Here is a 219,489-nt window from a genome sequence, read left to right on the forward strand (position 1 = left end):
GTTGTTTTTCAATTTAAATTTTAATTGTAGTTGTTGGAATGATAGTAGGTTTCCCATTTCGTACATATCCCTGATCCTTCTAATTCCGAGACTTTCCCATTGGTTATATGTGTTATCAATAAGAGATGGTTTAAATAAAGGGTTATTCGCTATTGGCATTAACAGTGATAGATTTCTTAATTTTAAAGATAATTTTATTTGTTTCCAAATTCTTATTGTACCATATATAATTGGGTTCTTCTTATATATTGTGTTATTCAGTTTTTTTGGGGAAAAGAGGATCGTTCCTATATTACAAGGGTGGCAATCCTCCTTCTCCATTTTTATCCATTCCGTCTGTTAGTTATGGGTAGTCGATGTAGTCGTAGATAGTTTCAGTTAATCGCCTTTGCTGACAGGTCATTTTCATTGGCTCATTGCGGAAAAAAATTTAAGCGCGAGTTTTCAGAACCAAGGATAACCGACCGGTAATGTTAAATGCCCGCCGAACTTCACAGCTGTGTATCTCTCGCATATTAAAAGTTGTCTGGCTTCTTAAAAGTGTTTCCACTCCTTCTCCCCCCTACTCCCCTCCCCCCCAATCTCCTCTTTTTTAAAGGACTTCCCGTACACTGTGCTAGCTGTCTTAATCTTCCTGTTCATCGCGGTGTGTGTCTGTATCACCTTGGCTTTGCACCATGCGAATTTCAGACAGCACTCCCCCACTTTTCCTGGCCCCCGCCGTTGCAATGTATTTGTACGTGTGTGTGTGTGTGTGTGTGTGTGTGTGTGTGTGTGTGTGTGTGTGTGTGTGTGTGTGTGTGTGTGTGTGTGTGTGTGTGTGTGTGTGTGTGTGTGTGTGTGTGTGTGTGTGTGTGTGTGTGTGTGTGTTCCACTCTGGCAATCGCCGATCCAGTTCTCGGTTTTTCAGGCGACTGCCGGGAACTTGACAGTCGCGGGCAGTCTGCTGAAAAATCGCCAAAGTGGGACAGGAATAAACTCTCCACTGTCCCCTACACTTTCTGCAGTTGCTCGCGGGTCCCTCCTCGCTGTGGGCAGTGCAGGTCCCGTCGACACAGGTGGCTCGGGGCCGAGTTCGCAGTCCGAGGTGGGTGAGCCCGGCCTATCGGGCGGGTCCTCCGTCCTCAGTGAGCGACTCCTGGGTCTGCGGCAGGTGAGCCGGGCCTGGTGGAGGGCTTGGCCACTCCTCACCGGGATACACCCAGTGCGTGCCCACACAGGAGACCAAATGACCAGAACAGTTAATACCAAGAGTATAAGTTTCACTAAACTATAAGTTTCGTTTTAGTTTAGTTTAATTTATTATTGCCACGTGCATCGAGGTGAAAAGCCTTTTGTTGCGTGCTATCCAGACAGCAAAAAGACGATACTTAAATACAATTCAGCTGTCCACTGTGTACAGATACAGGATAAAGGGAATAACATTTAGTGCAATAAAAAGTCCGATTAAAGATAGTTCGAAGGTCTCCGTGTTAGATGAGAGGTCATGACTACTCTCCAGCTGGTGATAGGATGTTCATTTGCCTGACAACCAAACTAAGACATTTTACAATTTCTGTTGTCATGCATCTTTATATTTTTACATAAATGTACTTTCTTATCACATTCTTATTGGGGGTGGGAGATTGCAACCTTCATGTGGTCCATCCTGTTTCGACAAATGCAATCAACCTGGCATGCACAAACAGAAGATCAAACAGAACAAGTTTAGGCTGTGCATGCCATACGCAAGAAGGAGACATTCTTAATGCAGAAAATGTAACTTTATGTTCCTTGCAAGTTTGCTCCATTTTCCTTTGATCTACCCAGGTCTCTCATAGACCCCCATTCTTGGCGTGCTGACCTGTAAACCTTGTAACACCCCATGAAAACTTAGAAACATAGAAAATAGGTGCAGGAGGAGGCCCTTCGAGCCAGCACCACCATTCATTGTGATCATGGCTGATCGTCCCCAATCAATAACCCGTGCCTGCCTTCTCCCCATATCCCTTGACTCCACTAGCCCCTAGAGCTCTATCTAACACTCTCTTAAATCCATCCAGTGATTTGACCTCCACTGCCCTCTGTATCAGGGAATTCCACAAATTCACAACTCTCTGGGTGAAAAAGTTTTTTCTCACCTCAGTCTTTAATGGCTTCCCCTTTATTCTAAGACTGTGGTCCCTGGTTCTGGACTCGCCCAACATTGGGAACATTTTGCCTGCATCTAGCTTGTCCAGTCCTTTTATAATTGTATATGTTTCTATAAGATCTCCCCTCATCCTTCTAAACTCCAGTGAATACAAGCCTAGTCTTTTCAATCTTTCCTCATATGACAGTCCCGCCATCCCAGGGATCAACCTCGTGAACCTCAATACTGCCTCAATCACAAGGATGTCCTTCCTCAAATTAGGAGACCAAAACTGTACACAATACTCCAGATGTGGTCTCACCAGAGCCCTATACAACTGCTCTTTGCTTCCTGTCTGCCAACCAATTTTCTATCCATGTCAATACCCTACCACCAATACCATGTGCTCTAATTTTAGTCACCAGTCTCCCGTGCGGGACCTTATCAAAGGCTTTCTGAAAATCTAGATACTGGCTCCCCTTCCACTGTCTCCCCTTCATCCATTTTACTTGTCACATCCTCAAAGAATTACAGAAGATTAGTCAAGCATGATTTCCCTTTCATAAATCCATGTTGACTTGGACTAATCCATTTACTGCTATCCAAATGCCCCATTATTATCTCTTTAATAATTGACTCCAGCATCTTTCCCACCACTGAAGTCAGGCTAACTGGTCTGTAATTCCGTTTTCTCCCTCGCTCCTTTCTTGAAAAGTGGGATAACATTAGCTCTCTTCCAATCCACAGGAACTGATCCTGAATCTATTGAACATTGGAAAATGATCACCAATGCATCCACTATTTCTAGAGCCACCTCCCCGAGGACACTGGGATGCAGACCATCAGGCCCAGGGGATTTATCATCCTTCAGTCCCATTAGCCTACCCAATACTATTTCTCACAATGAAAATTTCTTTCAGCTCCTCTACCCCTTTAGATCCTCTGTCCTCCAGTACTTCTGGGAGATTGTTTGTGTCTTCCTTAGTGAAGACAGATCCGAAGTACCATCGAAGTTCTCGACTAACATAGGCAACTCTTTCTCCTCCCCAGCTATTCTCTGCTGTGGGGTTCCACAAGGTTCCATCCTTGGCCCCATTATCTTCTCCCTGTATATGCTCCCCTTAGGCCAAGTAATTGAAAGGCACGGCATTTCCTTCCATTGCTACGCAGATGATACACAACTCTATCTCCCCCTGAAGCCCAAAAAACAATCAAATCTGCTTAACCTTACCCGCTGCCTCGAGGATAAAAAGTGCTGGATGGCCCAGAACTTCCTCCAACTAAATGAGAGTAAGTCTGAGGTCAACCTTCTCGGCCCCTCGGACTCAATCAAAATGACAGCAGGCAGCCTTGGAAGCCTTACCCCACTACTCAAACCTCAAAAACCTCGGCATGATATTTGACTCAGCACTGAAATTTGACGAACAAGTCAATGCCGTGGTAAAAGCTAGCTTCTTTCAGCTTTGGACGATAGCTAAAATAAAACAATTCCTCCAGTTTGATGACCTCGAAAAGATCATCCACACATTTATCTCCTCCCGCCTAGATTACTGCAACTCCCTTTACACTGGCATCAGCCAATCGTCCCTGTCCCGCCTGCAACTGGTCCAAAACGCCGCAGCGAGACTCCTGACGGGCACCCGAAAAAGGGACCACATCACCCCGATCCTGGCCTCTCTCCACTGGCTCCCTGTGCGATTCCGTATACATTTCAAGACCCTCCTCTATGTCTACAAAGCCCTCAATTGGGCCTGCCTCCACCTACATTAAAAGTCTTCTCACCCACCACTCCACCTCCAGGCCCCTCAGATCGGCCGACTTGGGGCAGCTGAATATCCCGCGGTCTAGGCATAAGCTCAGGGGTGACCGTGCCTTTGCGGTTGCAGCTCCTAGACTGTGGAACAGCATCCCCCTTCCCATCAGAACTGCCCCCTCCATCGACTCCTTTAAGTCAAGACTAAAATCTTATCTATACTCCCAAGCTTTTCCTGACGTCCACTGAGCGAGGGCTATATGTATATATATACGTCTGAAGAAGGGTTTCGGCCCGAAACGTTGCCTATTTCCTTCGCCCCATAGATGCTGCTGCACCCGCTGAGTTTCTCCAGCTTTTTTGTGTAACCTTCAATTCTCCAGCATCTGCAGTTCCTTCTTAAACACTATGTATGTAGTTTGTTTGTTTATACTATTCTTATAACAAATGTAAAGCACTTTGGCCAACGAGAGTTGTTTTTTTAAATGTGCTAAATAAATAAATGTGACTTGACTTGACCTGTTCAACTCTTCTGCCATTTCCTTGTTGCCCATAATAATAGTAAGATTAAACGAGTACTTACCAGTGCGAAGTTTGATCTGTATTTTATGAGGAGTTACGATGAGGGATTACGTGAAGAACCCACCCAGCGCGCAGGCGCGGCATACTTCCAAGCAGCGGTGTGGAATCACAGATAGACACAAATTGAAGTAAAGATAGTAAAGACCAATGAGACATCAGTCCGAGCTTGATCTATACAATGAGGGTGGGAGCGGAGGGCACGTAATCCCTCATCGTAACTCCTCATAAAATACAGATCAAACTTCGCACTGGTAAGTACTCGTTTAATCTTACTATTTTACTTCGGAGTCACGTGAGTGACTACGTGAAGACTTCAAAGGTCTGTGATTTCAAACCGTGTAACAGTTATATCACTCACTGCCGAAAGATCATCGAGGGAGGAAGTGGTATCTAAAGACCAACAAGTTTGTTAGTTTTAAAAAACAAATGTTTATTAACTACAACAAAAAATAGCTCCCCTGGGCTTTTAAATTATAAATTTGCGGTTTCTAAAATTCTTTCCGCAAAGACGTCCTTTTCCATCAGCGGTTTTCTGTAGAATTTTTGGAATGTCGATTCCCTTGACCATCCCGTTGCTCTGAGGATGTGGTCTAGGGGAACCTGCATCCTATCCGCCGCTGAGGTGGACGCTGCCCTGGTTGAATGGGATTTAAAAACATCTGTGTTAATCCCTGCCATGTTAAGGACCTGTTTCAACCATCTGGATATTGTCTGGCTGGTAACCCGTCCAAAAGGCTTTTTATGGCTGACCCATAAGGCTTTTTCTCTCCCTCTAAGAGTTTGGGTAGTGTCTAAATAATGATGAAGGTGGGTCACCACACACAGCCTAGGTTCTGGAGGGTATGCCCGGAAGATCAACGGGGAGTTGGATGTACCTGGTCTGCTCTGTTTTACCAACCCCGGCATGGTGAAAGTAATGGTATCTGGGGTGGTCAGCATGTGGTCCAGACTTAACTGATGCAGCGACTGAACCCTCTGAGCAGAGACAAGCGCCATGAGCATAAGGGTCTTGTAAGTGGACTGTTCCAGGCTCAGGGATCCCACCGGAGGCCAACCTCGAAGGTGTGTCAATACTACACTAACATCCCACACTTGGGTGTATCTAGGTGTAGGGGGTTTGGTGTTATAAATCCCTTTAAGGAGTTTGATAACCAGAGGGTGGGATCCAACACTATGCTGTCCTATGGGCATGAGGTATGCGGACAGGGCGCTCCGAGCTGCATTGATGGCACTGTAGCTCATCTTTAGGTCATGGTGCAGGTGGGCCAGGAACTCCAGTACATCCGAGATCGAAGCCGTCTTGTAGAATGTCCCTGCTTCCAGACAGTACTGTTCCCATTTCCTGATGTAGGTCAGGTACTGTTTCTTGGTGGAAACTCGCAGGGATGCCGACATGGTGGTGATTGTTCTCTCTGATAACCCCAATCCCCGGTAAGGTCTGTTCAGAATCTGGAAACCAGGAGGTTCAATTTTTGGTGGCATGGATGACTAATGCCATTTACCGGGTGAGTCAATAATTGGGGGTGGTTGTGAAGGACCATAGGTGTCTCTACCACCATGTCGTGGAACATTGGGAACCATGGTTGGGTAGGCCAGTCGGGCACGACCAGAATGCCGGAGGCTGAGTCTGCCTGAATTTTCTGGAGTACCCGACTGATGAGGCAGAAGGGAGGGAAAGCATAGAAAAAGAAATTTCCCCAATCCAGCGTGAAGGCATCTACCGCTGCTGCCTCTGGGTCTGGTTCCCAAGCCACATACATGGGTAGTTGGTGATTTAGTCTAGACGCAAACAAATCTATATCTGGCGTACCATATTGCTTGACAATTCTAGCAAATAGTTTTGGGTCCAACATCCATTCGATGTTGTCATTGAATTTTCGTGACCTGGTGTCCGCCACTAAATTTAGCTTGCCTGGTAAATAGGCAGCTGATAGCCAAATATGTCTCTCGACACACCATTGCCAGATTATAGTAGTTAATTTGTCGCATGATACTGATTTTATGCCACCCATGTGCTGGATATAAGATACCGCCGTAGTGTTGTCAATCATAATCCTAACATGCACATGCCGCATATCAGATGTATATGCTTTTAGCCCATAAAAGGCGGCGAGCATTTCCAAGAAGTTAATGCCCAGTGATTGTAGTAGCGATGCCTCTGAGTTAGTCCATCTGCCACCTGTGCTGTCTATGGAGTTAGTAGCTCCCCAGCCTAAAGCACTGGCATCCGTTGTAATGGTTATGTTAGGATTGGTGACGGCGATAGGACTGTGACTGTGCCAAATATTATCGACCCACCACTGAAGTTCTGATTTGGCTTCAGTGGGTAACTCCATTTTGCGGTCATAATGCCCTCTATTAAGACGTAGTGCATGAGTCCTTGCCCTTTGCAAATTTTGATAATGCAAGGGCCCATGTTGGGCAGCCGGGAATGCTGCTACTATAGAGCCAATAACTCTGGCTACGTGCCGTATCCTTGGTTGCGGTGTAGCAATTAAATTGTTACAAGCTTCGATGAGTGAAACTTTTTTGTCTCTGGGCAGAGTGACAGTCATATGGATAGTGTCAATAGTGAAGCCTAGGTAATCCATGTTAGTAGTAGGCTCCAATATTGATTTATCTGGGTGTAGGATGAATCCCAAAGTTTCAAGGAGTTGTTTAGTGGCTAAAACTCCTGCGACAGCTAGTTCCCTTGTTCTCCCTAATATGAGAACATCGTCCAGATAGGCCACGACTAAATGTTTTTGTTCTCTCAATTTTTTCATGGCCACTTTGAGAATTTTTGTAAATAATCTGGGAGCTGTCGTTAAACCATTGGGCAAGGCTCTGTACTGCCACAGCTGGCCCATCCAGATAAATTTCAGATATTTGTAATAATCCTTATGAATGGGTACTAAATAGTAAGCATCCTTGATATCTATGCTTGCCATGTAGTATCCCTTGGAGATCAGTTGTCTGGCAGTGACAAATGTCTCCATTTTGAAATGTTGATACTCAACAGACTGATTAAGTGACGTCAAATCAATAATAATGCGACACCCACCATCTTTCTTGGATTTAAGAAAAATATTTGATACAAATTCGTGCGGCTCGTGTGTGGTCATTTCTATGATGCCTTTAGCCACGAGCCTATCTAGTTCAGCTTGTCCTTCTACCTTCTCAAATGCTGAGGGAAGGAATACCCTTTGGGGCATGTGCTGAACTGGAGGTTCTAAGCCTGGTTTGAATTCAATTTTGTATCCACTGATACTGTTGAGTATAAACTTATTGTTAGTTAAGGAGCACCAAACATGCTTGAAGAACCTCAAACGTCCTCCTGTTAATACAGCACCCGTTGTCTGTGTATGTTGGCAGGAACCAGACCCACCTACCTCCATGTTTATTTGTGGGGCCGTTTTCGGTAGGTTTGGCCCAAGGTTGTCCGTGTTGGTGCTGCGGTGGGGCGGCGCATCTTCCCACGGCTCCGCCCTGGGCCCCTCCTCGGGTGGAGTTGGGCAGGCAGTCCTTCTGGCTCTTGTCTTTATGCTGCAGCTGGAGAGCCTGGCTCCAGCTGCTGCCGCTGTTGCACTGCTGACGTAATGCCGCGCCTGCGCGCTGGGTGGGTTCTTCACGTAGTCACTCACGTGACTCCGAAGTAAAATTTCACCCGTGTCTGCCTTCAAAGGACCTACATTTGACTTTTGACTTTTGCTACTCTTTTTCCCTTAACATATCTAAAGAAGCTTTTGCTGTCCTTCTTTATATTCCTAGCCAGCTTCCCTTCGTACTTCATCTTTTCAGCCCGTATTGCCTGTTTTGTTTCCTTCTGTTGTCCTATGAAAGTTTCACAATCCTCTGGCTTCCGGCTACTCTTTGCTGTTTTGTATTTTATTCTCGCCCTAACTTCTCTTGTCAGCTACGGTTGCCTCCAACTCCCCTTAGAATCTTTCTTCCTTTTCGGTCTGCGTCTTCCGGATTATGCCCAGAAATTCCTGCCATTGCTGTACCACCGTCATTCCTGCAAGGATCCCTTTCCTGTCTACCTTGGCCAGCTCCTCACTCACGCCATCATAGTCCCCTTTGTTCAACTGCATCACTGATACTTTAGATTTAACCTTCTCCTTCTCAAATTGCAGATTAAAACTAATCATATTATGTGTTGCATCTCCTGCGATTGCAGGGGAAAGTACTGGTGGAGGGGGTGGGATCCCATTGGAGATGGCGAAAATGTTTATATGCTGTATGCGATGGCAGATGGGGTAGAAGGTGAATTCTGATAAGGGGGATTCTGTCCTTGTTACGAGAGGGCGAGCAAGAGTGGAGCTGTGGGATATTGAGGAGACTCTAGTGAGAGCCTCATCTATAATGGAAGAGGGGATTCCCTAAAGAATGATGACCTCTCTAATGCCCTGGTATGGAATACCTCGTCCTGGGCGCAGATGTAGCATAGATGGAGGAATTTGGAGTAGGAGATAGAGTCTTTGCAGGAAGCAGGGTGGAAAGAAGTGTTGTCAAGATAGCTATGGGAGTCAGTAAGTTTGTGGTAGATGTCGGTCAATAGGCTGTTTCCTGTGATGGAGACGGCGATGGCTAGAAACGAGATGGAGATGTCGGAGATGGTCCGTGAATTTGAGTACAGGATGGAAATTAGTGGTGAAGTTGATGACGTCAGTGAATTCTGCATGGGTGCAGGAGGTAGCACCAATGCAGTCGTCAATGTAGCGGAGGTAAAGAGTTCGGGGATAGGGCCAGTGTACACCTGGAACAGGGATTGTTCGACGTACCCTACAAAGAGGCAGGCATAGCTATGGCCCATGCGAGTGCCCATAGCTACGCCTTGGATCTGGAGGAAGTGGGAGGAGTTGAAGAAGTTTTTGAGGGTTCTGTAGGATGTGGGAGGAGTCGAGCTCGGGCTTGGAGAGAGTGCAGAAGGGGTTTACAGTACCAGAAGAGGTTGGACAGACTTAGATTGCTTCCTCTGGAGGTTGAGTGGAGAACTGATAGATATAAAGTGTAAGAAGGAACTGTAGATGCTGGTTTAAACCATAGACACAAAAAGCTGGAGTAACTCAGAGGGACTGGCAGCATCTCTGGAGAGAAGGAATGGGTGACGATCCGGGTCGAGACCCTTCTTTAGACAGGGTCTCGACGCGAAACATGGATATGAAGGGATATGGATTATGTGCAGGTAAGAGTTTATCTTGGCATCATGTTCAGCACAGACATTGTGGGCCGAAGGGCCTGTTCCTCTGCTGTACTGTTCTATGTTCTATGTGTATAACTACACATTAAAACACAGAAACTAAGAGCAGTGATTTTCTGACCCTGGCAGGGTACACTATTTCATCGACCTCTCCATGTAATGAGTGATTGGTGATCTAACTGGAAAATGCTCTGAACATGATGTTTTTAATTGCAGCCTAAACAGTAATTATAGCTTTGTAAGTTTCGTGTCCCAAAATAAAACAAATTTTATATTTGTCGATTGATGTCCCTCAAACAATTTCTCTGGAACGTCAGAAGTTGAGGGGAGACTTCATAGAAGTATATTATGAGAGGCATAGATAGGGTAGACAGTCAGAAACTTTTTCCTGGGGTGGAAATATCCATCACGAGGGAGCATAGCTATAAGGTGAGAGGAGGAAAACTTAATGGAGATGGGTGGGACAAGTTTTTTACACAGAGAATGGTGGGAGTCTGGAAGATTTTGTCTGGGTGCTGGTGGAGACAGATATGTTAGTGTTGTTAAAGAGAACTTTAGACAGGCATATGCCAGTGCAGGGAATAGAGGGATATGGATCAAGTGCAGGCAGATGAGATCAGTTAGAACTGGCATCATGTTGGGCACAAACATTGTGAGCTGAAGGGCCCGTTCCTGTGCTGTACTGTTCTATGTTCTAAATATTTTAAGATGTTATTCCGATTTGAATTCTTTAGTTTTTAACAATTGGCTCAATTTGAATTTGAATAAATGTTAGTAGCCAAGAATGTAGGCATACAAAGAATTTGTCTTGATGCTTTGCTCGCAAGTAACAACACGATATGCAGTAGACAATTAAAAATAAAACATTATAATTTAAACACGTAAAGAATGAAATAAAATACCAGATCAAAAGGAGGCTACAGATTTTTGGTTATTGAGTAGAGCTACTGCTCGTGGGAAAAAAAGCTGTTTTTATGTCTGGCTTTGACAGTCCTTCCAGAGGGAAGTGATTCAAAGAGTTTGTGGCCAGGGTGAGAGGGGTCAGAGATGATCTTACCCACTCGCTTCCTGTCCCTTGTAGTGTAGTGTACAGTTCGTCGATGGGGGAAAGGCTGCAGCCAACAACCTTCTCAAATGATCGAACGATATGCGACAGCCTCCAGGTGTCGTGCTTGGTGGCTGAGCCAAAGCAGACCATGATGGAGAACGTGAGGCCAGACTATGATGGCAGTATAAAACTGGACTGTGTTTCCTCAACTGCCGCAGGAAGTCAGATTCAGATTCAACTTTAATTGTCATTGTCAGTGTACAGTACAGAGACAACAAAATGCAGTTAGCATCTCCCTGGAAGAGCGACATAGAGTATGATTTCAATAAATAAATCTATTTACATGCATACAGTCAGTGTTTTTCCTGTGGGAGGAGTGTCCGGGGGGGGGGGGTGATTGGCAGTCACCGAGGTACATTGTTGAGTAGTGTGACAGCCGCAGGGAAGAAGCTGTTCCTGGACCTGCTGGTCCGGCAACGGAGAGACCTTTAGCGCCTCCCGGATGGTAGGAGGGTAAACAGTCCATGGTTGGGGTGAGAGCAGTCCTTGGCGATGCTAAGCGCCCTTTGCAGACAGCGCTTGCTTTGGACAGATTCAATGGAGGGGAGCGAGGAACCGGTGATGCGTTGGGCAATTTTCACCACCCTCTGCAATGCTTTCCGGTCGGAGACAGAGCAGTTGCCATACCATACTGTGATACAGTTGGTAAGGATGCTCTTGATGGTGCAGCGGTAGAAGTTCACCAGAATCTGAGGAGACAGATGGACCTTCTTCAGTCTCCTCAGGAAGAAGAGACGCTGGTGAGCCTTCTTGACCAGAGTTGAGGTATTGTGGGTCCAAGAGAGGTCATCGGAGATGTTGACTCCCAGGAACCTGAAGCTGGAAACACGTTCCACCTCCGTCCCGTTGATGTGGATGGGGGTGTGCGTGCCGCCCCTAGTCTTCCTGAAGTCTACAATGAGCTCCTTGGTCTTCTTGGAGTTAAGGGCCAGGTTGTTGTCAGCACACTATGCTGCTAGGGCTGGACCTCCTCCCTATAGGCCGACTCATCGTTGTTGCTGATGAGGCCAATCGCCGTTGTATCATCTGCATACATCCTCTGTTGTGCCTTTTTGACTATGGAGTCGATGGTGGCCTCCCGTTTACTGGTATTAATGACTACAGGCCTGTCGCACTGACCTCTGTAATCATGAAGCCCCATGAAAGACGTGCAGGCCACGTGAATAGTATCACATACCCCCTGCAGTTTGCATACTGGGCCAATAGATCTGTGGATGACGCAGCAAACCTAGGCCTGCACTTCATCCTCCAGCACCTAGACCGCCAGGGGACCCATGCAAGGATTTTGTTATACTCTGTTTTCTAGTCGTGTTTGGCAAAATCTGATATTTTAGTGCAAGTAATTTTAATTCTGTAATAATAGCAACACAAGCATATCCAATATCACTTTATTACAAAATACCACCAGGTCATTACCTCAGAAGTATGTTCACACATCTCTTCACATGCCCACCTACAAACTGTTTGTGACATTCATAAATAAAGTGAATTCAATTGCTAATTCTCCACTCTTGACACAACATACTGGAATTTAAATAAAAATCAATTTGGCCTTCAGAGGTATGGAACAGTTATTTATGGCTTTGAAATTAATTAAAACCAAAGTATTCAGGCCCTAAGTATAACTGATTATAAATCTTTGAATGGTATCACAGCTTCCTTCTTAACATCACCTGCATGTTTCAAACTTTATTCTGTGCTCTTTCTGTATTATGTGCTTTTAAAAAGTGTCAAATATGAATGGCAGATTGAGTGTGAGAGAGTGTGCAGCCTGATGCAGCTCATTGTACATTTGGTGGCTGCCAGTGATGCTCTTCAAGCGGGTCTGACGCAGCCAATGTTGGGACGAGGGGAGCAACCTTGCTTTCAGGGCAGTGGTGGGAGGCTTCACCTGAGTGGTGGCTGTAACATCCTATTCCATTCATTCTGTTCCACCAGGCAGTTTGTGCAGAGACTAGAGCTGGTGAATGAGTGGAAAAAATAATGATTACTCACAAGATCATTGTAGGCGGTTGTTCCCATTAACTAGTGAACCAGCAGAATGTGCTGCTCACACACCCTTTCCGCGCACTATCTCTACACTAAAGTTAAACAGAGTCCTCAGCCTTGCCAATCTGTCGCTCCAGCCACGCGCCAAGCCCAGACTCCACACACACAAAGCATGGGATTCTCCTTCCACTTCAGCCTGAGACACAGACCCGACCATCGACTCCAGCTGCACTTCACACTGCCTTGGGGAAAGCTGCCTCACCCACTCCCCTCCACTACCCCACTACCCCACACATTCCTCACCAACCTCCTCAACTCATCTACAGTCTCACGTCGACCCAGAGGCTGTAACTTCAAAAGTGTCTAGATTGAACTATTACCCTCATCATTTTAAAGATAAGCTTATTCCCTTTCCAGTCTCCAGGCTCCTCGTGCTCTGACCTCTCCGAAAACTTTAGAATCAGGAATCATTACCGAGAGGATTTGTCATCAGGCCTGTCTTTGCTGCCTCATCATATCTTTTGAAGTAGAACTGATTTGGGCCGTGGCAGCTAGATCTCACCCTCTCTTCAACAGCTCCTATCACTTGGTATCAGAGCTGTAGAGAGCGGGAACAGGCCCTTTGTCCCAACCACTCCATGCTCACCATGCTGGCATTCTGGGCTGCACCTGGCTCATAGTACTCTATCCATGAATGTCTTTTTCATAAGGTCATAAGGAATAGGAGTAGAATTAGGCCATTTGACCCATCAAGTCTATTCCCCCATTCAATCATGGCCGATCTTTCTCTCCCTCCTAATCCCATTCTCCTGCTTTCTCCCCATAACCCCTGACATCTGTACTAATCAAGAATCTGTCTGCCTTAAAATTATCCACAGACTCCGCCTCCACAACCTTCTGTGGCAAAGAATTCTACAGATTCACCACCCTCTGACTAAATACATTTCTCTTCATCTCCTTACGAAAAGAACGTCATTCAATCTGAGGCTATGACCTCTAGTTCTTGACTCTTCCACTAGTGGAAACATCCTCTCCACACCCACTCTATCCAGGCCTTTCACTATTGTGTATGTTTCAATAGGTGTTCCCATTAACTAGTGAACCAGCAGAATGCGCTGCTCACATACCCCTTCCACGCTGTATCTCTGCACTAAAATTAAACAGAGCAGAGTCCTCAGCCACACGCCGAGCCCAGACCCAGAGCCCAGACGCTGCACACACACATAGCGCGGAATACTCCTTCCATTCCAACTTGAGACACAGACCTGACTCTCCACCATCGACTCCATCTGCACTTAACTCGGGGCAAGCTGCTCACCCACTCCACCCAACACCCGCCCCACCCTCCAAACATTCCTCATTCTTCTAAACTCCATTGAGTACAGGCTCAGTGCTGACAAACATTCATCAGAGGTTAACCTACTCATTCCTGGGATCGTTCTTGTAAACCTCCTCTGGACCCTCTCCAGAGCCAGCACATCCTTCCTCAGATATGGTGCCCAAAATTGCTCACAATATTCCAAATGCTGCCTTGCCTGTACCTTATAGAGCCTCAGCATTACATCCCTGTTTTTGTATGCATGCCCTCTGGAAATAAATTAATTTGCTTTCTTTACTACTAATTTGACTTGCAAATTAACTTGTTGAGAATCCTGCACCAGCACTCCCAAGTCACTTTGCATCTCCGATTTCTGGATTCTCTCCCCAACAGTCTATACCTTTATTCCTACTACCAATATGCATGACTTCACACTCTGCTACACTATATTCCATCTGCCACTCTCTGATAAACTAAATATTCTGGAGTAACTCAGCGGGACAGGCAGCATCTCTGGAGAGAAGGAATGGCTAACGTTTCAGTTTAGGAATGGGTTACGTCTTGGCCTGAAACATCACCCATTCCTTCGTTAGTTTAGTTTAGAGATACAGCGCGGAAACAGGCCCTTTGGCCTACCAAGTGTGTGCCTACCAGCAATCCCGCACATTAACACTGGTGCTGTCTGTACAGTGTTAGTACATTCTCCCTGTTATCTGCGTGGGTTTTCTCCGGGATCACTGGTTTCCACCCACACTCCAAAGATGTGCAAGTTTGTAGGTTAACTGTTTTGGTAACATTGTAAAATTGTCCCCAATGTGTGTAGGATAGCAATTGTGTGCGGGGATCGCTGGTCGGCGTGGACTCAGTTGACCAAAGAGCCTGTTTACACACTGTATCTTCAAACTGAACTAAACTAAACCCGGGCCTCCAGCACTGATACAAGATACAAGATACATTTAATTGTCATTTGGACCCCTTGAGGTCCAAACGAAATGCCGTTTCTGCAGCCATACATTACAAACAAATAGACCCAAGACACAACATAATTTACATAAACATCCATCACATTGCTGTGATGGAAGGCCAAATAAACTTATCTCTCCCCTGCCCTCTCCCCCCCCCCCCCCCCCCCCCCCCCCCCAATGTCAGAGTCAAAGTCAAAGCCCCCAGCTGGCGATGGCGATTGTCCCGCGGCCATTAAAGCCACGCCGGGTGGTGCAAGGTCGCACACCGGGTCTTGATGTTAGAGCCCCCGGCGTGCGCTCGCAGAGTCCCGCGGCCATTCCAAGCCGTGCGGGGCGGTGATGTCAGGCCCCGCTCCAGGAGCTCTTCGACCCTGCAACTCGGGCAGGAGAAGTCGCCGTTGCGAGAGCCCTGAAAAGCGGTCTCCCTCCAGGGACCCGCGGGCTCCCGGTGCCGCCGTCCACAGACCTGCCGTTGAAGCCTCCGACTCTCCGGTCGGGCCGCAGCAGCAGCAGCAGCAGCGCTCCTCCACCGCTCCACCCGCTCCGGACTCGGCCAGCCCCGCGACGGCGACGGTGAGTCGTCGGCACCCGAGTCCCCGGTCTCTTCCTGTTGGAGGCCGGTCCTCGTTGCAGCCCCAACGATAATGGAAACCCGACGAGAAAAGGTCGGGTCTCCCGTGCAAAGAGAGATTTAAAATTTCCCCCCCCCCTCCCACCCCCACCCCCCCCCCCCCACACACACACCCCAACAAAAAAATAACAAAAACTACATAAAAACATAGACAGAAAATAATAAAACGCGGACAGACTGCAGAGGCCGCTGCTGACGAGAGTCGCGCCGCCCACCGGATGGAATGCCCAGTGCTGTAAAGGGCCTGTCCCACTGTACGAGGTAATTCAAGAGCTCTCACGAGTTTAAGAAAAAATTAAACTTGTGGTAAGCACGTAGAATGTACGTAGCGGGTACGTCGGAGCTCGGGACGTCTCTTAGCTGCTTGTAACGCTAACGGCAGGTACTCGGAAGATCGTGAAGACTCGTGAAGATTTTTCAACATGTTGAAAAATGCCCACGAGAACCACGAGTACCTACGAGCATTTATTACCGTAATTCTCCGAGTTCGAATCAGGGGAAACTCGGGAGAACTTGTGAATTACCTCGTACAGTGGGACAGGGGCTTAAGGCAGCAACTCTATCACTGCGGAGTCTGAAGAAGGGTCTCGACCCAAAACGTCGCCCATTCCTTCTCCCCAGATAGGCTGCCTGTCTCGCAGAGTTACTCCAGCATTTCATGTCTACCTTAAACTAACCTACCCTCTGACTGCCTCCAAACCAATTTTGAATCTAGTTGGCTAATTGGTCTTGGATATCATGTGTTCTCACCTTCCAGACCAGCCTACCATGTGGGACCTTTTCAAAGAGCTTGTTAAAGTCCGCATAGACACCATCCTCACCTCATCAATACTATTGGTGATCCTGTCAGTAAACCCGATCAGATTTGTGAGGCATGATTTCCCACAGAAAGCCATGCTGACTACCCCTAATCATTCTAAGCTGTCCAAATGCAGCTAGATCGTGTCCCTCACATCCCCCTCCAACTACTTCTCCTTCTGAATACCAGTACAACGTTTAGCCACTCTCCAGTCTTACGGATCTACACCTGTTGCTAAAGATGATGCAAATACATCAGCAAGGGCCTCCACAATTTCTTCTTTAGCTTCCCATGGGGTCTGATGATGCACTTGATCAGACCCTGGGACCAGTGGAGAGAATGATAGTTTCCCTGTTATTTGATTGGTACCATACAAGTAGTGAATGATGACACATCTCACCCATCCACTTCTTATCTCTTGCATTCCTCCTTACCCGAAATGTGTGTGTGCTTTTTGGCCGGGTGAAGAATTTGTTACTCAAGAATCTGTCCTTTGGAGGTGGAAGGCTTGCTTCATCCATAACTGTATTCTGAATTTGGTTTGAATAAATTTGGGTTTTCTATCGGAAAGAATGCAAGAATTAATTGCCTATTATTGGCAACATTCCCCGTCCTGCTATTATTGTGACTAAGTTCCATGAATTACTTGCGTCTGTCTCACAATCTATTACATTAAGCCTTTCATTCTTCCTGAATCCCACGGGTCTACATTTACAACATTTCACATCATTCCAGCTCCTGAAAATACGATGAAGGATAGGCTGTGGGCTGAGGAGCTTTTTTGTTCAGGTTTGTGATCGAACTCATGGAACAACCTACATTTTTAACATATTGTGTAAAAATATGATATAAATCATACCTGAAACTTGTCAAGACCAAATCCTGCACATTTTTAAGAAATATGAGAAAACCCTCAAATTTTGTGAGAAGTAATTGCCCAATCAATGCACGTTTGACATTGAGGTCAGACGCAAATTGACAAATCCCACGCTTTTTTTATGGTCGCTAGGCAGCGAGGACCCTGGGATCATGGCTGCCTCCTCATTACATCAAAACAATAGCAAGGTTTCCAAGGAATAAAGGTAATGCTCACCTTGCTGACCATTTTGTTTTTCAATTGATTTATCTTTATAAAGTTATGACGTGAACTGTTCAATAAAAATGATAAATAACAAATGTAGAGCTAGGGTTAGGATTAGGGTCAGTCAGTCAGTCAGTCGGTCAGTCGGTTGGTCAATCGGTCAGTCTGTCAGTTGGGCTTGTCGGTAGGCCGATGGATGCTGTGGAGGATCGGTCGGGCTGTTGGACCGCCGGTGGGTGGTGGGAATTGGGCGGGCCGGGCCGGGCCTCCGGTGGGGCCGGGCCGGGCCTCCGGTGGGTGGTGGGAATTGGGCCGGGCCGGGCCGGGCCTCCGGTGGGTGGTGGGAGTTGGGCCGGGCCTCCGTTGGGTCCTGCGAATGGTCGGTCGGGCTGTCGGCCTACCGGTGTTGCAGCAAACGTGCGGGCAGTCTGACGGAGCCGGCGCTATGGGGGTGCTGAAGGGGGCCCGGGCGGCGTGCAGGGCAGTGCTGCTCCCCACCATCATCACCACCAGAAGGGCATGCTGGCCGAGGTGGACGCGCTGTGGGGCTACATGTACGGAGCCTGCAACCGGTCCCAAAGCGACTCCAGCTCCAGCCGTTGGCAGCTCTGGAAGGGGGACGAGTTAAGGCCCTGTCCCACTTTCCCGAGTTACTCACGAACTCTCTCGAGTTTTCCCCTTGATTCGAACTCGGAGAATTACGGTAATAGCCGTTCGTTGGTACTCGGGGCTATTTTTTTAACTCGTGGACATTTTTCAACATGTTGAAAAAAAAAACGTCCCGACTTACCTGGTGCCCCAAGTTCCTAGGGCTGGCATTACGAGCCGCTACGAAACATCTACGGACTCAATTGGGCTCCTATGAGCTCGCTACTGACATTACCCAACATTCCCCGAGTTCGAATCAAGGGGAAAACTCGGGTGAGTTTGTGAGTAACTTGGGAACTTGGAACAGGGCCTTTAGGGTTAGAGTTAGGCATTTTCCTGTCAGTGCCCAGTCCCACTATGGCCGTGACTCCCACTCTGCACCATGGCAGTCAGTGGGGTTCAGTAAACGGGGGAACCCAGAGGAACTGCCCTCACCCATTAATTAGGCTGGTTCAGGAGCGGCAGTCTCATTAAAAAAAAACACATAATTATGTGTTTTTAATTCATTATATTATTTTTATTTCATATAATTATACATAATTATACGATTACAGTCACATTCACGTACACACACACACATATATATATATATATATATATATATATATATATATATATATATATATATATATATATATATATATATATATATATATATATATATATATATATGGTATAATATATTTTTTAAATAGACTGCAACACGGAAACACAGAAATAGGCTCCCCATGGTGTAATATGGGCATTGGACGCTTACTTTATCGATCTAATTTTCTAATTAGTTTAATTAATTAATGTGCAAATTTTGGCACTGACGAGTTATGACTTCCTTCTCAATTATTATTCATATAATTAAAAGTGTCATCTTGACCACTTCCTGTCTGCGCTGTATATTGATTTTAGAAAAAAAAAACGCTACAATATATCGCTATGATTTTTGGCTATCTTACAGTCATCCTCCGCTGAGCAGGTCCTGAGGATTATTCCCCTCGATGAAAAATAAAAAAGTTATGAGTGTTTAAAAACCCTTGAGATCCTCTCGCCTGTCAATCAACGCGATGATGGTATTGCACCTTCCGGGGGGGCAGGATTATAAAACCCCGGATGCCTGGACATGACACAGTCGCTCAGCAAGATCACGAGGGAGAGGTCACGACTCTCATTCTAAGCTGTGAATCAACTGAACTGTGAGTCTGCAATGTACTTGCAATAAATGATTTGTTAGCCCTTAATGACAATGCCATGAGTTGTTTGGCCTGCTGCCCTGCCTGTGCTTGAAACTGCAATGCTTAATTAGGTCCGACTGTGATTGGAAGGAATAAATGCTTTATTAGGTCCGACTGTGTAGGGTTCAAAAGTCTCAATTCATGACATAGTGGACATAGAAACATAGAAAATAGGTGCAGGAGTAGGCCATTCGGCCCTTCGAGCCTGCACCACCATTCAATATGATCATGGCTGATCATCCAACTCAGTATCCTGTACCTGCTTTCTCTCCATACCCCCTGATTCCTTTAACCACAAGGGCCACATCTAACTCCCTCTTAAATATAGCCAATGAACTGGCCTCAACTACATTCCGTGGCAGAGAATTCCAAAGATTCACCATTCTCTGTGTAAAAAATGTTTTTCTCATCTCAGTCCTAAAAGATTTCCCCTTTATCCTTAAACTGCGACCCCTTGTTCTGGACTTCGCCAACATCAGAAACAATCTTCCTGCATCTAGCCTGTCCAACCCCTTAAGAATATTGTAAGTTTCTATAAGACCTCAATCTTCTAAATTCCAGCGAGTACAAAGCGAGTCTATCCAGTCTTTCTTCATATGAAAGTCCTGACATCCAGGAATCAGTCTGGTGAACCTTCTCTGTATGGCAAGAATGTCCTTCCTCAGATTAGGAGACCAAAATTAGGACAGGTCGCGCTGATTGCGTAATTTCCGGTGAGTGCAGAGGTCACACTGATTGCAAAAGTGCCGCTGACTGCGGAAGCCCCAAAGTGGAGAGCTGCGCTCAAGCCGTGTGAGTATACAAGAAAGTTTACTGCCATATATATGGTGTGTGTCAGTGATTGTGTGTGTGTGAGTGTGTGTGTTTATGTGTGTGTGTATGTGGGTGTGTCTGTGTGTGTGTGTGTGTGTATGTGTTTGTGAGTGTATGTGTGTGTGGGTGTGTGAGTGTGTGGTGTTTGTGAGTGTGTGTGTGTGTGTTCATGTGTGTGTGTTCATGTGTCTGAGTGAATGTGTGTGTGTGTGTGAGTGAATGTGTGTGTCAGTGGCGGAAATCCCAGGGGGGCCAGAGGGGACGTGTCCCCTTTTTTGAGCAGGCGATGGAGGTGGGACATGATGATTCAGCGCGATGATTGGAGAAGGGAGGTGAGGGTCAGAGGCTGAGGATAGAGCGCGGTGATTGGAGGAGGGAGAAGTACCAAAACACTCTCGGCACAGACCGGCGCCTCATCCGCAGCCAGGATCGATCCCAGCTCTCTGGCGCTGTCCCGTCCCCACCCGAGTGCCCACAATGTCCATACTAGCCCTTTGGAAACCAGTCCCTTCGGCCCACAGCACTCCAGAATGCCCCCCCCCCCCATCCTCTGGCCAGCGATATTGGAATTGGTGGAGAGGTGGAATATTGCGTTGGGGGACCAGCCCGCCCATTTGAAGCTGGGACCCAACGGGTCCCACTTAGTTTTGTTTTATCTAAATCTGTGCAAAATTTCATGTAGTTCCGAGGCATGGGTCACATTTTTGATGCTCGGCCCACAGCCTAGGATTCATTATGGGTACAAAATATTCTCTAATTTGTATTTGTTTTAGTGTTAGAGATACAGTGTGGAAACAGGCCCTTTGGCCAACTGAGTCCGTATCGACCAACAATTACCCCGTACACGAACACTATCCAACACACTAGAGACAATTTACAATCTTTACCAAAGCCAATTAATCTACAAACCTGTACGTCTTTGGAGTGTGGGAGGAAACCGGAGCACCTGGAGAAAACCCACAGGTAAAACATGCAAATTCCGTACAGACAGCACCCATAGTCAGGATCTAACCCGGGTCTCTGGCGCTGTAAAGCAGCAACTCTACCCCTGCGCCACCATGCCACCCGCTTCACTAATCTCTCACCAAATCTACTTGAACCGATTGTCTGTGATGATCTGGCCCAGTAATGTCAAAACATCACATCCCCACCCAAACTGACCTAATTTGCTCACTGGCCAATGCTGTAATATCTAATCTATCCTTCCACATCTTTGCCTATAGAATACAAGAAAAGGGTCTTCAAATGGCCATCCAGAAACGTTCTAAATATGCTGAGGTTTTATGGCAGCAACATTATTTCAGGCAAGGAGTTCCAGACCTGCACTATTTGTTATATCAAAAATAATCCTCAGCTGCCCACTCCATGATCTAGTTTAAGTGTAAGAGACACAGCAAATGCAGATGATGAAATCCTGACCCTGAGCAGTGCTGGAGAAACTCAGCGGCTCAGGCAGCATCTGTGGAGGGAATGTACAGGCAACCTTTCAAGTCTGAAGAAGGGTCTCGACTCAAAACATTGCCTGCCCATTTCATCTTCAGATATTGCACAACCTTCTGAGTTCCTCCAGCACTTTGTGTTCCAGTTTAAATCTTTGTTCTGTCGTCTTTATCCTTCACTGAGGAAATAAACTATAACTGCTCATCCTAGATAGACACAAAATGCTGGGGTAACTCAGTGGGACAGGTAGCATCTCTGGAGAAGAGGAATGGGTGATGTTTCGGGCCAGAACCCTTCTTCAGATCCAGGTTTAATCTCTGAGGTGTCCTGTGTTTCAAAGAAAATGACTCCTGCAGCCAACTATAATTCCCCTGACCTGGAAATATCCATCTTCACCCTCGCTCTCTATCATTGCACCAATCTTTAAAGCAATCTGCCAATTTCCCTTGGATTCTAGAGGCTTTAACTTTCTCCAGTAATCTTATACTTGGGATTTTGTTTTGCTAAAATCAGGAATGGTGGCATGGTGGCTAAACCAGCAAGCAGTATCAATAATCCAGAGGCACAAGCACCATGTTTTACAGTAGGAGTAAAGAACTTACATTTAACAAAACCTGGAATTTAGTTTCACAAGTGCGTCCTTCTGATCGGTGTGAAAACCCATGCTGCCGAGGGTCCCGGGTAACATTTTACCATTCATAAAGAGCAGCCCTTTTCCAGTGAGCTGCTATCTATAGAAACAAGGAACTGCAGATGCTGATTTACACAAAAGGACACAAAGTGCTGGAGTAACTCAATGGGTCAGGCAGCATCTCTGGAGAACATGGATTGGGAATGCTTTGGGTGTGAAGAAGGGTCTCGACCCGTAAAGTCACCCATTCCTTCTCTCCAGAGATGCTGTCTGTCCCGCTGAGTTACACCAGCTTTTTGAGTCTACCATGCTGGTGAGTATTCTCTGCACTCTCGCTCAGACAATCACAATGTCAATAGAATGGGTGGCATGGTGACACAGCTGTCTCAATGCCAGAGACCCGGGTTCATTCCTAACTACGGATGCTGACTGTACGTTCTCCATGTGACCTGTTTAAGAAAGAACTGCAGATGCTGGAAAAATCGTAGGTAGACAAAAATGCTGGAGAAACTCAGCGGGTGAGGCAGCATCTATGGAGCAAAGGACACAAGATGGAGGCGCAGGCAAGCGTGAAGTCTCATCTTCATCCTGAAGTCTCCTCAAGTCTCCATCTTGTATCCTTCGCTCCATAGATGCTGCCTCACCCGCTGAGTTTCTCCAGCATTTTGTCTACCTCCCTGTGACCTGTGGGGGGGGTTTCTGAGAGCTTCTCTTTCCTCCTACACTCCAAAAATGTTCAGGTTTGTAGGTTAATTTGCTTTGGTATAAATGCAGTGCCTAGTGTAGGATAGCGTTAATTTGTGAGGATCAGTGGTCGATGTGTTCGGCACGGTCTAGAAGGGCCGAGATGACCTGTTTCCGTGCTGTAATTGTTATATGGTTATATGGTTATATGATGTGGACTCAATGGGTCGAAGGGCCTGTTTCTGCGCTGTATCTCTAAACTAAACTAAACTAAACTAAGAAACAGGCAAGATAATTTCAACTTTTCTTTGGAAAGTGCATAAGTGCTTCAGTTTAGATGATCAACTGCTTGGTGGCTGTAGATTAAGAAGAAGTAAATGTATGGTTATTATAGATTGGGGTTACCTGTATGTGTCATTCTCATGGACGGAGAGAGAGCGATACAGTGTAGAAACAGGCTCCTCAACGCCACGAGTCCTTGTAAAACAGCAGCCATCATTTGCACTAATCCAACAGTAATCCCAGTTTTCATTCACCTCACATTTTCATAAACATTCCCCAGATTCTGTCACTCACTCACATACTGGGAGAAATTTACAGAGGACAATGAACCACTACACCAGTCAACCTGCACGTCTTTGGGATGTGGGAGGAAACTGGAGCACCTGGAAGAAACCCACGCGGTCACAGGGAGAACATGCAAATTCCACACAGACTGCAGCTGAGGTCAGGATTTATTCAAATTATAGTTTCAAATTATTAATGGCAATGCAAAGGCCAGTTTCAGATTATCAAGAGGGAGTGCTTAATAGTTATTAATTCACAGTGAGCACACAGAGAGAACGAACACGTTGGGCGGGACACGGTGGGCGTCTGCTTGCAGCCACATGCGGCAGCAGGCAAAAGATAGGACTGTCCGGTGAACTTATTGTTACTTTGTCGGTGACAAAACTGTGGTGACTCTAGTGTACTGCCTAGGTGAGGTCTGATGTATGATTTCACCGGGTTCTTTACAAACAAAGCATTTCACTGAGCCCATGTACACGGGGCAATAAAGTATCATTGATATGCATGATTCACACTAAGCACACGTGTGTCTATATATGATTCACAGTGAGCACATGTCTATGATGTATGATGTATGATTTCCATACATCATTTGGACAAAGTCAACATGGATTTATATTGGACAAAGTCAACATGGATTTATGAAAGGTAAATCATGTCTGACGAATCTTATAGAATTTTTCGAGGATGCAACTAGTAGAGTGGATAAGGGAGAACCAGTGGATGTGTTATATCTGGACTTTCAGAAAGGCTTTCGACAAGGTCCAACATAAGAGATTAGTATACAAACTTAAAGCACACGGTATTGGGGGTTCAGTATTGATGTGGACAGAGAACTGGCTGGCAGACAGGAAGCAAAGAGTAGGAGTAAACGGGTCCTTTTCAGAATAGCAAGCAGTGGCTAGTGGGGTGCCGCAAGGTTCAGTGCTGGGACCCCTGCTATTTACAATATATATTAATGATTGGGATGAGGGAAATGAATGCAACATCTCCAAGTTTGCGGATGACACGAAGCTGGGGGGCAGTGTTAGCTGTGAGGAGGATGCTAGGAGGCTGCAAGGTGACTTGGATAGGCTGGGTGAGAGGGCAAATGCATGGCAGATGCAATATAATGTGGATAAATGTGAGGTTATCAACTTTGGTGGCAAAAACAGGAAAGTAGACTTATCTGAATGGTGGCCGATTAGGAAAAGGGGAGATGCAATAAGACCTGGGTGTCATGGTACACCAGTCATTGAAAGTAAGCATGCAGGTGCAGCAGGCAGTAAAGAAAGCAAATGGTATGTTAGCATTCATAGTAAAAGGATTTGAGTATAGGAGCAGGGAGGTTCTACTGCAGTTGTACAGGGTCTCGGTGAGACCACACCTGGACTATTGCGTACAGTTTTGGTCTCCTAATCTGAGGAAAGACATTCTTGTCATAGAGGGAGTACAGAGAAGGTTCACCAGACTGATTCCTGGGATGTCAGGACTTTCATGCGAAGAAAGACTGGATAGACTCGGCTTGAACTCACTAGAATTTAGAAGATTGAGAGGGGATCTTATAGAAACATACAACATTCTTAAGGGGTTGGACAAGCTAGATGCAGGAAGATTGTTTCCAATTACTAGGGAAATTGACGAGGTTAAAACAGTGGATGTTGGTAAATGGTAGGGAATTGAAGAATACAGTTGAACAGAGGGATCTGGGAATAACCGTGCATAGTTCCTTGAAGGTGGAATCTCATATAGATATGGTGGTAAAGAAAGCTTTTGGTATGCTAGCCTTTATAAATCAGAGCATTGAGTATAGAAGCTGGGATGTAATGTTAAAATTGTACAAGGCATTGGTGTACAATTTTGGTCGCCCAATTATAGGAAGGATGTCAGCAAAATAGAGAGAGTACAGAGGAGATTTACTAGAATGTTGCCTGGGTTTCAACAACTAAGTTACAGAGAAAGGTTGAATAAGTTAGGTCTTTATTCTCTGGAGCGCAGAAGGTTAAGGGGGGACTTGATAGAGGTCTTTAAAATGATGAGAGGGACAGACAGAGTTGATGTGAACAAGCTTTTCCCTTTGAGAATAGGGAAGATTCAAACAAGAGGACATGACTTCAGAATTAAGGGTCAGAAGTTTAGGGGTAACATGAGGGGGAACTTCTTTACTCAGAGAATGGTAGCAGTGTGGAATGAGCTTCCAGTGGAAGTGGTGGAGGCAGGTTCGTTGGTATCATTTAAAAATAAATTGGATAGGCATATGGATGAGAAGGGAATGGAGTGTTATGGTATGAGTGCAGGCAGGTGGGACTAAGGGAAAATAATTGTTCGGCACGGACTTGTAGGTCCGAGATGGCCTGTTTCCGTGCTGTAATTGTTATATGGTTATATGGTTATATATGTTGGGGAATTCCAGAACAAGGGGTCACAGTTTACGGATAAGGGGGAAATATTTTAGGACCGAGATGAGAAAAACATTATTCACACAGAGAGTGGTGAATCTCTGAAATTCTCTGCCACAGACGGTAGTTGAGGCCAGTTCATTGGCTATATTTAAGAGGGAGTTAGATGTGGCCCTTGTGGCTAAAGGTATCAGGGGGTATGGAGAGGAGGCAGGCGCAGGATACTGAGTTGGATGATCAACCATGATCATATTGAATGGCGGTGCAGGCTCGAAGGGCCGAATGGCCTACTCCAGCTATTTTCTATGCTTCTATGTTTCTATGTTTCAATGATTTGAATGACATAAATAACTAACTTGCCACAGCAATAGCAATAGCAGTTGGTTCTGTGCTGCAAATACCTGCGGAGGTTCAGGTGACGCTGCAGCTGAGTGCTGAGTATCGGAGCAGCCGATCGGTGGAAGCAAGGTGTTGTGTCTGAGAGACCATGTGGAGGCAGACAGGCAATCCCGTGCACTCTGCCTATATCCAAAGAAAGAAAGACAGACATTAACGTTGGTAGACAAAAATGCTGGAGAAACTCAGTGGGTGAGGCAGCACCTATGGAGCGAAGGAAAAGGTGACGTCTCGGGTCGAGACCCTTCTTCAGACTGATGTGGGGGTGGTGGGGGCGGGAGGAAGAAAGGAAGAGACGGAGACAGTGGGCTGTGGGAGAGCTGGGAAGGGGAGGGGAAAGAGGGAGAAAGCAAGGACTACCTGAACTTGGAGAAGTCAATGTTCATACCGCTGGGGTGTAAACTACCCAAGCAAAATATGAGGTGCTGCTCCTCCAATTTACGGTGGGACTCACTCTGGCCATGGAGGAGGCCCAGGACAGAAAAGTCGGATTCAGAATGGGAGGGGGAGTTGAAGTGCTGAGCCACCGGGAGATCAGGTTGTTTATTGCGAACCGAGCAAAGGTGTTGGGTGAAGCGATCGCCAAGCCTACGTTTGGTCTCACCGATGTAGAGCAGCTGACACCTAGAGCAGCGGATGCAATTGATGAGGTTGGAGGAGGTGCAGGTGAACCTCTGCCGCACCTGGAAAGACTGCTTATACATTATACAACATTTGAAATCTTCCTCCTGCTGCCTCGATATTCTACCAACAGGCCTTTTCAAAGGTGTATCAAACTGCATGACCTCAAACCTTCTACAGATTGTAAACACGTCCCTTCTCTCAGGTGTCTTCCCACAGGCCCTGAAAACTGCTGTTATCAAGCCTCTCTTAAAAAAGAAAAACTTAGACACTTCACTACTGAACAATTATAGACCAATATCAAACCTCCCATTTCTCAGTAAAATCATTGAAAAAGCTGTTTTTAAGCAGCTGAACAATTTCATGTTAATGAACAGCTGTTTTGATGTCTTCCAGTCAGGATTTAGACCACACCACAGCACCGAGATGGGTCTTGTTAAGGTCTTCAATGACATTCACTTAAACACAGACAATGGCAAAATTTCAGTCTTAGTATTACTAGATCTCAGTGCTGCATTCGACACAGTCGATCACAACATATTACTAGACCGTCTGGAAAACTGGGTGGGACTTTCGGGCACAGCATTAAAATGGTTTGAATCCTACTTGAAGGACAGGGACTACTTTGTGTCTATAGGTAATTACACATCTGAGCGTGCAAAAATTACATGTGGAGTTCCCCAGGGCTCCATTCTGGGGCCTCTTCTGTTTAACATCTACATGCTTCCACTGGCTCAGATCATGAAAAACATCAAAATATGTTACCATAGTTACGCAGACGACACACAAATCTATATAACAATATCATCAGGAGACTATAGTCCAATACAAGCACTGAGTAGATGCATTGAGCAAATCAACGATTGGATGAACCAGAATTTTCTCCAATTAAACAAAGACAAAACTGAAGTAATTACTTTTGGAGCCAAGGAAGAACGATTAAAAGTTAGCACCCAGCTTCAAATGGTAATGCTAAAAACAACAAACCAAGCCAGAAACTTAGGAGTAGTCATAGACTCAGACCTGAACTTCAACAGCCACATAAAAACAGTCACAAAGTCAGCCTACTATCACCTAAAGAATATATCAAGGATTAAAGGACTTATGTCTCAGCAGGATTTGGAAAAACTTGTCCATGCATTTATCTTCAGCAGGCTCGACTACTGTAACAGTGTCTTTACAGGTCTCCCTAAAAAGTCGATCAGACAGCTGCAGTTAATTCAGAATGCTGCTGCTCGAGTCCTCACTAAAACCAAAAAAGTAGATCACATTACTCCAGTTCTGAGGTCCTTACACTGGCTTCCTGTCTGTCAAAGAATTGATTTCAAAATACTACTGTTGGTTTACAAAGCACTGAATGGTTTAGGGCCAAAACACATTTCTGATCTTCTGCTTAGCTACGAATCACCCAGACCTCTTAGATCGTCTGGGACAGGTCTGCTCTGTGTCCCCAGAGTCAGAACTAAACATGGAGAGGCAGCATTTAGTTTTTATGCACCACATATCTGGAACAAACTCCCAGAAAACTACAGGTCTGCTGCAACTCTCAGCTCTTTTAAATCTAGACTGAAGACTTGTTCTGTTTTCCGCTGCCTTTCAGTAAACAATACAATTTATTAATTACCTATATTGCACTGTAACTTCTATTCCTGGTTTTATTCTATTTTAAATATTTTATTTGATTGCTTTTAATTTTGTAATTATTTTATCTGAATAATCTAATAATCGTTTTACATCTAAATATCATTTCATATGTGTTTCTTTCCAATGCTTATAATGTTTTATGTAAAGCACTTTGAAATACCTTGTTGTTGAAAGGTGCTATACAAATAAACTTGCCTTGCCTTGCCTTGCCTTGCTTAGGTCCTTGGATGGAGTCAAGGGGGGAGGTAAAGCGACAAGTGCAGCATTTCCTGCGGTTGCAAGGGAAAGTACCGGAGAGGGGATGGTTTAGGTGGGAAGGGATGATTTGACCAGGGAGTTACGGAGGGAGCGGTCTCTGTGGATAGCTGAAAGAGGTGGAGATGGGAAAATTTGGCCAGTGGCCAAGGGATCCCATTGGAGGTGGTGAAAATGTCGGAGGATTATCTGTATAATGTGACGATTGGTAGGGTGGATGGTGAGGACAAGGGGGACTCTGCCCTTGTTACGAGTGGGGGGGATAGCGAGTGAGAATGGAGCTACGGGATATAGAGGAGACCCTGGTGAGACCCTCATTTATGGTCGAACAGGTTCCCTAAAGAATGAGGACATCTCCGATGCCCTGGTTTGGAACACCTCATCCTGGGTGCAGATGCGGCGTAGGCTGAGGAATTGGGAGTAGGGGATAGAGTCCTTACAGGAAGCAAGGTGGGAAAAAGTGGTCCAGATAGCCATGGGAGTCAGTGGTAGATGTCGGTCATTAGTCTGTTACCTGCGATGGAGATAGTGAGGTCTAGAAACGGTAGGGAGATGTCGGAAATGGTCCACGTGAATTTGAGTGCCGGATGGAAGTTAGTGGTGAAATGGATGAATTAAGTGAGTTCTGCATGGGTGCAGGAGGTAGCACCAATGCAGTTAACATTGATTCCTTGAGCTTGCTATTTGCCAGCGGGAGTGTCCCGGGGAACTGCGCGGGCCCGATCCACCGGCCGAACAACTGTGACGTTGAATGGATCGCCAGACTTGCCGGAGAAGCCGAGCGGCAAGGCCCGTCCGGGCAGGAGTGGTGGTGGCGACAGCGAACGCCTCAACGGCAGCAGGAGCATCGGTGGTGGTAGAGCCTCGCAATCGGCCGACCATCAATGGTCGATGAGCGTGAGGGGGGAGGGGAAGACAATGGGGACCCGGTGTGGTTGGGGGGGGGGGGGGGGAACTGTAGTTTAGAATCCTCTGCCCTGGGGATAAGTCTGTGTTTGTTTGTTTGTTCATTTGTGCACACGGCAGCCACCCAACAGTCGCTTGTCTTTTTCTTTTTGTTCTCATCTTTAATTTCAAGTTTCGTGTACCTTGTGTGTTGTGACTGTTGGCAGACCAATTTCCCTCCGGGGATGAATAATGTTTTATCGTATCATACCATGGTCCCCCAGGAAGAGTGGAGCAGCTTAGTTTAGTTTAGTTTAGGGATACAGTGCAGAAGTAGACTGTTCGGCCCACCGAGACCGCACCTACCAGCAATCCCCACACACTAGCACTATCCTACACCGATTAGAAACAATTTACAATTTTACTAAAGCCAATTTATCGACAAACCTACACGTCTTGGGAGTGTGGGAGGAAGCCAGAGCACCAGGAGATAACCCACACAGGCATGGGGAGAATGCACAAAGTCTGTACAGACAGCACCTGTAGTCAGGATTAAACCCAGGTCCCTGGTGCTGTAAGGCAGCAACTCTACCTCTGCTTTGAAATGTTTGGCACCCGTTTCAGCAGCCAACATGACCCGGTTAGGTAATGAGAGAAATTGAAGTTACCTTCAACTATCCCTATTGTCTTTTTTTGAGTAAAAGATTAACTACAGAAAAGGTTGAAATGCATGAATACAGATTGTTTCAGTAAAGTCCACCTAGCTTTTAAAAGTTAGCTAAGACGACAAATACCGATAGTCGAGCTGGTGCTTCACGGCTTCAAAGACCCAGGTTGACGGCTGACCTCCAGTGCTACCTGTATGGTGTTTGCATGTTCTTCCTGTGACTGTATAGGTTTCCTCCAAGTGCTTCAGTATTCCCCCACATTGTAACGACATGCAGTTGGTAAGCCTCTTGGGTTCTGTAAGTTGCCCCGAGTGTGCAAGTGAGTGCTGGAAGTTGGGAGAATAAAGTGGGAACAATGTTGGATCAGTGGTAAATGGATGCTTGATGATCAGTGGGCCAAAGAGCCCTTTTCCATTACATTACTTTTAAAGCAGCATATCTTTGGGCAAGCGTTGAACGATTACACCTAAAAAGCAATATGCAAGCAATATGTAATCCATATTGTGAGAACGTTTACTCCATTGCAAGAGCATTTGCCTCAAATTTACTCAAATGAGGAACTGGGGAAATTAAACATTAAGACACAAACTGAATAATTTTGATGAAAATTTGTGATATCACATCATGATCTACTTACTGCAAGCTGTTATCCAAAACGATCCCCAACACCATTTAAACACCCAAAAAATGACTAGGTATAGGTCATGGGTTTAGTGCTACACAGCATGGAGACTGGCCCTTCAGCCCAACTTGTTCATGCTGACCAAGATGCTCCATCTAAGCTCGTCCCTTTTGCCTGCGTTTGGTCCATATTGGACCAGGATGCTGATCAATGCTAATTCTATTTACCTGCATTAAATCCATGTCCCTCTACCCCTATCGTATCTCAGAACCTGTCCAATGCCATTTAAACATTGTGCTGCCACATCCTTCCATATAAGACAATATTGGCAATAAGAAGCTATGAGATGCCCAAGATTATGAAAAAAATACAGAACACATAGTATATAAGATAAAGAAAAAAATAAAATAAAGAGACAGGAGATGAAACATAAAACAGGATGAGTCATAGAATGATAGAGCATGGAAACATGGTCCTTTGACCCAACTTGCCCCGGCCGAATGCAATGCCACATTCACACTTGTCCCACCTGCTTGCATTTGACCCATAACCTTCTAAACTTGTCCTATCCATGTACCTGTCCAAATGTCTTTTTAATGTTACGATAGTACCTGCTTCAACTACCTCCTCCTGCAGCTTGATCCAGACACCTATCAATATGAAAAAGTTACTCCTCCGGATCCTATTAAATCTTTCCCCTCTCACCTTAAACCTATGCTCTCTGGTTCTTGGTTCCCCTTCTCTGGGTAAAAGGCTCTATGCATTCACACAATCTATTCCCCTCATGATTTTACACACTATAATATTATTCTCAGCCTCCTGCATTCCAACAGAAAAAGGTGCTAACCTGCCCAACCTCTGCCTGTTAGCTCAGGCCCTCAAGTCCTAGCAATATCCTCGAATATCTTCCGTGCACTCTTTTCAGCATGGCAGGGTGACAAATTTTATCTGAACACAATACTCCAAACTGGAAAGAGAATGGACAGAGAAACAATGGAAAAGTACGGAGCATTGAAATAATTGGTAAAAATTAAGGATTGAGATAGTAGATACGCCAAATCTGACCCAACAGTTTTGGAAGTTGCTGGACAGTATTTGTAACTAATAATTTCATTGCTCCATTCTATTTCATCCCAGTGCAGGGGCAGCATGGTGACGCAGCGATGGAGTTGCTGCCTTACAGCGGCAAGACCCGGGTTCGATCCTGACTTTAGATGCGGTCTGTGTGGAGTTTGTACGTCCTCCCCGTGACAGCATGGGTTTTCACTGGGTGCGTGCTCCTGTTTCTTCCCACATTTCAAAGACGTACAGATTTGTAGGTTAATTGGCTCTGGTAAAAATTGGTCAGCGCGGATTTAGAGGGCTGAAGGGCCTGATCCCACACTGTACCTCTAAATTGTTCCAGTTCATATCCGGTGTATATGACAAATAACCTCTCTTGACATGTTATACGTACAGCCTTGTTCCGTGAATTGATTCATTGATAGATCCAGCTGGAGTTCGGGAGCGTGATGGACTGGAATGTATTGGATGTAGTATCCGAGGGGTATTGCGTCTCTGTGCAGAATGGACCGGGCGGAACACAGAACAAATACCATGTTCCTCCGGATGGCTGGAATGAAATCGGCTTGCAGAGTTGTTGCTTGAATAGGGTCTCAGGACAGGCCTCTCAACTGGATCCCTACAATCAAGGTCATGACAAAACACATCAATAAGACACATCTATCCTCCACACATTCAAACCAAACTTTTTTACACTAAAGGAGGTGGTCGAGGCAGGTACTATCGCAAAGTTTAGGAAACATTTAGAAACGCACAGAATTTGTTGTGCAGACCAAAGTTTATATCTGCAGAAGGGTCTCTACCCGAAACGTCACCCATTCCTTCTGTCCAGAGATGCTGCTTGTCCTGCTGAGTTACTGCAGCATTTTGTGTCTATCAAAAGTAAATGGCTCTGGACTTCCCTGTATTTATCCACAAAACATTCCTGCTCAGTCAATACAAAATATTGACAGAACAGGGAGAAGCAAGTGGTAGTAAGGGATGCTGAGGAGACAACATTTGTCATGTTTACAAATGTGATATTGAATTTGTTAGCATATTACGGTGCATGGATTGAAGAGTCAATGTTGAGAGTTGGAAGAAAGGTTGTGGTAAAGGAAAGATGCTGGAATAGAGGGTTTCAAGGCAGCGCAGTGGCACAGTGGTAGAGTTACTGCCTTAGAGCTCCATGTACTCGCTTTCCTCCCACACTCCAAAGACCTGCAGGTTTGTAAGTTAATTGGCTTTGGTAACAATGTAAATTGTTCCTAGTGTGAAGGATAGCGCTAGTGTGCGGGGACTGCTGGTTTCTGTGGGCCAAAGGGCCCGTTTCCACATTGTATCTCTAAAGTCTAAAGCCACATGGAGAGGTTGGATAGACTTGGATTATTTTCACCGGAATGTCAGAGATTGATGGGAGACCTGATAGAAGTCTATACAATTATGAGGGGCATAGATAAGGTAGGCAGTCAGAAGCTTTTTCCCCCAGGGTGGAAATGTCCAATACTAGGGGGCATAGCCAAGAGGCACGAGGGAAAAAGTTTACTGGACATATGCAGCGCTTTTACTCAGAGGGTAGTGGGGACCAGGAACGTATTGCCAATTGTGTATGGTGGAAGCAGATACAATAGTGACATTTAAGAGGCATTTGGATAGGCACACGGAAATGCAAGGAATAGCGGGGTGTGTATCATGGGCAGGCAGATGAGATCAGTGCAGCTAGGCATCATGTTCAGCACAAAAATTGTGGGCTGAAGGGGCTGTTCCTGTGCTGTACATTGTGGGCTGAAGGGGCTGTTCCTGTGCTGCACATTGTGGGCTGAAGGGGCTGTTCCTGTGCTGTACATTGTGGGCTGAAGGGGCTGTTCCTGTGCTGTACATTGTGGGCTGAAGGGGCTGTTCCTGTGCTGTACATTGTGGGCTGAAGGGGCTGTTCCTGTGCTGTACATTGTGGGCTGAAGGGGCTGTTCCTGTGCTGTACATTGTGGGCTGAAGGGGCTGTTCCTGTGCTGTACATTGTGGGCTGAAGGGCTGTTCCTGTGATGTACTGTTCCATTAAGATCCTTTTGTTCTGAATTATTGCAATCATGGAAACATGACTGAGTGAAGGGAAGAAGTGGCAGATTAATCTTCCAGAATATAGATGTTTCAAGCATGATGGGGGGGAATGCAAGGAGGAGGAATTAAACTGCTGTTTAGGGAGAGCAACCCAGCAGTATGTAGAAAGAAGATAGACACAAAATGCTGGAGAAACTCAGTGGGATAGGCAGCATCTCTGGAGAGATGGAATGGGTGACGTTTCGGGTCTCGACCATTCGCAGACCTTCTGAAAAAGGGTCTCGACTCAAAATGTCACCCATTCCTTCTTTCCAGAGATGCTGCCTGTCCTGCTGAGTTACTCCATCATTTTGTTTCCAACTTTGGTTTAAACCAGCATCTGCTGTTCCTTCCTACCCGATATGTAGAGAGTATATTCTAAAGGCCTTGTTGAAATGGGTAAAGTCTACGAATAAGAGAGAGGCAGTCATTTAGCTAGGATTGTAATGTGGATCTCACAATATTCATCAGAAATGAGTGGAACAGATATAGAAGCAATCACGGCAAAGTGTAAGAGTACTCTAGTGAATAGAGTACTCACTACTCCATTCAGAAGTGTCCACCTGGTTTAGGAAGACCAGTCTTCCGGGTGCCAAGATAATATGCTCTGACATCTGTATAGTATATGAGGGCTTTTTCTTTTCTTTTTTTTTTCTTTTTTGTATGGCTTTGTAAATATTTGATTAGTGTATAAATGTAAAGAATTTGGTGTACATAGCTGCTGGTGTACATATGGTGTACATATAGCTGCTAAATTTGTATAAGATAATTACAAGCAGTTGAATAAGGGGCGGGAATTAATAAGCTTTGGCTTCTAGCCTGCTCCTTTTTAGACACATACGATTTCATTTATTTATAGATATTGTTTATGACACTTTATAAATATTCTTGTTTTGTTTTTTGTATGCTGTTTCACACTTGCTTTTTATTCTTTTATTCTGTTTGAAATAAATAATAAAATAAAATAAAATAAAAAATAAAAATAAAATCTACCATCATGAAATGTTTCGAGGGACTGGTGATAGTACACATTAAGTCCAGCCTTGCAAACAGCCTTGACCACTGCAGTTTACCTACCGTTGCGACAGATCCATGGCAGACAGCATCTCCCTGGCCATACATTCATTGCTGAAACACCTAGAAAACAAGGATACCCATATCAGATTTCTGTTTAATTGACTACAACAGGATAATTCCAACCAAACATCAAATTCCTGGACCTCGGAGTCAATATCCCCCTCTGCCACTGGATCCTTGGCTTCCTGACCGATAGACCACAATCAGTGAGCATAGATGACAAAACACTCTCCACGATAATTCTCAACAGCAGTGCAAGGATGCGTCCTCAGCTTTTTACTATAATCCTCATAGATTCATGACTGTGCAAATAAAGTCTGCTCGAACTCCATTTAAAAGTTTATAGATGACTCCACTGTAGTGGGCTGGATCTTGAACAATGGCTATACAGAGTACAGGGCGGAAAGAGAGGGCTTAGTAACATGGAGTCAAGACACCAACCTCTCCCTCAATGTTAGCAGGATGAAGGATGAAGCATTTCGTTGTCTCTGTACTGTACACTGACAATGACAATTAAAATTGAATCTGAATCTGAATCTGAATCTGAGCTAGTTATTAACTTCAGGAAAAGCAGTGATGTTGAGCGTGATTAATGATGTTGAGCGTGGCGATAGGGTCATAGAGACTTACAGCGTTGAAACAGTCCCTTCTGCCCAACTTATCTCATCTACAGTAGTCCCACCTGCCTGCATTTGGCTGATATCTCTCCAAACCTGTCCTATCCATGTACCTGTATAACGTTGCGATAGAACCTGCCTCAACTACTTCCTCCAGCAGCTTGTTCCATACACCCACCATCCACTGTGTGAAAAAGTTGCCCCTTAGGTTTCTATTAAATCTGTCCACCCCTCGTCTTAAACCTGTGTCCTCTGGTTCTTGATTCCAACTAAGAGATGATGGAGAATTTGAATTAAATATCATAATTTGTTGCTTAATTTAGTTTAGAGATGCAGCATGGAAACGGGCCCTTCGAGACTGTGCCGACAAACACTCACCCCATATACTAGTTCTATCCTACACTCTAAGGACAATTTACAGAAGCCAATTAATCAAGTCTACGACTATGGAATATGGCAGGATTCTCCACACAGACAGTACCTGTAATCAAGATTGATCGCAGGCCTCTGGCGCTGCAAGGCAGCAACTCAACCGCTGCGCCACCATGCCATCCTTGTCCTGAACAAACCATGCATAATCTAAGAGTATAGCCCTGATCTTCCAATCAACCCTATTACAGCCCTTGCAATCTTTTTGTTAACTGGACCTTCTCTATAATTGTAAAACTAGAACATGGGAACACTATATTCTGCACGCTGGTATTTTTCAGTTGTACTTGTGTATGGCTCGTTTGTACTCATTTATAGTATGAATACAACTGGATAGCACGCAAACAGAGATAATAATAAACCAATGCCAACAGGGTTATAGTAGCGAGGTTTTTAACATTCCCAGTATTGACTGGGACTGCCTGAGATGGAGCAGTTTAGTCAAGTGCTTCCAGGGTGTTTTTTTGAGACAGTCTGTCAATAGTCATCGAGTTATTCCTCTGAACCTTTTCTTGCTATGAATTTGTCAAAATAGCTTGCAAACATTGAAATAGTAAGATTAAACAAGAACTTACCAGTTTGAAGTTTGATCTTTATTTTATGAGGAGTTATGATGAGCGATTACGTGAAGAAGGGCCGTCAGCCCGCATGGGCGTCAATCTTCAAAGCAGCGGTGTGAAATCACAGATAACAGTAGTTGAACTAACATAGTAAGATTAGGGATGATTAGAACTAGCAGGTGATCTTGATGATACGAGGGTTGAGAGCAGAGGGCACGTAAAAAAGGGCTAGGGGCGCTGCACTGACTGCAGCCTCTGCCTACAGCCTGTTTGGCCTTCCAATCTTTTTTTTAATTTGTAGTTAGTTTAAAGTCTGTTTTGGGGGGAAACCTTAACTTTTCTATGTGGTGGAGGGGGGCAGGGTAAGAGGGAAACTGTTTCCCAGTCGCTTCCTGGCGGGGACGCGACTATTTTTCCGAGTCGTGTCCTCGCCCCCCACCTCGCGGCCTATCACCTGGATCGGAGCGGCCTTTCCTGCCGGGACCCGGGAACCGGACCGAGCGACAACAGCAGTGGCGCAGCACTGGATTCACCACGGAGCGGGTGATGCCTACCTGAGTTGCTGTTTGTAGCTCCAGAGCGTTGGGCCGCTGCTCCAAAATCGTGGAGCTCTGGTTTGGAGAGCTCCCAACGCGGGCGGCGCTCACTATCATCACAGAGTCCTGGGGCCCTGTGCCAAGGGCCACCAGCATCAGTCTCCGCCCGGCGCGGCCTGCGGACTTTGAGATATGCGGACTCCGGTAGGAGGGGGCCGACTCTGTTGTCCAGGCCGCTGAGGACGTCCCCCAGTCCCGACGTCGGACTTACATCACCCCGGCGAGCGGGCCTGAACATCGGGCCGCCCATAGCGGCGACTGCGGAGGGCTCGGGGAGGCCCCGGCCACAGGTGAACATTGGGGAAGATTAGAGGAAGAGACAGACTTTGGTGCCTTTCCTCACAGTGGGAAATTTGATTCTGCTGTGTGGGGATGTTTTTATGTTGAATTCTATAGTGTATTGTGTTCTTTATTTTTATTGTATGGCTGTATGGTAATCTCATTTCACTATGCCATCTGGCACATGTGACAAATAAATGTATCTTGTATCTTGTAATCGCTCATCGTAACTCCTCATAAAATAAAGATCATACTTCAAACTGGTAAGTTCTCGTTTAATCTTACTATTTTACTTCGGAGTCACGTGAAGATTTTGAAATTCTGTGATATCATCCCGTGGAAAAAACGAGTCCACACAAGCACAACTGCATCAGTTGACCACAGATAAGGGAAACATTCATAATGCATACAGACATGACATAGATTTAAAACATGCTGATGCTGATAAATGAACAAATAATAATAATAGTAACCCCTCTCATCCGGGGGAAACTATAAAATAAAACCTAAAATAGAGTTGGAAAATACCCCTGATCTGGCAATGGATTTAAAATAAAATGTTTGGAAACTCGATCGTTAGACCATCCTGCAGTCGGCAGGATGTGGTCCAGAGGACCAAACATAACCCTTGCTGCTGATGAAGTAGCAGCCCTGGTGGAGTGAGATTAGAAAATTAGTATCTACTGTATAAGCGAAAACCCCGTTTTAATCACCTGGAGATGGTCTGAACTGATACCTACTTATGAGGTGATTAGTAACTAACAAACGTAGCTAGTATGAGAGCCTCTAAGGCTCTAGGTGACCTTGATGTAATGTTGTAAATGTGTGACCACACAACCGAAGGTGCATGGGGTATGCCATGAGAACTAGTTTGACACCTGACACCCCTGGGCTACCCTGCTTAACTAAATCGTAAACATGAAATATTATATTGTTAGCAGGTATAACCATCCTGTCGTCACAATTTATGTAATGACTGTACCCGTTGCGCTGAGAACACCGCCAAGGGGATAACTACCTTAGCCGAGCCAAAGATAGGGATATAGCTGGAGCCCCCTGGTGAAGTAGTGTTAACACAACGACAATATCCCATACTTCCATGTACTTGGGTCTGGGAGAACTTGTGTAAAGATATCCTTAATAAACTGGATATCAGAGGGTGAGACCCGACAGAGCAGGTCCCGCTCGCTGCAGCAAATATGATGAGAAAGCACGTTGGGCACAGTTAATGGGACTATAACTTAATTTATTGTCAAGGGCCCATTGAAAATGAACTCTAAGACGTCAGTGTCCGTGCCGTATTATATGTAATATAGCATTTAAACAGAACACTTCCCATCTTCTGAAGAGGAAATGTCCTGCTTTATTGGTGCTATCCATGCACTCTTGAGTGAGCACTGGATCGGTCTGACAACCCAAGTCTTCTCAAATTCTGTAAGGCAATTAATTGATTAATCATGCAGAGGCTGGTTCCCTAAGTCCCAGGCTGAACCAGCAATGTTTAGAAAACCCATATAAGGTTCTACTATAATTCCCAACATTTGCGGGAAACCATGGCTACATAGGCCAGTCAGATAGTACGAAAACCCTGAAGCGGGATCTTGCTGAATTTATTGCAAGACCCGGCTGATGAGGCAAAATGGAGCAACAACATAAAATAAACGTTCCTCCCCCGTGTAGCGAGAATGTATCCCTCACCACTGTGATGCCACATGTCTTTACAACCGATGAATGAGCCTGGATGCAAACATATCGATATTCGGTGTTCCATCGAGCCATAATGTCATAAAATACTTTGTGATCCAACATCTAACATCGCAACGGACTTGAAGGGCCGAGGTGGCCTGTTTTCCATGCTGTAATTGTTGTATGGTTATATCCATTCTGTGTTGTCATTGATTTTACGTGATGATACAGCAGAGTCAAATAAGGTTGGGTAAATTATGACGGGATACTTTGACTTGATAGCACCCATGTGACCAACATATGCCACCAGCACAGTGTATCAACCTGGAACTGAGCATGCAGATCATGCATATCCACACAATAACCCTTTAACCCATAGTATGCACCTCGTGTCTATAGGTAGTTGATACCAATAACTGAAGAATGGGTAATTCATACAAATCCCATCCGCCTCCATAACGAGAGATGGTATTCGTAATTTTCCATCTTGAGCACTAGCATCAGTCTGCAATATAACTGAAGATTTATTGACCAAAACTGCTGGAGCAATGCTGAATATTGTTCGTCCACCATTGTGACTTTGGTGGCTTCAGCTGGTAATAGCACAGGTCTGTTAACAATGACCTATATGGCACTTGAGAGGTTACTACTTTGCACGTTGTACTACTTTGCACGTTCTGATAAATCAAATGCCCAATTGCACAGCTGAAACACAGCTGCTATATTGCCAATTACACTTGATGAATAGAAGACTTCTTGATAACAAGGTTGTTACAGTCTTTTATTGATTCCAATCTCTTGCCCCAGGGCGAGTCACAGATAAATTAACAGTTAAAGGTAAAACCGAATAATCAATAAATGTAGTTGGTATCAACTTAAATTTAACTGGATGGACGAGGAACCTTAATTTCTCAAATCTAGTTACGAAACAGTTGAACACAGCGTTTAGAATATCATCCAGATAAGCCATAACAAGTGTTTTTGAGCTCTGAGCAGTCCCAGCACCGGTTTAGTAATTTAGTAGATGACCTGGGAGCTGAAGTAGCCCATTTTCAACACATTAACTGTTGTCATTGCCCCATCCAGATAAATTCCTAATGTCTCCTGGGATCCCTGTGAATGGGACCTGAATAGTATGCCTTGGCCTGAAAAGCCTCTGCCCAGCTTTCAAGCTGCCATCAGTTTTAGTGAACTGCTTACTGCCGATGAGGCGTGGGGTGTGTCGTCGCTGATACGATGAACGTTGGTACCTTGATCAGTCCGCCAGCTTTACCTTCCTCATCCAGGTATACCTGTTGGATAAGTCTTACCTGAAGAGAAGATTCGGCGGCTGGTTTCATTTCCTCCATGTTAACCCCTGATAGCGCTGTTCACTGCTGGCACTTGTAGCGTGAGGGGAAAATTCTGGCCCCTTCCGGGTTTTATGCAATTCTTCCGGCAGTAACCCCTTCGCTCTCCCCACCACAGAGAGGAAGATTCGTAGGAAGCCCTGAAAACAGGTGCTGCCACAGGCCCCTGAGGAGACCTGCGCTGACATGGCCCCTCCTACAAACCTATATCAGGACTGAAACTGACCCTGAATGCTCCCCTCCTCAGAGAGGGAGAAATTGTGCAGCCCTGAAACAGGTGCCGCTGCCGTGGGCCCCTGAGGAGACCCGGGCTGATAATTCCCTCCTATGGGGTATATCATAGTGGAGCACCTCTCCATCAGGTGCTCCATGTGGGTTAGAACGTTCAAAGACGTTACCCATTAAAGGAGGGGATTCTCTCCATCAGGAATCCTCCTGGCCCGACTGGTTTGAGTGAACGGGCCTCTTCCCTACGCTCCCCTCCTCAGAGAGGGAGATATAATTTAGTGGCTAACCCTCCAAACGGGGCTGCCTAGGTCTGTAACCACTGGCTCCACCTCCAGCGACTCGAAAGGCGAATTCGACCGCCGCCCGCTACCCGCACTTCCGCGGTCTCCGTAGCGGGTTCCCCGCGGTCCGTGGCCGGGATTCCCCGAGGTCACGGCCGGGATTCCCTGCGGTCCGTGACTGGGGTTCCCCACGGTCCATGAAGGTTCCCCCGTGGCCCGTCCGGACTTCGCCCCGAAATTCAGCAGGAAAACTCTGTAAGCAGTCAGCCGTTGCGCAATGCGGTAGACGTAATGACGCACATGCGGGCTGATGGCCTTCTTCTTCACGTAGTCACTCACGTGACTCCGAAGTAAAATAGTAAGATTAAACGAGAACTTACCAGTTTGAAGTTTGATCTGTATTTTATGAGGAGTTACGATGAGGGATTTCGTGAAGAACCCCGCTTCCACGCATGCGTGTCATACTTCAAAGCAGCGGTGTGAGGTCACAGGAACCTATAATGATCTAACATAGTAAGATTATCAAAGAGATACCAGTTTTTGATATGATCATACGAGGGTGGGAGCGGAGGGCACGAAATCCCTCATCGTAACTCCTCATAAAATACAGATCAAACTTCAAACTGGTAAGTTCTCGTTTAATCTTACTATTTTACTTCGGAGTCACGTGAGTGACTTCGTGAAGATTTCAAAGCTCTGTGACCTCATGCCGTGGAACGAGTCCATGCTTCACAACTGCCTTGGGTATTGGGAGAGAGCATCATTAGTAGTTTTAAAACACAATTATACAAAGAGTTGTGTGGTATAACGAAAAAATATAACACTTTTTAAAATTTTGAGAATCATAACCCTGTAACCTATCGGGCAAATTATTTTGTTGAACCTAAAATGTTTTCTTAATACAATGATGGCTCCAAATAAACTGGTTTATTATACAACCTGTGGAAAAACCCTTTTTTAAAATGACCCTCCTGCCATTCTGGGGATTTGGTCTGTGGGTACCTGTACAATATTGCTGCGGATGTTGCTGCAGTCCTGGTGGAATGAGAGTTGGAACATCAGTGTCTATTCCTGCCATTTTGAGCCACCTTGATATAGTTTGAGTCGTGACCCTATCATGCAGTTTCTTGTAAGAGATAAACAACTCCATACTCTGACCTCGAATGTTCCGAGTATATGCTATGTATTGTTAGATGTGTCTTGTTATACACAGTCGTTTGCCATATGGGTGTACCATAAAATCAAACCCTAGACCCGAGGAACCCGATCTGTTTTCTTTTATTAAATCCTGTATGACAACACCAGTTTCTCGGTGAGATGATCAGGGAGTCCAGGCTCTGTTTGCTTAATGGCTGGACTTGTTGTGCGGTAAATAACACCATGAGCATAACCATCTTCCTGGTCTGTTACTGAGGTGACAACGCTGTTATGAGCTACAAGCTCCTCAGCATGTTGAGAAAACGACACCCACGTCCCAGATTTCGGAGTACCTGGTTTGCTTACCAGGGGTGCGCTCCCACCGCGTGCCGTTCCGATCCTTGTGATAGGTAATTGGAGAGTGCACTTGTGGCACTATTAATGGCACTGTAGCTCCATCGATTATCCTAATGGAGGCTTGTTAAAATCCCAATACGGCCAGAATGTTTTTGGCCGAGATTGTTGTCCAAGCAGTATATGCCCCATTTCTTGATGTGTCCAAGGTACTGCTTCCGTGTTGACAGTCTTAGTGCAGATGAGATGAGATTCATCGTCCTGTCTGACAGTATAGTGGGTCTGTTAGACTCTACAAATCAATAAATCCATAGTGTTATGGCATGGAGTCTCCAGTCACTGGATAAATCAACAATTTTTTGGCAATGTTCATAGGGAACATGGTTCTAACACCATCCCCTGTAAGACTGAAAACCATGATTGAGAAGGTCAGTCGGGTACTCTGAAAATTCCAGATGCCGAGTGTGGTTGAATTTACCCTAGTACCCCATTGATGGGTCCGAACGGGGGAAAACCTCACCCTATGGCTTATTTACATTACAATGCCAAGCTGGTTTACGAATTTTAGTACATAATATTGGGGCTAATGATTGCCCCTTTTGTAAGCTCTATATTGCCAAAGTTCCTCTATTGAGTCAATGCCTGCCATATAGAAACCCGCAACTGACACCAAGTCTTTATCAATAATAAGAGCATCCATCTTAAAATGAATATCTAGAACAAATGTGTTTAGGGTTAAATCAATGATAATCCTGCAACCCTACTCTATTTTATTTTAATAAATATGTTCAATCCAATCTTTCGTGTACAAATCTTGTAGCACCATGTGGGTTTTAGATTGTTTGGTTTATGTAAGGACAAAATGCCCTTCTGGTGTATGATGTACTGTGGTTATTGGGATGAGAAAAACCCTATCAGATAACCCTGAATACTGCTGAGATTATATGAATCTGTAGTGATTATATACCATACATAACTGTAGTGTTGCAACCTCCCCTACCCTCGTAGGTCCCTATTTTAACAGAAGAAAATAAGGTTCTGGTTTAATATTTCTTGTTCGGGGTTGTGTGGGAGGTTTAGGCTTCCGCATCTTCCAGGGTGGCCGCCCTGGCCATACCCTAAAACGGATCCTGCAGGTTATATTGATTTCTGACACTGCTACTGGTATGAGCCACATTTTTTATGGCCTTGCCTGTGGCTGGTATCATGCTCCAAAATAGGCCCTTGCGCTGGCCTTAATGAGCCCCAGTGTCTTGGCTTAGTCCACACACGGTTCTTTGTTTGCAAATGGTAGCATTTTTGGGGTCCTAGTGCTGGCTGAATGGCCGCCTTCCACTTGTAGTTCAGGTCATATTGCATATTATTAAACAGATCTAGTGCGTCTTGATGGTCTTTGGTTACCTACGTTTAGTCCAGGGTGCGGGTGTATGCTATGATGCCTTCCGTCAATCCCTTGAAGGTTCTCTGGATCTTGAGGTCCTGGTTCCTGATGTTCGTCCATATGCTGCCAAATGCATTGGTTTACACTGGGCACCTGTAATGCCTCACCGTTGCCAGGTGGCAGATGTCTGGCCAGTGTTTGTAAATTTTTTCCCTTGTTGGCGTATGTGGCCAGACATATAGTAATACTATTGCCATCCTGGATCCAAGTCTACCCATGTTTGACTTGGCTAAAGTAATCAGCCACCATGTCCAGCAGAGTCCCTGCTGTGTTAGGATCATGGGACGCTGTATTACCAGGCTCTGGCCCATCAGGGTCCTGCCTACTCTTTTTTTATAGAGTTAGAGATCTCTAGGGTCCCGCACGGGGTACCCCTGTGGGGCTTAACTGCTGCCCACTTGTCTTTTGTTCTGCGGACCCCTCTTGCAAGTCAACCCAGAACTGACCCACAGTGCTCCCCTCTGATGGGGTAGAAGCATTGTGCAGCCCTCAAAGAGGTACTGCTGTGGTTTTATCACGTTGGAGCAAGGCTCCATACACCGCTTCTTCCCGCTCCAGCCCTCTCGGGCGCTGGTTGCTGGTGGTTTTATGCAAAGTCGGACCCTTCTGAGTCCACTACCTTGTTTAATTTGTGTCTAGCCTACCGCTCGGTCACATGGATCTGGCCGGTGCGGGGCCGACATCGGGCACAGCTGATTCCACTACGGTTGATCCAAGTGCCGCTGGCTGCTGCTGGCTGCCCGCTGTTCCATGGTCCTCCTTCTCCAGTTTTGTCCTTCCTTCCGTGAAGTGGATATGGCCGGTGAGGGGGATAACTGGCACAGCTGCTTCCATCTATTCCTTTAACCTGGCTTCAACGCTCTCAGCACTCCTGGCTGCTCCTTTATCTTAGACCCCTGGGACCCACCCCCGTACTGACGGTACTGGTCCCTTATGGTCGTTGCAGCCGGTCAACCCCACTCTAATGCCCTCAATTCTGGGCACTCCTACTTATATGGTCCTTAGCTAAGGGACATATAAAACATTAAAACTGATGATAACAGCTACTATAGTTTTTATTTAATATATATGGTCCGTAGATAAGGGGTGTATCAGATATTAAACTGATAAGAACAGATACTACACTTGATCTTAGCCAAAAAGCCGAGAAGCGATTATTGTAACTAAAACCCCGATGGGACTGACCCTGGTACTCACATACTGGTCCCTTGTAGTAGATTGCAGCCAGTCAACTGCAAAGTCCTTTGCTGTCGAGAAATGAACTTTCTCACCATGCTGGAGCGAAGTTGGGCACAGGTGTTTTTCCCTCTCCGGGAATCGATGTGCCCATGCTGCTCCTGCCGTTGCCAGCTCCTCACGAAGTGCCAGCTGCCACTGCTGCTGCCTGTGCTGCTGCCGCTGTCTGTGCTCCTGCCGCTGTTAGTGCTGCTGCAGCTGCCGGTGCTCCTGCAGCTGCCGGCTCCCACTGCTGCTGCCGCTGCCGCTGCCGCTGCCGCTGCCGCTCCTCCGTGGTTCTCCCGCCGGCCTTACATGGACCTGGTCCATGTCTGCACCTAGAAGGTAAGTTGAAGGAAACGCAGGGTCTCTTACCTGCTGTTCCCGACTTTCCTTCTCCCGCTGGTGACCGTCGTTCCCTGTGTCGGGTTCGAGCCGCTTGGACCGACCCCGGTGTTCACGGGCCTGGTCCTTCGCGGCAGTTCCGCAGCCGGTAACCCCGGCTGTTCCTATGGATCCCCTGGACCCTGGGCCTTACCTTTTGAAGAAGGTTTTCAGCCCGAACGTCCCGTTCCGACTCCATCAGTGCCGCTGCACTCGCTGAGTGTTCCGAGCCCCTTGCTGGTCCGAGCTGTCTGTCCCGCAGCCTCTGCGCTGGCTGCTACCGACTGCTCCCAAGCCAGTCTCGCTTGAGACTGGCATAGGGACCTTTTTTACTTTGCTTCCCGCCCGGCCGAGAGGTGAATTTTGCCGGTGCGGGAGCAAAGTCGGGCTCAGGTTGTTCCCCTCCAGGGAAACTCGTGCTGTTGCTGCTGCTGGCTGCTCGCCCTCCACGGGTCTCCCCGCCGGCTTTCCGCAGCCACCTAAAAGTAAGTAGTAAAAAAGGAACGCAGAGTCTCTTACCTGCTGTTCCCGACTTTCAAATTCTCCCGCTTGGGGAACGCCGTTCCCCCCTGTGTGACTTGTTGCAATGCGTGTAGCGATATAACACGCATGCGTGGAAGCGGGGTTCTTCACGAAGTCACTCACGTGACTCCGAAGTAAAATTGTAGCCACCTCTAACACTTCCTCTGGCAGATGATACCATATACCCACCAATCAATACTGTGGAAAATGTTGCCCTTCAAGATTTACATTTCTCCTCACTCACCTTAAATCTATGTCCTCTACTATTAGTGTCCCCTACCTTGGAAAAAAGACTGTAAACATCCATGTCCCTCATGATTTTATTTATCTACTAGATCACCCTTCAGCCTCCAACACTCCAGGGAAAATAGAAACATAGAAAATAGGTGCAGGAGTAGGCCATTCGGCCCTTCGAGCCTGCACCGCCATTCAATATGATCATGGCTGATCATCCAACTCAGTATCCTGTACCTGCCTTCTCTCCATACACCCTGATCCCTTTAGCCACAAGGGCCACATCTTAACTCCCTCTTAAATATAGCCAATGAACTGGCCTCAACTACCTTCTGTGGCAGAGAGTTCCAGAGATTCACCAAGGCAAGGCAAGGCAAGTTTATTTGTATCGCACCTTTCAACAACAAGACAGGAAGCCAGTGTAAGGACCTCAGAACTGGAGTAATGTGATCTACTTTTTTGGTTTTAGTGAGGACTCGAGCAGCAGCATTCTGAATTAACTGCAGCTGTCTGATCGACTTTTTAGGGAGACCTGTAAAGACACTGTTACAATAGTCGAGCCTGCTGAAGATAAATGCATGGACAAGTTTTTCCAAATCCTGCTGAGACATAAGTCCTTTAATCCTTGATATATTCTTTAGGTGATAGTAGGCTGACTTTGTGACTGTTTTTATGTGGCTGTTGAAGTTCAGGTCTGAGTCTATGACTACTCCTAAGTTTCTGGCTTGCTTTGTTGTTTTTAGCATTACCATTTGAAGCTGGGTGCTAACTTTTAATCGTTCTTCCTTGGCTCCAAAAACAATTCTTTCAGTTTTGTCTTTGTTTAATTGGAGAAAATTCTGGTTCATCCAATCGTTGATTTGCTCAATGCATCTACTCGGTGTTTGTATTGGACTATAGTCTCCTGGTGATATTGTTATATAGATTTGTGTGTCGTCTGCGTAACTATGGTAACATAGTTTGATGTTTTTCATGATCTGAGCCAGTGGAAGCATGTAGATGTTAAACAGAAGAGGCCCCAGAATGGAGCCGTGGGGAACCCCACGTGTAATTTTTGCACGCTCTGATGTGTAATTACCTATAGACACAAAATAGTCCCTGTCCTTCAAGTAGGATTCAAACCATTTTAATGCTGTGCCCGAAAGTCCCACCCAGTTTTCCAGACGGTCTAGTAATATGTTGTGATCGACTGTGTCGAATGCAGCACTGAGATCTAGTAATACTAAGACTGAAATGTCATTGAAGACCTTAACAAGAGCCGTCTCGGTGCTGTGGTGTGGTCTAAATCCTGACTGGAAGACATCAAAACAGCTGTTCATTAACATGAAATTGTTCAGCTGCTTAAAAACAGCTTTTTCAATGATTTTACTGAGAAATGGGAGGTTTGATATTGGTCTATAATTGTTCAGTAGTGAATTGTCTAAGTTTTTCTTTTTTAAGAGAGGCTTGATAACAGCAGTTTTCAGGGCCTGTGGGAAGACACCTGAGAGAAGGGACGTGTTTACAATCTGTAGAAGATCTGAGGTCATGCAGTTTGATACACCTTTGAAAAGGCCTGTTGGTAGAATATCGAGGCAGCAGGAGGAGGATTTCAAATGTTGTATAATGTCCTCCAAGGTTTTATGGTTAATAACATAAAATTGTGTCATGGTATTTGAATTGATTATGTGGACACATGGACAACACATGTCCTGCACCTGATGTGGAGGCACTGACTGCTTGCACTAATTTTCTGAATTTTGTCTGTGAAGAAGGAGGCAAATTCATTCCAGGCCCTTGTGGAAAGCTGTTCTGGGGCTACTGACACAGGAGGGTTTGTTGGCCTGTCGATAGTAGTAAACAAGGCCCGTGCATTATTATTGTTTTTGGCAATGATGTCAGAGAAGAAGGATTGCCTTGCATGTCTCAGTTCCAAGTTGTAGATTCAAAGTCTTTCTTTATAGATGTAATAGTGAACCGGGAGATTTGTTTTCCGCCACCTACGTTCACTCTCTTTTTTCAATTTTTACCAACGTAGCGTTTCTCCATGGAGACTTCTTTTTGCCAGGGACCACTTTCACCTTAGTGGGTGCAATGGCATCAATAATATTTGTCATTTTCACATTGAAATTATCGACAAGCTCATTTACTGAGACCCAAGGGAGAGTGGGCGTGGAGGAGAAAGCCTGAATAAATGTTCCACTGGTGTTTTCTGTTATGTACCGTTTTGTGATTACTTTTCTTTAAACATTAGTCTGCACAGAGATAGCACTCTCAAAGAAAACACATGAATGATCAGAGAGGGCAGCATCAACCACAACAACCTTAGAAATGCTAACACCCTTGGACATGACTAAGTCCAGAGTGTGACCTTTGTTGTGTGTGGGCTCCGTCACATGCTGATTCAGTCCATAATTATCAATGACACAATGCAGTTCTTTAGTCCCTTTGTCATGGAGTTTGTCAACATGAATGTTAAAATCACCAACAATAACTACATAGTCAAAGTCAATACAGATTGTAGACAGTAGTTCAGAAAATTCGTCAAAAAAGGCTGCACAGTATTTAGGTGGCCTGCAGACATTTAGGAACATAACTCGGGAAGAAGAGTTCAACTTAACAGCCACATATTCAAAGGAGGCAAAGTTTCCATAAGATATCTGCTTGCATTGGAGGGAATCATTAAACAGAACAGCCACTCCTCCTCCTTTCTTATGCACTCTGGCCTCACATAAAACTGAAGTTGGGAGGAGTTGATTCAATAAGAACAGCAGCACTATTATTTTGATCTAACCAGGTTTCAGTTAAGAACAATCAAGATCGTGCCTGATAATAAAATCATTGATTAAAAATGTTTTTCCTGCCAAAGACCTGACATTTAATAAAGCTAGGTTTAGTGTGTTAAAATCATTATCTGCTGGCTGTGGTTGATGAGGAATGGGTGCTAAATTCGATAAATTAGCAGAATGAGTTGAGTGCGTCTTGTTTTGCTTTTTTCGTTTACTTATTAAGACTGGAACTGAGCAAGCTACCAGCGTATTGGGCCCCGACTTATCCTGGAAAAAGTCATGAGTGCAATCTGTCCTGTAGCCTGAGCCCAGCACATATCAGTTAGAGCTTGCTGTATTTTGTACACAAGTAACGGAATGTGCTGTACTGTATTCAGGCTGTTGTGACAGAGGATGATTCTGCCCTCGTTGCAGAGGTGGGGGTGGTGCAGGTCGTTCCTTTGGCGATTTTGCCAGAACTCGATGAGGACTTAGAGCCAATGGTGGGAGAGGGGGCAGTGGGGCATTTGAGGGACGGAACCTGGGAGTAGGGCGGGGTGTGAATTTGGTTCCAGCAGTGACCAGCTGTTTCATTTGGTCAGTGAACTCCAAGAGAGGGGAAGAGGGGGAAAGGGTGGGTATAGAGAAGGGTGACATGGATGGGATTTGGGGAGGGGAGGGAGGTGAATTTGTTGGTAAGGTGGGAGGTGGGGAATCTTCCTCTCTGCGCTGATGTCTGTCATGGCCAAAGCTCTCTTCATGCGGGGGCTGAACAGGCTCTCGTTCAGGGAGTTTTGTTTTGGCGTCTTCATGTTTTGATACCTCCTGTCTCCTGTCCTTGGCAGAGGGAACAGGTGGGTGACGCAGGAGATAAAATAGGTTTGACATGAAAAGTTGTATTCCCAGCCTGTTTAGGCATAGTCCAGCGGCTTTAAAAAGATGTCTGCGATCCCAGAAAAAGTTGAAATTGTCAATAAAAGTAACTGAAAGGAGGGCACATGCAGTTGAAAGCCATGTATTAAGACTCAACAGTCTTGAAAATTTCTCGACTACTTTTCCGACCGGCCCAGTGGCCCACTGATGGACACTTCAATGTTCAGACAGCTGACTGTGTTTAGCAGATCAATAAGGTCTTGCTTCAGAACTTCAGACTGCTGTTTCACAACATCATTTGACCCTATGTGCAATATTGTATATTTCACCGTTGGGTGCTCAGTCACGATATCCATGATTTTTTCTCTCATGTCAGTTACCATGTCCTTGGGGAAGCATAAACCTTTGGTGTTCTTACTGCAAAAGCTTCTCATATCTTTAACAGCAGAGTCACCCACAATCAGAGTCTCAGGCCCAGTCTTTAGCTTTTTCTGTAGCCTTTTACTTTCTGAGTTACTTTCAGCTCCTACCCCATTGTGAGCAGATGAAAAATGATCCAGGTTGTCAGACGGGGATCCAGGATCCTGCAGCAGGGGAGCATATCTGTTCTCCAGTGGTACACATTGTTGTTTAGGAGGTTTGTTGTTATTCCTCCCTTTAGCAGCGGTCCAGGGCTCTTTCCTGCTAGGAGCAGGGGTAGAAGAGGCGCTATGCCAGGGTGGTAAAGCAGGCCAGCCAGTCACATCACAAATCTCACTGCGCTGGGCTCTGCCTGTTAATCGCCCTCGCATTTCCCAGGGAGTTGATTTACTCTTAGGCTTAGCACCAAGAGAGTTCCGGGGATAACTTGTAGATTTATTACCCTGTACATGGTTCTCCTGTTTCTTTGTTGTGCTAACTAGCTGTGTGTTAGCATTATCTCGTCCACTGTTTTGAGTCCATGGTAAAGTGGTATCATTTCCACATTGTCCATTAACTTCCACATTCACTTCTAACCTGTGCATTTTAGTTTCCAGTACTGCAATCTTCTGTAGAAGTTTGTGGTAGTCATCTGCGGAGAAGGGAGGCACCTTGCTGCTAATTAGCTTTAGCTCCGTGTCAAGTCTCCCCACGTCTCACTTCAGGCTTGTGCGACTGGTAGGCCAAGCTTGCGCAGTACTAAGAAGGTCGTAAAAATGTTGAATTATGGCAATAGCCTGCTATCTACAAAAAATGTATATTCCCAGTGATTTATAAGTATCCCGTAGCCGCTGCTCGTAATTTATCACAGAAAAAAAGCAGGAATATCAGCAGAAAATTGCAAGCAGAGGCGAGAGCAAAGAGGAAAGCGTCTGCACTCGTAGCCCCGCCTCCTCAGAACTCTCTGTGTGAAAAATGTTTTTCTCATCTCGGTCCTAAACGATTTCCTCTTTATCCTTAAACTGTGACCCCTTGTCCTGGACTTCCCCAACATCGGGAACAATCTTCCTGCATCTAGCTGTCCAACCCCTTAAGAATTTTGTAAGTTTCTATAAGATCCCCCCTCAATCTTCTAAATTCTAGCGAGTACAAGCCGAGTCTAACCATGACACCCAGGTCTCATTGTATCTCCCCTTTTCCTAATCGGCCACCATTTAGATAATAGTCTACTTTCCTGTTTTTGCCACCAAATTGGATAACCTCACATTTATCCACATTATACTGCATCTGCCATGCATTTGCCCACTCACCCAGCCTATCCAAGTCACCTTGAAGCCTCCTAGTATCCTCCTCACAGCTAACACTGCCCCCCAGCTTCGTGTCATCCGCAAACTTGGAGATGTTGCATTCAATTCCCTCGTCCAAATCATTAATATATATTGTAAATAGCTGGGGTCCCAGCACTGAACAAAAACACATTTGCCAGAATCTTGTACATTGACCTCAGCTCAGCGTTTAACACCATCATCCCACAGAGACTTGTGGAGAAACTAACCCTGCTGGGCCTCAACACCACCCTGTGTCACTGGATCTTGGACTTTCTGACAGAGAGACCGCAGTCAGTCCGTGTTGGCAAGAACACTTTAGGCTCGATCACGTTGAGCACCGGCTCCCCTCAAGGCTGTGTGCTCAGCCCGCTGTTGTTCACATTGCTCACACATGACTGTGCTGCCAGATTCAGGGACAATAAGATCATAAAATTTGCGGATGACACAACAGTGGTGGGACTCATCAGCGGAGATGACGAATCAATGTACAGGGAGGAAGTAAAACAACTAGTGGACTGGTGCGGCAAAAATAATCCTAGAGTTAAATGTCGACAAAACTAAGGAGATGGTTGTCGACTTCAGGAGGGCGCAGCCAAAGCATACACCCCTCAACATCAGCGGCACTACAGTGGAGAGAGTGGAGAGCATAAAGTTCCTCGGTGTGCAAATTACAGACAGCCTCACCTGGTCCAGGAACACCACTGGGACCGTCAAACGGGCACATCAGCGACTGCACTTCCTGATGAAACTAAAACAGGCCTCACTCCCCACCAACATCGTCAGGACTTTCTACAGGGGTACGGTGGAGTCTGTACTCACTTACTGCATAAATACGTGGTACTCCACCTGCAACTGCTCGGACAGGAAGGCTCTGCAGAGGGTAGTGAGGGGAGCAGAGAGGATCATTGGCGTCTCCCTACCCTCGGTACAAGAACTGTTCCAGAGCCGCTGTCTGAAAAAAGCTCAGAGAATTGCTAAGGACAAACTGCACCACATCCACATAAACCTGGATCTCCTGCCATCAGGCAAGAGATATCGCAGCATCAAAGCCCGGAGTACAAGACTGCTAAACAGCTTCCTGCCACAGGCTGTGAGGCTGCTAAACAGTCACTCTGTATTCACAGTCACTTGATTCTGCGGCTGGCACGGACACTTTAATAACTGGCACTGGCCACTCAAATCAGCTGCCCCGGACATTTTTATGACTGGTTTATTGTATTTTAACATTGTGTTTTACCTGCTTTTAACTATTTATACTGTTCCATCAGGGACTGGATTGTTTTTAGTGTTATTATGTGTGAAATGTTTTAAATTTCATGTGCGATGCACCGCTATTCCCTGGGAAACGTCTTTTCATTTTGCACTGTACAACTGTTGCTTGCAAGATGACAATAAAGGTTGATTGATTGATTGATTGATTGACTGAGCCTTGCGGTACCCCACTAGTCACTCCCTGCCATTCTGAAAAGGACCCTTTTACTCCTACTCTTTGCTTCCTGTTTGCTAGTCAGTTCTCTATCCACATCAATACTGAACCCCCAATACCGTGTGCTTTAAGTTTGTATACTAATCTCTTATGTGGCACCTTGTCAAAAGCCTTCTGAAAGTCCAGATATAACACATCCACTGGTTCTCCCTTATCCACTCTACTAGTTACATCCTCGAAAAATTCTATAAGATTCGTCAGACATGATTTACCTTTCATAAATCCATGCTGACTTTGTCCAATGATTTCACCACTTTCCAAATGTGCTGCTATCCCATCTTTAATAACTGACTCTAGCAGTTTCCCCACTACCGATGTTAGACTGACTGGTCTGTAATTCCCCGTTTTCTCTCTCCCTCCCTTTTTTAAAAGTGGGGTTACATTAGCTACCCTCCAATCCTCAGGAACTACTCCAGAATCTAAAGAGTTTTGAAAAATTATCACTAATGCATCCACTATTTCTGGGGCTACTTCCTTAAGTACTCTGGGATGCAGCCTATCGGGCACTGGGGATTTATCGGCCTTTAATCCATTCAATTTACCTAACACCACTTCCCTGCTAACCTGGATTTCACTCAGTAACTCCATCTCATTTGACCCGCGGTCCCCTGCTATTACCGGCAGATTATTTATGTCTTCCTTAGTGAAGACCGAACCAAAGTCATTATTCAATTGGTCTGCCATGTCCTTGTTCCCCATGATCAATTCACCTGTTTCTGACTGCAAGGGACCTACATTTGATTTAACTAATATCTTTCTCTTCACATATCTATAAAAACTTTTGCAGTCAGTTTTTATGTTCTCTGACAGTTTTCTTTCATAATCTATTTTCCCTTTCTTAATTAAGCCCTTTGTCCTCTGCTGGATTCTGAATTTCTCCCAGTCCTCTGGTAGGCTGCTTTTTCTGGCTAATTTGTACGCTTCATCTTTTGTTTTGATACTATTCCCTGATTTCCCTTGTTATCCACGTATGCACAAATAAAACTACAACTAGACACAATTAAATCGAGCGCGGGGCTTTCTTTCACAGAGACCCGGGAACCGTTGGACCGAGTGGAGGAGGGTCAGGGTTGTGAGTATTTAAATCGAGCGCGGGGCTTTCTTTCACAGAGGCCCAGGAACCGTTGGAGTGAGTGGAGGAGGGTCAGCGCTGTGAGTATTTAAATCGAGCGCGGGGCTTTCTTTCACAGAGGCCCGGGAACCGTTGGAGCGAGTGGAGGAGGGTCAGGGCTTACCGAAATCTGTAACGTTCCACACTTCATAGGGAGGGTTCTGGTAGAAGCCGCTGATTGGTGGAAGCAGACTAGAGGAAGCAGCTGATTGGGTGCAACCTCAGGTTAGCATTTCTGCTTTCTGGTTAAAGGTACAGTGATTTAGTGAAGGTACAGTGAGCCAAGGGTACAGTGGGCTAAAGGTACAGTGCTTTTTGTTTATATAATAAAGGTACAGTTTAAAGGTCACGAGGGAGCAGCTGTTGTGAGTCAGATACCTGCTGATTTCTCCCAGCAGTTTCTATTGTATTATACTTGTATCGGATCCAGGGTAAGGTGGGAGAATTACAGTCGGAGCAGTGTACTGTTCTGGATGTCAGATGTGGGAGGTCATGGTGTCGGATGGCCCTCCAGACGTCCACATCTGCACCAGTTGCATCGAGATGGGGCTCCTAAGGGACCGTATTAGGATCGGAGTGGCGGCGCGGCTCTGGGTGCAGCGGCTTACCGGCGGTCTCGTTGTCTTTGTGTTTTTTATGTTGTTTATTTTGTTTGTTTAGTCTAGTTTTTGGTTTTAGCTTGTGTTTTTTGGGGGGGGGGGGGTTGAAACGGGGTTTGCACTCTCTCCCTGCAGGGAATACGACCTTTTTGTCGTATTCCCCTTCTCTGCCTCCGTCTGTGCTGAGGCCTAACGGAGCTGACGACCTCGAGGCTCCAGAGGCAGAGCCCGCCAGGACTTGCTCTGAGCTCGCTCCCGTGAGGGTGGTCCGGCTCAGGGCTGGAAGAGGTTGGGACGCTCCCGTGAGGACGGCCAGCCCGAGGGTGGAACGAGGCTCCCGTCAGAGCGGCCGAGCTCGGGAAGGTGTGGGGCTGGCAGCCCGAGGGAGGTTCGGCGCCCAAGTCGGGGCGGCCCGGTCCGGGGGGAGAAGCGACGCCCAAGTCGAGGCAGCCCGGTCCGGGGGAGGTTCGGCACCCAAGTCGGGGCGGCCCGGTCCAGGGGAGGTTCGGTGCCCAAGTCGGGGCGGCCCGGTCCGGGGGAGGTTCGGCGCCCAAGTCAGGGCGGCCCGGTCCGGGGGAGGTTCGGCGCCCATATCGGGGCGGCCCGGTCCGGGGGAGGTTCGGCGCCCGTGTCGGGGCGGCCCAGCCCGAGGCTGAAGACGGCACAGTACTCACGTGAAGGTGGCTGGGACGGTGTTCTGGCGGCGGTGGCCTGAGTCCGGGGTTCGGCCGCGGGCCAGCAGCTGCTTCTGCAGAACTGGTGGGCGGCAGCTTCAACCACCCCGGGCCGCGGTGTTTGAGCCGCGGGACTGTTCTTAACATTGCCCGGGGGGGGGGGGGGGGGGGGGCATCGCCCCAGCGCAGAGGGAGAAGAGGAGGGAAGAGACTGCGACCTAAGACTTTTGCCTCCATCACAGTGAGGAGATGCTGGGTGGACTCACTGTGGTGGATGTTAATGTGTGTTTATTGTTGTTTTATTGTATGGTATTATATGTATGACTGCTGCAATTTCGTTCAGATTTCTGAATGACAATAAAAGGCTATCTATCTATCTATCCTGGAGCAGCAGCTCGGTGACCTCTGTCTGGTCAGGGAGAGTGATAGAGAGGAGTTATAGGGAGGTGGTCACTCCAAAACCACGGGAGAGAGACATGTGGGTCACGCTAAGGAAGGGCAAGGGGCAGAGGCAGGGACGAGTGAGTACTCCAATGTTGGTACACCTTGCAAATAAGTACTCCTGTTTTAGTACGGATGGGGGTGACAGCCTGCCAGCACGGAGACCGGCCCTGTTGCTCCGAAAGGTAGGGACAAAATAAAGAGGGCAATAGTAATTGGGGACTATATTGTTAGGGGGTCGGATAGGCGATTCTGTGGACGCAGTCGGGAGACCAGGATGGTGGTCTGCCTCCCTGGTGCCAAGGTCTCGGACGTGTCTCAACGCGTCCAAGATATCCTGAAATCAGAGGGAGAGGAGCCTGAGGTTGTGGTACATATAGGTACCAATGACATAGGTAAAAAAAGGGAAGAGGTCCTGAAGGGAGGATTTAGGGAGTTGGGAGGAGAGTTAAGAAAAAGGACAAAAAAGGCAACAATCTCAGGATTACTGCCTGTGCCACGTGACAGTGAGAGTAGGAATGGAGCGAGGTGGAGGATAAATGCGTGGCTGAAAGACTGGTGCAGAGGGCAGGGATTCAAGTTTCTGGATCATTGGGACTTCTTTTGGGGAAGGTGGGACCTGTACAGAAAGGATGGGTTGCACTTGAACCCGAGGGGGACCAATATCCTGGCGGGGAAATTTGCAAAGGCTACTGGGGAGACTTTAAACTAGAATGGTTGGGGCGAGGGACTCAAATAGAGAAAGCTAGTAGACAGAATGGGAGGCAGGAAGCAGAAAAGGGAAGCACTCGGACACAAGAGGAGAAAGAAGAAAAAGGAAATAAACAGAGAATAAGAGGCGGGGGGTTTCTTAAATGTGCATATTTTAATGCTAGGAGCATTGTAAGAAAGGTGGATGAGCTTATAGTCTGGATAGACACCTGGAAGTATAATGTTGTGGCGATCAGTGAAACATGGTTGCAGGAGGGCTGTGATTGGAAACTAAATATTCCAGGATTTCGTTGCTTCAGGTGTGATAGAATTGGAGGGGCAAGAGGTGGAGGTGTTGCATTGCTAGTCAGGGAAGATATTACAGCAGTGCTTTGGCAGGGTAGATTGGAGGGCTCATCTAGGGAGGCTATTTGGGTGGAACTGAGAAGTGGGAAAGGTGTAGCAACACTTATAGGGGTGTATTATAGACCGCCAAATGGGGATCGAGAATTGGAAGAGCAAATATGTAAGGAGATAGCAGATATTAGTAGTAAGCACAAGGTAGTGATTGTGGGAGATTTCAACTTTCCACACATAGACTGGGAAACACATTCTGTAAATGGGCTGGATGGTTTGGAGTTTGTAAAATGTGTGCAGGATAGTTTTTTTGCAGCAATACATAGAGGTACCTACTAGAGGAGGGGCAGTGCTGGACCTCCTGTTAGGAAATGAGACGGGACAGGTGGCGGAGGTATGCGTTGGGGAGCACTTCGGGTCCAGTGATCAAAATACCATTAGTTTCAATATAATTATGGAGAGGATCAGAACTGGACCTGGGGTTGAGATTTTTGATTGGAGAAAGGCTAACTTTGATGAGATGCGAGATGATTTAAAAGGAGTGAACTGGGACATTTTGTTTTATGGGAAGGATGTTGACGTGGATAACAGAGTTGACGTGGATAAGCTTTTCCCACTGAGAGTAGGGAAGATTCAAACAAGGGGACATGACTTGAGAATTAAGGGACAGAGGTTTAGGGGTAACATGAGGGGGAACTTCTTTACTCAGAGAGTGGTGGCTGTGTGGAATGAGCTTCCAGTGGAGGTGGTGGGGGCAGGTTCGTTTTTATCATTTAAAAATAAATTGGATAGTTATATGGACGGGAAAGGTATGGAGGGTTATGGTCTGAAAGCAGGTGTATGGGACTAGGGGAGAATACGTGTTCGGCACGGACTAGAAGGGTCGAGATGGCCTGTTTCCGTGCTGTAATTGTTATATGGTTATATGGTTATGATGTAGAAGAGAAATGGAGGACATTTAAAGGGGAAATGTTAAGAGTACAGAATCTTTATGTTCCTGTTCGGTTGAAAGGAAACAGTAAAAATTGGAAAGAGCCCTGGTTTTCAAGGGAAATTGGACATCTTGTTCGGAAAAAGAGGGAGATCTACAATAATTATAGGCAGCATGAAGTAAATGAGGTGCTTGAGGAGTATAAGGAATGTAAAAAGAATCTTAAGAAATAAATTAGAAAAGCTAAAAGATATGAGGTTGCTTTGGCAAGTAAGGTGAAAGTAAATCCAAGGGGTTTCTACAGCTATATTAATTGCAAAAGGATAACGAGGGATAAAATTGGTCCATTGGAGAGACAGAGTGGACAGCTATCTGCAGAGCCAAAAGAGATGGGGGAGATATTGAACGATTTATTTTCTTCGGTATTCACCAAGGAGAAGGATATTGAATTATGTGAGGTAACGGAAACTAGTAGAGTAGCTATGGATACTATGAGTTTCAAAGTAAAAGAAGTACTGACACTTTTGAAAAATATAAAAGTGGATAAGTCTCCAGGTCCTGACAGGATATTCCCTAGGACATTGAGGGAAGTTAGTGTAGAAATAGCCGGGTCTATGACAGAAATATTTCAAATGTCATTAGAAACGGGAATAGTCCCCGAGGATTGGCGTACTGCGCATGTTGTTCCATTGTTTAAAAAGGGTTCTAAGAGTAAAACTAGCAATTATAGACCTGTTAGTTTGACTTCAGTGGTGGGAAAATTAATGGAAAAGATACTTAGAGATAATATATATAAGCATCTGGATAAATAGGGTCTGATTAGGAACAGTCAACTTGGATTTGTGCCTAGAAGGTCATGTTTGACTAATCTTCTAGAATTTTTTGAAGAGGCTACTAGGGAAATTGACGAGGGTAAAGCAGTGGATGTTGTCTATATGAACTTTAGTAAGGCCTTTGACAAGGTTTCTCATGGAAGGTTGGTTAAGAAGGTTCAACTGTTGGGTATAAATGCAGGAGTAGCAAGATGGATTCAACAGTGGCTGAATGGGAAACGCCAGAGGGTAATGGTGGATGGTTGTTTGTCGGGTTGGAGGCAGGTGACTAGTGGGGTGCCTCAGGGATCTGTGTTGGGTCATTTGTTGTTTGTCATGTACATCAATGATCTGGACGAAGGTGTGGTAAATCGGATTAGTAAGTATGCAGATGATACCAAGATAGGGGGTGTTGTGGATAATGAAGAGGATTTCCAAAGTTTACAGAGTGATTTAGGCCATTTGGAAGAATGGGCTGAAAGATGGCAGATGGAGTTTAATGCTGATAAATGTGAGGTGCTACACCTTGGCAGGACAAATCAAAATAGGACGTACATGGTAAATGGTAGGGAATTGAAGAATACAGTTGAACAGAGGGATCTGGGAATAACCGTGCATAGTTCCTTGAAGGTAGAATCTCATATAGATAGGGTGGTAAAGAAAGCTTTTGGTATGCTAGCCTTTATAAATCAGAGCATTGAGTATAGAAGCTGGGATGTAATGTTAAAATTGTACAAGGCATTGGTGAGACCAAATCTGGAGTATGGTGTACAATTTTGGTCGCCCAATTATAGGAAGGATGTCAACAAAATAGAGAGAGTACAGAGGAGATTCACTAGAATGTTGCCTGGGTTTCAACAACTAAATTACAGAGAAAGTTAGGTCTTTATTCTTTGGAGCGCAGAAGGTTAAGGGGGGACTTGATAGAGGTCTTTAAAATGATGAGAGGGATAAACAGAGTTGATGTGGACAAGCTTTTCCCTTTGAGAATAGGGAAGATTCAAACAAGAGGACATGACTTCAGAATTAAGGGACAGAAGTTTAGGGGTAACATGAGGGGGAACTTCTTGGTAGTGGAGAGTGGTAGCGGTGTGGAATGAGCTTCCAGTGGAAGTGGTGGAGGCAGGTTCGATGGTATCATTTAAAAATCAATTGGATAGGCATATGGATGAGAAGGGAATGGAGGGTTATGGTATGAGTGCAGGCAGGTGGGGACTAAGGGAAAATAATTGTTCGGCACGGACTTGTAGGGCCGAGATGGCCTGTTTCCATGCTGTGATTGTTATATGGTTATATAATACTCCAAGTGTGATCTAATCAATGTTTTATACAGTTGCATCATGATGTCCCAGTTCTTATACTTAGCTAGCCTCTGAGGGAAGTGCTAAATGCCTTTGTGACTACGCTATGTCATGCAGTCCATGCCTCTTCCCTGTTTCAGCTTTCTTCTCTCTCTCCCACTACCATCAGTCCAAAGAAGGGTCTTCACCCAAAATGTCACATCCATGTTCTCCAGGGATGTTGCCTGACCCGCTGAGTTACTCCAACATTTTGTGTTCTTTAGTCTATTAGCTGGCATATGTGTTTTTTTGTTTCTTCATGATTTTATTTACTTCTGCCAGGTCTCTCATCAATCTGCAGTGTTCAGAAACAATTATGTGGAGATGAAAGGGAGGTGGGAATCAGGATGATTTAGTTTAGTTTTTGTTTAAAGATACAGCACGGAAACACGTCCTTCAGCCCACCGAGTCCGTACGGACAAGTGATCTCCGCACACCAACATTATCCTACACGCACTAGGGACAATTCACTTATACCAGGCCAATTAACCTTCAAACCTGTATGTCTTTGGAGTGTGGGAGGAAACTGGAGGTCCTGGAGGAAACCCACGCAGGTCATGTGGAGAACGTGCAAACTCCGTAGAGACAGCACCCGTATTCAGGATCGAACCCAAGCGCTGCAAGGCAACAACTCTCCCGCTGCGCTGCCATTGTATCCAGACTTTGTCAAAGCTGACCACACATTCTTGCTCCAGTGTCTCTTCACCATCATACAACAGAGCGTTTCCACGCTGACCTTGCCAATGGTAGCAAGTGATGCGCCTGCACTGGTTTCAGGTGGTTTCATTGATCTCCTCGTGTTTCTAATCTGTGTCTTGTCCCAGACCCCACAAATGCATGCTGACAGTCTTTTGCCACCCATCACAACTGGGGGGACCTCATTGAACCATCTTTAGTCAGAGGGTAGTGAATCTGTGGAATTCATTGCCACAGACGGCTGTGGAGCCCATCAATGGGTCTTTTTAAGGTGGACACTGACAGATTCCTGTTTAGTGAGGGTGTCGAAGGTTATGGGGAGGAGAATGGGGTGGAGAGGGAAAGATAGATCAGCCATTATTGAATGGCGGAGTTGTCTCGATGGGCCACATAGCCTAATTCTGCTCCAATGACTTATGAACTGGCATCTGGTACCAGAGGAGAAGCAATTTCCTCAAATTAAGTATCGAAGGCAAAGTCATTCACCTATGAGCTTGTTCCCCATGCCTCCAGGCAGCAACAGCTGATTTTCATGGACTTGGCATTCCTGCAGAAGGTTTCTTCCATAGTGTCATTCCAGGCCACAAGGGTTTTGTTAAACAATGTGTGCTCCTTCCATTGTATTTTAATTTTATTTTCGGGATGTGAGTGTTGTTGGGAAGGCCAGCATTTATTACCCATCACCACTGGTGTGAGAAAAGTTGGCGTTGAGCCATCAGCGGGAACTGTTGCAGTGCTTCTGGCCAGGTGCGCCCATAGTTTAGTTTAGAGATAGTGCGGAAGCAGGCCCTTTGGTCCACTGAGTCCACACCGAACAGCGTTCCCCGCACATTAACACTATCCTACACCCACGAGGGACAATTTACACATACACCAAGCCAATTAACATATAAACCTATATATCTTTGGAGTGTGGGGGGAAACTGAAAATCTCAGAGGAAACCCACATGGTCCCGGGGAGAACGTACAAACTCCGTACAGACAGCACCCGTAGTCGGGATCAAACCTGAGTCTCTGGCGCTGCAAGGCAGCAACTATACCGCTGCGTCACCGTGCTGCCCATGCAACAGTACAATTGTACAACAGTGTTGTACGGGAGGAGTTCCAAAACTCAGACACAATGCTGATGGTGCATGGTGCATGCTGCAGCCACAGTGCTCCATGGTGCAGAGATGAGCATTTAGGGAGGTGATTACTTTGTCCCAGCTTCTTGAGACAATCTAAACCTGTCATCTTCGAGGCAAGTAGAGAGTGATACATTATTTGGCTGACGTTCACCTTGCAGATGGTAAAAAGCCTTTGAGTTGTGAGGAGGTGAGTTATCATAAGACACCTGGCCTCCTCATTGATCTTGTAGCTACAACATTCACGTGGTGCGTGCAGTTGAGTTTCTGGTTAAAGGTAGTTCCAGAGTACTCTGAACACTCTGGAATTTAGAAGGATGAGAGGGCATCTTATTGAATCATATAAGATTATTAAGGGTTTGGACAGGCTAGAGGCAGGAAACATGTTCCCGATGTTGGGGGAGTCCAGAACCAGGGGCCTCAGTTTAAAAATAAGGGGTAAGCCATTTAGAACAGAGATGAGGAAACACTTTTTCACGCAGAAAGTTGTGAGTATGGAATTCTTTGCCTCAGAGGAGTGGTGGAGGCCGTTTCTCCAGAAACTTTCAAGAGAGCTAGATAGGGCTCTTGAAGATAACGCAGTCAAGGGATAGAAACATAGAAAATAGGTGCAGGAGTAGGCCATTCGGCCCTTCGAGCCTGCACCGCCATTCAATATGATCATGGCTGATCATCCAACTCAGTATCCTGCTCCTGCCTTCTCTCCATACCCCTTGATCCCTTTAGCCACAAGGGCCACATCTAACTCCCTCTTAAATATAGCCAATGAACTGACCTCAACTACCTTCTGTGGCAGAGAATTCCAGAGATTCACCACTCTCTGTGTGAAAAAAGTTTTCCTCATCTCGGTCCTAAAAGATTTCCCCCTTATCCTTAAACTATGACCCCTTGTTCTGGACTTCCCTAACATCGGGAACAATCTTCCTGCATCTAGCATATGGGGAGAAGGGAGGAACGGGGTACTAATTGGGGATGATCAGCCATGATGACATTGAATGGCGGTGCTGGCTTGAAGGGCCGAATGGCCTACTCTTGCACCTATTGTCTATTGTCTAATATTGATGATGGGAGCTAGGCAAAGGTAATATCATTTTAAATTTTAAATACAGGTGGTTCTACCTACTTTTATTGGATCTGATCATTGTGGCACATTTGTAGTATGAATGTTACTTGCATGAAGCAAGAAACTGGATGTTGCCTCTCTCTTCAGTTTCAGTTTAGTTTATTGTCCCGTGTACCGAGGTACAGTGAAAAACTTTAGTTGCGTGCTTACCAGTCAGCGGAAAAACAATACATGATTACAATCGAACCATTTATAGTGTATCCCTGTCGCACAGGCTTGGTCCCCCAACGCAATATTCCACCACTCACCCATAGCCCCCAACTGCACAGGCGTGGCTCATTTCCCATCTCCAGCACTCTTTCCCTATCCTCTTCACCCTTCCTCTCCTTTCCCCCACCTCCAGTCACTCCCTCCCTCCATAACTCCGCTCCCCTCCCTCCCCCCTCCTATCCATCTTTCCCTCACATCCCCCAATCCACCCCACTATCCCTCCTCACTTCCCCCACTGCCCTCCTCTCCCTCTATTCCCATCTCCCTCTATTCCCCTCTCCCTCCTCTGCCTCTATCCCCTCTCCTCCCCCACTCTTCTTCTCTAGGATCTCGAGGTTGCAGCTCCTCTCCATTCTTACTTGCCCCGGAGGAGCATCAGCAGTCGGAGCCCTTAGAGCCAGGCCTTCGATCGACAGCTTGGCCTGGAAGCACCAGCAGCTACGGCCGCATGGGCATGTGGGCGGGGCACGCGATGGTTAGAGAGCGCGGAGAAAAGATGGGGGAACAGCCATGGGGGAAAGGTGGTATCACGGGGGGGGGGGACAGGAGTCCGCGGGGTGGGCCAGTGGGTAAAGGGCTGGTGCAGCGGGGCGTTGCAATGGTGGTGCATTTGGGACTCACAGCGGGCGCTGGACGCTCTCCTCTGCCGGGATCAGACTCTCCGCTTTTCGTTTGGTGACATCTCCGAAAATTGTGTCCGGTTGGAGACCTCCTCCAGCCCCCGCAGCATCCCTCAGCTCCAGTAAAGATGCGATGGTGCAGGAAGGGGCGGACCATCTCAGGGAGTGACAAGGGAACAGACCAATCTGCGCAGCGCTGACTGGCAGGAGAGGAGACCGATCTGCGCACACGCGTTTTTTAATGATTTTAAACGTCGCTAACTTTTATAATATACCACCGATCGGAACGAAACATGTTGCACTGGCAGCACAGGTGAACGGTGAGCGAGCTGACAAAAATAGTAACACCGCGCAAACCGGAAGAGCACAAGATCAGAGGATAGGTAGGTAGGTAGATAGATAGATAGATAGATAGATAGATAGATAGATAGATAGATAGATAGATAGATAGATAGATAGATAGATGTCAGAGATTCACAACTCTCTGGGTGAAAAGTTTTTCCTCATCTCGTTCCTAAAAGGCTTACTGCTTATTCTTAAACTGTGACCCCTGGTTCTGGACTCCCCCAACATCGGGAACATTTTTCCTGCATCTTGCCTGTCCAACCCCTTAAGAATTTTATATGTTTCTATAAGATCCCATCTCATCCTTCTAAATTCCAGGGAATATAAGTCCAGTCGATCCATTCTTTCATCATATGTCTGTCCCACCATCCTGGGAATTAACCTAGTGAACCTATGCTGCACTCCCCTCAATAGCAAGAATGTCTTTCCTCACATTAGGAGACCAAACAAAACTGCACACAATACTCCAGGAGTGGTCTCACCAGGGCCCTATACAGCTGCGGTAGGACTTCCTGCTCCTATACTTAAATCTATACTTTATTCCCTGATCGTGGGAGGCTGAGAGATGACCATATGGAGTATATAAAATCAGGAGGTACATAAGGTGGTGGTCACAATATTTACCTCAGTGTGGGGAGTCCACAACTAACTTTAAGATGAGAGGGGAAAGATTTAAAAAGGACCAGAGAGGCAACTTTTTGGTGCGGGGGGGGGGGGGGGGGGGGGGGGGGGGGGGGGGGGGGGGGGGGGGGGGGGGGGGGGCTAGAGGAAGGTACAATTACAATATTTTAAACACATTTGGATAGTTATATGAATAGTTAGACAAGCATTAGTGGGACATCGACCAACCATAGGAAAATGGGACTAGTTTGGATAGACATCTTGGTCACCGTGGGTCGATCTGCTTCTGTGCTGTATAACTCCATGACTGTGTGAAATATCATTAAAAAAAGTCAAAGACTGGGCAAGGCACAATGGCGAGTTGTTGCCTTACAGACCGGGGTTCGGTCCCGGCTACAGGTGCTGTCTGTACGGAGTTTGCACTTCTTCCTGTGACCATTTGGGGTTTCATTCTGGTGCTCCGGTTTCCTGCAGAAATCGTCTCATGGACAGTTTCCTTATATAGCCCAGGGACTGCCTGTAACTCTACCAGGTCCCCTTCAGCCACCTTTACTCCAAGGAAAACATGCACAGCTAGGGCGGCATGGGGGTACAGCCGTAGAGTTGCTGCCTTACAGCGCCAGAGAACCAGGTTCGATCCTGACTGCAGGTGCTGTCTATACGGAGTTTACACATTCTCGCTGTGGAGTTTCTTCAGGTGTTCCAGTTTCCTTCTACATTCCAAAGAAGTGCAGATTAGTAGGCTAATTGGCTTCTGTAATTTGTCCCTAATGTGCAGGATAGAACTAGTGATCGATGGTCGGCACGGATTCGGTGGGCTGAAGGGCCAGTTTCCATGTTGTATCTATAAACTAAACAGGAAAACAAAAGGGACAAACTGACATTCAAACCCATACAATACTTACTCAATTTTCTCAGGCATTGGAGAGCTTCTCTGATTACAGGGAAATCCTTGGATCCGTAAAACCTTTGGCCTCATCTGTACCATATCAAAATGTGTCTGTTGAACCTGTGCAAGAAATAAATATTGCAATGATTATTGTAATAATTAATTACATTTCGGATTTTCAATGCAGGAAAGCAGCCGCAATGGAGATTTGGCTAAATTGCCCACTGAACCAAAAAAGGTTGTTGGAAATAGCAGCCTGTGATCAATGAGGGCATTACATAAAATAAATCAGGAAGCATGGAGTAGGTATGTTGCAAAGCCTACCTGAAGCGTCGCTGAAAATCTGTCCCAGCCCGTGTGCGCAATTTTGGCGCCGTTTAGAGGGGGGCGGGTTTAAAACGCGATTTTCCCTAGGCTGTTCAAATCAAGGTTTTTCAGCCTAGGAACAAATCGCTGGAAGATTCCGTAGCTGGAGCTATTTTTAGTTTTAAGGGCTTTCTTTACTTGTTATAGTAGGTTAAAAATTAACCTCTAAACCCCCGACCGCCGACAACGGGTCGGATCTCATGCAGGGGAAAACGGAAGGTAGGCTGTTTATTTTTACGTTAAAAAGGGCTTCTTAAGATCCCTTTATACAAAGTTTAATGTTGCGAGTAGCTAATTTGGGCCCCATTATATCCCGCAGTATTTTTCTGGGCATTTGAGGGCACAAATCTAGCGCAATGTGAACATTCTAAACCAGCGCGTTCACAGGATCCCACTAGAAAGCTGATTTAAATGAACTTTAATTTACAGCAATTGAACACTAAATTCCTTCCATTTGGCCTATAAATTAATGTAAATGAGATTTAAAAATCATGTTTTATTGTGAATTATTTGGGGAATATTATTTGGACACTTAGGCTATTTAAAAAATGTTAATCATTTATTAAGAAATGGATAGATGTTTAGATCTAGTAATTGAAGTTTGAAATTAGCTACAATTGGGTAACTAACTAATTATATGCTTTAATTTCAGGTCATCCAAGTAAGATTATTTTATATTTGTTTCAGAATGCTTCAATCTATGATAACTAAAAATTTCATTCAGTTCTCTTAATTTTTAAGAAAGTTATGGGCTTTTGACTGTCCACGATCACAGCTTTTTTGTTATGTCCATAGAAAATCAATAGGGAACAAGATGCTAATTTCCGAGTATGAAAATGGCCATAACTTTTTAAATACTTGAGATATGAAAGTGAATTAGGTGTCAAATTAAACTTCTTTTTTATGCTTTATTTGATGGGATAAATTGCAGGCTTGATTTTTACAATCTCAAATGTTGTAACATTGCTACATGGAGGTTAATTTTTGAGATCTTCGCACGTAACGGTAAAGTATTGGGCAGAGTAGCTGGAGGTTGGTCAGGAGGTTAAGCAGGGATCATAGATATACAGGGGATTGAAGGATATGGATCACGTGCAGGCAGAGATTTAACTTGCCATTATGTTCAGCATGCACATTGTGGGCCGAAGGGCCTGTTCCTGTGCTGCACTGTTCTATGATCTATAAGAAGCAGAAAAACGCAAACTTAAAGTTATGTACAGTTTAGCGGGGACTGGAGGACTGAAATAGTTAAGATGGATGAGGCCCTTGAAGACGTATCATTTTATGTTGGAGATAGAAGGGAACCAGGATTATATAGATCAGCACATACAGGAGCTATGGGTTATTGGGACATGGGGTGCTAGGATTTGGGCAAAGTTTTGAATGAGGCTGGCTGATAAAAAGATTTATTGCACGACACCACTTTAAAAATAATTCCAAATGTTATTATGCATGAGGTAATCAAAGGCAAACTGTGGGGAATGGGCGAAGTGGGTGTATTTATGGGATATTAACATCGCAGAGAGAAAAATCTGACATATCTTCAGGCACAGAGGAATAACATAAAATTGCATAATTTAAAGTCAGAGTAATGTAGCATAGACAGAAGGCTTGTCGGCCCAACCCATCCATGCCGAGTTGTCTAACCAAGCCACTCCCACCTGCCTGCGCCAGGACTATGTCCCACTAAACCTTTCTCATCCACGTACCTGTTGAAGTGTTCTTTTAACGTAATTACACCCCGCTCTACCGCTACCTGTGGCAGTTTGTCTCATGTGAGAAAAATCTAGCCCTTTTCTAGTTCTTTCTGAGGCTTTCCTCCCCTCAACTTAAATCAGTACCCCCTAGTTATAGATTCCCCTATCCTGAGGAAATGACTATGGTTCTTCAACTTATCTATGCCCCTCGTATTTTATAAATCTCTATAAAGTCACCAGCCACCTACGCAACAAAGAAGAACAAACCCAGAATATCCAGCATCTCCTTGTATCTCAAACCCTCCAGTTCTGGTAATATCAGAAATCATTTTTTATACCCTTTCTAGTTTAAATACATCCATCCTAGGATTTAAAGTGAGAGGGGCAAAATTTAAAGATGTGTGGGGCAGGTTTTGTTTTACCACAGAGAGTGGTGGGTACCTGAAACTTGCCGCAAAGAGTGGTGGTGGAGGCAAATACAATAGTGGCATTTGAGCAGCTGTTCGATAAACACATGGATATGTAAAGAATAGTGGGATATGGATCACATGCAGACAGAGGAATTTAATTTAACTTGGCATCATGTTCAGCACAGACATTGTGGGCAGAAGAGCCTGTACTGTTCTATATTCTATGTACATTCTTATAGCAGGACGACCAAAACTATACAGATTTACCGACATGTAGTCCCAACTCCTGTACTCAATACCCTGCCCAATGAAGGCCAGCGTGCAAGTGTACTTCACTACCCTGGCCACCTGTGTTACTACCTTCATGGGACTGTGTATCTACACCTCTTGGTCTCTGTTTTACAATATTTCCCAGGGCATTACCATTACCTCACAAATTTTCGGAATTAAACTCCACCTACCATTCCTTGGCCCAATTGATGAAGATCCCATTGTATTTGAAGATAACCATCTTCACTGTTCATTATAATATTTAGTGTCAATTTCTTGCTGTCTTGGGCAGAGCAGTTGCCAAATCAAGTTGTGATGCATCATGATCTGATGCTTTCTCGGGTGCATGTGTAGAAGTTGGTAAGAGTCTTTGGAGACATGCTGAAATTCCATAGTCTTCTAAGGAGGTAGAGGAGTTGGTGCATAGGAAGGGATTGCAGATGCTGGTTTAAACCGAAGATAGACACAAAAAGCTGGAGTAACTCAGCGGGACAGGCAGCATCCCTGGAGAGAAGGAATAGGTGAAGTCAGAGTATAGAAGTGAGATTGACCGATTGACCAAATGGTGCCAGCACAACAAACTGACTCTCAATATCAGTAAAAGCAATGAACTGATTGTGGAATTTGGAAGAGGAAGGATGAGGACCCACAATCCTGTTTATATGGTGGAGAGAGTCAAAAACTTCAAATTCCTGGGCGTGCATATTTCTGAAAATCTTTCCTGGACCCAGCACATTGATGCAATTATAAATAAAGCACATCAACACCTCTACTTCTTGAGAAGATTAAGGAGATTTGGTATGTCAAAGCAGATTTTCTCGAACTTCTACAGGTGCACAGTAGAGAGCATATTGGCTAGTTGCATAATGGCCCGGTTCGGCAACTTGAACGTCCAGTAGCAGAAAAGACTGCAAAAAGTTGTGAACACTGCCCAGTTTATCACCAGCTCTGACCTCCTCACCATCAAAGGGATTTATCGGAGTCGCTGCCTCAAAAAGACAGCTAGCATCATCAGAGACCCACACCATCCTGGCCACACACTCATTTCACCACTGCCATTAGGAAGAAGGTACAGGAGCCTGAAAATTGTAACATCCAGGTTCAGGAACAGCTTCTTCCCTACAGCCATCAGGCTATTAAACACTACAACCTGAAATAAGCTCTGAACTACTATAGACAATTATTCTTAGGCCCCCTTCGGTCATGGCTGACCATGGGCATCTCCAGGGTGCTATTCCCTATATGGAGGACGCATGTGCATGACTTTGTTTAACGTGGGGAGACTGGTGCACAGACAGCCACCCCATGGTCCTTGACAGATCTGGGTCAGGATCCAGTGGCATGGAATCCAAGATGACCGGAAACCCTTTTCTGCTGCAGCCTTCATCCGCCTTCCCAGCCGTTGTGACGCTCCACTAAGGTCAGCCATCGTCCTCCGCCTGTACCACCGTTGAGGTCTTAGTTGGATTGCTCTTTGTCAGAGTCCTCCCCCTCAATCTTACAGCCATGGGTGGCCCACCAGGAGCATAGCTCCAGAAGGCATCGCTCTCAGGATCTCAGGTCCACACAAGCTTCTCCACCACGATAAGGTGACAATCCACGGATACACGAATCATAGATGATGATTATTATTATTATTGCACTACTATTGTTTGTTTTTTGAGTTTATGTGTACATATTCACAAGTAAACACATATATTATATCAGGCGCGTGCCGTGATTAATTAGTTAGGGTAGGCAGTGGGTTTTAGAAATCTTGAAAACCGTGCATGCGCAGATTGTTCTCTCGACTTTTACCAAGTAATTTGCCTTCAATAGGTCCTATCTCTTAATAAAATATTTAAAGACATATAGCTCAAAGAATATTATTACCATAATATTTGTACACAAAATCCATTCTTCTCTCTTTGCAGCAAAAATATCCATAACTTTTTCATAGAAATTAGCAGTGGGACTTTGCTCCATCTGAGTAAATCTTTCCTTTTCGATAGAAATTAAAGCAAGTGATGAAAGCCTTTCATTGGACATTCTATTCCTGGTGAAGCTTTTAATTCTTTTCAAAGCTGAAAATGATCTCTCAACAGAAACTGTTGTAGCAGGAATTGTTAAAATTAATTGTAGCAGCTTCACGGCTTCAGTGAACTTTGTTCCAGTCCATTTTGAAATATAAAAACAAGTAATTCTTTAAATGATTGATCCCGAAGTCTGAAGAAGGGTTTCGGCCCGAAACGTTGCCTATTTCCTTCGCTCCATAGATGCTGCTGCACCCGCTGAGTTTCTCCAGCTTTTCTGTGATCCCGAAACACATGTGCATTATAAATTCCAGCTAGATCCGCTTTCAGTCTTATGACATCAAAGAAGTTACCGTAGTTTCTTTCTAAACTTTCTATTGCCTCCTGATCAATTTGACAAGCAGGTTTTTGAAACTTGTTTCCATCAACTAAGAAAATGAATTGTAAATTTTCTGTATCTTACATAGAAACATAGAAAATAGGTGCGGGAGGAATCTTGCTTCCATATGCTTCAATATATCAACCAATATTAGATCAAATATTCTTGCTCTCTCTTCTTTAATTGGACGTTTTGAACAAGATTTTGATTCAGCCAGGTCATTTTCTTTGCAATATTCTTCAAACTTTTCATGAATGTCATCAAAATATTGGCGCAGATCCTCAAGCGAATGTATTGTTTCATTGATTCTTTTAATTCAATAAGAAATATCTATCATTTTAGTTTGCAAAATGTTGTAGAGAGTGTCAGTTTTAATGAAAATGTCATTATAAACCATGAGAAGTATGTAGACTCTTTTGTTAGCCAAGCATAAAACCCATTGCTCCTGACCAAAGTTTCAGGATCCCACAATAAGCGATTGCTGTTAATGCTGTCAAAAAGTTTACAGAGGTCTCCATGATATTGCAAACTAGTTTGGATTTGCTTTGAGTTTGAAGTGCTGCCTTTGGAATGCGTTTCTGCACTATTTCATCAAGAAATTGCGTTCGTTTTGTAGAATGACTAAAAAATGAGGCAAGAGCGTCAATGGTCTTGAAAAGGCTTGTACATTCAGGGATGAATTTAGCTAACTGTGACAGAACACAATTCAACATGAGCATAGCAGTGGGTAAATAAAGCTGATGTTGCCTTTTCTCTTACTTTAGCTTGAACACCATTTATGTTTGTTGTAAGTTATTGAATATGCATTCTGTTACACTAGTAGCAGCTCTGTCCTTAAGTTTGTCAAAGTCTATTCTTTAATTTCAGTCCAATATATACTGTAATCCATTAGAGCACAGCTGTATTTGAAATATCAGTGGATTCATCCACTTCTATGGCAATGAATGTGGCTTTTACGATCTCTTCTTTAATATTATTTTCTACTACTGTGCCTTCTGCATCAAGTCATTTTGTATCTTGTTAGAAATGCCAGAAAAAATGGATGAACTGTAAATGGTGCCAATTTTTAATCACATTTTTCTGTATATTTCAGTAACTCAAAATGGTTTCCACAATTTAGCGATTCTTTGTCTTCATTATCACCATGCACGTTCTTGACTGATCAAAAAGCAAGTAGCACATATTAACTTTTTTAGTATCTCTCTGTTCTCCTTAACTTTTTCATTGTGAATATCGATGCTAAGTTGCTTCTGCTTATCTATGAGCAAGTCGGTGTGAGTCTCCTGCGTTAGAACTATAGTCGCCTTGTTTTTTTTTTTTTTTTTTTTTTTTTTTTTTTTTGTTTATTTATTTTATTAGAAGTTAATACATCACAAAACAGTACAGTGGCACCTAATTTTAGGTGCCAACTATGTAATACCGTAATCCATTCTATGTACAACCTCTAGTTTTATGTTATAAGAAAGAAGTAAGCAGAACAAGAAAAAGAAAGCAATAGAAAGGGGAAAAAGTGGAGAAATAGATGGTAGAGAGTAGAAAAACGTGAAGTGTGTATATATAAAAAAAAAAAAAAAAGGAAGAGAGAAAGAGGAAAGTAGAAATAGAAGAGAAGGCCCCTTAAAAGAGAATTTTTCAAATCTGTATTCGGAGATGTAGCTCTATCCGCGTCATGAACTGAAATCAGCAATCCTTACGGCACCGCTGCATCACATGATTCCAAAAAGTCGATGAAAGGAGACCAACTCTTTAAGAATTGGTCATATTTATCTATTAGTCGGAGTCTCATTTCTTCAAGGCGTGCTATGTCCATCGTATTCCTAATCCACATTTTAACAGTTGGTGTGGTTGTATTTTTCCAAAATTTAAGTATCAATTTCTTTCCAATTATTAACCCATAATTAAAAAAAACATTTTGATCTTTATTTAAATTGGTATCTTCTCCTATTATTCCAAATATAATCCATTCCGTTTTGGGTTCTATTCTTGACTTGAAAATCTTTGTAAATATATCAAATATATCACTCCAAAATTTATTCAACTTTGTACATCCAACAAATGAGTGTGTTATATTAGCGTTTTGAAACAAACATTTATCGCATCTGGGAGAGACGTTTGGATAAAATTTATTCAACCTCGTTTTTGAATAATATAGTCTATGTAATAATTTGAATTGAATTAAATTATGTCTTGCATTAATAGAACAGTTATGTGTATTCATCAAATATTTTTCCCATCTATCCTTAGAGATCTTTGTCATTAGCTCTTGTTCCCAATCTTCCCTTAATGCTTCTGTTGAGGGTGATTCTCTATTTAATATATTATTATAAAAGTATGATATTAATTTTTGTGAATCAGCCTTGATATTCATTGCTTCTTCTAAAGGATCTAAAAATATAGTTTGAAATCTATGTGTATGTTTCTTCATAAAGTCACAGTCGCCTTGTTTTTGATGGCAATCTGTTCGATGACGTTGAGCTTGGCGGTGGGTAAGGCCTTCAACAATGAGCTGCAGTAGTGCTAAACCTCGACAGTTGGTGCATGGCATGTCTTTTAGCGGTCTGCAGACGTGGTAAAGACATTGGTTTTGCTTTGTGGGCTTATGAGCCTGTAAGCTACTCGTGGGGGAGGCCGCGTAGAGGCTGTCTTTGTCTCCCCCTATGAGCAACTCGATCCGTGTAAACCCAAAAGGCTCCGTTCCTACCTTTCCAATAGATCCCACTTCATCTCTCTCCATAACCACACCTCTGCTACAGCCACAGTCACTCAAGGCGTTCCCCAAGGCTCCGTACTCGGCCCCCTCCTCTTCATCATCTACATCCTCCCCTTGGTCAGATACTCCACCACTTCAACCTGGACTTCCACTGTTACGCCGATGACACCCAGATCTACCTCGGCACCAAATCCCCCCACAACCACCCCCCCTCTCTCATATCAACTCCTGTTTGTCAGCTATAAAAACCTGAATGCAACATAACTTCCTCAAACTCAACAGCGATAAAACAGAATTCCTCCTCATAGGCTCCAAATCCACACTCAGCAAAATCAATAACCCCACTCTCACCATCGACGGCACCACTGTCTCCCCATCTCCCCAGGCCCGCAACCTTGGCGTGATCTTTGATTCCACCCTCTCCCTTGAGCCTCACATCCGCCATGATGTGGACAAGCTTTTCCCTTTGAGAATAGGGAAGATTCAAACAAGAGGACATGACTTCAGAATCAAGGGACAGAAGTTTAGGGGTAATATGAGGGGGAACTTCTTTACTCAGAGAGTGGTAGCGGTGTGGAATGAGCTTCCAGTGGAAGTGGTGGAGGCAGGTTCATTGGTATCATTTAAAAATAAATTGGATAGGCATATGGATGAGAAGGGAATGGAGGGTTATGGTATGAGTGCAGGCAGGTGGGACTAAGGGGAAAAAAAAATTGTTCGGCACGGACTTGTAGGGCCGAGATGGCCTGTTTCCGAGCTGTAAATTGATATATGGTTATATGTCATTAAAACCTCCTTCTTTCACCTCCGCAACATCGCCAAACTCAGACCCTCTCTCACACCTCCCGCTGCTGAAAGACTCATCCATGCCTTCATCTCCTCCCGACTGGACTACTGCAACTCACTTCTCCTTGGCATCAGCTCCACCTACATCAACCGACTCCAACTGGTCCAGAACGCAGCCGCCCGACTCATCACCCACACCAAATCCTGGCATCACATCACTCCAGTCCTCAAACAACTTCACTGGCTTCCCATCACCCACCGGATCACCTACAAAATCCTGGTCCTCACCTACAAAGCCCTCCACCATCTGGCCCCCCCATATCTCACTGACCTCCTCTCCCCCTACCAACCCTCACGGTCCCTCAGATCCACATCAGCCGGTCTCCTCTCCATCCACAAGTCCAACCTCCGCAGTTTTGGGGACAGAGCCTTCTCCAGGGCAGCTCCCAGGCTCTGGAGCTCCCTCCCCCAACTGATCCGCAATTCCGTGTCCCTCACCATCTTCCAGTCCCGCCTCAAGACCTATCTCTTCACCTCTGCCTATCCTTAGCCCCACGTCCCCCTCACTTTTCATCTGTGCTTGAATTGCCTCATATTGTGTTTTGAATTGAATTCTGTCTTTAATTTGTGTACTAGTCATGTCTCTACTATTTATTTCATTCCCCTTACATGTTTTTCCTCTACTTGCTAAATTTTTGTAAGGTGTCCTTGAGACTCTTGAAAGGCGCCCATAAATAAAATGTATTATTATTATTATTATTATTATAATGCGTAGCAGATCTCTTGTGCTTGTGCATTAGGCAAATTATTTAAATCACTGTATCCATCTGCTACCCATACAGTTCCACTAGATACAGAAATAACAGGCAAAACAGTCTATTTGTTGAAATACAACCGCATGGCCACTCTTTCCTGTTATACCAAGCTGTTTTAAATGTTCTCATTATTTTTGTTCCTTTGCGCTGTTGAAGTTCTTCAAGTTCCGGCGTTGGTCTGCCATTTTTAATTATTTTGATCTTTTCCTCGTAAGTTTGCTTCGAGAAACTCTTCAGGCAATCACTATCCATCTTTGAAAAAATGGCCAAGAAACTTGCGTGTGCGCATGCGCAATAGGCTGGTGCACATGCGCAACGCAGCACATGCACGCAGTCCACGGTGTAAAGGCAGCGTTTACGGACCGTTCCCACTGATGGCTTGAAGCATCGTCGACGGCACGAGAGTAGCACATACATCCGCGTTTTAAACGTATTGCGGATGAAAGGCACGGGAGGATTATGCCTACCTAAGAGATCGATCTCTAAGGGAAGCATAATTCTCCCGTGCCTTCACCATTTTATATATGTTATATATATTTATATATGTTTTATATTTTGATTGATACAAATACATCGATAGATGCTCCTGAACACATCATCAGTGATGTAACGCACACGGCATTGGGGGTTCAGTATTGATGTGGATAGAGAACTGGCTGGCAAACAGGAAGCAAAGAGTAGGAGTAAACGGGTCCTTTTCACAATGGCAGGCAGTGACTAGTGGGGTACCGCAAGGCTCAGTGCTGGGACCCCAGCTATTTACAATATATTAATGATCTGGATGAGGGAATTGAAGGCAATATCTCCAAGTTTGCGGATGACACTAAGCTGGGGGGCAGTGTTAGCTGTGAGGAGGATGCTAAGAGACTGCAAGGTGACTTGGATAGGCTGGGTGAGTGGGCAAATGTTTGGCAGATGCAGTATAATGTGGATAAATGTGAGGTTATCCATTTTGGTGGCAAAAAAAAACGGGAAAGCAGACTATTATCTAAATGGTGGCCGATTGGGAAAGGGGGAGATGCAGCGAGACCTGGGTGTCATGGTACACCAGTCATTGAAGGTAGGCATGCAGGTGCAGCAGGCAGTAAAGAAAGCGAATGGTATGTTAGCTTTCATTGCAAAAGGATTTGAGTATAGGAGCAGGGAGGTTCTACTGCAGTTGTACAGGGTCTTGGTGAGACCACACCTGGAGTATTGCGTACAGTTTTGGTCTCCAAATCTGAGGAAGGACATTATTGCCATAGAGGGAGTGCAGAGAAGGTTCACCAGACTGATTCCTGGGATGTCAGGACTGTCTTATGAAGAAAGACTGGATAGACTTGGTTTATACTCTCTAGAATTTCGGAGATTGAGAGGGGATCTTATAGAAACTTACAAAATTCTTAAGGGGTTGGACAGGCTAGATGCAGGAAGATTGTTCCCGATGTTGGGGAAGTCCAGGACAAGGGGTCACAGCTTAAGGATAAGGGGGAAATCCTTTAAAACCGAGATGAGAAGAACTTTTTTCACACAGAGAGTGGTGAATCTCTGGAACTCTCTGCCACAGAGGGTAGTTGAGGCCAGTTCATTGGCTATATTTAAGAGGGAGTTAGATGTGGCCTTTGTGGCTAAGGGGATCAGGGGGTATGGAGAGAAGGCAGGTACGGGATACTGAGTTGGATGATCAGCCATGATCATATTGAATGGCGGTGCAGGCTCGAAGGGCCGAATGGCCTACTACTGCACTTAAGTTCTCTGTTTCTATGTTTCTATGTAACCTGGGGTCATTGGGTGTTTCAACATCAGACACCCTCACCCAGGTGACCCAGCCGTGGTTGATCAGACCACGACTTGTGTTCAGGTGGCATTCGTTCCTCCCCATGGACCTCCTCTCCTGATCCAGAGCCATCTCGAGGCCTTCTCCGCTGCCTCTGTGGTGTTCTTGATGGCCCTTCTCCTTGCCACTCCGTTGAAGCCCGGTGCATTCAAGGCTTTGTAGAGCGATTGCCCCGCAAAACCTCTGCAGCCAACCTCGATGGGCATACACCTTGCCTTCCAGCCCTGCGTACGGCAGTCTATGACCAGCTCTTCATACTTGGCCATCTTCCTCTCGTGGGCCTCCTCCAGACGGTTCTCCCACGGCACTGTCAGTTCCAACAAGACGATGTTTTTGGTCGCCTCTGAGACCAGGAGGATATCAGGCCTCAGGGTGGTCGTGGCAATGTGCTGTGGAAACTTCAGCTGTTTCACCAGGTCTACGGAAAGCTGCCAGTCCTGCGCAGTCGTCAGGATTCCTGACGGATTCCTGGCTGCTGTGGTTCTTGGCAGCTGCACTCCGGCCTTCATGAAGGTGATCATCTGGGTGGTGGGGCGTTCTCGTCTGCAGCTGCTGTTTCCCATGCTGATGGCTTCTGCAATGGCTTTAAGAACCTGGTCGTGACGCCATGTGTACCGGCCCTGCCCAAGAGCCTTTGGGCAACAGCTCAGGATGTGCTCCAACGTCCCCTTGCCTGAGCATTGCGGGCAATCTGGAGATTCCGCTTTGCCCCAGATGAAGAGGTTCGATGGGCTGGGCAGGACATCATACACTGCCTGGACCAGGAACTTGATGCGCTGTGGTTCAGCCTGCCAGAGCTCAGTCCATGTGACTTTTCGGTCCATGGCCTGCTCCCACCTTGTCCAGGCTCCCTGCTGCCTCAATCCAACTGCTCTGGTAGACCTCTCCTCCTCCAACACTGCCCTCACTTCCTCCTGGACCAGCCTGCGCCTCTCCTTCCCCTTGGCCTTGTCAAACTGGGGAGATGGGAAGATTCCCAGGCCTGCTCTTCCCTGAGTCACTGCTCCCACCTGCACTCTGTGGCGTATCCGGGACTCTGCTTGCAGCACGGCTTCGCCGGCTCTCCACTTCCTCCCAGTTTTCACCTCCACCCCTGCTTGAGCCTCCTTGGGGTCGCTGGAGTCCCTGTACAGCATCACCTCTCTGGCCCGAGTCACCTTGAACTCCTCCTCCAGGGTCTTCAAGGGCAGCTGGACCTTGGTGTTATTTCCGTAAAGGGCGATGCTGCTAAGGCTCCTGGGCAGTCCCAGCCACCTTCTGAGAAAGCTGCTGACTTTCCTCTCCAATCTCTCTACGATGGATATTGGGACTTCGTAGACAAGCAGTGGCCAGAGTATCCTTGGCAGGATACCATGCTGGTAAATCCATGCCTTGAACTTGCCGGGAAGCCCCGACCGGTCCACTGCTCTCAACCAGCTCTCCAGCTCCTGACAGGTTGCCTGGACAGATGCTGTATCCTTCAGGCTGCTGTTAAACACCTTGCCAAGACTCTTCACTGGCTTTTCGGAGACAGTTGGGATTGGTGACCCTTCGATGCTGAAGCGGAACCTGTCCATGACTTTGCCCTTCTTCAGCACCAGTGACCTTGATTTTCCTGGCTTAAACCTCATCCTTGCCCATCCAATCAGTTTCTCCAACCCCTGCAGGATCCACCTGCCTCCTGGCACTGACTCAGTGGTGACAGTCAGGTCGTCCATGAAGGCTCTGATTGGTGGTTGGCGTATTCCTGACTTGGTCCGAGGGCCCCGGCACTCTGGCTCAGCAGACTTGACGATCATGTTCATCGCCAAGGCAACAAGGATCACAGAGATGGTACAGCCTGTGATGACCCCAACCTCCAGTCTGTGCCACTCTGATGTTACTGACCCTGATGAGACTCTCATGCTGAACTGGTTGTAATAGTCCAGGATGAGATCTGCCACTTGGCCCGGCACGTGATGCTTGGCCATGACTAGCTGGATCAGCGTGTGCGGGATGGAGCCGTAGGCGTTGGCCAGGTCAAGCCAGAGCACTGTCAGGTCACCCTTGTTCTCCCTGGCTTCTCTGATGAGCTGGGTCACCACTCCCATGTGCTCTAGACACCCCGGCACTCCAGACAAGCCTCCCTTTTGCACTGAGCTGTCGATGTAGCCATTGCTGGAGAGGAAGTTGGTCAGCCGCCTCGCCACTATGCTGAAGAAAATTTTGCCTTCAACACTTAGCAAGGAGATGATTCTGAACTGATCGATCTTCTTGGAATCTTCTTCCTTTGGGATCCAGACTCCTTCAGCGAATCGTCACTGCTGCTCCACTTTTCCTCTCCTCCAGATGACTTTCAGGATCTTCCACAGCCGTTAAAGTAACAAGGGGCAGTTCTTGTAGAAGCCAGGGGCTGAGCCAGCTCTTGCTCTCTTCACAACGTCCTGGACCTCTTTCAGGAGTGGCTCTTTACTATCAAACTCCTTGATGAGTGGAAGTGGTTTTATCAGGATGTTGCACTGGCCCAGCTCCTGCTGCCTGACGGGGTCACTGTAGGTCGTCTGGATGTGCCGGCCGATCTCCTCCTTAGAGCAAGCCAAACTCCCACTGTGCTTCTGCCCAAGTAGTTGTTTGTTGAAGCTGAAGGGCTTGGCTATGAAGGACGCTCGCTTCCTGGCTCTTTCCTTCCGGCGTCTTCGGTGCCACTCGGCTCTACGAAGTGTCATCAGCTTCTTCCTCAGGATGGTTCGCAGCTCAGCCAAGGGGGGACGTTGCTCTTCCCTGGCCTCTTTATTCTGCTTCTTGAGGGACTTCAGCTCCTGCCGGATCTTGTGGATCTTCGTTGCTCGTTGGTTCATGGTGAAAGGTGTTCAGGACGGCTTCTTCTCCACTTCTCCAAACCTTTCCACAGCTAGGCTGATGATGATTGTCGTCATCGACCGCAGCCTTCGGTCCACGTCCCCCTTCGCAGTTGCTTCTAGCACCTTGTCGACGTCCTCGTCGAACTGATGCCAGACTGCCGTCTTGCAGGCCTGAGGCCATCTGACTCGAACCTTCTCCGGAGAACTGTTCCGAGGGACTAGTTGCACCACTTGGAGGCTTTGGGCTCTATGGGGTGATTCCGGGCCCGGCTCCTCCTGCGTCTCATCAGCTAAAATACTTGTGCGTTGTGACACTCCCTGTCCCTCCAAACACTTCATCCGGGTCTGGTGAATCTTCAGGCCTTGGCTGTAGCAATGTTACAAAATTTTGAGATTAAAAAAATCAAGTCTGCAATTTATCCCATCAGATAAAGCATAACAATAAGTTTAATTTGACACCAAATTCACTTTCATATCTCACGTATTAAAAAAGTTATGACCATTTTCATACTCGGAAATTAGCATCTTGTTCCCTATTGATTTTCAATGGACATTACAAAAAAGCTGTGATCTTGGATAATCAAACGCCCATTTCTTAAGGAAAGATTAACATTTTTAAATAGCCTAAGTGTCCAAAGATTATTCACAAATAATTCACAATATAACATGATTTTTATATCTAATTTACATTAATTTATAGGCCAAATGGAAGGAATTTAGTGTTCAATTGCTGTAAATAAATGCCCATTTAAATCGGCTTTCTAGTGGGTTCATGTGGAACGCGCCGGTTTAGAACGTTGACATAGCGCTGGATTAGTGCCCTCAAATGCCGAGAAAAATACTGCGAGATATAAAAAGCCCAAAATGAGCTATTCGTTATAGATAATTTGATATATAGGGTTATATATATGCCCCATTTAATGTAAAAATAAGGTACATACCTTTAATTGTTTGCTCTATAAAACCCTGGGGCTGCGAGAGATTGCGGAATTAAACAGTAATTTTAAAACTATTAGAACTATATTATCGAGGCCTATAAAACTAATAATACCTTTTGCGACCGGGTCTTGCAGCGATTTTTCGTTAATGATTTACTAGGCTGAACATGTGCGATTAGTACAGCCTAGTAAAAATCGCGTTTTAAACCCGCCCCCTCCAAACAGCGCCAAAATCGCGGGCCTGGCTGAGGGCAGATTCCTAATGACGATTCAGGTAGGTTTTGTAACATACCTATTGGCTGTGCTTGCAAACCTTACCACATCTGCATTTGATTCTCATAGTCGGTTGTCCATTACCATTAGTCGTTAACCTTTGATCCGTCCAATTGAGGTGCTCATCCTCCCCCCCTCTCGGGCACCCCTTGGGGTATTTTTCCACGTGTTTTTCTGTAGCATGATTTGTGTCTCCTCCTCTCAGAGGATGCGGTTTGGGCTGCCAACCCGCCCCACCCTGGTTGCCGTCTTTCCCAGCTATCCACTGTCTCTCCAGTCGTCACCACCCTATTCTTGGTTGTCAACCAGTCTATTCCTGGTCGCTACTGGTTTCACCAGCACAGTGATTGATACAAATACATCGATAGATGCTCCTAAACACATCATCAGTGATGTAACCTAGAGTCATTGGGTGTTTCGGGTCTTTCAACATCAGACACCCTCACCCAGGTTGATCAGACCACGACTTGTGTTCAGGTGGCATTCGCTCCTCCCCATGGACCTCCTCTCCTGATCCAGACCCATCTTGATGCCTTCTCCACTGCCTCTGTGGTGTTCTTGATGGCCCTTCTCCTTGCCACTCCGTTGATGCCCAGTGCATTCAAGGCTTTGCAGAGCAAAACCTCTGCAGCCAACCTCGATGGGCGTACACCTTGCCTTCCAGCCCTGCTTACGGCAGTCTATGACCAGCTCTTCATACTTGGCCATTTTATAATTTTAGTCAGGGTAGGCACTGCCTACCTTGCCTACCCTGATGGCACGTATATATATGTTTTACTTGTAAATATATATGTTTTACTTGTGTATATATACATATATACAGACACACTTAACTTTTTTCTCTCTCTCGTTTATCTTTTCTTACAGTGTGCTATGTTTACATATTCTGTTGTGCTGCAGCAAGTGAGAATTTCATTGTTCTATCTGGGACACATGACAATAAAACACTTGACTCTTACTCTGTTCCATCACTGCTTGAGATCCTGCCCACTACAGTGGTGTCATCTACAAACTTATAGATGGAGTTAGATTAGAAATTGACTGCACAGTCAAAAGTGTATAGGGAGCATGGTAAATAACCATATAACAATTACAGCACGGAAACAGGCCATCTCGGCCCTACAAGTCCGTGCCGAACAACTTTTTTCCCTTAGTTCCACCTGCCTGCACTCATACCATAACCCTCCATTCCCTTCTCATCCATATGCCTATCCAATTTATTTTTAAATGATACCAACGAACCTGCCGCCACCACTTCCACTGGAAGCTCATTCCACACCGCTACCACTCTCTGAGTAAAGAAGTTCCCCCTCATGTTACCCCTAAACTTCTGTCCCTTAATTCTGAAGTAATGTCCTCTTGTTTGAATCTTCCCTATTCTCAAAGGGAAAAGCTTGTCCACATCAACTCTGTCTATCCCTCTCATCATTTTAAAGACCTCTATCAGGTCCCCCCTTAACCTTCTGCGCCCCAGAGAATAAACCATATAACCATATAACAATTACAGCACGGAAACAGGCCATCTCGGCCCTACAAGTCTGTGCCAAACAACTTTTTTTCCCCTTAGTCCCACCTGCCTGCACTCATACCATAACCCTCCATTCCCTTCTCATCCATATGCCTATCCAATTTATTTTTAAATGATACCAATGAACCTGCGTCCACCACTTCCACTGGAAGCTCATTCCACACCGCTACCACTCTCTGAGTAAAGAAGTTCCCCCTCATATTACCCCTAATCTTCTGTCCCTTAATTCTGAAGTCATGTCCTCTTGTTTGAATCTTCCCTATTCTCAAAGGGAAAAGCTTGTCCACATCAACTCTGTCTATCCCTCTCATCATTTTTAAAGACCTCTATCAAGTCCCCCCCTTAACCTTCTGCGCTCCAGAGAATAAAGACCTAACTTATTCAACCTATCTCTGTAACTTAGTTGTTGAAACCCAGGCAACATTCTAGTAAATCTCCTCTGTACTCTCTCTATTTTGTTGACATCCTTCCTATAATTGGGCGACCAAAATTGTACACCATACTCCAGATTTGGTCTCACCAATGCCTTGTACAATTTTAACATTACATCCCAGCTTCTATACTCAATGCTCTGATTTATAAAGGCTAGCATACCAAAAGCTTTCTTTACCACCCTATCTATATGAGATTCCACCTTCAAGGAACTATGCACGGTTATACCCAGATCCCTCTGTTCAACTGTATTCTTCAATTCCCTACCATTTACCATGTACGTCCTATTTTGATTTGTCCTGCCAAGGTGTAGCACCTCACATTTATCAGCATTAAACTCCATCTGCCATCTTTCAGCCCATTTTTCCAAATGGCCTAAATCACTCTGTAGACTTTGGAAATCCTCTTCATTATCCACAACACCCCCTATCTTGGTATCATCTGCATACTTACTAATCCAATTTACCACACCTTCATCCAGAACATTGATGTACATGACAAGCAACAAAGGACCCAACACAGATCCCTGAGGCACCCCACTAGTCACCTGCCTCCAACACGATAAACAGCCATCCACCATTACCCTCTGGCTTCTCCCATTCAGCCACTGTTGAATCGAGCTTGCTATTCCTGCATTTATACCCAACAGTTGAACCTTCTTAACCATCCTTCCATGAGGAACCTTGTCAAAGGCCTTAAAGTACATATAGACAACATCCACTGCTTTACCCTCGTCAATTTCCCTAGTAACCTCTTCAAGAAATTCAAGAAGATTAGTCAAACATGACCTTCCAGGCACAAATCCATGTTGACTGTTCCTAATCAGACCCTGTTTATCCAGATGCTTATATATATTATCTCTAAGTATCTTTTTCATTAATTTGCCCACCACTGAAGTCAAACTAACAGGTCTATAATTGCTAGGTTTACTCTTAGAACCCTTTTTAAACAATGGAACAACATGCGCAGTACGCCAATCCTCGAGGACTATTCCCGTTTCTAATGACATTTGAAATATTTCTGTCATAGCCCCGGCTATTTCTACACTAACTTCCCTCAATGTCCTAGGGAATACTGTCAGGACCTGGAGACTTATCCACTTTTATATTTTTCAAAAGTATCAGTACTTCTTTTACTTTGAAACTCATAGTATCCATAACTACTCTACTCGTTTCCCTTACCTCACATAATTCAATATCCTTCTCCTTGGTGAATACCGAAGAAAAGAATCTCCCCCATCTCTTTTGACTCTGTCTCTCCAATGGACCAATTTTATCCCTCGTTATCCTTTTGCTATTAATATAGCTGTAGAAACCCTTCGGATTTACTTTCATCTTACTTGCCAAAGCAACCTCATATCTTCTTTTAGCTTTTCTAATGTCTTTCTTAAGATTCTTTTTACATTCCTTATACTCCACAAGCACCTCATTTACTTCATGCTGCCTATAATTATTGTAGATCTCCCTCTTTTTCCGAACAAGATGTCCAATTTCCCTTGAAAACCAGGGCTCTTTCCAATTTTTACTGTTTCCTTTCAACCGAACAGGAACATAAAGATTCTGTACTCTTAAAATTTCCCCTTTAAATGTCCTCCATTTCTCTTCTACATCTTTCCCATAAAACAAAATGTCCCAGTTCACTCCTTTTAAATCATCTCGCATCTCATCAAAGTTAGGCTTTCTCCAATCAAAAATCTCAACCCTAGGTCCAGCTCTGACCTTCTCCATAATTATATGACTAAGAAAGGATCCTTGCTGGGCACTGATGTAGAGAATTATCCTGGAGGATGTTGTCACCTATCGAATTGAATTGAATTGAATACATTTTATTAACCAAGTTGTATACATACAAGGAATTTGTCTTGGTGCTTTGCTCGCAAGGATAACAACACAATAGTTAGACAATTCAAAATAAAATATTATAATTTATAAACATGTGAAGAATAAAATAAAATACCAGACCTTACCAATCCTGACTGATTGTGGTCTGCAGGTCAGGAAGCTGAGGATCCAGTGGCAAACAAATGTAGTTGGGATTATGGTGTAGAAGTCAGAGCTATAGTTAATAGGTAGAAGTTGGATGTAGGTTTTGATGACGTGGCTGGGGACTCCACATGGGCCAGTCGCTTTCTGCAGATTCATTCCCAGGAAGGCTCTGACGTGAAAAACACAACTCCCTCTCCTCTCTTACCTCCAGCTTGATTTTCCTATAGCATTTGTACCTCGGAACATTGAGTTGCCACTCCATCCCTGCATCAGGCACATTTCTATAATAGCCATAATCTCCATAAAACATAGCCATAACAGCCATGTACGTATCCATGCCCTGCTCTTACCTGTGAGGCCTCATGCATTGAAATAAATAATGAATAGAAACGGTTCAGAGTGATATGGGTCAACGCAGGGAAAAGGGACTAGTTCAAGCCAGCAACTTGGTTGGCATCCTGTCTGACTCTATGACTGTTTTGCTCTTCTTTGCAATGGGATTTCTGTTGATGTCTTTTGCCTTGTTCAACTTAAACCCATCTTGTTTTCTCTCTTTCCCCTTTTCCGTATGCTCATGTCCCATCCCTGAGACCCATATTTATTTTATTCCTCCTCCCACTGTCCCCTTCCCATCATAACCTTCCCTCTGGCTGTACATTTCACTCCTCCTCTTCTCTCCTCATCTACATAGAAGTGTAGAGGTCAGGAACAGGCCCTTCGGCCCACAATGTTTGTGCCAAACATGATTAGGTCCCAGCTGGAATATTGTGCGCATTTCTTGTTAATACAGTATGGGATGGATATGATCAAATGAACAAAGGTCCAGATGAGTCTCACTGGGATGATGTCCAAAACACAAAGTACTGGAGGAACTCAGGAGTCTGAAGAAGGGTCCAGACCTGAAACTCACCTGTCATTCCCTCCACAAATCCTGCTGACCCACTGAGTTCCTCAAGCACTTTGGTTTTGCTCAAGATTCCAGCATCTGCAGTTCCTTGTGTCTTCACTTGGATGTTACTCGGGATGGAATGTTTCAATTACGAGGAGACATCGGATATTGGCTGAATTTGTTTACTTTGCAGCTGGAGCTGGAACGATCAAGGGGGGGGGGGGGGGGGGGGGGGGGGGGGGGGGATAGAAGTGAATAACATTTTGAGAGGTATAAGTGAGGATAGATAGACAGTAAACTTTTCCCAATAGCAGAAATGTCAAACGCAAGAGGCAGAGGTTTAAGGTGAGAAGGAAGAGGAAGAAAGAAGAATTCAGGAAGATTTTTTTTCATCCGGTGATTGAAATCAGGAAAGCATTGTCAGGACACTGAGACTCTCACCAAAAATTTGGACACGTATTTGTACCGCCAAGCCACAGTATGGTAATGGTAAATAAGGTGACAAACTTATATGCAGCAAAGGGGCTTTATCCATGTGTGACTCTATAACTTTAAGCCGAGAATGACTGAGGGATAAAACACATTTTGTGGCAAGAGTAAATACATGGCCAGGAAGGTTAGATCACAGTTGATCCAGGGCGAGCTAGCTAACTGGATATAGAATTGGCTTCATGGAAGGAAGCCGAGGGTGGTGGTGAAAGTTTTTTTTGACTAGAGGCCTTTGACCAAGTGGAATGCCTTAGGGATTGGTGCTGGGCCCATTGCTGTTTGTAGTTTGTATCAACAATTTGGATGAGAATATATAAGGCATGATTAGAAAGCTTGCAGATGATCCTAAAGTATGTGGTATCGTGGACACTGAAGATGGTTATCAAAAATTACAAAAGCTTTATAACACAGAAACAGTGCAGTAATTAAGGGACACTTTGTTAAGGTTGAGTTGATTATCAGTACCAAATAAATGTTTTAAGTCTATACCCAGGGCAACAGGTAGATAAGGTGCTGTAGAGGGCCATGTATAATTCCTTATAGAATGCAGGAGGTTCTCTGGAGAAGGAGCCACTATCAGTGAAGCAGAGGAAGACCTGCCTGCACCATCTAATCCTCTGGTCCAGTCTGGGACTCAGGATGGTGGGGCTGAGGAACTAAACCACTGTCCCACTCCTCACTTCCATCAATGTCCAAAACCTCACCTACCTCCCGTTACCTTTCCTGTCCTGTATTTTGTATTCAACTGTCTCCTCCGTCATATCCCAAATTAGCTCTCGTCTGCCGTGCCAACAGTTTGCAGGGCTCATCAGTGGCTTCCAAACCCAGAAACACGGAGAGGAAGCATGTCATCTTCAATCCAGAGGTTTATGGGTCAAAGGTATACAAAAATCCTGGAGAAACTCAGCGGGTGCAGCAGCATCTATGGAGCGAAGGAAATAGGCAACGTTTCTGGCTGAAACCCTTCTTCAGACTGATGGGGGGTGGCGGGGAGAAGAAAGGGAAAAGGAGGAGGAGCCCGAGGGCTGAGAGGAGACAGCCCGAGGGCTGAGGAAGGGGAGGAGACAGCAAGGGCTAACAAAATTGGGAGAATTCAATGTTCATGCCCGCAGGATGCAGACTCCCCAAGCGGAATATGAGGTGCTGTTCCTCCAATTTCCGGTGTTGCTCGCTCTGGCCATGGAGGAGACCCAGGACAGAGAGGTCAGATGGGGAATGGGAGGGGGATATGAAGTGCTGAGCCAAGTTAGTTATTGCGAACCGAGCGGAGATGTTCGGCGAAACGATCGCCCAGCCTCCGCTTGGTCTCACCGATGTAGATCAGCTGACATCTAGAGCTGCGGATGCAATAGATGAGGTTGGAGGAGATGCAGGTGAACCTCTGTCGCACCTGGAACGACTGCTTGGGTCCTTGAATGGAGTCGAGGGGGGAGGTAAAGGGACAAGTGTTGCATCTCTTGCGGTTGCAATGGAAAGTGCCCGGGGAGGGGGTGGTATGGGAGGGAAGGGAAGAATTGACAAGGGAGTTACGGAGGGAGCGGTCTTTGCGGAAGGCAGACATGGGGGGAGATGGGAAGATGTGGCGAGTGGTGGGGTCACGTTGGAGGTGGCGAAACTGACGGAGGATTACTTGTTGTATGTGACAGCTGGTGGGGTAAAAGGTGAGGACTAGGGGGACTCTGCCCTTGTTGCGAGTGGGGGGATGTGGAGAGAGAGCAGTGTTGCGGGGTATGGGAGACCCTGGTGCGAGCCTCATCTATGGTGGAGGAGGGGAACCCCCGTTCCCTGAAGAATTAGGACATTTCAGATGCCCTGGTGTGGAACGCCTCATCTTGGGAGCAGATGCGGCGTAGACGGAGGAATTGGGAGTAGGGGATGGAGTCCTTACAGGAAGCAGGGTGGGAAGAAGTGTAGTCCAGATAGCCATGGGAGTCAGTAGGTTTATAGTGGATGTCGGTCAGAAGTCTATCACCTGAGATGGAGATACTGAGGTCAAGGAATGGTAGGGAAGTGTTGGAAATGGTCCAGGTGTATTTGAGTGCCGGATGGAAGTTAGTGGTGAAGTGGATGAAGTCAGTCAGTTATGTGTGGGTGCAGGAGGTGGCACCAAAGCAGTCGTCGATGTAACAGAGGTAGAGTAGGAGGAGGTGTCCGAGAGTTGCCGTGTGGCCTCAGTTTATAGGTCAAATTGGCTTTGGTAAAAGTACAGTAGTAAATGGTCCCTTTTGTGTAGGATAGTGTTAGTACATAGGGTGATTGCTGTTTGGCGCAAACTCGGTGGGTCGAAGGGCCTGTTTCCACGCTGTATCTCTGAAGTCTAAAGTCATAAGGCTGCCCAAGAAGCCATTCTCTTGCATTCTTTGCCCATCAGATCAATTCATCTATCCGAAAATGATTTGTTTTGCTATCTTCCGAATGACCTGTCAGGCATGGCCAAAGGCTCCGTGCTTTGCAACTTTTAGATTCATGTGTGTGTGTTCTTGCTCTCCAACTGCCCGTTTCAGAGCTCTCGTGTTTTCATCCCTCTGACTGCATCCATTAACCCATTGATTGAATGATTCATTCAAATTACCCCCACGCACCCTGGCCTCACCTTATCAAAGATATTACATTTTACTGCTATGCTCGCTGTCACCCACTCTGCACACTGAAGCCGACTGGCTTTCTCTCTTTTTCAGTTCTGGTGAAGGGTCTTCAACCTTAAATGACCTGACAGATTAACTCCACATATGCTGCTGAGCTACTGTTTCCAGCATCTTCTGCTTTCATTTATGACATCGACACTAACCTGAAATTGTATTAAATCTAAGCTGAAAGTTGACATTTAAACTTGCAATACCTGTGGTTCATGTGGCAAAAGGAAGTTCAAAGAGTTGAATCCTGCATCTTCCACTGAAGAAACATTCTCGTCTTCATCTATGGAACACATACGTTGAGCAAAGATCAGTTTCCCCTAGAAGGTTGAAAATTGATTTTTTGAAGGTAAATGTTCCTTGTTTTTTTGGTATGGCATGCTTGCCTTCATTGGTCGGGACATTGAGTATAAGAGCCAGGAAGTCAAGATGCAGTTTTATAGGATACTAGACCAAGTGCAGACCCGTTGGGTCTGTTTCCCCAACGCGGGTTTGCGGGGGGGGGGGGGGGGGCCTGCATCATCACACTCGCACTAACCACCCCTCGAACACACAGGTGGTGGGAGAAGGGGGAGAGGGAGACGGGGTGGGGAGAGGGGAGGGTGAGAAGAGCGGAGAGGAGGAGGAGGAACGGGAGATATTTGGGGGGGAGAGGGGAGGGGGGAGAGTGGGGTATGGGGAGAGAAAGGGGGATGGGGAGGGGGACGAGTGGGGAGTGGGAAGAGAGCGGGGGAGGGGCAGGAAGGGAGGAGAGAGGGGTAGGGGGGTGGGAGAGGGGGGGTAGCAGGGAGTGGTGCAAGAGAGGGGAAGGGGGGGGGGGGAGAGATGGGGGTGAAGAGGGGGAGAGAGGGGGTGGGAGGGGGGGAGGGAGGAGGGGGAGGGAGAGGGGTGAGGGAGAGAGGGAGATGGAGAGGGGGGGAGGAGGGAGAGTGGGGTGGGGGAGGGGATGAGAGAGGGAGGAGGGGGGAGGAGGGGACGGAAAGGAGGAGGGAGAGGGGGGGAGGGGAGAGGGGGAAGAGTGTGGAGGGGGAGAGAAGTGGGAGGGGGTAGGGGATGGGGGGGAGGAAGTGGGTGGGGTAGAGAGGGGAAAGGGGGTGGGGGAGGGGGGGGGGGGGAGAGAGGGAAGGGGGGGGTGGGGGAGAGAGGGAGGGGGTGGGGTGAGGGAAGGGTGGTGGGGGAGAGAGGATGGGATGGGGTGGGAGGAGGGGGGGGAGGAGAGGTAGAGGGGTGAGGAGGAGAGGTAGATGGAGACGGGGAGGAGAGAGTCATGGGAGAGGGGGTGGAGAGAGGGATGGGAAGGGGATGGAGGGGGGAAGATTGTGGAGGGAGGGAGTGGGGGGAGAGAGGGGAAAGAGTGGGGAGGGAGAGGGGGGAGAGAAGTGGAAGAATAGGGAGGGGGGAGGAGGGAGGATAGGGGGGAGGGCGGAAGAGGGACAGGGGGGAGGGGGACAGGGGAAGGGGTGGGGGGGGGGTGGGGGGGAGGGGGGAGGGAGGGGGAAGGGAGGGGTAGAGAGAGGGGTGGGGGACAGAGAGGGAGAGGGGTGGGGTAAGGGGGAGAGAGGGAAGGGGTGGGGTACAGGGAAGGGGGTGGGGGTGGAAGGGATGGGGTGGGAGGAGGAGGGAGAGGAGAGGGAGAGGGGTGGGGGTAAGGGGGAGAGAAGTGGAAGTGGGAGGGAGGGGCATGGGTAGTGGTGGGAGAGGGACAGAGGGGTAGGGGGAAGGGGGTGGGCGGGAGGAGAGGGAAGAGGGGGGGGGGGTGGGGTAGAGAGGGAATGGGGTGGGGGAGGTAGGGATGGGGTGGGGGAGGTAGGGATGGGGGGAGGGAGGAGGAGGGGGGGGAGGAGAGGGAGAGGGGTGAGGAGAGGGAGATGGAGAGGGGGAGGAGAGAGGGTGGGGGAGGGGGAGGGGATATAGTGGGGAGGGAGAGTGTAAGGGGGAGGGGTAGGGACAGTCCATCTGTTCCCCATTCCCTATCACCCCCTATCCTCTTTCTCTATTCCCACACACGTGATGACGCGCTTCGACACAGGCTGCGGGGGTGGGGGGAGGAGGGGGCTGGGGCAAAGGCATATGTAAATGGATCCATTCCGATTGGACATCTGTGAGCATTGGCATTGTGACATCACACGATGGAACGTTCACTAACATTTTATGGGTGAGAAGCCAGTTTTTTTTTTAATTTTGGGGGGGTGAGGGAGAAGGATTTGATTAAAAATGTGCACATAAACACGACAAAATGTAATCAGGAGTGGATACTTGGAATGAAAAGTGAAATCTCTACCGAAATGGAAGAAATCTCGGCGATTCTGCGTCTGGTGTTGGCGTAGCAACGAATTAAAGGCTGGCAGCCACAAGTCAGGCAGACACACACACACACACACACACACACACACACACACACACACACACACACACACACACACACACACACACACACACACACACACACACACACACACACACACACACACACACACACACACACACACACACACACACACACACACACACACACACACACACACACACACACACACACACACACACACACACACACACACACACACACACACACTATATATACTAAATATAGATAGATAGATTGGTTAGATATTGTGTAGATATTGTGTGCCACAATGGGTTGTCCCATTGCAGAACGATGTGGATGCTTTGGGAAGCATTCAGACAAGGTTAACCAGAATGCTGCCTGGATTAGGGCTTATTACCTATAAGGAGAGGTTCGACAAACATGGGTTGTTTATTCTGGAACCCCAGAGGTTGACGGGAGACCTGACAGATGTATTTAAAATTATTAGCGATCAACAAGATACCAAGTGTATCTCGACCTGGACCATTATCTGAAAGGGAAACAGGAAATGCTGGAGACACTCAGCAGGTCAGGCAACCTCAGTGGGATGAGTTAACGTTTCAGGTCGTAGTCCGTTTGAAATTAGCTCCTCACTCAGACTGAATTCCCATCTGTATACATTGCTTCATCACCAGGAATACCAACCTTGATAAAGAATGCAGCTCCAGTTGCTGAACTGTGGCAAAGATGTCATTAAGAAAAAATATTCATAAGGATGTTACCAGAGTCTCAAGGACACCTTACAAATATTTAGCAGGTAGAGTAAAAACATGTAAGGGGAATAAAATAAATAGTAGAGACATGACTAGTACACAAAGTAAAGACAGAATACAATTCAAAACACAATATGAGGCAATTAATGCACAGATAAAAAGGGAGGGGGACGTGGGGCTAAGGATAGGCAGAGGTGAAGAGATGGGTCTTGAGGCGGGACTGGAAGATGGTGAGGGACACGGAATTGCGGATCAGTTGGGGGAGGGAGTTCCAGAGCCTGGGAGCTGCCCTGGAGAAGGCTCTGTTCCCAAAATTGCGGAGGTTGGACTTGTGGATGGAGAGGAGACCAGCTAATGTGGATCTGAGGGACCGTGAGGGTTGGTAGGGGGAGAGGAGGTCAGTGAGATATGGGGGGGCCAGATGGTGGAGGGCTTTGTAGGTGAGGATCAGGATTTTGTAGGTGATCCGATGGGAGATGGGAAGCCAGTGAAGTTGTTTGAGGACTGGAGTGATGTGATGCCAGGATTTGGTGTGGGTGATGAGTCAGGCAGCTGCATTCTGGACCAGTTGGAGTCGGTTGATGTAGGTGGAGCTGATGCCAAGGAGAAGTGAGTTGCAGTAGTCCAGTCGGGAGGAGATGAAGGCATGGATGAGTCTTTCAGCAGCGGGAGGTGTGAGAGAGGGTCTGAGTTTGGCGATGTTGCGGAGGTGAAAGAAGGAGGTTTTAATGACATGGCGGATGTGAGGCTCAAGGGAGAGGGTGGAATCAAAGATCATGCCAAGGTTGCGGGCCTGGGGAGATGGGGAGACAGTGGTGCCATCGATGGTGAGAGTGGGGTTATTGATTTTGCTGAGTGTGGCTTTGGAGCCTATGAGGAGGAATTCTGTTTTATCGCTGTTGAGTTTGAGGAAGTTATGTTGCATCCAGGTTTTTATAGCTGACAAACAGGAGTTGATATGGGAGAGGGGAGGGGGGTTGTGAAGGGATTTGGTGCCGAGGTAGATCTGGGTGTCACCGGCGTAACAGTGGAAGTCCAGGTTGAAGTGGCGGAGTATCTGACCAAGGGGGAGGATGTAGATGATAAAGAGGAGGGGGCCGAGTACGGAGCCTTGGGGAACGCCTTGAGTGACTGTGGCTGTAGCAGAGGTGTGGTTGTGGAGAGAGATGAAGTGGGATCTGTTGGAAAGGTAGAAACGGAGCCAGCTGAGTGCAGAGCCTTCAATGCCGAGGTCTTTGAGTCTGGTGAGCAGGATGTTATGGTTCACTGTATCGAAGGCTGCGCTCAGGTCGAGGAGGATGAGGATGTTGAGGGAACCATGTGTCAGCAGAGGTGAGGAGGAAGGTGATTAAAGGTGACCTGAGGGGCATCTGCTCCACAGAGAGGGGCTAGATACTGTATGTGAAACAAGCTGATGATGAAGTATAGGAGTGTACTATCTTTGTATTTTTATATTCTTGGTGTGTGAATTACTTGAGATATTTAACTTTGATTCTCTGTATTTTAAAACTTTGGAAACTGCATGTTTGTGTTGTATGTGAAGGCATTCGTCCCTTGTATTCTGGTTTGATTGTTTTTGTAAGAGATAAGGGAGGCCCAAGATAGAGTAAACTTTGGGTTCTTCTTTTGAAGCCATTAGCACAAATCATTTGTGACAGATATATGACCTTTGTAACTCTGTATCAAGCCCTAGCCAAGAGAAATAAGGGGGCCCAACAAAGGGGAAGCCATCTAGTTTATATAAGGGTGGATTACGGAATGGAAAATTACTGGGGAAGGAGGAGAAAAGTAAATGCAAATCATTGGTTATTGCGAAGGGAATGTTTGCAAGTGATTGGTTATCGATAAGGGAATGTCTGCAAGTGATTGGGCATGGAATTGACTCTTTGATTGTCCCAGCCTTGATTTTCAAATAAAGGTTTGAACTTCTTGAAGAATTCTCTGCTTCTCCTGACTTACTTTTGAGTATCGGTAACCACAACAAAACATTGTTAAGGGCCAAGCCAGAGAAAGAAAGCGCTGATAAGATGAGTTCAGACAACAAGCAAATTAGTAGTTAAGAACAAACCCAGTACTGGTAATTTTTCTGGAGACCCCTTGTCTGGCAGGGCAACCCTGTTTATAGAAGAGCGGGGATGAAGGAACAAATTCAGTCGGGAAAGAGGAACAAAGTTGGGAATAGTGTAGACCACCTCCCCCATATAAGATCCCGTGGGGGGAAGTGGGGGGGGGGGGGCTCTAGCACCCCTACAGGGAAGGACAAAAATGATACTGATAGCGACTTGGAGACTGAAAAGGCAGATGGGAAAGAAGAAAGGAAAGGGCTGAGGCAGAAGAGGAAGAAGAAGCAGTATTGAATTCAGTAGTGAGCGAGTTAAACAAGGCAGAGCACCAGAGAGAAAAACAGCAGACAAAATAAAGAAAAAAAGAGCATGAGAATTGAGGCTGCTCAAGATTTTTATATCCTAGCCAACTTTTGTTTAAAACAAACTTGCCTTCGAACTTTGAATAACTTTTGGAACAGAGCAGCAAGCTCACTTCTGCTGAAGAGAAACAAAGAGGAGAGTGTGTGTCTTTGTTGGTGGAGATGGAAGGGTGTGGGTGTGGCAAGACCCTGAATGACAGGGAGTCTGACTAATCACAATCTGGATCAATATACAATCACAGCACCCAGGATCCTGACTGACAGGGAATTGGACCATCCCACTGTGAATTATGCACGCCCATTCCTAGCAGATTAATCCTTTCATCTTAACTCACTCATTCCAACAAGAAGACTTTCACAACTTAAAGACAACAATACCCACACTGCAGGCCTCAGGCCTCCCACTCCACCTGGTCATTATTAAGTGCAATGCCTATATGAGTGGCCTGACAAAGCAGTCTCCCAGGGGAATTCCCTAGCTGACAATACTGCCTGCAAGGCAGCTTGCAAATTCTTTATACTGATCCCCACAGACCCAAAGATTCTAGTAAACAGAAGTCTTGTCAGACAATGGGAAGGTTTAGAAATTACAATGGGACTCCTTTGTACATGGGAAAATAATTATGAAAACGAGTGGGCTGCGCCGTGAAGCTTTGACGGGCCTCTGGCAGCACTGCTCTCATACAATTTAAGTATGTTGAAAAGGAGGAAAGGGAATGTGAAATGTGTGGAGTGTAGCTTACACTTTGAAGCTATGAGCAGTGTCTAAGAGAGAGAGGGTCGAGAGGGATATAGGAATGTCTAAATGTGTGTTTTGGATCACAACTGTTCTTCGGTATGTGTTGAATTTATGAACAATGTATGAATGTTTTTGGGTGTATCAAAGTATTAAGAGTTGCATTCTTTCTTTTAAGTGAGAGTGAGAAGACTGTTACTTGTTTGTGTAACCGGTTTAGGATAAACGCTGATTTAATCCTACACTTCAGATGAAATAGGATCTCATTGCTCTTTTACGTGATAATTCTTTGTCGAGCCTCATGTGTTTTAAGAGGTAGTGTGTCTTTTAAGAAACTGCATTGCATGGGGGCGGAGCTACAGTTATTTTCTTTCCCTTCCTTTGATCTTTGCAAATGTTTTTTAGCAATCTATGAAAATTAACTGTTCATTCTTTATTTTCTCTTAACTTTCAACAGAGGAGAGATGAAACAATGTAGGTTGCTTTGTCTTATTGATGTTTTAAGTTTGTTTTCTTCCTATTTCTTATCTTTTGAATTGAGTTCAAAAGGAGACTTGGATGCCAAACTGGCCATGTGCTAGAAGAGATTGGATAAGCTAATATATCAAAAAAAAAGAAGAAAGTGTTAATATGGGAAATTGTTATCAGTATATATTTATACTGGGAATATTAAATTGTGAATGTTGGGGAAATGGCTTGAAACAATTGAAAATAATTTAATTGCTATTGCATTGCTTGCTGGAACACATGACCAGATGTTATGGCTTTTTCAGACAAGCTTTCTGGTTGAAAAAGTTCAATCAGATAAGAGAGGCCCGAAAGGGGAACTAACTGACAACGGGGTAGCCACTGGCTGGCACGGAAAAACATGTTAGGACTGGACTGTTGCATTCTGGGACATTACCTAATGCCCCTGATATTCTGCATATGTCACTATATTTGTATAAAAGACCCCAGGATTTTTGTTAATTAATGTGATATGTTGAGGGAACCGGCCACTCCCATTTGACATACAAAGTAAAAGCTCGTATGGTTTACTTTAATTTGTTGTATTTTGTCTGTTTTTAAGATGCAAACATTATCATTTGGCAAGCCAGCTGGGATTTCGCTGGGACCATCAACCAATGACTGAGTAAGTGGCCGCTGGTTCACCGGGATCAGATGGGGGAGAGAAAAGTGCACTAGTCAGACCCTTTGAGACTGACCCCTCTGAAGGAGCTTCCGGGAACACTGAGGTCCTTCGTAGTAGGTTGATCTGGTTCCCTGCTAAAATTTCTTACAGACAGTGTACAGGATCGTATAGTAACTACAGGAATGGGACGGAATAGAATAAGGACTATGACTGGATTGATTGATAAAGTGCACTGAACAGGATAATACAATGAGTAAGGTAACTGCAGTTGAACTACTAAGTAAAAGGTTCCCTGTATCTAAAGAGGACATTATAAAGCACTCTGAGAAATGGGACAAAAGAACACAAAAATTGCTGATGAAGTGGTCCAAAGGCACTTTCAATATAAATATGTGTGCCGTGATGGGAGTGTTCATTAAGAATTATAGGTCCAAAGATAAGTTGGAAACACGCAAAAAGAGAGAAAAAGAGTTTGACGTACTTAAGCTGTTTAGAGCGGAAGAGAGGCTGAGGAAGGTATACCAGGTGGTAAATATGACAAAGGAACAGGGTGAGAGAACCGAAATGCAGCATGAAGCCAGGAACTCCAAGGAAAAAGTCAATCTTATATCCAAGTTTGAGAGACCCTGGGCATCCCCCTCCCTATCCAGGCCCGGACGGTACAAAGCAGTGTCCCTTGCTAAAGGGAATAGTAGGGAAAGAATGAGAGGTTGCAAGTTGGGACGATGAGAAGGAAATAAAGGAATATAAACAGAGAAGGGGACAATGAGAAAGGGAAAGGATGAAGCAAGAAATAAGGGAATTAGAAGTGGATATCAGGAGGCTGCACGACCTGAGGAACCAGGGGGATTTTGAGGCAATCTATTCAGCAGAAGCGGCGGGAAGCGAGCAAAAGTGATAGACAGGATTGGAAAGTGATGGACAAGTGGTCATTGAATGGAGGGCAAGGCAGTGAGAAGGAAACAGAATCGGGAAGCGATAGGGGAGATGTGAGGGAAACAAGGGATGAGGATTTAGTGAAAGATAGTTGAAGGAATCGCAAAGGAAGGCTAGAATATCTGAGAAGCAAGAAATAGAGATTAGAATGAGAAAGAAGGCACTCCAGGAAGCATTGGAATGGGAAGACATGCAGGTAGAAGAAAAGGAACAGGAACGGAGGGCTAAATTGATGCAGTTGTTTTAAAAAAGAACAGGACAGACGCAGTATATCGCTTGGGGGACCAAGGATCTGGAAGGGCTAAAAAATGCCTTGCCCGATGTTCATGATGGGGCAGGAAAATTGATTAGGGCATTTGAGGAGAACACAGGACGGTTGTTAGCTATGGGAGATTTGAAGGCACTGTTGGTGAAAGTGATAGGAACCACTAAACTGACAGAACTACTGAAGATGGTTGGTATAAAAATGCTGTGGATAACGCATGCCGTTTGACCCAGTCAGACAGAGGGTATGGCAGGTCCTCAGACATTATTACCCGCTTAAGGCATTAAAGGGGAGATCCACTGAGGGAGGCAGACAATCCAGCAGCCTATCTGGAGAACCAGCTGAAATAGTGAGAGTAGTATATGATCTGCAAGTAGTAAACGAGGTGGTGAGAGATTGGCCAGCGGTCGTCACAAATCCATATACACTGCTGACTAATGTTCCAACAGAGGCAACTTACTTTTCAGTAGTAGATCTTTGTTCGGCGTTTTCAGTATGCCCTTAGCAGAGCAATGTCAGTATTTGACGACAGTATTCAATGTCAGTCATAACAAGGGAAATCAGGGATAGTATCAAAACAAAAGATGAAGCATACAAATTAGCCTGAAAAAGCAGCCTATCAGAGGATTGGGAGAAATTCAGAGTCCAGCAGAGGACAAAGGGCTTAATTAGGAAAGGGAAAATAGATTATGAAAGAAAATTGGCAGGGAACATAAAAACTGACTGCAAAAGCTTTTATAGATATGTGAAGAGAAAAAGATTAGTTAAAACAAATGTAGGTCCCTTGCAGTCAGAAACGGGTGAATTGATCATGGGGAACAAATACATGGCAGACCAATTGAATTACTGCTTTGGTTCTGTCTTCACTAAGGAAGACTTAAATAATCTGCCAGAAATAGCAGAGGACCGGGGGTCAAATGAGATGGAAGAACATAGTGAAATCCAGGTTAGCTGGGAAGTGGTGTTAGGTAAATTGCATGGATTAAAGGCCGATAAATCCCCAGGGCCAGATAGGCTGCATCCCAGAGTACTTAAGGAAATAGCCCCAGAAATAGTGGATGCATTAGTGATAATTTTTCAAAACTCTTTAGATTCTGGAGTAGTTCCTGAGGATTGGAGGGTAGCTAATGTAACCCCACTTTTTAAAAAGGGAGGGAGAGAGAAAATGGGGAATTACAGACCAGTTAGTCTAACATTGATAGTGGGGAAACTGCTAGAGTCTGTTATTAAAGATTGGATAGCAGCACATTTGGAAAGTGGTGAAATCATTGGACAAAGTCAGCATGGATTTATGAAAGGTAAATCATGTCTGACGAATCTTATAGAATTTTTCGAGGATGTAACTAGTAGAGTGGATAACGGAGAACCAGTGGATGTGTTATATCTGGACTTTCAGAAGGCTTTTGACAAGGTGCCACATGAGAGATTAGTATACAAACTTAAAGCACACGGTATTGGGGGTTCAGTATTGATGTAGATAGAGAACTGGCTAGCAAACAGGAAGCAAAGAGTAGGAGGAAAAGGGTCCTTTTCAGAGTGGCAGGGAGTGACTAGTGGGGTACCGCAAGGCTCAGTCAATCAATCAATCAATCAATCAATCAATCAACCTTTATTGTTATCTTGTAAGCAACAGTTGTACAGTGCAAAATGAAAAGACGTTTCCCAGGGAATAGCGATGCATCGCACATGAAATTTAAAACACAAACTTAAAGCACAAGGTATTGGGGGTTCAGTATTGATGTGGATAGAGAACTGGCTGGCAAACAGGAAGCAAAGAGTAGGAGTAAACGGGTCCTTTCAGAATGGCAGGCAGTGACTAGTGGGGTTCCACAAGGCTCAGTGCTGGGACCCCAGCTATTTACAATATATATTAATGATCTGGACAACGGAATTGAATGCAACATCTCCAAGTTTGTGGATGACACGAAGCTGGGGGGGCAGTGTTAGCTGTGAGGAGGATGCTAGGAGGCTACAAGGTGACTTGGATAGGCTGGGTGAGTGGGCAAATGCATGGCAGATGCAGTATAAAGTGGATAAATGTGAGGTTATCAACTTTGGTGGCAAAAACAGGAAGTAGACTATTATCTGAATGGTGGCCGATTAGGAAAAGGGGAGATGCAACGAGACCTGGGTGTCATGGTACACCAGTCATTGAAAGTAGGCATGCAGGTCAGATTCAGATTCAGATTCAATTTTAATTGTCATTGTCAGTGTACAGTACAGAGACAACGAAATGCATTTAGCATCTCCCTTGAAGAGCGACATAGCAAACGATTTGAATAAAAAAAAAATAATAAGTGTCCGGGGGGGGTGATTGGCAGTCACCGAGGTACGTTGTTTAGTAGAGTGACAGCCGCCGGAAAGAAGCTGTTCCTCGACCTGCTGGTTCGGCAACGGAGAGACCTGTAGCGCCTCCCGGATGGTAGGAGGGTAAACAGTCCATGGTTGGGGTGAGAGCAGTCCTTGGCGATGCTGAGCGCCCTCCGCAGACAGCGCTTGCTTTGGACAGACTCAATGGAGGGGAGCGTGGAACCGGTGATGCGTTGGGCAATTTTCACCACCCTCTGCAGTGCCTTCCGGTCGGAGACAGAGCAGTTGCCATACCATACTGTGATGCAGTTGGTAAGGATGCTCTCGATGGTGCAGCGGTAGAAGTTCACCAGGATCTGAGGAGACAGATGGACCTTCTTCAGTCTCCTCAGGAAGAAGAGACGCTGATGAGCCTTCTTGATCAGAGTAGAGGTATTGTGGGTCCAAGAGAGGTCATCGGAGATGTTCACTCCCAGGAACCTGAAGCTAGAAACACGTTCCACCTCCGTCCCATTAATGTGGATGGGGGTGTGCGTGCCACCTCTGGACTTCCTGAAGTCTACAATGAGCTCCTTGGTCTTCTTGGAGTTAAGGGCCAGGTTGTTGTCAGCGCACCATGCTGCTAAGTGCTGGACCTCCTCCCTGTAGGCCAGCTCATCGTTGTTGCTGATGAGGTCAATCACCGTTGTATCATCTGCATACTTGATGATGGTGTTAGTACCATGTACAGGTGTGCAGTCATAGGTGAAGAGGGAGTAGAGGAGGGGGCTCAGCACACAGCCCTGAGGAACGCCGGTGTTCAGGGTGAGGGTTGAAGAGGTGTGCTTGTCTAACCTCACAGACTGGGGTCTGTTGGTTAGAAAGTCCAGTATCCAGTTGCAGAGGGAGGGGTCGATGCCCAGGTTACCGAGTTTGGTGATCAGTTTTGATGGAATAATGGTGTTGAATGCTGAGCTGTAATCGATGAACAGCATTCTTACATAAGTGTCTCTGTTGTCAAGGTGGGAGAGGGCGGAGTGAAGTGCCGTTGAGATGGCATCCTCCGTACTCCTGTTCTTGCGGTAGGCAAACTGATAGGGATCCAGTGTGGGGGGTAGGCAGCTTTTGAGGTGTGCCAGGACCAGCCTCTCGAAGCACTTGGTGATGATGCAGCGGGCAGTGAAGAAAGCGAATGGTATGTTAGCATTCATAGCAAAAGGATTTGAGTGTAGGAGCAGGGAGGTTCTACTGCAGTTGTACAGGGTCTTGGTGAGATCACACCTGGAGTGTTGCGTACAGGTTTGGACTCCTAATCTGAGGAAGGACATTCTTGCCATAGAGGGAGTACAGAGAAGGTTCACCAGACTGATTCCCGGGATTTCAGGACTTTCATATGAAGAAAGACTGGATACTCGGCTTGTACTCGCTAGAATTTTGAAGATTGAGGGGGGATCTTATAGAAACTTACAAAATTCTCAAGAGGTTGGACAGGCCAGATGCAGGAAGATTGTTCCCGATGTTGGGGAAGTCCAGAACAAGGGGACAGTTTAAGGATAAAGAGGAAATCTTTTAGGACTGAGATGAGACAAACATTTTTTACATAGAAAGTGGTGAATCTCTGGAATTCTCTGCCGCAGAATGTAGTTGAGGCCAGTTAATTGGCTATTTTTTTCAGAGGGAGTTAGATGTGGCCCTTGTGGCTAAAGGGATCTGCGGTATGGAGAGAAAGCAGGTACAGGATACTGAGTTGGATGATCAGCCATGATCATATTGAATGGCGGTGCAGACTCGAAGGGCCAAATGGCCTACTCCTGCACCTATTTTCTACGTTTCTATGTTCATTTGCTTTTACCTATGGGGTACGCAATACACCTATGCTAGGATGCCACAGGGATTCACACTCGCCCCATGTCTTAAATCAGATATTAAAGGCAGATTTGGAAGGCATACCATTAGAAAGTAGATTAATACAATATGTAGGTATGTTATAATACTTACCTTCAGCGCGCTGCAATTCTGCCAGTGGCCGTGTGCGCAATTTTGCCGCGTTTGAGGGGGGGGGAGGGGGGTGCGGCGGGGTTAAAAACGCGGTTTTCAAGCCCTGGTCCTGGATTATATTTTGTTGGAGTGTGGGTTTTGGCTGAGGAATCGTTTTTTGTTTTTTTTTAAATTGGCCCCACAAGTTATTCGCTGGAGTGATTATAAAATCAGCTTCTGAAGCCGTCAACGCTGACAATGGAGCCGGATTTTACGTAGGGGACAGGTAAAATACAGTAGGTCATTTTTATGTATAAAAGTGTTTCTTAAGATGCATTTAATTCACATTTTAAGTAGCGAAACGGTGATTTATTTTTCCCAAACGAACCGGCAGTGTTTTTGCTGCCGATATGGGGGACTAAAATCACAGCAACCGCAACGTTCCAAATGGTCGCGTTCCAGAAAAACCCACTGGCAAGCTGATTTAAATGGCCATTAATTTACAGGTACAGGTACATTAAATTCTCTCCATTTGGCCTATAAACCAATGAGATTTAAAAATTATGTTATATTGTGAATTCTTGTGTGAATGTTATTTGGACAATTAGACTATTTAAAAATGTTAATCTATTCTTAAGAAATGGATAGATGTTTAGATCTAGTAATTGAATTTTGTAATTAGCTACAATTAGGTAACTAACTAACACTATTTTTAACTAACACTCAATAACACTATTACACTGCTGAACTCGGAGTCCCGTCGCTAGATATCTTTAGTCTCTCCCATTTGTATACAGTATTTGCCTATGTACCAGTTTTTTTTCTAATCCATCCATATTCCACACATTGTTAACCAGTACTCTTTTACTGTTTGCTTATTCTGTATTTTTATTTACTACTTCTACTATCTTGCACTATGACTATGACCAGACGCTAAACTGCATTTCGTTATGGGCTTTTGACTGTTCTGATCACAACTTTTGTGTTAAGTCAATGAAAAACCAATAGGGAACAAGATGCTAATTTCCGAGTATGAAAATGGCCATAATTTTTTTAATACTGAAGATATGAAATTGAATTCAGTGTCAAATTAAACTTATTTTTATGCTTTATCTGATGGGATAAATTACAGACTTGATTTTTTAAATCTCAAAATTTTGTAACATTGCTACAATATGTGGATGATTTGTTGGTTTGCTCCACAGGTGAGGAGCAGTGTGAGCGAGACACTTTGACTCTCATGGAAAGGCTGGCGTGCGGAGGCATTAAAGTATCCAGGAAGAAGCTGCAGTTTTGTAAGTAGCAGGTAGAATATTTAGGATGATTTATATCCAAAGGAGTAAAGGCTGTAGCATTGGATCAAATTGAGGCAATAATTACAGCTCCAAAACCTCAGACAGTAGGACAGTAGATGACGTTCTTGGGAATGGCAGAATACAGTTCAGACTGGAGTGGATAATATGCTGAAATTGTGAAGCCATTACGGAAAATAATGAAGGAAACAGGACACACAAGCCTGAGAAATGTTTTGCAATGGAATGATGAGATGGAAACAGCTTTTAACACTATTACGAGGCAGCCAGAACAGCGTCTGGATGCCGATCAGCCTTTATTGCACCTCAGGTAAGCTTGGATCTGGAACCCACAGAGGAAGTGAAATGCAAGGTAAGACCAAACAATGTGGAGACAAAGGGGAGCAAAGCAGAACTTGGAGAGCATATGGACCACTGAAAAAGGATTGTTGGTAGCACCCACACCATTGCTGCCCATTCTTATTTCAGAAGCGCATGGGTTAGACCATTGCGCAAGGGGGAAGTTATAAGAAAGGTAAAAAAGGATGGGTTTTGGTCACCTTATTTACAGGCGTCGGTGGACCATGTTTTGTCAGCGTGAGGTATGTGCTCAAAACAACGTTCGAAAGGGAATAACAACGCCTATAGGTCACATACCTGTGCCCGAAAGGCCATTTAGGCACCTGGTGATTGACTGTGTGGATGTGATAAAGACGGTAAGAGGGAAAAGGTACATTGCAGTAGTGATCAATAGATTTAGCAGGTAGGTGGAGGCAGTACCTTCCAAAGATTTAGGTGCAGGGACTGTAGTAAAGTTTCAGACAAATGAAGTAATCACAAGGTTCCTAAGGGTTGGAACACCTACAGAAATTAGCTCTGACAATGGATCGGCTGTTATTCAGGAAGTAGTCAAGTCGGTGCTGCAGGCCCTTAGAGTGAAACAAAGGTTTGGGTGTGGCTGTACCACCCTCAGTCACAGGGCATGATGGAAAGAATTAATGGGATGTTGAAGGCTAAGCTAAATAAGATTAGTGCAACTACAATGTTGAATTGGATTGATACCCTGCCATTGGCACTGATGAGCTGTCGCATGCAAACAAATTGTATAACTCATTTGACACCACACATGATGCTCACTGGCAGACGCATGCCGGCGCCATAATGGAAAAGTCCCTATAAGGTATCAAGTTTGGAGCAGTTAGAGGTAGAACTTTAGCAGTAATGCACCAGTTAAGTATGAATACACGTCTATTCATGCACAGGAAAACCCAGAACCCAGAGGAAGGACCCATATGGTCCTAGGACCTCTGGAGTATGGTGTACAATTTTGGTCGCCTAATTATAGGAAGGATGTCAACAAAATAGAGAGAGTACAGAGGAGATTTACTAGAATGTTGCCTGGGTTTCAGCAACTATTGAGTAACTTTTTCCCATTGAGAGTAGGGAAGATTCAAACAAGAGGACATGACTTCAGAATTAAGGGACAGAAGTTTAGGGGTAACATGAGGGGGAACTTCTTTACTCAGAGATTGGTAGCTGTGTGGAATGAGCTTCCAGTGGAAGTGGTGGAGGCAGGTTCGATTTTATCATTTAATAATAAATTGGATAGGTATATGGACGGGAAAGGAATGGAGGGTTACAGGGCTCGAAATTAACGGTTGCCCGGGTGCCACTGACCACTCAAATCGCCGCTGGGCAACCTAAACACCGAGTCATTTTGCCCGGCTTGGCAACCAGATACTGGTTTGTACCGAAGACAGACACAAAAAACTGGAGTGACTCCGTGGGTCAGGCAGCATCTCTGGAGAAAAGGATGTTTTGTGTCAGCGGTAACGGCTGTAATTGCTTGGGAAAGATAGTAGGTGCGGGGTGAGGAAGGGTCGGAGCGAATGACGGTCCCCGAACAGTGGCAGCAGCGGCCGCAACAGCGGCTCCATCTCCTCCTCCTTCAGCTCTACGCCCGCCCTGATAAGGGCCGCTGCTTGCAAACCCGCTAACGGCGCTTAAAAAAAAACCCTCCCGCACGCCGAGGCCGGGAGGAGCGAGAGAGGGGGAGGCCTCGGAGTGCGGGAGGATTTTTTTTAAAGCGCCGTTAGCGGGTTTGCAAGCAGCGGCCGCTATCAGGACGGGCGGGGTGCGGGAGGAGGAGGAGATGGAGCCGCTGCTGCCATCATTCACACCAACCCTTCTAAAGCAGCTGCACCATAGATCCTATAGCTATAGGATCTTTGAGATGCACCGTTCGGCCTCTGCAGTCTGTCTGTATATTTTTTATTTTTTTGTCTCGTTGAGGGTATCGTTTGTAGTTGGCTTTTAAATGTGTATGTGTGGGGGGCGGTGGGGTGGGTGGGGTAAACTTTTAAATCTCTTCCCTGCACGGGGACCCGACCTTTTCCTTGTCGGGTCACCGTTGTCGTTGGGGCCTAGCACCGTGGAACGGCCTCCAACTGGAACGACCTGGGGGCTCAAGTCACGGAACCTGCGGAGCTGCGGACCTACCATCGTGGAGCTGGCCAGCTTCGGAGCGTGGAGAGTTCGGAGTGTGGAGAGCTGCGGTGGCGCGCTGCTGCGACCCGACTCCGGGGGATGGTGACACCGGGAGCTCGTGGGTCCCCGGTGGGAGACTGCTTTGCGGGGCACCAGCAACGGCAACGGCGACTTCTCCCGCCCACATTGCGGGGCTGAAGGTGACCTGGAACGGGGCCTTACATCGCCCGGCGCGGCTTTAAATTGCCGCGGACTTGCTAGCGCCCGCCGGGGCTTTGACTTTGACATCGGGAGAAGAATGGAGAGCAGGGGAGAGACAAGACTTTGCTTTCCATCACAGTGAGGAGGAGATTCACTGTGATGGATGTTTGTGTAAATTGTGTTGGTGTGTGTCTTGGTTCTTTTCTTGTATGACTGCAGAAACCAAATTTCGTTTGAACCTCATGTGAGGTTCAAATGACAAATAAATGGTATTGTATTGTATTGTATTGTATCTCCTCCCCCCCATCCATTCTGTACTGATCCTCCCATTCAAGAAGAATGGGGGGAACTGTCTAAAGAAGGGCCTCGACCCGAAACGTTGCCTATTTCCTTCGCTCCATTGATGCTGCCTGACCCGCCTTGTTTCTCCAGCACTTTTGTCTACCCCCATCCATCCCGTACTGAACACGACTGACATCCCCCGAGTTCTCCCCTCACAATTTTACCTACTCCAACCAACACGTACTAATTCACCTGCCTCAATCCATCCATTCTGCACCGACTGCCTTCTAACCCCCCCTCCCCCCCCGCCATCTATCCACCTCGCACTGATTCACACACAGACCCCTCCCTGACCCTATTGTCCTGGAAATGTCTTCAGAGCGAACATTGACTATGTTTGATAACGGAATGCAATCAAATGTGTTTTAATTCCCAATGTTATTATTTGTTTTAATCCATAAAGATGGATTAATTAAATTGTGAACACGTGAAACATTAAAACCGCAGTGTTCGATTGTCACTGCAACCGTTGACACGTTATTATAGAATTCATTTTAACGGCAAATCAATGCTCTTAATATGGAGTATCAGTACTGTAGTTATTTAATGAGCAACATTCACAACTATATGTACGCATATATGTTACCATGGTCCAGGATTTATTGACACAGGTTGATCATACGCTGAATAATCCAACCACATTTTTGTTTGGAAGTGGAAAGAACTAATAGAAATTGTATTAATTGCAATGTGTAAAAAGAGTTGAGAAACTGTCATAATTTTGCTGCATGTCATTGTGGGATATATCATGTCTTGATTGGTGAATGTTTAGTTTGTGACTTTATTTGAAGCAGAAATAATATGTGAATGCTTCATTGAGTATAATTCCGACTGGTAACTACGCACTTCGTCATAGTACATTATCGCACACGTCATGCAATCCATCTTAAATGACCACCTAAACTGTCAATTGGCAACCAAAAAAGCTGCCAAGGTTGCCCGGCTGGCAACAGGGAAAACAAGTTAAGCGAGAGCCCTGGGGTTATGGTCTGAGTGCAGATAGATGGGACTAGGGGAGAATAAGTGTTCGGCACGGACTAGAAGGGCCGAGATGGCCTGTTTCCGTGTTGTAATTGTTATATGGTTATAAAGCCCGGAGACAAGGTTTATGTACGAGCCTTCCGAAGGAAGTGAAATGATTAAAGGTGATCTGCTCCAAAGATACTGTATGCGAAACAAGCTGAAGAGGATGTATAGGAGTGTACTATCTTTGTATTTTTATATCCTTGGTGTTTGTAATGCTTGAGATATTCAACTTTGATTCTTTGTATTTTAAAACTTTGGAAACTGCATGTTTGTGCTCTTTGTGAAGGCCTTCATCCCTTGTATTCTGGTTTGATTGTTTTTGTAAGAGATAAGGGAGGCTCAAGAGTAAATTTTGGGTTCTTCTCTTGCAGCCATTAGCGCAAATCATTTGTGACGGATATATGTTCTTTGTAACTCTGTATCAAGCCCTAGCTAAGAGAAATAAGGGGGCCCCCAGAAAGGGGAAGGCATCTAGTTTAAATAAGGGTGGATTATGGAATGGAAAATCACTGGGGAAGGAGGATAAAAGTAAATGCAAGTGATTGGTTATTGCGAAGGGAATGTTTGCAAGTGATTGGTTATCAATAAGGGAATATCTGCAAGTGATTGGGTATGGAAATGCACCGGGAGTTAAACACGCCATAAGAAGAGGCAGCTCTTTGTCGGAAAGTGGGCAGTCATGCAATTGACTCTTTGATTGTCCCAGCCTTGATTTACAAATAATGGTTTGAACTTGAAGAATTCTCCGCGTCGCCTGACAATTTTGAGTATCGGTAACCATGACAGAAGCAGGCGAGGCAGATATAATTACAACGTTTAAATGGTAATTACACAGGTAAATGGATAGGAAAGGATTAGAAGGATATGGGCCAAATGCTAGCACATGGGACTAAGTCAGGTAGACAACTTGGCTGGCATGGATGAATTGGGCAAAGGTCTCTTTCCATGCTGTATGGCTATGTTTTTCTCCTCATTCCAATGAGATTTCTGTTGATGTATTTTGCATTTTTCAACTTAAAATCAGATTATTTTCTCTTTGTAACCTTGTCTCCCATTAAAGATCCATATTTCCTTTTCATTCCATCCTCAGTCCCCTCCTCTGTCTGCCTCCATCCATGTCTCCTTATCCATCATCCTTTTGATTCCTTTCCATCTCTGGCCTTTGTCACTTACTCCAATCATCTGCCATTCCAACACCCAGTCCCCTCACCTGTTTCCACCTATGACTCGCCAGGCTTTGTCCAACCCCCAACTCTCTTTTTGAGCTTTCTACCCCCCTCACAACCATCAATCTGAGGAAAGGTTCCGACTTGAAATATCATCTGTCCATACCCTTCACAGATGCTGCCTCGTAACCCACTGAGTTCTTCCAGTTTTTGTCTCAAGATTTCAACATCTGCAGAGTTGTGTCTCCACTTGTTCTCACTTTTCCCGTTTTAATAAAGGGTTTTAATTGGAAACATTTACTCTCTCTTCCCACTTGACTGACCCACTGGGAGTTTCTAGCATTGTCTGATTTTATTTCACATTTTATAGCATCTGCATTAAAAAGAATGCACTATTCCTTGTCTTATGTTATTTTTCTCTCGGGCACTCCTGCCAATAACCTACGTTTAAAATTGGAGTATAAAACATGGATCACACATGGAGAGAATTTTGTTAAAGAAAGCTTCATGCTATATATCTTTGTTTCATCGGATCCAGGCGATGTTTGACATTCCCAGCAGAAAGTCTGGATTTGAGGGCACCAACATCTTGTACACCTCGAACTCCTGTACTGATTGGTGTCTCTGTGGAAGACGTGCATGCCATATGCCTTCACCACCTTGTCTACCAGTGTTGCCACCTTTAGGAAACTAGGAAATTGTACCCTGAAGTCTCTTGATTTTACTTCGGAGTCACGTGAGTGACTACGTGAAGAAGGGCCGTCCGTCTGCGTGCGCGTCATTACGTTTGAACGCAACGCAGACGGACTGGCAGAGGCACTGTGTCCTCCCAGGCCGTTAGGATGATCAGGTAAGGAAAGTTGAATCACTTACCTGCGTTCTTTCGGGCTTGAAACTTTTTGTAGTTTCAGGGCCCAGATGTCGAGAAGGTCCGCGGGGAAGTCGGCTGCCGAAGACCGCAGCATTTCCCAGTAGCGGGCAACGGTGTTTCCCGACATTTATCGCCGGCAGCTGAACCGGCAGGAGACTTGTTGCAGGAGGAGAGCTGCGTTGGTGATCCTGCAATACGGGAAAATCCACCCGCAAGTCAAACAACCCGTTGACTCAGAAGAGTCTGGGGAGGGAAAGGGATACCCTCCCTCAACGGAGAGCGTCTGAGGATGACTCTCCCACATAGGAGCATCATTTTGGAGAAGTTGCTCCAACAATGACCTGCTCTAAGGAGAGAGCTGTGTCAGCCCGGGGCCTACAGCAGCAGGCAGTACCGGGAGCCTCGCATAATGGGGCAACCCAATGTCTTCCCCATTGGAGGGGGAAGTACATATGGAAGAAACCACTCTGAATCAGAGTACAAAAGCAGGGGGGGGGGGGGGGGGGGCCCTCCCAGGGACAAGCAGAAGAAAGGAAGTAATTAAGTAACTTTTACTTATATAGCACTGTTTAAGTTAACTTGCACCAAAGAGCTTTACATAAAATAAATAATAAGCACAAAAGAAAAGAAATACTTCTGCAATCATCCAGGTTCCACTGGGTGCTTCCCTGGATAGAGATCTAGAAAATGTCTCCTGCTCTGAGGAGAGGAGCATTCACGGTCAGTTTCAGTCTGACCCAAAGCAAGAATCTCATTTAGGCCCGCTGGAGGGGCCATGTCAGCGCAGGTATCCTCAGGGGCCTGTGGCAGCACCTGTTTTCAGGGCTACCTACAAATCTCACTCTCAATGGAGGGGAGTGTGAGTGATCAGTAGGTAACTGATCTCGAATTAAAGTACGAACATACTGAAGCACATGCATATGGCCTCAAGAGACAGCAGTTGGCAGAATATCCGCACAAATGCCGGCAAGGGAACAGCGCTATCAGGGTGACTTTGGAGAAACCAGCCGCCGAATCCTCTCTTCAGGTAAGACCAGAAGAAGGAAGCAAAAGCTGTCGGACCAATCAAGGTACCAACGACAAGCAAACTTCATCAGTAGGCGACAACACACCCCACACCTCCATGGGGGGTAAGCGGTTCACTGAAGCTGGAGGTAGCTTTAAAGCTGGGCACGGAAATATGATCAGAGTCGTCTTTTAAGGCAGACTCAGAATTATGGCCAGAATTGTCCGACTAGGCAGGCTCAGTATGATAAGGTTTTCAGACCAAGACCCAAGCAGAGGTCAGGAGAAACATGGAATCCACACTTCCTACCAGTCCAACTCCAAATCAAGGAGAGAAAAGGAACCCGCATCAGGGGCCTTTGGGCTTACCGCAAGACCACCGGTAGCCATGGAGGTAGGTGGGTCTGGGTTTACTGAAACAAGGGATTGTGGACCAGTTACATGTTGGTAATTTTACTCTTGTGTTTTTGTTCAAAATGACAATAACATGAATTTCAGATCTGGTTTTAAAAAACAGATAACAACATGTGATTATTTTTTACTGCACAACATACATAGGTTCCAAGCAGACTTGGAACTCGGACCAGAATTGTCTTCAAGGCAGGCCCAGTATTTTTGGGCAGGATTGCCTTCCAGGACAGGTGACAGATGGAGGATGTCACTTCATCCAGGTTCAACTCATTTGTGCAGTACAGACTTTTAGAAACAGCAATTTTTTGTTACGGTCTAACTACTGTTTTATAGGAGCTTCCTAAAAATGGTCACATGGCACGCATCAACCTCGAAGATGCATACTATTCGGTGTCTTCATTTAGAACAGGAGATATTTGAAGTTTAACTGGATGGCATGGCTCTGCCAAATGGATTGTCATCAGATCCTCGACTATTGACTAAACTACGGAAACCAATTCTGGGACGACGAAGGTCTCAAAACCACATAGTAATGGCATATTTGGAGGACATGTTCATTTTGGAGTCACCAAGAATTGGCAGAAGCATCAGTCAAGCAAACCAAAACCCTGTTTGAAAGAATTGGTTACCTCATCCATCCAGTTAAATCAAAATTGACACCTACAAGGGTAATTGATTACCTAGAATTTACTATCAAAAACAGTAAATATGTTGGTGACTTTGCCTAGGGGCAAATGACAATATTAATTAAGCCTGCAATGACCTGATAGTCAAATTCTAGCCATCTATCAGGCAAACAGCGAATGTAATTGGCAAATAGTAGCTGTATTCCCAGCAGTACGGGCCTTTCATTACCAGAACTTACAGCAAGCAAAGGAATGAACACTCAGATTACATGCAGGCCGAATTGGCAAACTATGGATTGCCAGCAGAGGCCATTGTTGGATAACTATGGTGGATAACGAATGGGAGACAGCTCAGGGAAATTTTGCTCGAAAGCCATCGAGGGTTCTTCAGACCTATGCAAGCGGCTAAGGATGGGGAGACACCAACACAGTCTAAAGCTGTGGGGCAGATGGAATGAGCAGGAGTCTGTAATTCCCCAACACATGGAATCAATTACCCAGAATTGTTGGGGGCACAATATGGACTTGAGGTTCTCTGTAGCGATATGCAACCGGTGCTTGTTCAAATTCAGATTGATTACACCACTGCGGTGGCATATATCAATCACAAGGGTGGTGTAAAATCTGTATCTTACGACAGATTGTCGAACCTCATTTGGCACTGGTGTATCGAGAGGAATATTTGGGAAATCTACGAGGTAGATATAACACGGTGACAGATGCTGGATCACGAATGTTTAATAACAACACAGAATGGATATTGAATCAGACAGCATTTAACAAAATAACTACACGATTTGGCATACCAGATGTTGATCCGTTTGCATCTAGACTAACCATTAGTTACCCAGATATGTGTCCTGCGAGCTGGATCCAGGAGCAAAGCAGTGGATGCTTTCTCCCTCAATTGGGGAGGAGTGTTTATGTATGCTTTCCGTCAATTTGTCTCACAAACCGATGCTTGACAAAAATCAAGTAAGACTAAGCCACAGGCATATTGGTAGTGCCAGATTGGCCTATTCAAGCCTGGTCCTCAAAAATTTTGGGAATTATAGTCCAGCCAGTAATGGCTGTACCCAAGAGCAGGGACCTCCTAGTGAACCCAGTTACAGGGAGCAATCATCCACTACATGAACGTATAACTTGTTGGTCTGCAGATTCTGAGGAGGCCATTTCAAGGCATAGGACTGTCCGAACAAATACAACACAGTTCGGATAACGGATGTCTTGGAGTTCCTATCAACTGTACTATAACTATAAACTAAGTTATAGTGCATCTATAGTGCCAGAGGCACACTCTCCTCCAATCTGATGCCGGAAGCAGGGCACAGTTCGATAGGAACGCACCCCTTTACAACAAAATCCATGAAGGGAATTTACAATTTAAGACCTCCAAGGCCAAGCTACACTGACACATGGGATGTGAGCGTGGTACAAACCCTACTTTGACAGTGGGGTCCCCCTATAACTAACCCTGAAGGTGGTATGCTGACAGAGTCCAGACACTGCAAAAGCTACGGTTGGACTACATGACCACCAATATGAACAACATAACATTCCTAATCAGGAACCTGTTAAAACAGAGCAGGCCAGGAATGCCAGGGATGGAGATCCAGTTCTTGGCATATCCAGAGGACCCACGGTTGTGTGGGTGGTAACATACTAACACCACTATCTGAGAGTTACGGAGAACCTCAGAGGCTCACAATAATCAGTCCTCATCAGCCATAAAAAAACCACACCAAAAGGTGTCAACTCAAACCATCTCCAGATGGTCAAAAGAGGTAATGGCGGTAGCAGATGTAAACATTTATATGGTTAAATCTCACTCCACCAGGGCTGCATCTACGTCGGCAGCAAGAGCTATGGACGTGCCCCCTGACGACATCCTAGTGGCTGTAGGATGGATGAATGAAATAACGGTCCACCGGTTTTATAACAAACCGATAACCAGACTGGGGGTGTTTGCACGTACCATTTTAAGTTCTGTCCCTTAGTTTCCCCCCCAAGGTTGGGAGGGATAACTTTTTAAAAAACTTTTCTTTCATTTAAAGCATCAGTTTCTTTACTTAACTACGTAATGTCTGAATGCTTTAATGATTACACGCATCCATGGTCAATCCATTCAGTGTGTGACGCCTGGCTAGTGAAGTCAAGGGATATGAGGAGAAGGCAGGCACGGGTTATTGATGGGGGACGATCAGCCATGATCACAATGAATGGCGGTTCTGGCTCGAAGGGCCGAATGGCTTCCTCCTGCACCTATTTTCTATGTCATAAAGTCATCGAGCTATGCAGCACAGAAACAGCGCCTTCAGCACAACGAGGAGATTCACCAAGATATTGCCTGAATTGGAGAACCTTTGTAATGGAGAGGAGTTGAAAAAAATGGGCTTGCTTCCCCCAGAGTGAAGGAGTCTAAGGGATGACCAAATTATGGGGTAGATAGTCATAATCATAAGGGGAAAGTAGGGGAATCATAAACAAGACAGCATCGGTTTAAGGTGAACGGAAATAATTTTAAAGATGATTTGAATGGTTGATAACTACAACTCACTGCCAGATGGGCAGTGGAGGCCAAGTCACTGGATGGATTTAAGAGAGTTAGATAGAGCTCTAGGGGCTTGTGGAGTCAAGGGATATGGGGAGAAGGCAGGCACGGGTTATTGATAGGAGGTGATCAGCCATGATCACAATGAATGGCGGTGCTGGCTCGAGGGGCCGAAGGGCCGAATGGCCTCCTCCTGCACCTATTTTCTATGTTACCCCCCTCCCTCCCTCCCTCCCTCTCCCCCTCATCCCTCTCCCTCATGCCTCTTTCCCCCCTCCATCCTCTCCTCTCTCTCCTCCCTCATCCCTCTCTCCCCCCCCCTCCCTCCCTCATCCCTCTCTCCCCCACCCTCCCTCATCCCTCTCTCCCCCTCACTCCCACTCTCTGCCCTCCCTCATCCCTCTCTCCCCCTCCCTCATTCCTCTCTCCCCTAAATTATAGGGTTGAAGGAAGATCAGAAGAGAGGATAGTGGAGCGAAACAAACTGAGGTGTGGAAATTATGATTTCTCCAGAGTATAAATGGGAAGGACAATTTATCTGATCTGAAAGGCTAAAAGCCAGGGTGTAAAGATCTAAAGCAAATAGTAGAAGGATTGGAAGGGAGATACTGACAAATCTTTCATCAAAGGTTCGGAACACATTCACTGAAAAAGCCGAAAGCTTCATCATTGAATATGTATCTGCACATATTCAGGGCTACACACCTAGTAGTAGAGAGTAGAATTATATGGGTAAATTTGGTGGATTTGAACATGATAATTTAAATAGCTTCCTTCAGTGTTGTAAATTTTCTATGACTAAGATCTCTTCAAATATCTGTTTACTTATTTCTATCTGGAGTCTGAAGAAGAGGCCCAACCTGTAACATCACCCATCCATGTTCTCCAGAGATGCTGCCTGACTCGCTGAGTTACTGCAACACATTGTGTTGTACACAAGATTCCAGCATCTGCAGTTCCTTGTGTCTATTTATTTCAGTTTGAGTTTACCCAGATCCACTGGCTCCAGAGCTCACCACAGTTTAGCCCCATGACAGAAAAAGGAGCTGGTATCCAGAGAAGAGATAGGAAGGATTGCTCTTGCCATGAAGGCAGCAGTAGATCAACTGTTACCAATGAACCCAAAACATGTCAATAGAAATTAAAGCATACATTTTCCCAGGCTGAAATCATACTTCCTAGAAACGGAGGTAGTTATAGGTATTTGAGGGACAAGCTCTGCATAAGATATTATTGCCGCAGGTCATTAAAATAATGCCCCAGTACTAGGGGTCAAGTTCACTATTTCATTAGATTCATTTCCTCCATTATAACTGATTTATTTGGTTTAGTTCAGAGATACAGCATGTAAACAGGCCCTTCAGCCCAATCGAGTCCACACAAACCAGCATTCCCTGCATATTAACACTACCCGACACACACTAGGCACAATTTTACATTTATACCAAGCCGATTAACCTACAAACCTGTACATCTTTGGAGTGACGGAGGAGACCAAAGATCTTGGAGAAAAACCCACACAGGTCACGGGGAGAACGTACAAGCTCCATACAAACAGCACCCGTAATCAGGATGGAACCCAGGTCTCTGGCGCTGTGAGGCAATAACTCTACCGCAGCACCACCATGCTGTCCCGTGCCCTCCGTGATGTAGGAATGTTTTTTTGACAATTGCACAACACTCAATTATATTTGCACTGCACAAAACACGAGGCACTCCACACCTGCACAGTGTAGGGCCCGGATAATACTGAGGCACAAGCTGCTAAACGGCAAGTGACATTCATGACCCACAAGTGCATCACCAACCGGAGAAATGACACATTCCTTTGATGTTGAAAGGCATGACTAGCATCAGCCTCCCAGTTTCAACATTCAGCCCCTCCACCCCTGTCATACTGTGGCTGTACAGTACCACCATGTACAGAATTCACTTCAGCCACTCTCCAAAGCTTATTAACAACGCTGCTGATATAAATGGGCCGAGGTCATCAGATTCACGTAGTCTCTTGTGCCCATGTCAATGTTATTCTATTCCTTCTTTGTTAATTGGTCAAAAATCTGGAACTCCCTATCTAACAGCATTAAAACAGGACATTTACCAGATAGATTTCAGCTGACAACCAGCCTCACCAGTTTGGTTAACCTTTAATAATAAATGCTAGCTTCGTCTGTGACAATCACAACTTAATTAATTGAAAAGAGTCTGATAACAGATCTATGACAGAACAGATTTATGAAAATGCATTTTAGAAACCCACAAATAGTTCTATTTACTAAGTACGGAGACTTATTTCAAGCTAATTTACAGTAAATGGATGTTGATGAACAGAGGGTCCTTGGAGTTCACGTCCACAGTTCTCTGAAAATGGCAACACAGATAGAAAGTGTGATGAAGATAACATAGGACATGCTTCATCGGACTGGGCATGTAGTATAAAACTAGGGACATGATGCAGCTTTATAGAACACTGGTTAGGACCACTGAGTGTGGTTCTGGTTACATAGAAAATTAGAAATGGACAGGAGCAGGACAATCGGCTCACGATACCTGTGTTTAATATGATGCCAAGTTAAACTAATCTCCTCTGCCTGCAGGTGACTCTTATCCCTCCATTCCTTGCATATGCAGGTGCCTATCTTAAATGTCACTATTGTTTCTCCCTCCACCACCACCCTATCCTAGGAGAAATACTGACCATATAACCTATCCATGTCTCTCGTGATTTTATATACTTCTATCAAGCCTCTCCTCAACCTCCAACATTCCAGAGAAAACAATCCAAGTTTGTTCAACCTCACTTTATTGTTAATACCTTCTAGTCCAGACAGCATTATAGCCAATCTCTTCTGCACCCTCTCCAAAGTCTCCATATATTTCCTGTAATGGGGCAATGAGAACTGCATACAATACTTCAAATGCGGCCTGACCAAAGTACATGACTTCCTGACTCTTATACTCAATGGGCCGACTGATGAAGGCAAACATACCATATGGTTTCCTTACCACTCTGTCACACCATAAAATAATGCAATTGAGCTGAGAGAGTGCAGAGGAGATTCACCAAGATATTGCCTGAATTGGAGAACCTTTGTAATGGAGAGGAGTTGAAAAAACTGGGCTTGCTTCCCCCAGAGTGAAGGAGTCTAAGGGATGACCAAATTATGGGGTAGATAGGGGAAAGTAGGGGAATCATAATGGGGTAGATAATGAGGAAAGTAGGGGAATCATAAACAAGACAGCATCGGTTTAAGGTGAACGGAAAGAATTTTAAAGATGATTTGAATGGTTGATATCTACAACTCACTGCCAGATGGGCAGTGGAGACCAAGTCACTGGATGGATTTAAAAGAGTTAGATAGAGCTCTAGGGGCTTGTGAAGTCAAGGGATATGGGGAGAAGGCAGGCACGGGTTATTGATAGGGGACGATCAGCCATGATCACAATGAATGGCGGTGCTGGCTCGAAGGGCCGAATGGCCTCCTGCACCTATTTTCCATGTTTCTATGGTTCTATGAGGCCTGTGAGTCAGATACAATCACTATGTTTCAGAGACATTTAGACAGGCATTTAAAGAGGCAACCATAGACCTATTTGCACCTATTGTGGGCATATGGAATTAATATAAATAAGCATAGAGGTCAGTATGGACATATCTATGCTTACATCCCACGACTCAGTGATATGATAATGAATTGTGAGAATCGCACGGCAAAATCCACAGGCACATTCGCTGGGAAAGTTGTTGGAGTACTAATCATAAGCAGGTACAACACTGAGTGCTGTGTTCATCCAAGTGCAGCAGAGGTAATGGGCCAGTGAAACTAAACATACAACAGCAGGTCCACAAGGCTTGAAGCTCACTCATCAGCTTCTCGTGGAATGATGAGTACATTCCAGATTTTCCATTTATGTTAAGTCTTCCGCGATTGCAATGACACAGTTGCTGAGACTATCATTGACAATGGGCCAGATCTATCATTGGCCTAACATTGCCAGTTGCTGCACCCTGGAGCACACTGTTTCCACACAGTGCGGTCCCGGACAGTCTCCTGCTGGGATGTCGGCTCCAAGTCATCCTCCAGACAGGGCCTCTCCTAGTGCAAGTGACTGACACAACTGCTGTGGGAGCTATTAAGACCCTGACCCCCCAGGGCTCAATGGTCTCAAATTAAATGGTTGTGACACTTGGAACCTGTTAAAAAAAATGAAAGTAATGTTAAAATGTTTAAGTTATTAAAAACAAATTAAAACACAAATTAAAAACACACACATAAAAAAAAGCAAAAACATTAAATAAAATGAAATAAATCAAATAAAAGGCTTTACACCTCCATTACTCCCAATCGTTGTGACGGGGCCTATTGTACATGCCAGGTCAACCAGGCAAAGGGTTACAACAAAGAACAGGCCAACATGGAACAGCCCACAATGTCTGTGCTGACCATGAAGCCAATTTAAACTAAACCCATCTGCCTTCACATGCCTTCGCTGCCTGTTCAGGTGCCTGTTCAAATGCCTCTTAAACATTCCTATCATATCTGCTTCTAGCATATTCCTGGCAGTGTGTTCCAGGCACCCACCACTTTCTTTGTCAAATACTTACCTTGCAAATCTCCTTTAAACTTTTCTTATTTGCATCTTAGAGGTATACTTTAAAGTATTTGATATTTCCACCCTGGGAAATAGATTCTGACCATGTACCTTATGTATGCCTCTCATAATGTTTTATACTCTATCAGGTCTGATAGAGTTTCCATGCCCCAGTTTCCATGCCCCAGAGAAAAGTAATCTAATTTGGTAAACCTCCCCTTCTGTCAATACTCTCTAATTCAGGCAACATCCTGGTATAGCTCTTTTGAACCCTCTCCAAAGTGCTCACATACCTCCTGTAATACAGCAACCAGAACTGCACACAGTACACCAAATGCAACCTGATTAGAAATGTTATACTGTGCAAAATGACTTTTCACCTTAATACCCGACCAATAAAGGCAAGAATGCCATTAGCCTTGTTTATTACCCTTACCACTCTTTACCACTGTTAGTTTCACAAGACGTTGGTGAGGCTGCGCCTGAAATATCGTGTTCAGATTTGCTCACCCTGTTATGGGAAAGATGTCGTTAAGCTGCAGTGTGTGCAGAGAAGATTTACAATGATGTTGCCAGGACTTGATGGCCTGAGAGGTTGGGCAGGCTAGGAGTACATTCTTTAGAGTGCAGGAGACTAATGTGTGATCTTATAGAGGTATGGAAAATCATGAGGGGCAGAGTTAAGTGAATGCACTATTTTTCCCCATAGATAGGGAATCAAGAATCAAGAACAGAGGGCACAAGTTTAAGGTGAGATTTAATAAGAACCCAAGAACATACAGGGAGTGAGGGATGTATGGAATGTGCTGCCAGTAGAACTAGTTGAGGCAGGTGCAATAGCAACATTAAAAATATAACAGGACAGGTAAAGAGGGTCAAAGGCAAATGGGACAACTTGGTCAGCATGGACGTGTTGGGCTGAACGGCCCGTTTCTGTGACCCAATCTATTTGTGCTGCCACTTTCAGGGAGCTAAGGGCTAGCACCCCATTTAGTTTACTGTCTCTTACATTTGAACTCTCAAGGTAAAGAACATCACACTTGACCCAGTTAAACCCTATCTGTCATCTATCCATATTACCAACCAATCTAAATCCTGCTGTATCCTTTTTGTGGTGTTTGCAAATTTACTAATCAGCCTACTTACATTTTTATGCAATTTTTTTAAACAGTGCCCTCCATAATGTTTGGGACAAAGACCCATCATTTATTTGCCTGTGTACTCCACAATTTGAAATTTATAATAGAAAAAAATGTGGGTTAAAGTGCACATTGCCAGATTTTATTAAACAACATTTTTATATATTTTGGTTTCACCCTGTAGAAATTACAGCTGTGTTTATATAACCATATAACCATATAACAATTACAGCACAGAAACAGGCCATCACGGCCCTACAAGTCGGTGCCGAACACTTATTTTCCCCTAGTCCCATCTACCTGCACTCAGACCATAACCCTCCATTCCTTTCCCGTTCCAAGCATTCGAATACACACCATCCAATTTATTTTTAAATGATAAAATCGATCCTGCCTCCACCACTTCCACTGGAAGCTCATTCCACACAGCTACCACTCTCTGAGTAAAGAAGTTCCCCCTCATGTTACCCCTAAACTTCTGTCCCTTAATTCTGAAGTCATGTCCTCTTGTTTGAATCTTCCCTACTCTCAATGGGAAAAGCTTATCCACGTCAACTCTGTCTGTCCCTCTCATCATTTTAAAGACCTCTATCAAGTCCCCCCTTAACCTTCTGCGCTCCAAAGAATAAAGACCTAACTTATTCAATCTTTCTCTGTAACTTAGTTGCTGAAACCCAGGCAACATTCTAGTAAATCTCCTCTGTACTCTCTCTATTTTGTTGACATCCTTCCTATTATTGGGCGATCAAAATTGTACACCGTACTCCAGAATTGGTCTCACCAATGCCTTGTACAATTTTAACATTACATCCCAACATTATATACTCAATGCTCTGATTTATAAAGGCTAGCACAGCAAAAGCTTTCTTTACCACCCTATCTACATGAGATTCCACCTTCAGGGAACTATGCACAGTTATTCCTCGATCCCTCTGTTCAACTGCATTCCTCATTTACCATGTACGTCCTATTTTGATTTGTCCTGCCATGATGTAGCACCTCACACTTATCAGCATTAAACTCCATCTGCCATCTTTCAGCCCATTCTTCCAAATGGCCTAAATCTCTCTGTAGTCTTTGGAAATCTACTTAATTATCCACAACACCACCTATCTTAGTATCATCTGCATACGTACTAATCCAATTTATCACACCATCATCCAGATCATTGATGTACATGACAAACATATATAGTCCCCCTATTTCAGGGCACCATAATGTTTGGGACACATGACTTCACATGTGTTTGTAATTGCTCAAGTGTGTTTAATTGCCTTAATGCAGGTATAAGAGAGCTCTCAGCACCTTGTCTTTCCTCCAGTCTTCCATCACCTTTGGAAACTTTTATTGCTGTTTATCAACATGAGGACCAAAGTTTTGCCAATGAAAGTCAAAGAAGCCTTTATGAGACTGAGAAACAAGAATAAAACTGTTAGAGACTTGTCGCTTTACCTCCCCCCTCAACTCCATCTAAGGACACAAGCAGTCTTTCAGGTGAGGCAGAGGTTCACCTGTCACTCCTCCAACCTCATCTATTGCATCCAATGTTTTAGGTATCAACTGCTCTACATTGGTGAGGCCAAGCGCAGGCTCAGCGATCGCTTCGCCCAACACCTCCGCTCAATTTGCATTAATCAACCTGATCTCCCGGTAGCCAGGCAATTTAATTTCCCCTCCCATTCCAAATCCGACCTTTCTGTTCTGGGCCTCCTCCATGGGCAGAGTGAGTCCCACCGCAAATTGGAGGAGCAGCACCTCATATTTCGCTTGTGTAGTTTACACCCCAGCGGTATGAACATTGACTTCTCCAATTTCAGGTAGTCCTAGATTTCTCACTCCTTCCCCTCCCCTTCCCAGCTCTCCCACAGCCCACTGTCTCCATCTCTTCCTTTTGTTGTCCCGTCCCCCCCACCCCTACATCAGTCTGAAGAAGGGACTCAACCCGAAACGTCACCTATTCCTTCGCTCCATAGATGCTGCCTCACCCGCTGAGTTTCTCCAGCATTTTTGTCTACTGTCTGCAATACAGGCCTGGCAGAACATCACCAGAGAAGACACCCAGCAACTGGTGATGTTCATGAATCGCAGACTTCAAGCAGTCATTGCATGCAAAAGATATGCAACAAAATACTAAACAAGACAACTTTCATTTACATGACATTGCCTTGTCCCAAACATTATGGTGCCGTGAAATGGGGGGGACTGTGTATAAACACTGCTGTCATTTCTACATGATGAAACCAAAATGTATAAAAATGGCCTTTATTAAAATCTGACAATGTGCATTTTAACCACATGTGATTTTTTTTTCTATTACAAATCTCAAATTGGGGAGTATAGAGGCAAGTAAATAAATGATGGGTCTTTGTCCCAAACATTATGGAGGGCACTGTAAGTATCACTAACAACAGATGTATAAGAACACGGTACAAGAACCAGCAGAACACCACTGGTCAAGATCTTCAGTCAGAATAGCACCTCTCCACTGCTACCCTCCTTCTATGGCCAAGCTTTTACTAACCTAATCGGCTATAAAAACCTGGATGCAAAATCATTTCCTCAAACTCAACAGCGATAAGACAGAATTCCTCCTCATAGGCTCCAAAGCCATACTCAACAAAATCAATAACCCCACTCCCACCATCGACGGCACCACTGTCTCCCCATCTCCCCAGGCCCGCAACCTTGGTGTGATCTTTGATTCCACCCTCTCCCTTGAGCCTCACATCCGCCATGTCATTAAAACCTCCTTCTTTCATCTCCGCAACATCGCCAAACTCAGACCCACTCTCACACCTCCCGCTGCTGAAAGACTCATCCATGCCTTCATCTCCTCCCGACTGGACTATTGCAACTCACTTCTCCTTAGCATCAGCTCCACCTACATCAACCGACTCCAACTGGTCCACAACGCAGCTGCCTGACTCATCACCCACACCAAATCCTGGCATCACATCACTCCAGTCCTCAAACAACTTCACTGGCTTCCCATCTCCCACCGGATCACCTACAAAATCCTGGTCCTCACCTACAAAGCCCTCCACCATCTGGCCCCCCCATATCTCACTGACCTCCTCTCCCCCTACCAACCCTCACAGTCCCTCAGATCCACATCTGCCGGTCTCCTCTCCATCCACAAGTCCAACCTCCGCAATTTTGGGGACAGAGCCTTCTCCAGGGCAGCTCCCAGGCTCTGGAACTCCCTCCCCCAACTGATCCGCAATTCCGTGTCCCTCACCATCTTCCAGTCCCGCCTCAAGACCCATCTCTTCACCTCTGCCTATCCTTAGTCCCTTTTCATATGTGCATTAATTGCCTCATACTGTGTTTTGTATTGAATTCTGTATTTACTTTGTGTACTAGTCATGTCTCTACTATTTATTTCATTCCCCTTACATGTTTTTCCTCTACCTGCTAAATTTTTGTAAGGTGTCCTTGAGACTCTTGAAAGGCGCCCATAAATAACATTTATTATTATTATTATTAATTCTCTGTGGTTCCCATGTGCCTCAATTTCTGCATCAGCCTACCATGAAGGACCTTGTCATATCTTCACTAAACTCTAGTTGTAGAACTGGAGAGTAGGAGGACATCGGTGCCGGCTCTGATTTGTTCTGAACTTTTCCATACCTCTGGTTTCCTTCTCCCCTGACTGTCAATTTGCAGAAGGGTCACGACTCGAAAAGTCACCTATTCCTTTACTCCAGAAATGTTGCCCGACCCTCTGAGTTACTCTGCATCTTGTGTCTATCTTCACTAATCTTTATGTGGGCAAGATCCACTGCCGAGCCCTCTTTGATTATCTTCATCAGCTCCTCAAAAACCTCAATCAAGTTGTAGGACATGACCTCTGCCTGGATGTTACCAGATCTTACCCCAAAGAATATTCTCCAATAATATTCCTACCACTGAAGTAAAGGTATTGGCCTATAATTTCCTGATTTGACTCCATCGCTCTAAAGGAACGATGTTGGCACAGTCCTCGTGGATAGATTTCTTAGTCAGACAACTTGAAAATTAGTAAAAATCAGCATTTCCATGTTGTTCTCCATGACATATCCATGGCTATTGGTCTGCTGAGCAGATGGCTTCACTACACCTCCACTTAGGAACAGCTGAATCACCAGTATATCTGCATCAGATCCATGCAGGTCTTGGCAGAGTGTAACTGCATTGCATTTCACAAGTACAAGAATGATTTTCATAGTGCCATCTTTTGTTCAGGTCTTTCGTACCTGAAACATGTGCATCCCAATGCTTACGAATCAGCACCTCCATACACCTCACGACCTCCATCCACACCTCATCAAAGAGCTCTGTGACAATAGTATTCCTTCTGCAGAGACTTGGAGAGATTGTAGGCAATCCACTTCTGTCTTCGTACTGCAAGGACAGATCCAGCCTTGTCTCAGAGCCATCTTCCTCCCTGTGTGGTTACATGGCACAAATCTGTCAATAAATTACGTACATACTAAGAAAACACGTCAACTCGCATACAGAATAGATGTCTGAAACCCACAATAAAAATGCAGAGTCACAAAGTCACATAGAAAGAAACAAAATATTTACCCCATCATGTCCATGCCAATCATCAAGTCCCCACTGATATTAATCCCATTCCCCGGCACTTTTTCTGGGGAATTTGCTGGAGTGTTGCTTTTCATGCCTCAAGTATGTCCATAGAAACATCTTAAACATTTACCGAGTCTCGGCCTTTGTCACCTAATCAAGTACTGCACTGCACTGCAAAGTCCCGTCACCCTCCCACTTTACTTCAAACCCATGGTCTTAGATACATACTCCTGCTATGGGTGAATATTTCTTACTCTCACAATTTTGCACATTTCTATCTGGTCTCCCTTCAGCCTCCTCTGCCCCAAGGAAAACAAAACCGTTGTTTTCAAGTCTCTTCTCAAAATTAAAAAGCTCTATCTCAGTCAGCATACATAGAAACATAGTAAAAAATAGTTGCAGGAGTAGCAATTCGGCCTTTCTAGCCAGCACTGCCATTTAATATGATCATGGCTGATCATTTAAAATCAGTTCCTGCTTTCTCCCCTTGATTCTGTTAGTCTTAAGAGCTATATCTTAAGAGCTTATATGGTTATATATCTAACTCTCTCTTGAATAAATCCAGTGAATTGGCCTCCACTGCTTTCTGTGGCAGAGAATTTCCACAGATTCACAACTCTGGATGAAAAGGTTTTTTCTCATCTCAGTCCTAAATGGCCTACCCCTTACTCTTAAACCGTGACCCCGGTTCTGGATTTCCCCAAAATCCCCATACTGAGCACCTCCCCATGCACTCATGTCCTTCTTTTAGTGTGGTGATCAGAAGTGCACATAGTAGTGTACATGTTTACCAGAATGCTGCTTGGATTGGAAAGTGTTAATTATAAAGAAAGCTTGGTCAAACATGGATTGTTCTCAATGGGGAAACCTGATAGAAGAATAGATAGAGTAGACAGTCAGAGCCTTTTTCCACAGGGTGGAAATGCCAAAGACTAGAGGGCATAGCTTTAAAGTTAGAGCGGGGAGGTTTAAAGAAGGTGTGCACAGCAATCTTTTCTGCACGTGGGACTAGCGTAAACGGGCATTTTGGTCGACATGGTCAAATTGGGTCGAAGGACCTGTTTTTGTGCTGCATGATGCTAAGAGTGATGGGCACTGCCAGAAATGGTTGCGGTGGACCCATGCATGGTAATGACATTAAAGAGGATTTTAGACAGGCACATGGATGCAGGCAATGGAGGGATATGGATCAGAGGAGATTAGTTTAACTTGGCATCATGTTAGGCGCAGACATTGTGGGCCGAAGTGCTTGATCCTGTGCTGTTATGTTTGTCTGTGTGGAGCTTGATTGTTCTCTCTGCAATTGTCTAGGTTTCCCTTGAATGCTCCAGTTTCCTTCCACCTTCCAAAGATATGCTGAAGACAGACACAAAAGCATGCAGGCAGCATCTCTGGAGAAAAGGAATAGGTGACATTTCGGGTCTGAGGGAACGAGAGATATAGACGGTACTTAGAAATAAGGAATGGAAGATATGCAAAAAGCAATGATATGTGGCGCACACAATAGGCCATTGTGGGATAGGCAACAACGAGTAAAAAGACAGCAACTCAACAGGACGACAGTGAAACTAGTACGACGATGAGTGTTTGGGAGGGACAGAGAGAGAGGGGATACAAGGGTTACTTGAAGTTAAAGAAATCAATATTCATACTGCTGAGTTGTAAGCGAATGGAAGAGGCCCCAGACAGTCTGGAGAGTCTCGACCAGGAACGTTGCCTTTTTCTTCGCTCCATAGATGCTGCCTCACCCGCTGAGTTTCCCCAGCATTTCTATCTACCCCAGACAGAAAGGTCAGTATGGGAATGAGAAGGGGAGTTAAAGTACACAAAAATGCTGGAGAAACTCAGCGTGTGCAGCAGCATCTATGGAGCGAAGGAGATTTCCCGCTAAGTTTCTCCAGCATTTTTGTATACCTTCGATTTTCCAGCATCTGCAGTTCCTTCTTAAACAGGGGAGTTAAAGTGTTTGGCAACTGCGAGATTATGTAGGACGTGGCAGACAGCAAAGATTTTCAGCGAAATGATCGACGAGTCTGCGCTTGGTCTCGCAGAGGTTAATTGTGACCACAGTAAATTGCCCCTGGATAAGTGAGTGATAGAATCTGGTGAAGCTGATATAATTGTGGGGTAAATAATTTACAAGAAAAATGAATGGGTGCATGTGAAAGCTCCATACACTTGATAGTCAGAAACGGCCTCCTGCTATGTTGTGTGACAATATGTTATGGTAGACATCCAGAGAGCACAATGTTAGACCTAACATCTGCTCCTGAAGTCCTGCTGTAAGTGCTCATTCTTCTTTTCCATGTATTCTTAGTATCGTTGAGTACTGCAACCTTTAGCTGTTTACCCTTTTTGTTTAAAATGCTTCACAACCTTTACCCTGGCAGCAAGGCAACACTATCTTGCCTCTGGCCACAGAAATGCCTGTCCATTGCACTCGCTATACATCATTCTGCGCTCCAATTCCTATCCTGTTCAAACACTCCCCATAGCTAAGGCCCTCGAGCGCTGCCTCGTAAATCTTCTCTGCACCATTTCCAGTTTTACAACATTTTTCCTACAACATGGCCCCCAGAACACAATAATCTATATGCGGCCTCACCAATGTTTTATACATGTCCTCCCAACTTCTTTACTCAACACTCAGATGAAAGACAATGTGCCAAATGTCTATTGGGTAACTTTCAACAAACTATGCACCTGTATACCTCGACCTCTCTGCTTTAAAACGCTCCCCAGAGTCCTACTGTGTCGGTCCTGTCTATGTTAGACTTCTCAAAATGCAACACCTCACATATCTATGCATTAAATTCCATCAACCATTCCACAGCCCACCTGCCCAACCGATCAACCTGCTGCAAGTTTTGACAACCATCTACAGCTAGTGTCATATTGACAACTATCTACAATACCACCCACTTTAGTTTCAAATTAGGCTATTCTGTTAGCTGTGTTTGATCCTAATTTTTGTAGGCAGATATATCTGGGCAATTTTTTACTCTGCTAAATTAATATCGCTATTGCAAATGTATGCAACAGCTTGGCTTGCTCCAAAGCATTTCTCCACAATACAGCCAAAATATTATGAACACCCTTAACATTAGCCACATCCATTGTACTATATAGAATGGAATAAATGCAAGTTTACATTATTGTTAAGAGAAGAGGGAAACGGACATTGATTTTCAGCATAAGGTTGTGAGTGACCAATGCACGATCAGCACTGTGAAGACGGAATAGGTTTTCCAAGATGGTACTGAAGAGAGAATGAATGACGCTAAAGCTAATTTAAAAAAGATCATGAAATCCATTGTTATTCTGGTTAAATTGGCTCTTTAATACTAACTGGTCATTGTAATTAAGTGCCAAATACTCCTCCATAAAGCCTTCTGCAATGATAACGCTGTCCTCCGACTCGTCTCCTTCCTCTTCCCAGGGAAACCTGCCAATCTTCTGCATGAAGTCGCTCCCTTTCCACAGAGGCAGACCCGAGAACGTTGCACTCTTTCCAACAAGACAAAGTCTGAAAGAAAGAAAACACAATTCCATTTTGTTCAAGGATTTTGTTCACGTGGATATGCAGGAAGTGGATGGATATGGGTCATGTGCAGGCTGAGGAAATTAGTTTATGGCATCATGTTCAGCACAGATAATGTGGGCCGAAGGGCCTGTTCCTGTGCTGCACTGTTTTATGTTCTATGTGGTTTAAAATGGAAAACTGTTCCATTCCCTAATGAATATCTGGCAAAGATCATCTGAGGCTGAGCTATGATGCTCTGGGAAGATCTATATTCAATCCACAGCTTGATATGATTGGAATTTTAAAAAAGTGCTCCTTATCTACTGATGGGTCAAATCAGCACCAAAATATAAATAGAAAGTGTCGGAGAAAGCGGGTCAGGCAGCATCTGTGGAGATGGAAACATAGTTAACATTTCAGGTTGGTGCAAGCTCTGAAGCATTAATTCTGTTTCTCTCTCCAGAGTGGTGGCACAGTGCACAGCGGTAGAGCTGCTGCCTCAGCGCCAGGGACACGGGTTCGATCCTGACCACAGGTGCTGTTTGCTTGTAGCTTATACTCTCTCCCCGTGACTGCGTAGGTTTTTTCCGGGTGCTCTAGTTTCCTTCTACACTCCAAAGACGTACAGGTTAGTAGGTTAATTTGCTTAGGTAAAATTCTAACTTTACCCTAATGTTTAGGATAGTGTTAATGTGCGGGATCACTGGTTGGCACTGTCTCACTGGGCCGACCAGAGCCTGTTTCCTCGCTCGCTCTCTAAAGATGAAAGATGCAATGTATTTCCAATTATTTTAATTAAAAATTGTTGTTTTGTATCCATTACAAGCATTAGATTGAGCTTGGGTGCAAGTATCTCTATTGTGAAATTGTTTGATGTTGTTAAGTCTATATAACATGAACATGCCCTATGGTTATATACATTGACATATCAGAGAAAACTGGAGTAAAATCACAGAATGTCGACACACAATCCCATCATATCGACAATCTGAATGCAAACTCCACAGGATGAAGGTGTTTGCTACAAGGTACATAGGAACTGGCTCCTAGTGCAGTTAGACAGTGTACAGCTCTACAGGAACCTTTTGTCTACACAAGCCATTGACCACCTGACCAGATCAGGTCGCTTTTATTTTGTTTGTGTTTCCTTCCTCCACATCTGTTCAAACACGTTCAATTCAATGAAAGTCCACTCATCTGCCACTTTCCCAATTAATCTAGATCCGGTTGCAGTCTTGCATAACATTCATTATTTTCCATAACACCACCAACTTTGGTGTCATCTGCAAAGTTACATTCAACTACATTCTCAACCAAATGATTAATACAGATAGATGATGGATAATCTTGGACCCAGCACCAATTACTGCTTCCAATATGAATAAACAATCATCCACTACCATCCTCTGACCTGCTACCAAGCCAAGTTTGTATCCAGTTGTCTAGCTCACTCTGGATTCCATGTGGTCTAACATTTCCGAGCAGCCTACCATGCAGGACCTTGTCAAATGCCTTAATAAAGTCCATGGTGGCAACGTGTACCATCCTGCCCTTGTCAAACCTGTTGGTAATCTCTGCAAATAGCGCTCAATCAAATTCTCACACACTAAACCACGTTGACTATCCTAGATGAGTCTTTGCCTTTCTAGATGCAGGTGGAATCCTCTCCACAAACTCTACTACAACTGGACAGCACGGTGGTGCAGCAGTAGAGTTGCCAGAGACCTAGGTTCAATCTTGACCTCGGGGATCACTGGTCAGCGAGGACTCAGTGGACTGAAGGGCCTGTTTCCACACTGTATCTCTAAATTAAACTCCTTTAAACTCACTGGCCTGTAGTCCCCTGGCTTGCCCTATCACCTCTTCATAAATAAAGGCACGACTCTGGCCATCCACCAGTCTTCCAGTACCTCAACCATGCCTAAAAAATGATACCGATATCTCTGCCAGGACCCCATCACTTTCTTCCCACAATATCTAAGGATGCAATTGCAGGCTTTGGGCAGTTATCTACCTTTATGTGCTTTAAGACTGCCAGGAACTCCTCTATGGTAAATGTGAGTAGTAATGAAAGTTAGCGGAGCGGTATACTCCCCCTGTGAGACATGGCAAGTCAGGAATTGGCCCAGTGTTTGCAGTGTGTTGCTTGCAGATCCTCTCAGATGGCAGTTGGACTCACCGAGGAGTATACAGGAAGCAGAGAGGGTTAATGGACAGCAAAGGTTCAGGCAGATGGACGGGTGACTATCATGTGAGGCAGGCAGTGCAGGAGTGCGAGAGGCTGTCCCTGTCTCAAACAAGTATATCATTTTAGATACTTGTGCGGAAGCCTCTTAAGAGTAGATAACAGTACCTGCTGTACGAGTGGCACTATGACTGGCTCTGTTTACTGGGAAGATGATGGAAGCTAAGGAATTGAGGTATAGGAGTTATGATGACTTAGATCATATATAAATTACCAAAATGGAGCTATGGGCTGTTGTATATCATGTTGAGGTGGATAAATCACCAGGGTCTGACCGTGAACCCTTGGTAGACACAAAATGCTGGAGTAACTGGAGTAAGCAGCATCTCTGAAGAGAAGGAATGGGTGACGTTTCGAGTCGAGACTCTTCAGACTGAGGCTCTATCCAAAGTGAATCCTTGGACCTGGTGGAAAGCTAACAAGGACATTGTGGCGGCCCTTGCAGAAATATCTGCATCATCTTTAGCCACAGGTGAAGTTCTGAAAGCTGCCGGACCCGACAACATCCCCGGGCGTGTGCTCAGGGCATGTGCTGGACAACTATCCCTGGTCTTCACTGACTTCTAGGGCTGAGGCGGTACTCCGGTGGCTGAGGCGGCATTCCGGCGGCGGCGGCGACCTGAATCCGGGGCTCGGCCGCGGGCCAGTGGACGACATTGTCGGGAGCTCGCAGGTCACAGGCTGGTGACCTGTTTTTACGGAGCTCCCGCGACAACAGCTGCGTCCGCTGGACTGGAGGGCGGCATCTTCGGCAGCTTCGACCACCCGGGGCCGCGGACTTGAACCGGCCCGTTCGCGAAGCTCAGTTGAGCCGCGGGACTGACTTACCATCGCCCGGTGGGGTAACAACATCTGAGGCCTGGATCGCCTCAGCGCAGAGGGAGAATAAGGAGGGGAAGAGACAGTGACTTTAAGACTTTTGCCTCCATCACAGTGATGAGGTGCCTGGTGAACTCACTGGGGTGGATGTTAATAGTAAGATTAAACGAGTACTTACCAGTATGAAGTTTGATCTGTATTTTATGAGGAGTTACGATGAGGGATTACGTGAAGACCCCAGCCCAGTGCGCAGGTGCGGCATACTTCGAAGCAGCGGTGTGAAATCACAGGATAGACACAATATTTGAAGTAAGATAGTAAAGATCATGAGACATCAGTTTATTAGTTTGATCTATATATTGAGGGTGGGAGCGGAGGGCACGTAATCCCTCATCGTAACTCCTCTTAAAATACAGATCAAACTTCATACTGGTAAGTACTCGTTTAATCTTACTATTTTACTTCGGAGTCACGTGAGTGATTCCGTGAAGACTTCAAAGGTCTGTGATTTTAAACCGTGTAACAGTTTTTATTTCACTCACTGCTGAAGTTTTTGAGGGAGGAAGTGTTATCGTAATCAACCAATGGATCTGCTTTCACAAGAAACAGAAAGGTATTTGTTAACAATAACAACATAAAGAGCTCCCCTGAGCTTAAATTAATATTGCAGTTTGTAATATTCTTTCTGCAATTAAATCAGGCTTATCAACGGTTTACAATAAAAAATGTTCTGAACATCGTTCCCTTGACCATTCTGCCGTATTGAGAATGTGGTCAACCGGGATGTCCATTCGTTCAGCCGCTGATATCAATGCTGCCCTAGTGGAATGGGATTAAAATGTATTATTATCTATTCCGGCAGCTTTCAGTACCTGTTTGAGCCACCTTGGAGTAGTTTGGCTCGTACCCCGTCTTGGGGTTTCTGTGGTTGACCCATAGGCTTTCCTCTCCCTCTAAGATTGTGGGTTGTGTCTATATATAGTAGTAGATGGGTCACCACACTCAACCTGGACTCTGGTGGGTAGGCCCGGAATCCCACCAGTGAATTGGGCGTTCCTGGTCCATATATAACCATATAACAATTGCAGCACGGAAAACACAGGCCATCTCGACCCTACTAGTCCGTGCCGAACTCATAATCTCGCCTAGCCCATATACCTGCGAGTTAGGTTTTACCAGACCTAGAATGATGAACGTGATGCGTCTGGGGTAATCACCATGTTATCCAGTCTAGTTTTATGGAGTGACTGGACTCTGTGAGCGTATACGAGAGCCATAAGCATGAGCGTTTTTAACATAGTTTGAGCAAGACTGAGGGATCTGGCTGGTGCCATTCCCTGAGATATGTCAATATCACACCGATATCCCATACATGGGTATACCTGGGTTTTTGGGGCTTATTATTATAATTGCCCTTCATAAGTTTATCTTCAGTGGATGGGATCCCATGCTCTGCTGTCCTGCTGTTTTTAGATAAGCAGACAAGGCGCTCCATGCTGTATTTACGGCACTGTAACTCACCTTTTAATCATGGTGTAGATGTTCCAGGAACTCCAATATGTCAGTGGTTGAATAGTTTGGTATGTTGTCCCTGCGTCGTGGCAGTATTTTCCCATGCTCTTGGTGACTGTTCGCAGGGATGCCGACATGGTGGTAATGGTTCCTTTGGATAATCCCAGTCCCTGGTAAGGTCTATTCAAAACCTGCACCCAGGAGTTTGATGTTTTTATGGCATGGGTGGCTTATGCCTGATACTGGGTTGAGTCAGCAACCATAGTCCACTAGGGAAATCCATAGGTGACTCGCCCACCATGTCGTGATGAACTGGGAACCATGGCTGTGTAGGCCGGTCAGGCACGTTCAATATCTCGGAGACAGATTCCATCTGTATTGCGAAGTACCCGACTGATGAGGCAGAAGGGAGGAAGGCAAAGCAGAAATTCCCCCTTCCAGCGTGTAGGCATCTATCGCTGCTGCCTCTGATCTGGTTCCTAAGTCACATACATAGGTTACTGGTGATTCCGTCTTGTGCAACCAAATTGATATCTGGCTTTCAAACTTTTGATACCTTTAATACAAACTGTTTAATACCTTTAGCAGATATTTTGCGTTTGACATCTATTCAATGTTATCATAATTTTTTACCCGTGACGTGGTGTCTCCCACTGTGTTCTAGCTTCCTAGGAAATAGGCAGCTGATAGTTAAAATGTCTTTTGACACACCATTGCCAGATCTGTTTGACCAATTTGTTGCACAACAATGATTTTATGCTCCCCATATGGTTGATATAAGCCACCACCATAGTATTATCAATCCGTAACCACATAAGTACGTGCTGCATTTGAAATGCATATGCTTTTTAGCCCAATAGGCGATCACCAATCCCAAGTAGTTGATGCCCGGTGTGTGTAGTAACGATGATTCTGAATTGGTCCATCTGTTACCTGTGCTGGATATGGAGTTTAGTTGCTCCCCAGCCTAAAGTACTGGCATCGGTTTTTAATAACCAAGTTGGGATTGGTGATGATAATAGGGCTGAAAACTATGCCAAACATATGTCTGCCCACCACTGTAATTGTGATATAGCTTCAGTGGGTACATTCATGATTTGATTATAGTGACCCAAGTACCTTGGCAAAGTAACAGTCATATGGATGGAATTGTTATTGAAGCCCAGATAATCCATGGTAGTTAACGGCTTCAATTCTGGTTTATCTGGGCGTGGGATGAACCTCAGTGCTTTAGGGAGCTGTTTCGTAGCTAGAACTGCTGCCACAGCTAATTCCTTTGTTTCCCCTAATATGAGGATATCATCCAATATATGCCATGATTATGCTTGTTTTCTTAATATTTTCATGGCTATTTTTAATATTTATAATAGTTTAGGGCTAAGGTTAGACCATTGGGAATGCTCTATACTCCCATAGTTGCCCTAACCGGGATATCCATTATCCAGTAAATTTTTTAGGTATCTACAATGATCCTAGTGTATGGGTATAATATAGTTTGCATCTTCCATATCAATGCTCGCCATAAGGTATCCTTTGGAGATCAGATGTCTGGCAGTGACAAAAACCCGTCTCCATCTTAAAGTGTATATACTCAACAGATTTATTTAGTGATATTAGATCAATGATGATGCTACATTCACCATCTTTTGTAGTTTTGGTGAATATATTCGATACAAATTCCAATGGTTCATGTTTACTCCCATGATCCGTTTAGTAATGAGCCTTTCTAGTTCAGCTTGACCTTCTCACTTCTCTTTCTTAGAGGGAGAAAATGCTCTTTGGGCGCATTGCTGAACTGGTGGTAATATGCCCAATTTGAATTCAAGTTTTTATCCACTAATACTGTTGAGTATATATTAGTTATTTGTGACAGCACCCCATGCTTTATCAACAAGTGTAAATGCCCCCCCCCCCCGCAGTTAGTAGAACACCCTTATTTAGTGTAAACTGGGAGGAACCAGACTACCTACCTCCATGTTTATTGTTTTTTCATGAAGGCTTAGTTTTGCTGGTATGCTGGTGCTGTCGGTGGGGCGGCGCATTTTCCCACGGCTCCGCTCTGGGCCCCTGTCTAAAAAGAACTTTGGGGGTAATGTGAAGCGGTCGCCAGGCTTTCACCAGTCCTTGTTCGATATTTGCTGGTGGATGCCAAGGGGTGCTGCCAGCTGGGTGTTGGATGCGATGTCCTGCTCGTTCCATGGCCTGCCCTCATGAGGCGCACAGGTTTAGCTGCCTCTCTTCCCGCAGCAGCGGTTTGCATAGCCCCGTATATTTGGGGTTGCGGGCAGGTCTTATATGCACAAATGTCAGTCGAGTATCCCAAATTTGGGAACATCTTAGGCGTCAGCACACTCGTAGTGCAACGGGATAGTCTCATCCTGGGAGAACCACCTTGGTGATCATGGCGTCTCGCCTGCCAGGTGAGTATGATCCGTGGAAAAAATGAGCAAAGGCGGTGACATCTTGACCCTCTGTTAGGAGCTTCAAAGTTCGCTGCTTTTAGCTCTTGTCTGCGAGTCTGCTGACCCTGCTGCCTGCGGATTTGCCTCTAGAAAGGCCTACTCCTGCAGGGCTTTGTTTGGGAAGATGGTCGCGTGGAGGAGCCATGTAGTGGCCCACGACACCCAGTAGCTCTTCCTGATCCTGCTCCCCTGGCATACTGCTGTTCTCGTCCACCTGCCCAGCGTTTAAGCCAGCCCAGCCCTGGCCTCCTTAGCTAGCCTCAAAAGAGGGAGCAAAAGGGTGTGCTATAAATTGGAGGAGGCATAGCTCAAACTCCGTTGTTGCATCAATCCCTCGACAAGGGAGATGGCTAGTGCAATAGCACTGGGGTAGGAGTGTCAGCTCCCTTGGCATTCAGCCAGTGACCCCTCGTTTTCCCTGGAGGTTTTGAACTCCATGACCTCCTCTGGCTTGGGGAGACGGACATACTTGTTTTTGCTGTCTCCAGCCTGTTCCAGTATTGGAGGAAGTTGGTTCCTGTAGAACCTATATTTTTGGTAAGGTTTTTGTCTTACCTGTAGTTAGAGGCTGCCTGTCGTTTTTCAGGCGGCATTGTAGTGGTTCCCGGGTGGCGATTCTCCTTGTCAGGAGTCTGCAGGGCTGCCGGTCGGGTTTTTAAATTCCCTCCGGTCCACTGCTGTTAACCGAACAGCTGTTCAGCGGACCTTCATCAGCGCAGCTCTCTGTCAGCGTTCCGCAGCGTGTGCGGTCCCGTTTGCGCCTATCCCCCTCCACTGTCGGCTCCTTCGCTGGAGTCGAACGGGGGCCGCTTCCTCTGCTGCTTTGCTCCCCCTGGAGCAAAAAACACAAGGCCCGATTAAGGTAAGTACTTACCTCACGTTCCTTGGTTGCGGGAGCGCCGACTCCCGCTGGCCGCGTGTGCACAGCTGTGCGATAATGCCGCACCTGCGCACTGGGCTGGGGTCTTCACGGAATCACTCACGTGACTCCGAAGTAAAATTTGTGTTTATTGTGTGTTTTGTTGTTTATTATTATATGTATGACTGCAGGCAACGAAATTTAGTTCAGACCGAAAGGTCTGAATGACAAATAAAGGATCTAATCTAATCTAATCTAAAACATCTTCAATCTGTCACTGGCCCAGGGTGTCGTCCCTACATGCCTCAAGACCATAACCATCGTGCCAGTACCCAGTCAGGTTCAGGGAGTCTCAACGACTTCCGCCCAGTGGCACTCACCCCCATCATCGCAAAGTGCTTTGAAAGACTAGAGGTGGCTAACATTGCACCATTTCTAAAACAACTGTCACTGTCTTTCACCTCAGCAATCGGCTCGCCAATGCAAAGCTCCGAGTGTCCTTTTGTGGTAAGTCGGTGAAGAATGACGAATTCCTCAAGTACCTCGGAGTCACCCTGGATCGCACCCTAACCTATCATGAACACCTGAAGAGGGTGGCTGATAAACTGAATGCAAGGGTCAACATCATCAGGAAACTTACAGGCAACAGCTGGGGATCCAGTGCACACACTCTCCGTATCGCAAACTTAGCTTCAGTCTACTCAACAGCCGGGTTTTGCTCAACAGCTTGGGCTAATTGCTGCCACACGAAATGAGTTGACACTGCCCTTAACTCTGTAATGTGGGTCATCACAGGGACGCTTAAGTCAACACCTTTGCAGTGGCTCCCTGTCCTCTCTCATATCGCCCCTTCCAGCATACGCAGAAGGGAGAGCACCATCGAGGCTAACCCTGACCTTCCCATCCATGCTCACTTGAACAATTTGCCCATCATGGGCCTGAAGGCCCACAAACCCTTCTTGTCTTCTGTTAAATCCCTGGAAGACTTTGACCCCAAAACTGAGTGGCACAGAGCCTGCAAAGATGCCAACACCAACAACGGAGAGGCCATCACAGACCTAAAAGTGAAACCACCGGGTTTTGACCTCCATCGCAAGCAATGGCTAACCCTGAGCAGAATCCGCACCCTCCATGTAAGAACAGCTCATCACCTGCATAAATGGGGGATGACGGACAGCCCTGCTTGTGACTGCGGACATCCAGATCAGACCATCCCATACATCGTGAATGACTGCCCACTGAGGCTTTTCCCTGGGGGCATCAAAGCCATCCACCCAGTAACTGATGCTGTCCTGCCTTGGATGTCAACCTTTGATCTACAGTGTCCTTTTAGGCTGTGCACTCCATACACAAGAAGAAGAATTGCACCGTTATTTAAGAAGGGTAACAAGGACAAGCCATGGTTCTACTAGCCACAAAGTCTGATGTCCGTGGTGGAAAAGTTGTTGGAAGGGATTGGTTGGAACGCGCGTAATCCCTTCCAACAACTCTGCTGCTGTTTGTTAACTACATTACTGATTTGGGTGGCAATGCAGTTAACACTGTTAGTAAATTTACAGATGACATCAAAATTGATGGCATAGTGGACAGTGAGGAAGGAAATCTGTTTACAACAGGATCCAGATCAGTTTGGAAAGTAGGCCAAGGATTGACAAATGGAATTTAACTCTGGCATACGTGTGGTGTTGCACTTTTGTATGTCAAACCAGGGCATGACTTACACAGTAAATGATAGGGTGCTAGAGAGTGTTGCAGAGCGGAGAGATCTAGGGATACAGCTGCATGATTCCCTTAAAGTAGTCTGTTAGGTGGACAGTACACAAACAAGAACATAAAATGCAGTGAATGGTGGGTCTGGATCATGTGCACGCATGTGGGGTTAATTTAATTTGGCATCATGGACTGCACAGGCATCATAGTCCAACGAGACTGTTCTTGTGCTGTGCTGCCGTATGTAATGCATCCCAATGTCCATTCTATTGCAATTAGTACATGTCCCCATGATGTTGGTGTTCCTGAAGTTAACCATTGTAACGCTGCCGCTAACTGCAGCTATTCACTAAAGTTCTCAACATTCCTCTCCGTGAATTGACCGTCTTTAACATGAATTCCAACTTTCTATAATAGTCCCAACTAAAGAGGCAAGAAGATTAGATTTTATTGCTTTCCATCACAGTGACAAATGTGGAATCTGCTGTGGTGGATGTTTATGTTAATTTTTATGTAGTTGTGTGTTTTTGTTGCTTTGTTTATACACGTGACAATAAACTGACCGTTGAAACCTTGGAACATCTTCACAAGCTCAATAACTACCTGGAGAATTACACTCTGGGAAATTGAACATTTTCAAGGATACCCACGATTTGCACATTTTTCTCATAACACTGGTTCCCAAAACATGCAAAACAATTGGAGAGATGAAAGAAAGATTAAAGTGCAATACCAAAAAAAAAAGTTGCAGTGGCGTATTTGCCAAATTACGAATGAGTGCATATCGAACACAATGCTAAATTTATGGGTCATGCAGAGGCTGACTTCAACTGGAATATACCATATTATCTTAAATTAACAATGCAACATCCCTTAATTTCAGAGGCCTCAAACGTTGTGCTATTCATGACTAACACTTACTCATTCGTGGCAGTGCCAGTAGCTGGACTGGACATTGGCTGTGGGCTTCTCACCTCCTCTGGGTCAGGATACCAAGCATAAGCTTCATTAACAGGAGCTGCTATCTGCGTACCCAAAATTCTGAAAAAGAAAATTAAATAAATGCTATTAATAATAAAGATCCTAATTAGTGAACATACAGATTGGTGCCTCAAAAGGAATGAAATTGGGAATGATTGATTAAAACTACATTGAATACAAAGAGATATAAGAAATACACACTGATCAGAATCAGTATGCAATAAATGTGATACCTTCCATTGAAACTTGAAAGTAAACAGCAAGACAGGTTATTCCACCCCAAACAAGGAGAGAGAGCACAAATGTTCCATTGTATATTTACAGTTCGATAAGCTAACCTGAAAATGGGCCAACCTGAAAAAGGGAATCAGGAGCGCAAAACACAAACACAAGCTGCAGATCGAGGACCATTTTCAAAATAACTCCGACCCCAGAAGCTCTTATTCACCAGAATATAGCACATGTCAATCTTTTGCACATTAACAACTATCTGTATATATGTATATGCCTATGTACATACACTAATATATTCTAATTTGTATATATTGTCTTAATCAGCACTTTACTACTTTGCACTCTGGTTAGATGCAAAACTGCATTTTGTTGTACCTGTACTTGTACTATGTGCAACGACAATAAAGTTGAATCTAATCTAATCTAATTTCAGTGGCACAGCGATAGAGTTGTTGCCTTAGCGTTTCAGAGACCCAGGATCAATCCTGATTACGGTTGGCAAAATTGTAAAATGTCCCTCGTGTGTCCGGTAGTGTTAGCGTGTGAAGATCGCTGGTCGGTGTGGACTTGGTAGGTCGAAGGGCCTGTTTATGCGCTAGATCCCCAAACTAAACTGGAAATTATAAACTAAGTTGGAAATTATGAAAGACACTGGATCACGTACAATGGTCATTTAAGGGAACTGAAAGAAACATAAAAAATTAGCCACCAAAACGCTAGAGGACCTTTGAGTTTGAAATGCCATTTAATAAGATCACAGCTGAGGAGCTGGCTTCTTTTTCCCCTGATTCCAACAATGGGATCTGATCTTGCCAAGTGGTTTGACAAAAATGCTGGAGAAACTCAGGTGAGGCAGCATCTATGGAGAGAAGGAATAGGCGACATTTCAGGTCGAGACTGATGTCGGGCGGAGGGGGGGAGGGAAAAAGAAAGGACGAGGCAGAGACAGTAGGCTGCGGAAGAGCTGGGAAGGGGGTGAGGAAGGAGGGAGAAAGCAAGTATTATCTGAAATTAGAGGTCAATGTTCCTAAGTGAAATATAAGGTGCTATTTCTCTAATTTGCGCTGGGCCTTACTCGGGCAATGGAGGAGGCCCAGCTCAGAAAGGTCAGATTTGGAATGGGAGGGAGAGTTGAAGTGCTGAGCCACCGGGAGATCAGGTTGGTTAGTGCGAACTGAGCGGAGGTGTTGGGCGAAGCGATCACCGAGCCTGTGCTTGGTCTCGCCGATGTAAAGAAGTTGACACCTGAACAGCGGATGCAGTAAATGAGGTTGGAGGAGGTGCAGGTGAACCTCTGCCTCACCTGGAAAGACTGCTTAGGTCCTTGGATGGAGTCGATGGGGGAGGTAAAGTGACAAGTGCAGCATTTCCTGCAGTTGCAAGGAAAAGTACCCCCTCGGTGGTTTGGGTGGGAAGGGACGAATTAACCTGGGAGTTCTGCGGAAACTAGAAAGGAGAGATGGGAAGATGTGGCCAGTGGTAGGATCCCATTGGAGGTGGTGAAAATGTCGGAGGATTATATGTTGTATACGACGGCTGATGGGGTGGAAGGTGAGAACCAGGGGGACTCTGTCCTTGTTGCGAATAGGGGGATGGGGAGCAAGAGCGGAGCTGCGGGATATAGAGGATACCCTGGTGAGAGCCTCATCTATAATAGAAGAGGGGAACCCCCGTTCCCTAAAGAATGAGGACATCTCCGAGGCCCTGGTGTGGAACACCTTATTCTGGGTGCAGACTTGGGAGTAGGGAATAGTGTCCTTACAGAAGCAGGTTGAGAAGAAGTGTAGTCCAGATAGCTATGGGAGTCAGTGGGTTTGTATTATCACTGCCCCCCCCTCTTGCAAAGTGGTTAGATTACTAGAACAGACAGAAATATGGACTCCTGATCTACAAGCATGAGTTTGAATCTCCAGTTAGGCAATTAAAAAAATCAAAGATAATCAGAAATTTAAGAAAAATTGTTTTCTGTAATGATTGCCATAATTCCATCAGAGTGTTGGAAATAAAAAACCATGGGATCATTCATACGATTCCTACCCGGTCAGGCCTACAGGGAACTCCAGATTCCACAATGGACAGGAGAGGAAACATAGAAACATAGAAAATAGGTGCAGGAGTAGGCCATTCGACCCTTCGAGCCTGCACCGCCATTCAATATGATCAGACTGATCATCCAACTCAGTATCCTGTACCTGCCTTCTCTCCATACCTCCTGATCCCTTTAGCCACAAGGGTCACATCTAACTCCCTCTTAAATATAGCCAATGAACTTGCCTCAACTACCTTCTGTGGCAGAGAATTCCAGAGATTCACCACTCTCTGTGTGAAAAATGTTTTTCTCATCTCGGTCCCAAAAGATTTCCTCCTTTCTGTTCTGGACTTCCCCAACATCGGGAACAATCTTCCTGCATCTAGCCTGTCCAACCCCTTAAGAATTTTGTAAGTTTCTATAAGATCCCCCCTCAATCTTCAAAATTCTAGCGAGTACAAGCCGAGTCTATCCACTTTCTTCATATGAAAGTCGTGACATCCCAGGAATCAGTCTGGTGAACCTTCTCTGTACTCCCTCTATGGCTAGAATGTCTTTCCTCCGATTAGGAGACCAAAACTGTACGCAATACTCCAGGTGTGGTCTCACCAAGACCCTGTACAACTGCAGTGGAACCTCCCTGCTCCTATACTCAAATCCTTTTGCTATGAATGCTAACATACCATTCGCTTTCTTCACTGCCCGCTGCACCTGCATGCCTGCTTTTAATGACTGGTGTAGCATAACACCCAGGTCTCGTTGCATCTCCCCTTTCCCTAATCGGCCACCATTCAGATAATAGTCTACTTTCCTGTTTTTCCCGCAAAAGTGAATAACCTCACATTTATCCACATTATACTGCATCTGCCATGCATTTGCCCACTCACCCAGCCTATCCAAGTCACCTTGCAGTCTCCTAGCATCCTCCTCACAGCTAACACTGCCCCCCAGCTTCGTGTCATCCGCAAACTTGGAGATGTTGCATTCAATTCCCTCGTCCAAATCATTAATATATATTGTAAATAGCTGGGGTCCCAGCACTGAGCCTTGCGGTACCCCATTAGTCACTGCCTGCCATTCTGAAAAGGACCCGTTTACTCCTACTCTTTGCTTCTTGTTTGCCAGCCAGTTCTCTATCCACATCAATACTGAACCCCCAATACCGTGTGCTTTAAGTTTGTATACTAATCTCTTATGGGGGACCTTGTCAAAAGCCTTCTGAAAGTCCAGATATAACACATCCACTGGTTCTTCCTTATCCACTCTACTAGTTACATCCTCGAAAAATTCTATAAGATTCGTCAGACATGATTTACCTTTCATAAATCCATGCTGACTTTGTCCAATGATTTCACCACTTTCCAAATGTGCTGCTATCCCACCTTTAATAACTGATTCTAGTAGTTTCCCCACTAGCGATGTTAGACTAACTGGTCTGTAATTCCCTGTTTTCTCTCTCCCTCCCTTTTTAAAAAGCGGGGTTACATTAACTACCCTCCAATCCTCAGGAGCTACTCCAGAATCTAAAGAGTTTTGAAAAATTATCACTAATGCATCCACTATTTCTGGGGCTACTTCCTTAAGTACCCTGGGATGCAGCCTATCTGGCCCTGGAGATCTATCGGCCTTTAATCCATTCAATTTACCTAACACCACTTCCCGGCTAACCTGGATTTCACTAATTTCCTCCATCTCATTTGACCCCCGGTCCCCCGCTATTTCCGGCAGATTATTTGTCTTCCTTAGTGAAGACAGAACCAAAGTAGTTATTCAATTGGTCTGCCATGTCCTTGATCCCCATGATCAATTCATCTGTTTCTGACTGCAAGGGACCTACATTTGCTTGAACTAATCTTTTTCTCTTCACATATCTATAAAAACTTTTGCAGTCAGTTTTTATGTTCCCTGCCAGTTTTCTTTCATTATCTATTTTCCCTTTCCTATTTAAGCCTTTTGTCCTCCTCTGCTGGACTGAATTTCTCCCAGTCCTCTGGTTGGCTGCTTTTTCTGGCTAATTTGTATGCTTCATCTTTTGTTTTGATACTATCCCTGATTTCCCTTGTTATCCACGGATGCACTACCTTCCCTAATTTATTATTTTGCCAAACTGGGATGAACAATTGCTGTAGCTCATCCATGCAGTCTTTAAATGCCTTCCATTGCATATCCACTGTCAACCCTTTAAGAATCAATTGCCAGTCAATCTTGGCCAATTCACGTCTCATACCTTCAAAGTTACCTTTCTTTAAGTTAAGGACCCATTTCTGGGTTCAGTTAATTCTGAATTAACAATGTCACTCTCCATCCTAATGAAGAACTCAACCATATCATGGTTGTATGTGTAAATTGTGTTGTGTCAGATTCAGATTCAGATTCAGAAAACTTTATTGTCTGTCGTAACAGAAAATCTTTTTTGACGTGGCTCAACATACAGACAGGACAATGTACTGATAAGCAGACATACAGCACAGATTTCTGACAGAGGTGAGGGTGAACCAGGATGTGATGTTAAAGGTGAGTACAGATTCTATAAGTGATTTATAGACAGCTGTTAAAATGTCATGTCTGACATCAAAGCTCCTGAGTTTCCTCAGCAGGAACAGGCGTTGCCGTGCCTTCTTGTACACAGTCTGTGTGCTGGGAGAAGGACAGGCGGGTGTCAATCTCTTTGCCCAGGTATCTAAAGGCCTCTCTCTACCTGCTCAACTGTCTGCCCATTCAGCCTCAGAGGTTCAAAGAGAGGTTGGGGGGAAGATGTGCGCCTCCCACCACAACACAGCTCCTTGGTCTTGGAGATGTTAAGCTCCAGAGAGCTCTCTTTGATCCACAGCATCAGGGTGTTGACCTGCTGATAGTAGGCAGCCAGAGAAGTGTGATCCTTGATCTAAGTTCTAAGTCAGTGTTTTGAGGTAAATGCAAGTTCATACTGATCTTCTGCAGCAAGTTTAATTTGAACCTTCTACTATCCTACGCAACTGCAGGCCAAGTCCACCTTTAGCCTCTTGCAGAGGCGTCTTTTCTTCTTTGTTTTCAATATAAATACTTGCTCCGTTCTTGCTCCACCAGGGCCATATCGTCTGCATACTTAAAAAGGGAAATGTCACTGTTATTGTTTGTTATGTTGTTTGGGTAGATGGAAAATAAAATTGGTGATAAGACACAGCCCTGGGGGACATCAGTGTTTAAAATCATGTTCTTGGATTTAAAACCATTTACCACCACATGCTGAGGCCGGTCCTGCAGAAAGTCTTTTATCCACAGGATAAGTGATGGGTTGACTTGTAAATCCAGAAGGCGGTTGCAGAGGGTGACCGTGTTAACTGTGTTAAAAGCTGAAGAAAAGTCCATAAATAAAATCCATGTGTGGGGGTGTGGGGAGTCCAGCTGTCTGCTAACTGTGTCCAGGAGAGTCAAACAGGCATCCTCCACCCCACGCCTTGCCTTATAGGCAAACTGGAGTGGGTCAAGCCTGTCCACCACCATAGCAGTGAGGTGATCACTTACCACCCTCTCCATACACTTGGAAAGAATGGATGTGAGTGCCACCGGTCTGTAGTCCTTCTCGGGTCTTTTTCGTTTTGTAATGTATGGCTGCAGAAACGACGTTTCGTTTGGACCTCAATGGGGTCCAAATGACAAATAAATTGTATTGCATTGTATTGTATTGCATATTATGGTCACTCTTACCCAAGGGGCCACGCACAACAAGACTGCTAACTAACCCTTCCTCATTACTCAATACCCAGTCTAGAATAGCCTGCTCTCTCCACGAAGGATTCTCCTCTCTCCACGAAGCTCTCCAAGAAGGATTCCGAGCAGCTGAGGTGACCTTCGAAAGATCACTATCTCTGCATGGACCATTGCTACGCAAGCCACCCCCAAATGTAACACGTAAAGAATAAAATACACGTCTCAAAGAATGTTGTGGGAAAAGTGACTCTCAAGTCAAGGCACTGGCAGTAACGCCAGGGAAAAGGGTTAGCTGGTCCATAGGGACAGTCTGCATTTCAATTATGCTGAGATTAGTGTCCTACATCATAAGATATGGCAGGTGAGGGCAAAGGGAATTTAAAGAAAGTTAAAAAGGAAGGGACAAAGCCAGGTGCATTATGACACAAAGTATATTGCTAACCCAAATCTATCAGTGCATAAAATCAAGTTTATGTAAAATTAGAGTAAAAAGACTGATTGAGCTGTACTGCACAGAAACAGGCCTATCAGCCCACCACATACTTGCCAACCATGCCTGTGTCATTCTATGTCTAAATGCCTCAAAAGTAGTGATACCATTCCACCATATTTTCTGGGAGTGTTACTCATGGATGACTTTAATCTACATATATGTTGGGCCAACCAAATTGCTGAGGAGGAGGACGTCCTGGAATGTCTACGGGATGGTTTTTTAAACCGATATGTATAGGAACTGACTAGAAGGCAGGCCATTCCAGACTGGGTATAATGAGGAAGGATTAGTTAGTGATCTTGTTGTGCAAGGCACCTTGGGCAACAGTGCCCATAATATGGTGGAATTCTGCATTAGTGACACGGTTAATTCAGAGGCTAGGGTGCAGAACTTGAATAAAGGATACTTTATAGGTATGAGACAGCAATTGGCCTGGATAGATGGGCAAATTATACTTGAAGGGATGCCAGTCGAGATGCAATGGCAAAGATTTAAAGACTGCATGGATGAAATCCAGAAATTGTTCATCCTTGTCTGGCAAAAAAATAAAACTTGGAAGGCGGCTCAACCGTGGCTGATGGGGGAAGTGTAGTGTTAAATCCAAGGAAGAGGCATATTAATTGGCCAGAAGAAGCAGCAAACCCGAGGACTGGGAGAAATTTAGAACTCAACAGAGGAGGACAAAAGGGTTAATCAAGAGGGGGGAAAAGAGCATTAAAGAAAGCTTGCGGGGAATATATGATGACGTCAGCGCGCTGGGCGTCAGCAGAGACGGGGTCGCGCTGAGGTCGACGCGCCCTGATGACGTCAACGCGCTGGCCGTCGGCAGGCACGCCGATGACGTCAACGCTCTGGCCGTTGGCAGGCACGCCGATGACGTCACCCCAGCAGCTCCCGATTTCCTCCGGTGCGGCGGGGGAGCTGTGGAAAGAGTGACAGCTCCAGCCCGACGGCCCGCACGATTACCCCCAGCAGCAGTGAGGGGTACTACACCTGCAGTCCAGCGCCAGCAGGCTGCAGGCACCACCAGCAGGGGCAGGCAAGCTCCAAATAGCACCAATACAAGGAGCTGGTGCTATTTCCATCAGCGCTGGGGTGCTGCAGCACGACAATGCCGCCAGCCGTGCACGTTCCCGGGAAATGCCTGGGCCGGCTGTCAATAGTCCCCGCGGTGGCTGGCCAAATTCACCGCCTCTTCGCCTGGGATCGGCGGTCCGGGACCCACTTCCTCGTGGATACAGGAGCGGAGCTCAGCGTCCTGCCCCCTTCGCTGGCCGACATTCGTTCTGGTAAGCGGGGGCCGGTCCTCACCGCGGTGAACGGCAGCCCCATCCGCACATATGGACTGCGCGTGGTGCCCATCGTGCTCGGCTCCTGCCATTTTTCATGGAACTTCACCGTTGCCGACGTCTCCCAACCATTGCTTGGGGCCGATTTTCTCCGGACGCATTCCCTCATGGTGGACTTCGGGCGTCAGCATTTGGTCAACGCCACTACAATGGAGCCGATCACGTTGCGCTTGGATCAACCGGTGGGACGGCCACTGGCGTCCGTGGCCTCCCGATTCGCACGAATCTTGGCTGCGTTCCCGGACATTCTCACTCCGTAGTTTCATTCAACAACCCCCAGCCACGGAGTGGTGCATTATATCCCGACTACCGGCCCACGACTCCACGCACGAGCACGACGACTGCCACCAGATAAACTGCGTCTGGCACGGCGGGAATTCCGCACGATGGAGGCCTTGGGGATCGTCCACCCTTCGAGCAGCCCTTGGGCGTCCCCACTCCACACGGTCCCTAAGTCAAGCGGGGGCTGGCGACCTTGTGGGGATTACCGACGGCTGAACGCTGCAACAACAGCGGATCGATACCCCGTACCCCACATCCAGGACTTCACGGCCCATTTGGCTGGGGCCACAATTTTTTCAAAAGTGGATCTGGTACGGGGTTATAATCAGATCCCGGTTCACCCGGATGACGTACCCAAGACGGCTATCATCACGCCGTTCGGGCTTTACGAGTTTACTCGGATGCCGTTCGACCTCAAAAACGCTGCACAGGCCTTTCAGCGCCTCATGGACGGGGTTTGTCGGGACCTCGTCGGGACCTCGAACTCACCTCGCAGCAGGAACACTGCGACAGCTCTGTCAGCGGCTCAGCGAGCATGGTTTGGCCATCAACCTGGACAAGTGCCGTTTTGGGGTCAACGAAATTGACTTTCTCGGCCACCGCGTGACTGCGCAAGGCGCGGTTCCCCTGCCTGACAGGGTTGACGCCATCCGTCGGTTTCCCCGCCCACGCACGGTGCGTGGCCTGCAGGAATTTGTTGGCATGGTGGCATTCTACCATCGTTTCGTGCCATCCGCGGCCCACATCATGCGGCCCCTGTATCAACTTCTGGCGGGTGGGCAGCAGAAAGGCGTTGAGTGGACCCACGAGACGGAGGCAGCTTTCGACGGCGCGAAGGAGGCCCTTGCTCGGGCCGTGCTGCTGGTGCACCCGCGGGAAGACACCCCGACTGCTCTCACTGTGGACGCCTCGGAGTCGGCGGTTGGTGCTGTGCTGGAGCAGCTGACGGGCGGAGTTTGGCGGCCTCTGGCCTTCTTCAGTCGGCACCTCAACCGCGCGCAGGCCAAGTACAGCGTGTTCGATCGCGAGCTCCTGGCTCTGTACCTGGCTGTGCGCCATTTTCGTTACTTCCTGGAGGGTCGCCCGTTCACCGCCTACACCGACCATAAGCCGCTCACTTTCGCCCTGCAGAAGGTTTCCGACCCCTGGTCCGCACGTCAACAGCGGCAATTGGCTTATATCTCCGAATACACCACAGCCATCCGCTACGTCAAGGGGAAAGAGAACCGGGTGGCCGACGCATTGTCCCGCCCTGCTATAAATGCCGTCTTCGAGGTGGCGCCCGGAATGGACTATTCTGCTCTGGCGGCGGCACAGCTCACGGACGACGAGGTGCCCGCCTACCGGACTGCCATCTCCGGCCTCCGCCTTGAGGATGTCCCTCTCGGCCCTGGGGGTGTGACAATCCTGTGCGATGTGTCGTCCGGTCAGCCGCGCCCCATCGTCCCTGCCACCTGGCGCCGGAGAGTGTTCGAGGTCATCCACGGGCTGGCTCACCCATCAATCCAGGCGACAACGGCACTGGTGGCAGCTCGCTTCATGTGGCACGGTCTGCGCAAGCAGGTTGCCCATTGGGCTCGCACCTGCATCCCGTGCCAGACGGCAAAATTCCAGCGCCATGTCCGCGCACCTCTCCAGGAGTTCGGTCTACCTCACCGGCGGTTCAACCATCTCCACGTGGACATTGTGGGGCCCCTTCCACCGTCCCGGGGCATCACCCACCTTTTGACCATGGTGGACCGCTTCACGCAGTGGCCGGAGGCCATTCCATTGGCTGACACCTCATCGGCTACGTGTGCTCGTGCGTTGTCCGCGCACTGGATTGCTCGCTTCGGGGTGCCGGCGCACATCTCCTCTGACCGGGGGCCGCAGTTCACCTCCGAGCTGTGGTCAGCCATGGCTCGCTTGCTGGGGTGCAGCTGAACCACACCACGGCTTACCACCCGCAGGCTAACGGTCTGGTGGAGAGGTTCCACCGGCACCTGAAGGCGGCATTGAAGGCACGACTCACCGGCCCGGACTGGATGGACGAGTTGCCGTGGGTCATGCTGGGCATCCGGACCGCTCCCAAAGAGGACTTGGCCTCATCATCGGCGGAGCTGGTGTACGGGTCGACACTCACAGTGCCCGGGGAGTTCGTGCCGTCAGCGCCGGAGCAGCAGGAAACGCCCTCCTCCACCCTTCAACGCCTTCGCGAGCGAGTTGGCAGGCTCGCACCCGTCCCGACGTCCCGCCATGGGACATTTCGCCCACACGTGCCAATGGCCCTCACGGACTGCTCATACGTCTTCCTGCGCCGTGATGCCCACCGGACGCCACTCCAGAGGCTGTACGAGGGCCCGTTCCGGGTGCTGGAACACGGGCAGTCGACTTTTGTCCTGGACATGGGGGGCCGGCCGGAGGCCGTGTCGATTGACCGTTTAAAGCCGGCGCACCTGGACATTGACCAGCCGGTGCTGGTTGCACAACCTCGGCCCCGAGGGCGCCCCCCCTCACGACTCCCTCCACCTGTCACTCCACCTGTCCTCCCGCCGGTCCCTCGACCTGTCCCTCCACCTACGCCCCCGCAAGCCCCGGGATCTGCTGACTTCCGCACGCGGGCCGGCCGGGTCGTGCGCCCGCCGGTGCGTTTTGTGCCTCTGGTTCTGGGGGGGGGTCCTGTGGCGGCTCCTAAGGGTCGTGCCATTATTCTGCCGAACCCCTCGGCACAGGAGTGGTGCAGTCCGGAGGCGGCCCTTAGCCGGAGGGTTTAAAAGGCAGGGTTTGGGTGCCATCTTCAGCTGGTTTCGTCTTCCCTTGAACCGGGAGGAATTAAATAAAAGTGCTTCTCAAACTTTGGACTACTTGCCTCATTTTGAGACTCACGCACTACAATGGAAAACAAGGAAATGGCAGAACAGTTAAACAAGTACTTTGGTTCTGTCTTCACTAAGGAAGACAAACACTTTCCCAGATATACTAGTGGACCAAGGATCTAGTGGGAGGGAGGGACTGAAGGGAATCCACAATAGTCGGAAAATGGTGTCAGGACACTTGAGACTGAAGGCAGATAAATCCCAGAGCCTGATTGTCTGTATCCCAGAATACTCAAGGAAGTGGCCCTATAAATCATGGATGCATTGGTGATCATTTTCCAATGTTCTCTCGACTCTGGATCAGTTCCTGTGGACTGGAGGGTAACCAATGTAACTCCACTTTTTAAGAAAGGAGGGAGAGAGAAAACGGGGATTCATAGACCAGTTAGCCTAACATAGTAGTGGGAAAAATGCTGGAGTCGATAATTAAAGATGTTATCGCAGCACATTTGAAAGCTTTTGACGGGAGCTGTCAAAGTCAGCATGGATTTATGATGGGGAAATCTTGCTTGACTAATCTTTTGGAATTTTTTTGAGGATGTAACAAGTAGAATGGATAAGGGAGAGCCAGTGGATGTGGTGTATCTGGACTTTCACAAAGCCTTTGACAAGGTCCCACACAAGAGATTAGAGTGCAAAATTAGAGCACAAGGTATTGGGGGTAGAGTGCTGACATGGATAGAGAACTGGTTGGCAGACTGGAAACAAAGAATAGGAATTATGGGTCCCTTTCAGAATGGCGGGCAGTGACTAGTGGGGTGCCGCAAGGCTCGGTGCTGGGACCTCAGTTGTTTACAATATATATTAACGATTTAGACGAGGGAATTAAATGTAACATCTCGAAGTTTGCGGATGACACAAAAAGTGTGAGCTGCAAGGAGGATGCTATGAGCCTGCAGGGTGACTTGGATAGGTTGGGTGAGTGGCAAGATGCATGGCAGATGCAGTATGATGTGGATAACTGTGAGGTTATCCACTTTGGTGGCAAGAACAGGAAGGCAGATTATTATCTGAATGGTGTCAGATTAGGAGAAGGGGAGGTGCAACTGTCAAAGTTTGTTTCTTAAAAAGCAGATAGCAACAAAAACTATTAAAGGTAAACCTTGGCAATCTTCAATTGATCCGTCAGACGGGAGTGGCAAAGATCTACAATGTGCACAAACATTGCTCAGTGCTTCTCGTGCCCCCACTCACAGAACAAAGGAAAGTTAGCACAATTATACATTTTTCTTATAACAAAAACACTCCTGCCAAGTCTGAATATGGCATGACTGAAAGATTCTGCAGCCTTTCAGAATATAGGAAAGCTGAGTCAAAATCAGGCTCATCCAATAACAAATTATTACTTATCTCTGGAGTGTCAGCTATTTTTTCGACTGGGCTTGTGTTCGCTGGAACTTAGAAGGATGAGAGGACAATTTTATAGAAACATATAAAATTCTTAGAGGATTGGACAGGGGAGATGCAGGAAAAATGTTCCCAATGTAGGGGGAGTCCACAACCAAGGGTCACAGTTTAAAAATAAGGGATAGGCCATTTAGGACTGGGATGAAGAAAACCTTTTTCATCCAGTTGTGAATCTGTTGAATTCTCTGCCACAGAAGACAGTGAAGGCCAATTCACTGGATGTTTTCAAGAGAGAGTTAGATTTAGCTCTGGGCTAAGGAAATCAAGGGATATGGGGAAAAAGCCAGAACAAGGTACTCGTTTTGAATGATCAGCCATGATTATATTGAATGTTGGTGCTGGCTCGAAGGGCTGAATGGCCTACTCCTGCACCTATTTTCTATGTTTACTGATATCAACAATTCTGTGTAAACAACTTTCTCCTCATATCTATCTGTGTCTCTATATTTATAAAACTCTGATCTTGGATGTGTATATATTTGTTTGTGTGTTTGTGTGCAATCACATCTTCGCAAAAAAACGCCGCGATAACTGTAAAATGGTTACATATTCCGGGAGAGAATTTTCCCGTCTTATCTGAAAATTTCAGGCTTTATTTCTCGTTATTACTGAAAATGTTAAAAGATCTGACTAAACTTAAATAAAAACTGCCTTTCGCTGATGATGTCACAATGGGTCTGCGTGCCCATCTTCCTCGCCCTGCAAGTGACGTCAACCTCCCCGACCTCTCCCTCCTCCCCGTTATTTAAGACTCTGCCCGCCCCCGCCCCAAAAGACGCAGTAAGAAGAAGCAAGTCGGGCCTGCCCCGCTCTGCCCTCAATGAGGGGACAGGACTGAGCTGTCGGGTCCTCTCTCTCTGCCCTCCCTCTGTCTGCCCACCCTCTCTCTCTCTGTCTCTGCCCTATCTCTCTCTCTGCCCCCCTCCTTCTCTCTGCCCTCTCTCTCTCTGCCCCCTCCCTCTCTAGCAGCACCTACGAGTTGGGGGTATGCTTGAGTGGATAGGGCGGGGGATGGGGTAAAATGAGAGCATGAATAATATTAATATTATATGAAGGGGGTGGTTAGTGTGCGTGTGTGGGGGATGGTTAGTGTGTGCGTGACGCCGCAGGCCGCCCCCCCTCACCCCCCCCCCCCCCCCCCGCTACTGCTCATTGAGGGGACGGGACCCGACGAATCCCACTTGGTCTAGTCCATCTATCTATACTATTACTAAAACTCTCATCTTGTCCTCCTCAGTTTGTGTTGTTTTTAAATTTGCGCAAAAACGATCCCCCATAACGCTATGATTTTTCGCCACATTACTCACCATTCTCCTCTGCTGTTTTGTTCCGATTGGTTAATTAGTACAAAAGTTATGAAGGTTGAAAAATCGTAAAAACCGCCCCATCCGGCACCTGCTGTCATTAAGCAGCGTGCGGGCAGAGAGTCGCTTGCAGAGGGTGAGCAGCTTGCGGAGAGTGAGCAGCGTGCGTGCTGCTTCTGCAGCGACCAGCACGACACGCTGGAGGCTACTGAGTTAAACCGGAAGCCTCTTAGTGAAGCCAGAGTGGGACTGGGATCTGCTGCGTGAGGCTGAAAGCTGAAGGTGCCAGGTGAGCCGAGTGTGAGCTACGTCTGCTGCGAACACCTGCTCCCCCACACCTCACCTTCCCCCGCCCCACACATCCCCCTTCCCCCTCCCCCAAAGCACTTCCCCACACCGCCTTCCCCCACAAACCTTCCTCCACCCACCCCTCTCCCCCACCATCCCCCACACAACCCCCCCCCCCCCACCTCCCCTCCCCCATACCCCCTCCCTCACACACCCCCCCCTCCCCCCACACACCCCCATCCCCTGAGTGGTGGAATATTGCTTTGGAGGAACGGGTTTCGTTGGGGGAACAGGTGAGTGGTGGAATATTGCGTTGGGGAATGGTTACGTTGGGGGGGACCAGGCCTCCCTTGTGACTGGGGCTAAATGGGTCCCACTTAGTCTAGTATACTTATAAAACTCTGATCTTGGATGTGTATTTGTGTGTGTGTGTGTGTGTGTGTGCGTGCGTGCGTGCGGCGTGCGTGTGTGTGTGTGTGTGCGCTCGTGCGTGTGTACGTGTATATGACAAGTGGGTGACGGCGTTAAAAGCTGAACTGTCGTTAATGAACAGCAGCCTGACGTATGTGTCCCTGTTATTCAGAGGGTTTAGAGCAGAGTGGACAGCCAATGAAGCAGCATCTGTTGTTGTCTGTGGTGTGAGGTAGGCAAACTGAGCGTATCCAGGTCAATTCTGAGGTAGGTGTTTATTCACGCCATAACCAAGCACCTCAAAACATTTGATTATGGTGGAGGCAAGTCAAAAACTAGAGAGCACATGATTAAGGTGAGAGGAAGCAGGTTTAAAGGAGACGAGACCAAGTGGGACACGTTGGGCCCTGTACCCCAAAACAGGGAGGGGGGGAAGTGGCGTCACACTTTCTGTCTGTCTCTCTATCTCTTTCTCTTTCTCTGTCTTTCTCTCTCTCTCTCTCTGTCTGTCTCTCTCTGTTTATATCTGGCTCTCTCTGTCTCTGTCTCTCTGTCTGTCCGTCTCTCTCACTCTGTTGGGGAGATTGTTTGTGTCTTCCTCTGCTGATGCTGCTTCTCAACGATTGGGCCACCAATACCAGAGAGCGGCATCACCATTGCTCGTGTTGTCGATGACACAACGTTCCCGTAAGCGGCCCAGTTGGACTGACGATGTCGGCAGGTTGCGACTGTGACGCGTGTGAGGCTGCCGTTACCATTGGCAGCGCAATGGATTTATTTTTAATCTCACTCTCTCCTTACCCCCCTGGAAGCTCTGCTGAGTGGGGTGTGGGATGTGGGAAGTGGCAGCTGAGATCCCATTGTGACGGCATTATTGACTTGCGGAATGTTCACGGCAGCGTATGTAAAGGAATGCAATTATGACAGGAGGACTGCAAGATGCCATTGTGACGTCATACCAGGAAGATTCTAGAAATCTCTCACTGCAAAGTCAGTTATTCTTCTCAAATTGGGCTTTTTAAAATCTTTAAATATTAATAACGCGAAATATAACATAAAATGTAAAGAACTTGAGTAAGATTCTGCAAAGGTTTGGCAGAAGTTTGGCGTAGTCCTTGATCTCACAGACAGACTGACCCAGACAAACAAGACAAAACTATTAATAGTATAATAGACCAAGTGGGACCAACACGTGGGGGGGGGGGGGGGGGGGGGGGGGGGGGGGGGGGGGGGGGGGGGGGGGGGGCATGGCATCACACGGGAGGGCTGGTTCCCGAACGCAATAATGTTTTTAAATTTGAGCAAAAACGACCCCCCATTAGCGCTGATTTTTTGCCACCTTACTCACCATTTCGCCCCCCCCCCTGCTCCCTCTGCCCCCTGCCGCTCCCACTGCCCTGCCCGCTCTGCCCGTTGCCTCTGCCCTTGTCCTCTGCCCACTGCCTCTGCCCTCTATCTTCTGCCCCCTGTCCTCGTTCTCTCTACGCCCCTCTCCCTCTCTAGCCGCGCCTGTGAGTTGGGGGCTGTGCGTGAGTGGATTGGGCGTGGGATGGGGTAAAAGGAGCAAATGAATAATATCAATATCATATCAAGGGGGGTGGTTAGTGTGTGTGTGTGGAGGGTGGTTAGTGTGTGCGTGTGTGTGGGGGTTGGTTAGTGTGTGTGGGGGGTGGTTAATGTGTGTGGGGGTGGTTAGTGTGTGTTGGGGGTGGTTAGTGTATGACGCCACAGGTCGCCTCCTCCCCCGCAACCGCACGTTGAAGGAACGGGACCCAACGGGTCTAAGATACTATTAAAAGTCTCGTCTTGTTTGTCTGTCTGTGAGATCAAGGAACTACGGCAAAACGGTACACAATAGCACAAAAACCTTCGGAGAATCTTACTCAACTTTTTCTCATGGTCGTTAGTATCAAGTTTCTTCACATCTTCTATATTACTAAAAGTCTGATCTTGACCACTTCCTGTTGTTCTACAAACTACAAAAATTGTTCATCCCAGTTTGGCAAAAGAATAAATCAGGGAAGGTAGTGCATCCGTGGATAACAAGGGAAATCAGGGATAGTATCAAAGCAAAGGATGATGCGTACAAACTAGCCAGAAAAAGCAGCATACCGGAGGACTGGGAGAAATTCAGAGACCAGCAGAGGAGGACGAAGGGCTTAATTAGGAAAGGAAAAATGGATTATGAAAGAAAACTCGCAGGGAACATAAAAACTGACTGCAAAAGTTTTTATAGATATGTGAAAAGAAAGAGATTAGTTAAAACAAATGTAGGTCCCTTGCAGTCAGAAACAGGGGAGTTGATCATGGGGAACCAGGATATGGCGGACCAATTGAATAACTACTTTGGTTCCGTCTTCACTAAGGAAGACATAAATAATCTGCCGGAAATAGCAGGGGCCCGCGGGTCAAAGGAGGTGGAGGAATTGAGTGAAATCCAGGTTAGTCGGGAAGTGGTGTTGGGTAAATTGAATGGATTAAAGGCCGATAAATCCCCAGGGCCAGATAGGCTGCATCCCAGAGTACTTAAGGAAGTAGCTCCAGAAATAGTGGATGCATTAGTAATAATCTTTCAAAACTCTTTAGATTCTGGAGTAGTTCCAGAGGATTGGCGGGTAGCAAACGTAACCCCACTTTTTAAGAAGGGAGGGAGAGAGAAAACGGGGAATTACAGACCAGTTAGTCTAACATCGGTAGTGGGGAAACTGCTAGAGTCAGTTATTAAAGATGGGATAGCAGCACATTTGGAAAGTGGTGGAATCATTGGACAAAGTCAGCATGGATTTACGAAAGGTAAATCATGTCTGACGAATCTTATAGAATTTTTCGAGGATGTAACTAGTAGCATGGATAGGGGAGAAACAGTGGATGTGGTGTATCTGGACTTCCAGAAGGCTTTCGACAAGGTCCCACATAAGAGATTAGTATACAAACTTAAAGCACACGGCATTGGGGGTTCAGTATTGATGTGGATAGAGAACTGGCTGGCAAACAGGAAGCAAAGAGTAGGAGTAAACGGGTCCTTTTCACAATGGCAGGCAGTGACTAGTGGGGTACTGCAAGGGTCAGTACTGGGACCCCAGCTATTTACAATATATATTAATGATCTGGATGAGGGAATTGAAGGCAATATCTCCAATTTTGCGGATGACACTAAGCTGGGGGGCAGTGTTAGGTGTGAGGAGGATGCTAGGAGACTGCAAGGTGACTTGGATAGGCTGGGTGAGTGGGCAAATGTTTGGCAGATGCAGTATAATGTGGATAAATGTGAGGTTATCCATTTTGGTGGCCAAAACGGGAAAGCAGACTATTATCTAAATGGTGGCCGATTGGGAAAGGGGGAGATGCAGCGAGACCTGGGTGTCATGGTACACCAGTCATTGAAGGTAGGCATGCAGGTGCAGCAGGCAGTAAAGAAAGCGAATGGTATGTTGGCTTTCATAGCAAGAGGATTTGAGTATAGGAGCAGGGAGGTTCTACTGCAGTTGTACAGGGTCTTGGTGAGACCACACCTGGAGTATTGCGTGCAGTTTTGGTCTCCAAATCTGAGGAAGGACATTATTGCCATAGAGGGAGTGCAGAGAAGGTTCACCAGACTGATTCCTGGGATGTCAGGACTGTCTTATGAAGAAAGACTGGATAGACTTGGTTTATACTCTCTAGAATTTAGGAGATTGAGAGGGGATCTTATAGAAACTTACAAAATTCTTAAGGGGTTGGACAGGCTAGATGCAGGAAGATTGTTCCCGATGTTGGGGAAGTCCAGGACAAGGGGTCACAGCTTAAGGATAAGGGGGAAATCCTTTAAAACCGAGATGAGGAGAACTTTTTTCACACAGAGAGTGGTGAATCTCTGGAACTCTCTGCCACAGAGGGTAGTTGAGGCCAGTTCATTGGCTATATTTAAGAGGAAGTTAGATGTGGCCCTTGTGGCCAAGGGGATTAGAGGGTATGGAGAGAAGGCAGGTACGGGATACTGAGTTGGATGATCAGCCATGATCATATTGAATGGCGGTGCAGGCTCGAAGGGCCGAATGGCCTACTCCTGCACCTAATTTCTATGTTTCTATGTTTCTAAGTTCTGTATATTGATTTTAGAAAAAACGCTGCCACTTAAGGCTGTGATATTTGGCCATCTTACTCAGAGTTCCCCTCCTCTGCGCAGGACAAGAGGATTTTTCCCCATCGATGAAAAATAAAAGAGTTATTAGTGTTTAAAAAATGTTGAGATTCTCTCTCCTGAAGGCCACGCCCCTTCCAGGGGGACTATAAAACCCGGAAGTGTTGAGTGCCTCAGTCAGCCTCTGCAAATTGGTGGAGCGAGAGGGTCACGTCTCTCAGCCTGAGCTGTGAATAACACTGAGCACATGTATACTAAACCATGAGTGATTTTACTGACCTATCAGTGCCCTTAATGTGGTTTGAAATTAGTTTGGAAATTAAAGTTGCCTTGCCTAATTAAAGTTGCCTTGCCTTCTATATAATTAAAAGTCTTGTGACTTGCTTCCACCATAATGAATTGTTTTGAGGGTTTTGGTTATGGCGTGAATAAACACCTACCTCAGAATTGACCTGGGTATGCTCAGTTTGCTTACCTCACACCACAGACAACAGATGCTGCTTCATTGGCTCTCCACTCCGCTCTAAACCCTCTGAATAACAGGACACATACGTCAGGCTACTGTTCGTTAACGACAGTTCAGCTTTTAACGCTGTCACCCCCTCCAAACCCAACACTAAGCTCCGAGAGTAGACACAAAATGCTGGAGTAGCTCAGCGGGTGAGGGAGCATCTCTGGGCAGAAGGAATGGGTGACGTTTCGGGTCGAGACCCTTCTTCAGACTAAGCTCCGAGGTTTGGGTCTCTGCACCTCCCTTAGCAACCAGATCCAAGACTTCCTCATCGGCCGACCCCAATAGCTTCTCCTCCTCACTGACCATCTACACATGGGCACCTCACTAGCCCCCTGCTCCACTCTCCTTACACCCACGACTGTGTGGCTAAGCACGGCTCCAATGCCAACTATAAGTATGTCAATAACCCCACTGCTAAAGTGTAAAGGAGATGGAACATCGGGCCGGGTGGCGCAACAACAACCATATCACGCTCAACGTCAACAAACCCAAGGAACTAATCGGTGAAATTAGAAAGGGAGTCAGCGAAGCACGTGCCAGTTTTCATCGGTGAGTCAGGGATAGAGCGAGATAACAGCTTTACATTTCTGGATGTTAACAGCTTAGATGCTCTGTCCTGAGCTAAGTATACAGATTGAATAATTGAATGATTAAAAGATCCAGCATGGAAACAGGTCCTTCGGCCCGCACTAGTTCTACATTATCCTACTTTATCCCATTTTCTCATCCACTCCCTATACACTAGCAGGAATTTACAGAGGCCAATTAACTTACAAACCGAAACGTCTAAGGGATGTGGGAGAAAACAGGAACACCCACAGGTAAATTATGCAGTTCCGGGGAGAATGTGGAAACTTTCAGATTCCAGCACTGCCCTGCCTCCCTCAGCAGTGGATTTAAAAAAAAATCCAATGGCACCTCCCCTGCCTGCCGCAGCAGTGAAAAGTTCAGAATGTTCCTGTCTTGCAACTTTGTTTCGAAGTGTGTTGGAAGCTGACATGTAAATGGAGAAGCCAGTTAATTTTGAAATACTTGGGTGTGGAGGGGGGAGAAGGATATGATTAAAAACGTGTACTTCAACACGACAAAATGAAATGAGGAGCGGATACTTAGAAAGAAAAGCGAAATCTCTACCGAAATGGAAAATATCTCGGAGATTGAGCGTCTGGATTGGGCGTGGCAATGAATCAAAGGAAGAAATGCAGCCGGCAGCCGTACATGCAAATTAATCCATTCCGATTGGACATCTGCGAGCATCGGCCATTCCGATTGGACATCTGCGAGTATCGGGCACGAATCGAAAGGCAGGAAGGACGGATAGCATGTCGGCAGTCGGTCGGATGGCCCCAGAGTTTTATAGATATAAGATAGATAGATAGATAGATAGATAGATAGTTATTTTCTTAAATCTCATTAACATAACTCATGAATAAGTTGATGTCCATATGCGGATGCAAATCTTTATTTTTTTAATTCAATCCCACAGAAGCCAATTTTTACTCACCTTCTGTCCCCTCTGTCCAGCTTCCGGGTTCACCGTTCGCAGGAGTTCCCACGGTACACGCAAGAGTCAGTACGGATATCGCACTGGCCACTACGTGCTTATAATGTTGCAATGTTCAACCACAAGTGTACAAGTCACTCTTGGAGAAATTCAAGCTTGTTTGAATTTTCTCCCGAGTCACCAAGTTACACGAGTACCTGCCGTTAGCGCCACGGTGGTCCACGAATACCGTACGGTTATCGCAAGAGGTTCCCACGATGTTCAACTCTGGTTAACTCTTGCGTCAAGTCGCCCCGTGAGAAAGGGGTTGAAGTGTCAATGGAAGAGATTGCTTGTCGATTTCCACGCCTTGTCAATTTCAACGCCTTGTCAATTTCAAAAGCCTGCAGCAGTATTCTTAAAGAGACAGTCCATTGTAACTGAAATCTGTTATAAAGAGGTCTGGTTGGGTTTACTGTCGATGTATAGTATTATCTGACTTGTTTGGATAGCATGTAAGCATTGTTCTTCACTGTACCTCAGTAAACTTGACAATAATAAACCAAAACCTACCCAGACTGGTTGCATCATGGCCTGGTACAGCAATTCCAACACACAGGAACACAGGGAGTGGTGGATTCAGCAGGGCCCATCATGGGTACAGCCCTCCCTACCATCAAAAGCATTTATTTCAGCCTGGAGAATGCAGCATCTATCATCAAACACCCTTCCTTCTCACTGCTACTGCTGGGCAGGGGGTACACAACTGATGTTTCACAACACAACTATATAACCATATAACAATTACAGCACGGAAAACAAGCCATCTCGGCCCTTCAAGTCCGTGCCGAACACTTATTTTCCCCTAGTCCCACCTACCTGCACCCAGACCATAAACCTCCATTGCTTTCCCGTCCATATACCTATTGGACGGATAGATGAGCAGATATATTTACAACAAAAGACCACCAGGGGCGCCGGGGAGATGGCAGCCCTGCCGTCAGTCTGTTAGTTTTTTCTTTCCTTTTGTTATTATTGTAGTTTGTTAAAAGTTGCTTTTAATATTCTTCGGTTTGTTTTAAGTGGGGGGAGGGGGGAGGGGATTGGGGGAAACTTTTTTTCAAGTTCCTACATTCCCGGAGATGTGATCAATTTTCGGATCGCATTCTCCGGGCTCTGCAGCCTACCATCACTGGAGCTGGAAGCCTCCTCGAACTGTCGTGAGCCCCATGGCGGGGCGCGGACTTAACATCGGAGTGGATCCCTTGCCTGGGATTGTTCCCACTTCGACCACTGTGAACTTACCATCAAGGGCTCGCAGTCTCGGGAGAGGCTAGACGGGAGCTCCAACGTCACAGAAGGTTCGACCAGCCCCGACGCAAGGTTCGATTGCCCGGCGCGGGGGAGCTGACATTCCCCTGATGCAGTAGCTGAATGCCTCAATGCGGAGGGCCCGAATGCCGCCGGCTACGGGAGTCAAGACCATCGCGTCAACGGAGGGCTCAAGGCCCCCGACCGAGGAAGAACGAAAGGAAGGACTTGAACTTTATTTCTCCTTCCATCACAGTGAGGAATGTGTAGGAGTCACTGTGGTGGATGTTCATGTTAAAATGTGTTTTTGAGTAATCTGGTGCTTTTAATTGTATGATTGACCTGGCCAATGAAATTCCTCGTATGTTGCAAAACATACTTGGTGAACAAAGTGTGATTCTGATTCTGATCTTTTATAAAGCATTTGGACAGGCATATGGATTGGGTGGACGAAAGGGCTATGGGCCAAATGAGACTCGCACAGTATGCCAACTACCTTGGCGTGGGCAAGATATGCCAAAAGCCTATTCTGTGACACCTGTCCTAGTTCTGAGGCAGAGCAGTAAAGGGTGAGGTCAGACACGACCATAGTGATATGGTTAGAGCAACTGATATTCTTGGAGCAGCTTGTGGTCAAGCCTACAAGGGTAATTCTGGATTTAGAGTTGTGTAATGAACCAGATTTGAATAGGGAGTTTAAGGTAAATGAACTCCAAGCAAGTCGTCGCCATAATATGTTAAATTTGAACCTGCAGTTTGAGAGAGAGAAGATGCAATCAGATGTGTCGGTATTACTTCTTGACATCACAAAAGTCAAACTATCCACTGACATCTACTATACCCCCACTGACTCCCATAGCTATATAGACTACATTTCTTCCCACCATGCTTCCTGTAAAGACTCTATGCCCTATTTCCAATTCCTCCATCTATGCTGCATCTGTGCCCAAGATGAAGTGTTCCATACCAGGTCATCGAAGATGTCCTCATTCTTTATGGAACGGTGGTTCCACTCTTCCATTATACATCACTAGTGTCTCCTCGATATCCCGCAGCTCCGCTTTTGCTCCCCCTCCATAACAGGGACAGAGTCCCCGTTGTCCTCACCTTCCACCCCATCATCGTCGCAAACAGCAAATAATCCTCCAACGTTTTTGCTACTTCCAACAGAATCCCACTACTGGCCACATCTTCCCATCTACACCCCTTTCTGCTTTCCGCAGAGACCGTTCCCTCCGCAACTCGCTGGTCAACTCGTCCCATCCCACCCAAACCACCCCCTCCCCAGGCACTTTCCCCTGCAATCGCAGGAGATGCAACACCTGTCCATATACCTCCCCCTCGTATCCGCCCAAGGACCCAGAGGGGTGAGGCAGAGGTTCACCTGCACCTCCTCCAACCCCAACTACTGTATCTGCTGTTCCAGGTGTGGACTCCTATATCGGTGAGACCAAGCGCAGGCTCGGCGATTATTCGTTGACCACCTCCCCTCAGTCCGCCTAAACCTACCTGATCTCCTGGTTGCTCAACTCTTTAATTTGGAGTTGGGGTTGAAATTAGAATTGCGTACAACAAAGGTAAAACAGTTATAATGGGCGACTTCAATCAATATATAGATTGAGTGAATCAAATTGGCAGGGGTGCTGAGGAAGAGGATTTCTTGGAATGTATGCGGAATAGTTTTCTAAACCAACATGTAGAGGAACCAACGAGAGAGCAGGCTATTCTAGACTGGATATTGAGTAATGAGGAAGGGTTAGTTAGCAGTCTTGTTGTGCGTGGCCCCTTGGGCAAGAGTGACCATAATATGGTTAAGTTCTTCATTAGGATGGAGAGTGACATAATTAATTCAGAAACAAGGGTTCTGAACTTAAAGAACGGTAACTTTGAGGGTATGAGACCTGAATTGGCCAAGATACTGGCACTTGATTCTTAAAGGGTTGACGGTGGATATGCGATGGAAGGCATCTAAAGACTGCATGGATGACACTACAACAATTCTTTATCCCAGTTTGGCAAAAGAATAAATCAGGGAAGGTAGTGCATCCGTGGATAACAAGGGAAATCAGGGATAGTATCAAAACAAAAGATGAAGCATACAAATTAGCCAGAAAAAGCAGCCTACCGGAGGACTGGGAGAAATTCAGAGTCCAGCAGAGGAGGACAAAGGGCTTAATTAGGAAAGAGAAAATAGATTATGAAAGAAAACTGGCAGGGAACATAAAAACTGACTGCAAAAGTTTTTATAGATATGTGAAGAGAAAAAGATTAGTTAAAACAAATGTAGGTCCCTTGTAGTCAGAAACAGGTGAATTGATCATGGGGAACAAGGACATGGCAGACCAATTGAATAACTACTTTGGTTCTGTCTTCACTAAGGAAGACATAAATAATCTGCCGGAAATAGCAGTGGACTGGGGGTCAAATGAGATGGAGGAACTGAGTGAAATCCAGGTTAGCAGGGAAGTTGTGTCAGGTAAATTGAATGGATTAAAGGCCGATAAATCCCCAGGGCCAGATAGGCTGCATCCCAGAGTACTTAAGGAAGTAGCCCCAGAAATAGTGGATGCATTAGTGATAATTTTTCAAAACTCTTTAGATTCTGGAGTAGTTCCTGAGGATTGGAGGGTAGCTAATGTAAACCCACTTTTTAAAAAGGGAGGGATGGAGAAAACGGGGAATTACAGACCAGTTAGTCTCACATCGGTAGTGAGGAAACTGCTAGAGTCAGTTATTAAAGATGGGATAGCAGCACATTTGGAAAGTGGTGAAATCATTGGACAAAGTCAGCATGGGTTTATGAAAGGTAAATCACGTCTGACGAATCTTATAGAATTTTTCGAGGATATAACTAGTAGAGTGGATAAGGGATAACCAGTGGATGTGTTATATCTGGACTTTTAGGATGCTTTCGACAAGGTCCCACATAAGAGATTAGTATACAAACTTAAAGCACACGGTATTGGGGGTTCAGTATTGATGTGGATAGAGAACTGGCTGGCAGACAGGAAGAAAAGAGTAGGAGTAAACGGGTCCTTTTCAGAATGGCAGGCAGTGACTAGTGGGGTACCGCAAGGCTCAGTGCTGGGACCCCAGCTATTTACAATATATATTAATGATTTGGACGAGGGAATTGAATGCAACATCTCCAAGTTTGCGGATGACACGAAGCTGGGGGGCAGTGTTAGCTGTGAGGAGGATTCTAGGAGGCTGCAAGGTGACTTGGATAGGCTGGGTGAATTGGCAAATGCATGGCAGATGCAGTATAATGTGGATGAATGTGAGGTTATTTTGTTCAGACTTCGGTCTGAATGACAATAAAGGCTATCTCTATCTCTATCTCTCTATCTCTTATCCACTTTGGTGGCAAAAACAAGAAAGTAGACTATTATCTGAATGGTGGCCGATTAGGAAAAGGGGGAGATGCAACAAGACCTGGGTGTCATGGTACACCAGTCATTGAAAGTAGGCATGCAGGCGCAATAGGCAGTGAAGAAAGCGAATGGTATGTTGGCATTCATAGCAAGAGGGTTTGAGTATAGGAGCAGGGAGGTTCTACTGCAGTTGTACAGGGTCTTGGTGAGACCACACCTGGAGTATTGCGTACAGTTTTGGTCTCCTAATCTGAGGAAAGACATACTTGCCATAGAGGGAGTATAGAGAATGTTCACCAGACTGATTCCTGGGATGTCAGGACTTTCATATGAAGAAAGACTGGATAGACTCGGCTTGTACTCGCTAGAATTTAGAAGATTGAGGGGGGATCTTATAGAAACTTACAAAATTCTTAAGGGGTTGGACAGGCTAGATGCAGGAAGATTGTTCCCGATGTTGGGGAAGACCAGAACAAGGGGTCACAGTTTAAGGATAAAGGGGAAATCTTTTAGGACCGAGATGATAAAAACATTTTTCACACAGAGAGTGGTGAATCTCTGGAATTCTCTGCCACAGAAGGTAGTTGAGGCCAGTTCATTGGCTATATTTAAGAGGGAGTTAGATGTGGCCCTTGTGGCTAAAGGTATCAGGGGGTATGGAGAGAAGGTAGGTACAGGATACTGAGTTGGATGATCACCCATGATCATATTGAATGGCGGTGCAAGCTCGAAGGGCCGAATGGCTTATTCCTGCACCTATTTTCTATGTTTCTCTGTGAGGCCCAGCACAAATTGGAGGAACAGCACCTCCTATTTTGCTTGGGCAGCTTATTGCCCAGCGGTATGACCACTGACTTTTCTAACTTCAAGTAGCTCTTGCTTTCCCTCTCTCTCCATCCCCTCCCCCTTCCCAATTCTCTGACCAGTCTTACAGAGAGTAAAAGAGCAGCCAGAGTGGACGCTGGACCGTTGGAAAATGATGCTGGAGAAGTTAATGGGGAATAAACAAATAGTGGACGAATTAAATGTTTTTGCATCAGGGTTCACTATAGAAGACACCAGGAACACGCCAGAAATTCAAGGGAGTCAGGGAGCAGAAATCTTTTAGGACCGAGATGATAAAAACATTTTTCACACAGAGAGTGGTGAATCTCTGGAATTAGTTGTGATCTTTCAAGAATCACGAGAGTCAGGAGTGGTCCCAGAGGATTGGAAAATTGTAAGTGTTCAAGAAGGCTGCGAGGCAAAAGTGAGAATATTAAAGATAGGTTTCAATGGTTGGGAAGATTTTAGAGCCCAATATTAATGATGTAGTTTCTGAGTACTTAGAAGCACATGATAAAATAGGCCAGTCAGCATTGTTGGAATTCTTGTAGAATGTAAATAGCAGAATAGACAAAGGAAAGTCAGTGGGTGTTCGATTTTCAGAAGGCCTTTAATAAATTGCAGTAAATTAGGTTGCTAAACATGATGAAAGAATCCCTACAAATGTGAGGTGATGTATTCTGGAACTCAAATACACCAGTAGGATATCTACAGGAGAGAGTTGGGCAGTGAAGTATGTTGATGGACTGAAACTTGGTGCTCAACTCCATCGTTCCTGAAAAGTAGCAATACTGTTAGATAAGGTGGTGACAAAGGCATATGGCATGCTTGTCTTAATTAGCCATGGCCTAGATCAGAAGAATATGCACCATTGTCATGTTATGTTGTAACTTTACAAGACTTTAGGCTGTGTGTGGAGTATTATTGTAATTCTGATCACGACAGTATCAGTGTGTGACTGCGCAGAACAGGGTGCAAAGGATAGTTTAAATTGAGTCTGAAGAAGTAGTCATGACCTGAAACATCACCCATTCCTTTTTTCCAGAGATGTTGCCTGTCCCACAGTTGCTCACGCTTTTTGTGCCTATTTTGAGTTTAGTTTAGAGATACAGCATGGAAACAGGCCGTTTGGCCCACCAAGTCTGCACTGACCAGTGGGCTCCGTACACTAACACTATCCTACACACACTAGGGACAATTTACAATTCTTACCAAAACCAATTAACCTACAAACCTGTATGTCTTTTGAGTGAAGCCTTCCAGTGGTGCCACGGCTGTTGTTGAGAAGCCGAGGCTGGAGCCTCGCGGGTCAGAGCCTGGGCCTTGTGGGCCGGCGGTGGAACCTTGCAGGGCCGAGCCTTGCGTATCGGAGCCTGGACCTCATGGACCGGAGCCTCGCTGGTTGGCGGTGGAGCCTTGCGAGTCGACTAAGCACGTGGTCATCAGTGCCTGGGTCTGCGGAGCCAGCAGTTGGGGCCTGGGTCACGTCACTGAGTCATCCAGAGAGGACCCGGCTGCGTTCGTGGAGAGGTCAGTGAGGGTGTCGACGATGGTGCCGACCAACCGACAAGGACGGACACGTGGAGTGAGGACACCGTTGCCGAGAGAAGGAACAAAGGAGGAACCGATGTGGGGGTACCCCCGTGAGGGAGGGGGAAGAGCAACGGGGACCCAGCATGGGGGACTGCTGTGAGGAAGGTGGTAGAACAATGGACAACGGGGACCCGGTGTGGGATGACTGCCGTTAAGAACAATGGAGGATCCGGCGTAGGGAGGATCGCTGTGAGGGAGGGGGAAGAACAAGGGGGAACTGATGCGGGGGGTAAGAGGGAATTTGTAACATTGTAAGCATCCTTTATAGGAGACATTTTGCATACTTTGGCACGGTATGTAAGCAAAGAATTTCACTGTGACGTCACATGTGAAAATAAAGTATTCAATTCAATTCAAAACATGTACGTCTTTGGAGTGTGGGAGGAAACTAGCACACAGAGATAACCCATGCGGTCACGGGGAGACAAACTCCGTATAGACAGCACCCACAGTCACGAGCGAATCCAGGTCTGGCGCTGTCCCACAGTAACTCTACCGCTGCGCCACCAAGCCGACCTGAACTGGAAGTTGCCTGGATTGGAGGCATTAGTTATGGGGATTAGCTTAGTTTTAGTTTAGAGATACAACACGGAACCAGGCCCTTCGGCCTACCGAGTCCACACTAGCCAGCAATCCCCATACACTAACACTATCCTACACACTAGGGACAATGTACAATCTTTACCGAAACCAATTAACTTACAACCCTTTAGATCTTTGAAGTGTGGGAGGAATCCGGAGCACCTGGGCAAAACCCATGCAGGTCAGAGGGAGAACATACAAACTCCGTATAGACTGCACCTGTAGTCAGGATCGAACATGTGTTTCTGGCGCTGTAAAGCAGCAACTCTACCGCTGAGCCACCCTAGCTGGGCCAGTTTTCCTTGGAGCAAAGGTGGTTGAAGGGAACCTGGTAGAGTTACAGGCAGTCCCTGGGTTATACAAGGAAACTGTCCATGAGCTGATTTCTGCATGTCAGAAACATCCGTTTGCGAAGGTTATCACTATGTTTCTATGTTTCATAGTAACACATTGGGTGATCTCAATCAAAACAAACACATACAACTACAAGAAGAGGTGATGTGATTAGATAACATTTCTATGTTGAAGAGGCATTTTGAGGTATCTGATCAGGAAAGGCATGAAACGTCACAGACATAATGCAGCCAAAACAGTGCAGATGGGGACAACATTCAACATGAATATGGTAGGTTGAAAAGCCCAAGTCTTACCGAAAATGTGGGAAACTGTGTTTCCATTCCTGACATTCCTCCTCCAGCCTCTGCACACGTAAACATCTCTTCTCTTCAAACAGTAGTTCATCGATCTCAAAGAACATTTGTTGAACCTGCTGGGAGGCTGCATTCTCAAACTCCTGAGACATGATAAAAAAGAGTGCATTCAAGATTTCCAGCACTAATTAAATAGAATAGTAATAAATTGCAGGTATCCCCAGTAAACTATGGGTAAAAGGATTAGGCATTGCACCACTACTGTCTGCCTAAATAGCTCTTAAATGCTGCTATCATATCTTCCTCTACACTTTCCCCGGCAGTGCGTTCTAGCCTGTGATATACCTTGTATATCCCCGCTTACCTCAAAGCTATACACTCTAGTATTTGACATTTCCACCCTATGCCACCTTTAACCATATAACAATTACAGCACGGAAACAGGCCATCTCGGCCATTCTACTCCCTGCCGAACACTTACTCTCACCTAGTCCCATCTACCTGCACTCAGACCATAACCCTCCATTCCTTTCCCGTCCATATACCTATCCAATTTATTTTTAAATGATAAAATCGAACCTGCCTCCATCACTTCCACTGGAAGCCCATTCCACACAGCTACCACTATTTGAGTAAAGAAGCTCCCCCTCATGTTACCCCTAAACTTCTGTCCCTTAATTCTCAAATCATGTCCTCTTGTTTGAATCTTCCCTACTCTCAATGGGAAAAGCTTATCCACGTCAACTCTGTCTATCCCTCTCATCATTTTAAAGACCTCTATCAAGTCCCCCCTTAACCTTCTGCGCTCCAAAGAATAAAGACCTATCTTGTTCAACCTTTCTCTGTAACTTAGGTGCTGAAACCCAGGCAATAATCTAGTAAATCTCCTCAATACTCTCTCTATTTTGTTGACATCTTTCCTATAATTTGGCGACCAAAATTGTACACCATACTCCAGAATTGGCCTCACCAATGCCATGTTTAATTTTAACATTACATCCCAACTTCTATACTCAATGCTCTGATATATAAAGGCCAGCACACCAAAAGCTTTCTTTACTACCCTATCTACATGAGATTCCACCTTCAGGGAACTATGCAGTTATTCCTAGATCCCTCTGTTCAACTGCATTCCTCAATTCGCTACCATTTACCAAATACATCCTATTTTGACTTGTCCTGCCAAGATGTAGCACCTCACACTTATCAGCATTAAACTCCATCTGCCATCTTTCCGCCCACTTTTCCAAATGGCCTAAATCTCTCTGGAGACTTTGAAAATCTACTTCATTATCCACAACACCACCTATCTTAGTATCATCCAATTTACCACACCATCATCCAGATCATTGATGTATAATTATAGACCTGTTAGTTTGACTTCAGTGGTGGGCAAATTAATGGAAAAGATACTTAGAGATATAAGCATTTGGATAAACAGGGTCTGATTAGGAACAGTCAACATGGATTTGTGCCTGGAAGGTCATGATTGACCAATCTTCTTGAATTTTTGAAGAGGTTACTAGGGAAATTGATGAGGGTAAAGCAGTGGATGTTGTCTATATGGACATTAGTAAGGCCTTTGACAAGGTTCCTCATGGAAGGTTGGTTAAGAAGGTTCAATTGTTGGTTATAAATGCAGGAGTAGCAAGATGGATTCAACAGTGGCTGAATGGGAGATGCCAGAGAGTAATGGTGGATGGTTGTTTGGCAGGTTGGAGGCAGGTGACTAGTGGGGTGTCTCAGGGATCTGTGTTGGGTCCACTGTTGTTTGTCATGTACATCAATGATCTGGATGAAGGTGCGGTAAATTGGATCAGTAAGTATGCAGATGATACTAAGATAGGTGGTGTTGTGGATAATGAAGTAGATTTCCAAAGTCTACAGAGAGATTTAGTCCATTTGGAAGAATGGGCTGAAAAATGGCAGATTGAGTTTAATGCTGATAAGTGTGAGGTGCTACATCTTGGCAGGACGAATCAAAATAGGACGTACATGGTAAATGGTAGCGAATTGAGGAATGCAGTTGAACAGGGGGATCTAGGAATAGCTGTGCATAGTTCCCTGAAGGTGGATTCTCATGTAGACAGGGTGCTAAAGAAAGCTTTTGGTATGCTAGCCTTTATAAATCAGAGCATTGAGTATAGAAGTTGGGATGTAATGTTAAAATTGTACATGGCATTGGTGAGACCAATTCTGGAGTATGGTGTACAATTTCGGTCGCCCAATTATAGGAAGGATGTCAACAAAATAGAGAGAGTACAGAGGAGATTTACTAGAATGTTGCCTGGGTTTCAGCAACTAAGTTACAGAGAAAGGTTGAATAAGTTAGGTCTTTATTCTCTGGAGTGCAGAAGGTTAAGGGGGGACTTGATAGAGGTCTTTAAAATGATGAGAGGGATAGACAGAGTTGACGTGGACAAACTTTTCCCATTGAGAGTAGTGAAGATTCAAACAAGAGGACATGACTTCAGAATTAAGGGACAGAAGTTTAGGGGTAACATGAGGGGGAACTTCTTTACTCAGAGAGTGGTGGCTGTGTGGAATGAGCTTCCAGTGGAAGTGGTGGAGGCAGGTTCGATTTTATCATTTAAAAATAAATTGGATAAGTATATGGATGGGAAAGGAATGGAGGGTTATGGTCTGAGTGCAGGTAAATAGGACTAGGGGAAAATAATTATTCAGCACGGACTGGTGGGGCCGAGATGGCCTGTTTCCGTGCTGTAATTGTTATATGGTTATATGGTATATGACAATCAACAGTGGACCCAACACAGATCCTGAGGCACCCTACTAGTCACCGGCCTCAAACCTGACAAACAGTTATCCACCATTACTCTCTGGTATCTCCCATTCAGCGACTGTTGAATCCATCTTGCTACTCCACTATTAATACCCAACAATTGAACCTTCTTAACCAACCTTCCATGTGGAACCTTGTCAAAGGCCTTACTGAAGTCCATACAGACAACATCCACCACTTTACCCTCATCAATTTCCCTACTAACTTCGTTAAAAATTTCAAGATTAGTCAAACATGGCCTTCCAGGCACAAATCCATGTTGACTGTTCCTAATCAGACCCTGTTTATCCAGATGATTATATATATTATTTCTAAGTATCTTTTCCATTAATTGTTGAAAATAAATTGTCCAATATCTCCCCCATTTCTTTTGGCTCTGTTTTAGCTGTCCACTCTGACTCTCTAATAGACCAATTTTATCCCTCATTATCCTTTTGCTATTAATATAGCTGTAGAAACCCTTTGGATTTACTTTCACCTTACTTGCCAAAGCAACCTCATATCATCGTTTAGCTTTTCTAATTTCTTTCTTAAGATTCTTTTTTCATTCTTTATACTCAATTCCATGTGCCCCCTACTGGCCAGGCTTCACCCCCTAACCGTTTGGTCAACTTGTAACTTAACATTCTAAATTTCTTATTATACTTAGGATTCAAATAACACATATGTTGGACGGGGGTTCCCCCTTCACTGTTATCCAGAGCATTCCACATAGATAGATAGAGAGAAAGAGAGATAGAGAAAGAGAAAGTAGACTTCTTAATTCCGAATCGTTCCAAATATATCAACCAGGCCGACTCGCTACTCGAGACCCCAGTTTCTCAATTTGGCAGACTTTTAAGTAGGACTTGAGCGGTTTCTCTTTCTCTTTCTCTCTCTGTCTATCTCTCTTTGTTTTCTCTTTTTCTCTCTCTCGACTAAGGGCTTGTCGGCCTCGTTGAGACATCCGAAGAGTTGTCGGATTGAGAAATAAGTGGCGTTGTATATTAAAGAATTAAGAAGTCTGCCAAGTTGAGAAACTGGGGTGTCGGTTAGCGGGTCTGCCTCGTTGAAACACTTGGGTCGTATATTAAAGAATTAAATGTCTGGCCAGTAGGGGGCACATGGAATGTAGATAAATTTAAAAATAAATTGGATAGGCATATGGATGAGAAGGGAATGGAGGATTATGGTATGAGTGCAGGCAGGTGGGACTAAGGGGAAAAAAAGTTGTTCGGCATGGACTTGTAGGGCCGAGATGGCCTGTTTCCGTGCTGTAGTTGCTATATGGTTATATGGTTATAGAGACAATTAAAAAAGCAGTGATGTTGATATGGGTAAGGAAGGCAGGAAAGAAATGAAAAAGTTACTTTTATAACAACTTAACAAGTTCGCTTCTTAATAAACAGACACCACACAAACTGTTTGGTAGACCAGTTCGAAACTTTACTTAATATCGGCCGATGGAAGGGAGCGAGATTTCCAGCTAAGTGACCAAATGTAGACACTTCACTGTCCTCAGTCCACTTCTCTGAACAACAGAATTACATTACATTATATAGTGTATTTTTGTCACCTTAGCACATTCCACAGACATTAGTCATGGTCAGAGGTACAGGAAAAGGCATCACATCAAAGGCATTTTGTCACATGGTACAAGATATATTAAAAACATTGGCCATTTGGTTTATGACATCTTACTTCAAAGAGATGACTCTAGCTCTTTCTCTCTTCCTCTCTGTCACCTCCTCCCTCATAAACATAGGACACTTGGTTTACGACATCTTACTTCAAAGAAATGACTCTAGCTCTTTCTCTCTTCCTCTCTGTCACCTCCTCCCTCATAAACATAGGACACTTGGTTTACGACATCTTACTTCAAAGAGATGACTAGAGATGTAGCATCTCTCTGTCACCTCCTCCCTCATAAACATAGGACACTTGGTTTACGACATCTTACTTCAAAGAGATGACTCAGCTCTTTCTCTCTTCCTCTCTGTCACCTCGTCACTTGGGAGACAATGTTATAGTATTTATTATCTCACACACCGCAACCTGAGGCAAGCCTAATTTGACACTAAATACAAGCTGTAAGCTAGCCCAGAAACCAATTTTAATATCTTCTTATTTTTGTAACTTTATTCGGCTTCATCATGATCACTGGACCCGAAGTGCTCCCCAACACATACCTTCGCCACCTGACCCGTCTCATTTCCTAACAGGAGGTCCAGCACTGTCCCTTCTCTAGTAGGTACCTCTATGTATTGCTGCAAAAAACTATCCTGCACACATTTTACAAACTCCAAACCATCTAGCCCTTTTACAGAATGTGTTTCCCAGTCTATGTGTGGAAAATTGAAATCTCCCACAATCACTACCTTGTGCTTACTACTAATATCTGCTATCTCCTTACATATTTGCTCTTCCAATTCTCGCTCCCCATTACGCGGTCTATAATACACCCCTACAAGTGTTGCTACACCTTTCCCATTTCTCAGTTCCACCCAAATAGCCTCCCTAGACGAGCCCTCTAATCTATCCTGCCAAAGCACTGCTGCAATATCTTCCCTGACAAGCAATGCAACACCTCCACCTCGTGCCCCTCCAATTCTATCACACCTGAGGCAAGGAAATCCTGGAATATTTAGTTTCCAATCACAGCCATCCTGCAACCATGCTTCACTAATCGCCACAACATCATACTTCTAGGTGTCAATCCAGGCTCTAAGCTGATCCACCTTTCTTACAATGCTCCTAGCATTAAAATATACACATTTAAGAAACCCACCACCTCTTATTTCACTTGCTCATAATTCTATATATTTCAGATCACCCCTCAGCCTCCAATGTTCTCGAAAAAACGATGCAATGTTGCGCTTACAGCTAATATTCTCTAATCCAGGCAACATTCAAATAAGCATTTCCTGCACCCTCTGCAGAGCCTCCACATTCTTGCTGTAACGTGGCAACTAGAACTGCACATCAGTACCAAAAGTATGACCTAAACAAAGTTTTATACAGATGCAACATGAATTGCCATTGTTTATGCTCATTGGCCCAAAGATGCAGGCAGGTTTGTGGCAGCTGTACTTGGAACACTTACATTGTTTCCCCAGGAGAAGGTAGAGCTGCAGGCTGTGGAGAGTCTGGTTTCGGTGTAGCTGTTCGTTGCAGACCAAGGATGCCCAATATCAGCCAGCAAGAGATGGCTACTGGTATCTTCAGAAATCTTGGACTCACTGCAAGATCATCAATTATCATCAATGCAAAGCAGTATACTGGAAAAATACCCCATACCAAAGGGCAAACACTCATTTCCAGAGGCCAGGGCTTTGGTTCCAGGCCAGCTGAATAGAACTACTTGAAAATCATATACAAGAAACAGAACCATCAGTAGACCTCATAGACCCCTTGACTTTGCTCAAACATTTAATTTAATCACGTCCTATCTGCTTGTTGGCTTCACCTTCGCTCTCCTGGCTGATCATCGTGAGTGGGTGGATGAGGAGACTATCCAAAGGTTGACCAAGGTTAGATTAGCTGCTTTTTCCTACTGGCCGGCTCCATAAGCAAAATATAGCATACAAAAGGCAGGCAAGATCCAGCGTGGGCATTTTGAGAAAAGCTATTTTGACGTTGGAAGTGCTGGAGGTATTAATGCAGAGGCTCTGATGAGTAAGATTTTAGCGAGAAGACTGAGCAGTGACAAGTTTGAGTCTTCCTTCTTATTAAACTATTACTAACTTCAGAGATAAGGGTGTCAGTGGGTCATATGCACCTCCTGTGAAATGTGGGTGATTAGGGAGAAGCTAAATGTCCCTGCAACTACATTTGTAGGTAGTGTGTCCAGTTGTAGCTCCTTACAGACTGCATCGATCGGTCAGAGCTGCAGTTTAGGACCTATCCTTCTTGAAATCATGCCACAGGAAACAAAGTTGGCTTGGTGGTTGGTAGCAGAGGGTGGTTGTTCCTTTGTTGTTTGTCAAATATATGAAGGAACAGGATGAGAATGTAGATGGAATGATAAGTATGCAGGTAGACAAAAATGCTAGAGAAACTCAGCAGGTGAGGCAGCATCTATGAAGCGAAGGAAATAGGCAAAGTTTTGGGTATCGACCCGAAACTTTGACTTTTTCCTTTGCTCCATAGATGCTGCCTCACCCGCTGAGTTTCTCCAGCATATTTGTCGAGATCCGAAACTTTGCCTATTTCCTTTGCTTCATAAATGCTGCCTCACCCGCTGAGTTTCTCCAGCACTTTTGTCTAACTTTGATTTTCCAGCATCTGCAGTTCCTTCTTAAACATGATAAGTATGCAGGTGACATCAAAACTCGATGATAATGAAGAGCATTATCTAAGGCAGTGTTTTTCCAACCTTTTTACTCTTGCGGAACCCTTGAAATAATTTTCATGTCTCAGGAACCCCCGAGTTGGAGGTTGCCGGGCTTGCCGCCATTTTGGCTTGCGTCACAACGGCGATCTCTGGCGTCACAACGGGGATCCGTCAGCCATGCCTGCGCAGTTCGGGTAGGATTGCCCGGATCGCCATTTTAACATTCAGCGTTGTGTATAGGTGAGTGCTACTGGGGGAATATCACGTTGGGGAAGGGGGACCCAACGGGTGCATGCTTGGTCTCGTTCAGGGGTGTCAAACTCATTTTAGGCCACGGGCCAGATTGGGCAAAATGCGACCATGCGGGCTGAACGCACGCTCCCATAGCTTTCGTTGCCTTGGTTTTTTCAACCTGCTCTCATGTGTCTCAGTCTCTGCTATCACTAAAAAGTGTTTCACTTTACGAATTTCGTTTCTGATGAAAAAGATTGCCTAGCAAGCATTACTTTTATGATTGGTACTAACTTGGTACTAACCTACAGATGTAGGCTACAAAAAGTTGTGATGAGAGAGAGAGAAAAAACAATGCCATTTTGCTCTCCTGGCACTTTCCCTCGCAACCGCAGGAAATGCTACACTTGTCGCTTTACCTCCCCCCTTGACTCCATCCAAGGACTCAAGCAGCCTGTCCCTGACTTCCCTTGTCAGCCTCGGTCGCCCCCTATTCCCCTTGGAATCTTTCTTCCTCTTTGGATTGAACTGATCCTGCACCTTCTGTATTATTCACAGAAATACCTGCCATTGCTGTTCCACTGTGCCTGCTAGGGTATCTTTCAGGTCAACTTTGACCAGCTCTTCCCTCATGGCTCCATAGTACCCTTTGCTCAACTGTAACACGGACACCTTTGATTTACGCTTCACCCTCTTCAATTGTAGATTAAAACCTACCATATTATTGGCACTTCCTCCTAATGGCTTCTTTACCTCGAGTTCCCTTATCAAATCGGTTTATTACACAACACTAAATCCAAAATTTGGTAGGCTCCAGTACAAGCTGCTCTAAGATTCCATCACGGAGGCAGTCCACAAACTCCCTTTCTTGGGATCCAGTACCAACCTGATTTTCCCAGTCTACCTGCATGTTGAAATCTCCCATAACTACCGTAGCATTAACTTTACGACATGCCAATTTTAACTCTTTATTCAACTTACCAGGCTACTGTTTGGGGGCCTGTAGATGTCCCATTAGGGCCTTTTTACCCTTACAATTCCTTAGTTCTATCCATACTGACTCCACATCTGCTCTTTCAATGTCACCCCTTGCAAGGGGCTGAAAATCATTCCTCACCAACAGAGCTACCCCACCCCCTCTACCCACCTGTCTGTCTTTTTGATAGGATTGTATACCCTTGAATATTCAGTTCCCAGCCCTGGCCCTCTTGCAGCCATGTATCTGTAATTCCCACAACATCATACTTGCCAATTTCTAACTGAGCCTCAAGCTCGTCCACTTTATTTCTACTTGTGTTGCCACTGCCTCTCTCTACATTGCTGTCAAGGGTCTTACCATTTACTGTATACTTTGCCTTGCACTCAATTGCCCAAAAACCTTATGCTTGCTCAGATTACTCACTCTGCCTCACTGTCCCGCAACTTCATCAATCTTGGTGTCATGTGTAAATATACTAACTGACCCATCTATGTTCATGTCCACATTTTCTGCTCAAACAAATGGCAGCAATCACAGGCATGTACACATTTATGTACAAAAATTGACATGGGTAAAAGTTATCCTTCCAAGTGCACGGGATCTGTGATTGTTAGAAATTATTCGTTTTCCACCCAAAGGCATTCATAATCTTCAGATGTTGTCCTGGAGATGGTCTTGTGCACAAGGAACTAAAAGGGTGTCAAGGTATGTTAGCTCTAGCCAAGCTTCTAAACCTGTCACATTGATATCATCTGTGCTGATACGTTGACTGTTATTGCTTACTTTGGCATTATGGAGGGAAAACCTCAACAAAGACTAAAATCCAGCTTTGTATCGTGATCAGTGTGATTCTGTCAATAAAACTTAAGGCAAAGTACAAAGCAGACTCCTCAGTTGTTTCAGGCAAATAATGCAATTAGGCTGGGATAAATGAAGCTCGTACCCACTGAAGATGGAATCTGAATCCTCAACACTCGTGATGGGAGAGGGAGCTGAATACTCTGCTTCTTTGTCTGGTAGTGGATGATTGGCCACGCTAGATTGCAGCAGTCCATCTCTGTGGAAATAAAAGCCAACTTTTACACCAAATGTTCAGATATCACAAAACAAAAAATACTTCTAACCGACATACACTATAAACCCACTGACTCCCATGGCTATCTGGACTACACTTCTTCCCACCCTGCTTCCTGTAAGGACTCCATCCCCTACTCCCAATTCCTCCGTCTACGCCGCATCTGCTCCACGGATGAGGCGTTCCACACCAGGACATCTGAAATGTCCTCACTATTCAGGGAACGGGGGTTCCCCTCCTCCACCATAAATGAGGCTCGCACCAGGGTCTCTTCCATACCCCGCAACACTGCTCTCTCTCCCCATCCCCGCACTCGCAACAAGGGCCGAGTCCCCCTAGTCCTCACCTTTCACCCCACCAGCCGTCACATACAAAAAATAATCCTCCGTCAGTTTCGCCACCTCCAACGTGACCCCACTACTCGCCACATCTTCCCATCTCCCCCCATATCTGCCTTCCGCAAAGACCGCTCCCTCCATAACTCCCTTGTCAATTCTTCCCTTCCCTCTCGGTCCACCCCCTCCCCGGGCACTTTCCCTTGCGGCCGCAGGAGATGCAACACTTGTCCCTTTGCCTCCCCCCTCGACTCCGTTCAAGGACCCAAGCAGTCGTTCCAGGTGCGACAGAGGTTTACCTGCATCTCTTCCAACCTCATCTATTGCGTCCGCTGCTCTAGATGCCAGCAGATCTATATCGGTGAGACCAAGCGGAGGTTGGGCGATCGTTTCGCCGAACACCTCCGCTCGGTCCGCAATAACCAAGCTGACCTCCCGGTGGCTCAGCACTTCAACTCCCCCTCCCACTCCGCCTCCGACCTCTCTGTCCTGGGTCTCCTCCATGGCCACAGCGAGCAGCACCGGAAATTGGAGGAACAGCACCTCATATTCCGTTTGGGGACTCTACACCCCCGGGGCATGAACATCGAATTCTCCCAATTCTGTTAGTCCTTGCTGTCTCCTCCCCTTCCTCAGCTCCCCTGCTGTCTCCTCCCACCCTCCAGCCTTCTGGCTACTCCTCCTTTTCCCTTTCTTGTCCCCACCCACCCCCACCCCTGATCAGCCTGAAGAAGGGTTTCGGCCCGAAACGTTGCCTATTTCCTTCGCTCCATAGATGCTGCTGCACCCGCTGAGTTTCTCCAGCTTTTCTGTGTAACCTTAGCTAATCTAGTTGCTTCTGTAATAGCACAGACCAGGAATCGGCCCTTCAGCCCACTATGAATATGATATAGTTGGGATCATGGAGACATGGCTCCAGGGTGACCAAGGCTGGGCCCTGAACATCCAGGGATATTCAATATTTACGAGGGATAGACAGAAAGGAAAAGGAGGTGGGGTAATGTTGCTAGTTAGAGAGGAGATTAACGCAATAGAAAGGAAAGGCATTAGCTTGGGGGATGTGGAATCGATATGGGTAGAGTTGCGAAACACTAAGGGGCAGAAAACGCTAGTGGGAGTTGTGTACAGGCCACCTAACAGCAGTAGTGGAGTTGGGAATGGCATCAAACAGGAAATTAGCAACAAAGGTAAAACAGTTATAATGGGTGACTTCAATCTACATATAGATTGGGTGAATCAAATTGGCAGGGGTGCTGAGGAAGAGGATTTCTTGGAATGTATGCAGGGTAGTTTTCTAAACCAACATGTAGAGGAACCAACGAGAGAGCAGTCTATTCTAGACTGGATTTTGAGTAATGAGGAAGGGTTAGTTAGCAGTCTTGTTGGGCAGACATAGTATCAACTTGTTTTGATAGGGATGTCTGACGAATCTCATAGAATTTTTCGAGGATGTAACTAGTAGAGTGGATAAGGGAGAATCAGTGGATGTGTTATATCTGGACAATCATAATATGGTTGATTTCTTCATTAGGATGGAGAGTGACATTGTTAATTCAGAAACAAGGGTCCTGAACTTAAAGAAAGGTAACTTTGAGGGTATGAGATGTGAATTGGCCAAGATTGACTGGCAATTGATTCTTAAAGGGTTGACGGTGGATATGCATTTAAAGATTGCATGGATGAACTACAACAATTGTTCATCCCAGTTTGGCAAAAGAATAAATGAGGGAAGGTAGTGCATCCGTGGATACAAGGGAAATTAGGGATAGTATCAAAACAAAAGATGAAGCATACAAATTAGCCTGAAAAAGCAGGCTACCAGAGGACTGGGAGAAATTCAGTCCAGCAGAGGAGGACAAAAGGCTTAATTAGGAAAGGGAAAATAGATTATGAAAGAAAACTGGCAGGGAACATAAAAACTGACTGCAGACGTTTTTATAGATATGTGAAGAGAAAAAGATTAGTTAAAACAAATGTAGGTCCCTTGCAGTCAGAAACAGGTGAATTGATCATGGGGAACAAGGACATGGCAGACCAATTGAATAACTACTTTGGTTCTGTCTTCACTAAGGAAGACATAAATAATCTGCCGGAAATAGCAGGGGACCGGTGGTCAAATGAGATGGAGGAACTGAGTGAAATCCAGGTTAGCCGGGAAGTGTTGTTAGGTAAAATGAATGGATTAAAGGCCGATAAATCCCCAGGTCCAGATCGGCTGCATCCCAGAGTACTTAAGGAAGTAGCCCTAGAAATAGTGGATGCATTAGTGATAATTTTTCAAAACTCTTTAGATTCTGAAGTAGTTCCTGAGGATTAGAGGGTAGCTAATGTAACCCCACTTTTTAAAAAGGGAGGGAAACATAGAAACATAGAAACATAGAAATTAGGTGCAGGAGTAGGCCATTTGGCCCTTCGAGCCTGCACCGCTATTCAATATGATCATGGCTCATCATCCAACTCAGTATCCCGTACCTGCCTTCTCTCCATACCCCCTGATCCCCTTAGCCACAAGGACCACATCTAACTCCCTCTTAAATATAGCCAATGAACTGGCCTCAACTACCCTCTGTGGCAGAGAGTTCCAGAGATTCACCACTCTCTGTGTGAAAAAAGTTCTTCTCATCTCGGTTTTAAAGGATTTCCCCCTTATCCTTAAGTTGTGACCCCTTGTCCTGGACTTCCCTAACATCGGGAACAATCTTCCTGCATCTAGCCTGTCCAACCCCTGAAGAATTTTGTAATTTTCTATAAGATCCCCTCTCAATCTCCTAAATTCTAGAGAGTATAAACCAAGTCTATCCAGTCCAGTGGGAGAGAGAAAACGGAGAATTACAGACCAGTTAGTCTAACATCGGTAGTGGGGAAACTGCTAGAGTCAGTTATTAAAGATGGGATAGCAGCACATTTGGAAAGTGGTGAAATCATTGGGCAAAGTCAGCATGGATTTATGAAAGGTAAATCATGTCTGACGAATCTTATAGAATTTTTCGAGGATATAACTAGTAGAGTGGATAAGGGAGAATCAGTGGATGTGTTATATCTGGACTTTGAGAAGGCTTTCGACAAGGTCCCACATAAGAGTACAAGAGCACATATGCAAACTTAAAGCACACGGTATTGGGGGTTCAGTATTGATGTGGATAGAGAACTGGCTGGTAGACAGGAAGCAAAGTGTAGGAGTAAACAGGTCCTTTTCAGAATGACAGGCAGTGACTAGTGGGGCTCTGCAAGGCTCAGTGCTGGGACCCCAGCTATTTACAATACATATTAATGACCTGGATGAGGGAATTGAATGCAACATCATGACACAAAGCTGGGGGGCAGTGTTAGCTGTGAGGAGGCTGCAAGGTGACTTGGATAGGTTGGGCGAGTGGTCAAATGCATGGCAGATGCAGTATAATGTGGATAAATGTGAGGTTATCCAATTTGGTGGCAAAAACAGGAAAGTAGACTATTATCTGAATGGTGGCCGATTAGGAAAAGGGGAGATGCAACGAGACCTGGGTATCATGGTACACCAGTCATTGAAAGTAGGCATGCAGGCGCAGCAGGCAGTGAAGAAAGCGAATGGTATGTTAGCATTCATAGCAAAAGGATTTAAATATAAGAGCAGGGAGGTTCTACTGCAGTTGTACAGGGTCTTGATGAGACCATACCTGGAGTATTGCGTACAGTTTTGGTCTCCTAATCTGAGGAAAGACATTCTTGCAATAGAGGAAGTACAGAGAAGGTTCACAAGTGATTCCTGGGATGGCAGGACTTTCATATGAAGAAAGACTGGATAGACTTGGCTTGTACTCACTAGAATTTAGAAGATTGAGGGGGGATCTTATAGAAAATTACAACATTCTTAAGTGGTTGGACAGGCTAGATGCAGGAAGATTGTTCCCGATGTTGGGGAAGACCAGAACAAGGGGTTACAGTTTAAGGATAAGGGGGGGAAGTCTTTTAGGACCGAGATGAGAAAAAAAAAATTCACACAGAGAGTGGTGAATCTGTGGAATTCTCTGCCACAGAAAGTGGTTGATGCCAGTTCATTGGCTATATTTAAGAGGGAGTTAGATGTGGCCCTTGTGGCTAATGGGATCAGGGGGTATGGAGAGAAGGCAGGTACAGGTTCCTGAGTTGGATGATCAGCCATGATCATATTGAATGGCGGTGCAGGCTCGAAGGGCCGAATGGCCTACTCCTGCAAGTATTTTTTATGTTTCCATGGCTCTATCCATGATGCCAATCTAAACTAATTCAATCTGCCTGCACATGGTCTCTATTTGTCCGTGCCTGCCTGTTCGTGAGTCAAAATACCTCATATTTTACTGTCATCCCTGCCTTGCAAACTTGCCCTCCCTCCCCTCTAACATTTAATATTTCCACCAGGGGAAAAATACGAAAGTGTTTATCATTACCCCTCATAATTCTACATATTTCTATTTCATTACCCTCAGAATCAGATGCTCCAGGAAAACAATGCAAGTTTGTCGAACTTCTTATAGCTAATAGTCCAGGCAACATTCTGAAGACATGTATACAATCATGAGGGGAACAGATAGCGTGAGTGCACAGAGTTTTTCCCAGGGCAGCGGAATCTAGAATCAGGGGATATAGGTTGCTGAAAGGAGAAAAACTTTGGAATGAGCTGCCAGAGGAGTTAGTTGAGGCATGTACTATGATAGCATTTGAAAGAAACTTGAACAGGTAGCTGGACAGGCAAGGTTTAGAGAGTTATGGGCTAAATGTGAGTAAATGGGACTATCTTAGATGAAGCATCTTGGTTGGCATGGACGAGTTGGACAGAAAGGCCTATTTCCATCTTGTATGACTGACTCTCTTCTGCACCCTCCAAAACCTCCACATTCTGTGGCAACCTGAACTGCACACAATAATCCAAATATGGCCCAACCAAAGTATTATGCAGATGCAACACATTTTTATACTCATTGTTGTGATCAATAACCATATACATACAGGTGCAAAACCTTTTATCTGGAGTTCCGGAAACCGAAAAACTCCGAAAACCGGCCATTTTTTCCAGGATGTCGTCTGCACACCAAAGCTCGTGTTTGGCGCCAAACTTGACCCGAAACGACCCACGGTCAACCCAGGTCTGTACTACTGTAGCGGCTGCCTCCTCCCCGGAGACCGGGGAGACACTTAAACATCTGTAAATCATTGCTTAAATGTTAGTCAGTTAGTTTGGAGGGCTTTTATGTGATGGGGGGGGGGGGGTGGGGGGGGGAAGGGGTAAACTTTAATTCTTAGTCCCCTACCTGGTCGGAGAGGCGGGGAGCGGTCAATGCCTTACCGGGTCGCCGTGCAGTAAGCTCCGCAGCGCTGTGGCCGCCAACTCCCAGCTGGGGCTGCGGGCGTCCGGCGCCGGTTGTAGCTCCGAACCCGGCAACTCTACCCCTGGCTGCGCGGCGCTCCAAAGCCACCGCCGCCCGCAGCCCCCAGCTCCGCGAATGTTGGGAGTCGGCGGCGTCGCAGCGCTGGGATACCAGCGGGGAGCGGGCAATGCCTTACCGGGTCGCCGTGCGGTAAGCTCCGGAGCGCTGTGGCCGCCGACTCCCAACATTCGCGGAGCTGGGACTGCGGGCGGCGGTGGATTTGGAGCGCCTCGCAGCCAGGGGTAGAGTTGCCGGGGTCGGAGCTCCAACCGGCGCCGCCCGCGGCCGGACGGAGCCCCCAGCTCTGCGATGTTGGGAGTCGGGGACCAGGTAGGGGACTAAGAATTAAAGTTTCCCCCTTCACCCCCCCACCCCCACCACATAAAATCCCTCCAAACTAACTGACTAACATTTATGCAATGATTTACAGATGTTTAAGTGTCTCCCCAGCCGCTCCAGATTTTCCAAGCCGCCCGCGCTACCTACCTAATCTACGCTAAAAATCTTCCATTCGGAAATCCGAAAATGTCCGAAATCCGACAAGTGTCTGGTCCCAAGGCTTTTGGATAAAAGGTTGTGCACCTGTACCATGTATGTAATTTACAACCCGTTCATGGAGCTATGGCCCCAAGATCACTCTGTACATCAATGCTCCTAAGGGTCCTGCCATTTACTCCATACTTGCCTCTTATATCTGACTTCCCAATATGTATAATCTAAGACTTGTATGGTTTAAACTTCATCTGCCATTCCTTTGTGCCAAATTTCCAAGTCATCCATATCCTGCTATATTCCTACTAACCACAACTTGGCCATTTTTTACATTATCTCCAAACTTACTAAGCAGACCACCTATATTTTCAGATTCAGATTCAGATTCAACTTTAATTGTCATTGTCAGTGTACAGTACAGAGACAACGAAATGCAGTACATCATTTCATCTACATCATTTATATATTACAAATAGAAACTCCAGAACTGTTTCTTGCCCTTAAATCAGAATTTAATGAGTACGGGTGTCAGAAGTTATAGGGAGGAAGCAGGAGAAATGGGGTTAGGAGGGAGAGATTGATCAGCTATGATTTGAAGAAGTGTCTATCGAAGGAAGAAGGGTCTCGACCCAAAACGTCACCCATTCCTTTTCTCCAGAGATGCTGCTTGTTCCACTGAGTTACTCCAGTTTTTTGTGATTGAATGGTGGTGTAGACTTGATGGGCCAAATGGCCTAATTCTGCTCCTATCATTTACGATCTTCACGATCACGTTATAGGAGTAGAATTAGGCCATTCGGCACATCGAATCTTCGCCGTTCAATCATGGCTGATTTCTGCCTCCTAATCCCATTTTCCTGCCTTCTTCCCATAACCATATAATATAACCATATAACAATTACAGCACGGAAACAGGCCATCTCGGCCCTACAAGTTCGTGCCGAACAATTATTTCCCCCTAGTCCCATCTACCTGCACTCAGACCATAACCCTCCATTCCTTTCCCATCCATATACCTATCCGATTTATTTTTAAATGATAAAATCGAACCTGCCTCCACCACTTCCACTGGAAGCTCATTCCACACAGCTACCACTCTCTGAGTAAAGAGGTTCCCCCTCATGTTACCCCTAAACTTCTGTCCCTTAATTCTGAAGTCATGTCCTCTTGTTTGAATCTTCCCTACTCTCAATGGGGAAAGCTTGTCCACGTCAACTCTGTCTATCCCTCTCATTATTTTAAAGACCTCTATCAAGTCCCCCCTTAACCTTCTGCGCTCCAGAGAATAAAGACCTAACTTATTCAACCTTTCTCTGTAACTTAGTTGCTGAAACTCAGGCAACATTCTAGTAAATCTCCTCTGCACTCTCTCTATTTTGTTGACATCCTTCCTATAATTGGGCGACCAAAATTGTTCACCATACTCCAGAATTGGTCTCACCAATGCCTTGTACAATTTTAACATTACATCCCAACTTCTATACTCAATGCTCTGATTTATAAAGGCTAGCATACCAAAAGCTTTCTTTACCACCCTATCTACATGAGATTACACCTTCAGGGAACTATGCACAGTTATTCCAAATCCCTTAACCCTTGACCCCGGATCTAATCAAGAATTTGTTTATCTCTGCCTTAAAAATATCCACTGACTTAACCTCTACAACTCTCTGTGGCAATGAGTTCCACAGATTAACTTACCCTCTGAGGAAAGTTCTTCCTCACCTTTCTAAAACAGCGTCCTTTAATTCTGAGGCTTTGACCTCTGGTCCTAGACTCTCCCACCAGCTGAAACATCCTTTCCACATCCACTCTGTCTATGCCTTTCATTATTCTGTAAGTTTCAATGAGGTTCCCCCTCAATGATCTTATGACCACTGCCCTCTTCCATGACCAAAGCAATTTTGTATTCAACTTTTGTATCCAACTTTTGTATCCCAAGTGTTTTAATTTTCTGGACCAGCCAACCATTAGAAACCTTGTCAAATGGTTTACTACAGTCCATGTAGGCAACATCCATTCCCCTACTCTCATCAATCATCGTTGTTACTTGCTCAAATAACTAAATCAACTTTGCGAGGCTTTGCCCAGCACGTGCATACCTTTCCCCAAGTTAATCCTGTCCCCAAGAATCTTCATCCATCATTTCCCAATGCAAGGCTCACCGGCTAAAAATGTCCTAGATTATCCCTACTTCTCTTCATAAACAAAGGAAAACATTGGGTATTCTCCAGTCTTCTAAAACCTCTCCTGTGGCTGAAGAGCAAACAAAGAACTTTGTGAACGCGATCACCTCCCTCAGCACCCTAGGAGAGATTCCATCAGGCTCTGAGGACTTATCCACCTTAATGTTTTTCAGTACACCTAATATCTCCTCCTCCTTGATATCAACATGCCTTGGCTTAGAATAACAATATTTCTCTCTCTACCACCATCATCCATGTATTTTTCCTTGGTGAACCAAGAATGTTTTGCAATTTTAGTATGGAATAGTTAAAAAGGCAAATGTGTGAGATAGTTAAAAATGTGTGGAATGAGAATTAGAAAAACGCCTATTTGAACCAAAGCAGCAGCCTGAGAGTAAATTCACAATATCAAATTAATATTTTGCTGGAGGGAAGATATTAAGGAGAAAGAATGAAGTGTACTGGAATTGATAAATGAAAAGAAAGAGAACATGTAGAGACATGGAACTGCAGATGCTGGAATCTTGCATGGAAAAACAAAGTGCTAGAGTATCTCAGAGGGTCAGACAGCATCTCTGGGGGACATGGATGGGTGACATATTGTTCACAGAGAATCTTCAAGAGTGAATGAACTACTGAACCCAGACTTTTAAGGGAAGCAAAACATAGAATAGCGTCTAACTAGTTTGAGTATTATTTGCCCACAACAATGCCAGTGGAGACTGAAAATTGGGTATGGCGTGTTTTTCAGATAATCAGTGGTGTTCTGCAAGAATCAGTTCTGGGACCTCCATATTGTTTTAAAGGGGAGAAAGAGATAAACTGGGTAACCAATGGCCATTGAGAATGACATCAGTACTGGATAAAAACTTTGCAGGAGAGCACATCTCAGAATATAAAGAGGTTCATCAAAGAGATTCAGAATGGATTGCTAAGGGAAGATTGTATTTGACTGTTCTGACTCAGTCACGAACCAGAAATTGTAATTCTGCTTCTATTTCCTGTTGCCTGACTTTATGTGTATTTGCAGTATTTACTGCTCTTGTGTCTGATGCTAATTATTTTTTTAGTCAGTAACAGGGAGATATCATCGGACATGTTTGATATGGCGTATGTGAAATTAAGCACAACATACAGTCAGACAGGTAGGCTGTGGGCCGGGGAGCTTTATTCCAGTGTTTCGTGACCCAAGTCACAGAACTACATGAACTTTTCACATATTGTGTAAAGAAATTATATAAATCACCCCTGAAACTCGTCATGAACCAGACTTGCACATTTTTTTTTATTAAATTAGAGAAAAATCGGAAATATGTCGGGGATTTTTAGTCCAATCAAAGCACGTTTAACATTGAGTTGTCTGCCAGTTGGCCAATCACACGCTTTGTTTCAGGCTAGCACACATCATAGCAGAGAAGGCTTCACTGATATCTGTTTTACTGGAGATTCCGATGAAGGTTCTTTGTCGTGGAAACTTGCAGCAGGGTAATTGAATTTAGTGAGAAAAGCATTAAGAAGTCTGAATAATGTGCAGCTAAGTGGATAGAAGTGGAAGAAAGTCTTGAAAGCAAAGTCCCTGCTGAGATGCTTCAACACAAAGTTGTGAAACTTTGTGAATCAACTCAAACTGAAAGGTAAGGTCCAAAGTCTGAATTTATGAAAATAAATCTGTATGGACTTTAATTAAATTAATTGCACCCTTTATAATGTGAAAAAATGAGATATGGAGGCTGTATATTCACTCATTCATCATTCACTCACTCACTCATTCATTCATTCATTCACTTATTAATTCATTCATGAAGTTGAGGGCCTAAATTATATGTATCAATAACAAGGTAAATTAAACATTTTCACTAATGCCAGCTTGTTGTAGAGTACTAAGTCTTAATCATCTAATCTTGGAGCTGCCTGCGATAACTTACCGGAAAAAGGTGTTCGATCACGGGGCCTATGTATTTAACATAGTGAAGCCGCGGGCTCAATTAAAAAGCGGCCGATTCGCGAACGCGGAGCCGCGGATCTTCTCCGCGGGGGGGGGGTGTTGGGGGGGGGGGGGGTGGTGAACATAGTGATCTGGAATATATATAGGTATAATAATATATTATATTATTTTACCTATATTACTATCTGGAATATATATAGGTATATTATTATTATATATATATAGTATATTATTATACCTATATTAATATCTGGAATATATATAGGTACTAGAAATCGCAGCACAGATCGCCAAAACCGGTCAAGAACAGAGTTTTAGTAATATATAAGATAGATAATAAGATATTATATAATATTATTATACATAAATATAATATTATTATACCTATATTACTATCTGGAATATATATAGGTATAATGATATATAGTTTAAATGGGCTGCAACACGGAAATAGGCTGCCCATCGTGTAATATGGGCATTGGCCACTAGATGGCGTTTATTTTCCCGATCTCATTTTGTAATTAGTTCAATTAATTAATGTGCAACTTTCAGCAATGACGAGTTATGACTTCCTTCTCAATTATAATTCATCTAAATCTGTGAAAAATGTCATGTAGTTTTGTGACTTGGGTCACAAAAACTGATTTCCAGACACATTTTTGATGCTCGGCCCACAGCCTAAGGCCCTTTGGCTCAACTTGTCCATGATGACCACAATGTCGCATCTAAGCATATCCTGTAAACCACGTTTGCCCCATATTCCTCAAAATCTTTCCTATGTACCTGTCCAAATTTATTTTAAGTGTTGTTATTCTAACCACCTCAATTACTTCCTCTGGCAACTTGTTCTATTTAGCCACCACTCCCTGCGTGTTGAGCCTCGGGTTCCTATTTAATCTTTTTCCTCTCACTTTACATGTATGCACTCTAGTTCTTAATTCCCCTACCCTGGGAAAATGGCTCCATACATGAACGCTATCTATTTCCATTCCATATCTATAGATATGTGAAAAGAAAGAGATTAGTTAAAACAAATGTAGGTCCCTTGCAGTCAGAAACAGGTGAGTTGATCATGGGGAACAAGGATATGGCGGACCAATTGAATAACTACTTTGGTTCAGTCTTCACTAAGGAAGATAAATAATTTGCCGGAAATAGCAGGGGTCAAAGGTGTTGGAGGAACTGAGTGAAATCCAGGTTAGCCGGGAAGTGGTGTTGGGTAAATTGAATGGATTAAAGGCCGATAAATCCCCAGGGCCAGATAGGCTGCATCCCAGAGTACTTAAGGAAGTAGCTCCAGAAATAGTGGATGCATTAGTAATAATCTTTCAAAACTCTTTAGATTCTGGAGTAGTTCCTGAGGATTGGCAGGTAGCAAACGTAACCCCACTTTTTAAGAAGGGAGGGAGAGAGAAAACGGGGAATTACAGACCAGTTAGTCTAACATCGGTAGTGGGGAAAGTGCTAGAGTCAGTTATTAAAGATGGGATAGCAGCACATTTGGAAAGTGGTGAAATCATTGGACAAAGTCAGCATGGATTTACGAAAGGTAAATCATGTCTGGCGAATCTTATAGAATTTTTCGAGGATGTAACTAGTAGCGTGGATAGGGGAGAACCAGTGGATGTGGTGTATCTGGACTTCCAGAAGGCTTTCGACAAGGTCCCACATCAGAGATTAGTATACAAACTTAAAGTACACGGCATTGGGGGTTCAGTATTGATGTGGATAGAGAACTGGCTGGCAAACAGGAAGCAAAGAGTAGGAGTAAACGAGTCCTTTTCACAATGGCAGACAGTGACTAGTGGGGTACCGCAAGGCTCAGTGCTGGGACCCCAGCTATTTACAATATATATTAATGATCTGGATGAGGGAATTGAAGGCAATATCTCCAAGTTTGCGGATGACACTAAGTTGGGGGGGCAGTGTTAGCTGTGAGGAGGATGCTAGGGGACTGCAAGGTGACTTGGATAGGCTGGGTGAGTGGGCAAATGTTTGGCAGATGCAGTATAATGTGGATAAATGTGAGGCTATCCATTTTGGTGGCAAAAACAGAAAAGCAGACTATTATCTAAATGGTGGCCGACTAGGAAAAGGGGAGATGTAGCGAGACCTGGGTGTCATGGTACACCAGTCATTGAAAGTAGGCATGCAGGTGCAGCAGGCAGTGAAGAAAGCGAATGGTATGTTAGCTTTCATAGCAAAAGGATTTGAGTATAGGAGCAGGGAGGTTCTACTGCAGTTGTACAGGGTCTTGGTGAGACCACACCTGGAGTATTGCGTACAGTTTTGGTCTCCAAATCTGAGGAAGGACATTATTGCCATAGAGGGAGTGCAGAGAAGGTTCACCAGACTGATTCCTGGGATGTCAGGACTGTCTTATGAAGAAAGACTGGATAGACTTGGTTTATACTCTCTAGAATTTAGGAGATTGAGAGGGGATCTTATAGAAACTTACAAAATTCTTAAGGGGTTGGACAGGCTAGATGCAGGAAGATTGCTCCCGATGTTGGGGAAGTCCAGGACAAGGGGTCACAGCTTAAGGATAAGGGGGAAATCCTTTAAAACCGAGATGAGAAGAACTTTTTTCACACAGAGAGTGGTGAATCTCTGGAACTCTCTGCCGCAGAGAGTAGTCGAGGCCAGTTCATTGGCTATATTTAAGAGGGAGTTAGATGTGGCCCTTGTGGCTAAGGGGATCAGAGGGTATGGAGAGAAGGCAGGTACGGGATACTGAGTTGGATGATCAGCCATGATCATATTGAATGGCGGTGCAAATGGCCTACTCCTGCACCTAATTTCTATGTTTCTATGTTTTCCCACATGATCTTATACACGTTCATACGATCAACCCTCAGCTCCCTATGCTTCAAGGATTAAAGTCTTAGCCTGCCTAACCTCTCCCTACAGCTCGGCCCTCAAGTCCTGGCAACATCTGGATAAATGTTCTCTGTAGCCTTTGCAGCATGACATTTTTCATAGAACAGGGTGATCAAATTTGAACACTGTAGATTGATTTATGCATGACAACCAATCATAATAGGCTAGCATCACTAACCCCACCTTACTATATCATTTATAATAACACCCACTTCCTACACTGCTTGGTTCTGGAAACAGTCAGGATGCTCTGACAACTAAAAATCTACTGTACTGCTATAGTTTGCATAACGATTAAAGATGATCTTGGATTACATATCGTGTGAATCTCCTGTTTACCCAGGCCCCTCGACTAGCCAACTCGGGATCTGATAATGAGCCTCCCAGAAGATGCCCCAATTGTAATTATCTGCACAATAAGCAAATGCTATGTCCAGCTTATGGGATAGCTTGCAACTATTGCAAGAAAATGAACCATTTTGCTGCCGCCTGTTGCGCCCGTAGTGTAGTGGCCATTTGGCCTGTTTTGCATGTCATTGTGGATGGCATGTGCCTTTAAATTTTAGACTGCCCGTTATAATGTGGGTGGGATTTATGACATGTCTTTGGGCGTGTTTGCAGCTTAACTGCTTGCGCAGAAGTTTAGTTTTTAGATTTGTTTTGGAGAGATGATGGAGAAGGTTAGTCCTTCGACCAGGTCGAGCATGTCATGGCATGTCATTGTTATGGAGACATGAGGAGCTTTCTTATATCTGAAGTAATGAGCTGGAGTTCGATGAAGATTGCCGTAACAAGTCGGAAAAACCTTGGATGTATCTTACTGTTTTATATCTACAATAAAGAAAATATTCATCAAAAGACTGTGTGTTGAACCTTTATGAATGGAGAAGCTCTGAAGGTCTCTGAGGCAGCTTGCATGTGTACCGAAGATATTCCCCTTATCCATTCTCATCCAATTAGTGCCTAGGGTGCTAATTACCTGAAAGATATGAAAAATCTGCCGCTACATTAAGTTGAAGGATACCTCCGGCAGAGGGGTTAAATACCAGTCCCAGAGAGTGGGACAGAAGATAATAGAAGCGAACCTCCGGCTGGGGTAAATACCAGTCCCTGACATAGGGACAGAAGATCGAAGATACGAAGGCTTAGACCTCGGAGAGGCACAGCCATAGAAGATTGGTTCCAGTCGTGGAACTGAAGAAGAAATACCAGTCCCAGAGAGTAGGACAGAAGATTTAATTGAAGATAGAAGGCTAAGACATGGTCAATGGTAAAGAATTGAAGAATGCAGGTGTACAGAGGGATCTGGGAATAACTGTGCATAGTTCCCTGAAAGTGGAATCTCATGTAGATAGGGTGGTAAAAAAAGCTTTTGGTGTGCTGGCCTTTATATATCAGAGCATTGAGTATAGAAGTTGGGATTTAATGTTAAAATTGTACAAGGCATTGGTGAGGACAATTCTGGAGTACGGTGTACAATTTTGGTCGCCTAATTATAGGAAGGATGTCAACAAAATAGAGAGCGTACAGAGGAGATTTACTAGAATGTTGCCTGGGTTTCAGCAATTAAGTTACAGAGAAAGGTTGAACAAGTTAGGGCTTTATTCTTTGGAGCGCAGAAGGTTAAGGGGGGACTTGATAGAGGTCTTTAAAATGATGAGAGGGATAGACAGAGTTGACGTGGATAAGCTTTTCCCACTGAGAGTAAGGAAGATTCAAACAAGGGGACATGACTTGAGAATTAAGGGACTGAAGTTTAGGGGTAACATGAGGGGGAACTTCTTTACTCAGAGTGGTAGCTGTGTGGAATGAGCTTTCAGTGGAAGTGGTGGAGGCAGGTTCGATTTTAACATTTAAAAATAAATCGGATAGTTATATGGACGGGAAAGGAATGGAGGGTTATGGTCTGAGCGCAGGTATATGGGACTAGGGGAGAATACGTGTTTGGCACGGACTAGAAGGGTCGAGATGGCCTGTTTCCGTGCTGTAATTGTTATATGGTTATATGGTTATAAGACCTCGGAGAGGCACAGCCAGAGCAGGACGACCAAGCTAAGACCTCGGAGAGGTGTAGCCAGAGAAGGACGTCAGGGCTAAGACCTCGGAGAGGCATAGGCAAAGAAGATTGGTTCCAGTCGTGGCACTGAAGATAAGATCTTGGCCAGGAAAAGCCTTGAGGTCTATCAACAGCATCGGGACGTATCTGAAGATGTGTCACTGGATTTGTGAGTACGAATCGATTATTACTCTTTGAATTAAAATCACGGCTTTAATTAAAAGACTTCTGTAACAGAACTCAGAAGCTGTTTTCTCCAGCGTGTCTGGGGAAAGCAGTCCGACCTTGGATTGTTTGAAATAACTCCTGATAAGCCAGCATTCCATTGAAGTAGCATCATTCATTTTGCACCTGGTGTTAGAGAGATGGTCTCTATATTATCAGTATGTTTTTAGTTTTGGAAGAAATTGTTGATAAAAACAAAGTCACTGAGAAGCAGAGACTCTTTTGACTAATTCGAAGACTTGGCAATCTGCCAAGACCTCTTTTAAATCATGAATTTAGAAGAAGATGAAGGCAGAGCTATGTCAGAAGAACCACGTGGTGGTGAAGAAAGACCCAGACAACTTGAAGAAACAGATATTTCACATGCTGCCTGTTTAAGGGAAACCGAGAAAGAGAGAAATGAATTATGGTTGCAGGTGACCAGATTAGTTGATACACAGAAAAAACGAATGGAATCAGAACAGAACGTGATCAAGGTGAAACCTAATATGAGCCAACTATGGAGCCTCTACCTGGAGGTTGGCAAGAAACAGAATGTACTGCTGTGTTCAGTGCCGTCTTGGGAAGAACGCAGAAGACATACCCAGTGGGATGAATACACGAAGAAGATATTCAATGGTTTCAAGAAAAAGGCAGAGAAGTGGTTATCTGAAATTATGTCACAAGTTATGAGCGAAGGAGCTAGAAGCTTGGTGCTTGAAGGAGCACATGGTGGAGAAAGACCAGCCAGACAAGTTAAACTCACTGAGAAAGGTCGAATTCATGTTCTCAAGGAGACTGAATTGGATAGGAACAAGTTGTGGAAGAGGATTAGAAGGCTATTTGAAAGTGTGAAGATACTCATGGAATCAGAAGCTAACCAGGAGAAGGTGGAGGATAAATTACGCCCGATACGTATCCTTAGCCAGGAGCTGAAAGAGAAGCAGGACACACTGCTGGAAGCAGAGCGTTCTCAAGAAGAACGTGAAAGACATTATGTGGGATTCAGAAAATACGGAGTATTATGATGAATCCATGGAGCCGAGTTTTAGTTAAAAATATAAGAAGATATTAAATTGGTTTCTGGGCTAGCTTACAGCTTATATTTAGTGTCAAATTAGGCTTGCCTTAGGTTGTGGGTGTGTGTGAGATAATAAATCCTATAACATTGTCTCCCAAGTGACAGGCAGAGGAGCAGCTAGAGAGATAGCTGTCCAAACCTTTGAAGTGAGATGCCATAAACCAAATGACCAATGTTTATGGGGAGGAGGCAATAAAGGAAGAGAGAAATAGCCAGTCACATCTTTGTAAACAAATGACCTATGTTTATGAGGGACCAAATGACAGAGGAAGCAGCGAAGCGAGCTAGGGTGGTCTATTTGGAGATAACGCAAATGGCCAATGTTTTTAGTATATCTTGTACCATGTAAACAAAAGGCCTTTGATGTGATGCAATCTGTGGAAACCTTTTCCTGTACCTCTGACATGATTAATGTCTGTGGAAGGTGTTAAGGGAACAAAAAAACCCTATTTAAGGCAATGTAATTCTGTTGTTCAGAGAAGGTGGCTGAGGACAGTCAAGTGTCTGTGTTGGTCACTTGACTGGAGTTCTCCCTCCCTTCCATCGGCCGATGTTAAGTAAAGTTTTGAACTGGTCTACCAAACAGTTTGTGTGGTGTCTGTTTATTAAGAAGCGAACCTGGTTTAGTAGTTAAGATAAGTAGCTTTTTCATTGGCGTAGTTATGCAGGCCTCGCTGGGACCACATCAACGGCTGACTGTGCAAGCGGTTGCGGAGGTTGCCGGGATTGGAAGGGAGATAACTGAGCTCTATCGGTCCCCTTGTAAGACCGACTCCCTAGAAACTCCCGGGAACATCTGTGATCCTTCATCAGAGGTTGACTTGGTTCCCTGCCGAGGTTCTTCGAAACAGACAAAGGTAAGACCAGTTGGGCTTTATATGGTTTTTTTTTAAAGAAGGGATTGTGTATGTATTTTTAAGACGGAATTGTGTATGTATTTTTAAGACGGAATTGTGTATGTATTTTTAAGATGGAATTGTGTATATTTTTAAGAAGGACTTGAGCGGTTTCTCTTTCTCTTTTTCTCTCTCTGTCTATCTCTCTTTGTTTTCTCTTTTTCTCTCTCTACTAAGGGCTCATCGGCCTCGTTGAGACATCCGTGATTTGTCGGGTTGAGATACGGGGGTTGAGGTGTGCGTCTGGCTTATTGAGACATCCGAAGCGTTGTCGGATTGAGAAATAAGTGGCGTTGTATATTAAAGAATTAAGAAGTCTGCTAGGTTGAGAAACGGGGGTCCCGGTTCGCGGGTCTGCTTCGTTGAGACACCTGGGGCTTATTTTAAGAGTTAAGACGTCTGCCAGGTTGAGAAACGGGGGTCTTGGTTAGCAAGTCGGCTTCGTTGAGACACTTGGGTCGTATATTAAAGAGTTAAAAAAGGTCAGCCAAATTGAGAAACTGGGGTCTCGAGTAGCGAGTCGGCCTGGTTGATATATTTGGAACAATTCGGAATTAAAAAGTCAGCCAAGTTGAGAAACTGGGGTCTCATTTAGTGGGTCGGCCTGGTTGATATATTTGGAACGATTCGGAATTAAGAAGTCTGTTTTCTCTCTCTCTCTTTCTATCTATCTATGGGGAATGCTCTGGATACCGGTCCAATATATGTGTTATTTGAATCCTAAGTATAATAAGAAATTTAGAATGTTAAGTTACAAGTTGACCAAACGGTTAGGGGATGATGCCTGGCCAGTAGGGGGCACATGGAATGTTGAGACAATTAAATAAGCAGAGGTGTTGATATGGGAAAGGAAGACAGGAAAGAAATGGAAGAAAGGAATTAAAACATGGAAATCAGGAACAGAGGAGAAGCATGAGGAGAGTAGAGTTCGAAGTTGGATGGATACTGCATGTAAGAAGGGGATAGAGTAGGTATGTTACAAAACCTACCTGAATCGTCAATGAGAATCTGCCCAGGCCGTGTGCGTGATTTTGGCGCTGTTTAGAGGGGGCAGGTTTAAAACGCGATTTTTACTAGGCTGTTGCAATCGAAAATGTTCAGCCTAGTGAATCATTGACGGAAAATCGCTGGGGGACCCCGTTGCAAAGGGTGTTATTGGTTTTTATGGCCTTGTATGGTGGTTGTAGTAGTTTGGAGGTCACTCTCTAGATCCGCGACCTCTCGCAGCTCCAGGGTTTTATAAAGCAAACAAGTTTGGTATGTACTTTATTTTTACATTAAAAGGGGCTTCTTAAGAACCCTGTAAATTTTTCTTTCTAGTAGCGAGTAGCTCATTTTGGGCTTTTTATATCCCGCAGTATTTTTCTTCACAGGAACCCACTAGAAAGCCGATTTAAAATAGACTTTAATTTACAGCAATTGAACACTAAATTCCTTCCATTTGGCCTATAAATTGATGTAAATGAGATTTAAAAATCATGTTTTATTGTGAATTATTTGTGAATATAATTTGGACACTTAGGCTATTTAAAAATGTTAATCATTTATTAAGAAATAGATATATGTTTAGATCTAGTAATTGAAGTTTGAAATTAGCTACAATTGGGTAACTAACTAATTATATGCTTTTATTTCAGGTCATCCAAGTAAGATTATTTTATATTTGTGTCAGAATGGTTCAATCTATGATAACTGAAAATTTCATTCAGTTCTCTTAATTTTTAAGAAGGTTATGGGCTTTTGACGGTCCATGATCACAGTTTTTTTGTTATGTCCATAGAAAATCAATAGGGAACAAGATGCTAATTTCCGAGTATGAAAATGGCCATAACTTTTTTTATTACTTGAGATATGAAAGTGAATTAGGTGTCAAATTAAACTTATTGTTATGCTTTATCTGATGGGATAAATTGCAGATTTGATTTTTTTTAATCTCACAATTTTGTAACTTTGCTAGATAGAGTTAAGAAACTAGGATAGCACTAGGAAAGGATGGAAATTATTGCAACTAGAATGCCAGTGGGCAGAGGAACAAGAGAATAGAATTAAAAGACAGGCAGGAGGTGAGAAACAGGTGATGGTTCGTAAAAAATAAACCCAGTACTGGTAAATCCTCTGGAGGAGACTTCATGTCTGGCACGACGACCCTATTTGGTAATGAAAATGAGGAGGAGTTAGATAATCTTGTGAGATGTCCACCTCCCTATGCCCTACCAGTAGCAATGGCATCTTTACCTGGGACAGTTCCATCAGTAACATCCCTATAACTTGAAGTTCTGACCTTACAAAGCTCTCCAGGATTGGGAGCACGGGAATGCCTTTCTGTGTGTAATTTGTTTAAGGCATTGATGCTACCAGAACAGCTGATCATTATTAAATGTACTGCACACACTGGTGCTGGGGACCCTATAGCAAAAGGCAATGAGGTTGCTGATAGTGTATCCAAGCAAGCAGCCTGTACATCCAAATGCGTGGTGACATCTGGTAAACAGATACTAGCAAATAGAACGGTCCTGCCAGATATGAGGGAGGTATGTACATTACAGAGGGACGCCTCTTGTATATAATAATAACTATGGAAACAAGTGGGCTGTGCCATTGATTCAGCACACCCCGCTTGGACAAGTTGGTGTATAACGATACATTTTTACCCGTCTTACCCATGCTGGTAAGGAGGGAATGATAGGATAACAAAGGAAATGTGGTGGCAGGCCTCTGAATGTAAGCAGGCCTCTGAATTTAAAATTTGCCAATGAAATAATCCAGGCAAACCAATTAGGATACCCTCAGGGGTGACGCCAATGCTATCACGATCGTTTGAATGCATACAGATTGATTTTATTGAATGCCAAGGGCCCAGTGTTATAAATATTGCGTAGTGATTTTAGATTTATTTAGTAGGTGGAGTAAAGCTCTACCAACCACTATTACTAAGGAAAAATGTGCACATTTTAATATCCAACAGCAATTCACTGTACACACCACCCACAGGTATCTGGGATGGTGGAAAGAGTCAATGGGGATTGCAAAACAAAATTACCCCGGAGGTAAATCCTTTTTCTGACAAGCAACTATGTTATAAAAAATGGGGGATGAAGGAAAATTCAATGGAGAAATGAGGATAGGATAGGGAGACTGAAAAGTCAAGGGGAGTCTGACTAATCATGATCTGGATCAATGTCCAATTAGGGTTAGGTAACCAGGATTTTGGTAAACAGAAGTCTTGTCAGAAAAAGGGAAAGTAAATTACAAAGAGATGTCTATGAAGATGAAATATTATATACTGCTGGTAAAACAATGTTTTTGTATATGTACTGCTTGTAAAACAATGTTTTTTGTATGTGGAATGTGTGAAATTCGAAGCAATGTGCAAAGTTGTGTGTCGCTTTAAGAAGTTTGTCCTTTAAAGTTAAGAAACAGGCATGAATGGGGTGCGGAGCTATACTCGATGGATAAAATGTGTTGGTTGATTATAAATCTTTTGAACCAAGTTTAAAAAAAAAAGACTCATCCCGATTAAAGTGTTAAATGAGATTGGAAATGTCAAAATTACAGAGAAAAGTAAATGTATTATTGATTACTGATTCTGAATGAGTTCTTTTGGAAAAGATTGTTTTGATATGATAACAGAGGTTGTCTTTTAAAATGCAAATGAAGCAAGATTACTGTTTTTAAGCAAACAAAAAGATGTTGCTGTAGCATGTGCTGTGTGAGAGAAATGAAGGTAGATGAAAAAATTGTTTTATGACTTAAAAAAGGAGGTTTGAGGGAACTCACAATGAGGGATAAAGGTGAGAAGATAAAGTAGATTGGGGAAGAGAACATATTTGGAGAATTGAATATTTAGGTGGGGAGAGCCTCTTCGGATATAATCGGATTAAAGAATAAATTCACAGGGAAGTGTTAAGAAGGAAGGAACATGAAGGATCAAAGGTAGACAAAAGTGCTGGAGAAACTCAGCTGGTGAACAAGATTCACAACTTTTTATTGATACAGGAAAAGCTGCCGTGTCCACCCCCTGGAGAGTGGGGGGAAGCCACTTACAGGCCCTGGGCAATTAACTAATTATGTATGGTCGGCAATTAACCCATGTCTTGCCAGATCTACATTCCCAGGTTGGAGGAGCTTTGCTGGGAGCCATAAAAGCTATACGATGACGGGGGTGCTGGGACAAGAAGAAATTGAAACTGTATTGAAAAGAACAACCAAGTGTTGCTAACAACATGAACTGCTGTAAAGATTGAAGATCATCATCGCTGGATACATTTGATTGACTGTGAACAGTTTGTGGAAACAAGGACGATGGGCTATTGATGTTCCTTTATTCTGGGGTGGCCCAGCCCACATGGACTGAACTTTCTTCAGAATGGCAAACTTGCGGACTAACCCACATTTAAAGGATGGTACACACCTCCTTTTAAACAAGATTGAAGTCAAACATGACAAGCGCAGCAAAGATACCCTGACTACAGACAGTAAGAGGTCTGCAAAGGCCAGTTAAATCTACCTGTTTTTGCCACAACCAAGGCACTGGTGTATTTTAAGGAAACAGTATATTTGTGACAGGGCATTGTTATGTTGCAAATGCAGTGCCACACAAGAGAAGCATGAACCAGTTACACCAGCACACAGGGAATTCCAAATGAAGCCGAATAAAGGCTGAGCAATTTTTATGATCCTTTTCCTGTCCTATGGTAGTATATTAGTGTCACGTCCGGGGGAGGTTGGTGGCCATTTAAAATGTTTGGAGGGACTTGTGAAACGATTGTCCACTATGAATTGATTGTGTTACTAGTGTACTATTAATTTGTCTGATGAGATGCTTATGGTCTTTCGTATGTACTCAGGAAGGACTGTAGTTGTTATCAAAATTTTGATAAAAGGATGGAATGATGAAGCCGAGTTTTAGTTAAAAATATAAGAAGATATTAAATTGGTTTCTGGGCTAGCTTACAGCTTATATTTAGTGTCAAATTAGGCTTGCCTTAGGTTGTGGGTGTGTGTGAGATAATAAATCCTATAACATTGTCTCCCAAGTGACAGGCAGAGGAGCAGCTAGAGAGATAGCTGGTCAAATCTTTGAAGTGAGATGCCATAAACCAAATGACCAATGTTTATGGGGAGGAGGCAATAAAGGAAGAGAGAAATAGCCAGTCACATCTTTGTAAACAAATGACCTATGTTTATGAGGGACCAAATGACAGAGGAAGCAGCGAAGAGAGCTAGGGTGGTCTATTTGGAGATAACGCAAATGGCCAATGTTTTCAGTATATCTTGTACCATGTAAACAAAAGGCCTTTGATGTGATGCAATCTGTGGAAACCTTTTCCTGTACCTCTGACATGATTAATGTCTGTGGAAGGTGTTAAGGGGACAAAAAAAACCCTATTTAAGGCAATGTAATTCTGTTGTTCAGAGAAGGTGGCTGAGGACAGTCAAGTGTCTGTGTTGGTCACTTGACTGGAGTTCTCCCTCCCTTCCATCGGCCGATGTTAAGTAAAGTTTTGAACTGGTCTACCAAACAGTTTGTGTGGTGTCTGTTTATTAAGAAGCGAACCTGGTTTAGTAGTTAAGATAACAGAAGTAGCAGAAAGAAGAGATGGCCCGACAGCAAGAAGAGATGATGCAACAGAAGGCCCGACAGCAAGAAGAGATGGCCCGACAGCAAGAAGAGATGATGCAACAGAAGGCCCGACAGCAAGAAGAGATAAAGCGACAGCAAGAAGAGATGTTAGGAACAACTGGAATTAGATACAAGGATGGCGGTGGCCAAAGCCAGGAAGGACATACCGGAAAGTCAAGGGTCTAGATGCAGCTCTAGATCATCAAAGGCGATGAGCTCTGGACAGAGAGCCAAAACTGTTCAGAGTGAATTGGCAGTTGGATCAATTCCACGGTCAAGGTCCACCGGATACCTTGGATTGGAAAACCTAAATGGGTTGAGTGAACCTTCAGCTCAGCAAATGGGTGCTAGAACGAAACTAGCTACTATGGGAGCATCCGCACAAATTCGAGATGGACCAGTGGATCGTGCTTTTCCAAGGCCTAGGGCACGGGCTCGAACAAGTCTGTTTGAGCCAAGACCTATTTATGAACAGGTGGAGCCAAGACAGAGTTTTCAGGATGGATTGTTGGCACTGTTGAATAGGCAATCTGAATTCAACGAGATTATAGCTCGACAAAATACCTCTCTCATTCTGCCACCAGTTGAAATTCCTACGTATGGTGGAGATCCTTTGGAGTATGAAACTTTCGTAAGGGCAATAGTCCCCGAGGAATGGCGTACTGCGCATGTTGTTCCATTGTTTAAAAAGGGATCTAAGAGTAAACCTAGCAATTATAGACCTGTTAGTTTGACTTCAGTGGTGGGCAAATTAATGGAAAAGATACTTAGAGATAATATATATAAGCATCTGGATAAACAGGGTCTGATTAGGAACAGTCAACATGGATTTGTGCCTGGAAGGTCATGTTTGACTAATCTTCTTGAATTTTTTGAACAGGTTACTAGGGAAATTGACGAGGGTAAAGCAGTGGATGTTGTCTATATGGACTTTAGTAAGGCCTTTGACAAGGTTCCTCATGGAAGGTTGGTTAAGAAGGTTAAACTGGTGGGTATAAATGCCGGAATAACAAGATGGATTCAACAGTGGCTGAATGGGAGAAGCAGGAGGGTAATGGTGGATGGCTGTTTGTCGGGTTGGAGGCAGGTGACTAGTGGGGTGCCTCAGGGATCTGTGTTGGGTCCTTTGTTGTTTGTCGTGTACATCAATGATCTGGATGAAGGGGTGGTAAATTGGATTAGTAAGTATGCAGATGATACCAAGATAGGGGGTGTTGTGGATAATGAAGAGGATTTCCAAAGTCTACAGAGTGATTTAGGCCATTTGGAAAAATGGGCTGAAAGATGGCAGATGGAGTTTAATGCTGATAAATGTGAGGTGCTACACCTTGGCAGGACAAATCAAAATAGGACGTACATGGTAAATGGTAGGGATTTGAAGAATACAGTTGAACAGAGTGATCTGGGAATAACCGTGCATAGTTCCTTGAAGGTGGAATCTCATATAGACAGGGTGGTAAAGAAAGCTTTTGGTATGCTAGCCTTTATAAATCAGAGCATTGAGTATAGAAGCTGGGATGTAATGTTAAAATTGTACAAGGCATTGGTGAGACCAAATCTGGAGTATGGTGTACAATTTTGGTCGCCCAATTATAGGAAGGATGTCAACAAAATAGAGTACAGAGGAGATTTACTAGAATGTTACCTGGGTTTCAACAACTAAGTTACAGAGATAGGTTGAATAAGTTAGGTCTTTATTCTCTGGAGCGCAGAAGGTTAAGGGGGGACTTGATAGAGGTCATTAAAAGGATGAGAGGGATAGACAGAGTTGATGTGGACAAGCTTTTCCCTTTGAGAATAGGGAAGATTTAAACAAGAGGACATGACTTCAGAATTAAGGGACAGAAGTTTAGGGGTAACATGAGGGGGAACCTCTTTACTCAGAGAGTGGTAGCGGTGTGGAATGAGCTTCCAGTGGAAGTGGTGGCGGCAGGTTCGTTGGTATCATTTAAAAATAAATTGGATAGGCATATGGATGAGAAGGGAATGGAGGGTTATGATATGAGTGCAGGCAGGTGGGACTAAGGGAAAAACGTTGTTCGGCACGGACTTGTAGAGCCGAGATGGCCTGTTTCCATGCTGTAATTGTTATATGGTTACACGGTTATATAGGAGGTATTAGAGACGAAAGTTAAGGATGAAAAAGAGCGCTTACGATTTCTGGTGAAGTACACAAAAGGAAGTGTGAAGGTGCTTGTAGAAAGTTGTCAGATGGAGCCAGGCAACCAGGGCTATAAACAGGCGAGAAGATTACTAAAGGAACGTTTTGGTGATGAACAGAGGATTGCGAATGCATATATTGAGAAGGCCCATGCTTGGAAAGAAATCAAGCCAGAAGATGTGGAAAAATTGAGTGAATATGCAATATTTCTGAGAAGATGTTGCAGCTCGATGAAAAATCTTGGCTACATGGAGGAAATTAATCTTGCAAGTAATATGAGAATCATCATTAACAAGTTGCCCAGAAGAATGAGAGAAAAGTGGGGAGATAGGGCAGGTAAATTATTGAAGATCGCAAACCACTTGCAACTTATAAAGGTTCTACTTTTACCAAAACCGAAGAAAGATCTCAACCGAAGAAAAGTAGTTTTGCTATCACAACTGTGTCTGTGGAAAAGACAGATGAAAGAAAAAGGTGTCTACTAGCAAGCAAATAGTATTTTGTTTGTTATGTGATGAAGTTGGTCACACCATAAGATGGTGTCGTTGATTCAAGATGAAAGAATATGAAGACAAGATGGATTTCTTGAAAGAGAAGGGAATCTGTTTTGGATGTTTGAAAAAGGGACATATGGTGAGAGACTGTAAGAGTCCTATAATTTGTTATGAATGCAATCAATATCACCCTGAAGCACTTCACATTGAAGAAGAGCTGTCAGAGCACCGGGAAGAAGAAGAAGAACTGGAACAAACAGAAGAGGGCGAGAAGCCAACTACTATCACCTCGCCTCAAGTATCTGCTCATATTGGGGCCGGGGTTGAAATTCGTAATTTTTCTATCTTACCAGTACAAGTAAGGAACAGCAAGACGAATGCAGTGTTGCAAACATATGCTCTTCTGGATCATGGAAGTTCGACTACCTTTTGCACAGAAAGCCTGACGAGAAGGCTGAATATCAAAGAAGAGACTAAAATTCGATCACATACCATGAATAATGATGAAGAGAGCATGAGTCATTGCATTACGAGTATGGAGATATCCAGTTTGGATGAAGATAATTTTATTCCAATTTCAGAAGTTTTTACACATGAAACAATGTCTGTTGGTCGTCAAAATGTACCCAGATGTGAAGTCTTACAGCAATGGCCTTACCTGAAGGATGTCAAGATATCTGAAATAGATTCTAATGTTGATCTACTTATCGGAATGAATGTTTTGAAGGCTTTAGAACCTATACAGATTGTTAGGAGCGAAGGTGATGGACCGTATGCTACGAAAACCCAACTTGGATGGGTAATCTATGGCTTCTTGAAAAGGAACCACAAAATCGGGAATCAGAAGAACTGTGATGCCATTGCTATTAATCAAATGTCCAATGATGAATTAGAAAAGCCGGTGATGAAGCCATACAATCATGACTCTAAGGAAAGTACCAGCAAACCATCTGAAGAGATGTTGAAAGGAGAAGAATTGAAGTTCATGGACGTTACCTTTCAAACAAGAAAGTGTTAATCTGCCAAATAATCGTAGTATAGCACAGCAACGTACCCAGACTTTCAAACAAAAGTTTGGCGAGAAGAGTAAAATTCATGAAAGAAGAATCTCTTTGAAAAATAACTTCTACAAGGATGATTGCTTAAAATCTAGGCCTACTGAGCAGGAAGCAATTCTGACTTTGCTTTGCAATAAGGGAGGATTTATACTTTCAAAGTGGGACAGCGACAATTGTGAAGGCATTTCACTAGATGACAGAGCCAAAGAAACCAGAGAGTTAGAAACATAGAAACATAGAAATTAGGTGCAAGAGTAGGCCATTCGGCCCTTCGAGCCTGCACCGCCATTCAATATGATCATGGCTGATCATCCAACTCAGTATCCCGTACCTGCCTTCTCTCCATACCCTCTGATCCCCTTAGCCACAAGGGCCACATCCAACTCCCTCTTAAATATAGCCAATGAACTGGCCTCGACTACCCTCTGCGGCAGAGAGTTCCAGAGATTCACCACTCTCTGTGTGAAAAAAGTTCTTCTCATCTCGGTTTAAACCGAGTTGGACTTGGACTTGGACAGACACGATCTACCATTGGAGAGAGCATTGGGAGTTACTAATGTGGTGCAATTGAAATACGTTGACACAGAAGAAAATTCTGCAAATGAAGTTTCCAGAGAACTGACAGTGAACCGTTTCTTAAGCAAAAAGAAATGGATCAATGAACTAAAATCTCTCTGCAAGCCAGACAGAGAGTGGCCAAAGCTTGAGCTGGGATCTGAAATCTCTGTTAAAGATTCAGACATTAAATCAAACTTAACGGTGAACTTTATTGTCAAAGATCTTGTTATTCTATTGAAGGATTTTCATACTTCAACTTTGCTGTTACAACACATCAATGAGTTGATCGGACATGGAGGAAGACGTTTCATGCTCTGAAAGCCTTGAACTATTATCCTTTGGACTATATATTGGATATCATGCCTGATTTTAAGGGATTGGTATGCACGATACGACTTTGAATTAAACCACTGTTGTAATAAGATTAGTAACTAAGTTGTGCTTGCTTCCAGAAGGCGAAAGTGAAGATGGAAGAGTCGATAAAGAATTGTGATTGCAGATATATAGTGCATGCTATTTTTTCCTCGTTAGTATAGAGGTTTAATATCCCCGCTTGTCACGCGGGAGACCGGGGTTTGATTTCTGAGGAGCTACATGGTTTTATTCCATAACCTTTTGCTTTTGATATATGTTAAGCCTTTATGGCCACTTTTTTGATGTTTATTGGTAATTGCCTCATTATGTATTCGGAACAATTAGGGGCCCGTATGTAGTGGCCATTTGGCCTGTTTTGCATGTCATTGTGGATGGCATGTGCCTTTAAATTTTAGACTGCCCGTTATAATGTGGGTGGGATTTATGACATGTCTTTGGGCGTGTTTGCAGCTTAACTGCTTGCGCAGAAGTTTAGTTTTTAGATTTGTTTTGGAGATGATGGAGAAGGTTAGTCCTTCGACCAGGTCGAGCATGTCATGGCATGTCATTGTTACGGAGACACGAGGAGCTGTCTTATATCTGAAGTAATGATCTGGAGTTCGATGAAGATTGCCGTAACAAGTCGGAAAAACCTTGGATGTATCTTACTGTTTCATATCTACAATAAAGAAAATATTCATCAAAAGATTGTGTGTTGAACCTTTATGAATGGAGAAGCTTTGAAGGTCTCTGAGGCAGCTTGCATGCGTACCGAAGGTATTCCCCTTATCCATTCTCATCCAATTAGTGGCTAGGGTGCTAATTACCTGAAAGATATGAAAAATCTGCCGCTACACGTAGGAAGAAACCCTCCACGTTAAAACCTAATCTGCAGCTGGATTTTAAAAAAAAAGTGATCAGAGGTTGGCCAGACAGACAATCTGGCGTACCAACAGAGGTGCAGTCATTCTTCTTAGTCCGCAATAAACTGGTAATACAGGATGCTGTCAATAGTTAAGGGCCATAAAGTCGTGATTCCCTGATCACTACGTGAGCAATACTACAAAGAGGCACACAGCAGTCACCCAGGAATTGATGCCATGCTGTCCCATGCCCAGAACCTGTTCTACTGGCCTGGGATGGCCAAGTACATACTGGACCATACAGCCTCCTGCCCCACCTGCAACAGTCTTGCACCACACTAGCAGAGGCAGCCCCTACTGCAACAACCTCCACCAGCTCTGCCCTGGACGTCGGTGGCGGCAGACATTTTCAAATGGCTATTCGCACTATCTCGTCCTAGTCGACTCCTATTCAAACTGGTTTGAACTCGACCTGCTGACCTCCACCACATCTGAGGTGGTCATTCGAAAACTAAAGAAACACTTCTCTACATTCGGCTCACCCATCCGTTTACAGACCGACAACGGAAGACAGTTTACCAGCAACGATTTCAAGCTCTTTGCCAACCGATGGAATTTCCACCACGTCACGAGCAGCCCCGAATACCCACAGAGTAACGGGCTCGCTGAATGAGCTGTCAGAAGCACAAAACAACTGATGGAACAAGTACACCTTTCCAATTCAGCCGTGTACCTTGATCTTTTCAATCTCAGTAACATTGCTAGAGACGGGACCCTGGGCTCGCCAGCCCAGCGACTGATGTCCAGAACAACGAGACCTCCAATTCCGATTGCTCAGCAGAAGCTGATACCGCAGGTGCTGAAGCCAGCAACAATCCAAAAGCGTATTCAGGAGAAACACGACATTCAGAAACGATCGCATGACAAATCAAGCAAACCACTTAAGCCTCTACTGCCGGGCCAGGTCGTTCGTTTACAAGCTTCTATAGGAAATTCCCGTCTGGGTACTGTTGTCGGCCTGGCTGAAGAGCTAAGATCTTACCTTGTGGACTATGATAGAACTGTATACCGCAGAAGTTGCCAACATTTGCTTGCCATGAAGGAATCCCGTCCGCCACCAGCCGGTCCTTATGCTCCACCGCTTCAGTTCCAGCCGTTTGCTGCCATACCTTCTACCGATCCCCGCATATCACACACTCCTCCACGACCAGCGGCTGTGACTAACCACGGGTTTACCCCTCCTGCATGCTCCCCGTCAGTCACCACATGTGTTCCCCGCTACTTTCTCGCTTCCGGGTTCACCCCCTCCCTCTAATCTCTCCGGTGAAGGAGAGGGCTTGGTCCAAACGCATTCGGGTCGGTTTAGTAGACCGCTTGATAGATATGGCGAGTTTGTTGATTCTTATGGCATGTGTGCTCGCTATACTCACTCTTTAGGTGGAAGGATGTAGATTGGTTTATGCATAACAACCAATCATAATAGGCTAGCATCACTAACCCCACCTTACTGTATCATTTATATTAACACCCACTTCCTACACAGCTCGGTTCTGGAAGCAGTCAGGATGCTCTGACAACTAAATATCTACTGTACTGCTATAGTTTGCATAGCGATTAAAGATGATCTTGGATTACTTATCGTATGAATATCCTGTTTACAAACACAATACTCCAAGCGTGGCATCACCATCATCTCGTATAGCTGTAACATAATTTCTATCCTCAATTTCCTGATTGATGAAGGTCAATGCGCCAAAAGCTTTCATCACCACTCTATCTACGCGTGACGCCACTTACAAGGAACTATGCATTATGTTGACACAAAACTGGATGACTGTGTGAGCTGCGAGGAGGATGCTATGAGGCTGCAGGGCGACTTGGATCTCAACCTGAAAAATCACCCATTTCTTCTCTTCAGAGATGCTGCCTGTCCCGCTGAGTTACTCCAGGTTTTTGGGTCTATCTCTGGGTGACTTGTATAGGTTGGGTGAGTGGGAAGATGCAGTATAATGTGGATAAATGTGAGGTAATCCACTTTGCTGGCAAGAACAAGATGGCAGATTATTATCTGAATGGTGTCAGATTAGGAAAAGGGGAAGTGCAATGAGACCTGGCTGTGCTTGTACATCAGCCACTGAAAGTAAGCATGCAGGTACAGCAGGCAGTGTGGAAAGCTAATGGCTTATTGGCCTTCATAGTGAGAGGATTTGAGTATAGGAGCAAGGAGCAGTTGTACAGGGCCCTGGTGAGACCACACCTGGAGTATTGTGTGCAGTTTTGGTCTCCTAATTTGAGGATTGAGGATTGCAATTGAGTGCAACACAGATTCACCAGGTTAATTCCCAGGATGGGGGGACTGACAAATGATGAAAGAATGGATTGAATGGGCTTATATTCACTGCGATTTAGAAGGCTGAGAGGGGATCTTACCTAAAATTCTTAAGGGATTTAACAGGCTCCCGATGTTGTGGGAGTCCAGAACCAAGGGACACAGTTTACGAATAAGGGGTACGACATTTAGGAATGAGACGAGGAAAAACTTTTTCATCCAGAGAGTGGTGAATCTGTGGAATTTGCTGCCACAGAAGACAGTGGAGGCCAATTATTTGGATGGTTTTTAAGAGAGTTAGATATACCTCTTGGGTATAATGGAATTTGAATTTGAATTTGATTCCTTTATTGTCATTCAGACCTTACGGTGTGAATGAAATTACGTTGCCTGCAGTCATGCACAGTAACAATAAATAACAAAACATACAATAAACACAAATTAACATCCACCACAGTGAGTTCACCAAGCACCTCCTCACTGTGATGGAGGCAAAAGTCTTAGTCTCTGTCTCTTTCCTCCTTGTTCTCCCACTGCGCTGAGGAGATCGATCCAGGTCGAAGATGCCGCTCTCCAGTCCAGTGGACCTCTGAGGTGATGTCGCCGCTGCCGAACGCCGTAAAGCCGTCTCCGCTCTGAGTCGGCCCGCCACAGCCTCAGCTCCGAGTCCCGCAGCCTCAGCTCCGAGTCCCGCTGCAACAGCTCTGAGTCCCGCAGCCTCAGCTCCGAGCCCCGCTGCAACAGCTCCGAGTCCCGCTGCAACAGCTCCGAGTCCCGCTGCCCCAGCTCCGAGTCCCGCAGCCTCAGCTCAGGCCGCTGCTTCAGCAACGAGTCCCGCTGCAACAGCTCCAAGTCCCGCTGCCCCAGCTCCGAGTCCCGCAGCCCCAGCCCCGGGCCACTGCAACAGCTCCGAGTCCCGCAGTCTCAGCTCCGGGCCGCTGCCGAAAGCTGGAACGCCGCATTAGCGAGTCGGGCCACCGCTGCCTCGGCCCCGAAGATGACCAGCCTCGTGTTGGTAAGTCCTGGCTGGCTCTGCCTCCGGAGCCTCGAGGTCGGTCGCAGGTTGGAGACCGCCAGCTCTGCCATTAGGCCTCAGCGCAGACGGAGGCAGGGAAGGGGGAATACGACAAGAAAAAGTCGCGTTCCCCCGAAGGGAGAGACTGCAAACCCCTTTTCAACCCCCCCACCCCCCACACACCCCACAAACCAAACACAATCTAATAAACTAAAACTTAGCCAAACAAGACAAACAAACAAAAAAAAAAAAGTAAAGACAGACGGACTGCAGGCGAGCCGCAGCTGTTAACAGCGCCACCACTTCCGGAATCAAGGACTATGGGGAGAAAGCAGGAACGGGATACTGATTTTGGATGATCAACCATAATCATATTGTCGGAGATGTGATCAATTTTCAGATCACATTCTCCGGGCTCTGCGGCCTAACATCGCTGGAGCTGGAAGCCTCCTCGAACTGTCGTGAGCCCCATCATGGGCGGGAACTTAATATCGAAGGGGATCCCTTGCTGGGATCGTTCCCACCACAACCACTGTGGACTTACCTTCAAGGGCTCGCAGTCTCGGGAGAGGCTAGTCGGGGACTCGAACGTCGCAGAAGGTTCGACCAGCCCCGACGCGAGGTTCGATCGCCCAGCGCGGGGGAGCTGACATTTCCCTGATGCAGGAGCTGAACGCTTCGATGCGGAGGGCCCGAATGCCGCCGGCTACGGGAGTCAAGACCATCCCGTCAACGGAGGGCTCGAGGCCCCCGACCGAGGAAGAAATAAAGGAAGGACTTGAACTTTATTTCGCCTTCCATCACAGTGAGGAATGTGTAGGAGTCACTGTGGTGGACGTTCATGTTAAAATGTGTTTTTGAGTGATTTGTTGCTTTTAATTGTATGACTGACCTGGCCAATGAAATTCCTCGTATGTTGCAAAACATACTTGGCGAATAAAGTGTGATTCTGATTCTGAATGGCGTACTCCTGCACCTATTTACTATGTTTTTATATTCTATGTTTCAGGAAATTCTGTACTATGTCCAAGGTCCCTCTGCTCAACCACTCCTCAGTGGCCTTACTGTTCACTATGAACCTCCTGCTCTGATGCGATTTTTCAAATGTGACACATCGCATTTATCTGAATTAAACTCCATTTGCCATTCCTCAGCCCACTTGTCCACTGTAGTTCTTGATAACCATTTTCACTGTCTACTTCTTAATCATGTCTTGTACATTCTTATACAAAATCTTGCTATAGATGACAAAGAGGAATGGGCCCAGCACCTGAGGCACACCACTAGTTACTGGACTCCAGTCTGATAAAAAAACATTCCACCTCCACATTCGACTTTTGACCATGAAGTCAATGCTGTATCCAGCTAGCTACATTTCCCTGGGTCCCACACGATCTAACCTTCCAGAGGAGTCTACCAAGTGGAACCTTACCAGAGACCTTTCTAAAATCCGCATAGAATATGTCAAGGGATCTCTGTCCTTTCATCCTTTTTGTCCTGGGCCTCCTCTCTTGCCAGAGTGAGGCCACACACACACTGGCTTAACAGCCTCATCTTGGGAAGATTGCAACTCAAACTTAAATTCTCCAATTTTAGGTAACAAACCCCCTCCCTCCACACACATGCCCCATCTGGATTTGCATTTATTTCTCTCCCCCCCCCCACCCCCACCCCTCCACATACCTTCCTCTAGCTTCATAATTCACAATTCTTTAATGTTTTTGCCTCACACCTTCTGTCTTTTCATCTCTGGCCTTTGTCTAACCATCTGCCTACTCTGTTGGTTGGTCAGTGCTGAGAGGAGGTTTGTCTACTTTCTCAGACAAACAATTTGTCTACTCTTTTACTTTCAAAATTGGATTGCACCCTTGATTCTCCACTTCACATCCCTCCTCTCCCCACCTCTCCCTCCTGTCACCCTCCCTCACTCCTCACCTCCTTACTCCCACACTCCTCCCTTGTTCCACTCCTCCTTCTCTCCCCTTCTACACACCACCACCTATTATTCCGCTCTTCACTCCCCTCCTCCCCGACTCACATTTCCAGCGTGTTGCAGACGGGCCTCCGGCTGTACCTGTGACTCATGCCGCTGTGGGGCCGCTCTGCTCCGCCCCAGGCCCCGCTCACATCCGCGGCCAGCGCCGAGTGTGGGCGTCCGCATAGGCCGCGTCACCATGGCAACGTACGGGCCCGGGACACATGACCCGGGAGGAGGGGGGTGGGGGACTGCCAGCCCGCTGCTGTCAGTCAGGACGCGGCACCCAGGGGCGAGGGTGCCGGCCCGGGTCAGGACCCTTCAATCTGTGTGTTCGAAGGAACTGCAGATACTGGTTTAAACCGAAAATAGACACAAAATACAGGCAGCATCTCAGGGGAGAAGGAATGGGTGACGTTTCGGGTCGAGACCCTTCGTCAGACTGAGGGGGGAGACAGAGGAGAAATTGGAGATATGGGAGGTACAGAACAAACCAGAGCTGGCACCGATAACTCAGGAACGGTGGAGCTCACGATGCTCCATTGTTGTCTGTGCAAGAGGTGATAAGGATGGGATATGAAGTATGAATATAGCTGGTGGACAAGAAACATCTCTGGAGAAATGAATGAGTTTCAGATCAAAACCCATCTTCAGACAGAGTCAGGGGAAAGGGAAACTAGAGATATGGAAGGTACACCAAACAAATTATTCTTCAATCTGTTGGGAGGTGGGGGACTGGAAGAGAGGAGGGGCAGGACAAAGTCTGTCAGAACACAGCAGTGATTTAGTGCAGATGGTTGGACAAAGGCCAGAGATGAAATGACAGGAGGTGTGAGTTAAGGATAGAAGAGGAGAGAAATGTGAAGCCAGAGGAAGGGATAAGACCATGACATATGAGCAGTATTAGACCATTCGGCCCATCTCATCTTCTCCACTATTTGATCATGGTCTATCTTTCCCTCTCAATCCCATTCTTCTTTATCTGTAACCTTTGACACTCGTATTAATCAAGAACCTGTCAATCTTCAGATTCTTTAAAAATTATACTTAAAACACCTTGCATTGTGTCTGGAGAATGGTTGGTTTGGGTAAAAAGGGATGAGTGAGCTAGAGCTGCTGGAGTAACATGAGAGGGAAAGGTCTCAGTAGAAGGAAGAAATGGGTGGGAAGATGCAGGTGGGTGGTGCAAAATGGTTGTCCCTGGGTGGGGCACAGGAGAAAGAGGGTGAAAATGAGGAGAAAGGGAGTGTGTTATCACCTAAAATTGGGGAATTCAACATTCATACCATTGGGTTGTAAGCTACCCAAGCAAAATATGAGGTGCTGTTCCACCAATTTACACGTGGCCTCAGTCTTATCATTGGAGGGGGTTCAGGACAGGAAGGTCAGTGTGGGAATGGGGAGGGGAGTTAAAATGTTAATGCCGGGAGATCCAGTCGGCCTTTGGCGGGCAGAGCGCAAATGTATCTATATTTGGTCTCACCGACGTACAGGGGGCCACTTCTGGTGTACCAGATGTGGTAGATGAGTTTAGAGGTGCATGTAAATCTCTGTCACACCTGGAAGGAATGTTGGGGTCCCTGGGTGGAGACGAGGGAGGAGGTATAGGCAGGCGTTGCATTTCCTATGGTTGCAGGAGGAAGTACCTGGGGAGGGGTTGGTTTAGGTAGGAAGGGACGAGTAAACCAAAGAATTGTGTAGAGTGGCCTTTGCAGAAGACAGAAATGGGTGGAAAGATGGGACTGGTGATAGAATCACGTTGAAGGTGGTGGAAATGTTGGAGAATGATGTGTTGGATGCAAATGGTGCACTCATTCCTTCTCACCCAAACCATTCCCTCCCCAGGTACTTTATCAGCAACCGTTGGGAGTATGGAGAGAAGGCAGGTACAGGATACTGAGTTGGATGATTAGCCATGATCATATTGAATGGCGGTGCAGGCTCGAAGGGCCGAATGGCCTACTCCTGCACCTATTTTCTATGTTTCTATGTTGGTGGGGTGAAAGGTAAAGACGAGGAGAACTCTATCCTTGTTTTGACAGGGGAGGGAAGGGTTGGTCTGAAAAAGGGTCCCCACCAGAGCTGTCATCTATGTCCTCCAAAGATGCTGCTTGACCCACTTAGTTATTTAGTTTATTTATTGTTGCGTGCTAACCAGTTACTCCAGCAATGTGTTTTTTGATCAAGATTCCAGCATCTGCGGTTCCTTCTGCTTACCTTCAGATTGGAGCGAGATTAGAGGCTGTTGGTCCCGGGATCACTGAGCAGCTCAGGATAGGGACTGAAGGGGCCACCGATCTGATGTAGCGGCGCTTCCAGCATTCCTTTCCTTCTTCCTGCCTGCCTTTCCTCCCGGCAGGCCGTCCCCCAACCAGCGCTTCCACCAGTTGCATCAAAACCCTAATTAAACACTATCCCACGATTGGGAAATGCTGTACGTTTGGCATCTGGCTCAGCAGGGGATAGTCGCTAAACTCATTCAGGGCTCCGTACTCCTCCGGCTCACAGGACTGGCTGCATAATTTGTAATAATACTACATGATGTCTTAATAAAGTTAATTTAAACCATACAATACAATACAAAATGCCGGAGTAACTCAATGGGACATGCAGCATCTCTGGATGGAAGGAATGGGTGATGTTTTGAGTTGAGACGGGGACAGGGAGACACAGAGATATGGAAGGGTAAGGTGTGAAAACGAGAGATCAAAGGGGATGAAGCTCAAGAAAAATGTATAGATCATTGTTAGCTAGGGGAAGGTGTATAAAGATAAAATGTAATCGGGACAGTCAGACTGGTCAGAGAACTAGGTTGGGCAAGGGATGCAAGGGTTACTTGAAGTTAGAGAAATCAAAATTAATTATAGCTGTATTCATACCAGCATCTGCAGTTCCTTCCTACACACGAATTTAAACCATGTAGGGGCCCTGATAGGAATAAAGAACATGTACAAGTACAATCTACTGGTGTGGCACTACCAAAGTCCTCAGTGTGCCTGATTACCTTGGAGATTCTGGAGAGGAATCTGGCATCTAGTTTTTAAGGTGATGTTCTGAATGACTGTAGGATATTGCCTCATTGTCCTATAGGACAGCTCTCCCCATACACATACCAATCTGACCTCTGAAAAGATATGAGACACTTATGAGGCATGACCTCCCCTGGACAACCATGGTGAGGAGCGACCTGATAGAAGATGGTGGTATACAGCATCCTAGGAAGAGACATATTTAAACCTAGTCAAGTGTAATACTTAGCAATCATAGATTGGAGGATTTTCAGGAGGAAGCAGATACAATATGTTGTGTTGGATCCATCGGATCATCCACACTCACATCAGCTTCTCTGATTTAGTTGGGACTTGGGTTACACGTAGACCCGTGCCTCTTATTAACCCAACTCTGAGTTAGCTCATACACCTTATGCTAATTATCAATTTGTTTCTGTTTTAAGATATAGCGCGGAAACAAGCCCTGCGGCCCACCGTCCTCACCGACCAGCGATCCCTGCACATTAACACTATCCTACACAAACCAGGGACAATTTTACATTCATACCAAGCCAATTAACCTACAAATCTGTACATCTTTAGCATGTGGGTGGAAACCAAAGATCTCGGAGAAAACCCACGCAGATCATGGGGAAAACGTACAAACTCAGTACAGGCAGCACCTGCAATCGGGATCGAACCCAAGGATCGCTGGTGCTGTGAGGCAGTAGCTCTACTGTTGTGCCACCGTGCTGCCCAGTTCTGATGCAGATTATACCAGCCCTGGGGATCCCTATCAGTTTAGGTATGGTGTGTTTCATGTGCCCTAGTACGCAGAACAGTACAACACAGGAATAGTTCTCGTGTAGGAAAGAACTGCAGATGCTGGTTTAAATCGAAGGTAGACACAAAATGCTGGAGTATCTCAGCAGGACAGGCAGCATCTCTGTGGAGAAGGAATGGGTGATGTTTTGGGTCAAGACCCTTCTTCAGTCTGAAGACTTCTGTGCCTACCCTTGTAACTTCTTGTTTTTTTGCTTTCTGTAATCTACCTGAGGGTTATAGATTAACCTTCCTCCATCTCCTGCTGGCTATTGGGAGGAGTATAGAACAATCCCATCTGTGATTGCACCTTTCTTATTTTTTAGCTCTCCCCATGTCATCTCAGTGAGCGTACCCTCCGGTATAGTTTAGTTTAGTTTACAGATACAGCGCGGTAACAGGCCCTTCGGCCCACCGAGTCCTCACCGACCAGCGATCCCCGCACATTAACACTATCCTACAAACACTAGGGACCTGTACGTCTTTGGAGTATGGGAGGAAACCGAAGATCTTGGAGAAAACCCACACGGTCACAGGAAGACCGTACAAACTCCGTGCAGACAGCACTCGTAGTCGGGATCGAACCCAGGTCTCCGGCGCTGCAAGCGCTGTACAGCAGCAACTGTACTGGTGCACCACCGTGGCTGCCTTAAAATCTTCTCTCAGTGTCTCCATATCATAGCTATGTTACAAAATTTTGAGATTTCAAAAATCAAGTCTGCAATTTATCCCATCAGATAAAGCATAAAAAGAAGTTTAATTTGACACCTAATTCACTTTCAGATCTCAAGTATTTAAAATGTTATGGCCATTTTCATACTCGGAAATTAGCATCTTGTTCCCTATTGATTTTCTATGGACATAACAAAAAAGCTGTGATCGAGGACAGTCAAAAGCCCATAACTTTCTTAAAAATTAAGAGAACTGAATGAAATTTTCAGTTATCATAGATTGAAGCATTCTGAATCAAATATAAAACTATCTTACTTGGATAACCTGGGCCGACAGATGGCGCAATGGGCTAAGTGTTCGGCTGGCGACCGGAAGGTAACCGGTTCGAATCCCGCTTGGAGTGCATACTGTCGTTGTGTCCTTGGGCAAGACACTTCACCCACCTTTGCCTGTGTGTGAATGTGTGTGACTGTGTGTGAGTGATTGGTGGTGGTCGGAGGGGCCGTAGGCACAGATTACCAGCCACGCTTCCGTCAGTCTGCCCCAGGGCTGCTGTGGCTACAGAAGTAGCTCACCGCCACCGAGTGTGACTGAGGAGTGAATGAATAATGCAATGTAAAGCATTGAGTATCTAGAAAGGCGCTATATAAATCCCATCCATTATTATTATTATTATTATAACCTGAAATTAAAGCGTATAATTAGTTAGTTACCCAATTGTAGCTAATTTCAAACTTCAATTACTAGATCTAAACATCTATCCATTTCTTAATTTAAAATAATTAAAAATAAATTGGATAGGCATATGGATGAGAAGGGAATGGAGGGTTATGGTATGAGTGCAGGCAGGTGGGACTAAGGGGAAAAATAAGTTGTTCAGCACGGACTTGTAGGGCCGAGATGGCCTGTTTCCGCGCTGTAATTGTTATATGGTTATATGTTATATGGTTAATAAATGATTAACATTTTTAAATAGCCTAAGTGTCCAAATAATATTCACAAATAATTCACAATAAAACATGATTTTTAAATCTCATTGACATTAATTTATAGGCCAAATGGAAGGAATTTAGTGTTCAATTGCTGTAAATTAGTCCATTTAAATCAGCTTTCTAGTGGGATCCTGTGAACGCGCTGGTTTAGAACGTTCACATTGCGCTAGATTTGTGCCCCCAAATGCCCAGAAAAATACTGCGGGATATAATGGGGCCAAAATTAGTTACTCGCAACATTAAACTTTGTATAAAGGGATCTTAAGAAGCCCTTTTTAATGTAAAAATAAACAGCCTACCTTCTGTTGTCCCATGTATGAGATCCGACCGGTTGCCGGCGGTCGCGGATTTAGAGGTTAATTTTTAAACTACTATAACAGTTAGATAAAGCCCTTAAAAGTAGCTAAAGCGACGGAATCTTCCAGCGATTTTTCGTTAATAATTAACTAGGCTGAACATCCTCGATTTGAACAGCCTAGGGGAAATCGCGTTTTAAACCCGCCCCCCCCCCCCCTCTACACGGCGCCAAAATCGCGCACACGGGCTGGGACAGATTTTCAGCGATGCTTCAGGTAGGCTTTGCAACATACCTACATATCATTCTCGCTGATCTGTAAATTACGTTATTAATTCAGCTCTGATTTGGGCTACATTGTTCCTAATGCTTATTAATATCTCTGACAGGCATTGTACCAGCCCACTGCTTATTACGTCCGTTGTTTATTCAGATTTGATGTTGATTTAACCTGTAGATTTACATTACTGTAGCTCTCATGTGGTTATGCTGTCCCACTGTGCATCATCGATCCCCTCTGGATTTACCCCAGTCCCGATACTGCTTCTAATTCAGATTCGAGTTATTCTCCTCTGTAGCTTCTTATTAATTCATCTGCAAAATACATCATACTTACTCTGGTTTTCTTGTTCATTTAACTTTACAAGGATTTAACCGTCCTAAAGACCCTTACTAATTCAACAAAAAGATACAAAATGCTGGAGTAACTCAGCAGGTCAAGCAACATCTCTGGAGATCGTACGTTATTATGTGATGTTTTGGGTCGTGAAGAATCCTGACCCGAAACATCACCTATTTGTGTTGTCAACAGATGCTGTCTGACCTGTTGAGTTACTCCAGCATTATGTCCTTTTCGCAAACCACCATCTGCAGTTCCTTGTTTCTATTGTTATTAATTCAACCCATCTGTCAGTCCTGTAGCCCTACAAGCAACTGATGTGGGTTATGACGACAAACAATGCTGATTAATTTCTTTCTGACATACTGCATATTAAAATCAAATTAAACCTTACATTAGAGCAGTCTGAGGGAGTTTTTAACGTTGTCTCTGTTCTTTCAGTGGACTACAATCTGATGGGGGATTTAATTTTGACACATACATGTTCAAAAATTGAACTAATGCTGAAATCAGGCCGATCTGCCATCACAGATGCTCTTTGCAAGTGGGCTCAACCCAACAACTGTTCTCGGGCAATCCCTTGGAGAGGTGTGTACAGTACACTCTGATATGGACGGACAGATGGTGTGGAAGAAAAAATTAAAATCCTTTCTTACCTAATTTTGATCGGAATTGAACAAGGTAACGAAAGGGTGTACGAGGTGGCAATCGGTATAGAAGTAAAGAGGTTCTTCTGCAGTTGTATAGGGCTCTGGTGAGACCACATCTCGAGTATTGTGTACAGTTTTGGTCTCCTAATTTGAGGAAGGACATCCCAGTGATTGAAGCAGTGGAGCGTAGGTTCACAAGATTGATCCCTGGGATGGCGGGACTGTCATATGAGGAAAGATGAAAAAGACTAGGCTTGTATTCACTCGAGTTTAGAAGGATGAGGGGATATCTTATAGAAACATATAAAATTATAAAAGGACTGGACAAGCTAGATGCAGGAAAAATGTTCCCAATGTTGGACGAGTCCAGAACCAGGGGCCACAGTCTGAGAATAAAGTCTGAGGTCATTTAAGACTGAGGTGAGAAAAAACGTTTTCACCCAGAGAGTTGTGAATTTATGGAATTCCCTGCCAGTCACTGGATGGATTTAAGAGAGTTAGATAGAGCTCTAGGGGCTAGTGGAGTCTAGGGATATGGGGAGAAGGCAGGCACGTGTTATTGATAGGGGACGATCAGCCATGATCACAATGAATGGTGGTGCTGGCTCGAAGGGCCGAATGGCCTTCTCCTGCACCTATTTTCTATGTTTCTTCCATTAAGCTCAAGCCTGATATTGTGATGGTGAAGAATTGGGTAAGGAAAGGTTTTGAGGCTTGGTGGGAAGGACCTTATCAGGTTTTCCTGTCGACCCCGACTGCTGTTAAGGTAGCAGGAAGGAATGTGTGGGTCCATCTTCATCCATTGCAAAAATATTAGTGGAAGAGTTTGAGCTGCTAACTTATTTTCTTCAAGGAATTTCTTGGTATAGGAACATCACATTGAGAGTACAGCAAGCTGTAATGATGGATCAAGAGAATTCATGCCCATGTAAACTCGGGAGGTGGAGACTCCTCAGTCAGGAATCTTCAAAACTATGCCCATGAAAACGCGGGAAGTTCTGGAGTTCTGAGACAACTGCATCACTATCATTGTTGAATTGTATAACGAGAACAGTTGTCATCTTACCTGGTTCGTTATCATATATGATAAAAGGGGGGAATGTTAATATCAGAAATTTTGGGTACTTGGGAAAATGGATGCGTTTAAAAGATCTGTAAAACCTGTTTGACAACTTTTGCAGAAAGCTGCAGGACCATATGACATGGATGGCTCCAGAAAGTCTGAAGCTTGGGAAGGGGTTACATAGACGTTGCTGTCCAGATGGCCTGCAAGTTGTTAATATGTATGAGATTTTGCAGAAAGAACTCGATCCCGTTGCAAAAGCATGTTTGAGATTGGTTGGGAAAAATGTTGGGTTACAATTATGTTGCAGAGTCTTCCCGCTGCTAGTTGTGATTGGTCAAAGAGAGGGGCCTCGCCAAAGATGTTTCTTTACCTCGTGATAATGTTTCTTTACTTAATAGAAGTGTTTCCCCCTAAGTGCTTTGTGTTGAAACTATGTTATGTGGTATTGTATGATTGGGTTAAGGAACTGTCATTCAATGTACTTTGCAGCTCGTATCGGGAATTGACTTCTAGGCGTTGCCCCCCGCATGTATTTTCGCGCCTTGGGTATGTAAGGGTATAAAAGAGTGGGGAGCCAATCGTCTGAGGTTTGTTCTATTTACGAGAGACTGTTGGGCTTGAATAAGCAGAGACAAGGATCGGTCCCGCAGTATTGGTATAGGTATTGTGTACAACAAAGGAGAGTTGGATTTCCAGTGCTCGTATTCGGTGTTTGACTGAACCAGACTAAGGGGGTAAGTTTTAGTTTGGAATCTACAAAGTCAGAGAACTGGTGAGCAGTTAACTGCCGCCATCTCTCCATGATATCATGCAATAAAGTCTCTTGAAGCAATCCTCGAAGTCTCTGTTTTTCCTTTATTTTCCCTGTTAACTTTTTCCA

At 45.3% G+C, this 219,489-nt stretch overlaps 1 protein-coding gene and 1 pseudogene across 1 annotated transcript; both read right to left on the bottom strand.

The window, feature by feature from the left end:
* Positions 1–9,022: 9,022 nt before the first annotated feature.
* LOC129713074 (primary cilium assembly protein FAM149B1-like) lies at positions 9,023–210,766 on the bottom strand. The gene is given in 15 exon segments (XM_055661954.1): positions 9,023–12,695; positions 16,872–16,997; positions 26,307–26,427; positions 32,453–32,677; positions 35,212–35,271; positions 65,956–66,059; positions 89,393–89,469; positions 123,973–124,163; positions 127,659–127,835; positions 138,361–138,480; positions 167,215–167,357; positions 173,100–173,235; positions 176,483–176,596; positions 210,567–210,663; positions 210,666–210,766. Coding segments are annotated over 15 exon segments (1,761 nt in total). The 5' UTR covers positions 210,730–210,766; the 3' UTR covers positions 9,023–12,689.
* On the bottom strand, positions 45,216–45,323 carry LOC129713085 (U2 spliceosomal RNA; annotated as a pseudogene).
* Positions 210,767–219,489: the final 8,723 nt, after the last annotated feature.

Source organism: Leucoraja erinacea, chromosome 34, assembly GCF_028641065.1.
Source record: "Leucoraja erinacea ecotype New England chromosome 34, Leri_hhj_1, whole genome shotgun sequence".
In the NCBI taxonomy this organism is placed as follows: Eukaryota; Metazoa; Chordata; class Chondrichthyes; order Rajiformes; family Rajidae; genus Leucoraja; species Leucoraja erinaceus.